This window comes from Zootoca vivipara, chromosome 4 (genome assembly GCF_963506605.1).
Source record: "Zootoca vivipara chromosome 4, rZooViv1.1, whole genome shotgun sequence".
In the NCBI taxonomy this organism is placed as follows: Eukaryota; Metazoa; Chordata; class Lepidosauria; order Squamata; family Lacertidae; genus Zootoca; species Zootoca vivipara.
The window spans coordinates 47,723,405-48,011,762 of NC_083279.1; the positions used below are offsets into that span (position 1 = coordinate 47,723,405).

The window sequence follows — 288,358 nt, forward strand, 5'->3', positions numbered from 1 at the left end:
TTTTCACAAATTCATTCCATGGGTACCTGCTGTAGCATTTAAACACTGGCAACCAGATTTTGTATTTATGTGTGTGCCAGTTCTGAGGGCCTTTCCAACCACAGTACTATAGAGCTTTAGAAGTTATAGCAGATTTATGGGATGATACTATGAAAACATAGATCCCACAGCAAAAATATGATGAGCAGAGCTAAAACCAAGGAGATGTAAGTGAAGTCTTCTGTTGATTTAAAAGCACCTAACTTATTCTGGATTAAATCCTCTGTAGGACGTGGGTGGCACTGTGGTCTAAACCACAGAGCCTAGAGCTTGCCGATCAGAAGGTCGGTGGTTTGAATCCCTGTGACACGCTGAGCTCCTGTTGCTCAGTCCCAGCTCCTGCCAACCTAGCAGTTCGAAAGCATGTCAAAGTGCAAGTAGATAAATAGGTACCACTCCGACGGGAAGGTAAATGATGTTTCCGTGTGCTGCTCTGGTTCGCCAGCAGTGGCTTAGTCATGCTGGCCACATGACCCGGAAGTTGTATGCCGGGTCCCTCTGCCCGTAAAGCGAGATGAGCGCCACAACCCCAGAGTCATCCGCCACTGGACCTAACGGACCTAACGCCACTGGACCTACCCCTTTACCTAGGTGAAATATTATTCAACAGTCCATTTAAATATGGATTTACAAACTTGAGAAACATGCCAAAGTTGGTTTTGGACAAAATAAAGTTTACCTGTTTGTTGCCCAGTGGTCACAGGTATTACTTTATATGGAGTTCTGCAAGAGACAAAAGGGAAGTTAAAGCAGGCATTTTGAAATGATGCACGTGTCATGAAACACGTGAAGAAGGGCTGCTTGTAGAACTGGTTATGCTCAGAATTTAATTAGGGATAAGAACATACATTTCACAAAGACTTTCCCGCTTGAGTGCCAGAGGCTCTTGGCTGTGTTCAAGCAGTGTCGACAGCACATGCAGCCACACAAACATTAATTGATCACTGCAGCACATTCCCTGTTTGAGCACAAGGAATAGACTGGGAAGAAAATGGTGAATAAAACGTGCCGCCTAAGCAACTGCAGTGGGGCAGGGGAAGTAACATGACCAGAGCAGATGGTAAGAAGCCTGGGAAAATTATGAAGAGCTTTGGGAAAAGAAGAGCCTTGGGCTATGCATTAATGAGTACACACCTCCAAAAATGTCTGTGTGCAGAATAATGTTTTGGTTTGCTTCTCCTAGTAGAAGGAGGATTAGGAAATGTGAGTCTCCAGAGGAAACTGAATGGGACGGAAAAAAACATTTTCACAATAACTGGTTTTTTTTTTTTGCAGCATTTTGTTCCACAGATATATGCTCTAATAATCCAGTCTATTCTAACCACACATGCTGTAATCATGCATATAATTTTAAGGGGGGAAAATAAATAAAGGGACCTTAGAGCTGTATTAGTTTTAGGCCACTTACAGATAAATTGTTAACAACAAATGAGCATTTGTCCTGATTTGGTTGCACAGACTTTGTGGGGAGGTGAGATGGTATTGGCACATGGTTGAACATTCATTTTGATTTGTTAGCAGTGAGGTTACACAGCATGGTATCAAGAAATTTTAATCCCACATTTTCCAGTGTATTTCCAGTGTAATCACTTTCCTTATTGCATGTGACCGTTGCTATTTTGAGATGAGATTCGATTCGATCTGGAGAAAAACTCTTAATAAATGTTTGTTGTCTTCCATTGCATATTCTCTATGCCTTACATACAAAAATAAAATAAAATACTGTAAAATACAACTGAAAGAAAATTTAAAAATTCCTTCCAGTAGCACCTTAGAGACCAATAAGTTTGAGAAGAGAAGACTCCCTGGAAAAGACCCTGATGTTGGGAAAGATTGAGGGCACTAGGAGAAGGGGACGACAGAGGACGAGATGGCTGGACAGTGTTCTCGAAGCTACGAACATGAGTTTGACCAAACTGCGGGAGGCAGTGCAAGACAGGAGTGCCTGGCGTGCTATGGTCCATGGAGTCACGAAGAGTCGGACACGACTAAACGACTAAACAACAACAACACAAGTTTGTTATTGGCATGAGCTTTCGTATGCATGCACACTTCTTCAGATACACTGAAACAGAAGTCACCAGACCCTTATATATAGTGAGAGGGTGGGGAGGGGTATTACTCAGAAGGGTGGTGGGAATGGGTGATTGGCTGATAGGTGTGGTAAACTTGTTGACGACTGTTAACAACTGCAATTGGTCTTACAGGAAAAAGCAAGGGGTGAGATGGCTAAAAATAGCTTTATCGTGTATAATGAGATAAGAATCCAATGTCTCTATTCAGACCAGGTCTCTCCATGGTTTTAAGTTTGGTAATAAGTTGCAATTCAGCAACTTCTCTTTCCAGTCTATTTCTGAAATTCTGTTGTAATTAAAATACAACTGATAAGTAATACCATTATTCTTCTGGACTTGGTTTGGTTATAGGAAAACATACATACCTTTCTGAGTTTGCTGGCATGGTAGGATCAATGGATACCATACAGTCATCTACTGTGAAAAGTGAAATGGTTGTGTTCCTGGAAGACAATGTTTAAAGCTATGTTTATTTAACCAGTCTCTTGTGCCACCCCATCCACTTAATTGCAAGTTACTATCTTTGTTTTGACAAATAAAAGCAAATGTTGCAACCTGGGAGAAAGAAAGAAAATGGCTAAGATTATTTAAGAGAAGAACAAAACCTAGTTTGGGAGTGCCCAAATGAAGCGACCCCCTACAGGCCTCACCCTGACCATTCAAGAGTGTGGAAGAGGCATATGCATGTACAGGCAGTCCCTCATTTAAGCACATTCAATATGTGCGCTGAACCTGGAAGTGACCCGGAAATGTCATAAAGACATCACTGAAATGTCACTAAAAGGGGGCAGGGGTGGAACGGGGTGTTTGCAGGCTTTTTAAATGGGTTTCAATCCTACGCGATTTCACCAAAGTGTGCGGTGCCTCGGAATGCAACCCCTGCATAAACTGGGGGCTACCTGTACACCTTGATACATATAGCCTGCCTTCTGCACTAGCACTGAATGCATGGCTGCTGGGAGTGTGGCTACTCCACAAGCGGCACATGGCTTGTGGACGTGTTCTTATTACCACTTCCTGCAGTTGTTGACTGTATCACGGTTCATCTGTACGCTTCTAGTGACATGGATGAAAATGAGAAGGTAGAATTAATATATAGTGAGCAAATATATATATATCCAATGAGATAGTCCGGTTCATTACATGGAGCATTTCTGCTGTAAAATTCTGAAACGGGATGTCTCTTTGATACTTGTCATGAACAGCGATACCTTTTGCATTGCTTTGTTACTCTGAGTGCTCCCTCTCTTATGATACAGGAAGTGGCGAAAGAGGAAACGCAGGTGACTCGTATCTTTTTTCACATTTCCCTGTAATGTGTAATGAGTAAGCTTGAAGTTTTTCCCTTTCCTTGCTTCCTATAACAAGCAGGAGAGGTCTTCTCAGAGGGATAGGCGACTAAGGGATAAAGTGGCCTCGGGTCACCCCAGCTGGCCTCGAAGAGAGCTCCAATCCTGACCCTCACATATTATGAAACTTAGCTGCTTTCTCCTATGCGCATTCCTATTACAGTGGTACCTCGGTTTATGAACACAATTGGTTCCGGAAGTCTGTTCATAAACTGAAGCGTTCATAAACTGAAGCGAACTTTCCCATTGAAAGTAATGGAAAGTGAATTAATCCGTTCCAGACGGTCCGCGGAGTAAGCGTTCATAAACTGAAGCAAACTTTCCCATTGAAAGTAATGGAAAGTGGATTAATCCGTTCCAGATGGGTCCACGGAGTACTTAAACTGAAGCGTTCATAAACTGAAGCATGGGTGTAATTGGTTCCGGAAGTCTGTTCATAAACTGAAGCGTTCATAAACTGAAGCAAACTTTCCCATTGAAAGTAATGGAAAATGAATTAATCCGTTCCAGATGGGTCCGTGGCGTTCATAAACCGAAAATTCATAAACCAAGGTGTTCATAAACCGAGGTTCCACTGTAGTAATAAACAAGGACAAAGGTTTCTTCAGCTTCTTTCAGTTTCACTGCATCTGCATTGTCTGTTCATGTGTAAGCCTGCTTCTAAGAGGCAAAACTTCATTTCTGTAACTTATAAAAAATCTACACCAAGGTATACTGCATTCGCTTTAGTATGGATAATTTCCCAGTCCCTGCTAGCACCTTCTCTAGCACACTCCAGAATGCTTCATCACGATGCATTTATTATTTACAAAATGCCAAAGGTATGTCTGACATTGCAGGTGAGCCCTGATCCCTGTTTGACATGTGAGTATAAGAGGAGGAAGCAGAAAAATGAAAGATGGCTCTTTGAGATTATCTCCTCTATTTTCACACGGCATGAGTTTTCTTACATCAGACTCTCAGTGTTTTGCCACTTGGATCTCTACGGGGTTTAATGTTCTGGATAGAGAGATACTGTGATCTGGAACAGATTCCACTTGCCCTATATAGTGGCTTTCACGTAGGGAGGGTGTTATGGAATGCCAGTCAGATCTCTTTCACATTTAAAACAACAGATTGAGCACCGGTGCATTTGGGAATTGATGGCATTATAACCATTTTCTCTGGCACTTGCAAGGTCTCCAGAGAGGAGTGTATTTGAGCATCTGCTGAGCATCTTTCTCTTGCTACATCCAGCCCATGCATATCTAGGGCAGGGGAAACTGTTTTCTGGGTCAAACATTGTTCACAATTGCCAGGCAGGTTAATCCTGGCATCTCTGAGTTGACGAACTGAAATAAAGCGTTGAATCCATGCTTGTGAAAAAAAATGAATTTCTTCCTGGAAGGCTTAGATGGCTGGCTAAAACCTCTAAGGCAACATAGCACAGGTTGATGATGTGCTTTGACCTACATTGATGGAAGCAGAGAGCAGCAACAGTGAGGAACGCTGACTTGATTGCACTGCAGACTTGCAAAGCTTTATACTCGGCTCTACTTATTAATGCAAGGGCAATTTATGAATGGTTAACATGGGTGACTGAATGTTGAGACTGTGAACAGCACATGTCTTAAGGCAGGGCTGGCTGTACCACGAGGCAGAGAGAGACAGCTAATTCTGAGAGGTGGAAAGCGGCTAGAAAGGTGTGCCATGTTGTCTGCCCTGCAGCCCTAGTATGGCCAGTGCACCAATGAAGCGATCTGAGGCGACCTGCCTCAGGCGGCATGCTCCACAGGGGGTGGGAGATCCCGACCTGGCCTCACCCGCAGCTTGATTCAGCTGAAAGCCAATGCCAAGGGAAGCAACAGCAATGCCTCATGGAACAGTCCCTTTTCACCATGTCTCTGACACTCGCCCAAAAGCAGACATTCCCGCAGAGCGGTGGCATTGCCACTGGTCTCCTCCCTCCTCAGCAATGGCACATCTTACCTCAGGTACCAAAGCGCTTTATCTTATAAAGCGGGTTGTGAAAGGGCTGGGAAGAAATCTCTAGGTTTAGGGGATGGGCTGGTGCTAAGCCAGAGCTGAGTCATGGGGGGCGTGGTTGTAATGATGTAATAATTGATTGGCAGGAGGGCCCCTATTTAAGCTCAGCGTCTTTCACTTTTGGCCACTCTTGCTTGATGTTTGAATCTCCCTCCCACCCGCCGCTTTCTTTTGCAGGTTGTAGCCTGACATTGCTTTGCCTTTCAAGGGGTTGCCTGTTGAAGGGGCCCAGTAGGAATTTTGCCATTTGGCTGATTGGCTGTTGCCACTTGGTTTTTGCCTACTGCTTAGCAAATTGTCACAACTTGTTAGGTTGGCGGTTAAGCTTTTGGTTATTGAATTTGGTTGGAGCAGAGGTGTGGCATCCACATGTCTACCCCCCTTCTTAATGTTGCTCCACATAGAAGTATTCCGTTAAAGGAATCCTGGGGCTTTCGCTCTAGTCCTTACACCCCCGCCATAGGCGGGGCTGGGGGGCCATTACAGAGCACGAGCCTTGGGGAACATTCTTGGTCGAGAGGGGGGAATGCCTGGGCACAGCTACCTCCTCTCCCATGGGTGTTTACTTGACTTCCCTATACGCATGGGGAAGTCGGAGCTGGTCCTGTCCCAAGTGGACAGATGATGTGAGTCCTGTCCCAGGTGGGGCAGATGAAAATGGTCCTTCCCAGAGAAGGAAAAATGGTTAACCAAAAGCCTAAGCCAACACTCAAATTAAAATTGTATTTAAATAAAGTTGTGGCCAAAATAATGCCAAAAACCCAAACCTAAAATATTGTGTCTGTTGTGAGTTATTAGGGGGGAATTCTGTCAGCCTCGTCACACAAAAGTTCTCTGGCTGACCCTACCTTAAGGACATTAGAAGACCACTGATAATCTAGTCACCTGCTTGATTCTGTAACAACATTATTAGTCATTTAGAAAACCGTACGTTACTTATTAACATTTTACATGATGTTTATCAATGAGTCTTTAAGGTAAAGTATGGCTCATTTCTAACTGAATGATCCAACCCTCAGAAGGTTCCATCAGTGCAAGTTCTATTGAAGTGAACAGTAGCGGGGAAGGCAAGGGAGAGGCTGAATGGCTCACCCTTCAGCTGAGTCGCTGCTCCACACCAGGGTGGGGAGGAATGGGGAGGTTTTGTCAACCTTGTCACCTCCTTGTCATCCCCAGCTCTTGGTATCCAGCAGTAATTCGGCTGGGGAGTAATCAGTGCAGCCCCCCCCCCTGTGCCATCTGCTATGGCTTCTGCCACTCTAATACAGGGACGAGGGCCATGTAGGACAGCACTGCTGTCCCAAAACCACGATGGAGGCACAGGCCAGATCAGCGACCCTATTGGAGTTTTCCACATCTAAAGGAAGTTGATGGCAGACTCCTGTTGATGTCAATAGTGATGAATGGCTCTGTATTCCATTTCTGTGCACATTGTTGAGAAGATGGAGATATGTTTGAGAGCCAACAGAAGTAAGAGAACTATGCGATGGTGCTATGTCCTTGATATACAAAATAAGGTCCAGGCTTAGTTCTCATTTCAGAAGATGAAAATGATGTTCCTGCTCTCAGAGAGGGAAATTTTTTGCCTCACCCGTGCTTTTGTGCTTGAGAGAGAGACTCAAATTTATTTACTTATTTCACAACTTTTATATAACGCTTGATTGTAATAAAATCTCAATGTTGGCTTCTCTCAAGGGGAGTAGGCAGACACATGAGCAGGAACAAGACAGTCCAGACAGGGCCAGCACAGCCATTAGGAGGGGTGAGGCCACTGCCTCAAGTGGTAGAAGCCCACGAGGTGTCACCCCTGTAGGTGCCCCATTTCCCCACCTTCTCTGCCACCAGTGGTGAAGCAGCACCGAAAACATGTGAGATCTTGTGGAATGTGAGAGATCTTGCATGTTTCCAGTGAGATCTCATGGGAAATTAGCACCATCTCATCCAAAATCAGCGCTTATGCCACTGCCACTTCTCCACCAGTGGTGGAGCAGGCAGGGATGAATGAAATGGACAGCCGGGAGATGAGAGTTAGAGGCAGGAGAAGCTGCAGGATTGGATAGTAAAGAAGAGAGAGATCGAGATCACGCTGGCATAGAGTCAAGGACTTCCACATCTCCTCTTCCTGTCCCCACCTCTTCTGCTCCACTTTCTCCCAGGACTGGTTTGTTTTGTTTTTTTTAAGATGTTTGAGTATTATTGATAAGTTGTAGGCTTCTTTTGTTGGTTATTGAGTAGCAGAAAAACAGCATATAAATGTGCCATTGTTCTAATTTTAAAGTTATTCCAAACCATGATACCAGAAGCTCAGATAGAATGCATATTACTGAACATGAAAGTTACAAACATGTCTAAGATCCAGAGTCTAGAGTTGCTTCTGGGATGTCAGTGTTTTGCGGGAGGGATTGAATGGCATTCAGGAAATGTAGATTTGTGGATAAACACGAATTAAAGCACTCCGGTGCAACAGAGCCACTTAACTCCCCACCCAACTTTTTGCGGTTACAAAAGTGAGAGGCAAATGTACTAAAAAGTGTGGGATAGACAACTGATTAGTGGGAAGACATATAACCTCCATAAAAACAAGAACAAATGCTCCATAAAGGTCAAACATTGCTCCATAAAAGGTCAAACATTGCATAATCTCCATGTAAACTTTGTGTAGGCAAACAGGGTGAATGCTCAGTTAACAAGTCATCTGGAGGAGCTCAAGGCATAGCTGCCAAGTTTTCCCTTTTCTCGCGAGGAAGCCTATTCAGCATAAGGGAAAATCCCTTTAAAAAAGGGATAACTTGGCAGCTATGGCTCAAGGAAGCTATAAAAGGCAGGAAGGGCTCCATAATAGCACCCAAGTGGTGGAGCTGTCACTCCCGTCAGGTGCTTTTGACTCCTTACCTCCTTTCCTTTTCATCATGCAGTAAAGGTGCTTCTGTTTTGCTTCTGGTTATTTGAAGTTATTTGTATATTCATTTAACATTTTGTAAGAGGATGGTATACGGGACGCGGATGGCGCTGTGGTCTAAAGCCTAGGGATTGCCTATTGGAAGGTCAGCAGTTCGAATCTCTGTGACGGGGTGAGCTCCCATTGCTCGGTCCCAGCTCCTGACAACCTAGCAGTTCGAAAACACGTCAAAGTGCAAGTAGATAGGAAGGTAAACGGTGTTTCCGTGCGCTGCTTTGGTTTTGCCAGAAGCGGCTTAGACATAGCTGTCAACTTTCGGATTTGAAAATAAGGGATCAGCAGCCTCACCTGTCCCAGGGACAGTCTACGGTATATCTAACAATCCAGGATAGCAGCAGGAAACGGCATTGGAATAAGGGAATTTCCAGCAAAAAAGGGAAAGTTGACAGCTGTGGCTTGGAATAAGGGAGTTTCCTGAAAAAAAGGGAGAGTTGGCAGCTATGGGCTTAGACATGCTGACCACATGACCTGGAAAAACTGTCTGCGGACAAATGTCGGCTCCCTCGGCCAGTAAAGCAAGATGAGTGCCACAACCTCAGAGTCGTTCGCGACTGGACTTAACTGTCAGGGGTCCTTTACCTTTACCTTTAAGAGGATGGTATAAAAATGTTTTTCTATAAATATAAATAAATGAATGTATTGGATTGCTGTATATTATATACCTGATTGTTTTATTCTGTTTTATTTTATCTTTTATGTTTGTGCTTGTAGACAATAGCAAGACACTTAAATTTAATGACAAATTTGATCTCTTTATCATATTTTCAGCATTTAGATGATCTTCTCTTCCTGCTTTCTGACATCATGCTATTATCCCAAGGGACATTTGCTCAGAGCTCTATCAGGAGTTCGGTCTCCTTGGAGTTTTATGCAAGTATGTTGTTCTACTCAATTAGTTTTTATGTTGTGCTATTTGTGGTTGTTACTTAGATGTTTTTTGCTTGTGGGTACCATTTTTGAGACCAAAAGGAGAAGAATACAGTGTTTTCAAATGAAACAAGCAAAGCAAGTATATTTACATTATATTTTCCATGCTGTAATTTCATTGTGAGATTCCTATTTTCTTCATTATTATGAAAAGGCCATAGCTAGCATGATACCCAACCAATTCACACTCATAGTACTCCTCAGAATACTCATACTCAGTTGGGGTCACTCTAAGCCTTTTTTTGAAATGTAACACAAGTAGCATTCATAAAAAATAGAACTGCATTGGAAAAATATTTACCTTGGTAAACCAGTTGCAATACAGAAGAGTTCCATGATATCTCTCGAGTTACAGTATTTACTGAAGGCCACCTTCCAAAGGAAATAGAAGCAATTAAGAGAAAATGAAGAAAGAGAACTTCCAAAGGCAATCTTATTCTATACCCTGTAGATAAAGCATTAATTTACCTAACATTTTTTCATTTATTTGATTTTTCATAAGACTGAATATAATATGGTTCCTATTATTTACTCTCGCAAGCCTTTTAAGTTCTTTTATATGGCTATGTCTGAGAAGAGAAGAAGTAAATATAGGGCAGTTTGATAATCCAAGCCAAACTTTAGAAATAACATTAATAGGAGAGTAAAGTTGATCAAATTGTCATTAAGTTGGTGCATCTGAGCCCCACCAACTTGAATTGCATAATTTGCATGGTTACAGGTAGGTAGCCGTGTTGGTCTGGATCGAAGTAAAATAAAAAAATTCCTTCAGTAGCACCTTAAAGACCAACTAAGTTTTTATTTTGGTATGAGCTTTCGTGTGCATGCACACTTCTTCAGATACAGTGAAATGGAAGTTTCCAGGCACTTATGTAGAGAAGGGGTGGGGAGGGGTGGGGATGGGGAGGGGGGATCACATAATTTGCATGTGCACACATTCACAAGTTAGACACAGTAAACTGCTGGAGGACACAGAAGCAATCTGTAATTTTTGCAAGTTGGTTTTATCTATGCAATAAATGAACAAAATCATTTTATTTCATATAGGCTCACAAAAAAGCACCAGTGACAGACATGGCAGTGTTTTTGCGATATAGATTAGCACCACCAGAGATATCAGGCCACTAACTCAATCCTTTTGTTCCCAGAAGATTTGAATCCTATGTGTAAGTGAAGCCATGCTGAAGAGGGAAATTGCATGAAAGAATGTGAAGGATCAGTCAATCCTGAGGTAGAAGTGTTTAGCCTGAGAGAAGGAGACAGATGGATCAGTCCAATGACCCTTCTATTCCAACATATTGTTCTCATGGTAGCCAACCGGATGCCTAGGAGAAGCCAACAAGCAAGACCTGAGTGGAACAGAGATCTCTCCTCATGTGATTCTTGGGAACTGGCAGTCAGAGGCATAGTGGAGAAGATCACTGATATAAAACTAGTTAAGCTTCTGAGGTAAAAAAAAGTTGAGGGTTGTATGTGCTGCCAAGAAACAGCGGTTCTGCTATAGTTGCTATGAAAAGGGAAGTACCTATAGCCTCGAAGGGGGTTAAGCAGCACCATTTTTCTATTTTAAAAGTGCCAGAACTCACCATGAACACGTCCCTATTTCTCTTATAATGGCAATGGCACCTACCTGACAGGTGCCAGAACTCACCTGAGAGGTGCCGGAACTGAGTTCTGGTGAGTTCCCCCTGAAAAAAGCCCTGGGTTTAACATTATAATACTTCTGTACTGGATCGGGCCTCAAAAGTGTATGGAGTGGGTGGGTGGTGAGGAAGGTGAGTCACTGACAAGTTCAGCAGAGAACATTATAATTAAAAACCAGTTTTTCCTGAAGTTATCTACAGACATTTGCTCTGGAGCTTTTGTGACAGCCCAGTCCCCATTTTAGGCAGAATTTGCTATCCAGAGGCACTAAGCAGAGAAGGCTTAAAAATACAAAAAACATTTCCATTCCTGTCTCCACATGCCTCTCATAATGTCTTACCATTCTCTGTAATTTCATCTCCCATTCTTCTTGCACCCTCAATTTGTAACTTATTCCCCCTTCCCCCCAAACAAGCCATTCCTCCTCCCAGGTCCTTTTGACATTCCTTTCTTTCTCCTGTAATAGCTTTCGCCTCTAATCCCATTTTCTATTCCAAGTTTAATTATTTTCAATATCATATTATAATTTAATATTAAACCTTTATCTCCTTCAATACCTCCTCTCACCCTTCCCCCTCAGAGGAGAAACACTGGATAAACCTGTTAAGAAGCTAAACGAGAACAACAGCAGTGACATCTTGTGCCTGCCTGAACACATTCCTTTCATTCCCATTAAAATATTTCTGATGTAAAAATAAACAAATAAACAAATAAACAAATAAATGCAAGCTCACATGGGCTTCATTTTTTAAAATCAATTTATTCAGGACAGTCCATCTCTAAGGGGCATATCTTTCTCAACAGAAGGTTTTATTTTTTAAAAGCAAAACCTCATTTTGAACAAATGGGCTGTTCTGGTTGTTACAGAGGCAGGTTTCTGATATTCCTATCTAGTTACAGTCATAAGAAAAAAAAAGAAATGTTTTATTTTTCTTTAAATAACTCAAATACAAATTTTCCTGCAATCATAGTAGAAGGAAACATCCCAGCGGACAGTGGTATGAGGGACTGACAGAGCAAATGAATAAGCAGACCAAATGTTACCAATCAGCTAATGGCTGGTGAATGCAATAAATTGGGATCTGATGTTATTGCTGTTGAACTCAGGATGAACTTCTGAAATGTGCTGGGCCACTGAGCCTTGAAATCAATTATCATCGAACAGAATTAATGCAATATAAGTGGGATGTGGTAATATAATTGGGAACAAATGAAAGTCAGATAGTTAACCTGGTTAATTAAGACCAAAACTGGAGGACATAATGAACTTAGCATCTGTTTTTCTTTCCCGAAGTAATCAGAGGCGAGAGCTAAGCCAAATCAAGGCATGTAATAAATATATGGGATGCTACTGCGCAGTTTAATGAAAGTTCATTTGCCTTCTCCAACCCTGGGGTTTTGCAAATGGCCCAGTGTGACAACCCGGGTCCCACTCTCTCTTACTATCACAGCGACACAGGAATCCAGAGGGGAAAACACCCACCCTCTTCTCCTGCCGCCTCAAAAATAAACCCCTTTTACTAATGGGTTTCTAAGTAAGGAGAACCTTCCAGCCTGCGTGACCTGGTACCTTAAGGAACTCTAGGCTGTCCCACGGAATAACCTCTTGCCTCCAGTAAAGGGTCTCCCTCAGTTGGATTCCCCACTGCAGAAGTTTTCCCTATGCACTCTGGCAACTCCTTGGCACCTCAGGTTACCCTTCTAAGCCTCCTCCGTGTAACTTCAGGACACAAACTGCCACCTCCCTGCCTGAGGTGAGTTTTGCCCTCTCTTGAGTCACCACGGCTGTGAGTCCTGGTACCTCGCTGGAAAAATAAAGACGGACCTCTTTTTGGCAAAAACAGAGATGAAGTTTTATTGTGTTAAAAACATAAGTGATTCTTTAACGTGTCATTTATTAATTAGCTTTGTTCCAGTTGTACAAAATAAACTCAGTCAAACATTTAACTTTAAGTTTTCCTAGCCTCTTCACTGTCTTCATACAAGCCACCTCATAACACCTCACCACACCTTCCTCCCTCTCCCTCCTAACTGACCAAACCGACACTCCCTCCTTTCAAACCGGGCACAGTCCCGCCCCCATCAGAGTTCTAAGTCAGTCAGGCTGGAGGTGGGTTAACTCTTTGCCAGCCGGGCAGAAATAAACATTTTAAAAGTGCTTCAATTTGTCACACCCAGGTAAGCAGCATTATTCATAAAGCAATTTGATAAGCAGCTCAGGATATGAACTGCAGAATAATAATTGTTGTTGTTATTATTATTATTTATATAAAAAATAGCAATCTGCTGTAAAGGGGCTGTTATATTCCAAAAAAGGAAGCACCCACCTGGAAAAGGTTGCTGTGCTACTTTCAGTACATAGCTGACCCCAAAGAGAAATAAAACCTTGTAACTGCTTTTCAAAATGAGCATCTACACTGCAGACTGGTCTAGGAAGTGTGAACCACAATCAGAGGAGGACTTTGGTAATTTTTCATAATATGGCGCCCTACACACATGAAGTTACCAAGTGACCATTGGGAGGGGCACACCACTGGTCCCACCCCCTGTGTCACGCAGCTGGGCTCTCCCCAATCCCCTAGTGTCTGCAATTAAGTGTGGGCATCTAATGAGCTGCCCCCGTGGACAAGCATAAGTGCTCCAAACAACCAGGACCCATTAGCACAGTCATCCTTGTCAGAGGGCAACACTGGGACCTGGGCAGGGGACATGGTCCTTCTCCCTGTTCAGTGTAGACCCACTTTATATGTATAAGTCACAAAGTAGTTAAAAAGTTGTTCCTTAACCCTTTCAGAAGGGAATCTCAGAAATCCATCCCACTCCACAGCTTCCTCACGTTTCCTACTTAGAAACAGGATAAACAGACGAGATTGGGCGTGTCCAGGGTAGAGACATTGCGCATACCTTTAATAAAAATATTTTTAAAAGAAAAAGAAAGAAACAGGATAAGCAGGACAGCTTTCCATGTCATGTAAACAGAAGAGAGACTGGCATATCCTTTTGCATTCTAGGTTCATGCAAGTAAGAAACTCTTGCATCTCTGCATCTTACAGCTGCAGACATCTGGGGGTACTTGTATCTGCAGTCTGTGTGGGTTCTTGAAGAAATGCTGCCTACATTCTCCTTTTGCATTCCCACTTCCCATGGCATTTTTGCAATCTGCCAATTACTCACATAAGAATTTTTCTATTATCATTTACAGTATACACTAATTGCCTCTTTAAGCTTGCAAATAGGCTGGAAATGGGAAGGGAACATGCTGCACATTTCCAGGCAACTTAAGAGCATTTTACTGGTTTGGAGAGACAATACATTTCTGTTTTTACTGGTTAAGATTACTCATGTGCCCAGCCCTGGAAGCATTACCTCCATTTTCATTGAGCTACATATGCCCTAAATTGTGTCGTTACATTCCGTATGTGGTCCCTGATTGTTTGGGATCACTCTAGTCATGAAACTCTAATTAAATGTCACAAAACCCAAAACCTGTTTTGCAGATGGAACAGCTGATATTTCCATTTCAAACTCTCCAAAACAGTTAATGAAAACTTGTGCTGATTTTGACTGAGATAATACATAATTCTGATCAGAAGTCTAATTCTGAAATTCTACTGAGCCTAGGTCAGGATTTGGACCTGTAGCTTCTCTCTCTGCCCATTTTTAATTTTTAGAAATAGGAACCGCTTCTATATTGATAATATATTTTCTGTTTTTCTATATTTTCTAGAAGGGGGTTTATCTAATTTACGATATCCAGATTGGAAACTATTGAACAGTATGCCTCTAATAGTTGCTTGACAAGATGAGATGAGAATCGTTATCATCACATCCTGCTTCCAAACATTTTTGAGGCATCTGCAGCTACCGGTACTTGTAGTTGTGATGTTGAGCTACATCAAGTGTTAGCCTGAACTACTTCAGCAATTCTATCACTAGCCAACATGCTACAGCATAGATAAGCTAGCCCAAAGGTTTGTTGAAAAGTAATTATTTTGAACTAATATTTTGTCCTTTGCTCATCTTCCTCAGCTACCTCCAGCTGCCTTCAATATTTACCACAGCCTTTTGAAATAGCCATGCTGCTACCATTTGTTTTGTTGTTATTCCTTGAAAACATCAAATACCTAAAGCATCACATTGTTTAATTCAGTTTTAGTCACACCAAAAATATGCCTTTGAAGCAGGACTGGTCCAATACATTCTGCCACCTGAGGCAAACCACAAAATGACACCTCCCCCCTCCCCCACACTCACACCAGGGAAGAATGGGGAGGGAAGATCTACATCAGAAACAGAGGTGGAGTGAAGATCAACACTGGGGATCAAATCAACCTTACTTGATGGCTGAACTGGGAAACAAAGACCATAGCAAGGGGAAAGGGGTCTTCTTTGAATCACAATAGATGGGTGCAGAACGCTGGAGGCCCCAGAGGACAGCCCCCATCATCTCATCCCTGGGGATGGGAGGAGACTATTTGCTGATTGGATGTATGTGGGGAGGCTGCTGAAGAGGAAGCAGATCTGGCTTCCGAGGAACACATGGTAGCAGCAGGCAATACTTCCCTTGGAGGCCGGATCTGTAGCCCCTGGGGATTCTGCCACCTGAGGCAGTCACCTCACCTTGCCTCATTGGCAGGCCAGCCTTGCTTTGAAAGAAAGGTCGGCGGTTCGAATCCCTGCGATGGGGTGAGCTCCCGTTGCTCGGTCCCAGCTCCTGCCAACCTAGCAGTTCAAAAGCACCTCAAAGTGCAAGTAGATAAATAGGAACCGCTACAGCGGGAAGGTAAACGGTGTTTCCGTGTGCTGCTCTGGTTCGCCAGAAGCGGCTTTGTCATGCTGGCCACATGACCTGGAAGCTGTACGCTGGCTCCCTCGCCCAATAATGCGAGATGAGCGCCGCAACCCCAGAGTCGATCACGACTGGACCTAATGGTCAGGGGTCCCTTTACTTTTAAACTCAGTTTATATTTTTTATAGTCAAGTGGAATTTATGAAATAAATAAATTTATGAAAGTATTTAAATACTGCTATATCATAAAAACCCCCAGAGTGGTTTATAAGAAGAATATGCATATACAGTACAATTAAAAAAAACACATCAAAATTTAAAAACAGAGGCCACCAACTAACTAACTGTTACGGAAAGATGTTTTCTTAATTGACGGCATAAGCTTGGCAGCAGAGAAAAGTTTTCAGCAAACTCTTAATGGTTAAAACAAAAGGCGCCTGCTGAACAGTACCATAGGCCCTTTTGCTCTCCCACTTTGGATAATCACTTAATGAATGCAGGCCTGCATTTCTAATTCCACTCCTGGTATTTACATTCTGTTTTGACAAGTGGCTATTGAGAACTATTTAGCCCACTATTCCCCCCGCCTTCCCACCAGTCTTGCCTGCTTACTGGTATTTGTAATTTTTACCTATTTTGCCCTTCTAATCATGGCAGAAGGAGGGCAACTCCTCTGCTTATTTGTTTCTAGAAGTTACTATGTTGACCTGCTCTTTTTTTAAAACAAAAACAAAAACAAACATCTTATCATGCCCGCTTTCCTCTCTGCCATCTAACCCATACTCCCCTATTGGTGGGGCAGAGGGCGATTATTTTTCTCACGCTTTGCACCCCACATTGATAGGAGGTAGACACAATTTGTCTGGTCTCGCAGACAAATTGTGTCTGAGATGTCAAATTGTGTCAAATTGTGTCAAAGATAGATCCCTGAAGAGTTATAGGCAAGTTTCAAGAGTCAGCCAATACACCCAGTCACATTCTCATCTTCCACTGTTGGTTCCCAAAAATCCACTTCTTAAATACCTATCCAAAGTTCCCAACACACCCATTTATTGTTTTTGAAATGAAGGTTAGCAGTGGGGCCAATAAGCAGAGCCTTCTGATGGAAAAGGAGAACAACACCTACTCCTATTCATAGCTGCCAAGTTATCCCTTTTTTTAAGGGATTTCCCCTTATGCTGAATAGGCTTCCTCGCGAGAAAAGGGAAAACTTGGCAGCTATGCTCCTATTAGAATGTCACATTCCCTTTGTAAATACAGTGTGTAAACACCATTTTAATTGGTCCGTGAGTAACCCTCTAATTGGATCCATGCATTCATAGGGGTTTTATATACAGTATGGTATTTATATACAGTATGGTATTACTCATCTGTAACCCTCACACATGCTCCGATGCCCATGCCTTTTGTAATGTATGAAGTGCTGTGATTTGCAGTTTGCAGTGAAATCCTTTCAAATATATGGGACAATGGCACAAGGGGGATTTTGCCTCCCTGTGGGGTCAAGTCGAAGGATAGCTTAGAATTCATTTAATGAGCTCCCACCAGCAACCACATTCTTTGGGAGATGAAAGTTCAAGTTATTTTAATTATATCTTTATGCAGGGAGAAAAATAATCTCCTGCATTACCTCTAACTGAACCCTGACTAAATGAGATAGAATCTGCCTCTCCTGACTTCCCAGCATAGCTGCCAAGTTATCCCTTTTTTAAAGGGATTTTCCCTTATGCTGAATAGGCTTCCTCGCGAGAAAAGGGAAAACTTGGCAGCTATGCTTCCCAGATTCTGCCTCCCCCCCCCAAGCATCGTACAGATAGAATTTCACCACTGATAAATAAAATGGATAACATCTAGACAGCAAGTTCTTGTATTAGACTTTCAGGCAACTGTCTATCTTCCAAGTCCTTCAATAATATAAGTGCTCTTCAGAGAGTAATCTTGGAATAAAGCCAGATGCTTGTGTGTGTTTTCACTCCAAATTATTATTATTATTATCATTATCATTATCATTATTATTTTCTTTTGTGGGGTGGGGAGACAATTTAAAAAGTGTTGCATGAAGGGTTTTTCAAAGTATATGACATTTTGTACATGGTAGGAGGCATAGAATCAAGATTTTGGAATAAGCCGGCAATAAGTTGTTTTAATGCTCCAGAGTCATTCTTTTTAATTGAATTCAGATACTTCTCTCTGCTCATGATAAGGAGCTGATAGTCACAGAGAAATCACTATAGATACAAAGACCAAACATTAAAGAGGGATTGACATTTTGCTTTTTGGAAGCCTTGTACATATTAGACAAAAATAACAATTAAGAAATTTCTATGTATCAACATATATTATACATGCTTAGAATGAAGGATGATCCAAGGACAAAGGACAAGTTGGTTCAAAGCAGTACTTCTGCCCTCACATAGACCTGGCTATGGCTTGCAATGGCCAGATAAAATCCAGATTTGTAATTTTTTTTTAAAAAAAATTGCACTTAGGGGGAACTATCACGGTCCCACTATCACGTTTGTGGGATGCTTAAAATGTATTGATGAGGGCAACTAGGGCCAAATCACATGACCAGCATGCTAATAATTGGCCGCTTAAGTTCATTTCTAGATCCAAAGATGCTTGAGGCAAATGGGCCATCTGAATTGTTTCTCATGAGCAGAACCTACACTTTTGCATCTTCTCATCTTGCTTTGGAAAGTTTAAATGAGCATGCAAAATTGCTGCATCTCTCTGTGTATGATCAAAATCTGCCAGGTACAGGTACTAATTCAGAGACAGGCGTGAAAGCGTTTCCAGTCCCTAGTGGACGCAGATACCATGTCGCCCCTGCAGCCCAGCGAAACAGGAAGGAAGAAGCACTGGGAGGCAGCACCCCTGACCATACAAGCAGGCACCTGCCATCTGATCTACCTCACCAAATGCCCAGGACCTCACAGTTCTTTTCTGAGGTGCCAGAGGGACCTCAACAAACCACAGAGCACCGTTTTTGCTCCTTCTGACCAGGACATAGACTGTTTAAGGACTCCTTCCTTACCAAGGAGGGCTGGAGCTAAATTCAGACACCATGGTCTGTTACAACATACAGGAAATCAGTTCAACTCTGGCATTTGTTGGAGCAAGTTGTCTACTTTGGTCCATGGTTTCAGCAAATTCTTTATCCTGATAACCTAGATACTCCTCTTAGCTGTCCTTCAGGGGCGGCACTAAGGCAAGGCTGGGGGCGCAGTGCGCCAGGGCGCCAGGGGGACACCGCGTTGCTGCACCCACGGCAGCCGCATTGCGTCCGCCCACCAGCCGCGCTGGGAAACCGGGGGGGGGGGGCGCTGGAGGGATCTTTGCACCATGGCGCCAGGGCGCCAGGTATGCTTAAGACGGCCCTGCCCGTCCTTCACCAGATTTCCTGCGACCACCCAGTTGTTGGCTTCTACCTGCTGCTGTCTGCTTATCTTTGCAGTTCCAGCCTACCCTCAGTGGACTTCATTTGGATTCTGTAGGCCTCAAGCAGACAACCCATTATAATGACCGTTGGTGAAACTGAAGCAGGAAAGAGAAAGTTGATACTGGTGGGATATAGTAATGCTGTCAAACACCCTTATGATCTTTCCAGATTGTTTCTTCCCTTCATCTGAGAAATGTGTTACAGTATTTGTGGAGAATCCAGACGATATTCCCTAACCGTGAAAATTGCATTTCCCCTGCAGTCAAGACTGTTCTGCTGAGTTGTTTCGGGAAAATGCAATCTCCCTCCTTACTGCAGATATTGTAATTAATAGGGTTTGTGTTTATTAATCAAAATAATCCTGCCCTCTCTTTTGGGTCAAAGGGCCCCCGAAGTGACTCACAAGACACCAGAAGAATAAAGGGAAACATCATTTAAAAACACCCACAAACTGCAAAGCAGCATTCATACAACCACAGGACTAGTGGTTGAGATTAAACCAAACCAAAAGTAAAACCAAAAATGCTGTTGATGATATGCTAGCATGTCAACAAAGAACAGGCCAACTGGTCTTCCTGGAAAAAGTGAAAAGTCTGTCCCTGAATCTCCACCAACTGAAACTATTATGGTGATAGGTGAGGGTGGGGTGGGGGCTTCTTCTGATGACCACAGTGAGTAGGCAGAATCGTGGGGGAACGGGGAAGGATGTGCTTTCCATTTCCTGGGTACCACAGCCACTTATAGCTTTCAAGGTAATTTCCAGCACTTCTTGTGCTTGGAAATGGACTGGAAGCCCGTGAAAATCAGAGTCTCATGTTCTGTAGGATGGGCCCCGCTAAAACTCTACGCATATTCTGCGTCAGCTGAAGTCTCCAACATCTTTTAAGAATGTGGATCATCATGGTTGTGAGAGTGTCCTGTGCTTGGAACCTGTGACATCATAACACCTTATTTGGTATAAACTGCTTGAGAAGTATGAATGTACACTGCCAGGGTTGCTAAAAGTCATTCTTCACCTATTCTCTGCCATTTTAAAAGGCAAGGCATTATTATTAGTCCTTCAGTTTTTGTTATTTTTCCATGATCCCTTGCCACTAGCACCCTTGCTATTCCCCCTACTCTAGACCCAGCAGCAAGGCTTTCTCCTGAGAACAAAGCTGCCCCCAACCCGTTCTATTACATGACAAGTGTTCTATAAAACTATAGAAAAGGGCTAGTCTGATGAACACAGCTGTCTCTGAAAAGCCCCCCCCCCAAGTTGCATAGCTGTAGCTGTATTAAGGCAGAATAGGAGAGAAGATGCTTACCCTAAAATTAGTCCTTATGGCTAATTAGATATTCAGAGGAAATAGGCGAACAATCCATCTGCAATTCCCTCTTTCCGGAATGACTTGGAGTATACAGCTAAAAAAGTAAGGCACTTTGGCTTTTTCAAATCATTGCTTCTTGTAAAGAATTTGGGATCCCTCTGGCATCTCAGGTAAGGCGGCAAACCATGGACTGTAATTTTAGCTTGCAGATTTAGCTCCTTTGTTAACTTTGACACATTGCTAACACCACCACAACTAAACCAATATTTAAAGTTATAATAGAAGTTTAATGTTGTGCTTGTGAGTACACACACACATATGCGCGTGCATGAATATGCATACAAGTCACCTTGAGAGTATTAAAGGGCATGAAAAGCAGACCTTATTTTCGGAAAGCAATTCAGTATAATTTTAATATACTTTCCTCTGCTCTAAACTACTTAAATCATTCGAATGCTTGGATCTTTGAAAGTGTGTATTTACATTGTGAACTGCTGGCACAAGAACTGGCGCTGGATCTCCAAACTCCTCTGTAACTTTGCATTCACATCTCTAGTAGAGCACACAGAAACTGTAGGAACAAGCGAGGATACACACAGTCACCCCAAATCTCTGCTATCCTGAAACCAGAAGGCTGCTCTCAGAGTTCTCCTGCCATTTACCACAGTCATTTGCAAAATGAAAGATTGTGCAGAGATGGACTCATTCATATTTCAAGGCTGCTTCACAAAAGAGAGGTGACAGATTTTCAGCTAAATGAGGACGCAATCAAAGCTCACAGCATAGAAAAGGAAAGCAGCAGCAGCAGCTGAACAGTGATTCCAGTTTAATGCAAATGTGATCGTAGCGACAAAGAAACAAGGAGTGAAAAGTACCTTCTGAATTCTTCCACCGATATCCAAATACACGTACTTGGGCCGGTATGTAGATGAGCTGGATCCCATCTTTTGGAAGACTTGCTACCGTGTCAAGACTTTTCTTGCAGTTCTGCGAGGTTAACTCTACAGCAGGAATCAGGTCCAACCAAGCCAAGCAGAGCCACTACTGCCGGATGCATTCGTGTCTTTGCTTTACTCCATTCCAGTGCCTCCAGCTACAGCAGTCCCTCATCTTAACAGGCATGCATTTCCTTGTGCCTCTCTGCCACCTCTTTTCCGTTTTGTTCATTCCTGTGAGTCCAGCAGCAGCCATGGACGGGAGAGAGCCAAGCCCCAGATCCCGTCTCCAAGTGCCCTCTTGATTCCCATAGCAACTCTCTTTGGCTGCAGAAGCCTCTAGGCAATCAGTGTGTGTGATGCTGTACTGCAAAGTAGGCTTTGATTAGCTGCTTTTGACACAGAAGACAAAGCACCACTTAGGATTGGGGGGGGAATTATCTTTATTTATCCCACAGTTAGCATCAGTAATTTCCACGCTGAAATTTCAACATCCATCCTTTTAGCAAACCTGTTTTTTGAATGTACGACTAGCTCCCAGCTGCATTAGTTGTTGAAATCACAAGGACACACTGTAGCAGGAGCTGGCATTACGCTTCCTCCAATTAAAACAGATTCTTGTATGCATACTTCTGTTAAAATAGTTCTGTGTCCCGGCGGCAGGGGAATTAATGATACAGTGATATCTAAGTATATTATCTTTAATTTCAAGGTTGGAACAAACAGGATAGAATACTCTGTCTCCCCTTCCATTCCAAATTAATTCCGAATGCCATCTGCTGAATGTCACTAATGATCTAGATTACAGTGACTGTGGGCTGTAAGATGCTCAGCTGTAGGGCAAACTGTAGGCTGGTTTTCTTGGCTTCTACATGAACACAACAACACACCCCAGTCAGGCAGGCTTGAAACAAGGACTTGGGGAATCAGTACATTTATTGACTTGAAGATCTCAAAGTCTAGCTGATGATCCCTATATGCCATACGTCTGGAATAGAGTTGCCATACGGCTGGAATTTCCCAGACATAGCCAGTATTCAGCCCTCGTAAACAGCGTCCAGGAGAAAATCGTTGGAATGTTTAGGAAAATCTGGACGTACAGCAGTCCTGTCGGTAGTGTAGATTTTGATGAATTTCATTAAAAATTGATGAAAAACTTGATTTTTCTTTTTGAGATTTCACAAAAAAATGCTCAACAACTTTGGCAAAAACAAAACACAAACCCAACCACTACCACGCAACAACTTATTTGTCCAGATCTTCACTTTTTGAAATATGGCAACTCCACTATATAGTTGACAATTCCTATATAGCAGCCGTCTCCAACCAGGCAGCCTCCAGATGTTTGCAGCTGTAACTCGTATGGTTCCTAGCCAGCACAGCCATGTTGGCTGTGGCGGATAGTAGTTGTGCAAAACAACTGGAAAACAAGGTTATAGGAAGGCTCCTATTAAACATCTGTTTGATGTTTAAAATATTGTTTTCTTAATTTTGGGTTCAAAACATAGGGTCTTATACATGGGGGTGTCTTATACACATAAAAATACAGTAATTGTAAGTGACAGCAGGCTGAAGAAATTAACCCTGAGCCTTCAGAGTAGCTGCTGCACTGAGGGCCTGATCCTGTTAGCAATAAGGGTTGTTTGTCAGAACCATTGATTACTAACAACAACAAACAACCCTGTAACATTCTTCACCCTTGGATTTGTAAACATGAAGTAAATCTTGAGTAGGGAGTGACAACAACTGGAGAAAGATATCTTATGCAATGGTTTAATGAGGATTATTTTCTCATCCCCCTGTCCCCTTAATTCATCATGTAAAGCATAGTTGATACTTCAGGGAGGCAAAAATTTAATAGCATTCACAGGGTCGGATTTAGGTTTGATGAGGCCCTAAGCTACTGAAGGTAATGGGGCCCTTTATATGTCCAGCTGTCTTTTGTCAACAACAAATTGTCGCTGTTTTTTGTGTTGAATATATGCTATATGGTAATTTATGGACCTAAAGCCATTTGCACATAACAAAATATGTATTTTATCAAAGTAATTTATATAGAAATGAGCAAACCAGTGATATTTTAGGGAGCAGGCTGGCAGGCAGGGCCCATTACCAGTACTTACATCACAAAACACTGTTGCTGTATGTAGGTTTTATTTTATTTGTTTTTTTATCTTATATTTTGGAAATGTACATACAGTTGTTTTTCTTTAAAAAAATTTGGGGCCCCCAAGAGAGTGGGGCCGTAAGCTATAGCTTGTTTCGCTTATACGTAAATCCGGCACTCGGCAGTCATAATTCATAACCAAGTTGTTGTTGTTTTCTTTATACTTATCTATTTATACTTATCTATTCTTTATACTTATCTATTCTCTTCCCCCTGCCCTGTCCCAGGTTCAGAGTACTACCACATTTAATCGGACTGCAGAGGACACTCTATCAGGTAGGTGTGACGTGAAGAGGGAGTAGTTTTAAGATCAATGGCCAGCTGAGAGGGCATTTTGGAGATCAGGGTTGAGTTGGAGGGAAGAGGTGCGTGATTTCTGGAGTCAGAATTTAGTTTTTAGCAAATAGATTGGCTTACTTCTGAGCCAGTTCAATCCAGACCAGGGCAGCTCACCTATCTCTTACCCCTCACACACACATACCCCAGCCACAAACAACTTCAACCTACCAGCTTCTTTCCCGTGCAAACAAAAGTTTGTCTGTGGCCCACTTCTTGTTATTTCTTACTTCAGCACTTGTCTCCCTGTATCCTTTTCACTGAACAGCCACATGTCAGCTGTGACATTCATTAAAGTGCTGTTTCCACACCTCTTTTCTGGATTAGAATTTGCTGCATGTTTGCTCCTTAAAGCACAATGTCTCGCGAGTGTTTCAAGTCAAGTCAACTGGAGCCTTTGGCAGAAAATATGAAGTGGAAGGCAGGCTCGTTGTTATTTTCAAGCCTGTACTGGAGCTGCAGCTTCCAGGAAGGAGCCAAACACCCAAAGTATCTGAAATACAAGCATGCATGCCTCTTTCAGAAAGATGAAGGGCTCAGCATCCTTTGAGCACATGATTCCAGGAAGCTCAGATGCGTCATAGCACAGAGCCACCTTCTGGCTAAAGTACACACTAAATTATAAAATATAAATCAAACCCATTTTCTCCCTGCTGAAATGGGGCCTTTGTCTGTCATCTAGCTTCCTCTGACACTTATAGTTCTCCATTTCCAATTTCCTTTTCTCCATTATACTTCATGCTCCTGTCTTTCTTTTCTGAATCTCTCTTCAAGGAGCTGCCACTTGGCTTTTCCTTATTTAAACCCTAAAGACTTGTTTGCCTTTATTTCCTTTGCTCTTCTAGTTTAAATTAAACTCTCTCAGACTATGGTCAAACAGCTTTTGTCTGAGACAATAACAAGGTTACAACACACCTTTTCTAGCTCTTTCCATTTAAAAAAGTCAAGTGTTTAGCTACAGAAATTTATGCACGTCACCTTAAGGCACAGCAGCACTCAGGGTTCAGATGATGTTGATGTTGGTTTTCAGTCTTCATGAAATGTAAATACATTCTAATTTGAAAGGACAAAACTGCTTTTTATCAGCTCAAATTTATTTCTGTAGATAATTTCATAGAATCATAGAATCATAGAGTTGGAAGCGACCACAAGGGCCATCCAGTCCAACCCCCTGCCGAGCAGGAAACACCATCAAAGCATTCTTGACATATGCCAGTCAAGCCTTTGCTTAAAGAAGGAGACTCCACCACACTCCTTGGTAGCAAATTCCACTGCCGAACAGCTCTTACTGTCAGGAAGTTCTTCCTAATGTTTAGGTGGAATCTTCTTTCTTGTAGTTTGAATCCATTGCTCCGTGTCCACTTCTCTGGAGCAGCAGAAAACAACTTTTCTCCCTCCTCTATATGACATCCTTTTATATATTTGGCTATCATATCACCCCTTAACCTTCTCTTCTCCAGGCTAAACATACCCAGCTCCTTAACTGGTCAATAACATCATCTGGTGGCAATCATGACTTCCAAAATCTGACTTCTGCCCTTCAACTTTGCTGGTTTTGCTATTATTATTTTATTTGGGAATAATAAGGTAATAGTCTCTCATCTTGTACAGTATACTTTCACAGTATTTGCTCATCATTCCCCCAGTTGATTCTGGTGGGACTCTGGTTACCTTTTATGGAGAATCCAGATAGTATTGTTGCCGAAATTGTTACATCCTTTTTAAGTAGCTGGTTTACACAACACTGTAAATCAAACTATGGCTTAGCACAGGCATAGGCATAGGCAACCTTGGCTCTCCAGATGTCTTGGAACTACAACTCTCATGATCCCTAGCTAACAGGGCCAGTGGTCAGGGATCATGGGAGTCATAGTTCCAAAACATCTGGAGAGCCAAGGTTGCCTATGCCTGGCTTAACAACATCACACAAATGTGTGATGTTTTACTGTTGCAATGCTGCACTAAGGTGGAATCTACACACATATTAAAAATGCTGTGAAAATGCTTTTTTAGAAAACTTTTTGAAAAATACATTGAATTTTGCATAGCTCACCTTCGCCATCTAGTGCCACATTTGTGTATTGAACTTTACAACACTTTTAAAACGTTTTATTTGCAGCTGTATAGCTGTACAAGATTTGGCTTAGGGTGCTTTCAAACTGAGAGCTGTGGTTAAGCTGCATATTTCTTTTTTTTAAAAAAAAATGTAAATCTCTGCTGGGATTCTCTCACCAAAGAGTACTTACCCCAAACCTGCATCTTGGCATCCAGATCCAGGAATTCTCCTTTTATACACCTATTTCCCTTTACAACTAACATGAAGAGTTTTGTAAGTAAACCATTTTATGACTTACCGTACATGGAATCTATCTTTATTCTATAGAAGTGGAATAGAATGGAAATAGCTTTTATAAGGTGGCCTTTTGGGACTCACTGGAAGGGCACATTCTAAAGGTTTTATAGTCCATATTTCCACACTCTTCTTTGCTGGAGGTTTTGCACTGTTAAATCTCTGCTGGGGTTCTCTCACCAAAGAGTACTTGCCCAAAACTTGGGTCTTGACTTCCAGGATTCCAACAGAGAGGTAGTGCTGGATGTTATAGGCAGTGTATAGGCAACGGGGAGACATGGTATATTAAGAGAACGGGGTGTGTGGAGGAACTGCCTTGCACCACCCAAAATCCTGTGCTGCTGATGGCAGAGATTTCCTTATTACTAATCTTTGCAAGCTCGTCTGGGAGCCCTTTATTATTTGGCTGAAGAGCCAAAGAGTACTTTAATTAAATGACTACATAGTGCTCATTTTGCACAGATCAGACATGTTTGAAGAGAAAGACATCCTGACCAGCTCTGGGAACACGGTCAGGATTTTGGCACACTAGCCTTGTGTTTCTGGGAAATCCCAGCTATAAAGATTGTCTGGACTCATTTTATAAAAGCAGTGGAAGACTTAACAGACAATTGGAACTTTCTACAGGCTGCTGGCAAGCAAAATTCTAAATTGAAGGGGGGGCTGCTGGATTGCTCCGAGATGACAGCCAAGAAATGGAGAAACTCGAGTTCCTCCGTTAACCAAAGGTTGATTGACCCTGTCTGGCAGGAAACTGGGAACTGATGGTGACACTTTGTGCCTCAAAAAAGGGAGAACAGTTTTCTTTTCAGAGAAAACTCTGTATTTTCCTGTGTGCTCCAGGAAAAACGAGGCAATTTTGTACCAAAATATAAGGTAACATTTCAGAATCACAGCTATTTTGTTCTAAGCAGTTTCCAAGCGCAATGACAATAAGGTTCTGTCATTTCTTTTTAGAAAAAATATAAAATTACTGGAAACTTAATGGAAGAAATAAACCATTTCATAATAAAACAGACAGCAGCTGTCCAATGTTGATGCTTCATTGACACACAGTATCAACCTGTGGAAAGTACTATTTTGGAAAACCAAGGTGCTGTTAGCAGCTGAGCTCATTGCCCACAACTGGGAAAGTAGCTTGGCTTAAACAATTTGAAGCTCTGGACGGTTGATTCACTTCTCTGGGACTTGTCCCTGCACATGATAGCAGAAGGAGAATAAAGTATGCTCTCTTTGCATAATTCATATTGTTCATTGGTTTCAGTTCTTCTTGGTGCAGAATCAGGATTACTTATGAGCAGAGGAACATGTTGTATATATTTCAACTTATTCAGCACCCTCCCGACTTTTCTAGGTCAAACATCCACTCCCTTCATTGTCATCTAGTAATGTAGAGCAGGGGCAGGGAAATGCACAGCCAAACGATGCCAGTGCGCAAGGCATGTTGCACTTACAGAGAGGAAAGGCAATGTGGTGCTTCCACTTTCGCCAAAGTACACACAGCCTTTCTGCAGATGAGATACTCACTCATTTCTTCAGTGACTAGTCAAATGGAAGCGAACCAAAAGCTGTAGGGGACAAATAAGGCATAGTGGGATGAGCACCCGTTGCTCTTTTCCTGTACCCCTACACCCCTCAAGCTCATGTCCTTCCACCCATCCCAGTATACCTGTCTCCACCCCCATTGTTCAGCCCGGACACTGAGGGCCTTCTGGTGGTTTCCTTCCTGTGAGAAGTGAGGTTACAGGAAACCAGGCAGAGAACCTTCTTCATGGTGGCACCTGCCCTGTGGAATGCCCTCCCATCAGATGTCATGGAAATAAACATCTATTTGACTTTTAGAAGACATCCGAAGGCAGCCTTGTTTAGGGAAGTTTTTAATGTCTGATGTTTTATCTCTTTTTAATTATTATTATCATTAATTCTGTTGGGAGCCGTCCAGAGTGGCTGGGGAAACCCAGCCAGTTGGGCGGGGTATAAATAATAAATTTGTTGTTGTTGTTGTTGTTGTTGTTGTTGTTGTTGTTGTTGTTCAGCTCTAGTGGAGACCCTCTCCTGCCTCGCCTAATTTCAGAGTCTGCAAAACACGGACACTGCAGGTTACAAGGATATGTGTGCATCTATTTCATACGTATTAAAAATGTAGCTGGGGTGAGGAACCTTTTATGGCCTAAGGGCCACATTCCTTTGTGGGGAACCTTCTGGGGGCCACATGCCAGTGAAGGGCAGGGGTAGAGGTGAAAGTATATAGAAGACTATTCCAGTCACACACCCAGCCATCCCTTCATCCAGGCGAGTGAGTAGCATTATTCCGTTCAAGGACACATAGCAGCCAAATAGAACTACCTGAGGAGGAAGTTTGGCCTGGGGAGAGTCGCAAGGATCAGGCAGAGAGACCTGAAGGGCCCCATTTGGCCCTGGGCCTGAGCTTCCCCAGTCTAGCTGTAAAAGGTGTTCCCCGCTAACTTTTTAAAAGCTATTTTCAAAAGTGACTAAAGAACAGATGAGGATTCTAATACCACATTCAGAAAGAGTCTGCCAGCTTATTTGCCACTGTCCCAGATCCTTAAAAGGAGAATTGCCTCAACACAATTTATGAGCATAGGCTTTCTGTGGGGGAAAAAACACCAAACCCATTTACCTTACAAATACACAGCTGGACTCTATCAACCAAAGCATAACCTATTAAGAATAGCATTTGCAGTATGCAGGCAGACAGCATTGGAGTGGTAATAGAAATAAGCAGCATGCAGTTCTGGGGTGATGTGTCACTTTAGTCTATTAAAACCATCACCCTCAAGGTCTTGAGTTGATCCTGGAGTTATTACCAATTGCCTGAAAAATGTAGTTTTTGCAGCTTCCAAGACGATAAGAACAGGAGAAATGGTTCAAGGTGCTGCAAACTGCCTGTGAAATATATCAGCAAATGGATCTGGGGAGTGAGGGGAGAAATATAAGTTTGGAAAGGAATTTCTGAATTCCTTTCTGAGATCTGAAGCATCATTCATCAATTTTAAGGGGAAACCACCACAAATATGAGCTGCATTTACCCCATCTCCCAAATGTTGTTAAGTGTTAAAAAGAATATACACGCAGGTGCCACACTTCTCTCTGTTATTGGGATGATCTCACGTTAGACCACCTGGAACTCCCAGTCATCTTCAGTTTGCCTTGACATCTGTATGTGAAAAGTATGGGACGGGGAGGACAACCAGCTCTTCACCCCTAATTTGATCATACCTTTGGGCTCTCATCAATGAGGATGTTTAATGACAAGGGATATAACTGTTGCAGAAGAACAGTTGTTCACTGGTGTCTGAAGAACAAGCTTTAGACATGGCTGCATCGTATAGATAATTTTCACTGCTGTGCAAGATTTACATTCACTCATGAGCTCACTGAAAAGGTTACAGAGCATGTTAGCTGTAAACATGATTTCAATAATGCTGTAAACATTATTTCAAACAACTTTGTTCTATGGAGGCATACATCATGAGAAAGCTATCGAATGTGTATGCTATTAAGATTTGGCGGGTTGAATGGCTGGCTTGACATTTTACGCTTTTTATGTTACAAGTGATTGAAATAAGTGGGACTTCGTTGGCTCTGCAGTTGAGGGCAATTAAGGGTCTTCGCGCATTAGGACTAATACAAAAACAGGCTTAATTTTAAGTATTAACAATTATCCCAGTATGACGACTGAGATGAGTGAGAGAGGCAGCAGCATTCAAAATCGAACCATCACAAAGAGTGATGAATATTCAAATGAGAGTTAGCTTGTATGGAGAAATTCAAAGAGCAGGAATCAGATTGTTCCCTAGAGATATTAAAGAGGAATATCAGGGGCAAATTAGATAGATTTTAAAAAAGAAAAGAAAAGCAGTGATTGGTAGCAGAAGAACGTATTTTCAGCTTGTCGGTTGTCACTTACCATCCTTTGTGCTGGACAATAAGTTTGAAAGTAAAGCTCGAGAGGTAGGCAATGCCAGCCTCCTTCAAGGCAGCTGTATAAGGGCAAAAATCACATAGTTGGGCAAGAGTGGCTGGACTGATGGCTTGAAATATGTTGATGCTGGATCCTTTATATTTAAGTCCCTGATGTTACAGAGTGCTTTAAATATGGCATCTTTATAAAGCTCAAAGCAGATGATGATATCACATGGTGCTTCACTAATTCTGCTTCGGCCTCCATCTGCTATTGAACAGGGGGTATTTACTGTATATGAATTGGGCCATATCTCCCCCCTGCTTCCTGATTTCTGGTAGACCTCCGATTCAAAAATGTTTACGTCTGTTTCTGTCTGATGGTTCCTCAAACTTCCATGGCCTTGTGCAATAATTGTATTTCAGATTGATTAGTGCTGGCAAGATTTGGTGCTTTATTAGCAGTTTGAGAATGCCTTTTAGTTGATTAGAAAGGCCATCAAATTTCTGTGCAAGTGATGGAAAAGCATTGGTCCAGTCACACTTTAGGGCTTGGCGAATTCTTTCTATGTAGGCATCTGAGTCGGACTCCATAGCTGCTGCCGTTTTCTTGCCTTTTTGCGAGAGACTGTTGCCTTTAGGCATATCAGTGTCTGAGGCCTCAGATATTGAGCCTTCAATTTGCTCTTTTAAATCAAAATGTGCAAACTTACTTCTAGGTCTTTTAAATCCTTGAAGCATTATTACCGTTCCTGGTGTGTAAATTTTTTGCTAGTTTCAAAGCCTGTGGTTGTCCGTCAATGTGATTTTCACTGTGTTGTGTTCAGAGACATAAGATTATGCCAACATTTACGTAGCTTTGCAGCTAGTCATGTCCCAACCCCACCCCTGTAGCACAAGAACAGTGTGTTGATTGGGAGGCAGGGAGGAGAGGAAGAAAGGTTTCTTTTTTTAATTCCTTCACTTTTCTGCCATTTTCCTACTCAAAATCATTCTCACACCCCACCCCTGCTGTGACACTGGGTAGAATATATAGGGTGCATCTATATTTTCCTTTGCAGGGAGAAAAAGCTGTTCAGGAAGGGAAATTTAGAATAAACAGCGGGACAGGAAAGTATTGAGCAGCCCCTATCATTTCTCCACTCAAACTGTGCTACTCAGCAAAAGAAAAATAATTATTGGGAGACTGCTCTTGTAACTTCCATATAACATCTGATTTGGTCACAAATTTAGACAATTTTTAAAAATACATATTTAATTAATTCAGTAGGACTTATCAGAATTAGCCCTGAGTGCTCACTGGAAGGACAGATCCTGAAGCTGAGGCTCCAATACTTTGGCCACCTCATGAGAAGAGAAGACTCCCTGGAAAAGACCCTGATGTTGGGAAAGATGGAGGGCACTAGGAGAAGGGGACGATAGAGGACTAGATGGTTGGACAGTGTTCTCGAAGCTACCAACATGAGTCTGACCAAACTGCGGGAGGCAGTGGAAGACAGGAGTGCCTGGCATGCTATGGTCCATGGGGTCATGAAGAGTTGGACACGACTAAACAAAAATTCAGAAATGAGTAGACTGTGTAGTTTGTCAGGTATGGCAAGGTAACAAAGATGCACACAGCATGAAAACAAATATTTAAAGGTGACCTTTAAACTCCAATAAATGTTCTTACTGCAAGCCCTGCATTTGGAAGGGATTGTCATGGAAGCAAAGCTCCTGAGCAGAACCAATACCAGCAGGGGCTGCCTTTAAAAGCTGCTTCATGGCTGTTCCTTTGCAGCTATGTGTATCTACTGCCCAACCATGGACATCTTATGACATCTTATGATGTCAGATGTGAGGGGGGGGGGCCCTCCACCAGGCCAAATTTGGCTTACAGGTCTGAGATTTCCCATGGCTATGCTTACTCAAGTTGTACACATAACTATGAAAACCATGGCTATTTTAAAGTAGAAATTTGCCATATTGAGCAGGGAAATGAGGATACAGAATGTAGGACTTTAGAAACATCCACTAATTCTGTCTTACTTAACTGATAATGGGATGTATATCTTCATGTAAGCCTCTGCCTTGTGGTTCAAGTATGGTGTACACTGTATTAAGTAAGAAAACAATTCTTGGAAAATAGTTAAGTTTATGAACTTTAATAAAAACTAAACATAGTCCTGATGGTCCAAAAGGGGGAAAAACTGGATTTTGAACTTTTAATAAATAATCAGTAACAGTATACATATTGAAAAAATACTAAAACCATTGAACAGCATGTAATATGAGTCCCTTTTTAAATAAAATAGTTCTATTATACATCTTTGCAGACCAGAGACAGACTTTGAATTCTCTGGAATTCAAAAGGATGAACGGGGGGAAAGTACTACAACAAATAGTTAACACTTGTGCTTTTATGGGATAAAATATACGTGTTTTTCTTTCTTCCTTTGTAAATTTATCTAAATTATTTTTAAATATGCAATTTGTATACAAATTGAGACTTTTGCGTTGTAGAAAATATTGCGACTATTCCAATTGTCATAATGAAAACACTCAGTAGAATGTTTTGGTCCCAATTATTGAGTGACTAAGGCCTCATATACAAATTAGGGAGTGACTAAGGCCTCATATTCTGCATATACAAAATGAAGGGGGAAATCCTGGATTGTACAGTTTAGAGTGAGCACTCTGGGATGGTTGATCCAAAGCAATCTTAACTCTCCAAACCAATCACAGGCCACCAAATTTGACCGGCAGTTTTAGAGGAGACCAAATATGCTACACTGCTTGTGCTTCTTATTATAATACCCTCAACAATTTTTTTCAAAGCCTTATAAGACAAGGCCTGCCATAACTGGATTGGCTAGTGACCCTTCTTTTTAATCAGCATTACCCAGATGTCTAGATGGTACTGCTTATTAAATAAATAATAATAGGAAAGGGTACTGTTCTCCAGTTACTGACTCCATGAGATTAGGGTCAGAAGTAGGGGACTGGACAATTGCAGAGTAACGACCATATATAACCGGCACTTCAGGTTCCAACCCATTAGATACAGAATAACATTGTTTTGAAACTGTACAGTGCGGAAAGTTAATTGATTATGCTGGATAATAGGATAACCTGCTTTCTTATAACAGAATAAACATCAGATATCCAGCAACAGCCATTCTTAGCAAGATCAGACAGAACATGAAGGACACTTTGTTCAATGTTTTGCTAATTCTTCTTAGCACACTGCAAACAAGCACCTAAAGTTAGCTCCATTTCCTTTAGTTCTGTTTGCATTCTACTTTTCTTAAAAAATGAAACCAATCAGATCACATAAAACTTACTTCAGACAAAATTAGTATCAAGGCGCATTTTCTTTGGCTCAGTTAGTCCATAAAATAGTTAACAGCTCCTTTCTTTGAGGACACTCTTCTTCCTGAGATATTGGTACATGTGCAAAATAAAGAGGGAGGAGCGGAGATGAATTTTGAAACCTTCTTCCCATAATCGTGCAAATCTGTTCAGAAAATGCAGCTCAAATGCAAAAAAAACAAAACAAAACCTCAGCAACAAAAAATCCACAAAGACCAGGATCCAGAGAAATATGTGCAACTGGGATTCCCCACCCCTACTTCATTTTCAAGCACTGCAGCCTCCTTCTTGGTAGTGGGTCATAAATACCGGTAGGCTCTCTGGAACACAGTCAAAGTCTTTAAAAAGCAATCATTTTAATTTACTTGTTTCCTAAAATTCAGTGTTCTTTAAACCTACAAGAGAATGAAAGATATCAGCAGTCAAGAAACAAGAGTTGATACATCTTGAAAAATAGTAATTACTACCTTCAAAGTAGCAAGCCCCACCACCACCTTAATTGCCTTTTAGCTTTCCGAGTGACATCTCACAATAGCTCAGGGCAAGGAACAGTTGTTTCAATTATATATAATTATCTATAATGGTCTTTATTCATATTTAATATATAGATTCATAAAATGAAATCAATAAAATAAAATCAATAATCAATAAATAAAACAGCTAAGACATTTCTATGCCCATTCCTGGCCGCTAAAAGCTTAACTAACCAAAAAGTGGTGTACAATAGCTTTTTGAAAAGGTACTGTTATCACACTGGATTAGGGCTAGTGTAAGGGAAAGCCCTTCTCGTCGTTCTTCAACAATTAGTGGTTACATATACCGCAAGTCATTTAGAGCCCAAGCTCCCTAATAGCATAAATGGCTATATTTGGCACCCTGAAATGCGCTCGGAATGAAACAGAAACTTTGTGCAGTAGAGTATTGGTTTTATAAACTCCTTACTGTCCAGGCCTATCAAGAATCAAGAAAGTGTGCCTCAGACCAGCTGCAGAATCAGACATGGACACAGTCCAGTTCCACTTTAATTTCACACGTTTGTAATTTTCCTAACATCAGTGGTAGGAAAGTATTAGGTGTATGGATGAAAAGAGAGTGATGTGCGCTGAAGGAGATGTTTGCTGCAGCAACTCCTGCTGGCAAAAGGCATTTTAAAAACTGGAAGTAGACCGTGAGTATCTATACCTTTTCTAGACCACAGCCTAGGAAGCAAAGAACTTGCAATTTAAAAAAGGGCGACAAATACCATGAAAACAAGTATCAGAGATATTCAGACTCATCTTATCTGCTCTTGCAAGACAAAAAACTAAAAGATTTTAAAAATAAAACATTTTCAAACAATTACTTGAGAAGCTGATAAACAGTACAGAAATCCAAACATAGGAAAGGAAAGAAAATTGCCACGTTGTTGTTGAATGTAAAGATATGTCAGCTAAATATAATGTAAACATCATGTATTGGCACACAGGAAGTTAAGCCAAAACTTACAGGGTGCGATCCAGACTACATCGAAGTTCATTTCGTATAAGGCGGAGCAAGAACTGTATAGATAAAATAAAATAAAAACAGTGTCAAGAGCAAAAATGGCACCAGACATGAAGTCTTCATGTAAATAAAGATGGTGTCTTAAAGTGAGGGACCTGACAGCGCTCAGGCAAAAGTGAGGACAGACTGGAGGGAATGAATTCTCCTAGGACGCTGACAAAAGACCATGGCAGCTTATGCCACAATAATTTTTAAAGCTTTTAAGGTGCCACAATACTCCTTTGTTGTTGTTCTTGCTGCAACAAACTAACATGGTCACATCTCTGTAGCCGAAGCAAAGAAATGAAAGGAGGTACTTGGGTTACCTGCATAAAAGTGCTGTTTATGGATTAGTAGGAGATTCCCATCTTCTAGTATAAAGGGGCCAGGATGCACAATGGACCTAATGTTTTCATATGGGAAACTTGGCAAACAAAGGTCTTTGGAAGTCCCTAATTTAAACAACTGCCAAATATGCAGGATAATGAACCATGTTACAGATGCTTCAGGTTACAGACTCCGCTGACCCAGAAGTAGTACCTCAGGTTAAGAACTTTACCTTAAGAAATTGCACGGTGGCGGCGCGGTGGCAGCGGGAGGCCCCATTAGCTTAACCTCAGGTTAAGAATGGTTTCAGGTTAAGAATGGACCTCCGGAACAAATTAAGTTCGTACCACTGTACAGAGGTACCAGAGGTACCACTGTATTATGTCTGAGGTCAAGTGTAAATGTAAGTTCAGAGAAGCAAAAACTGTAGCCGCAAATTGCTGAAGAGCCCAGTAGAGGGAGCGCAAGCCTATTGGGAAATGGATTGATGTGCTAACTGGGTTATCCTTACGCTATTCTGAAAGGGTATCACCATCATTTCCTTAAGTAACTAGGTTTATCTCTCTGATATAACGGAGCTGTGAGGGAGAGACCCAGTGCTTTTTTCGGTTGGGGGGGGTGCAGTGGTAACATTTTGTGAATCAAAGTTTGGTCTCATTGAGGGGCAGTATTTCAATATGAGTAGGGAAATGAGAGTACCCCTAAACATTTTTTTAAGAAAAAAAGCACGGGAGAGACCCCAGAGTAGAGTGGGTAAATGATTACTAGAGATACTAGGTGTCAAAGTAATAGACAACTATCTGACTTTTAGAAGACATCTGAAGGCAGCCCTGTTTAGGGAAGCTTTTAATTGTATTTTAATATTTTGCTGGAAGCCGCCCAGAATAATAATAATAATAATAATAATAATAATAATAATAATAATAATAATAATAATATTCACAAGAGCTTTGTGTGCATGTAATTTAAGAACACTTCTGCAGCAAAACACCTGCTGAGCTGACTGCAGCTGTCCCTGTTGCCATCTTTGTTATGCCAGAGAGGGTTTTGCTCAGAGATTAGCACTCTGGGAAATGGTACACAGGGCTGAAGGTCAAGCACTTGGTTCAGCAGTGTGCTAGACGCCCATGAAAAACCATTTAAAAAAGAGGAACAGAAAGGAAAAATGAATCCCTTCGTGGTGCCACCTGCTTAGCAGAGCCTACAAAGGCAGGCCTGGAATTTGCAGTGCCATTCCCCTCTCCTTCCACGAGGAATTGAGAAGGGAAAGGATTTATTTTTCTTTCGACAAACTTTTAAACTAAGTTTAATGATGGCAGGCACACCGAGGTCCTGCACTGTTGAATTTGGCTTAGCCACTGCTTGACTAAACAGGGTGCCTGCTGCCACCACACAACGCTTAAAACAGTAGCAAAGGACCCCTCCCACTCCCTTCCCAACACCATCTGATAAGTTGTGGTAGGTGTGGGGGGAAAGTGGGGCAATCAAGGGAATGAGGTGAAAGCAGACAGCAGATGTGAGGGACCAGGGTAACAGGCGCTTCAGGCCTCTTCAGGGCAAACTGCCCTAGGCTCCTTGAAACCTAGCAATGCAATGGTCCTTGGTAGTTCATTCTCAGCACTAAATTCATTTGACGTGCATAAGTACACAAATCGTCTGCATCTTCTGCAATAATTCCCAAATTAGAAACACTGTTCTCGAGGAAAAACAGAAGGATTACAGTGGTACCTCGACTTACGAACGACTCGACAACCGAATTTTCCGACTTACGAATGGGGCAAATGGAAACCGCGGCAGTTTTAGATAGGGTTTTTTCGACTTACAAATTTTTAGATTGGGTTGCTTCGACTTACGATTTTCCCCCGTTTCCAATGCATTCCTATGGGAAATCACGTTTCCAATGGTGCTTTTCGACTTACGAATGTTTCGACCTACAAAGGTGCCTTTGGAACGGATTAAATTCGTAAGTCGAGGCACCACTGTATTATGCAGAGCAAAGTCAAAATGAGAAAGCGGTTTTTTTAAATTAAAAAAAACCCAAACAACATTTTGCCACCCTCCAAAAAGGACTGTCCTCTCAGTAATATTTCAGAAGATGGAGCTGCAAACAGAGATGAAAAGGTTCATCAATTCAGGGTGTGTGTGTTTGGGGGGAGGGAATTATTGAAACCCTTATGTATAAATAAGGCTTGATTTTACAAGTTGGATTCAATGTTTTACTCTTGAAGGAACCATTTTAGTCTCTCTAATTCCCAAAATGTGAAGACACAAAAAAATTACCAAAGCATACTTGCAGCTCCTACCCTTGCATGTTAAAGGTTCTATCTTTGATAGTTTCTACTAAAACCAATATTACTATGGTAATCTAATGTTTTTGTAGGGAGGTGGTGGTTAAATATGAATAATTATTAAGTGCCAACAATTGCATATTTCAGCTACTTATAGGATTTTTATAAAACTAACTGAATTAATCCTCAAGGACAAAGTTTACCTTGCAAGATTCCAGTTAGGAATAGTTGCAGAGAACGTAAACGATTCTCTCAAAGAAAATTATGATTTTTTTGACCCTGGCAAGGTTGGGTGTTAACATAACTACAGTGGTACCTCTGGCTGTGAACAGGATCTGTTCCGGAGGCCCATTTGCAACATGAAAAGGCCGCATCCTGAAGTGCTGCATCTGCACACACGCGTGTCACAATTTGGTGCTAATGCACATGCGCAAAGTGCAATATAGCGCTTCTGCGCATGCACGCGCACCAAACCTGGAAGTAACCCATTCTGAGACTTCCGGGTTCGGCGTGTCCGTATCCTGAAAAGACGTAATCCGCAGCGGACGTAACATGAGGTATGACTGTACTGATTTCACACTTACAGCGGCAAAACAAATTATATCCCTTAATGGTGTCTATGTAGGAGGCTTAGAGAAGTTCTAACAGCAATTGCTTCAATCAGCTTGAAATGTGAATAAAAAACCTATGCTGGCTGGACAACTCATTTATATTCAAGTGCCTCTTTCCCACTTTCACTTTTGCATTAACAGTAGCCAGACATTTATATATTAAAAGCATGAGAGATGCTCAAAAACAATTTAAACCTCACAAGTGGAGACCAAAGCTCCCATTCTCTTCATCTATTTTTTAAAAATGAGGTCCATCTCCCTCCCCATGGAGCTGAGAAAATCAGAACAAGTTAGCTCAACATCATCACATTTATTTTAGGAAACCCAATCATATTAAAATTAAGGAGTAAATTTGATCATGTAGACTACAGCATAGTACCTTAGTGATAAAAAGCACTATAAAAGAGTGATATACTGTGTAAGTTGCACTCCTGCTTGGAAATATAAATCAAGCCATATGGGAAAATGAGACATTAAAAGTATTAAATAGAACTCTACACAGCTACTAGATTCTGTCTCAACATCAAGAAGAACTTTCTGATGTTATGAGTTGTTGACTGTGAATGGACGCCCTCAGAAGGTGGTGACTCTCCTTCCTTCTAGATCTTTAAGCAAAGGTTGGATGGTCATCTGTCACGGATGTTTTAGTTGAGATCCCTGCATTCCAACTCCACAATTTGACGATACTATGAAATCAATGCAGTCAACGCCTTAAACTGAACTCTACATTTTAACAAATGAGCCCACAGGACACAGAAATATGGTACTATTCCATACTTTGACTTACTAGCAAGGCACACGCATCTGCTATCATCAGCATATAAAATACATTGTTCCAACCAGAAGGAGAGAGGAGACCAGCTAACAAAGGTCCCAGAGCAGCACCTAAAACACAGTACACGCGGGTTAAAGCAATACAGTGCAATACATCTGACAGGCTGCATAATATTTTATACGTTCCTGAGATTTCAACATCGATGACATATTTGGAAGTGGCTTCTAGGTATGTAAGCACTGCTTCATGAAACCACAAATATTCCTCTTGAAATGGGATAGGACAGAGGGCTCATCCACACTTACTTTTTGCTCGGCATTTCTAGACAGAGGCCTGGACTTTACAGGTCTTACCGCTTTTCTTTTTTGGCCCTCTGCTTTTCCTGTGAAAACCAGTTATTTACCGCTGAATCGAAGCAAATGGTCAAGCCGGATTTGCCTTTTGCTGCAATTAAATGGTAAAGATGGGTTTTTCTGGGGAAAGCGACAAAGCGGGCCTGGGGGGGGGAGCACTCTGACATGTTCCAGGAAAGTGCTTGGATTCAGGGGCGTACCCAGGATCAAAACTAGGGGGGGCAAGGGGTGGGCCCAAGGCATGGGAGGGGAGGGGCAAGGGGCGGGGCCAAGGCACAGGAGGGGAGGTGCCACAAAGTGGGGACGTGGGTGGGGCTACAGAGCCCAGGTGAAACTGACTCCAGTCTAATAACACCAAAAGGGGGGAAATCCAGGGAAATAATAAGGAGGATCAGAGAAAGGTCAGGACAAGCAGCTATAAAAAGGGACATTCTCAATGAGCCTGCTGAGGACCAGCTGTGGTTACGCAAGAGCAAGGACAAGGCATATCCCATACTACGCACATGGGCACTCATATTATGAATGAACAGCATCCTTTGACAGCCTGGCACCTTCCACGTGCTTTGGACCACAACTGCGCTGCCAGAGGCAGATGGGAGTTGTAGTCCAAAGCACACGGAGGGGAATCAGCTTAGCAAAGAAATAAATTAAAGTTTGCCTGCTTTTGCCTTATCCCATCTTTTGCCTTATCCCATTCTGGGCTGCATCAATAGGAGTATAGCATCTAGATCAAGGGAAGTAATAGTACCACTGTATTCTGCCCTGGTCAGACCTCACCTGGAGTACTGTGATTCTATGATTATATGAATAGTATTGAGGGAATGGATGAGGGGGGGCAAACTGCAAGTTTTAATATTGTTCCATGCCACCCCAATATCCACAACAGTGAGATTCCAGGGGCCCAGGCACTTACCCAGGGTTCATATTTCCACAGTGGAGATAGCGGTGTCTTTATGATGTATTGCTTATTTACACATATTTATAAGCTGAGCCTACAATACAGGCGCTACATAATTATACTTTGTCCATAATAATTTTCACACAACCATCTTAAGAAATCAATCTATGCCTAGGTAAGCCTGTATAGGATAGCAGCCTGAAGCACAGAAACTATCTACAGCCGCTCCTTTCACTTGAACCCCTCACAGAAATCCTGTAGAGCTGGCCTGAAAGGGACCCCCAGGGTCATCTAGTCCAACCCCCCCCCCGGTAATGCAGGAATCCTGCCCACAGCAAGACCGACCCCTTTCATACGTCCGGATTCCTGTAAGCCTAGCAAGCTGAATACACCAAGGTCCGGACTCTTCTGCCCTGCGAAATGCAACCCAATTGTCTGAATGGTGGACAATGTCAGCAAAACAAATAGGCAAGTTTGAAGACATGGCAAACAGTGGCAAAGTTCATTATGAGAAGGAGATGGAAAGTTATATCCCTCCTAAAGGAGAGAAGAAGAAGTAAAAGGACTCCAATTCCCCCAAAAGTCCACCACCTGCTTTCTTCCTGTTTTGTTCTGAGCATCGCCCAAAGATAAAAAGCAACTGTTAGGGCAAAATTCTGGGTGCGAGAATGCTCAGCCACCCAGCTCATCAGGCAAGGGCCTGTGGTCGTTGCAGAGTATAAAAGGAAGGAGTAACAGCAAGGTTTATTACTGCGCAGCAGGTTCAATGCCAGACTGAACACCATGAACAGGGCTGCAAGAACTTTTAAAAGTTCCCACCACCACCCCATAATGTACATCGAAAGCATCATACATACATCACTTGTGACAGGGTAAAACGTCAGAAAAGGGGAAGGGGCAAGGGGCATTAGCATACAGGTAAACAGGAGGTAAACAGGATTAACATACGGTAACAATGCACGATGTCCCAGAACATTGTTAAGCAAGTACCAGTAAGTATCTGGGAGGGGATCCTTGAGTACCTGGCCGGGGGGGGGGGGGACAATGGGTCCAGGTGTGAGTATTGCCTCTGGCTTCGGAGGGTTGGGAATGGCAGGAGATGGTACCTGAATGGATTATGGATATGCAGAGGAGCACCACCCTGGCTACCTGACCTCTTGCTTAAAGGATTATGGCTGTTCCCTGCATCCCTGAGAGCCCTTGGCCAGAGTAGCAAAAGGGGGTTTCATTTAGAAATAAAGATACACTGTATTCATTCATAAAGAAATATGGTTACATAGAGTCTCAGGCAACAGAGAAAGGGTAGGAAAGGGAGCCTTTATTACACAGGGCTTGATCTTGAGGGGGTTCGTGTTGGTGCGATACTAGAGTGGTGTTGTAGGATCAAATGGGGTCCCCTTGAGGGCATTTGTGCCAATCTTGATTCCCAAATGAAGCCTCGTTTGGGTGCCCCCCCCCCATAAAATTCCCTAACAGTGACCACCCAGGTTTTTCTATTGGTGAGACAGCAAAGAAACTAAAAACCGTAATACATAACAACATAAAAAATATCTGTTGTCAATGCCAACATACCATCGCTTCCAATGAAGCTACATGCAGACTCTTTATAGCAGGGGTGGCCAACTTCCAAGAGTTAAAAACTGGCAGTGATTGATCTACCCCCTTTTGGGGGTTCAGGTTGAGGTTGTTGAGCTTTTTTTTAGGAAGGAAAGCCATCCATGTTTTAGCGGGTTCAGGTCAAAGTTTAGCTTTATTTAGGAAGGAAAGCCCTGTTTTGGGGGCTTCAGGGCAAAGATGTAGAGCTTTTTTTAGGGGAGCCAAAGTTGCTGAGCTTCTTTGGGGGGAGCCAGTGATCTACCACAGACGTCCAGTGATCTATTAGTAGATCATGATCTACCTGTTGGACATGCCTGCTTTATAGCAATAAAGGGGTGCTGGCCCTTTAAGGCTGAAAGAGAAAACTGAGACATCCATGCCCCCCCTTTCTAACACACATCTTTTAAGATCACATCACACAGTGGCTGCCCAAACAGCTTGGATGATAAAAGACACAAAGGAGGGAGGACAATTGGGAAAGATATAACACCATTGCATTCCCATGCCTTCCAAGCCTCCTTATGCAAAACCACCCAGTTAAAACGGAACTCCTTTCACACCTCATTATCGCTGGAGGTTTCATTAAACTGATAAAGATCCCCCCTCCCCAAGGACAAGAGTAAAAGCTGTGGTGCCGACCATTTGCTACCTGAAACAAGGAAACAAATTGTATCTTAAATACTGGCACAGGAGCTTTGGAAGGCTCGCCCTGTCCAGCCTCCTCTCTTTGCGCGCGCGCGAGAGAGACTTCAATCCTTCAGCAGCCAGCTTCAAGTTCTCTCTCTCTCTCTCTCTCTCTCTCTCTCTCTCTCTCTCTCTCTCTCTCTCTCTCTCTCTCTCTCTCTTCCCCCCTCCCTCCCACCGCGATCCCTGGGAGGAACATCAGAGTGAGTGTGGTGTTTTACGTACAGTGTTTTAATCCACACCCCAGCTCTTCCAATTCTGGTTCTCCATTCCCCCCTCCTTGTTTGCTCTAGTAAGAGCAGCAGCAGAATGAGCTGAACGAGCGAAGGCTGTGGGGAGGCAGCCCGGGCGAGCTCCAGCAGCAGAGTGTTGCGCTCTCTCCCCTCCTCTCCCTCGCTGCGTCCTTTTGCTTCTAGAGAGGGGCAGCTGCCAGCTGGCTTCTAGAGTAGGGCAGCTGCCCTAACTTGCCCCATGGTGGGTACGCCCTTGCTTGGATTTCCATTGAAAAATAACTGAGGGGTGATGGGCATAGATTTCCAGGTCTGCACCTACACTTAGAGTCATTCTACAACTACCGGTAGAACCATCAATTGAACTTTTGTTCTTAAGGCAGATATTTTGGGAGTGAAAGCTTACCTACTGAACCTGTTCCATCAATGATAGCTGTAACAGTGGAGAGTGCTTTTGCATTTCCCTTGAGACTTTTATGGGTACCCTTTAACAACAAAATGTTCAAATCTTAATAATGTTGGCACAGATAGTAGCAATATTAGCAATCATTTCTCATTTATACAGTTCCTCTTTTTTGAGCTCCTAGGACGAAGAGGTGGAATATAAATGAAATAAATAGTCTTTGTTTCACAAAGCTGAATGGGTGGATCTGGGGGTGCTCAACCTATATCAATCGAAACTAGATATTACAACAGTTTCTCTTAAATGCTTTTGCATTTGGGCCATTTCTGATGTTCCTCTATCTTGAAGTATAATAATAATAAAAATTTAATACAATCAAAGACCAGCAAGAAGGATAAATAAAACATCTTTTCTGAACTCCTTCTTAAAACCATATACTGGAACTTGCATTAGGTCAAAACAGGAGCCTTTCCTAGCTACCTTCTTCTCAAATTGTTTCCTATTGGATTATACAGATACTGGATACACCACCATAAGCCCAGTTGTAGATTAGTGAGGATCTTCTTCGAGGGGCCATTCAACCCATACACTTCAAGGCTAATGGAGAGAGGAAGTCATGCTGGCCTATGGTTTCTGTCCTTCTCTAGAACATTGTGCCTCTTCCTTTCATGTGTCCCTGTTCTTATTAAATTGAAAATGACTAATACATTATGAGAACTAACATGAACATTTAAGACAGATACATACTCACCAAGTCAGCTGAGACAGCTGTTGTGATCAATGCATAAGGGCCATTTACAAGAGCGCCACTGATGAGCAGCATAACTTGAAATGAGATTAAACACAACAACCAGATTTTCAGAATTTGTGCTTGCTCTAACAATACATGAATGGTGAAAGATCTATTAATCAATGCACATTTATTTCAAACATACGAGTTATGAAATTATAAACAGTGGAAGCTCTGTCTTCCAAAATACCTTATAAGGTAAAAAAAATGGTCAGTAATAAATAGCCAGTAGATTGTTCTTGGTGTATATTTGAAACGAAAGCATGGGAGAAGTTACGTAACAGAGGGGACTGGCGTTCTTATCCTCATTTGACTTATTGGTAAAACTGAGCTGACAAGCAGACATTCAACTTAACACAGCCTTGGAAATAAAGGAGGAGAAGGCATGGATAACAGAAAGAACTGGGGGGAAATAAGAGCAGAGTGTTGTGTCATAGTCTGCATAAGATACACTGCTGCCATATCTGCCCTGCCTTGCCTTCTGCCACATTTATTTGCTGATTGCGAGGCAAATGATGGCAATCAGTCCTTGTACTTGTCTCTCCCACAGTGAGAACAAGCACAGAACTCAATAACTTGCTGCTGCTGCTTACTTTGGACCTTAGTAGAACCAGTAGGCCTCCAAATGCAAAAGAGAGGCACACAGTGAAATCCTATGCAAGTCTACCTGAGGTTAAGTCCCATTAGGTTCAGTGGGACCAGCTCACATGTACGGTAAGTTGGCAGAGGATTGCAAGCAAAGGATGCTATCTGCAAGCCACTTGCTGCTGAACTGTACTTCTGAGTCTGTCAGTCCTGAGCCCCAGTGGCTAATTCCTATTTGCTACTAGTGACTAAGCAACTCACAAACAGCAACACTGCAACGATCTACTTACCATATTAGACCCCTCCAAAGCAGTAATTACTATTTAGGTATACTAAGTAAAACTATGGCTAAATATTATCTGTACTACTTATTTCCAGTTCCAGATTGTCAGTCCCAAGTAAGGGAGTAGGAAATATCTTTTAATGCAGTGGGGAAGAAAGAAATGGAAGTATATTTCGTCTGTCCCCGTCCCCGTCCCCCCGGACATTCATATGATGACTATCAGTTGGCTAGAGCCCCTCTGCATATGTGTTTTGAGACTACAGTAAGGAGTTCATATACCCAAGACAACATGCACTAAATTAAGGGAATAGAGCTAATTTCACTATCTCCCATTAGCTTTTGCAAATGGTAAGTTGTTAGCAGAGAAGCAATTTAAGCTCCAGATCACTGATGTTGCTGTGATTGATATGTGAGATTGTGCTTCATGAGCTACACTGCTCCCACAAGCAGATGATTCTCGATTGGGGGGAAAACCAACAACAACAAAACAGAACTGCTCTATAAATACCATTAGGAACGACCATCTTAGACCTATGTTCAGTACTTATATTTTATAATATATTATGAAATACATTCCCAGATATATTTTTAATCATCCCAAATAGGTTAAAAAAATAACGCTAGAAAACAGAGAACTCACCTATGGTGGCCTCAAAGCCCATTTTACTGATTGCTGAAAATAAGTATAGCTAGAGTAGACATAAAGCGACAGTTAGCTCAACTCATCATGAAACTTTAACTTTTCAATAACAAGATCATTTGTCTTTGCTGGGTATCAATTAATAAATCTGCATTATTTTTGCATTGTGGGACCTACTGGCATAGACAACAGGCCTGACAAAGCGACTATGGATCTCTGCTATGTAGGAAGCAAGGCGAGTTCTAAGATTTTATAATAATTTTCACATTAGTTAAGGCTAATCCTTCAAGGCGGAAGGGAAGGGAATCTTATGTTTCAGTGGGGAACAAAGTCACTTAAACAGTTACAACATCAGAACATTAAAAATCCACCCCTCCATCGCTAAACCAGCACCAGCTAGCAGACACATCTAATTTTATCACTGTAGTTGAGACAACAGGTCATACCGTGGGTGCTGCAATCAAAAGCATCATGCCACAAGTTGTAGCTCTTTTCTTCAGTCGGTCTGATATTATGCCTGCCAAAATTCCACCTGTGGAAAAAGATTAGGGGAACTGAACATATAAGAGAGGACATGTTTGCAACTACATTAGATACTACCCATAAAGGGCACCCTTTTGTTTTCTTAAAGAAGTGCCCTGCATATGTTTATCGCCAATAATTTCTACAATGTAATTGATCAAAGTGGAATAGATAAGAAGAGCCTGCTGGATCAGGTGAAGGGCTCATCAGGAGAACGGCATCCTGTTCTCACAGTGGCCAACCAGATACCCGTGGGAAACCCACAAGCACAAATGCACAAAATGTCCATCTCCTTTTTTTAAGAACACACTCCTGTGGTCCCTCAGAAAGTGTCACAGGGACCTTAGGAATTTTCAGGTCTTCTTCTCCTTCAGGTCTCCTTCATCCTTCAGGGGATGAAGAAATAAGTTTGAATTCGCAGGGGGATATCCAACCTCGTAAGGCCCCTCTCAGCTACTGCGGAAACCTTGACAAGCCTTGCTTTATCAAGAGGTATCAGTTTGGTCACTGAAGGAAACAGGATGCTAGAGTAGACAAATATTTGGTTGATCCAGCAGGGCTCATGCATTCCTATTTTTTTCCTACTCTGTACTCTTTCATTAAGTAATCTTTTTGTTCTGAAGGTTCCAGCTACCACTTTTATGCGGAATGCTCCCAAATCTATTTTCCTCATAGTCTCTTTGGTTTCAATCTCTACATGCCCACCATCATTTCCCACTGGACCTCAGCACAGACATACATGCAATAGTGACATCCAGACAAAACTACCATAATGCACTCTACATGAGGCTGCCTTTTAAAGAGGTTTCAGAAATTGGTTGGAGCCCGACACTCAAGTCTGAACTGAAAATACTGGTGTTGACCTTTAAAGTCCCTATCAGGCATGGTTCATCCTTGGATACTTTCAAATGGCATTAAAAACCTCACCTTTCTTCAGGGCTTGTTGCAATAAATTGTGGTTTGGCTGGAGATCTGATAATCTTGTCTAATTCTGGAAGTTGCATTATTTAGTACTATGTTATATTTTGCTGGAGTATTGTTGGTTTTGATAAACAATGGGTTCAGGTGATCAATATATTCTAAGCAGTGTTAATTGTATTTTTTTGTCTGTATGTTGATATAGTCTGTAAATTGCCTTGGAAAGAATGTTATTTCTGAAGGGCGGTATATAAATTTGTTAAATTAAAACATTTCTTGCCAATGTCTGAAACAGAGAATAGTACAGTAAAGATAATACTCTTGTTTATTCCTGACTGTTAATTTCAATCAGAAGGCAAGGCTCTCTTGGTGGTCTCTGCTCGGAATGAGGAGTACAAGGGCCTGTGAATAGGCTTTTTAATTGTTCTCCCCACTGAGATGTACTTTACCTTGACAAAATAAAAAAATTCCTTCAGTAGCACCTTAAAGACCAACTAAGTTTATATTTTGGTATGAGCTTTCATGTGCATGCACACTTCTTCAGATACCTGAAGAAGTATCTGAAGAAGTGTGCATGCACACGAAAGCTCATACCAAAATATAAACTTAGTTGGTCTTTAAGGTGCTACTGAAGGAATTTTTTTATTTTGCTTCGACTCAGACCAACACGGCTACCTACCTGTAACTTTACCTTGACAGTGTACTTGTTTTGCACATTTCTTTCATAAGGCTTTAGAGGTGATGGGTGAAGTCAGTTTTGAGTATGATGGTACTGCTATATTAGTTATGTAGGTATTTAGATGTGAATTGGTTTAAATATTGTATTACATTTTTTTGTGCCCCACCTGCTACAAAAACCATCATCTGCTTAATATTCTCACTTTCTCAGCTCAGCAGCTCACTTTGTCTGACCAGTTCCCACCACCTGCTTTTCTCCATAGCTCTTGCCTCTGTGTTTAAGAATATCAAGTCAATTTAGAAACATCGATTCTATGTGTGAAGTTTTAAAGTATCAAACACTAAGTTGCAAACTTACCAAAGATTCCTCCAACATCAAATAGTGTGGATAGATCGCCTGCTCGTTTAGCATCAATATGTTCTGTCAGTGAAGGAAATAAAAAAATACAGCAGGAATAACTTAGATTTTTTTCAGGAGCCACAAAACTGGCTGACTGCCCCCATATGTGGGGGTCTTGCGTTCATGATGGAAGAAAGGCAAGATATAAGTTTAACAAGTTGGCAGGCAGCACTAAGAATTAAGGTTATATATTATAATGCATACAAAATAGGTATCTGTTCCAAGTTATTCAGGGCAAACTCAGATGTGGTGTGGGAGATCCATGACTAGTTGTGTTTTGTTTTGATAACTAGCAGCCCTGTGGGGCAACTTTCAAGGCTGCAAAAATGGTGGTCTGGAAATGGGTGCTTTACTCTTTCCCGGTGTAATTCACCAACTTCCAAAGCTGCTATTAGCAATTACATGGTTGGAAGGGGGGATCTTGCTTGATGTTGCAAGGCATCATTGCTATACTCTGCAGAAGCAGCATTTTGCAAAGGATAGTAATGATGCCTTGCAAAATCAAGCAGGACCACCCTCCCATTACATCAGCTGATAGGAGGACGCAATCATCATTAGCACTGGTTTTGTGTACACAAGAGGTCTCTTTGGGTGAGTGAGAGACCCAATTACTTGCTTTAACCTCCGATTATCACTGTGAAGGGGCGGGGCTCCACTGGGAGGAAGGGCAGGATATAAATTATAATAATAATAATATCCACCTTGAAAATACTCTCCTCCCTTTTGTCAGCCATTCATTCCCGCTGTAGCAGGAAGGTAAACGGCGTTTCCATGTGCTCTGGCTTCCGTCATGGTGTCCCGTTGCGCCAGAAGTGGTTTAGTCAAGCTGGCCACATGACCTGGAAAGCTGTCTTAGGACTAATGCTGGCTCACTCGGCCTGAAAAGCGAGATGAGCGCTGCAACCCCATAGTCGCCTTTGACTGGACTTAACCGTCCCGGGGCCCTTTACCTTTTTACATTTACCTTACTTTGGAATACGTTTATCTTTATGTGGATCACATACACAAGATTCTTTAAACACAGATACTTACCTACATTTGTGATGTACAATGGAAGCCAGAAAAGAAAAGTGTAGCTGACCAGTTTGGCAAATAACAGGCAGAGAGAGAATTCTACAACTCCCTACAAAGAACGGAAGATAAAATAATTTTTAATTCTTATTTTCTTTTAAGCATACCAGTAGCATCAGCACTGAAATGGGGAGTATTGATCAGGGGCAATTGATGCAGCTATTACCGTATTGGCCTGCAAACAAGACTCACTTTCCCCCCAAATGCCAACCGTGAAAAGTTTAAGTGCGGCTTATATTCGCGACCTTACGGTATGCAGCCAGGAGCACGGCCAAACAGCACCAGGAGCGCTTAGTCCCCCATCCTCCAACCCAAGGCCGGGAAGGGAGAGAGCAAGGAAGGGGAAAGGCCATTGGCAACGCACTGTGGCTCCCCCCCCCCAGTATGCAGCTAGGAACAGCGAGGAATGGAGCAGCTTATATTTGAATATGTTTTTCCTTTTTCCCCTCCTCCAGTTTTAAAGGTGCAACTTATATTCAGGTGCGGCTTATATTCAGGCCAATACGGTATTCATCATTTAGTTTCTTAGTCATTTTATACCAAAAAGAAATTTCTCAAAATGACTTAAAATAATATACAAACAGAAAAAACAACTAAAAGGCAAATTTAGAAAGGCATACAAAATCACTAACAGGTTAACTCAATCAGCAAAATACTGAGTAAATAAAAATGCCTTAGGCTGTGTTTCTGTGGGGAGAGCATTCCACAGATGAGGAGCCACAGCTGGAAAAACCGGTTCTTGGGTAGCTGCCCTCCACATTTCCATTAGATGAGACACACATGAGCCCTTGCTGCAGACTGTGAGGCCCAGGCTGGTTCATGGTTCAGATATTGCACACAACCAGGTACTTCTTATTGATGCATTATGGTTACAGGTAGGTAGCCGTGTTGGTCTGGGTCGAAGTAAAATAAAAAAATTCCTTCAGTAGCACCTTCAAGACCAACTAAGTTTTTATTTTGGTATGAGCTTTCGTGTGCATGCACACTTCTTCAGATACAGTGAAATAGGAGTCCCCAGGCACTTATGTAGAGAAGGGGTGGGGAGGGGGTGGGGATGGGGAGGGGAGGGGGGATCACTCAGAAGGGTGGTGGAAGTGGGTGATTGACTGACTGATAGCTGTTGATGACCGAAAACGACTGCAAATGGTTTTGCATGAAAAAGCAAGGGTTGAGATGGCTGAAGATCGCTTATCATGTATAATGAGATAAGAATCCGATATCTCTGTTCAAACCAGGTCCCTCCATGGTTTTGAGCTTGGTGATAAGTTGTAATTCAGCAACTTCTCTTTCTCTTATCTGAAGAAGTGTGCATGCACACGAAAGCTCATACCAAAATAAAAACTTAGTTGGTCTTTAAGGTGCTACTGAAGGAATTTTTTTATTTTATGATGCATTATGTTTTGTTTCCATGGCATGGCTACTGCATAGCTGCCAAGTTATCCCTTTTTTAAAGGGATTTTCCCTTATGGTGAATAGCCTTCCTCGCGAGAAAAGGGAAAACTTGGCAGCTATGCTACTGTCACTGGAGAAGCTGACACAGTAGAAGTTGTTACTATTACTATTACTTTCATCTACTGAAAAATATAAGGGCCAAGCCTCAGTCCAGATTTGAATATGGCAACGTATACTCACAGGTATTCGCAAAGCTCCAGAAAAACTTATAGCAGACTTCCTGTTTTCAGTTTCCTCACAGCCTCCATTGTTAGGATTCAGTGACTTGTTGCACTTCTCATAGTCAGGGAGCAGGCAGTGCTTCTCTGGATCCTACAAAAGACCCCATCAAGTTCAATGAAGGCAATAAACCAAGCCACTCATATATTAATGCACTGTTAACATGAAATAACTTTGCATTTTAATAGGTTAATTGGAACCGTAAACTACTTTTGAAACACCAATGGCTGAAGCAATTTAAACTTACTTATGGAATCACTAGTGGTTTTCAGCCCGTTTAATAACGGGCGCTAGAATCCTGGGGTTCGGAGAAGCGCTTGCGCAGCGCTTCTCCGAACCCTGGGACCTGTCCTTGCTGTCGGCGGCAGGGGGACAGGAACGGAGGAGGAGAAAGCGCTGCTTTCTCCTCCTCCGTTTCTCTCCCGCAGCCGCCGACAGGAAGCAGACATCCCAGAGTTCGGAGAAGCGCTTGCACAGCGCTTCTCTGAACCCTGGGACCTGTCTTTGCTGTCGGCGGCAGGGGGACAGGAACGGAGGAGGAGAAAGCGCTGCTTTCTCCTCCTCCGTTCCTCTCCCGCAGCCGCCGACAGGAAGCAGACACCCCAGAGTTCGGAGAAGCGCTTGCACAGCGCTTCTCTGAACCCTGGGACCTGTCCTTGCTGTCGGCGGCAGGGGGACAGGAACGGAGGAGGAGAAAGCGCTGCTTTCTCCTCCTCCGTTCCTCTCCCGCAGCCGCCGACAGGAAGCAGACATCCCAGAGTTCGGAGAAGCGCTTGCACAGCGCTTCTCTGAACCCTGGGACCTGTCCTTGCTGTCGGCGGCAGGGGGACAGGAACGGAGGAGGAGAAAGCGCTGCTTTCTCCTCCTCCGTTCCTCTCCCGCAGCCGCCGACAGGAAGCAGACATCCCAGGGTTCGGAGAAGCGCTTGTGCAGCGCTTCTCCGAACCCTGGGACCCGTCCTGGCTGTCGGCGGCAGGGGGACAGGAACGGAGGAGCGCTTTCTCCTTCCTTCCTCTCCCCCAGCCGCCGACAGGAAGGACGCGTGCACTCTCCCCCCCCTGCCTCCTCCAACCGCCGCTCCTCTCACGGGCCAGGGAGGGTTGTGAGGAGGCCTTCGCCGGCCTCCACCCTCGCTTCCCTGACGTGCCCTGCAGTGAGGCGGTGTCCGGCGGGAGCGGCGGTTGGAGGAGGCAGGGGGGGGAGAGTGCGCGCGGGCAGTCTCTGCTGTCCAATCCCTGTATCCCTGGGGCACATGCGCAGTACCTCAGGGACACACGGGACAACTGGACGCAGGGACAACTTGGACATTATTATATAGGATGTTACCTGCCGCAAGACCAATTCTCATATGACATATTCAACTCGACAAAAATGCTATTATGTATGGATTTCTTCAAGCGTATGCCATATGGCCTCATTAGCTAGTACTTTCTTAGGGGAGGTCTTTCCTCAGGATATTAACAGAATTAGCCCCAATTCAAGAGGTGTTTTCTTAAAGGAGGAAACACACTAACTGGACAATGGGACATACCAGCTCCATATGGAGGTAGGTCGTTAGATAATGGGTTATGGTGAAGCAGTATCTAGGCAACATCTCATGCACAGTATTTGAAAGTGCAGGGTGATTAATAGGAAGCAAATCAGAATGAATGAAGGATGGATGCTCATTTTCACACCCACAAACAAATCAGAAAGAACAAAACCCCAATAAAGACTGGATGCAATCTGAGCACCCCATAAGCTTTGTGCCTGCAAATCAGAATGAATGCTGAACAAACAGGCCGTTTGGAGGAGCCCTGAGTCTGCAGGAAGGAGTGGAAGACCTTGGCCAAGGATAGTTGCTACTGCTCACGTTATTATGAACTTTCTTGCCCAGGCTTTTGTGCATAGAATCTGTGTACCCTGCTCTCTGTGTGCAGAGAGCTAAATCATTATCCACATTTGGGTGGTGCTGTTAGTTTTACAATCAATAAGATATTGCATAAGCCACTGTGCAATAAATCTTGCAAAAAGGAAGATACTGCTAAACTTACCACTTGCACTGCTAACTTCAAGCAAATAAATACATATTTACATGCCCTCCAACATCTCGCAGGATAAGACAGGACCACTCTTGCATACACAAAACACCCCTCTTCTCATACTAATGATCTATTATTACTCCTTGCTAAAAGCTGCTGTCTAAATGCTACTCACCACACCCACATTTCTCTGCAATGCTTTCTAAACCACATGGACTGTATTCATAAGTGCCCTCTGTTAAAACTTGAGAATGCATTGCTTAAGTTCACAATGAATTTGTTTCTAATTAAATAAAATAGCAGAAACTGAAACACATTCACTGAAATTAACTGTCAGGATATTCAGTTGCACAGGGCTGGAAGAGAAGCTTATGCACATGTGCATATATACTAACATTCTTTTAAAAATACATCTTCCAAATCTTCCCAAAGGCAGAAGAAGGAACAAAATAGAAACACTCATTTACCAAGGGCAGAAAACAGAAGGTCACATCTGTCTCTCATAAACAGGGACAGTTGGAAATTATGTGATTAAGCAAATGTTGTTTCAGGCAATCATTCCCCCATCCCACCCAAAGCATTAAGGTAATTTGCTTTATATATGAATTCATGCAAGAAAAATCTAATTATGAAAGTATTTTTGATTTACCCAAGATAAGCTTGTTTTCTTAGCGCTTAATTCTGGTTTCTGAATGGTGTATCTATCTGGCCCATTCATGTAACTTTTTGAATTCTGAAAGATATTTTTATAAGAGATATTAAGAACAATACTACTACAATCCTACTTGAAAAACAGCCTTATTAAAGTCAATGAGGCATCTAAATAAACATTAGGATTAGGCTTCAATCTTTTTTCTCTTTTAACTGCAATGACAACTGGAAAGCTTGGTAATACATAAACTCAGATACTTTCCCTTATACTGCACATGAGGCAAACATATTTAGCCCGTTCATCCTGGCCCGTGTGTTTTTGTGTGTGTGTTTCATGAACACTTCCCTATTTTCCACCCCAGATTTTTTTGGGGGGAGGGGGTCACATAGGTTTATTACGGCAAACTAGTGCTTTCAAGCCTTTGAGGTGTACAGTAGTCTTTCAAGCAGAAGGTTCAAGAAAAAGAGGGGAAATGAGATTTTTTTTCCAGCTTTCACTCTGAACCAGCTTCTTTTCTCCTTTATGTACACTCACTATACCCCACACATGCTGGTTGAAAACTAGTACAGTGGTACCTCTACTTACGAATAACTCTACTTACGAATGTTTCTACTTACGAATGGAGCTCCGTCCGCCATCTTGGATGCTGTTTAGATAGGATTTTTCTACTTACGAATTTTTAGATAGGGTTGCTTCGACTTACGAATTTTTTCTCCCAATGCATTTCTATGGGATTTGACTTACAATTTTTCTACTTACAAATGTGCGTTCGGAACGCATTAAATTCGTAAGTAGAGGTACTTACGCATTAAATTCACGCATTAAATTCGTAAGTAGAGGTAAGTAGAGGTGAAATTGGAAATGGAGAAAATGCAATTAATGAGTAATTACTTACACTGGATGATGAACTTGTACAGTTTGCATCCCTAGGATCTGAAATAACACAACAGAAACACAGAAATTCATGGATATCTTCCAAGCGCTTGTGGAAATGTTTATGGTTTATTTTACAAAATGCTGCTAGCACACAATATCTAAAAATGCACCCAAAAATGCACCTAAAATGCATAATTATCATGAAAGCAGGCTTCTGACTAGATGCAAATTTTAGTAACTGCATTGTGTCAACTCCAAGTTACCCATAATCTTGGTTTGTAACCAAACCTGGAGGTGAGGATAAGGCTGCAGAATCACATACACATTCTTCTGTTCCATTCATCCACTTTACCCTGCATGCACACTCAACCTCTTTTTTTTTTAATACAGCACAAGCTAGAGGGTTTTTTGGGTGTGTGTATGGTCTATGAACAATATTGATCAATTACATTTATCACATCCCAAAACCTGCTCAGTTTTGCATAAATTCATTTCAGAACAGGTACTGTACTTACGTTCAATAAGAAACAGGAAGCAGACAATCCCCATTAAAGCTATTATAACGCCAGGCACCACAAAGGACAAACCCCAGGAGGTAGACACCCAATAGCCAGCTATTAGAGAGCCTAAAATATTCCCCACTGAAGTGTGCGAGTTCCATAATCCCATGATCAGTCCTCTCCTATAATAAACAAAGGAAAATGGTCTGTTTTAGAACTTTTCATCAACATTCATTTTATCCAGGTGAGACATTAGTGCATTTAAGTTTTCAGTACTTGAAATATTTTGAGTTAGGGGATGTCTAGGTAGATTTTGTGTTGGCTTCTGATGTGCTTTCCTATGTATGCAGAACTGACCGAAGAATTTGGCCTGCCCAAGGTGAAGGACAAGATGGTAGCTCCTGATTCCCCATTCAGATGTTGACCAGCATGGCAACCAATTTTTACTTTAGAGCTGTTGGGATAGCGTCCTCCACCACACCAGAGAGTAGCAGGCTAGGAAAGAGGGTTCAGGGCAGGCTAGGTGGCACAACACAGCTGTGACCTCCAACATCTTGCCATCATTCATTCACCGCTCTGCCTGGAACCCGCTTGCTACCTGCTCAAACAAAAGCTGCAGTGCAGCAGAAGGGCACCTGCATGAATTGTGTGAGCAGAGCAGTGCCTGCTAGCGTTTGTGGCTTATGCTGCCTGCCTCTCTGCCCACTTGCTTAGACAAGAGCATTTCTAAGCAGCACTCCCTGTGACATATTGGAAGAAGGCAGGTAGATGAGACCAGCCCAGGTCAGCAACAAGCAAGCAGCCAGAGAAGCATCTGGGAGCTACTGAGTTATGTGAGTTACTGAGTTATGAGGCAGACTATCTCACTTAGTTTGCAATGTGTCCAACCCCACCCAAGACAAACAGATTATAAAAGATTTACCTTCCTTTCCCAAACCAGTTGCCAATGCAGGTAACCACACTGGGCCAGCCAGTAGTCTGCACCAATCCATTAGCCATCTGAAATTTTAAAACTTTGCAATAGTTATCTTGAAACAACTGTTTCGCCAGATAATGCTGTATGTCCAAGAAGCCAGCATAAAAAATAATATTCAAAGTTGTGTTAAATATATCAGCCAAACACAAAGCCTAGACAATCCTCATTGTTATATATTCTTTGTTTCCTAGACAGCAATGTCAACTCCCCCCCCCCACTTGCCAGTCCCAATGGTCGCAGGTGAATAATGACCACCCATTTATTCCCAAATGCTCTAGAGCAGGCTTCCTCAAACTCAGCCCTCCAGATGTTTTTGGCCTACAACTCCCATGGTTCCTAGCTAGCAGGACCAGTGGTCAGGGATGATGGGAATTGTAGTCTCAAAACATTTGGAGGGGTGAGTTTGAGGAAGCCTGCTCTAGAGCACTGTTCCCCAACCTGTTGTTCTCCAGATGTTTTGGATGGCAACTTCCATCAGCCCTAGCCAACATAGACAATGGTGAGTTGCAGGGAGTTGCAGTTCAACACACCTAGAGGATGCCAGATTGGGAAAGTCTCCTCTAGAGGAGTTTCCACAGCTTGTGTGCCAGCATGAAAGAGAAGATATAGACTTCCTAACAGTTCAACACTTAGTAGTGCTTTCCCTTGCCAAAACACATTTTAAAGTTCCTGACTGTGTGTTGGCAGCTCCATTTCTACTTGGCCCACACATGATGTCACAACTAACATCACATGTGAGGCAGGTGGGCATGGATTAGGGAAGAAAGCTTCATGGGCCAAATCTGAGCCGCTGGTAGGTCAAGATTGGCCTGCAGGCCAGAGGTTCCTCACCCCTGCAGTATCCCTTGTCACAGGAGGTACTATGGACAGGCTGTCATGGGAAACTAAGTGGATTTTTAGACAGTTCCCAAAAGGCAGTTCTTTTCTTTTGTCATGTCTGAAAATTCCAAGTGAGAAAAGAAACACAGGTGGGCCTACCTGAGCCACGATGTAGAACCACAGGTTGTGTATATTATAGAAGTAACCAAATCCAAACATAGCAGTGAAGAGTCCGCTGGCAAACATCCCTCCAGTGAGATAATACCGGATAGGCAAACGTTCACCTATTATGCCACTTTGAATTCAGGCAAAATAAAAAGGGATTGATTTTTGAAGCATGCTGAGCATATACAACCCTTAAAATCTGAAGATATTACATGGGCATTTGCATGTTAAACTATGGTTAAAATCCTGAAAATGCAAAGTTTACCAATAAAATTGTAGTAGCACTGTAATAAAAAGAACAATTTGAGAAACTTTACAAAGTTGAGTTATTGTGAGTCGTTTGTATTCAGTTTTCATATTTCAAGCCAAACCTTTTGGTTTGTATTCAGTAACAAGACTCGAAGTCATGAGCTGATAGTGCTCATCTGAAATCATGATCGATTCTTCTCAGCCACAGTAGAGGTAGGATTTGAATTTGTTCCTTTTTAAGCAATTTTGGTGAGCTACTGTAATAGGGAATATTCTGTACTCTAGAATCTACATTCCTAAAGCCTAGGGCACATGGTCTCCTAAATTTTATTCTCCTCTTCAATAATTCCTTCCTCCGCTCCTCAAAAGCTTGTAAGCAACTGAGCCCAGTAGAAGATCGGAGATTAAGCAATCATATATTTACAACTTGAAAGCATGAAAAAGGATTTTAAAAAGAGTAAAAGAATTTTACCTCAGATACATCCCAACCGCATAAGCACATAGGAATGAATAATCCAGGGCTCCCAACAACTGTTTGTAGTTGCTCTTATCTAGGAACACATGTTTGTTAAAGTTCATAAGATTGAATTTTTAAGGCACAAATAGCCATTAAAAAGTCTGAAAAATACATATTCAGTCTCTTTGCAACTTCAAAGAGGGATTCTAGCAGGTTAAAATGATAGTTTGCTACTTAAGCAAATTGTGCTTAATGCCTGCATGGTTTCTACCATTCATGAATAAATTGTTCAGCTTGATATAACGGGCATTCATTATAGTCTCCAGAATTATACCAGGTCTTTAAAAAGTGGAACATCTTGCACAATACAAGATTTATTTTCACAGGTGAAGTTTCAAACATGCCTGAGTCTCCCACACTGTATGACAAAGTTTGGGCATTCTTTTCCCCCATTGCCAGCCACCCCACCCCACATATCAGTTCCTATGTGCAGGAGTGCACAGAACTGTGAGGAACTGCAGAACAAAACAATACAATTTTTTCCTTTAGATTATATTCCAGTTAAATGGGGGTGGGGGGAATAGACTACTTACCAAATGGCTCCCAACCACAGCGTGACTCATTAGCCATTTTTTTAACAGGCTGAATCTGGATGGCATATTCTTTGTAGGTGTTATGCTCAATAACTTGTGGAGTATTACAATGCTTATGTAGTTCTCCCTAAATTAAAGTAATAAAATTAATCTAACAGAACGCCTCATTGCATAGAACCAAATAGACTATTTTTACTTTACCAATATTTCAAATCAGGGCCAGCCCACCTATGGGGCAAGTTGAGGTTGTTGCCTCAGGCGGCAGATCTGGGCCCGAGGAACATACTGCTTACTGCCACCGCCACCTCCTCTGTGCTTTGATGTGTTCTCCCTACTGTGCCGGTGGGACACAGAGGTGCAGGTGAGGGCACAGGGCAGGCAGAGCAGCAGCACAGGCCCAGAACTGTGAGGGGCTGTAGTAGAGTGTTTTGCCTCAAGCAACAAAACATCCTGGGCTTGCCCTGTTCAAAATAGGTCTTGCTGTTTAGAGATGTTTACCAGTCAAAAGGCTTTCTTTCCACCTTAAAAAGATTTGAATAATAGCCTCAATGAAATCCAGCTTTGCATGCTTTTTTTTAAAAGAAAATTTAGTTATGTTAAGAGACTGCAAATTTCCATGAGGCCTCATCCTTCTTATGGATAAGCAATAAGAGACAAAATTTGACAGAGTATGACTCAATCACTTGCATGCCTCGAGTCAGTTTTCCATACAGTAAAGCGTGGGACTAGTAAAAGGAATCAAATAAAGGCAGAAAGTTGTCCACATAAGCAGATTTTAAATAGAATAATAGAACCATGCTAAGCTCCAGTCAGGAGCAGTGAGGCAGTGTGGCTTGGCCTCTGTATCCAAAGTTGGAGAGGGAAGCTATTTCCTTCTTTTTCCTGTACCAGCTCCAGCCTAGCTGGAATGGTTTTGTTTCGGATACAGCAGATCCAGGGCAGCCCTGCTCCATTGCCTCGAAGAAATGTGATACAGGAATATTTCAAAGGTTGAGAGTATATATTATTTTAATAGTCTAGGCTATATATAATTACATATTGTTGTCCAGGAACACTATAACTGTCATGTTGGAGGATTGGTTGTTCCTGTAGAGCAGGCATCCCCAAACTTCGGCCCTCCAGATGTTTTGGACTACAATTCCCATCTTCCCCGACCACTGGTCCTGTTAGCTAGGGATCATGGGAGTTGTAGGCCAAAACATCTGGAGGGCCGCAGTTTGGGGGTGCCTGCTGTAGAGCATTATTTGATTGCTGAGCAAGTCTGCAGAAATGATATATTAGAGCAGGGGTTGTCAACACAGTGCACTCCAGATGTAGCTGAACTGCAGCTCTCACAGTATTTTTTCATTGGTCACATTGGCTGGGGGCTGGGGCTGATGGGAATTAGGAGTCGAACAGCATCTGGAGGGCACAGTATACTTATTCTTGATCCATTCATTTTGTTCCTTGTACAGTTCTAGTGGCTGGATGAGGAAGGACTGCAGAAACATGCTTGTGCTTAGAATATTAGACTAGAACAGGGGTCAGCAAACTTTTTTCGCAGGGGGCCAGTCCACTGTCCCTCAGACCTTGTGGGGGGCCGGACTATATTTTGGAGAAAAATATAAACGAATTCCTACACCCCACAAATAACCCAGAGATGCATTTTAAATAAAAGGACACATTCTACTCATGTAAAACACCAGGCAGGTCCCACAAATAACCCAGAGATGCATTTTAAATAAAAGGACACATTCTGCTCATGTAAAAACACCAGGCAGGTCCCTTATGTAAAAACACGCTGATTCCCGGACCGTCCGCGGGCCAGACTGAGAAGGCGATTGGGCTGCATCCGGCCCCCGGGCCTTAGTTTGGAGACCCCTGGACTAGAATCAGGGAAAATCAGGTTCAGATCCTCACTCTGACAGAATGCTCACTGGCTGACTTTGAGTCAATAGCACTCTCTCAGTGCAAGCTCCCAGGGGTAGGGAGTGGTGAGGATAAAATGATAAAGGGGCTTGAAAAAACTTTGTATACCATCCTGAGCTCCTTGGCAGAAGTGAGAGTGTAAACAACAAAATAATAAAACAGAAAGATTGTGAATTAGCTAGGACAGAGAAAGCGAATGATGAGTAAAGATTAGGCACAAATTGGATCCCAATAGAATTGGTTGCCATGGATTGAAATGTTGAGCCTTAGCAACATAATTATGGTTTGGGTAGGAATTTGATTACCTGTTTTGAACATGAGGAGACAGTCTGGCAAAATCTGAAGATTGAGTGCATACTTATTTTCAATTTCACTGCACTATAAATGACACTTTTGATTTGCCTTTGTACACATAGCCTTTGTATATTTTCACAGATTGCAGGCATCTTGACATCTACTTATAGTACACACAGTGCAGAAGCCCTTGTAGAACTGGATGTTCCATGTGGGCTCTCAATCATTATGAACATTTTAATGTCTTTTTATTACTGTACAGCATGTCACAGTTTTATTGCTGTATTGTAATGCATACTGTAACAACACTTTTATGTAGCTTAAAAATGTATACTTCCTTGTGTGATGTCAGATATGTTAGAAAGATATTTCCTTGTTACTTACCTTAACTATACTGATTGGTTTCCTTGATAAGTGGAAACTAGCATACAGCATAAAAGTCAGGACAAATGTCAGAGCCCTGTACCTGTGAACAGAACAAACATTTATAATTCCATTATTTGCAGCTATATACTTGCAATCATTTAGGCTGTTCCATTGTTATATCTAGTTTCTGTTTTTATTTCCAATATTTACACTGATGTAGAAGCTAAATCAAACAAGAGTGAAAGGTTAACTATAATAGGTTAAGCACTTTCTGTTTATATTGCACAATGTTCTAACCATGCAAAAAAAAAGTACTGAGATGAACAGTAACTATTATTAATGAGGCTGGGGTGATGAGGTGGGGTGCTAGGGTGATCTTGAAAGCTGCTACACGGACACATCTCCCACCCCCAGCAGTCAATTCCTGGCAAATGTCAGACACAACTGGAATCAAGCCCAGAGGTTGTGCCAAGAGGCAGCCACCAATGCTGCTGTGGCTGGTTGAGTCAGAGCAGCTCCCAGGAATTGGTGGCAATTGCTGCATAGCAGTTCTGGGTGGTGGGATAGCCAGATGATAAGCACGGCTGCCAGCTCTTCAATCTGCTTCTGTAGCTGTACCTTTCACAGAAGCTTGATGACCAGAACATAAATGTTGTCACCTGCCAAACTCCATGCTGTGGAAAGCTTCGCCTGGCTTCTTTTGCACATCATGGTATTGTTAAAGGTTTAAGAGAAGGCCAATTTCTTTCTGGTCAGATGACAAACCTAACCCTAAATATACCTGGGTTCAAGGAGCGGGAAGGGGGCTTGTCAAAGTGGAAACGTGTCCCATAGCTATACTGCAATATTAGTTAGAAATAAGTATGTGCATGTGTGTGTGTGTGTACACACACATACACACCCTGCATACACACACACCCCAAATTTGAACTTCACAATTCAGTTTAAAGGAGGACATTCCTCTTCCCGCCGAGACCACAAAGACCACAAACACCGGTCCTGAAAGACCTACATTGGCTCCCAGTACGTTTCCGAGCACAATTCAAAGTGTTGGTGTTGACCTTTAAAGCCCTAAATGGCCTCGGTCCAGTATACCTGAAGGAGCGTCTCCACCCCCATCGTTCTGCCCGGACACTGAGGTCCAGCTCCGAGGGCCTTCTGGCGGTTCCCTCGCTACGAGAAGCCAAGTTACAGGGAACCAGGCAGAGGGCCTTCTCGGTAGTGGCACCCACCCTGTGGAACAACAATTACCAGACCTTTAGAGAACAACAATTACCAGACCTTTAGAAGGCATCTCAAGGCAGCCCTGTTTAGAGAAGCTTTTAATGTTTGATGGATTTCTGTATTTTAGTGTTTTGTTGGAAGCCGCCCAGAGTGGCTGGGGGAACCCGGCCAGATGGGTGGGGTATAATTAATAAATTATTATTATTATTATTATTATTATTATTATTATTATTATTCCCAAACACAATGCAAAGCACAGGTATCCGTTTTCATTTTTTCAAGCATAATAGTACAGAAGTACCTCGGAAGTTGAACGGAATCTATTCTGGAAGTCTGTTCGACTTCCAAAACATATGAAAACCAAGGTGCGGCTTCTGACTGGCTGCAGGAAGCTCTTGCAGCCAATCGGAAGCTGCGTTGGATGTTCGGGTTCCAAAGAACATTCACAAACTGGAACATTCACTCCCGGCTTTGTGGCATTCGGGAGCCAAAACATTTGAGTCGCAAGGTGTTCGTCAACCAAGGTACGACTGTAGTGATTATTATAATGTAAAGTCTATACAGAAATACACCTTTAAGCAAAATGCATCGCTGTTCATTCTTATTAGAACTTAATATTTGAATTTAGATTTGTTTAAGAGAACGTCAAAGCCTGACCAGGCCAAAGCAATAGACTATAACTTACCACTGGTCTCTTGTAAAGAAAGTGATCAAGCGAATCCCAGGTGGAAGTTCAGCCATTTACTTGAGTATCAGCTTCAGATGTTTATTATTCAAGTGCTTCAGCTATTGGTTTCAGGTTTTCAACAGAACCAACTGTCACATTGATTAATGTCCTTTACATTTCCCCTTTGGTGTCACTGACCATGACTATGAGTGGCTGATTCGTCTTCCTAGTACATATTTTTATAAGAAAAGTGTTACTGATCATGCTACAACAACATTTCTCAGCTACGGTAGTTATGAGAAGATAACAAAAGAATGTAAATTTGAAAGCGATTATTTCAATGCAAAGCATTTTTTTTAGCATTTTCATGCTAATATAAGAAATAAAGAAAACAGAGGGAAATAAAAACATGATTTGAAAGAGATGACCATCAGAATCACCCCTGTATTAAAATCTATACAAGCAACTTGACAATCTTTAGCCAAGCAGTAATCTTGCCCACTGCTTAATGAAACCAGGATAAACATGCCCAAGCTGTGTTGACCTGGGCATCATAATTCTGGAGCCAGTTTCTCAAGGCAATATGTACACATACTACAATCCCAAATTCCAGCTTCATTGTTAGAATGTTCACCTAAAACCCTTTGAACTGTTCTCTATGAACTGCAAACCTGTTGCCAGACTACATTAGAAAATTTCAACTATATGCATCTCAACATATGAATTAAACGTTTACACTTACCCCATAGTGTGTAATACTTACAAACCTTCCAAAGGGTACCGTACTGTATGTACAGTAAATTAAGAATAGAACCCATGGTACAACACAGGGATGGGAGGAGGCAGAAATGCAGTCATTTAGTCAGGTTGGCATTTACAGTATTAGCTATGGAGGTTAAGTGGCAAGAGAGCAGGTGTTCCGGATGTCTCCAGCAGACTTGCCTTAAAAGTGGTGTCAAGGTTGGGGTGTATATAAGAGACTGCCCTCAAAATACTTTGCAAACTTGTCACAACAGAGTATGTTCCCGAAGCTGGACCTTTAAATCAAACTTTGCACCATTCTATTAAGCACTGAGAAGGGTTGCAAACCAAGCAATGGAGTTGCTGCAGGATTAGAGTTTAGAAACTTTTTTTTAATTATGTTGTTCCTGAGGTCTCCAAAACCATCTTCTGGAAGGAAGAAATATCAAGGTAAAACTAAGTTGTTCAGTAGCACCTGGTATTCCTTCAGATATATGTTTACATGTAGTAGCACTTGAAGATTAAGACCATGCTAGGCTGCACTTTACAGATCTAGTTGCCTTAGAGGCAAAATGCCACAAACTCTGCTGTATGGAATTCTTTACAAGAGACAGAAGTGCAAACAAATCAAGTGTCAAGTGAATAACAGTTTCTCTCTCACAACAGCATATAAGTAAATTCTAAGCAAGTTGATAGTCTACACTGCAGGGCACGTACGTACACAGCCTCACTGCTTCTGCCTTCAGGCTAGCACCTCTTACCAAACTGAATCCAAGAGTTTGGATTTGCAAACACCAAGATCAGCGAAACATATCTGAAAAAGTACCCTTTGTTTTCATCGCAGCTCTTCAGGAGGATCAAGCTGGTGAAGTAATTGTATCATAGCTGAATAATAGTACTGCAGATGCATGAAAATAAATGTGCAAGACATGTGGAAATAGTGCCATCGATGATAGGATCTGTTAAGCTCAGTTGTGTAACCAAAGTTCTTTAGAAAGATATCTTGAATATTCTAAATGTATGGTCATCTGTCATAAGGCACAATTATGCAAATTTGTTCAAGAACAAATCCATTGCCCTTAAGCTTCTTCTGGGTCATGTCTCCTGGCAAGGGAGTGTCCTCTGGGTGATTTCCACATGAATACAACTTCCACCTGCAGTATGCCAATAGGTGGAAGTGAAATCTTTTGGCCCTGCTTGAAATACTTTTGCACCTAAAATGGCACCTCCCACGACAAAAGACTAACATTAAATGACAGTTTGGTGCTCTTTAATGGAACCCCAAAGAGCTATAACTCAGTGATATAGCAACTGTCCCTGATTCAATCCCACATCTCCAAGTAGGTCTGGGAAAGTCCCCTGCCTGAAATCCTGAAAAGCCACTGCTAGTCCATGTTGATGATACATACTGACCTAGATGGACTAATGAGTCTGGTGACTTCTGTCTCAGTGTATCTGAAGTGTGCATGCACACGAAAGCTCATACCTATGACAAACTTAGTTGGTCTCTAAGGTGCTACTGGAAGGATTTTTTTATGGACTAATGAACTGACTCAATACAAGACAATTTCCTGATTTTAGTACCACTTCACTACAGTGGCTCGCTTACTCATTTAAAAAAACTATACACTTTGACCATATTGGGACACTTAACCTAACAATAATACAGAAAAAACACACAAATAAAGCAGTCATAAAATCAGATTTTAAAGGACTGAGGGGGGAGAGGGGTGTTGGGGTTTTGTTGTTTGCCAAGAAGGCAAGTGAAGTTCCTGGGGAGGGGATTGTACATAAGCTTACACTGAAAGGGAGTGTGTGTGTGTGTATTTAAAGGCCTTCCTTTTAAACAAACTAAAGAGCATCACTGTGGGATGCCTATGTCTACTCAAAAGCAAGTCCCATGAAATAAATAATTATTATTATTATTATATTTCCGCCCATTTGGCTGGGTATATTCTATTTAATAACAGAATATTAAAAACAAGATAAAACACCAAACATTAAAAACTCCCCTAAACTACATGGGATTAATTCCAAGGGGGCTGGAGTCCAACCGTTGGACTAGATGACTATCGGGGTTCCTTCCAACCCTACAATTCTGCGAATGCGATTCTGTTCCTAGGTTATAAGCGGGCATAGGCTTGCAGGCGGAGAGCCTAACGGCATTAAGTTATCTGGAGTCTGTGCCACTCGCGCGTGTGCGAGAGTGACGACACAAAGCAAGATATCCCAAACGCGCTCGCGCGCCCCAGCCTCCTCCTCGTCGCCCCCGCTTTGATGTCCATCAAAGGGGAACTCCGTTTCCAGGCGTCTCCATCGGCGGCAGGTGCATCACCGACAGAGCACACGCTGCTTCCCCCTCAGGGCTCAGGCAGAAAGGAGTTGCCTCCTAGCCGAACGCGCCCCCCACCCCAAAGCTCCCGCCTTCCCCTTGCTCGCATTGTTCCCTCTCGGAGGGTCCCACCTGAAGGGACGACGACAACGACAACCGTCTCCTCACCTCTACAGCTCTCTGGCGCTCCGAGTCGGATGCACCGTTTCCTGGCAGCCTCGGCAGCCACTTCCTGGTCGAGGCGCCGCTCCCGGGCGCGGTCTTGCTTCATTCAAGCCCAGCCAGTTCTGGTGCGCTGCTACAAATAGCGACAGGAGAACCTGCTCTGCTCGCCGCCAGGGCCGCCTCCCTCTCGCTCTGACGGCAGCAGCTGAGAAAGAAAGGCGCTCCCAGGCAGGGCTCGAGGCGGCAGGGCTCAAAGCTGCCGCCAGAGAGAGAATCCGGCTTCCTGATCATGAAACCGTATATGCCTCCTCGACTTAGCCACACCACCAGGGTTTCCTGTGAACTGGTCTAGCGAGGGAAGCTCATAAGCTTGCCATTTTCTTTAAAGAGATTGCTGGCTGCGTCGACTTGGCAGCTGCCTGGCAGGCAGAAACCCAACAGGGGCAGCTTTCCAAACCACGCCAATTAAAAATGTCTGTCACGAAGCTCATGTCTGCAAAACAGACGGCAACCTTTGTTGTTGTTGTTTAGTCGTTTAGTCATGTCCGACTCTTCGTGACCCCATGGACCAGAGCACGCCAGGCACTCCTGTCTTCCACTGCCTCCCGCAGTTTGGTCAAACTCATGTTCATAGCTTCGAGAACACTGTCCAACCATCTCATCCTCTGTCGTCCCCTTCTCCTTGTGCCCTCAGTCTTTTCCAGGGAGTCTTCTCTCCTCATGAGGTGGCCAAAGTATTGGAGCCTCAGCTTCAGGATATGTCCTTCCAGTGAGCACTCAGGGCTGATTTCCTTAAGAATGGATAGGTTTGATCTTCTTGCAGTCCATGGGACTCTCAAGAGTCTCCTCTAGCACCATAGCTCAAAAGCATCAATTCTTCGGCAATCAGCCTTCTTTATAGTCCACTGGTCCATTGGTCTAGCTCTCACTTCCATACATCACTACTGGGAAAACCACAGCTTTAACTATACGGACCTTTGTCGGCAAGGTGATGTCTCTGCTTTTTAAGATGCTGTCTAGGTTTGTCATTGCTATTCTCCCAAGAAGCAGGCGTATTCTAATTTTGTGACTGCTGTCACCATCTGCAGTGATCAAGGAGCCCAAGAAAGTAAAATCTCTCACTGCCTCCATTTCTTCCCCTTCTATTTGCCAGGAGGTGATGGGAGCAGTGGCCATGATCTTGGGTTTTTTTGATGTTGAGCTTCAGACCATATTTTGCGCTCTCCTCTTTCACCCTCATTAAAAGGTTCTTTAATTCCTCCTCACTTTCTGCCATCAAGGTTGTGTCATTAGCATATCTGAGGTGGTTGATATTTCTTCCAGCAATCTTAATTCTGGCTTGGGATTCATCCAGTCCAGCCTTTTGCATGATGAATTCAGCATATAAGTTAAATATGCAGGGAGACAATATACAGCCTTGTCGTACTCCTTTCCCAGTTTTGAACCAATCAGTTATTCCACTGGAAGGCAACCTTAGTTATCCATATTATGCCAACTCACTTCAAAACTTCCCTATCAGCTTGCAAATGCAGGACATCTCTGAGGTGCCTACGGCAGTGACAACTGAAACGACCGTTCTTCTGAACATGTACAATCTTTTTCTCTCGCTGCTAACCAAAGTCAACCCAAATATATATGAGATTGCATCAGTGACTTTTAAATCTTCTAAGTCGAGTATGTGAAATGTTCAACTACTGAAGCTCAGTGTTCCTGTAAGTTTCTTTTTAGCTCATAAACTAAAAATACTAGCTTACTGCTGCTGCTGCTGTTGTTATTGATACAGTGCTCCCAGAATATACTGTTTTTTTTTACAGTGTAAGTATAAACAGGACAGAGAACAAGAACCCAAGTGTACGCATGTTTACTCAGAAATAAGTCTTGTTTAGTTAAATGGGCATTACTTCCTAGTATGCATAAGAATGCAGCCTAAAGCTGTAATCATGCACAAATTTCCTTGGAGTTGTACTATTAAGTATAGAGGGGCTTCTGTGTAGATATGTATCAGATTGAATCCTAGAACATAAATAGAATTTATGGTCCATGAATAAACAAGCAAGCAAACTGGCTTCAAGTTACAAGCCAGGAGATTCCAACTAAACATCGGAAAGAACTTTCCAACAGTCGGAGCTCTTCAACAGTAAAATGGACTCCCTCAGGAGGTTCTGGACTCTTGTTCCTTGGAGGTTTTTAAGAAGAGGCTGGATGGCCATCTGTCATAGATGCTTTAGTTGAGATTCCTGCATTGCAGGGGCTTGGAGTAGATGACCCCCAGGGACCCTCCAACTCTACAATTTGGATTCGATGAAACTGAAGACTAAAATCCTATGCACACTTATTGTGGCGTAAGTATCACTAAATGCAGTGGGATTCACTAAGAGCAAATATAAAAAGGTTTGGCTACGTGCACACATTTTATTCTAAAATCAATGGAGCTTGAGTACTTGTTTTTTCTACATAGTTCACACACACAATATAATTCTCTTACACATCATTTTGCTCCTGAAAAGTGCTTTTTGAGAAGCTGGTTTCATCCATTTATGCAGGAGTAAGTCTGCATAGGATTTTGCACTGGGGTAGGTGGTTTGTAGTTTGGAGTGCTCTTGTTCAGATTTCAAGACAAACAGCAATGCCTTCTTCCAGACCACTCCATTCCGTTCCCACCCCGGTTTTCCATCCTCAGCAAGCATGGTCACAGCCAAGGATGATGGGAGTTTTCATTTGGGCCAAAGGTTGCCAACACCTGATTTAACTGGACAGCTACACGGAATGAGAACCTTCTGTTCTTTTTGTTTACAGACATTATATCAAGAATACAAACTATAATATTCTGTAATTCATAGTCATCATAGTTCTTGGCATTTATATATCACTTACCCTTAATTATTAACATGCTTTAACATTTTCTCAGCAATCCTTGAAACAATTCTACAATGAAAGACAGTTTTATTATGCCAATATTATCCCTGGGAGGCTAATAATAATACTGTAATAATAATAATAATAATAATAATAATTTATATCCCACACATCTGTCTGGGTTTCCCTAGATCAAGCACCTCTAGGTCATACCATTCTCTCACGCACAAGCACTTATTAAATAATTTGTTGCTTCTTTTAGTCTTAGAGCACAGAGACAAAATGAGCTATGCTCACATATAGGAAAAACCATTTACCCAAACCACATTGCTACTCTTTTCTACTAATATCCAAAAGCATTATGGCATTCTGATGTATAAATATGAAGACTGTAAATGGGAATATATCATACAATAGGCCAACATTTATTTCCATGCAGATGAGCTCATTGCCAATTATTACTGCAGACAAAGCTGTTCCTATCTTTTCAATTTACAGTCATACCTTGGGTTGCATCCGCTGCGGGTTGCACCCTTTCAGGATACGAATGCAGCAGACTCAGAAGTGTTTACTTCCGGGTTCTGCCACGCGCACATGTGCAGAAGTGTTCTGCGCACTTCGCGCATGAGCAAAAGCACTCTATCACGCTTTTGCGCATGCACTCTATTGCTACTCGGGTTGCAGACTTTCGGGGTGTGAGCGGCACTCCGGAATGGATTGGGTCCACAACCCGAGGTACCACTGTATTTGTGATGTGGACATATTATACCAGGAATGAACAACTGGTTCATTTATCCTTTAAAATGCAGGATTGATATAATTCACATATACTCATGTAAACATGTTGTAATCAGTTGGCAATACTTATTTGGACATGCCACCCCACAAGTATGAAAAATGATTAGACAACTGGGCCAAAGCAAACAAGATGAATTTTAACAGGGAGACATGTAAAGTTCTACACTTGGGCAAAAATAAATAAAAAATGAAAGGAACAAATACAGGATGGATGATACCTGGCTTGAGAGCAGTAAACAGTGTTGAGAGAGTCAACAGTGTGATGCAGCTAAAAAAGCCAATGCAATTCTGGGCTGCATCAATAGGAGTATAGCATCTACATCAAGGGACGTAATTGTACCACTGTATCCAGTTCTGGGCACCACAGTTCAAGAAGGATACTGACAAGCTGGAACGTGTCCAGAGGAGGGCAACCAAAATGGTCAAAGGCCTGGGAACAATGCCTTATGAGGAACGGCTTAGGGAGCTGGGTATGTTTAGCCTGGAGAAGAGAAGGTTAAGGGGTGATATGATAGCCATGTTCAAATATATAAAAGGATGTCATATAGAAGAGGGTGAAAGGTTGTTTTCTGCTGCTCCAGAGAAGCGGACACAGAGCAATGGATTCAAGCTACAAGAAAGAAGATTGCACCTAAACATTAGGAAGAACTTCCTGACAGTAAGAGCTGTTCGACAGCGGAACTTGCTGCCAAGGAGTGTGGTGGAGTCTCCTTCTTTGGAGGTCTTTAAGCGGAGGCTTGACAGCCATCTGTCAGGAATGCTTTGATGGTGTTTCCTGCTTGGCAGGGGGTTGGACTGGATGGCCCTTGTGGTCTCTTCCAACTCTATGATTCTATGATTCTAGGACTGCAGCAGAAAAAACTGTATTCCCCTTCTCCCTTTCAGAACTAAAATATGTATTTCTGAAATAATTAAGTCCTCCATGTAGTGGCAGTACTAAAGTGTTCTGCAATTTCCTGTAACTGCTCTCATGACTCTGCTAAATTTATATTTTCCCAAGTTGCTGCTTCTAAAAGCATAAGAAACCCGTCCTAACATCTTTTCCAATGTTGCTTTTAAATGATCACATTTGTTTTACTCTTGACTTAACCTTCTAAGGTTGTTTTGAATACATACGTACAAATATGCACCAAAGGTAAAACTGGAGTATTTTCTAATAATTTAGAACTGGCTCTACATGAAATCAAATTAATTGACATCAACATATAAAGTACCACTTTTGGATTTCAACAAGGCAGCTCTCATTTTAAAACTGGAATTTTAAAAGCTGCAAATACCACTTGCTCGACCAGGAAGACACATTCTAACGCCATTGCTGGTATCCACTCAATGAGAAGGGCGTGTGCTGACCTGTTTCCCCAAATAGACCATTATTATGCACCATGAATTGACTGGCATGCCATGGACTACACCCCAACAGCAAACTATGCTAAATTGTATTGCTACCTCTTGTGAAAGAAGCAGCATCCCCTGATAAATCCTTCCCAAAGGCAGTAGCATCAACACCCCACCCCCCACATTTTCTTGAAGCGCGGATGGCCCACCAGACGCCTTGGACTACAACTCTGCCCAGCCCGGCTCGCACGGGCGGACGTCGTCCCTCCTGCGCAGCGCCGGGGCTTCCCTGGCCAATCGGGAGAGAGTGCGAGGCACGGTTGCTATTAGCGACCGCGCTCTCGGAGCTCCGCCTTCTGGGAGGCCGGGTGAGAGGGGAGCGGAGTCCAACGGGCGAAGCCGTTTCCATGGTGACAAGCCCGGACTGAATCATGTCGGATCTCGGCTCGGAAGAGATCGAAGAAGAGGCCGAGAATGATTTGGGGGTCAGTGTGCGGGGAGGGGGGGGGGAGGAAGATGTAGGAAGGGGGGCGTGTGCAGGTTAATCGTTTGGGTCAGAAAAAAGCCCAAACGCACTTACTAGGAAGTAAGCCCCATTGAGCACATTGGGACTTGCTTCTGAGTAAACATGCCCAGGTAATACCATTTTCTGAATGAACTCCCCACACTCTTGAGTGGAGAACTTGTGGAGGATTTTTTTTTTTTGGCAGAGAGTTTGCATTATGGTAGAAACAGTTTGGGAAAGGTAAAACACCAGTTTCCATGAAGCAAAAAGTGGAACCTTTTATCATTATTATTACTGGGAGTTTGATTCAGAATCTGATCCGCAATATGGAGACAAATGATTGTCTTTTAGTCTTCGACTTTGTCCAGCCATTGTGAAAGCCTCAGCATCCAAATTGTGTGGATGCGAAGGAGCCTTATGCAAATGCTTGGTTTACACGATTTATTTAAAATAGAGGAAATGGAATGGTGAGTTATGGAATTTGAGATTTTGCAAAGCATTCCAGAGAGAACGCTGTTGACTTTTAAGCTCTTGCCTAAGGTGCTTACTTGGCAGAAATCAATATAGAAATAATTTAAAAACAATAATTGTATGGCTAGAAGAAATACTATGCATGGAATGCTGCACTGACAGAAGAATCTATACAACAATGTCTTAAAATTATTCATATTAAAACAAAAGAGAAAACTATTCTCAGGGTATCTTAAGGACACACGGGGCATTTCACCTGCAGTTGAACTTAATAGGACTTACTTCTGAGTACACATGCATAGATAGGATTGCACAGAATTTCAAAGAAAGAGATATTTGCAATATATAATAATATGTATTTTGTATTCACCTTGTTTTTTATGAGGAGAAGCCATAGCTAAGTAATAGAGCATTTGCATGCAACAGGTCTTGGATTTAGGCCCCCAGCATCTCCAGTTTGAAACTAGAGAGCCACTGCTATTCAGTTTCCAGATGAGTGGATGTGTTTGTCTGTTGTAATAAAAACAAGAAAGAGTCTTGTATAATAAACAAATTTATTATAGCATAATATTAGTCATTGTTGAGGTAATACTGGATTAATGGTCTGACTTTGTAAAAGGTAGCTTGCTTTGTTGGATGACCAGATGCAAAAGAGGACAGGGGTCCTTTCCCTTTATTAATTGTGTAGAAGGGAATGGCGCAGGCATAGTTTACATGACAAGCTACAGTTGAAATTACTGCACAACCTGCATATACCTGCTGAAATCCTCTCTTCTACTACACAGCTACTAAGAGTGAAGGAGCCCTCTCCTCTTGCTTTCAGCTACTCTATTCCTCTCTTTATACACAAAAGATATAAGTAGACTTCAGTCATGCTGACTCCTCTGTTTTAGCTGAATGACAACTATCTGATCTCATTTAAGTAGGAATATGAAGGGGAACGCAATGAAGCTGGTGAACGGCATGGACAGGGAAAGGCCAGATTACCCAATGGTGATACCTACGAAGGACAATATGCAAATGGTAGAAGAAATGGGCAGGTATGACTTATTTTGAAAAGCATTTGCCAATTCTCTATACTAATATCTTAGCCTATAATCCAAACAGCCTTTGCTGTGGGGTGGGGCTAGACTGGGCAGACTCCCGCCTATGAAGTCTCGCCTATGAAGTCACACCAGTATCACTCTGATATCACTCGAGTCACCAAATGGGTGGAGAGACACCTCAAAATAGAATGTTCCAGGGACAGGAATTGGAGTCAAGCCAGTACAGGGACCTCTAGTTTCTCAAGGTGGCCCTACTACCGACATTTGACAGGATCAAGGCCAATTCAGGCCTAATTGCTATGCCAGCTCCAGACTGTTACAGCCGTTTGTTTGCTTCCCCTGCCTTTTTGTGAGTGACAGGGCTGTAGATGGACCAGTGATTCTATCATTGCCCAGCTCGGGTTTGGATTGTCTTGAAACTCATTTTATACTTCTTATGTAGTGGCATTGGGGACCCAGGTGGCGCTGTGGGTTAAACCACTGAGCCTAGGGCTTGCTGATCAGAAGGTCAGCGGTTCGAATCCCTGTGACGGGGTGAGCTCCCGTTGCTTAGTCCCAGCTCCTGCCAACTTAGCAGTTCGAAAGCACGTCAAAATGCAAGTAGATAAATAGGAACCGCTACAGCGGGAAGGTAAACGGCGTTTCCGTGTGCTGCTCTGGTTTGCCAGAAGCGGCTTTGTCATGCTGGCCACATGACCTGGAAGCTATACGCCGGCTCCCTCGGCCAATAATGCGAGATGAGCACGCAACCCCAGAGTCGGTCACGACTGGACCTAATGGTCAGGGGTCCCTTTACCTTTACCTTTATGTAGTGGCATCATCCACACACAGGAAGGAAATGTTAGCATATTTGCAGAAATATTTCTTTAAAAGTAGGAAAAGTTCTCCGTAGAGCAGGGACCCCAAAGCATCCAATGGGGACTGAGCATGCTCAGTAGACATGTCATGCTGACTGATGGGGGAACGAGGGCAGTTGCAGTTTCTGCTTGTTTAGTGTATATTGGCCATTTTCATAATATATATGCTTTAGTAAAACAACCAGAGCATGAACAAGAAGTCTCTATAATGTATATGTTTCAGGGATTGTACAGATTCAAGAATGGTGCACGCTACATAGGACAATATTCTGAGAATAAAAAACATGGCAAAGGCATCTTTTATTATCCCGATGGATCCCGATATGATGGTAAATTGTATTTTCTCTATTTGGATTTAAATGTGAAGATTTAGTGAAGTGTATCCATTTGTGATCAGGTCCTGCTTGTGAGCTTCCCATATGCATCTAGCTGGCTATTGTGAGAACAGAATGCTGGATTAGATAGGCCTTTGGCCTGATCCAGCAGGGCTCCTCCTATGCACTTAAGATAACATGAAAGATATAGTGGGTGAATAGAGAAATGCCACAGTGAGTCCACTCAATAGGTGAGTTGGCTGGGGCACAATGGTGGGCGTGAAAGCACAGCGACACAACGTATGGTCTTGTGTGAGTGCCAAATGCAGATTAGCAGAACCAGAATGTTGCCTCGCTGGGCCAACAATAACTGCTATGATTAGATGCTGGCTCAAGTGCAATCGGCAAAGCTGCTATGTGAAACAAAGAATGAGTAGAGTGAGGGATGTTGAATCAGCTTCGCAGAACCCTAAAAGCCTTCTATCATTATGGAGCAAGTAAACAATAAGGAGGAGAGTAAACAAAATGTGTGGTGGTCAGGCTCCCCTTTATAGAAAAGATAGGAGATCTACATTGCGAACATGGGCATTGTGGTGAGAAGAGTGAGAACTTACTGTTTTGATGAACTTTGCACACATAATATTTGAAATAATCTCTCCTAATAAACATATATGTAGCTTCTTTATAACACCAGACCATTGTGTGTCTAGCTAGTAGAATGTATACTGGTCACACTCTTATCCAGGACATTTGTATTTATGTGATCAGTTACTACAGTTATACTGCCTTATCACAGTACAGGATTAGTTTAGTTCAGTTTGCTTTAGATTTCTCAATTGTAATCAGTAATTTGTGTTTTTAAATATAACATTATATAAATACTGAACACTTTCCACCATGATAACAAATGTATTATTTGTAATCAAGCCAAATATTAAGTACTCTGGCTTATAAAGAAATGGATACAAAATAGTGGATATGTTTCTATTGTGTTCATTGCAGGAGAGTGGGTGGAGGACCAAAGACATGGAAATGGCATTTACTACTATGTAAATGGAGACACATACGATGGAGAGTGGTTCAATCACTACAGGTTGTTCAACTGAAACTTTAGGTTTCTTTTACATTTTTGAATGAATGTTTAGGGAAGTTTTTAATATTTAATGCTGTATTGTATTGTTTTAACACTTGATTGGGAGCAGCCCAGAGTGGCTGGGGAGACTCAGCCAGATGGGCAGGGTACAAATAATAAATTATTATTATTATTATTAATAATAATAATAATAATAATTCTGGTGGAATCTGAAACAAATGTGTAGTGTATCCTCACCTCTTAGGAGTCCTGTTGTTCAGGGATTCTAGCCAGCTTCGAACAGGAGCCTTGTAGGCTTTTCAGGGAGTTAAAAGGGTATTTCTATCCCTGCCTCCACTTCACATCCCAAGATCTTCTTCTGCTGTGCTACATAATGCTAGAGCAGGCACGTCCAACAGGTAGATCGTGATCTACCGGCAGATCACTGGACATCTGTAGTAGATCACTGGTAGATCACTGGCTCCCCTCAAAGAAGCTCAACAACTATGGCTCCCCTTAAAAAAGCTCAACATTTTCACCCTGCAGCCCATCAAAATGGCACTTTCCTCCTCCCTAAAAAAAACCACTCAAAAACTTTGACCTAACCCCTAAAAAACAGCCCCTCCTCCTCCCTGAAAAAAAGCTCAACAACTTTGACCTGAACCCCAAAAAAGGGGGTAGATCACTGCCAGTTTTTAACTCTGTGAGTAGATCGCAGTCTCTTGGGAGTTGGCCACCCCTGTGCTAGAGCACTGAAGTTTGAGGCTGGCTGACAGTCCTGAACCTCAGCATTTTATTGCTGTACTAGCTGGCCTGGCCACGCGTTGCTGTGGGTCATCCCTGTGATTCCCCCCACCCTGTCCCGATCCATGACGTATCCCACCCCTCCTCCCTCCAACCCCCTGGCTCATCCCTGTGTTTCGGTAGGACACCCTTCCCTCTGTTTTCCCTGGGGAGTGTTGTCCCTTCTTCCCTGTATCGCCATACATTGGCCCCTGCGCACGCATCGTGAGCATTTTTATATATTTAGATTAATTTTTTGGGGAAATAAGAACATGAGAAGCAGAAGTTATTATTGTTTAATTTTATTTCTGGGGTTGTCATTTATTTTGGTGGGTATTGTATGATTTGGGCGTTGTGTGTGTGTGTGTGTTATTTGGATTTTCTAATTTTGGAGTAGGTGACCCAGAGAACCTAGAGAACTACTTTAATAATCCCAACCCGGGGGGGGGGAATCAAATAGCGAAGACCCACAGCCCCGTAGCAACAGAAAAATCCAGGAAGTGGCAAGGGGAAGGTAGGAGATTTTAAATGGGGGGGGGGGTGCACAGCAAATATCCGAGGACTTAAACTGGGGAGAGAAAGTGCATGGTTGTTTTTTTAAAAGACGCAGAGGCTTGCAATCAGTCATAGTATAAAGCGTAGGTTAAAAGGGGCATGACTGCCCTTACTTAAAATGGCCGCCGGAGCCTCGCATGTGACACAATGCCCGCTAAATTTTATAGTAAAAACCCCTTGCCATGCCCCCAAGTGCGTTGCTGTGGGTTATCCCCCCCTGGGCCTAGTTGGGGCCTGGGGGCCTGGCAGGGGCCTACATAAAACAAAGGCTGTGCTGCAGCCTTTGATCCATGTGCTTGCCCTCTCCCCACCCCGGGCCTAGTGGGGGCCTAGCGGCCTGGCAGGAGCCTACATAAAACAAAGGCCGTGCTGCGGTCTGTGACCCGGGCACTCACCCTTTCCCCCCCAGGCCTAGTGGGGGCCTGGCGGCCTGGCAGGGGCCTACATAAAACAAAGGCGATGCTGCGGCCTGTGACCTGGGCACTCACCTTCACCCCCATGCCTAGTGGGGGCCTAGCAGCCTGGCAGCGGCCTAGGGGTCTGATAATGGCCGCCTTGCTGGTTTCAGTTGCTTGGTTGATGATGTCATTATTTGGTTTGTGGGTGTGGTGTAGATTTCACAGGAAGGGAGGGGGTGTACTGTGGGAGGAAATCCACTTGAGGCACTGTTTTACTTTGTTGAAAAACAGGTTTTTACCAGTGGAGGTGTGAGATGTGTGGGTTTTTTTCCCCTAACAACACTCGGGGAGTGGCCTGGATCGTTGTGTCAAAATTTCAGGACGATCGGTCAAGCAGTTACGGAGAAAAGTGGAGCCCGCACTTTCATGATTTTTACATTTTTATATATATATAGATGTCAGGTGTGCTTTCTGGAGAATGTGAAAGTGAAAATGTGCCCTTTTCCCTCTTCTTCCTCCCACAATGTCCCCAAACAGTACGGTGAGGAGAGTTTTTTAGTTTCTTGGCAGTCATCCTTGGCAGTGGAGTTTAAATTTGGTGCTGAATCCAAGAATTGGTTCCATACAAAATACTGGAAGAATTTGGGATTTTAGCGTAGCTGTGATTTGACACCTTTTTGCTCCAAGTTCCTGTCTTACAGGTGAATACACAAGTTCCCTCTCCAGACAATGAGATTAGTTGCTCTAGTGTTTTCTTCTCTTTCTTTTTATTCTCTCAAACCTGAAAGCTCCAAGTTTCTTGTTAGGTCATTTTGGTTCCTCTGCCCCCTTGCTTTCAATTTGCACATTTCATTATTCCAAATCCAATGGGGCTTATCCCCAGGTAACTGAATATAGGACTGCAATTTTAATTTTTAGTTTGTTGTTTCCCCTAGAAATCAATTCAATAACCGATTTAAATTGGTTATTTAAATGACTTTGATTTAAGAGCAGGTCCACACCTCGGTTTGCTTGGCTCCTTTTCCCTGAGAAAATGTGCAGTGTCCTGCTGAATCATACGAAACAGCAACTGAGTTATCTGCAGATGGTTGTTTGTTCCGATTCAGCAGTAAAGAATGGGTTTTCCGGGGGAAAGCTGCAGAGCAAATGCAAAACCATTGGGACCTGTGCCTTGAAAGTATGGGACAAGTGGAAAACGGAAGCGGAGGTTTTGATGAGTGCTTAATCCAGGCATGTCCAAAGTCCGTTACGGGGGCCTAATTCGGCCCCTGTGGCAGTTTATTTCCGGGGTAAAATCCCCCCCAAAGTTCAATCAACAACTTCAATCCTTAAAGAAAGCCAACAACTTTGGTCGGCCCTCACACATGTTCACTTCATCAGATCTGGCCCTCTTTGAAAAAAAGTTTGGGCACCCCTGGAATCAGTACAGCTTGCGACAATCGGAGGAAGATAACTTTGGTGTCCATAATGAAGATGCAAGGTTTCCGCCTGTTTAATGTGAAACTGTTCTTTGTTTCTCCATAGGCATGGGCAAGGTACATATGTGTATGCATTAACTGGCTCTAAATATATTGGCACCTGGGCAAATGGACAACAAGAAGGAGCTGCTGAACTTGTTCACCTAAACCATAGATACCAGGGGAAGTTTGTGAATAAAAATGTATGTATGCTATTGTATTGATCTGTTGATATTTTGGATGTTATCTTTCATTATGTGTGCTGTTCACTGAACATATTGAACATATTTATTATTTATTGTTTTGTTTTATTTAACTGAAAAGATTCATATGCTGCTTAATTGTCAAAAATATAAACAAATGGGGTAGGCAGTGTCAGTGTGGAAATTGGTTTTTAAAATCTTCACTTTTTGAAATATGGCAACCCTTTGTTATAGAGTGATGCGGCATTAAGTTACAACAGCAGCAAACAGTCGCTATGGAAATGGGTTGTCCAATGGGGCCCCTGGGGTCAGGGGCGAACAAAGGCGTCATAACACCCAGGGTGGAGCGTCACTACGTAGGGCGCATGTGCGGCGTTGGTACGTATGACACATACCCTGTGTCAGGAGTATGGGCAGGAGTCAGGCTTCGCCTTGCTGACGCCTTGCTCCTTGACCCTTGAACCTTTGCCTTGCCGACGCCTTGCTCCTTGACTCCCAGACTTTCGCCCCCGCCTTGCTCCTTGACCCTGCGACTGCCTGCTGCTGGACCCTCAGCCCTGCACCTGTTCCTGCTTCTACACCACCATCTTGCCTCTGGTCCTGACGTCCTCAGCCAGGGCTTCAACCGCCCGCCGACCGGACTGTGACACCCTGCAGCTGTGAACGGAGGATTGCCCGCGGCTGTAGCGGCAATGGAGGGATCCCACTGCCATCTGTATGGCGCTTGAGCGCCGGCGCCAGCAAACCACTATGTAGCATGTGTGCCATTGCTACGTACAGTGCATGTGTGACGCCGTACATAGCAGTTTGCCGCTGGCACCGGGAACCTCTGCTCGTGGCTGCAGCCACGAACGGAGGATCCTCCACATGTGGATGCGGCGGCGTGGTGGCAGCTCGCGCCACCACAAGCCCCTGGGGTTCCTTATTGCCACCCCCCCAGACATGGCACCCAGGGTGCACTGCCCCCCGCCCCCCATTGTGACACCACTGCCTGGGGGTCACCAGCCTGACACCTGCAATGCCAGACCTGTCACTATGAAAAATGGGTTGTGCGATCACCCACCCTCGCAGGACCCCTGGAGCCTGATCAAACAACACGTTTCCATAGCGACACTTGTGGTCTCATTGGGGTCAGGCTGGGTGACCCGTGAGGCCCCATCACCCCCCCCCCGATTTCCATAGCGAAAGTTCTGGATTTGCAGGGGTAAGGCTGAGTGGCCCCTGGTGCTCCGTTGCACAACCTGTTTCCAGAACAACGTTCCCGTTCCCATAGTGACGGTCCTGCCTTGCAATGGTCAGGCTGGGTGAACCCTGGGACCCATCGCACAACCTGTTTCCCAAGTGATGGTCCTGAGCTTGCATGAGTCAGGCTGGGTGACCCTTGGGTCCCCAACCTACAACCCGTTTCCATAGCAACGGTCCCGTTTCCATAGTGATGATTCCTGCTTCACAGTGGTCAGGCTGGGTGACCCCTGGGGCCCATCACACAACCCATTTCCCAAGCGATGGTCCTGAGCTCGAAGGGGTCAGGCTGGGTGACCCCTGGGGCCTGGACGCACAACCCATTTCCTGAGTGATGGTCCTGAACTCGCATGCGTAGGCTGGGTGACCAGTGAGGTCCCAACGTAAAACCTGTTTCCATAGCAACGGTCCTGTTTCCATAGTGATGGTTCCTGCCTCGCAGTGGTCAGACTGGGTGACCCCTGGGACCCATCACACAACCCGTTTCCCAAGCCATGGTCCTGAGCACAAAGGGCTGGGGAATCCCTGGGTCACCAACCTACAATCCATTTCCATAGCACTGGTCCCGGTTCCATAGCGACAGTTCCTGCCTCTCGGGTCTGCGTGGGTGACCCCTGGGGCATAGTTGCACAACCTGTTTCCCAAGCGGTGGTCCTCAGCTCGCAAGGGTGAGGATAGGTAGACCTTGGGTCCCCAACCTACTACCCATATCCATAGCAACGGTCCCGTTTCCATAGTGATGGTTGCTACCTCGCAGTGGTCAGGCTGGGTGAACCCTGGGACCCATCACACAACACGTTTCCCGAGTGATGGTCCTGAACTCGCACGCGTAGGCTGGGTGACCAGTGAGGTCCCAACGTAAAACCTGTTACTATAGCAACGGTTCCATTTCCATAGCAACGGTTCCTGCCTCGTAGGGTTCAGTGTTTACCCTCGGGAACCTGTCGCACAGCCCATTTCTCGAGCAGTGGTCCTGAGCTTGTATGAGTCAGGCTGGGTGACCCTCTGGGTCCCCAACCTACAAACTGTTTCCATAGCAATAGTCCCATTTCCATAGCGACGGTTCCTGCCCCGCAGTGGTCAGGCTGGGTGATCCCTGGGACCCATCACACAACACGTTTCCCGAGTGATATCTTCAGAATAATACTATTTTTTGTTTGTTTTTTCATACAGCCATTGGGTGCTGGGAAGTATATATTTGATATTGGATGTGAACAACATGGCGAATACATCCACGAGGTAAACTACAAATGGTAACAACTGGAGAACCCATTCATTATATGCCTTAGACCTAATGAGTGACCGAACAATACTCCTGTTCAGAAATAGGACCTTTGCTGTACATTTAAGTGGAAGAGTAACAACTCTACTTGCTTACAATGCTTAATTCATATAGACTTGCATTCACCAGATGAGAAGGATAGATTCTCTATTATTTCAGCCAGTTGCTGTTAGGAATCCCAGGGATGCTTCCAAATAGCTGTTTGTTGAGCATTCGTCCAGATTTGTTCACATCTATTTTCTCACCATACTTTCTGCAGTATGATAAACAGCCACTAGATGGTGATAGCTTATAACGGCTGCACAAATCAGAATAAATGCCCATGGATTCCACACAGTACCTGCTTGCTATCCTCCCAACTCCTTTTGCTATGTTCACATAAACTCCTGGGGTTAGCATAAGAAATATGTAATGATACAGTTAGTAAGACTTGGGCACCTGTCCTTTCCAGCATGACTGGACTTTTGTTCAGTGAGTATTGTGAATGCTCAGCCTCCAGGATGAGGACCAGCTTCTTGTTATAAGTGTATTCACTTATTGACATCTTAGCTATATGAATGACTATCATAAGCTTGCTGTTTAGCTTTCAAGGAAAAGAGTATTACTCTTTTGAAAAAAATGATTAAATACTGCCTTTAAAATCTGTAACTCAAATCTGAATATTAATATATTTTATTAAGTAGTGAACTGTGAATTGTTAGTATTCAATTCTGCAAGAGTTGTTGAATTCAAGATCTGATATTAATGTTCTTGTCCCTTATTTCTATCCTGCAAAATAGGCAATGGCCTTCTGTACAGGGCTATGGGGAGGAATCGGCCTTTGGCAAAGCGTATTACAAACTATGGCTCCAGTTTTCCGAAACTGAAACATTCATTTTAAAAATGTATTCTACCCTTTTGTGAATCTTGTGCTACAAGCCTCACTTATTCAATGAATGCATGTTTCATTCTTTTCAACAAATTTGTGTTTTGTTTCTTCTTCTGCAAATGGAAGCTGTGTAGTGGAATTCATAGTTCACTTTGATTCCTTTTCCACAACTTGCTTAGCTCATGCAAACCAAAAGCAAGATAAGAGGAAGCAAAGAACTGCCTTCTGTGCAGAACTATGAGAAGCAACCAATCATTGAAGCCTTTATCTTCAAGCAGCCTAGTACAACAGAGGTGCCCTCTGGCTTTGAAATGGAGTGTTACTGCATGGTTTGCTTGCATGTGACATAAGTTAGAAAGGCATTTGAGGGTATGGCGGGCAGAAATTAATCCTTTAGAGCAGGCACCCCCAAACTGCGGCCCTCCAGATGTTTTGGCCTACAACTCCCATGATCCCTAGGCCTAGCTAACAGGACCAGTGGTCGGGGAAGATGGGAATTGTAGTCCAAAACATCTGGAGGGCCGAAGTTTGGGGATGCCTGCTTTAGAGCATTGGTTGATATTATATACCTCTAATTTGCATTTTAATATATATATATTTTAAAAATACAACTACTTATTCTTGCAATCTCTTGCAGACTTTTATTATTAATGGCACTATTGTGTTTGCATACTATGCAATATTGGGAGAAATAATTATTTGTGCCTTAGAGTTTCCAGATACCTGGATATATTGTTAGGTTATAGTGAATTTCAGGAGCAGTGCAGTAGCATGGGTAGGATGGTGGCAAGAAAGACTGATTGGGTGAGCTCACTGCGGGGATGGCCAATAGCATGCATACCTACATATTACTGGTCCTTTGGGAAGAATGTTTGAGAGGCTGTCCAATAAAGAGACATTAAAGGGATTCTGATCTGCACTTCTCATATAGCACTTTAAGAAAAAATATCAAAGCTGTTTACAACCTACATCAAAACATCAAATAAAACATTACTGAAAAAGTCTAATATAAAGTATACATTCAAAGCAACATAATTAACATGTCTAAAATACTATCTTAAAGATTTCAAACTAAAACATTGCAAAGGAGGTAAATACTAAATGCAAATTTTAACACAGTAAAGTTAGCAAAAAAAAAAGTCTTAAACATTTCAAAAGAAAGCATTACTAAATGAAATCAAATATAAAATGCACATCTAAAACAGTATAATTAACAAAAGAATAAAAGATTATCATAAGCATAGAACATATCTGCTGCTGTTGCTCTTAGGCTCAATGACTAAGAGACAGCTAAGATAGTCTTACAAATCGTACAAATGAAGATGTTGATAAATCTTAAGGGCTGCTTTGGATATAATGGCAAGTCATAGCTTCCTTCTATATGCACCTGCATAAGCCTCAAACCTCTGCTCCCTGCCACAAGGATGTGCTCAAAAGCTGTCACTTCAAAACTAATCACAATTTGCCGTTACACCCGATAGCAGAGGATGGTGTGGCAGAGCTGCCCTGCAAGCACCAGAGTTGCAGCAAATTACCTGGCTGGTGGAGGGGTGTGTGTGACAAGGTTGGGGCTTTGCGGTCACAGCAATGGAAGTGCTGGATTGGCTCAACCAGTGTGTTCATGCAGCCCAGCACTGTCCAGGTAAGCTGCTGCTAAACCAATGTTGTAAGGGCAGCTCTTCTCCACTGCACCAGCTTCTACTGACATCCAAACTTGGTTTTGTTAGAAAAGGATCTAAACCATAGTTTCAGGTGCATTCGGGAACAATAGCACTCAGTCTTTACCTTGATAAGACAAGTTTACACCATCATACATAAGAAAATAGCTAACACATAACAAGTAAACCCATGCTGGGCAACCCGGCCGGATGGGTGGGGTATAAAGACAGTCGTACCTTGGATCCCAAACGCCTTGCAACTCGAATGTTTTGGCTCCTGAACGCCACAAACCTGAAAGTGAGTGTTCCTGTTGCGAATGTTCTTTGGAAGCCGAACATCTGGGGCAGCTTCTGCTTGAGTGCAGGAAGCTCCTGCAGCCAATCGGAAGCCATGCCTTGGTTGTTGAATGTTTTTGGAAGTTGAATGGACTTCCGGAACGGATTCCGTTCGAGAAACAAGGTACGATGGTAATAAAATTATTATTAGTACTAGTAGTACTGTGGGCATCAGCCAAGTGTCTTTGGGGAGTGTATCCTGCAACTAGGGTGCCTGTGCCACAAAGCTCTGTTTTCTAGTCATTGCAACAAGATGGCAGAAATTGGAGAAGGGCCTCTCAGAACAGCTGTTTAAAAGCTGACATGTGTTGTAGTGAATGTCTATAGGAGAGGCTGGATCAGGATTCCTTCTGGATCACTTTGATGGGGCATTGGAGCAACCAAAGCTGTTAACAAAGACTGTGGTGTTGATGTGGGCCTGTGTATTGTTGCAGGTTGAAGGAAGTGTGTGTGTGTGTGTGTGTGTGTTTATAATGAAAAAGAAATATATTATGAGTTACAGGACTGGTCATTTCCTTTTTCATTCAAATCTGTATCCTGGATATTCATCTGATCTTCAGGAAAAACCAGAGGAAGAGGAGGAAGAAGAAGTTATGGGTCCATCTATCCCAAAATGGAAAGCATCAAAAATTACTGAACTAACACTCTGGGCACCTGAAGAACCACCTCCCCCTCCTCCAGCAGTAGAGGTTGCAATAGTTGAAGAACCAGCACCTCCAGGTTTGTATTTTGCTGCAGGATCAACCCTTTATTCGCTGAAGTGGTGCATCTACTACATTCATTTCAATGGGTCTCACATTTTGCAACATTAGCACAGTGAGATGTAATGTTTTATGATACTGCACTATGCAGGAGTTTCTAAATAAAATTAGGTCCAGGAGCATGGAGGATATATCCCACCACTCAGTTTGGAATGTGTTGCGTGATAATATCTCTGCATGGAGAAATTCGGAGACTGTTTGACCCGCATAGGTGATTGGAACTTTCTTAGATATAGGGCTAAGTAAATGCAATCTCCTGTGTGGCATGGCAACAGAGGTTTACAACACATGCAGACAGATTGAGGGTATATTCAAATACGGGGGGTGGGGGTGGAATCCATAAGAAAGCCCTGTTAACTCTATAACAAAGGCAGTAAAATGTTTTCGCTCAAGAGCCATATTCTCTTATGGCAATATGCTGGTGATGGGTGGACCCAAAGCAAAGTGGGGTTCCCTACACACTCTCTTTCATGCCCACACATGCCCACACACATCTGTTAACATACATTCATGTACATACACAAAATTCATATATGTCACACACATACATACCCTGTTTCTCCGAAAATAAGACATAGCCATACTTAATAAAAAAATAAGACATCCCCTGAAAATAAGCCATGGTGTGTGTTTTTTTGAGGAAAAATAAATATTATACGGTGTCTTATTTTCGGAGAAACACGGTATTCATGCATATACACATTCACTTGCTGGTAAATAAACTTTTTTATTTACAGTTACAATGACTGGCTTTCTCAAGCTTTCTTGCCATGAGTAAGCAGGTATTTGAGGAAGGGGGAGAGTTGCCACATGAGGAGAGGGTTCCTTGCTGTGACTCCCTCACCCCCTTAAAATCTCCTTCCCTCTCCCCCACAATGCGACTATGGCACTTGAAAAAAAACAAACTATCCCATGGGAAGGTTGGTTAAATTCCAAAGGTCTGGGTAAACAAGGGTTTTTATCTTGTACCTAAATGAGGCTGATGTGGAGGACAACCAAAAATAATTCAGAAAAGCTTTCTATGGAAAGGAAGCTGATGATGATCATCTTAGGACCAGAAAGTTGCCTCAGTAACTTGTAACCTAAATGAAGCTAATAAGCAGGGCAGCAATGTTTTTGTTCTTCTAACATTTTATTTTTTCTTTCTATTTTCCACGTCGGCAGATGACACTGCAACTGAAGCTCCTTCTGAAACTACTGAGCAAACTGCAGAGACAACAGAGGCCACTGAAGAGACAACTCTTCCTAAAGATACTGAGGAAGAAGATGAGGCAGCTAAAGAAGAGCCAGGTGAGGGCTAGTGCAGGGGTCAGCAAACTTTTTCAGCAGGGGGCTGGTCCACTGTCCCGCAGACCTTGTGGGGGGCTGGGCTATATTTTGAAAAAAACGAATGAATTCCTATGCCCCACAAATAACCTAGAGATGCATTTTAAATAAAAGAACACATTCTACTCATGTGAAAACCTGCTGATTCCCAGACCGTCCGTGGGCTGGATTTAGAAGGCGATTGGGCCCATAGCTGCCAAGTTTTCCCTTTTCTCGCGAGGAAGCCTATTCAGCATAAGGGAAAATCCCTTAAAAAAAGGGATAACTTGGCAGCTATGATTGGGCCAGATCCGGCCCCCGGGATACCCATGGGATACCCATGGTTAGCTTGCCTACCCATGGGATAGACAGAAGGTGCAGTGAGTGATTAAGCTGCTCCCTTGCTTGGACGGGATATTGACATCCTATTTTTTCTGGTACCTAGAAATGTACTGTCTTTGTACATAGAGATTCCATTTTGTTAGCATGGGCGATAGAGTTGACAAAAAATGTTCTTAGTGGAAACAGACACATGCATCACAACATAAAGCCATAGCTACATCTAATCCAGCAAGGCAGGTTTACCTGCTTGCAAAGTCCACACAGTCTAGTCCACATTGCTCCACTGCAGTACAGTGCTGCAAAAAAAGCAAAAAGCTATAAAGCCCAGCTGGCTCCCTCTGTCCAAGGCTGCAGGAAGGTGGCAGAGGGAGGCTCCCACCCTTTTCTGTCCCATTGGCATCAATGGGAGGAAAAATCACTACATCAGCTCCTGTTCAACCACAAAGCTGCACTTAGGATGGGGCATAAGATGCCCTGGCCAGCTTTCTGATACTGGTCTGGTAGTTTTTTAATTCTGTGTTTCTATAGTGTGAGTTACAAGCCTGATATTTCAGAAATAAATAATCATCACTGTTGTACTTCTTTTCCCCCCATTTCCGTTTTTGCCACAGCTGTCATACCAGAAGAAAAAGAGGAGGAACTTGAGGCCCAGGACTAAAGGAAAGAAGCGACAAACGTTGGATACAAAGAAATGAAGCTCAATCCAGTCAAGGTTAAGTTCCGTTAGTTTCAATTGAGGTATACTCACATGCTCAACTCTCCCATTGAAACTAGTGGGACTTAAAAGTAGTTGATTTTGATGGGATTGTGCTCACACTCCTTTGGCTGTGCACTTATTATCTGAACGGCTTCCTTCATATTTCAAGGGGCAGTAATAGTCTCACTGCTGTGACAAGAGGCAAAAGTCTGCCCTTCCTTCACCACTCACTTCTGCTCCACATCTTCTATCCTGTTTCCCTGCCGTCAAATAGGTGGTGGTGGTGCAGAAATGTGCCTTTTAAATTGAAATGTCTTTGAATAAAATATAAGTTTTGTTGTTATTGAATCTATGGTTTCTGGGATGTGTGTATGTGTGTTTTATATTAAATACAGAATGTAACTGAACCAAGTTAGTCTGTGGGCATTTTGCTTTTGCTTTTCTGTAAGGGAAAGGAAAACCTGCATTGACTAGATTGTACTTTTGACTTAAAACTGTTCTCTTACACATTTGATCCTTTGTTAGCAACACTCAGACACCTCCTTCTCCCTGATGCATTTCTTCCCCCTGTGGAGGAAATAAGAAGCTTCAAGGCTGCAGTGAGGAAGAAGTGCAGGTGGCTAGCTTGGAGAGACCAAGGGAGCAGAAGACACCTCATCTGGTTCCTCCTCACTTGGATGCCAAACACTAAATCAATAAAGCTATTTCCTCCACTAAAAACACATACAATTTTCCTTTGGAACTGCCCTGTTAGCTGTAATAGGGTACTCAGAAATAAACGAAGACTGGCTCATGTACTACATTTTTATCAGAAAAAAATAACAAAAAATACACATGGTAAACACAAATATATGTTTTTAAAACATGTTTGATACAAAACATGCTACATGGAGCTGCCAATAGATTTTTGCAGATTGGCTGCAATGAGCTAGGTGTATTCCAAATGAGGTTTTCAAACAGTTATGTCAAGTGCCTTCATTTTTGCTTTGGTCCACTAGATGTCATCCTAGATTTGCTATACAAGCGCTCTCAAATTCCAGATTTAAGAACAAATATTCAAACCTCTGTCAGCACCTGGTGTCATCATTCCAAAGTCAACAAAGTTACCTACAAGCGTTTATGGTGCCTCAGGACCATAGATCAGCCTGCTTGTCCTCAGCATTTTAATCTACTTTCATGCAATGGCTCATGGCTCCAAATCCTGATTTCATTCAGGCCAAGTGTGGCAGCCACTTCTGGCAGCTGAGTTTGGTTGCAATGAAAGGGCAGGCAATTGTTAGTTATTTAATTCATTAATGTCTCTTTATACTCCCAGGGAGAGACACTTGTGGGGTTTTCTGCTTTGGGTGTGTGCCATTTTCTGTTCTATCTCTGGCAGCCTTGGGTCAGCCCTGAGGCCATAGTCTGCTTCTCAGAAATGATGTATAAATCACATGTGAGATACTTGCTTTAGGGTTTTCCAGAAGAACATGATTATAAAACCCCAAAGAAGATGAATGCTTTGTTGAGAGAGAGGTCAGGGCCCTTATAGAGGAGGTACTGTGTCGATATTTTGGCAGTTCTCTCTGACCTGACCAGGGTTGAAATACTAACCAGCAGCAGAGCAGAAACCTCTTTACTGATATTCTAAGGCACTTCCAGACAGTCACAATTTTGTGAGTGGGATTCAAGAGCGGAATCATGTTATGCAACAAAAGTAAACTTGGAACTCTTGAGCAGCAAACCTGCTTTAAAAAAAATGGACTTTTTGCAGAAAGGATATGAATAGGGGAATGGACTGAAAAGTGTGGGATTGTTTGATGCAGCATTGTATAACCTTCCTACAAACAAATCAGAATGAATGCCCAGTAAACAGGTCATCTGGGAGCAGCCCTAGGCAGGTTTAAAATAAATAAATAAATAAATAAATAAATAAATAAATAAATAAATAATGGAGATAGACAGCTTTCCCCCAGAGGGTGACATGAGAAAGGTGTTGTTGAAGACTAAAATGGGGAACCTCCCATCAGCCCCAGCCAGCCTGGCCAATGGTTTGGGATGATGGGCATTGTAGTCTAGCAACATTTGAAGGCTTACAGGTTTCCCACCCTAGTCTAAGAACTTGAGAGAGGCGTAGTTGCCCATAATGTGCACACTCATTCCACTATTGCCTTCAGTAAATTGGTTTTGGAAGGGTTTTTAGTGTTCCGAAAACCTGCACAAACTTATTTTACCATTGGCAAGTACTGCTTACCGCCAGCTGGGGGAGAATGGAGGTTGCAGATCAGCGTTGGGCAGGATCCTTAGTCTAAGTGGATGGGGGATAGCCCCCCTCCAAAGGATCAGGTTATCCCCTTAAAGGGATCCAGGGAGAGGTGCTTCTGTCTGGATACCCAAGACAGGGGGCTGATGGGCCATAGCACCCCCAAAATGGTGACCTTGGAGGGGTTGCCTTGATTTAATGCACATCATAGGGCAATCCTTAACCTTGGTTAACCTAGCCAAATAATGAACTGGGCTGGTTGATTCAGGATACATACCCAATGCTTATGCATAAACATGCAGACATCTGTAATCAATAAATTTGGGGCCTATTTAAATCCCAGTTGGTTGTTTTGTGGTTATTGCAACTTTATTATGCCTTGACCCCACTGCCCATGGCTCCATTGTGTCTGGACCTGCAACAGTGGGTAAAAGAAATAGGTGTGTGGATCAAGGACACTTACCAGTAAGTCTTAAAAGCAACAATCATATGCCAGACCCAATCCACACTATACTCCAAAGTGACTGTTAGCCAGGAGCTGTCCTGAACGCTTCCCATCTGCTGTTGTGACAGAGCAAGAAAGGGAGAGGAAGACTAGGGGAAGATGGAATTTTGTCTGCAGAAGACATGCTGTCTATAGATGGAAGTGAGAAGGTGTGTGTTTGTGTGTAGAATGCTTCATCTTAGAATTTAAGTGAGGACAGAATTTAAAGTAGTCGTCATAATGATTTTATCACACAAATGCCAGCTCAGGAAATCACTTGCAGATATGGAACTGAAATGTGAAGTTGATCTTATCAGCAATGTACAGTTTTTGCAACAGCAAAAGCAATACTTTTATTCTTGCTTCATAAAAAAGAACTGTAAGGCATTTAACAGTTCCCGTATCTAATTACTGCTGCAGTTATTTGATGGAAGCAAGTGTGGGAATCAGAGGAAATTCCACTCCTCTTTATTACACTAGAAATGCAGTTAAAAGTGAAATGTGTAGATTTTATTTCTTGTTTCAAGAAAGACAGAAACAACAACAACAACAAAAACCATAAACACATTTCACGTAAAATGTAAAAGCCCATTCCCAAATTCTATTCCATTCCATTATTTGGCTATGACCAAGAAACAGTCTGCAGAGCAAGGTTTTGAAATAACAGCGAGATTCTGTTGAATCAGAAATACAAATCCACAAGTAGAGTGAATGAACATTGCTTAATGGTCCGGAAGGATGTGTTTCCAACTGAAGGCAGCATTTGCTCCATGGGTTAACATCTTGACTGGTGGCTTAATCATTTGCCATTTCTTCTCTTCTTTAAGCTCTTCACAGAAGCACATGCCCAGTGAAGGAATCTAGTAAAGCAGAAAAGATTTCAAGATGGTTTATTATTATTATTATTATTATTATTATTATTATTATTATTATTATTATTATTAGGGCAAGAAAGTAAGTTACCCCCATATAAGCCAACACCACCATTAGTAACTGAATAGTTTTCATTATCCAAGAGTGTTAGGGGCAAGTCACTTGAGACGTTTGAAAGCAACAAATAATGGCTCACAAGGGCTTGAAGGAGTGAAGGTTATTTAAGCAGTGTAAAGTGGCTCAGAGGATCTGATAATTATGCTGTGGGTCCCTCTTTCTTCACCAACAGCACCAAGGATATTGTCAGCCAAATTCTAGTAATTCTCAAGGGTAAGGGGGAAAGCATAGTTCACTTGACTCCAAATTAAAAGGATTAGGTATCAAGCGAGGGCAATGACTGATCTCTGCCTGAACTCCTGTTGTTCTCTTACCCACATGTGTACACTCAACTGCTTCGATTGACGGAACGGGCACCACTACAGGTGCCACATAATACCCATTCCACATTTGTAAGAACATTATTGTTTAGTGTTGCAGCACCTGCCCTTTGGAACTTCCTGCCTATTGACATCAAACAGACACCTTCACTGTACTCTTTTCGGTGCCTGCTAAAAACATTCTTCTTTAGACAAGCCCACACAGATGCTTAGAAAGCTAAGGTAATTTTAATCTGTTTTAATACTTGTATGCTTTAAGGTACGGTTATGAATTTTTCCTCAGTTTTCTTGTTTTATCTTTCTGTAAACCCCTTTGAGTTTTTGTTTTGTTTTCACAATCAAGTGGTGTCTAAATTTCATGAAATGAAATGAAATGAAATAAATATTGCTAGGTGAGCAACCAGTCTGATTTGACACAAGGCAGCTTCTCCTGTTTCTAAGAGCAAACATGTATCACACTATGAATGCAGAGCAGAAAGACAGGAAACTGCTTTAGACAGAATCAGACCACTGGTTCTTCTAACCCAGTACTATTGACTTTCACTGGCAATGACTCTCCAGGATCTTGGGGGGTGGGGGTGGGTTTCCCAGCCCTTCCTTGAGATGCCAGGGATTGAATCCTGAACTACCTGCATTGCAAAGGATGTTCTCTGCCACTGAGCTATGGTCCTTATGGCAAGAAAAGTCTTAATTTCTGATGATTATGCACATAATAGGGGCAAACAAGCCTGAAGAACCAAGTTATTTCAAGCCAGTGGAATATTGGGAAGTGACCTGGGAGACCAGGGTTCAGATCCCCACTTGGCCTTGAAGCTCACGGGGTGAGCTTGGGCAAGTCCCTGCCTCTCATCCTAACCTGCTTCACAGGGTTGTTGTTGGGATTAAACGAGGGGAGGGAAAACCACAAATGCCACCTTGAGCTCCTTGGATAAAAAGGTGGGATATAAATGCAACAGACAGGGAGGGCCTTACCTTTCGAATGAACTGGGGAAAGTCACCGCTCTCTCTGGCAGGAAGGCCCAGTAATGGTCGAGTGAGGGAATCTAGAGATGAGCCATGGCCAACAACCAGGATGGTGCCTATTGTTAGAAGTGGATCTTCTTAGAGTAGTTTATTAAGGTAGTGCAGGGGTGGGGAACTTCAGTGCTGCAGGAGCACAAATGCAGCCTTCCACATTTCCCTATCTAACCCTTTGGACTCTCCCCAAGCCACCCATCTCACTTGCGCTACTTTGAACCTCCTTGAGTGCTTTTGCCAGGCTGGAATGTGCCCTTGCGTTCAAGCAATGGCACTTGATTGCCTGGGTGAAGGCTAAAGAGGGGTGTATGAGGAGTGTGTGTAGAAACTAGCCTACAGTGGAAAGGTAAAATTTACATTCATTGTGCTGCTCATTTTTGCTTCTGGCCCCTCCCACCATTGCTATGTTGCTCCTGAAAGGTTGCTGAAAAAGGAATGCGACCTTCAGTCTGAGGAGATGATGATGATGATGATGATGATAATCTGGATCATCTGATTGGGTTTCCCCACCCCTGAAGGAGTACTAGTGGTGCTTGAGAACTTTCAGGCCTGCATATGTTCTAGCCCGCCTATATTTTGGTTGCCATAAAGGCATTTTTTAAAAGAGCAAATTTGTGCTTGTGATTCTGTCCTTGAAGATTTAAAGCAATGAAATCAAGAGTTACCATAGAGTTACCTTCGGTTGCACAGGAGCCGACAATCTGTTTTATACTTGCAGAGCATCTGTTCACATAGTCCTCATAGCCTTCGGATGCCATCAGAGAAGAAAGAGGAAAATGACACCTGTTAACGAAATCCACTTGGTTAACATTTGTTGGCTCGAAGGAAACGTTAGGCTTGGAACATTTGAATGCCATTCCAGGCTCCATCACTTAACCTGCTTGATGGTTTTAGGAAATTGTTCATTTAGAGCATGAGTGGGGAACCGTATTTAGCCAGTGGGCCAGATCCTTATCTCCCCCAACCCTGTATGGGACAACTTTGACAGGTAGGCAGAACCACTCACTGGATGTTATCATGATGGCAGGTGAATGATACCTGCCAAAAGTCAAAGGAGGTTGCTGTAGCTACTAAGCTGACTGGCAGTAACAACAACCTCCTTTAAGAGGCACTTTCAGAACCTTTGAAAGAGACTTGATGTAGCTGATCAGTGGTTATAAAGGGAAGCCCCTTTATAAACAGGGGGTAGAATCTATAGAACATGTGCTTCTGTTTTGTAATTGATTTGATGGAAGATAAAACCCCAAAGGTATTGCTCTTAGTGCCTAAATTTCTATCAGTAGTGGTGAGAACAAGAGAAAAACCCAGCATCTGAAACAGCATCTTCAGGGACTAGCTTGAAATGATTGTAGCTTTATATAATAGTTTTTATGTTACCCTATCTGTTTTTCTCTGATATTCTTGTGTTTTGGTCTATTGGCGGTAATAAATGGATTGATTTGATAAGGGAACAAACAACAAAGAAAAGTATTTTTCCAGCAAGCCTTCCTCGCAACCTTATGGGATTTGATGAGCAAAACATGCCCTAGCTGCCTTGAGGTCACTGAAGTACAGAAGTATAGAAGTTGTTTGGATTTGTAAACCCCCCCCCCAAAAAAAACCCCTCTATAAGATTCATTTATTTTATGATTTTGTTTTATTAATTAATTTTCTATCCTTCCAAGGTGCCCAAGGGTTGGAAAATAGCATTGTTGTAAAACTGCTTTTTGATAAAAGGAGGGGGGGGGGTGATTTTGCTAACAACTCCCTTTAAAGCTGAGGATGTTGTTCTGTGCTGAGTCATACAACAAACAGATAAGAGTTGTTTTCCCACCCCCTCCCAGAGCACACATATGGTCAGCCAAAGTCATTTTTTTTATCAGCTGAACAATTTCCACAGTTGAATCATTCACCGCAGCCTTTTGCCAAAAGGACTCCAAGAGGAAGCTACAAGACTACAATCGATCCTGTGCTAGTTATTGTTTCCTGTTCTGTTTGAGGTTTTGCAAACTGCCCTGAACCACAGAACCCCATTGCCACAGAGGGTTAAGAAAGAGAAGACTAAGCACGGTTGATGAAAGTGCAAGAATAACTACTTTTTACAAAGTGTGCAAACTTTTTGTACCTATAATATATGGTGTTATTATTGTTCAGAAATGTGATTAAACGTAGAATCTAAGCTGCTTTGCTTCTAAAGTGTCTCCACTAACACCCATCATTGCACTAGCAGCAATTGCTCTTGATTCTTCCCAAACAGTTGCTTGTTATGTGTTTCTTTTTAAAATGTGTTACCTTTACTTTGATAATAATAATAATAATTTATTATTTATACTACGCCCATCTGGCTGAGTTTCCCCAGCCACTCTGGGCGGCTTCCAACAGAAAAATAAAACACAATAATCTATTAAACATTAATGCCTCCCTGAACAGGGCTGCCTTCAGGTGTCTTCTAAAAGTCTGGTAGTTTGGTAGTTGTTTTCCTCTTTGACATCTGTTGGGAGGGCGTTCCACAGGGATATATTCTGCAACTAGCCTAGATCAAGGGTAGTTTTTTTTTGGGGGGGGGGTCTGATCTGGATCCCCGAGCCATTTTTTCTTGCCTCTCTGAAGATCTCACCAATTTTAGCAGCAGTGGCAAAATGAAAATAAAAGAAAGTACACACAGTGCTAGGATAAGTGGGGCCCAGTGCTTGGATGAGGATGCAAATCACCCCCCCCCCATCTTCAGTTTGATCATTCAGTAAATGGAAGGGGGCATGGAGCAGCTAGGAGGTGGGGGACACAGTGTGCCTGTGTCTACGTGTCTGCCTCAGAGGACATACATGATAGAGTATTGGATGAGTAAGAGATAACATGCCCCTTGGGCAAATCAAGCTTAGTCATAGATAATAAGGTAAAGGTAAAGGGGCCCCTGACCATCAGGTCCAGTCGTGTCCGACTCTGAGGTTGCGGCGCTCATCTTGCTCTATAGGCCGAGGGAGCCGGCGTTTGTCCACAGACAGCTTCCGGGTCATGTGGCCAGCATGACAAAGCTGCTTCTGGCGAACCAGAGCAGCACACGGAAACGCCGTTTACCTTCCCGCCGGAGCAGTCCCTATTTATCTACTTGCACTTTGATGTGCAGGAGCTGGGACCGAGCAACGGGAGCTCACCCCGTTGCAGGGATTCGAACCGCTGACCTTCTGATCGGCAAGCCCTAGACTCTGTGGTTTAACCCACAGCGCCACCTGGGTCCCCAGTCATAGATAATATAACAACATTATACACTATAATGGAAGTACTATCTCATTGATTTAAGAGATCTAGGTTTTCTCCTACCCCTCTCCCTGCCAACCCTAGTTGCAATGGAGACCAGACTACGCTTCCCTTCTGCTGTCTAGCTTATTAAAAGAGGCATTGGTTTATTGCACTGGAAGAGCTTATTTCTACGCTCTTGTCTGCATACTGTAACAGAGCATAGAGTTGGCCTTAGGTGCCCAAGCCGAAGAAGACCCTGTCTCCTTGATTCAGTGAAGTCCCCTTATACCATACCACTTGCTTGTTCCAGTCACTGGTGCTGTCTCTTCAGCAGCAGCTTATAGATTTTCTTACAGTTAAGGGATATAGACATTTTGCTAATATATAAGTTAAATAAATAAGGGCATCACTTAGACACACAGGACTTAAGAACATAAGAACAGCCCTGCTGGATCAGACCAATTATCTAATTCATCTAAACTTCTGTTTCCAGCAGTTGCCATCTACTGTAGATGCCTTCAGAAAGTACATAAGCAAGGCATAAAGGCAACAGCCCTCCCTTAATGTTTATCAGCCAACAATTGGCTTTCAGTTGGGCAGAAGCAAGGAATGGGTTTTCTTCTCTGGCTCCTAGTCCTCAGGCCAACAACACAAATGTGGGCTCTTGGCTTCTAGCTCTAGCACAGCCTTGCTCTAGCAAGGAACACAAACAAAGGAATTATTCCATGCTTGCAGAGATAAGTGAAGCATCCATTTCCAGGTCTGCCTTTCACAGGATGTTGTAGTAGCCACTAAACCACAATGACAATAGGAGCAAATAGAATTGGGCTGAATTTCTTAGAAGTTGGCTTGCAGTACTCCCATCTTGGGAAGGGATGCGGGTGGCGCTGTGGGTTAAACCACAGAACCTAGGGCTTGCCAATCAGAAGGTTGGCTGTTCAAATCCGTGCGACGGGGTGAGCTCCCGTTGTTCGGTCCCAGCTCCTGCCAACCTAGCAGTTCAAAGGGACATCAAAGTACAAGTAAATAAATAGGTACCGCTCTGGCAGGAAGGTAAACGGCGTTTCCATGCGCTGCTCTTGTTCGCCAGAAGTGGCTTAGTCATACTGGCCACGTGACCTGGAAGCTGTACGCCGGCTCCCTTGGCCAGTAAAGTGAGATGAGCGTCGCAACCCCAGATTCGTCCGCGACTGGACCTAATGGTCAGGGGTCCCTTTACCTTTACCTTTACTCCCATCTAATTCCTGACTGTAGTATTAAATGATTAATACTACATCTGATAATGAATAGAGACTATCCTACCTGAGTGAGTAAGAACACACTTGCTACATTCTGTTAATTCTGATGACCATAAAGAGAAGTGTTTGGTTCAGCTCTGGGTAGTCACTCTTTCTTAGTCACACACATCACAACATTTAGGCACCATTCTGGAAACATGCTCATGGTTTGCCTCATGGTTTGGCAGCAGCAGGACTGGGGGAAGCAGTGCAGTGAAACCTGTACATTTGCCCATTCGCGCTAAGCCATGGTTTGGCTTATTATTATTATACAATAACTGGGTTTCTGTAACTGTAGTGCTTACTTGTATGTGGTATCTATACTGTAATTGGCCTCTGTCAATTCTCTCTGTGTCATAAAAGAGGGAACAACTGTGCTTATCTCCCACTTAGTCCATTCAAAGAGTCCAGGTTCTATACAAATCTTGGCTTTTTGTTCCAGCTGAAGCCCTGCAATGATCAAAGCCGATATTAAAACAAAGAAAATCATATAGAACCTGTTTAAGACCAAATCTTGCATTCAATAAACATTCCAAAAAGTCTTATGGAAAGTATTTATGTGGTGTGATCTGGAATAAGTAATGTCCCAGAGGTTAATTATTTTGTCTGTCTGTTTTCTCTCCCCGAGAAAAACAGCTCTGTTCCCCCTCTGCAGCAGTAAAAATGCCACAGTAAAAAATTAAGGCTGTGTGCGCACCCAAAGAATCCTGAAAAAATGTAGTTTCCCCCAGTACATAACTCCCAGCACCCTTAACAAACAACAGTTCCCAGGATTTGCTGGGGGAAATATTTATTTATTTCATAAGATTTATATACCACTTGATTGTAGAAAAAACCCCTCATAATGTGCTTTATATGTATGGTGTGCCTACAGCCTCACAGAAAAACCAAATCCACTGCCTGAACTGGCTTTCTCACTCTGCCTGGTGGTAGAACTGGCCCTGAGAAAATGCTTCTCCTTCAAAATAGTTGAGATGCCAGCACACCACTTCAGCCTTGATTGGTTCCATACATCCCTTCTGTCAGAAAGGGTCACTTACCTTCTAATACATATTGAGAAGTTTGGATACAGCGTAGTGCTGGGGAAGAGTAGACACAGCTAATGACCACTTCCTTCTCGAGCAGGGCTTCTCCTGGGAATGAAGAAGCACAAAAAAATCCTCCACAAAAAGAAAATATGGGTGCAAAGCATGTTCATATGGATTGCGGGCGGGAGCTTTCATTCCCATATGCATTGTTTTGTGTTCTAATATACAATTGAAATGGATGGACTCATTCAGGGATACTTTCTGAATTAAGAAGCAATGAAGAAGAACTACTAGAGTCTTTGTGGAAATTGAGTTGAAATTTATGATTCTCGTTAAACAATTCTGTAAAGGGTGCCATTGTATTGCCTGAAATATGTTCACGCCTATTTCTGTTCAACACTGAGCTACTGTTTGTCTATCTACTAGTGTTGCCCCACATTACAGCCCTTGTGAGCTGCTATGTTGTTGCTCTTCCAAAATTAAGCTGAAAGTAAAATTAAATGGAAGTTCCATGGCCCACACAAGCACTTCACAGAGTGCTATATTATCCAGTAATTCATTGCTGCCCTTACCATTATTACATAGAATGAGGTGGTCATTCTCAGCCTTAAAAGTGGTCAGCAGCCCCAGGCCCTTCCTCCTAATCACCCCAGTCATTTCCCTCGGTTGGAGGAGAAAACTGTGTGCACCACACCATGTCCTGTGCTTGCCTAAGCCAGCTTGAAGCCTTCAGTTACAGTGGAGAACACTTTCCCATCACCAGTGCTGAACTTAGGTTTGGAATTGGTGTGGGCATCTTCTCCTTTGCCTCAATATATCTTTGGCCAGCCCTGAGCAACGCTCTTCTCCATGACCAAGATCTTCCACCTGTTCAGCAAAGGCCCACCCAGATACATTCAGCAATGAAGAAGTTGCTTGTTTAAGTTTTGACCAAAGTTTGGTTCATGCAGGCTTCTGGTTAAACGAGATGCTACTTTCTGGTGAGAAATATTGCTGTCATTAATGAGGGTGAGATTATGGATTGAGGACACCTGTATTATCCAGTATGAACTGGACTTAAATCCCTTCTGTTATGGTGGACATGCTCATTGTGGCTGGATACCTTCATGGTGAGATAGCACATCCACCTTGCATTCTGGAAAGCTATTGCCAGCATGGTCTCTGATTGACTTGGTGGAAAATCTGAACCACCAAGCCCTTCTGTCTGTTGTCCCAACTTCTGTTTAGCTTACCTATTAGCCTAGACTGGAAAATACCACAACATGATAAAGGAGGATCATGTTCAAAGTTCTTGATGCTATCTTTTCGATTTGGTAGACTGGTGGGGTAATTGAGGTCAGCTCGGTGATATTTTCCTGGAACAAATTCAGAATGCTTTTTACAACTAATGCTAGAACTTCCACAGCAAATCTAATTTTATTTTTCTTAGGTTTGCTTTTAATCCATTATAGCCTAGGTGTCTTTAGAATGCTACCACTACTACAATCTCAGTTCCCCACCCATCCAATAGAGTCACTGAATCATAGAATTGTAGAGTTGGATGAGACCCCAAGGATCATCTAGGCTAACCCTCTGCAATGCCCAAATCTCAACTAAAGCATCCATGACAGATGGCCACCCTACCTATGCTTAAAAACCTCCAACGAAGGAGAGTCCACAACCTTCTGAGGGAGTCCATTCCATTGTTGAAAAGCCCTCACTGTTGGAAAATGTTCCTGATGTTTAGTTGGAACATTCCTTCTTGTAACTTGAATCCATTGGTTCAAGTCCTACCCTCCAGAGCAGGAGAAAACAAGCTTGCTCCATCTTCCATGTGACAGCACTTTAGATATGTGAAAATGGCTATCTGATATCGTCTCAGGCTAAAATACCCAGCTCCTTCAACTGTTCCTCATAAGGCTTGATTTCCAGACCCTATCTTAGCCTAAGTTTACTGATTTTAGAGTCTGATGCATAAGTTGCACAGCCCCTGAAAATGCTGCTTTATTAATTCATGATGAACCCATTTCAAACTCAAGGCAACTTGGGAACTCACAGAGAGATCATTTCCATTCTCAACAGGGTTTCCAGGGAGCAGATGGGCTAATCATTTTTGTTTGTTCATTACTGTTAATATGATACCTTACTTTAGGTCAAATCTGCTGTATCAGATCCCCAGCCTTCCTCTTACCATCTGCATCAAAACACTGCTGGACCCAAGACTTCCCAAACACTTGATCTACCCTTTCTCCATGGCGAATAATCAAGAGGCCTCTTGGGACTGTGCTTTTCCCAGGGAGCTGGAAGAAATTGCATTACAACTCTGCTCATTAAAATGACAGAAACTTTTAGATAACCAGAAGTTTAAATGCGCAGAAGTATTATTTGCACCATGCTGCACTGGCATGGTCTCTACAAAATGGCACCTCTATAAATTTTAAGTGCATCAACCAGTGACACTGACATTCTTGTCACTGGGACAAATGGTGCAAGTTCAGATCCTGGTAAGAATGTAGGAATTTCCATGTTAAATCAAAACAATGTCTGGCTTATATAGTGTAGCAGGAGTGGGGAATATGTGGGCCTCTAGTTGCTGGGGAATACAGCTCTCATCATTCCTGGCCATTGGCCATGCTGGTTTGGGTTGATGGTAGCTGGAGTCCAACAAGATATGGGGGGAAACCACATTTTGTCCCCAGCAGAATTTAACCAGCTCCTTCTAAGAGGCTCACAAGTAGGATGTGATATATGGCTAGCGGTTGCTAGATTCTGAATTTGGGGTTGCTTTTATGATAAATCCACCAAAAGATGACATAGTCTAGGAGTACAAAACAGTCTATTAAAGCAACATGCTTTCGCCCGCTGACTACAATAACTGCTTGCCTTGTGGAGATCTGAATATAATGCATAAGAGAGCCCTGAGGCACAGACAGGAAGCCTGCGATGCTCCAGATCAGGGGTAGGCCACCTAAGGCCTGTGGGCCGGATGGGGCCCAATCGCCTTCTCAGTCTGACCCGTGGACGGTCCAGGAATCAGCGTGTTTTTACATGAGTAGAATGTGTCCTTTTATTTAAAATGCACCTCTGGGTTATTTGTGGGGCCTGCTTGGTCTTTTCACATAAGTAGAATGTGTGCTTTTATTTAAAGTGCATCTCTGGGTTATTTGTGGGGCCTGCTTGGTGTTTTCACATAAGTAGAATGTGTGCTTTTATTTAAAATGCATGTCTGGGTTATTTATGGGGCATAGGAATTCGTTCACATTTTTTTTCCAAAATATAGTCCGGCCCACCACATTGTCACAGTCCGGTCGGCGGGCGTCAGGACCAGAGGCAAGATGGTGGTGTAGAAGCAGGAACAGGTGCAGGGCTGAGGGTCCAGCAGCAGGCAGTCACAGGGTCAGGGAGCAAGGCAGAGGCGAAGACGAAGGTCTGGGAGTCAAGGAGCAAGGCGTTGACAAGGCGAAGGTCCAAGGAGCAAGGAGCAAGGAGCAAGGCGAAGGCTCAAGGAACAAGAAGCACGGCGAAGGTTCAAGGAACAAGAAGCAAGGCGAAGGTTCAAGGAACAAGAAGCAAGGCGAAGGTACAAGGGTCGAGGATCAAGGCGTCGGCAAGGCACGGGTCCACGGAGCAAGGATCAAGACGTCGGCAAGGGTCCACAGAGCAAGGATCAAGACGTCGGCAAGGCAAGGGTCCACAGAGCAAGGATCAAGGCGTCGGCAAGGCAAGGGTCCACGGAGCAAGAATCAAGACGTCGGCAAGGCAAGGGTCCATGGAGCAAGGATCAAGACGTCAGCAAGGCAAGGGTTCACGGAGCAAGGATCAAGAAGCCAGATGCAACCAGGCAGGGATAGTGTTGCTGTGGCAAAGAGCTGAAGGGAAATGCTGAGCTTTTATCCCTCCCAGCTCCTGCCACCAGGTGCAGTGAGGCATCAAGTGGCCTCACCTGAGTGACCACTCCTTGCCTCTCGAGCACAAGCTGAGGTCTTCACCTGTGTGGCCACGCCTTGCTTCTCCAGCATAAGCTGAGGCAGGCCCCAGTCCTGCAAAGCACTACAGGCCCCAGAGCCTGACTCCTGCCCATACTCCTGACACACATGGTCTGAGGGACGGTGGACCGGCCCACGGCTGCAAAAGGTTGCTGACCCCTGCTCCAGATGTTGAACTACAGCTCCCATCACCCCTGACCAACAGCCATGCTCTGGGGGTGATGGGAATTGAGGTCCAATAGCACCCAGAGGGCCACAGGGTCCCTATCTCTTCCCCAAGGTTTTGAAAACTGGTTCACTTCTGAAAACAGAAATCCTTCTGCCTAGGCAGGTTTCTTTATGTTACACTTCATGTGATGTTGAAACCCCAAAACTGTCTAAAATTTTACTTGCGCAAACCTATTTTGTACAGCAGCTTTTCTTTCACTAGCATTCATACACACTCCCTAGGATGAAGACATTCAAAAGCCAGTTACCTGAAGAGGAAGCATTTTGCCTGCATTTCTTGGCAAAGGATTTGGGTTTTTCAGTTTATTGCAAGACTCATTTTTATTCTTAGACTGCAGAGTGAACATATATTCTCTGTAAAAGAAAGTTGGATGACAGTGACTGAGAGAGGGATAATAAAATAGTGGAGAAATCCAGGCTCACGCTTCTTTTTGAAACCAAACACAAAATCCACGCTATGTGACATTAAGGCCACCCCCAGGCTGACCAAACCCACTGACCTCTGCAAAGAAGGTTGAGCCCACAATGGTTTTCTGAATGACAATATGGCAGACTGTAGAAATAAATAATCTATGAATATAGCCAATGTATATTTGCTATATTGTGCTCCCAATTTTCTTACATGGTAAAGAGGGCAGCCTCTTAAATTGCCACTTTCCTTGTGATTTATGGAGATGTATGGTGGTTGTGTGACATCTGTTTATTTACAAATATTCAAGCTGAGTGTGGGAGAAAAACAAGCAGTTAGAAGGACCTTGTTAGAAAGACTGTGTTAATCTCTAGGTCTGAGAAAGTTAATGCTAGCCTCTAGAGTGCTTAATAAGTAAGACATGGCTAGTCTTCCAAACATCTTGAAAGAATGCTAGCTTCTAAGGCACATTGAAATATGATACTTGATAATTTCTAGAGCACTTAGAAAGACGGTGTATGACATACGATACGAAATAAATCCTACCCAATGATCTAAAATGTGGTCTAAACCACCATTTAAATCCATCTCAGCCAAATGAAGAGAACTACTCACTCTGAAACTTATATATATATATATATATATATATATATATATATATATATATGGTACCTAACACTATGGAAGCTGGCACTGTTGACACCCAGAAACCTCATCTAAATGTTGGAGAGGCTACACCTGCATAGGAACATACCTCCACATGTGGTGGGAATGCCCCAAAGTTCAATTGTTTTGGATATCGGTGTTGCAGGAAATCTCCAAAATAACAAAACAGGTAAGACTTCAGAACTAGCCTTTATTTCTATTATATGAGTCTGCACTGACATGCTAAACATAAGGGATCTAAAGTCTGGACCCAGTTCTATTCATTGGCTGTTTTGCTAATAATTCCTGAACTTAGTGCAGTTTCTCCAGCACTTATGCAGCATGGTGGAATACTACATTATTGTCTATTATACAGTGATCAGTCTGCACAGGGTTGACTTAATAACTAAAAGTGAAGGGTAATACAACTCAACTCTTATACAAGTGGAGAATGATATGGAATAGTTTGCACATATGCCATAAAAAATACTAACCTGTGTTTGACCCAGGTATCTGACTCGTTGGCTTTTTCTGTGTAATTTTCAGGAACAAATCCCCGGCACCCAGTTCTGTGGGAGATGCCAATCACCCAGCCTTCACAAACTTCAGTTTGCTTTGCCCGGTCAACATAAACCAGATCCCCAACTTTCAGCATCAGTTCATCAATGTTCTGAGGCTTATACTGGAACAGGGCCCTCAAAAGCTAAGAGAAATTGATTTTTTTTAAAAAAAAAAGAGAGAGAGAGAGAGAGAGAGAGAAAAGAGGAGAACAATAATGTGAGATACATTTTGTCAGATCCAGGAAAAGCAGAGACATTCCGGCATCTGCTTCAACTATATTTGAGACATTGAATCAGTTTATATTTGTAACAGGAGAAACCTTAGAGCAGGCATCCCCAAACTTCGGCTCTCCAGATGTTTTGGACTACAATTCCCATCTTCCCCGACCACTGTTCCTGTTAGCTAGGAATCATGGGAGTTGTAGGCCAAAACATCTGGAGGGCCGCAGTTTGGGGATGCCTGCCTTAGAGCTCAATGAAAGAGACGCTCACAGGCTTTACTGTTCATGGTATAACTGCAGTTATCTGATTATGTTAATATGATGTGTCATGGAAAACAGCTGCTTATCACAAAATAGGTTAAAAGCCTTTTTCAGTGGAGCAACTTACCAAGAAGGGTGAAACTGCTGCACTAGCTGGTGAGTCACTGTTGTTTCCTGGACTGGAGAGGGCTGAGGTAGTTGGTGCAGTGCAAATGCACTGACGAAACCAATCCAGCTCCTCTGTCAGGGCATTTGCACTGTACTGACCTCTCTGACACCTGACCCCTTTCCCTCCTGGTAAGCTACAATGATCCATTTGCCAGGAAGCTAACATAGAGGTTCTACCCCACACAGAAAGCTGCTTCTGCCTTTCATATATTCTTCTCTGTATATTCACTCAATGCACACTAAAAATAGATCTCTTTTGGTATAAGGCTAAAGTGCAGCTTTAATTCAGAAAAATGGGTGGGAGTAAAAAACAACAACCAGGGATGGGTGAATATGTCATTTTTTTATTAATCTCAGTTTCTCACTTTTCCAATATTAAGTTCAATTCCCCACATTTCAATATCAATTACCATTAAAAAAAAAGTACTCATGAAAATTCACCAGCAATTTAGTGCAATATTCTCCTAGAATACACAGATTTGCTTAATAAGTTTTGAAAGCAATTTCCCCTAATACAATGCCTTTTTTTTGCATGTTACATTCACTAATATACGCATTTATACGCACACATATGCATTTTGTACACTTTACTTGGCTGGAGAATTGCACTGCAAAATTCAGAGACGTGCAAATTTGTGTTGTGGTTCACACATTGTTTTGAAAGTGCAAATTCCCTTAAATGTGAACTGAATTGAAATTTTCACCTACCCCTAGTGCTACATCTATCAGTGGTCTGAGAAACCCTGGCATAAACATTGTTAGCAAAACAGGGAAATGTTGGAATCCGAGACCTCTCTTTTGTGCAAAGGATCTGGGACTCTCCAAGAAAATTCCTGGCGTGCAAAATGACTTTTCAGAGTAGAATGCCACGTAGCCAGACTAAAAGAAAGGATATCTTTCTGTTTCGTAAATGAAATTAAAGTGATCCATTGCCAAAAGCTTATCACGAAGGTGAGCACTCTATATCTAACCAAAACAAACACCCACAGAAAGTTCTTTCCAATTTCAAAGAGTAAGGTATCTAGTATGGGTGTTAATTTATTCAGAGAGTCTTCTCACATTTCTGAGTTGAACCACAATTTTAACTTGGGGACTCTTTAAGCTTCCAAGTGGCTTCAGCTGTCCAAAAGCACACATGAAAACCAAAACTAGGGAAATGTCCAGAGCTTGAGAGGGGAGGAGATGGGTTGGAGAGGTGACAGATAGTTCATTTTAATGGACAGGTCTAGCTTTTAAACACAGTGAATTATTTCCCCCAGACATTCAAATCATAGCAATGTGGAAGAGGGAATTCAACACTGTTAGTGTTTCATGTGGATTTATGCAAGTTAATAGAGATATCTCCCTCCAAATCCTAAGGTTTGTGTCAGAAGCCCATCCCCCACCAACAAGCCTTATTTATTTATTTATTTATTTACTTAATTTATATATCACCCTTCGTCCAAGGACCACAGGGCAGTTTACAGTATAAAACCACAAAATACCTAATGTAATAATAATAATAAAAAAACATTTTCTTCCTCTTGGAATAACAAAGTCCTTCCTGAGGGATTGCACTTTCCCCAACCTAGTCTTTCCTGGGGATCCATGCCCCTTTCTCATAAAGGTAAAGGGTAAAGGGACCCCTGACCATTAGGTCCAGTCGTGACCGACTCTGGGGTTGCGGCGCTCATCTCGCGTTATTGGCCAAGGGAGCCAGCGTACAGCTTCCAGGTCATGTGGCCAGCATGACAAAGCCGCTTCTGGCGAACCAGAGCAGCACATGGAAGCGCCGTTTACCTTCCCGCTGTAGCGGTACCTATTTATCTACTTGCACTTTGATGTGCTTTCAAACTGCTAGGTTGGCAGGAGCTGGGACCAAACAATGGGAGCTCACCCCATTGTGGGGATTTGAACCACTGACCTTCTCATCGGCAAGCCCTAGGCTTTGTGGTTTAACCCACAGCGCCACCCATGTCCCCTCCCTTTTCTCATATCTACATCCTATTATTCCCCCACCCTGAAAGAGTAAAGCCTGCATTTGCAGGAGGACAACTGCAGCTATTAATCTGAAATTCAGCAGATGTCAACTCCTCAGATGGGGCAACATTGCTGGCAAATTCCATCCAGTACTACAGAAAATAAAAAGGTTATTTGCTTTTCTATTGTTAAAAAAATTAAACTTTAGAGGTGCTTTGTATCAAACCCCTGAACGTATCTGCCTACAATTAACCCACTCAAAAAGGGTTGCTGTGCCTGCAAATTTCACCCACTTGTGATTGGGGAATGGGGAGTAGAGCCATTTTTAGATACCCAATAATATTGAATTGTGGGTCGTAGTAGGACTTTGTTTTTAACAGATCTGATTTGATTCCAAATAATGAACTGAACCGGAAAGACACAGAGAGGATCCAAAACAGATCAAGTTACTTTCCAAAACTACAGATACAGATATAAGGAAAACCTTGTGGTCAGTGCACATCCTCAGTATCTTGTAGTGTACACACCTGGTAATGTACAAAGCGCATATCTCTGGAATACAGAACTGCTGTCCACTGGCAGCTTTGCTTAGAATTGACTGATTTCGCCAGTTGTTCCAAAGTCTTTTGATGGTGAGGGTAAAATTTGTTGGCCAATGTAAGATGGAGCTGCTTTGTTGAAGGTTTTACACAGCAATCTACAACAACAACAACAACAACTGTCAAATAGTATTGAAGGATGAAATTAGTTTTCACTCTATTATTCCCAGAGTTGAATTTTTTTCATACTATGCTTTAAAAAGTCATTTTAAAAAATGCATTATAGCTCCGATTTATGGTGCAATCCTATGGGTGTCTACCCATTGAATTCAATGGGATTTCCTTCCAGTTAAGTTGGTAGGATTGCAGCCCTAGTACATACAAGCAGTTACACACGTGCAGGCTCCAGTGCACTCAGAAAGCTACACACAAGAAGGGGCTGCCTGGTGCTGCTTGATGTCAGGAAAAAAAGACGGCCTTTACAATATGCAAACTCCTGCAGAACTTTTCGTGACACTGAAATGGAGAGGGCAGCTTCTCTGCTTACGTGTGCCAACATGAAACAGGGAAAATCTCAACAGTGGCAATGAGTTTGTCAAAATAGTTACCTGCTAAAACAATAGCCTCTGAAGCAAAAGCTGCAGCAAACGACTTGAGGACATTTGCAGGGCCGTCGCTAACAAAGAAGCCAATGTAGGTGCTGGAGGAGTGTAGTGATAAGGAAATGATTGCCGGGAAGTAACCAGAAAACCTGTCGCCTGCTCTTTTCAAGGCTTCGTACAAGCCATCAACTTTTTGGTCTTCACACTGGAATAAAACCCACTAGTTACAGCCTTTCAATGGATTCATAAACTGCACCATTTTTTACAAGTAGGATCTGCAACGAAACTCTGCAGTGTTAAGTGTTTAAGCCAGCCATTTCCTCTTCCAAAAGACTCCATTACGGTCATCCACCCACCTGCTTTCCCACACACTCTCAAAATGTTCAGTTGACCTTTCAGGGCCACTGAGTATGCTAACCCCATATTAGCCAGTTTTAGCTCCCTCCCTTTAGAGTCCCCCCCCCAAAAAAAGGGTTTTTTCTTTTTTCTTTTGGCACTTCTGCAAATCTTGGAGCTTCCCCAGGTTGACTGATACCTGCCACTTGTAAATCGGCAGTATTTTTTGGCTAAGTAAGCAACAACACTCATTCCTGAACACTGGAAATAGATGGACAAGGCACACAACCAAGCAAAAATGGATGGATTAAAAAATGGCAAGCCCAGCAAATAGGTTCTGGGGCTGACTCTTGGCTGAAATCGAGAGACTTCAGTCATTGTCATCACAATGAATACTTTGTTCACTCACCGTAAAGAATTCAGAAAGTGTGATGTGTGGGAAAACTTCATGGGCTTTGTTTTTCCCACATTGGTTTTTGCTTTCTTTCCAAAATTCCATCAGTGTGTCATACAAAGCACCCGTCGGGCACAAATAAAGGGCATATTCCTGAGGGATTGGGTCTTCCAGTGAGGGATCATTGTAGTGAGAATGCAACCTGCAATGTAGAGATGAAGTTATATACGTATGACGGTGTTCTGCTAGAGCTGATTCATACTTTATGTAGGTGGTACAAAGTGATCTCACCAGAAATTGGGCAAAGATGCTGGCGCTGCTTCTCTGGCAGTAATGGCAGGGCAGGTGAGGGACCCACAGGAGGGCTTGGGCCTTGGGGGCTTCCGCTGCCTGAGGCAGCTGCTTCACCTCTCCTCGTGGATGTGCCGGACCTGATGCAGGGCATTTTAAACATATAGATTGCACCCACACTATGGCACCCCACCCCCAAATCCTGGGAACCATTTTTTTTTAAGATTGCTGAGAACTGTAGCTCTGTGAGCAGTAAACTACATCTCCAACTCCTTGAAAGATTCCATCAACGGTGTCTCCGAATATTTTTACACATCACCTGGGAAGACAGGCAAACTAGTGTACTGGGAGAAGCGAAGATCACCAGTATCGAAGCAATGATTCTTCAACATCCACTTCGTAGGACTGGTCATGTTGTGTGGATGCCTGATTATCATCTTCCAAAGCAACTACTCTATTCCGAACTTTAAAATGGTAAGCATAATGCTGGTGGTCAACAAAAGAGGTTCATAGACTCTCTCAAGGCAAATCTTTAAAAATGTAGTATAAACACCAGCAACTGGGAAACACTGGCCTGTGAGTGCTTCAATTAGAGAACAGCCTTTACCAAAGGTGTCATGGGCATAGCTGCCAAGTTTTCCCTTTTCTCGCGAGGAAGCCTATTCAGCATAAGGGAATTGCCCTTAAAAAAGGGGAGAACTTGGCAGCTATGGTCATGGGTTTTGAAGACGCTCGAAATCAGGACGAAAGGGAGGAACACGCTAAGAGGAAGGCACACTCACCATGATCAACTCCCGCCTGGAAACCTATGTCCCCACTATGGAAGGATGTGTGGATCCAGAATTGGCCTCCACAGTCACTTACAGACTCACTTTTAAAACCTTGTTTATGGAAGACAATCTTACTCGGCTATGAGCGATTGTCAAAGAAGAAGGGAAGAAGGAAGGAAGATCTTAAGGGGTCGGGAAACTCCCCACCAGTTTCTTTTTTTAGCAGAGGTGGTGAAGACTAGTTGGGCTCAGGCTGTGGGAAACATTTCATTGCAGGATGGAGTGGTGTCCGCCATCCTAAAAGAGGTTGTACTGCTGGCTGGAACTGACTGAGGTTGGTGGGGCACAGCACCATTTGCCCTAACAGGCCAGCCACCATTGTCATTCCCTGCCTTGTTGCAGAGGAGTGGTGGGAGGCAACAGCTGGGGAATCCCCAAGGGAGGAAGGCTCAGGGCAGGGGATTGATAGTAAATCTAACATACTGCCATACTGAATTTTCTCATTCCATCACTGAAATATATATTTGAGTTTGCTGCGATTTTGTAGCATCATTTCCTACAATGTCAGATACAGTCTTAGGGGAACCCCCCCCCCCCGCAAAAGATATCATTGAGAAGTACAGCTTTTACACACTCACCACTTTGCAGCATCTTCTGCTGTCTTTTGCCCAGTAGCTGCCAAAGCTTTTAGCCTGAGGAAAGTACAATGAACCCACTATGTGAGAACAAAGCCACAATCACATTTGAACAGTATGCTGCACTTCTGGTATTTGGCTGTGGGGAAGTTTTCTGAACATAATGGCTTACTGCATCAGCTAAATTTAGATTCTGAAACCAAGAATAAGGCTGCCTATCTTGCGTTTTAACAAGTTGTTAGATTTTCCACTTTCCAAACACCAGGACTTCCACCTGAATAAAGAAATTGTAGTTGATTCGGCATAATGGGTTTTGATTCATTAACTGATCAGTTTTGCTATTCCAACCCTGCCAGACACAAAGAACCATGAGATTCAGCAAACCCCCAAAGAGACATGATGAGCAAAAATGGGATAACAGCAGTAGAAAGGTTTGCTTTTGTAGGCCTCCAGATTTTGTAGGACTCGGACTCCCATCTGCCCCAGCCGGTATGGGCAACGATCAAGCAAAATTGAGTTGTAGTCCAACAACATCTTGGGGGCCCCATATTCCCCATCCCTAGTCCACAGAGGAGTTTACAATGGATAAATATGGCTTTTGCTGAGACAGAGAAGTTGTGTGTATGTGACCTCTGCAGCTGGACTGACAGGAGGTTGAGAACGGCCTCGTGAATTGATAATAGAGATGGATGAGAAATCCAATTCATTTCATGTTTTAATAAGAAATGATCTAATTTGCACTTTTTGAACCAATACAGAATCTGAAACACAGGTATCTCTCAAAATTCATAGTTCCCAGAATTTTATGATTAAGTTCTCCAGCTAAATAATATATACTAAAATGCATACATTAGGGAGGAATGTGCAAAAAAACCAACCCAACCCATATACATTAGTGGAAAAATAACAAAAATGCATTCTATTCTGGAAAATTGCTTGGAAAAATGTATATCTTAATCAAAACTATATACAAACATGTGTTTATTAGAAAACCACCATAAAATGCTAAAGGATATTCATTAGGATTTTTTTCCAAATAATAATAATAATAATTGCAAGTTGCAGCAGAAATATGGAGAACTGAATATAAGATTGGAAAAATGAGAAACTTAGAAAATCGAAATTGACACGTTCATTTACCCCTAGTCAATAATACTTTCGTTCTCACAAATTTGTCAATGACTCAATTGTCATTATGAAGAAAGAAGCGCCCATTGTTTTGGTTAAAAGAGACCTACATGACAGGGAAAGGGGGGTGCCTCTTCTCAGGTACAATCTCCATCTCCTGTGCTGTTGTGGTTTCCTTTGGTAAGCAATGATGTTAAAAATAGTTCAGGTTTAAAAATCGATTTCCTGTTTAACTGGGGAAACTTTTAGATCTATGTGAAGACCTTTTAATCAACTAAATGTTGCAGCCTTATATGCTTAAACATTACACCCACTCTTCTGGCTGTCATCCTCTTCCCTCTCTTCATGGTTTTGTTCCTGTGAGTTTAAAAGCAGCCTGACATGAAGACATTAAACTGGTGAAGCTTTCTCCATCACTTTACCTCCCTGAACTATTTAACCTGATTAATTTCTACGTGCCAGATTACCATTACAAAAAAAAAATTGTAGAAGGCAATAGTCTCTTATGGTAGCTTAGAGTTGACTTCAAGTACATGTTGACTATTTGCTGAAGAAGAATTTTCGAAACAGGGCCTTGTCCCGGCGCACTACTTCACCTGTCATATAAACTTCAAGAAATAAATAAGAAGAATCAAAGAAAAGAAAAGAATAAAAATAATAATAAGAGACTATTTGAAAAATTTGAATCATTCGAACTATTAGTCCAACACAATTTTACTTTTGTGGCCAGAGTTCTCGCCTTCTACAATTTTTTGTGTAAGCTTCAATCAAGAACTCCAACTTCTTTAGATTACCATTACAGACACCATACCAGATCACTGAAAAGTGGCAAACCTGCAAAATGTTTCCGTGTTGAATGTTGTGCATGCAAAACACTGCTTGTAAAAACACTGCTCATGTGTGATCATACAGCTCCATTCATACGAGAAATAAGCACAGCTACCCAAGTACTAGAGACACAAAGTTTCAAAAGGGATCAGAAGAAAATCCTGAGTGTGTAACTTCAGAACGTGTGTAACTTCTTTTCCTGTTCCTTTTTCTCATGTCTTTCAAATCACAAGCCATTATTTAAACTGTAAGCCATCTTGAGTGCTTTGGCAGAAAGACAGCCTATAAATATAGGCAGCACAGTAGGAAAGAATAAAAGCAAGCAAATGTGGCATTCAATTTGAGCTGCTCTGACACACAGATCTCATTTGGGAACCATAATTTGGAAACATATTGCACGGCTGCTGCTATCATAAAAAACAACAACAGTGAATTGCAGGTATACTCCCCTCAACATTTCTATCCTCTTTCAAGTGAGCAACATGGACTTACAGTTACGAACTTAATTCGCTCTGGAGGTCCGTTCTTAACCTGAACCAGTTCTTAACCTGAGGTACCACTTTAGCTAATGGGGTTTCCTGCTGCCGCCGCACCGCCACCGCGCAATTTCCATTCTCATCCTGGGGCAAAGTTTGTAGCCTGAGGTACTACTTCTGGGTTAGTGGAGTTTGTAACCCGAAGTGTTTGTAACCCGAGGTACCACTGTATGTGCATCACATGCCCACCGTAGTCCTTCTGCTGTTCCAACCACCTCAGCGTTCCAGTGCCACAGAATTTTAAATCACCACAAAAATGGTTACTGCTCCAGCTTGTGTAGAAGCTATCTCCAGCTAGGCCTCCCTCAGAATGCCACCAGGAGACATGACTAAGCAACATTAGTTAGATTAGGGATCTCATTGCAAGGCACCAGGGAAGGCCTATCTTTTAAAAGCATTGTGTAGAGAGCTTAGCTGCAGGTGCCACATAAATTATAAATATTACAGTTATTACTGTTAGCATTATTATTAAGCACCCTGAGAGCTGAGATTCCCCACAGGAGTCATTTATTTCATAGTGCATTTATTAGTGGTGGTAGTAGTTGTTGTAGTATACAGCCCTATACCCACAGGTCTCACAACATAAAATCACAATATACCATAAAAACTAAAATTAAACTAAAATAAAACACCCCTCCCCCCAACTATTCCGGGGTTTCAGGCTCTCTTACAGCTCTTGCCGTGGCAAATCTGACACAACATGCAGGGGCAACGTATTGGTCAATACAATAAATCATGACTTTATGGTAAAACTATGCCAAATAATCTCCCTCAACAGGTTTGGCTGCAGAAAGTCTAAGCATACCCATAAGTCTCTTGTGATACCCAACCCAAGAGCCGAGCTTGCTGCAATACAGAAGGGGATGTTCCGTGATGTCGATGGCGCCACACAGTCTTTTAGCTTACAGATAAAACTTTGCAAACAGATCAGAGAGGGCTTTATGGCACTGTTAACTCCAGAGGTACTCACGCTGTGTGTACGGGGAACTCAGCAGCCAAAAGAGGCTCCAGTAAGGACTGGGTCGTTCTGTTTTTGTACTTGTTCAAGATCTTGGCGTAGAGCGGTGTCTCGGCCTCCGCCATCTCTTCTCTTTCTCTTTTGGGAAAGCATGTAAGACAAACACACAGAGAAAAAGTGGAGAGGCAGAGTCTGTGAAGATAAAAATCAAAACCTCAAAACCTCCTCCGATCTTTTTGACACAAGCTGATATCCTGTTTTCGCAGCATGTTGTAGCTCTTACAATTACTACTGTAAGCAGGCTGGAAGGGAAAAACTGAATACAACACACAGGACAGGTCCCATGTGAGCTGCAAATGTCTATATACTGCAGTCCTATATGTAATTCTGTGACATATATCAACTAACTATGTCTACATTTCCTGGGTCATAATTTATTTTTACTCCAAAGGAATACTGAGTCAACATTGATGGTATTCTAGTGCTGGATATTTGTTTGGAGGCCTAGTGAGATATTAATTGCATGTTTTATTTTATATGGGTGGTATTCCAATACTTTTTATTTAGAAAAGACCTATTGAAATTAATTACTAAGTTATATGGGTCTACTATGAGTTAAATTTGGGACGTGGATGGTGCTGTGGGTTAAACCACAGAGCCTAGGGCTTGCCGATCAGAAGGTTGGCGGTTCGAATCCCCGCGAAGGGGTGAGCTCCCGTTGTTTGGTCCCAGCTCCTGCCAACCTAGCAGTTTGAAAGCACGCCAAAGTGCAAGTAGATAAATAGGTACCGCCACAGCAGGAAGGTAAATGGCATTTCCGTGTGCTGCTCTGGTTTGCCAGAAGCGGCTTTGTCATGCTGGGCACATGATCTGGAAGCTGTACGCCGGCTCCCTCGGCCAATAATGCGAGATGAGCACTGCAACCCCAGAGTCAGTCACGACTAGACCTAATGGTCAGGGGTCCCTTTACTAACCCTAGAAGTATCATCAAAGTATTGAAGTATCAGGGAGCATCAAGTCTTCAAGTAGCAGAAAATTCTTTTCACTTGTCACGCCATATCTTGGAAATATCTGCTAGTTCAATGTGTATGACAGATGAAATAACTGCCACTGCTATCTCTCCAGTATTCCTGGAAGCACACCTCTTCTCTGTTACCGAAATGTTATTTTATCTAGGGATCATCTTCTAAGATGCGCTTTGCTCCACCCCAAGCAGGATCCTTTGAATCAATGAAGACAACCTGTCCCAGCCAAATAACCAGCTTCTTCTGTTTTTCCTGAAAAGAAAAGGCAAGCATACATGGTCAGAGATTATTGGCTTATGTTTGCAAATACTTCCACTTTACTGATTACAGTTAATTAAAACGATTGCTGCCTTTTTACCTTCCTGGTCCTTGGAACGATGCCATTCTAGGCTACCTGATACCTTTGGACAGGTTGAATTACACTGACGCCGGTAATAATGTCATCTGCTACAATGAATCAGCTAGCGATTCCGGATGAAAATATCTGCAGAGAGGATGGCAGGCTTTCTAGCTGGCTAAGCTTTATAATGAAAAGAGAAAGCAGTTGGGCTTGCAACAATGGTAAGTGGATCCCTAGCGTAGGGCAAACATTTCTCTCCTCTTTCTCTATCACATCCCATACTTTGAAGAGCTGTTTCTTTTAGAGTTGTTGGTTCTCAAGAATGAGGCAGGAGGGAAGTTGTAATGGGAATTGTAGGGGTGTAAGAACACATCAATCTCAAGTGCTCATGCACAGGAGCTGTTCCTAGTGACTGTACCCTGTTGGTGCAATCATTAAACTACATCCTGCACTCCATAGGTGAGGAGCCGGTAGCCACCCATCAGCCCAGGTCATCATAGCTACTGGTCAGTGATGATATGAGTTATAGTTAAGGATGAGCAAATATGCCAATTTTGACTTCTCTCAGTTCTCCCTTTCCCCCAATCATTCTGCCAGGCGCCAGAGGATCCAACCCCATCCCCCCACCCCACGGCAGGTTGCCAGGAACTGATAAAACAAGGAAAGTTCTTACCAATGCTTTTTATTCAATATTCACAGAGAGAGGTTTAGAATTGCAGTCTCTTGGAGTAATGGTGTTGCTCCAAGTGAAAGCCCACCCCTTCCATCGCTCCCACTTCCTCATGAGTCATCACTACTGGTGCTGAAAAGGGCCTTTTGGCTTAGAGCTCTTTGCTCTCCTACTTTCAAGGCCCACTGTGTTCTAGGAGAGGGGAGGACCTGGAATGCTTTCTAAGGACACTGAGTCCATCAGCTGTCTCTCCCCTCCTCCTCCTCCTCCTCCTCCTCCTCCTCCTCCTCCTCCTCCTTCTTCATCCTCTCCCATTATTTCCCAGCTTTTCTCTTCATCTGCCTCTGAGCTGTGACCTCCCTCAAACCCCTGTTGTAATTCTTCTGAAGAATCTCTGGAAGGGTCAGGCTGGGTAGGTCTCTACCACTCTTCTTCTGCCCAGTCCCTGACATCTAAAAGTTCTCCACATTGCCACAGCAGTTTGTGAATTTATTTATTTTTTAAAGTCCTCGTGGACATTCATAAGGATTCTAAGACAATTCATCCTGGAAACTCTTCTCTACAGTTCCAAAAATAGGGGAGGTGATTATAGTCACTGGTAGGGGAAGGGCATTTGAGAGATGCTAAAAGGCACAGGCCACAAAGCAACATCCTCTCCTAATGTTCCAATAGGACTATATGAATATACTTAGATAGAGGAGCATATTGGCGTTGTGGTGTCAGGCTCTCCCACCTTCCAACTTACATCCCATCAGACTGCTTGTAGAGAGTTTTCTGGGTGCATGACCAGTGTATGCATGAGGCTTCCTGCACATGTTTGAATGAATGGGCACAGCCCAGGGAAGACTCTGCTACAATAGCACCTCCCTCCTCCCATTTGTATTTATTTAGCCCAGGGGTAGCCAATGCAGTGACCTCGAGATGACTCCAACTCTCACTAGGTCCAGCTAGCATGGCCACTGATCAGGGATGATGGAAACAGCAGTCCATGTACTTCTGGAAGGCAGCATATTGGCGAAACTTGATTTAGGCCACATAGGCTGAAGTTAGGAGTCACAAAGCACATCTGATTCTATGTTAGATCATTGTGACTTGTTCTCTGTTATCATGACACATTGTCGAGAGCTGCACATGAGGCTAAGTTCTACCTGCTGAGCACTTGGTTTGAGTTAAGGCCTGGAAAATCTAAATTAGTAGTGTATGTATATGTGCCGCAGGAAATATCTACGAGCAAGAGTTGAGTGGACTAGAGTTTGCTCATAAATCTGGTGGGCTTTCCAGTTTGACGCAAGCTGTGCTTTCTATGTATGCCTCTCATTCCAAAGCCTTCCCATGGAAGAGAAAAAACAACCACCACAAAATTAGACCATAAATAGTTGTTTCAACGAACATTTCACTGCTCCTTCCACTATAGTGTCTACCAGGAATGCCAGGCTGAAATGTTCTTTTTGTTGAATTTAAAAGGCTCAGTGAGTCAGATGAGAGGATTCTGTGTGCATTCCTAATTTAAATGGGTTGTTTACAGCTGTATTAAGGCACGAGGAAAGATCTTTCGCTTTTAATGAAGTACTGTAATTTGTGTGACTCTTTTGGGGAGTCAAATTAATGACAGTGTAGCAATAGCGAAAGACAGAGCTGAGCAACACTTTAAGTCCTTGAAGTTTATCGACTAATGTTTTCTAGCCAAGGGCCAAACTTGACTGATGTTCTGAACTCTAAAACTCTGGGATTTGGAAAGATTCTGTAAGATGTTGGCAATGCATTGCATTGTATCTAATAGCATACACCACTTTTCATAATCAGTATTTTTATCCCCCATATTACAGATTGTGGGTGGGGGCTAAGGCTGAGTGAGTATGGCTTACCAAGCATCACCTAGTGAGTTCATTCATGGCAGAGGCGAGATTCTGACCTTGATGATTCATAGTTAAGGGCAAAACTAGACATTAGCTAGATATGTGGCGTGAAGCTATGTATCAAGTTTTTTCTTACTAAATTACCGGCACCAGGAAAGTAGAATGTGGGGAAGTATGGAGGCTTATGTCTTACCCCTTTCCAGTGCAATTGGAAATTTCCTTACTGGTTGCATGCAATAAAAGCAAAATGGGTTTTCAATTGACCCCCAGTAACTATATTTTCCTGGAGCAGCTTGAGTACTTGCATCAAGAAGAAAAAACTTTGAAAGTCTTCTTTTGGTAATTGATTTGACCTGAATTTGCATTGTCCTACAGTGTGTGTGTTGTGCTTTCTCTCTCTCTTTCTGTTGATTAAGGTCGAAGAAACAGATTCCAGTCCTGGACCTGCTGAAATTGTCTCCGTTGTAGAAGATGAACTGCCAGGATCTGAGCTCTGCTTTTTCTACAAAAGATTGTTCTGCCTGCAACAAGCAAAAATAGATCCCGGTGAAAATGAAAATGGTAAGAATGCAAGAAGTTCTGGGATCGGAATTAGGGGGCCTTTCCTTCCAAACCTCATTTAACCCCTCAGATTCAGGGAAATATTAAATGACTTATACCAGAGATGGGGAACCGGGGACCCCTCAGATGTTATTGAGTTCCAGCTTCCATCAACCCTGGCTAACATGGTTAATGGTGGGAGTTGGAATCCAAGAAAACATGCCCAGATCCGTATTTATTCTGGAAGGTATGACAGTGGTATGAACATCTGCCCTCATGTTGCCCTTTTCCGGGTCCAAAAGGACCTGTGTGTCAGCAATCATGCGTCAATTGGACACACCTAAAATGGTTGCTGCCTGTATATATAATGCAGGGCATCAGAATATCAAATAGCACATCAAATAATGAATGCAGCTGATGCTATTTTGATTAGATGTAATTAGTGCAAAACTTAATGTTGTATGTCCTGTTCAGGTTGTGGTTTCTCGCTTTTTTATTATTCCAGGAGACATCCCGACACCTCCGTGCCATGGTTTAATTCCACTCGGGCTGCTTCCCCTTATCCTCGCCTTATTACTCACTGTAATCATAGCAGTTGCCATTGGCCTGGGAAGTGAGTACCAAATAACTTATTTATTAGGTTCTCAACTAACCATTCAAGAGTCTGCATTTTTTATGAGTCTCCTACTGAGAATAGGATTAACCTGCTGCCAAAGGTTGCCTATTGATTTTAAACACACACACACACACACACACACACACACTTTAACTCCTCAGCATGAGATCTATAAAACAGAGCTGGTATTTAATAAAGTCATTGCCATAATCAACAGAATGCACGCTGCCAGAACATATCAGTTAGGACCAACTCACATGATTACTTCCAGTGTACTGAGATTGACTTCCAGCTGCCTGTGCAACATGGTGACTGGGTTCAGACCTGTGGCACATGTGGAACTCTGGATGGATGCAGCATTCATGTGGTAAAGGTAAAGGACCCCTGGACAGTTGAGTCCAGTCAAAGGCTACTATGGGGTTGCAGCGCTCATCTCGCTTTCAGGCTGAGGGAGTCGGCATTTGTCCACAGGCAGTTTGTGTGTCTGACTAAACTGCTTCTCTAGCAATGAAACACCGTGACAGAAGCCAGAGCGCACAGAAACGCCATTTACCTCCCTGCTGCAGCGGTACCGATTTATCTATTTGCACTGGTGTGCTTTCGAACTGCTAGGTTGGCAGGAGCTGGGACAGAGGAGCGGGAGCTCACTCCGTCACGGGGATTTGAACCACTGACCTTCCAATTGGCAAGCCCAAGAGGCTTATGTGGTACATGGAGCTCTGCAGACCAGGCATCAATTCCTTTCTGTTTGCATCATCGGGACAACTGAATGAAGGAACATGTGATGGCAATTTGAGCCTGGACACTTTTAACCTTTCAGACCAGAATCCTCTTGGTCTTGGAAATCAGGTGGTCCAGCACAGCCAATCACGTGCCATTATCTGCTATTTAACCAAGTCTGAGAAATTCACCTCAGGCCACAAAGGAAGCGGGGGGAGGGGGCAACTGGTCATAGTGTCTCCACCATTCCTCCTGGGCCTCCTCCCCACAATATATTCCCCTCTGTCAGAGGATAAAGTTGTGGGCACCACACAGCTTGCTCTGGGCCTTCTAAACTAAACTGTCACTTTCAAGTGCAGTGGTCATACATCTGGATACAGCATTCAGAAAGAGTGCCCTGGCAGAAATCACTGAAACCCGGACATATGGCAATCCATGCCAGAAGTCAAAATATTGGTGAATTTCCTTTAAAATAGCTCAAAAACTTCACTTTTTAAAGATTTAGTCAAAAAAGGTCAACAACTCTGGGCAAAACTAACAACTTTTGTGTCCGGAATTTCACTTTTTTGAAATATGACAACCCTACCTTAGGTCTGTAATTCACAGATTCCCTTTCAAACCTTCTTTCAGCATGCTTATCTAAAGGAATATATCTTAACCGCTTTAAGGCTTTGTTACAATTAAGTGGTATATAAATTAGTAATCACCATAATAATCATAATCATAATAATGCTGCCAAGCCAAGGATATGCTATCTTAACTTGATATGATTTCCTTTCATTCTGTCAGTTTACTTCAAATGCATTGGGGGATTCAGGTGCAGGTCGTCCTTTAGATGTATTGACCAAACAGCAAGATGTGATGGAGTCTTCAACTGTAAAGATGGAGAGGATGAGTATAGATGTGGTAACTTTGATTTGATTTTGGATTACACATGCTACTTCCCATCAAAACTTAGTTTTGATAAACTAAATCCAAGCTCTGTTTGAAACATTCCATTCAACATTCCCAGACAAAACATTGCTGCCTTCTTTTTGCATGAACAGAAGTTACTATTATTACCTTTCAATATGGCAGGACCCTGAGGGCAATTTCTGGGTCAAGAGTGCTCCTGATCACATGTAGAGAAGGTGCATATCAGCAACAAAAATTATGCGGAATGGCAGAATGGCTATGCCACAAATAAATGTGTTATTCCTTGGATAGGGATGGATGAATTTGTCAAATTTTGTTTCTCTTACTTTTCTCATTTTTTCCAGTCTTAAATCCAATTCTCCACACTTCCACAGAAATTTGGAGTTTTTTATTAAAAAAAAAATTGAAATTTGTCAGCATTTCAGTGCACATTTCTCCTAATACATTTTTTTGTATGTAATTTTCACTAATATAATGTATTTTTGCATGTTATTTTCACTAATGCATTTTGGAGCATCTCCACCCCCATCGTTCTGCCTGGACACTGAGGTCCAGTACCGAGGGCCTTCTGGCGGTTCCCTCGTTGCGAGAAGCCAAGTTGCAGGGAACCAGGCAGAGGGCCTTCTCGGTGGTGGCGCCTGCCCTGTGGAACGCCCTCCCATCAGATGTCAAAGAGAAAAACAGCTACCAGATTTTTAGAAGACATCTGAAGGCAGCCCTGTTTAGGGAGGCTTTTAATGTTTAATAGATTACTGTGTTTTATTTTTCTGTTGGAAGCCGCCCAGAGTGGCTGGGGGAACCCAGCCAGATGGGCGGGGTATAAATAATTTATTATTATTATTATTATTATTATTATTATTATTATTATTAGCAGTTTTCCATAATATGTGCAGTTGTAGACACATCATTTGGAGAACTGCATTGTGAACTTCAATCCATTTTAATGACACAGACTTACACCCCAGTATGTGATTGAATCCCATCCACACATTCTGGATGCAACCTTTAAGGCACCACAATACCCTACATTTTTTTATTTTTTTTTTGCTGTGAGAGGCCGACATGGCTACTTCTCTAGAACAATGTTTCTCAAACTTACCATAATTGTGTAAGCTTTTGAGAGTTTAGTCTTACAATTGTATCCCTTCTCAAGTGAAGATACTTTGAGAGTAGTTTTAATAATATTATTTTATCTGAACTAGAGCAAATTCTGCTGTTTACCCTTTGAAACCTTTTTGCCTGCTTCTGAGGCAGCACTGTTCTAGAAGATTACCAAGTGCAGAGTATGTGCCAACTTGAATAAAATATTGGGGGAGCCAGATAAGACCTGTCCCACATAATCGATCACGTGATGTGGTGTGCACATGCCCTTTAAATGGCAATGCTCATCAATTTTGGGGTGGGTGTGGGTGCGGGAGACCCTTAGGATTTGGCGTCTATAAAACAGAGTAAGGAGGGGGTGGAAGATCTCAACCTTCATGAGTTTTCAAATCTTACCTTTATTGCATGAAATAGGAACAAACACACAAAAACCAATGCCCAAATTCATCAGATCTCAAGATAAATACACTAGTACACTGATTCAATCGCAGCAGTTGTTTATTAGCTATTTACAGCCTTTCTCTCTCTATCCCAGTCAGACTGAGTGGCAAGAAGGCTGTGTTGCAAGTGTTTGCTTACGGAGCCTGGAGGACTGTGTGTTCAGAAAACTGGCAAGAAACCTATGGAAGAGTTACATGTAAATACTTAGGTATCTCAAGGTACTGCATAGGAAATGACCATGGAAACGAAGGATTCGTATGTCAAACTGCTGCTTGCTTTCAAAGGGAAGTCCCTCTTTCCGAAATACAACCCATGTGCTAAAAACCAAGTTGGTTTCTCCAGCAAAGTGCTGATTATTTTTTTATTTTTATTTTTGCAGAAAGTGCATATTTACTACAAAACACTACTAATCAGTAAAGCCCCTGGAAATATAACTTTATGTTATGTGATTAGCATGCAAATGTTGTAAACAAACAAATTGCACTAACAGAACTTTGCCAAGAAACCGACAGGGTCTTTTTGTTGTTGTCCCTCTGTCACCTGCTTTTGACACAGGATGGCACTGGAGACTTATTGCGACTCTATGTTTCATTTACAAATGTAAATGTAGAGCCGAAGGGGAGGCAAGCAGCAAGCAGCCCTAAAATCAGAAGGCCTGCTACCCTATGTCAGTTCCACATTCCCTATCACAAGGGGACTTCAGCCAACTTTCAGCTCCCTCTCTGATTCTGCCCCTTCCCAAAGTGCAAACTATTTTTCATTCATGCATATTAACACCCTGGCCCCTTGGCTGGAGGGCGGCAGGCAACAAAGCAGAGATGGGCAACCTGCAGTTCTCCAGATATTGTTGGACTCTAGTCAGCATGGTGAATGGTCAGAGGTGATGGGTGCTATAGTCCAATAATATCTGGAGTGCAACATGTTCACTCCTGGTTGACTGATATCTCATTCAGATACAGAGATTCCCAATTATCTCCAAAATATCAGCTCCCTCTTGAGGAAATGCCAAACTATAATTCTGGGCTATACTCAAGCAATCTGAGCAAGAAGGTTGCCATCAGGTTGGCATGTTCTGACGACAGTCAGCGGCTGGATGGAATGCCACCAGGGAACCATGTGTATGTTGCTTTGGGTTCCATGATGAGAGAAAGGCAGGATATAAATGTGAATAGATAAATAAAACAACAGCAGGATGATCCATCAGAAGCCACAGTGGAATGTTTGTGTGTATTCATTGATTATCCGTTAGTTTAATACAGGGTTTCTTTAAAACTATTTGTAGTATTTCCATAAAAACTTTATAGCAAGCCACCTAACATTTGCAAGCCAGGTAGGCTAGCCATGTGATAGATGAAGTAAATGTTCAGAATGTTGCTGAATTTTCAAGGCAATTCCTGTTATTTACAGCTTTGTGAGTTCGAGGGCCTTCCCGGTGACGGCTATTGAAGAAGCGTTTCAGAGGCATTTTGTTGCTGCAGATCATTGGTTGTCTGCCGACCAGCTGACATCTCCACAGAACACCACGTCCTTGCGGTATGTCTCAGGTGCTAAATTCCAGAAATATACGTACGTAAATTTTAAAATACAAACTCTTCCGACCCAGTCCTGTTGGTAGGGCTGGACTGCAGTACACACCACCTTAGACCCTTAGACCCATGGCAGGGCCTTTTCAGTGGTGATTCCCCAGTGGTGAAATGCCCTCCCTTTTGAGGTGCACCTGTCTCCGCAATTATTCAGGAAGTATTGGAAAACATCAGTGTTTACCCAGGCATTCGGGGGCTGAAGAATACTGTTCCAATCTTACCACCTCGCCAATAGGAGGGAAAATGGGCCCCTTTTTCTTTCTTTTGTTTGGGGGTGGGGGAAAGGAAAAGGGAGTCTGTTCGTTTCCTCCCCATCCCAGCTTACCAGGCAGGCACACTGACTTCGGAAAGCGATTGGGGTGGTGGTGGCTGACGTCATGTCTAGGTGTCACACGCAGCAGCCCGGCTTCCATGGCCAGGGGCTTCTTGGCTTCCTGCCACCCCCATAGGCCAGGGGCTGCTTTCCCTCTGCAGCAGGAGAAGGAGGAGCTGCCATGTTGTTGGCTTGCATAACAGTGCCGTGTCTGAGCATTGTGTATGACGTTGCGATGTCAAACGTGATGCCCGAACAAACACTGAGGGGGCCCAGTTCTCTACTAACAAATATTGGGGGGAGGGGGCCAAAGGGGTTCAGCCCCTAGGAATTGGCACCTTTGGTTACCAGGTGGCAGGAAGTAAATAGACGAGTCCTTTTTTTCTTTCTCTCCCTTCCCAAACCCAAAGAAAGGAACAGGGACCCGTTTTACCCCTTCCCGCCATCATCTGGTGTGTGTGTGTGTGTGTGTAAGAGTGAACAACCAGTGCAGCAATGGGGAAAGTTGGGAAGGGAAAGAAAAGTTCACAGGACCCCTGGAGCCACCCCCCCCTCAAAACCGTTGCCTCATAGCAATACAAAGGAAGGGTGCTTTATTTAATTCTGGTTACAAATCGCTTCTTATAAAATAAATCAAAGCAATTTCATATCTTTAAAAATCAGCAAAAAATACCACCAATGATACTTTGTCATATATGAGAACAATAGAACAATTAGAATGTAAAGGCAGCAGAAGCTGGAAGAATACTTTTAAGAAGGGGCTCCTTTTTTCTTTCTATTGAGACTTAACACATTGAACCTCAGTTTAATTTGATGGATGAAGTGGAAAGAGAGGTAGCAAGCATTCAAGTCTATCACTTTGTCTTCTTTTCATTTCAGAGAAGAGTGTGCCTCAGGCTATGTGATCATCCTAAAATGTTTGGGTAAGTGCTTTGAAAAACAGCCGAATGTAGCATCAGTTTGACACCAAGAATTGTGGGAGAATGTGCAAGCTAGAAGTTCGTTTGTGCAAGTTGAAATATGCAAGTCGAGATCATGGTAACTGCTCCAAATCATTTCCAGGGGGCAAATCATGTGCAGGAGACCTTCCAGTGGGTGAAAATTGACAGCAATTCTCAGAAATATCTCCTTTCTGTAAATAAAATTTTAGCAACTAGGAGAGAAAAATTATACAAGGGAGAACTGGCAGGTGAGTTAGAGAAAAAGAGAGAGTGATTTGGGAACACCCCCAAAGTAAGACAATACCCTATATTTCTCATGAATTCAGTCAAGCAATGAATATTCTTATGTGTCTCTCTGAGTTAAACATGACTTAGATTCAAGAACTGTGTCTTTAAAATATATGTGCAGAGAGACATAACTAGGAGTTAGCGAGACCAGCCCTACTAGGAGCTCAGGCCTGTGATTGTTGGTTTTTTATTACAAAAATCACCTGTTGACTATAGAGTGTATGAAGTATTTGTGTGTAGTGATGCACCAACACTGTCAAGGTGAGATCAAACACAGGAGAAGCTTCCCATCCCTCTCACACTGCAGCACACAGGTGTGTGAATTTTTTGCCCTTCCTCCTCACCTCAGCCTCACTCCAGACACTTCAAGTACTTGTGTAAAATGTAGTACTTTCTAATGTGGCCCGTTGTGCTCAGGGGCCTTTCCCCCAGGAGGGGCACCAATACAGCTCCTCGTGAAGGGCGCAAGGGACCCTAGGTACACCTCTGTATGTACAGCTCGTCCAGATAAAGATTCCTCACTAGTGATCCCAGTGATGCTACTTTCCCTTTTCTACAGCGTGTGGCGCTAGGTCCAGGTATGCCTCCCGTATAGTGGGAGGAAACGCATCGATGCCTCAGCAATGGCCATGGCAAGTCAGCCTTCAGTTTCAAGGATATCATTTGTGTGGTGGATCTATCATCAGCCCTTGGTGGATTGTCACAGCAGCCCACTGTGTTTATGAGTAAGTGCCTTGTCTTGTTCGCCATGTTTTTGCACCGCAGGTGCCTATTGCGTGGGTTGTTCCAATTGTCGACCCCAATCCCAGCTGGGCCACAATTGTGAAGTAAGTATCCTGCCCACATAGTACCAGGTTTTTAAATGATGCAGCAGTGCCAGGGAGTGAAGCCGTAGTGAGGTTTCTCACATGCGGCAGCTAGACTGGAGACTGGGAGTGGCCACTGAGACCATATAACACTGATCCTGAAAGACCTACATTGGCTCCAGGTACGTTTCCAAGCACAATTCAAAGTGTTGGTGCTGACCTTTAAAGCCCTAAACGGCCTCGGCCCAGTATTCCTGAAGGAGCGTCTCCACCCTCATCGTTCAGCCCGGACCCTGAGGTCCAGCACCGAGGGCCTTCAGGCAGATCCCTCACTGTGAGATGTGAGGTTACAGGGAACAAGGCAGAGGGCCTTCTCAGTGGTGGCGCCCGCCCTGTGAAACGCCCTCCCGTCAGATGTCAAGGAAATAAACAACTATCTTACTTATAGAAGACATCTGAAGGCAGCTCTGTTTAGGGAAGTTTTTAATGTTTGATGTTTTATTGTGCTTTTAATATTCTGTTGGGAGCCGCCCAGAGTGGTTGGGAAAACCCAGCCAGATGGGCAGGGTAGAAATTATTATTATTATTATTATTATTATTATTATTATTATTATTATTATGTGTCACTACTGAGATGTGTAAAGGGCACTATGTTAGGAAAAAGAAGGGCAATTTCTTGACACAGGAAGGTCGTGAAAAATCAGGTTTAGCTTCTGCAATAAGAGATGCAGTGAAATAGGAGCAGGTACAGATGTTAGGGCCTGGGGAGAAATTAATTTCAGTCCACGTTTTCATGATGTTTTTTACAGCAAGGTTCACAAATTGCTGCAGAAATGTGGAGAACTGAAATCAAGACTGGAACAATGAGAAACTAAGAGAACTGAAATGGCCAGATCCTTCTATCCTTGTAATGGTATCACTGAGGAACACCTTTAAAAAGACTAAAATAAAATAAAAAGCACTATCACTATCAATGAAGGAGCAGGGTGTTGCAATAGAATAGCCAAGAACAGGAGCATTACTGGATTGAAACAACAAATTCCTCAGGAAGCAGGCTGCGGAGCATTTGTTGTTGTTTAGTCGTTTAGTCGTGTCTGACTCTTCGTGAGCCCATGGACCAGAGCACGCCAGGCACTCCTGTCTTCCACTGCCTCCCGCAGTTTGGTCAAACTCATGTTCGTAGCTTCGAGAACACTGTCCAACCATCATGTCCTCTGTCGTCCCCTTCTCCTAGTGCCCTCAATCTTTCCCAACATCAGGGTCTTTTCCAGGGAGTCTTCTCTTCTCATGAGGTGGCCAAAGTCAGGGCTGATTTCCTTCAGAATGGATAGGTTTGATCTTCTTGCAGTCCATGGGACTCTCAAGAGTCTCCTCCAGCACCATTACAGAGGATTACAGATGATTTAATGTAACATTGACCAAATTAATGTCAATAGGTGGATTGGATGCATCATCAGAACAAAAAAAAATGAAATCAGCAGGGTACTATTACTACTACTACTACTACTACTACTACTACTACTACTACTACTATTACTACTGCTGCTGCTGCTATTTTATATCCTGCCTTTTCCCCTGACATGGACTCAAGGCCTCTTACAGACAAAAATAAGAATCAATATTTTACTGGCAAGCTAGGCATTAGAAACTGATTTTTAAAATATTTGATACTAATAAGCATTGGTTCCATACCTGAAATTAATCATGGCTGAGTATATAAAAAAAATCCTAACAAGCTGCTATAATTATAGAAATGTGAATCTTTGTGAAATTCTAGTTATAGGTAGGTAACCGTGTTGGTCTGACGTAGTCAAAACAAAAAATAAAAAAATTCCTTCCAGTAGCACCTTAGAGCAGGCATCCCCAAACTTCGGCCCTCCAGATGTTTTGGACTACAATTCCCATCATCCCTGCACACTGGTCCTCTTAGCTAGGCATCATGGGAGTTGTAGGCCAAAACATCTGGAGGGCCGCAGTTTGGGGATGCCTGCCTAGAGACCAACTAAGTTTGTTTTGTGTGCATGTAAGAAGTGCGCATGAAAAAGTGTGCATGCACACGGAAGCTCATACCTATGACAAACTTAGTTGGTTTCTAAGGTGCTACTGGAAGGAATTTTTAAATTTTTTGTTCAGTGTAATTCTGTCATTGCTGGAAATGACTTCTTGTGCGAGAAGTCATTACTAACCCTTTCTCTTTCTAATGTCTTTGTTTCAGTTTGTACTTCCCAAGAGCTTGGAGTGTGTATGCGGGCTTTGTAATACTGGAAGAAGGCCCTGCTAATCCATATTTAGTGGACAAAATTATATACCATAAAAATTATAAACCCAAAACAATGAAGAATGATATAGCATTGATTAGGCTGGCCAAACCACTTGCACTAAATGGTAATTTTGAATCTGTTGCTATTTCTTTCTCTTTCCCCTCTTGTTCTGCATTTAAACTTAGAATTGATTACTGCTGTCACTAAAAATGTAATATTAATCTGTGGTAATCTGAATCAAGAACCACCAGTCCCACAATGATGACTAATGGAGATAACAATGATTTCTGATTTTAATTTTTATGTGTCTTTTATTATGTTTGTATAGTTGTAAACAGCATCATTTTTTAAAAAAACCACTGTGTACATTTTTTAAAAATGAATAAGTGCCGTATATTCTGGCGTATAAGACAATTGGGCATATAAGACTGTCCCCAACTTTCCCAGTTAAAATATAGAGTTTGGGATATACTCGCCGTATAAGAAATACGACCCGGCATATAAGACGACCCTCGACTTTTGAGAAGATTTTCATGGGTTAAAAAGTAGTCTTATACGCAGGAATATACAGTAAATGATCCAACAATATGAGCAATCCCACATAGCAACCTGATTTACTCATTTTCTTGGCATGTCAGCAACACTCTAAAATACACACCCAGGTTTTTTGGAGCGTGAATCCTCTTAGAATAACAAAGACTTCAGGATCTGTGCTGATCCTGAAGTCATTCTTCCATTCGTATGAAGGAATGTAGAACCCTTGAAAGTTAAAAAAAACACTCTGCATGTGGACTGTAAGCATAAAGAATGAAGAGTGACCAGTTGGTGGCCCATGGGCCACAGCAGTGTTATCATACCCAAAGGGGTATCCTCAAAAGGTTGCCCATCATTTTGTTTATAAGGGAAATGAATTGTGTGAACAATGTCATATCTAGTTTGGTCCTAAGTACCAACAGAGTTAAGCAAGAGGCCCTGTAAGAAGAGCCCAGCTGGACCAGACTAAAGGTCCACCAAGGCTAATATTCTGCTACCCACAGCAGCCTCTGGGAAGCCCATAAATACAGCAAGAAGGCCATAACCCTCTTCTGCTGGTGTTTCCCCACAACTGGTATTCAGAGATATGTTGCTGCTTAACTTTCCACATGCAAAGTATGTGCTCTGCATTGAGCTACGGCTCTTTCCCCCCAAATTTGTATTTGCAATCACTGGCAGTTCATCCATGTACTTGGAGTCCCTGTTATGAGGATGGGCTGAGCCTCCCAAAGAACACTGGAATGGAGAGTGCTTATTTTGACCCATGGGTTTGTTTCCACAAACAGAAAAACCCACAGCATATTTATTTAAAATGCTGAGGAACATATTCCTTGTTCTAGCATAAGCTAATGCACCACTAACAGACCCATTATTTATATGATGAGGTAGAGTGAATAACCCAGAATTGGGGGGGGGGGGGAGAAGCAAGCTTGAATGCACACATTTCCAGTATTGTGTTTTGTTTTGTTTTGTTTTGAGGTGCATTTTCATGGAAATGGAGAACTACAGCGCTAGTCTATGTGCTCTATCACCCCTCGAAGTCTATACAGTAGTAAATTAACTGGATGGTTAGTTCAGATCAATACATGAAACTTCCTCTTTCCCACTCCTTGTTGCCTCTTTAGAGTTAGTTGCTTGTTGGCCACAATGAATCTTCTGAACAGTCATCAGTTCAGGCTTTGGTTGAATGTCAAAGCCTTGACATCCATAAGTGCAATACAATACAGATGATAGGAGTCAAGACACATTATGCAATTCTACTGCTGAAGTCATGTTTTAAAGCACATACAAAGCATACCCCCCATGAATTCTGGGCACTGTAATTCATTAAGGGTTGCTGGGAATTGTTACCCTGTGAAACTACGAGGTCCAAAATCCTTTGAGGAAGAGAATGTGCTTTGAATTTGCTTTAAAGGTGTAGTGTGTATTCAGCCTTTGCCTGGACCTGACACTACTATACGGGAGGCCCCCTGGAGACCATATTTAAGTTGCTCTGAAATCTCTGAAGGAAAACTGAGATATATAAACAAGCTCACATGACTATCAAAAATATGTATTATGAAACTGCTAGTTTGGAGAGCAGGTATTTCTTTTTACACAGGTAATATAGAGCCAATTTGTCTTCCTAATTTTGGAGAACATTTTCCAGAGGGGAAAATGTGTTGGATATCAGGATGGGGAGCTGCAGAAGAAGGAGGCAAGTATCTTAGCATTTGAATCTAACAATGTATTTTTTGATAACTGAAAAATTGCTATGTGTGAACAATTAATTCAAGAGATACACTTAATAAATACTTTCCCATAAGCAGACAAATTCCAGTCTGACCAAAATATGGAAATGGAGGTACTAACAGATGTGAAGTAAGATGTCATGTACAGAGACTTCTCTTCTTCACATCCGTCAGCTGGGCGTGAGAAGAAGCCCCAAGTCTCCATGAGACACAGTGGTTGATATCCAATAATAGTCAGAATAATGGGTCTACTCTGAATTGGACTAAAGTTGGATATTACCCAATAATATTAGCTTGATTGCTTTCAGTGAGACTTAAGCCCAGCTAAGATCTCTACAAAGTCTTAAAGAATTTCTGGGTATATTTGGGAATCCCTTCTTAATATATATATAAAATGTATGGGATTGAACAAATCTTTCAACTACAGTAGAACCTCGGATTTCGAATGGAATCCCGAAGACTGTTCAACTTCCGAAATGTTCAAAAACCGAAAACTCAATACGGAAGCCTCAGTACAATAGGGAAACTCGAAATGGAAGCTGCATGGCATGTTCGGCTTCGGAAAAGCATTTGAAAACCAAAGCAGTTACTTCCGGCCTTTTGGCGTTCGAAAGCCGAAACGTTCGACTTACGAGACGCTTGAAAACCAAAGTTCCACTGTATTTCTAAAGAAAACTAACTGCAGCATTGGTTGGCTGGCATTAATAAAATACGGTATATGAAATTATAGGAAGGTTTTTTTGTTTTTTTTGTTTTAAATGCATTTAAAAAGTAATAGCTAATCACATTTTATTTTTATTTTTTATTTATTTATTTATTGTTACGGTTCTTGACCAGCACACATAAATATGCAATACATAAAAACAATAAAAGAAGACAAGAATATCTAAAAATAGACAATAAGTATAAGTTTTAGCAATTGGTTAAAAGAAAACTAATTAAAAGGAGTATTACTACTTAGGGAGGTAGACTACAGCAGTTAATATCACTGGAGCCATAAAAATTCGGTCCAATCTAATTAGCAGTGTCCAAATATCCTCAGAACATCTTCAGGACTAGCTAAAGAGGATCCAATAGCTAATCACATTTTAAGATGCCATATCTTCGCTATCCTTGAAATGGAGAATTTAACTTCTGTCTTGGAACAGGTGATACGTCAGAGATTCTGAATTATGCTGGTGTCCCTTTGATTTCTAACAAAGTGTGCAACCACAGAGAGGTCTATGGAGGAATCGTGGCTTCGTCAATGCTCTGTGCAGGCTATTTACAAGGAGGCATAGACACATGTCAGGTAGGGGCATTTCTTAAAGGGAACTGTCTTAACTGAGCAATCTAGTGGTGGTGGTGATACTACCAGTATCCCAAGATGTAAAGGGCCTTAGAGGCAAAAGCAGCACTTTAATTCAGGCCCAGGAGCAGTCTTGGAGCCAGTGAAGATAATGAAGTATTGGCATAATATGTTTATAATGCCCAATCCCAGTTATTAAAAAAACTGGAATGAGCAAGGGGGTAGCTTGCTTGTGGCTATCATACAGTGAAGGGCAGGTTAAAATCTTTTCATCCATTCAATAAAATATACAGTGGTACCTCGGTTGATGAACACAATTGGTTCCGGAAGTCTGTTCATAAACTGAAGCGTTCATAAACTGAAGCGAACTTTCCCATTGAAAGTAATGGAAAGTGGATTAATCCGTTCCAGACGGGTCCGCGGAGTACTCAACCTGAAGCGTACTTAACCCGAAGCATGGGTGTAATTGGTTCCGGAAGTCTGTTCATAAACTGAAGCAAACTTTCCCACTGAAAGTAATGGAAAGTGAATTAATCCGTTCCAGATGGGTCCGTGGCATTCGTAAACCGAAAATTCATAAACCGAGGTGTTCGTAAACCGAGGTTCCATTGTAATCCATTTGAGGGAGTCAATGAGAAGGAGAGATGGGCATTCATTTGTACTTGCTGAGTGATTTAAATAAAATCCTAAACTTGAATCTAGGTATACTGGATTGCCGAATGACAACCCTCAAAGCATGATGCAGTCAATACATTTGCAGCCTTTCTCCATGGCTCCATCAATTGGTTTTTTAATGACTAACTTCTGCTAGCTTAAACATTATTAGCAGCTCTACCTAATTTTTCTTTTTGAGATCCAGACAAAAGCTTGTTTTCCTGTCTCTTTCAGGGAGATAGTGGGGGACCATTGGTATGTAAAGTTCGGAATACTTGGAAGCTGGTAGGAACAACGAGCTTTGGGGTTGGCTGTGCAGAAGAAAATAAACCAGGGGTCTACAGTCGCATCACTTCATTTCTGGATTGGATACATGAACAAATGGAGGTTTACTTTCCATTAGTTTCTTCACCCCAGCCTAACCTTGATAGTGGGGTCAAGGGGCTGTTATGCTTCTACCTTATCAATGGTTTCCTTAATTGAAACTTCTTCCCCCTGTTCCATACAAGTGAATGGAGCAAGGGGAGGCAATTTGCACTCCTTTCATGTATTGTATTATGTTGGTCGTAGGATCAATTGTTAAAATTCAGTGTTTATTAAGGGAGGGTGGGATCCTGGACCCTCAGTCCTAAACTGGGGGTGGGGGTGGGGTGGTTAAGTATGGGAAATATACAAAGATTTGGGCCAGCCCAGGAGACTTGAGCACCAACCCTGATAGGAGTGATAGCTTGGTCACACCCTAAATTTCTTTTGTTTGCCCATAGATAAGATAGAAAACTGGGTAAGAGTTGCAGGGCTGTGTTTTAGCATTTCCTGCTGGGTTTTGCATAGCAACCCTTTCTGAAGTTTGCACAGAGAACAGCAGGTATTACTTAATGCTCTTTTAACTGTGACATTTCACGTGGTGAGGGAGTGCAGAGTAGTACTGTATATTTTGAAATGCTTGGAGGGTATGAAGCAGCCTGGTATTGCAGTGAAGGAAGCAGAAGAATAGTCTGTCCAATTAAAAAGTGCATTCCTTTATGGTAAAATAAAACAAAACCATATCAGAGTCACATGTCTAGTGCATTATTAACATTTGTCAGCCACCACCTGTGAATGAGAATACAAGTTCGATTATTTGCCCATTTCCAGCTCCCATCATTCCTCACCTGTTGTTTATATCTCTCTCAACCTATCCTAAATACTGCCTTTTTTATAAAAAAACTACCATAACATAGTGAGTATATGGCTAAAAGGGCACAAAATAGGCGTCAATTATTATATGTCTTATTTTTCTGCTGTGAAAAGTGTGGATTTTGAAGTAGATTTCATAGCTAAATGCTTTTTTTCTTCCTGAGAAGCAATACTATTGACGTCTCAAATGGTGCATGCTTCTTTTGTATTTGTAGAGAGAAGAATGGAAGAGAGGAGGTTAGATCATTACCACACAAACTCTTCAGAATGTTTGTTTGGGACAGAGAGGACAATCCACTTTCATCCTGCACAGTTTTTGCACTTCCTAACAGAAGAGCTGCTACAACTATCTTTTGCACCCATCCCTTTAACATGCACTATGTCACAATGAAGAATATCCATGTATTTTGATGCTGTCACCCGGTTTTCAGGTGTAAGCATGCCTGCATGCCAAGAGTCCTTCTCTCCTAACCCACCTCTTCCTGGTGAACTGAGATGGAAAAGGAAGAGTCCGGATCGTAAGGCCAGCAAAGTGAAAAGTATGGACAGGTTTACTGGGTTTGCGGCCTGCCTGAAACAAGAAGATACAACCAGGGCAGGAAGGAAGTGCCCATCTCTCAATTGATGGTAGAAATAGTGTACGATGTTGGCTGGATGCATTGGCACTAAAATACTGATGGATTTTCTTTTGACCTTTTTTAAAACAATAATAATTATAATAATAATCACAAACTGATGTGGAAATATGAAGAACTGAATTTAAGAAAGAAAGAAACAGAGGAACATAGAAAAAACAAAACTGGCTGTTTTACCCATCCTTTTTTGAGCAGCTAAAGAGTTCTGATTTTTGGCACCTAAGCAATAGCTGAATGCAATTTGCGGTGGGCAGTGTTTGCCACCAATAAGAACACAAACAAAATCACATTGTCAGCTAGTGCTTGCTCCTTAAATTTTGTTGCATTTCCTGTCTCAAAGATCACAACTGCACTGCTATTTCACTCCTATGTATGTTTAAGAACCCCAGGCTCAAGTCTTTCCTTTCCACATACTGTTCAGCAGATTGGTTCAGTGTAAAACTAGGTGGGCGGAAAGGAACAAGGAACTTGATTTACTTTGAAAAGTCCTCCCCCCCTTTTCTTTGAATCCAGCCTAAGAAATTCTGTGAATCAATGCTTTTGATCGTTAACACAGTTATTCCGAGATTTCTAAATTACATATGGTGCCTTGTCGATGCAAAGGCACATTGTAAATAAGCAGATGTGCAATCATCTGATGGTGCTTGATTTATAGTCTTAGATGGCAAAACACTAGATTTTAGACATGTTGTAAATAATGAATAAATGCAAACATTTCGGTCTGATGGTGCTTGATTTATAATATTGGATGGCAATTAAAACAACAACAACAACTACAGGAGCTCTGTCATTTGTTTATGGGCATTCCATTATGAATGGACATCTTCCTTTTAACTGGGCATTTTGTGCAACCTAAAAATTATTGAACAAGTAGTGATCTAGGTTCACAGAGTATACCCAGGAGAAGAGCCACATTACACAGTTACCACAGGAAGTCTTTAGGGAATGAAGCAAGCAAGCAAGCAAGCAAGCAAGCAAGCAAAATAAATAAATAAATAAATAAATAAATAAATAAATAAATTCCACTCTGAAGCATCAAGGCAGGCTGTGATATGTTTAAGGCTGGAATATGAAAATTCATTCTAAAAATATAGCTTACAGATGGCACATTTTTTAATAGTGGGAGAATTGCACATTTATGGGAGAATCCTTACAGAAGTAGCACGTGAGAGAAATGAGTGTGGCATGTCCCAGAACATATGCACTATTCCTTAACTTATGTATAGTTAGATTGTAAAGCGAATCTACACTGGTTGGTTGTAAATGTTATAAAAATGTGACACCAGAGGGTGCTGTAGAGCAGGGAGCTTCCGACAGTGAAAAACTCCTTTGAGAGTTATATGACATTAGTTAATAATGTTTTTACAGATCAGTGTTGATCCAGATCCAGTGTATCGTCTCAGTATTTATAGCAAATTATAAAGAAGCTAGCACATTTCTCTTTGTTAAGTAATGTGCGAAATGGTGGAGTGATTTCCACCCCCTCACCCCCAAGTGAATAATACTGGTGTCCAGATCACTTGTTTGTTGCAGGGAGACTAGACAGCATTGTCACAGAGGTATAACAACAACAACAACAACAACAACAACAACAACAACAACAACAACAACAACAACAACAACAACGTATATTCCGGCATATAACATGACTGGACATATAAGACGACCCCCAATTTTTCCAGTTAAAATATAGAGTTTGGGATATATCCGCCGTATAAGAAATATTACCCGGCGTATAAGATGACCCCGGACTTTGGAGAAGATTTTCCTGGGTTAAAAAGTAGTCTTATATGCAGGAATATACAGTAATAATTTATTATTTGTACCCCGCCCATCTGGCTGAGTCTCCCCAGCCACTCTGGGCGGCTTCCAATCGAATATTAAAACAATACAGCATTAAATATTAAAAACTTCCCTAAACAGGGCTGCCTTCAGATGTCTTTTAAAAATAGGATAGCTACTTATTTCCTTGACATCTGTTGGAAGGGCATTCCACAGGGCGGGTGCCACTACCAAGAAGGCCCTCTGTCTGGTTCCCTGTAACCTCACATCTCGCAATGAGGGAACCACCAGAAGGCCCTTGGCACTGGATCTTAGTGTCCAGGCTGAATGATGGGGGTGGAGCTGCTCCTTCAGGTATACAGGACTGAGGCCGTACAATTTTCAGTGTGGTTTAAGAATCCCTCTTCCCAGTTTTGTGGGAATTGTAGTTCTGTGAGGGAAATAGGGGTCTCCCAACAGTTCTCGGCACCCTTAATGAACTACACTTCCCTTGATTCTTTGGAGAAGCCATGACTGTTCAAAGTCATATGATGTTGCTTTAAATATATAGTGCAGATTGGGCTACTGCGTCTCAGCCTAATTTACCATACAGGAGAGAACCATGTTACCTTGAGCTGATTGGAGGAAATATACAAGTAGATTAACAGTTTCAGAGCTACCAGCCAAAACCACCATGTAAAGCACATGACTGCATTATAGCCACAGGACGGTTAAGTCCAGTCAAAGGCGACTATGGGTTTGTGGCGTTCATCTCGCTTTCAGGCCATAGCTGTCAAGTTTTCCCTTTTCTCGCGAGGAAGCCTATTCAGCATAAGGGAATTTCCCTTAAAAAAAGGGAGAACTTGACAGCTATGTTTCAGGCGGAGGGAGCTGGCGTTTGTCCACAGACAGCTTTCCAAGTCATGTGGCCAGCATGACTAAACCGCTTCTGGCCACAATGGAACACTGTGACAGCAGCCACAGGAAGCATTTAGAAAGGGAAGAAACCACTTAAGCTAGGCATAAATTTCACAAGCAGTAACACATTAAAGGCTTCTGGTATAAGCCATTGGGCTTGTTAACTATTTCACACCCTAGAAAATCTCATGCAACAGTGGATGCAGGAAAGTAGATGAAAACATGTATATACTGACTGAAGGGGCAGTTTAATTCCAATAGATGCCCCAAATTCACTGCTGTGCATCAAATTTCTAGGGCAGCCACCAGAACTATCACATTTCTTATGGAGAGCAACGTACTCAGTCACCATCCCCACAAGTAGGGAAAAGGTGGGAGGAAAAAAGACGCACACTGCTTCCAGATAGAGTCTGGCTATTTCCTTAGCTATGCAAAGACCTGCCATTCAGGGCCATATATCTTAATCCTGCCAACCAGGATTCTGAATCTGCCAGGTGACACTTGTCTGACCTGCTTGACCCACTCTAGCAACCTCTTTTCATACCACTAATGTTCGCAGAGTTAGGGGAAATTCAAAATGGCAAAAGCAATCCATATGGCACACATGGGTTTATATAATACTGGGGATCTCTTTTCAACTGCATGTGTTCTACCTACACTGGCTCATCAATGAAAGGTCTACACAGGGTGTATGTTTGATCCCAAAGCTCACTCCCATGCCACACTGGATTTAAAGAGTAAATCCTGGAGCCTTGGGTGGAACCTGCCTATGTGTAAACAGCCTTTAGCAAAGTTTAATATCTGAACCAGTTTTCTTTTCTTTTAGAACTGCTATCAGGGAAAACCAGTCACAGTGAATGCTGCTTTTTTAGAATGGTCTAATTTTAATCAAAAAGAGATATCAGGAACAAGATTCCAAAAAGTATTTCCACCTTAGGCAAATACTCTATGAAACCAAGCCAACAAACACAGCCAATATATAAAACAAAACTCTCTCTGGTGTGGTTCTCATTTACAGATTCTCCACCTTCCTTTCCTTGAGGCCGGTCACAGACGCTGCAATGGAAAACAAAATGATCTGGGTTCTGGCCATTTTGACCATTGTAGGGCTCAGCAATGCCTTGCTGCGTAAGTGCACGCATTTTCAGTATTTCTTTTACCTTTATATTATATGAAAAATCAAGTAGCATACAACGAAGCTGCACTAACGGTGCAAGCCTCTGCAGTTCTGCTTGTAGCACTGCACCCAAAATATCAGTTATCAAAGGCGGGTGAACTTTCTCTTATATTTTGCTAGATCTGGCTGTCTTCATGGGGGCAGTACTGGAGAGCTATCTAGTAATGCATTTCTGTGCGATTCTAATAAATAAGACTTCATTCATGTTTATGTTCTAAGCCCCAAACCTGAAGTAGGAGTGTTTAATAATGTGAGAATATTATGAAGTTGGTTTTATTTTATTATAGGAATATAAAAATAGCTCACCCACATTTACTCTCCGGTTATTTCTAAAGGGGCAAGGGGGGGGGGAGATTTGTCATAGAGGGCATTTAGGATGTTGGTAGGTTTGCTCAGACAGGCGGAAATCAGGGACATGTGAAAGAACTGGAATTGGTGCCAAGACATTCCATGTGGCAGTGGATGGATGCTGTGTCTTCTAACCAGAATAGACCAGTATCTTCTGGCTTCTAAATGTCCATATATTCTAAAGCTCCTTTAACAAATATACAGCCCACACTAACCAAATTAGCTCATTAAAAATAGAATTAAAAAGAATGAAAGCTGGGAATTTGTGGCAGCTACTGAATCTTTTGTTATATGGCACATTATGGCATTTTTTCCCAGGTATATAAACAAATACACCCATGTCCAATGTTGGATATGTAATATCTCAAATAAAACCACGTGGTAAGCTGAATATGTGTCTGAAAATAAAAATTTTGGTTTATCTATATATCAGGTTTCCAAACTGATTTTGATCTTATTATTGCGCTCATAATAATCTAGCAACAAGCTTCTGATCATTAAACTTATGTTGCTGCCATGACAGGCCATTGTATTCTTCTTCTTCTTTTCTAGAGCAATGATAGGCTAGGTGCTTCTTTAAGAAGTTGTGCTTTCATTCTGAAGTGGGGGCTGTGTGTGTGGCAAACAGGGAAGTCTCCCTTCTTCTGGTTTAATATGCTGGCTGTTTGCCATAATAAACGTTGACTGACATTAAAGCAATGACTGATGAAAATACCAGGGTTACTTTTGCACTAAAACTATCAGTGCTATTGTGACTAGAATTGTAATTAGTGTGATGATTAAAAGAAGATCAAATAGATGTAATTGTTTTATTTAAAAAGCGAAGGAGTACATGAATTTATGAGGGTGCTTGGTGCCTATATAAAGAGCATTCGTGATCATCTCCCTCACAGAAAACAACTTGTTGATATCAAACTTTGCTTTAAATAGCTCCAGGACAATGCAATGTTCCAGCAAGATCAAGAGAAAATTGTGGCTACCCGGGCATTGGCGAAATGGAATGCAGTGCAAGGCAATGTTGCTTTGATTCAAACGTGGTTGATGCCCCCTGGTGCTTCAAACCCATCTCAATAGAAGGTTGGTATCCACAACTCTAATTCGTTTTTGGATTCCAGTGTCAAATACATTTCATCTGTGTGATTTTTGGCCCATAAAAGTACAATATGAATGTCTTGTTATAAGAGCTTAAATTATTCTAAAAGTTTTCATTAACGTAACCTTGGCACAAGGCAGGACTGAATCCCAAAATCAGTTTAAAGTTGTGCTAGTCTGCTTCTGAAATTACAAGCATTGGTGTTGTGCAGTGGCCTTGGGATGCCAAATACTTTTCTAATTTTTCTAATTTGCTATTTTCTAATTTGTATGGTGGTTCTCTTATAAAGCAGAAATCGCACCTGAGGGCTTGATCCTATAACAGATGCATAGAATCTAGGGTTGCCAAGTCACAACCTGGGGAAGAGAGCTGTATCTGAAGAGCTCAGCTCTGTAAACTGCTGCAGTCTCAGAGATGCAAAAATCACATTCCCCATCTCTCCAGCCACTCTCTCACACACATGTGCTAAATCAGCCCTTTCCCAAACAGGTGCCCTTCAGATAATAATAATAATAATAATAATAATAATAATAATAATAATAATAATTTATTTATACCCTGCCCATCTGGCTGGGTTTCCCCAGCCACTCTGGGCGGCTTCCAACAGAAAAATGAAATAAAATAATCTATTAAACATTAAAAGCCTCCCTAAACAGGGCTGCCTTCAGATGTCTTCTAAATATCTGGTCGCTGTTTTTCTCTTTGACATCTGATGGGAGGGCGTTCCACAGGGCGGTCACTACCACCGAAAAGGCCCTCTGCCTGGTTCCCTGAAACCTGGCTTTTCACAACGAGGGAACCGCCAGAAGGCCCTCAGTGCTGGACCTCAGTGTCCGGGCAGAACAATGGGGGTGGAGATGCTCCTTCAGGTATACTGGACCAAGGCCATTTAGGGCTTTAAAGGTCAGCACCAACACTTTGAACTGTGCTCGGAAACGTACTGGGAGCCAATGTAGATCTTTCAAGACCGGTGTTATGTGGTCTCGGCGGCCGCTCCCAGTCACCTGTCTAGCTGCCGCATTCTGGATTAGTTGTAGTTTCTGGGTCACCTTCAAAGGTACCCCCACGTAGAGCGCATTGCAGCAGTCCAAGCGAGATATAACTAGAGCATGCACCACTCTGGCGAGACAGTCCATGGGCAGGTAGGGACTCAGCCTGCGTACCAGATGGAGCTGATAAACAGCTGCCCTGGACACAGAATTGACCTGCGCCTCCATGGACAGCTGTGAGTCCAAAATGACTCCCAGGCTGCGCACCTGGTCCTTCAGGGGCACAGTTACCCCATTCAGGACCAGGGAGTCCTCCACACCTGCCCGTCTCCTGTCCCCCACAAACAGTACTTCTGTCTTGTCAGGAGTCAATCTCAATCTGTTAGCTGCCATCCATCCTCCAACTGCCTCCAGGCACTGGATACATTGAACTACAACTCCCATCAACATCCCAGCCAGCACAGCAATGCTGACTGGGGCTGCTGAGGATTGTGGTTCAAAACATCTGGCTAACACTGCTCTGGGAAAAGGCTGCACTAGATCAGGTTGAAAGGGAAGGATGGAGAAAACAGGTAGTTGGGGATTTGTGTAATTGGGGCAGAGATGGACAGGGCACAGGGCTAGGCTAGTCAGATGCAGAGGCCCCTGAACCTTTCAAAGTAGAGTAGAAGAAGGAATTTCAGGAGATGAAGTTGGTATGACAGCCGCTCAAGGTGTGGGAGCTCTATCTTCCTTTGAAGCTGGCCATTCCGTCCCCGATAAAGGTATCTGAGTAATATCTAAATAAAATGAGTAACATGACATCAGTCATGTTGCAAAATTCCCCCTGCACTTGAAAGCAGGAGACTGGGAAGTGGACACTGCAATGGCATCACACATCACAATGCAGATTTTGTATTAGAGGTTAAAAAAGATGAGTGGACTGCTCTTTTGAGTTGCAGCTAAGTGACCTGTTCTCATCACTACAAATTATATTTATTTTATGTTGATCATTTGGGAAATATTTGGAACGTGCATCAATATGTTTAAATGAGAATTTTTTTAAAAAAACTTTAGGCGAGAAATGCTCTGATGAAACGGATTGTGTGTCTGATGTTATTCTTTCACTTTCTCCATCCAGAGTGCGTATTATAAGGAAAGGATTCAGTGATAGCAGGAACCACTTCTCTACACGAAGAAGCTGTGCACAAGGCACTTCATCATCATGAACCTGTTTCTTGACAACGTTGGCAACTGAAATCCTGCGGAATTCTGAGACTAATTGAACCACTTAAACCATGCTATAGATTACTTCTTCTGATTCTCCCCCCCCTACTGTTCACCCCTTTGCTCCTTCCCGAAGCAATAAATCAAAGCAAAAGTGTGCTGCGTCCTTAATTTCTGCTTTCCTTCTCTTTCTTTCAAATTCAGACATTTAGTAAGATGCACCCGCCCCTCATCTCTATACATGCCTGCCAAGTACTTCTCTGTATTGAAGAAACAAGCCTTTCCAATGCACAATTGTGGATAATTTACCGGTAGATCAAATGTGCTAGAAGAGCTGTTTTTCTAGGGTAGGGAAATCATTTCCCACTGTGGTCCTTGCTCTGTTCTGCCAGAGGATAGGCTCCTGTCTGTTTGATAGCACTGGCTCAGAAAACTGGCCACTCAGTGTTTACCAAAATAATCAGGCGCACAGCATGAACAACTTTGGGGTCGAGTCTGAAGGGCAGAATGCCATCATAATATACCACATGGGGAAACAGAGAAAATACCAGAGCTTTCTCAGAAAAAGAAAACAAAATGGTAAATTACTCTTTAACTGTGAAGGCTATTCCAGAGATGAGAGGGGAGGGGTGTGTGAAGCGATGTTGCTAAGGACACGAGATGGCGATTGCCTCATCTTTCAAAAAGAACTGCAGTCAAAATGGGGCAGTGGGCCAGAGAGGAAAAAATGCACACCACTTACTTTTACGTTTTCCATGAGTTTATGATCACTCCATGTGACAATGGCTGGAGAGTGAGGTTTATTCCAGGGGGGTCTTGGCTATATAAGGGATGAACTGTATCTCTTTCATGCATTTATCCCCATCTTTGCACATTTTATTGAGCTCAGACACCATTTATAGCACAGGTGGGCAATTTGTGGTTTTCCCAATGTTGCTGGATTCTAATTCCCATGAGCTCTAGCCAGCATAGTTAACAATCAGGGATTATGTGAGTTGTAGACCATCAATATATGAAGGACCACAGATTTCTCATCTTTGGTTTGTAGGCTATACTAGTGTAAGGCAGCATTAGCTCAAAGGTTGTTTGTTGCATCTGGTCTGGTATCTCCATACAAAATCATCACCTACAGAAAAACGCATCCTAATCTTGAGATGGAAGTGTAGAGTGGCTTGTGCTGCCATACCATAATAGACCATGCAGAACCAGCAGGACAAGTCGATCTTGCAGCAATGGATGATAGCTGAAGTTCCATTTTCAAAGGTTCCCAACAAAAACAATCAGGCCCAGATTTAGATGAAGAGAGGCCCTAGGCTACTCCACTTGTGAGACCCCTCCCCTCCCCACTCCACCCCACCCTCACAACTAGAAGAAAATGGAAGTGTTATGAACAAAATTGAGTGAAGCCAAGGATGGTGACTGGTATTTAAAATTCTGCAATTCACAATTTCTCCTCTAAAGAACATAAGATGTTATCGTTAAAAACCATGGTGATTTTTTTAAACTGCAATAACAAAAACCATGGTGATTTTTTAAAACTGCAATAACTGAACTTTGTAAACCTTTTGTGGAATAAGCATTATTTTTTTAGGAAAATGAAGTTTAAAAACCCCGAAGGGCCTGAGCTGCCCTGCCCTTGCATGAAGTCTTGGGTTTACGAGTTTGGGAGAGGGGCGACTGCGGCAATGGGGAGCGGACAGGCTGGGGAGGCCCCTAGATTTAGAGGCCCTAGGCTTCAGCCTACTTAGCCTATACATAAACCTGGCACTGAAAACAATTAAGTTGCCTGTAACACTGCATGAAGTATCTTCTGGAAAGCAGTGAATTTGATATGTGCCTTGCCTTATGTTCTCTGCCCAAATGATTATCTGCCTGGCAACAACTTTGAGCTGCCCTTCAGCATTGCATCTTGTGATGGTGACTGTTTATTGCCTCCCAAACAGAGCCCTTCCCTCCTGGGTGGACTCTGGATGCCAGTACAGCCCTAGAGGTCATGACATATCTGGGTACTGGTTGTTCCTGTGGATTGGATTCCTCATAGGATGTGGTTGTAGGACAGTAAACTAGCTGAACAGCAGATAAATATTTGAGAAGCTTGGCCTTCTGCCCAAAGCCTGAACTATCACATATAAAAAAGCCCTTTGTCTTTTGTCCTTTTAAAAAATGAAGCTTTTAAAAAAATGCTCAGTTCAGACATGGTGTGACATCACGGTTATTAGACGCTGATCTGCAAACTAAAAGCCATTACTCAAAGAATAATCCTTGGGACTGAAGAAGACAGAAAATTTTCTGTTATCTAACATCTAGGTCTAGCAGCACCAGAATCAAGCCACTTATGTCTAGCTTCTCACTATTTCAAGTAAGCCAAAAATTTCTACGTATTTCTTTTACTTACTCTGTTCATTACTATATGTAAATCATTGCCATATAGTTTCAAATGATGCTTAAAATGTATGCCTCAAACAACTTTTTATACTATTTTGGAAATAATATATTTAGGTTAATATATTTTTTTTAACAGACATTGACTCTCAAGAGCAAGATCTGGAGTATTATCATTGTTTATAGTCCCGTTCCACAGATCTGTGCACTTAGCTGTGAGGCATGTATATCTGTACACATATATTCACCAAAGAGATGGCAACCCTACAGCAAACTCATTCTCCAAGTGGTGATCCTTAGGTAGACACAATATGACATTATTCCACACACAAGGGGGAGGCATCAGCAGAAGTACAAAAAAAGCAAGAAAGTACAAAAAGTTTTGGATCGATGTGGACTCAACATGTTCAGTGGCCACAGAATGCTAAGTGTCTGTTGGCAGGGATATAGAAGATGGGGGGAGGGAATGGAAAAGGCCATGACTGGCTTTTTGGAGCACTTTACACAGCAACTTTTTTTTTCTTTTCAGTTTCCACATGTGCTTCTATGATTCAAAAGGATGTCATAGGCAAGGATTACTCAGAGTACTCTGGATCAGGACATTTTTCTTTTACCCTGTTGGCTATGTTTATTGTTGTAGTCAATACTGTTCTAATTTCTGGCAGAAACATTTGTGCCAAGTGTTAAACAATTATTGACTGCAACTATATAACTCAGCAGTCTTATAATTTTATATAGTTTACTTAAAGCATGGGGAACTTATCCCATAAAATATTTTAGATATTTTCGAAGATTGTTGTCCTAGTCAGTGCCAGATTTACGTATAAGCTAAACAAGCTGTAGCTTAGGGTCCTACTCTCTTGGGCCCTACCCAAAAAAATTTAAAGAAAAAAACCCTGGATGTACATTTCCAAAATATAAGATAAAAAACAAATAAAATAAAACCTACATACAGCAACAGTGGTTTGTGTTGTGTAGGCTCCTATGATGTAAGTAATGGGCCCTCCCTGGTAGCCTGCTCCCTAAAATATCACTGGTTTGCTCATTTCTATATCAATTACTTTGATAAAATACATATTTTGTTATGTGCAAATGGCTTGAGGTACCTATTAGGTCCATCAATGACTATATAGAATATATTCGCCACAAAAAAACAGCGGCAATTTGTTGTTGACAAAGGACAACTGGACATATAAAGGGCTCCATTACCTTCAGGAGCTTAAGGCCTCATCAAACCTAAATCTGGCCCTGGTCCTGGTGTAACGAAAAAGAAAAGAAAAAAGGATTAACATTAGCATTTAGACTAAGTGCACCATAGTATGAGGCCTGGCCAGCAATGGATGCTGTGTGGCTTGTAATCTTTTTGTAAAACCTGAACTGGAATTGCTCTAAGCTCTGGTGAAGTGGAAGACACAGAGCACGGACTTGATTCCCTTTACGTCACAGTGGGAGGAATTCAATGTAGCACTGAGTAGATCAGTCCAACAACACAAACATTTGCCTTCTCCTGCGTGCTGTTGCAAGGTTTCTCCTGACCCTCCAATTCGTGATGTGTGGACGATGCACATGGAGAGGAGAGAGGAGGAAAGCCTTAAGGCACTATGCAGGCTTCCATTGCTGTGACTCATTGATAGAATCCTGCCCAGTCCTTACTATCTTCTGGTACTGGGGTTACTTGCTTCTTGTTTTTCTTGCCATTTTGGTAAAGGAGAAGCATTGATTCCGTGTATCATGTGGCTGACTGGTAATGAAGGGATGTAATAAAATTCTAGTTCTTCTCCAAGTAAACCCATTAAAATCAATGGACCTAAGTTAGTCATACTCACTAATTTCAACAGGTCTACTCAGAGTAGGATTAGCACTGAATACAAAGAGTTTTTTTCCCAGGCTGTTGTTAGTGTTGTGGAATCATCACATTAAATGCAAGCAGAGATTCCTCATTGGCTAGACAGGTGCACTCTGTGTATGCTCATACCATTTATTTCTGAGGCTCATAATTCTAAATCACATCTGCCCCTGCTCTGTTTAAGCTCTGTAGGCTGGGTCATGCTTTGATTGGGTAGAATATTGGCACACACATTTTCCTTCTCAGGAAACTGATCCTGTTTTGTTTTGTTTTGTTAATAAAATAAAAGATAAATTAAATTGCAATTCTTCCTGCATTTTGTCACAGTGAGGACTTCATGTCATCAAAGTCTCCCACTGCACTTTACAAGCCTGTTGTTGGTTTGAGTACCACATTCCCAAATGTAGAGACAATCTTTTTAAACCTTACTCATATCAAGTGTGACTGGTGAAAGATTGTTCAACATCCTTAAAAGAGTCAATTACTAACGTTCGACTATAATTCAAGAGCATTGAATGAGTTCAACCATTTTAGCGATCGAAAGGTCTGCATTACAAAATGTAGGTTATGGCAGATTAATTGACAATTATTATGCATTTAGCTCCATCATAACTTTGGACATAGTCTTGTTTATTTGGGTGAACAAACAGGATCCTCTCAAAAGGACTGAGCACAGGACCCTGTGGACCATAAATCTGCCATTGTATAGCATTTTTTAACCGATAAATTTTGGGAAGAAATGAACATGCTTAAGTATTTGTATTATATATGTAATTTCAGATCAGTTTTTTTGGAAAGTATTAAAGTGAACAAGCTGGATATAGCAATGGAATGCAAGCAATGGTTATTATTGGTTGCTGCCCTGTGCTTAGGATCTGCCTGTTCCCAAAATAGAAAACATCCACCATGTAAGTATATATTGCATATAATATTTGTTTCTTAATAAACAACAGAAGCCGAGTTAATGACAAACAGCAAATATATTCAGAAACAACAGGCAAATGCAGTCATCTATAAATCGTCACTAAAAATAATTCCCATAGAAGAAATTATTATTTTCTTTCTCTCTATATGAGGTCAACTGAGGATAACATTGAGTGCCACTGTTGTAGTCCATAAATTGCTTCAGGCATTCTTACTACAGCTTCATAAACCCATATTTTATACAAACCAATGTTTGGTCAGCAAGTGTGGGTTGTCTTCTGTTCTCTTTGTCAATAATGATGGTGACAGTGGTTGAGTGGGTGTCTACAGGACATGGCTGTGTCATGTCCTATAGACGTCCACTCAACCACTGTCGCCACCACTATTGACAAAGAGAACAGAAGACAACCCACACTTGCTGACCAAACATTGGTTTGTATAAAATGATAATGTTGGCACTCAAAGACAAGGAGACTGTACCAGCCCCTGTGAAGCAGGAATCTGATGGATGTGTAGCAGCTGGTTGGTTGTTTGGCAGACTTCTTGCTTGTTGTAATGTTAAGCTCCTATTACTTATAGGCTGCATTTGCTTATCCCAAACTCTCACATTAAAGCTCAACTAGTTACAGCCTTGTGAATTGGTTGAGATATTTTGAATCCATGAGGAAATGCAAAGTATTAAGGGACCACGTGATTTATTTTCTATAAAGCCAGCTCACAACGTGACACACCAACTGCCCACCCCACATTTGGTTACTTTACAATGGGGTGGTAAATATGGTTGGTCCAAATGTAGCAATTCCTTCCAAACAGATGCATGCCAATGCCTGATGGATGTCCAGGCTAGAAAGAGGTGTGATTCCACTTCTGCAGGCATCACTGCAGAGCAATGCACAGAAAAGGGCTGCTGCTTTGATGCAACTGTGCCTGATGTCCCATGGTGCTTCAAACCTTCTGGAGAAAGAGGTAAATGATACACGAAAGGTTTGGGGGAGGAATGGGAAGTAGCTAGGGACAGGGTATACATTAGATTTGTTTCATATGACCTAATCCACACTTTCTGAAATGATATGAGAACCAAAACACAGCATCCAAATTTTGCAAACGATTTCTCCAGTTGCTCACCCTGGATTCATGAATTTAATGAAGGGCAGGCAAGAAATGGAATAGCTAAATAACTAAAGATGTGCCCAGCATGCTTCCTGGGGGAGGCATTTCAGAGCCTGTTTGCCACCACGGAGCAACTGGTCTCCTGTGCCGTTTTACAGCACACTTCAAATAAATAATGCACCTGGAGCAGGGCTTTGCATCTTAACACATGGGGCAGGCTGCAGTGGGAAAAGGCAGTCCTTCAGCTGTTTGGGTTCTGTGCCAGGGGGTGGGGTCTAAGCTCCAGGACCTTGATTTGGGTCCTTGGTTTTGATGAGCTTCATTTAAGCCAACACAGAGTTATTTCTCAACCTAGGCTGAAAGTAACATTACAAGCTGCCTAAAACATGGCATATGGTTTCCAATAGCTTCCCTCCGGTATGCAAAGAGAATGATTGAACAGCAAGCAAGAGTGGACTGTGGCTATCAAGGGATCACGCGCAAGAGGTGCAAAAGGATTGGATGCTGTTTTGACCGAAAGGCTTCTGATACATCAATGTGCTTCTATCCCCCGGTGAATGAGGGTAATGACTTCGTGTTAATGTTCTCCGAATTCAAGAGGGGAAATATAAGCCCATTCACAATCATGTTCCTTTAAGTTCTTACATAACCTGATGTCACGTAAAGAATCAATAGCTTTGTTACAAGTTACAAATATATTATATATACCCCACCCATCTGGCTGAGTTTCCCCAGCCACTCTGGGTGGCCTTCAGAGCATAGTAAAATATCAAACATAAAAAAACTTCCTGATACAGGGCTGTCTTCAGGTGTCTTCTAAAAGTTGTGTAGTTCTTTATTTCCTTGACATCTGAAGGGAGGGCGTTCTACAAGGCCTACTAAATGTCAAGGCCTACTAAATGTCAGATGTCAAGGCCTACTAGATGTCAAGGCCTACTAAAAAGGCCTTCTGGCTGGTTCCCTGTAATTTCACTTCTCACAGTGAGGGAACCAGCAGAAGACCCTTGATGGAGGACCTCAGTGTCCGGGCTGAACAATGGGGATGGAGAGGCGCCTTCTGGTATACTGGGCCGAGGCCATTTTGGGTTTTAAAGATCTGTACCAACACTTTGAATTGTGCTTGGAAACGTACTGGAAGCCAGTGAAGATCCTTTAGGACCAGTGTTATATGGTCCTGGTGGCCACTTGCAGTCACCAGTCTAGCTGTCACATTCTGGATTAGTTTTAGTTTCCAAGTCACCTTCAAAGGTAGCCACAAGCTATCCAAGTGAGAGATAACCAGGGCATGCACCTATTGAGGACTGGTTAATGGAAAAGGAGAGTTCCTGTTCCACAGCCTGTTTCTTCCCCAAGAGAGCACCAAAGCAGGCAACACTAAGCCTCACTGCCTGAGGATAGCTCAGTCAGTAGAGCATGAGACTCTTAATCTCATGGTCGTGAGTTGAAGCCCCACGTTGGGCAAAAGATTCCAGCATTGCAAGGGATTGGACTAGGTCACCTTTGTGGTCTCTTCCAATTCTACAATTCTATGATCTCTGTTCAGAACATTGGTGGATAGAAGTGATTTCTGCCTCCTCCAAATTCTAGTCCAGTGTAGAAGAGGACTCCTATCCACATGACAGTGAGAAAATAGGTTTGGGCACAACCCTTTGACCAGTTGTTAATTGTTTCTGCCTAAGTCATGGTCCATAACAAGTCTTTTAATGGTTCGTGTATTCTATGGTTAAAATAACCAAACAGATAAATACATGAAAGGCACATCTATAGAAGTAACAGAAGGCTGGCAGTAACATGATTCATTCTTCTGAACAGTTTCCCAGCATTGTGTAATGGACATGAGCGCAAGGGAAGAATGTGGATACCCAGGCATCACTGCTGAGGAATGCCAGGGAAGAGGATGCTGTTTCAATTCATATGTCGTTAGTACTCGGTGGTGTTTTTACCCAGCATCCATAACAGGTAACAGAGCAGCAACTTGCTTGTGACAACAGATGTGTCTGAAATAGAGAGGGATGAAGTATGCCTACAGAGAGAGCAGTGTAGAGATAGCATCTTGATCCATGTCCATAGAGATTCTGTCCTGAAATCAGGAATGAGAACACCAAAATATTGGAAGGACTATAATATTGCATTTACTTATTGTTGAGATATCACATTTTTATTGCAAAATCCATATTTTCCAGAAATAAAAGTAATGGAATTATTCGGATTTTACCCTCTAAATTTTGAATATTCTGATTGTATTTGGCAAGTCAGTGTTAGCACAGGCATTGCCTGGTTGCTACTGGAACTGTTTCCAAGGCACTGGACTACAACTACAGACTTGTGCCATTTTCATATTTATTTATTTTTGTTGCACATTTTTCTCCCCACCACTTCAGTTCTGCGTGTATAGGATATGACAGCATGTCTCCAGCCCCAGTGTCAGCTTCAATTATTTTATTTTATTTGTAAAAAAAAATTTTTTGGACAAGCACTGTGAAGAGATGTGCTGGTCATGTGCCATCTTCATTCTCCTTAATGCCTCTGGGCCCCACCCCATCATAGACACAGCAGGGTGAGTCCCAGAGGCACTGGGAATGATGAAGATGGCAGCAGCTGTCACGGTCTCATCTAGTACTTGTCTTAACCATTCTGGCCTGAGGAGGAGCCAGAAAGGTAGAGCTGCCCTGCTTTCAGCATCATGGCCCAGCCCTATTACCAACCACCCACATCCACCGTCATCGGTCTCCTGGTAAGCTCAGGAGAGCATCAGAGTGATGCTAAGAGGAGCTAACTGAAGGGCACCCGGCCAAAGCTGCCCCCCAAAAAAAGAATCCTAGTGCTGGCCCTCGATAGCACATCTTGTAAAAACAACAACTTATGATTATAGAAGTAAATTGAAGTAAAAAAAATATCCCATTGGTTTGCAGGGTATTTTATATCAAAAGCCTTTCCCATTTATTTTTCATTTGAATGTATCTTCTTCCTTTACTTCAAAACATATCAGGATCTGATGCATTCTAGAACTCAGACAAATCCAAAAATACTGGGAGGAAATAGGCAGAAGAACAAATCAGCATCTACTTTAATAGTCAGGAAAGCTTCTCTCCTCCATGTATAGAAGTCTCCTTCCTTCCTTCCTTCCTTCCTTCCTTCCTTCCTTCCTCCCTCCCTCCCTCCCTCCCTCCCTCCCTCCCTCCCTCCCTCCCTTTTGGAGTCTTCAGCCTTCCACAATATAAAGTAAAGTCTCCCCTGCAGTGTAAAGCTTGTGTGAGAGTACTATAATATAGACAAAAATAGATTCACATTCATAGAGGAATTATGGGGCAGCTTCACAACCCAATTAACTTAAAAAACAACAACAACCCCTGAGTCAAAAGTACTTCTTTCTAATTCTCTTTCATTTTAAGGACCTCCCAAGATGTGTGGAATGGCACCCAACAAAAGAGTGGGTTGTGGATACCCTGGCATCTCTGCTGATGAATGCTTGAGAAAAGGATGCTGTTTTGAACATTACCAGTATGCCCAAAATGTTCCCTGGTGCTTTGAACCTTTGGCAAGGCAAGGGAATTTTTCACTATGAAGAACTGGAAGTAGTTTGGGGTGGCTGAAGAGGATACTTTGCAGAATAAAGGACCACAGGATTGCCCTTGCACTGCATTTTTGTTTCACCTTTTCCATTCCTATATGTCTAATTAGCAAGAAGGATTCCTCATATTCCTCATAAAATAAAAGTATCAAAATATCCAGTGTTCATCTTTGTTGGGTTGTCTGACACTAGTTCTAATTTCTCCAGTAGGAAGAATGTGAGCATATGTACGGTACTAGAAATATTAATTAACAGATCAGTGGGAGGCTCAAGAGACTAAGATTAGCCCAACATCAGCCAGTTCATGCAACTAAATTAATACATTTGGAATGAGGATCAAATAGACATATATGGAGTTTGTTGTGCAATCACTTCCCCAGACGCCCTGTTTCCACAACTGCTGAAAAATAGATGAAACAATGGAATTGTCCCAGTCCTGAACTTCCAGGGAGCCGCCCTCTAGGATCAAGGGGCTGCGTGCATCCATGCAAAAAACGCCCCCCATAGATGTGTGGAGTGGTCATTCTGCCTAGCACTAGCATTTGATTAATATATCAATCCACACAACCTCACTTGTAGCAGTGAGCTGTACACATGCGACTGAGGATGTAAATTCCTACACGCTCATCTTCCGAACACATGTTTGGTGCTGGGTGTGGTGGTGGTTGGAATGGCAGCTTGAATTTATCCTCGTTAGATATCAAATAGCAACAGAACCCTCTGACATTTGGCTGGTTGGAATGTAGCCTACAAAGGTAAGAGACATTTACATCCGTCACTCCACCCATTGATCTTTCAGACCCTGTCTGCCACTGGAATCTGCTCACTTGAGAGTTGTCCATGAGGACTATTCCTTCTGAAGGTAACCTTCTGAAGGTAACTGAAGTGCCACCAGTGAAGACACTTCTACATCCAACTCTCAACATCCACTTCTACATCCAACTCTCAGTGATCCTCGATAACATCTGAAGGAGAAGTTGTGCAGGGGAAATGTTATGGGCTGTAGATGTTGTTGTTGTTTAGTCGTTTAGTCGTGTCCGACTCTTCGTGACCCCATGGACCATAGCACGCCAGGCACTCCTGTCTTGCACTGCCTCCCGCAGTTTGCTCAAACTCATGTTCGTAGCTTCGAGAACACTGTCCAACCATCTCGTCCTCGTCCTGTTGTCCCCTTCTCCTAGTGCCCTCAATCTTTCCCAACATTAGGGTCTTTTCCAGGGAGTCTTCTCTTCTCATGAGGTGGCCAAAGTATTGGAGCCTCAGCTTCACGATCTGTCCTTCCAGTGAGCACTCAGGGCTGATTTCCTCCAGAATGGATGGGTTTGATCTTCTTGCAGTCCATGGGACTCTCAAGAGTCTCCTCCAGCACCATAATTCAAAAGCATCAATTCTTTGGCGATCAGCCTTCTTTATGGTCCAGCTCTCACTTCCATACATCACTACTGGGATGGACTGTAGATAGATGAAGCTAATTCTTGCACAACTTTCCCTGTGAAGTTCCCCTTCAACTGTTTCAAGAAGTGCTGCATGCTGTCAGCTGAAAGGCACATCTAGCTAACAACGCTTCTTCTCCAATGTCCAAAGCCACTCAGATAGCAAGTTATTGGCCATAAATATCATTGCTACATTGAAAGGGAGCCTGGAAGTTAGGGGACAGAGCACCTTCTACATATGCCCCCATAAAAAAAAGAAAGGAGAGGGAATCATAAAGGGAAAGAGATGACACACTGAGCTTTCTCATTATGCCTGAAAACCAGCTCTAAGGAGGACATCCTTCCCAACCTCTTGTTTTCTAATTGAAACAGTGTTGGGGAAAAAATATGTAATGGAGCTGTTGTAACAAAGATAATCACTTTTGTAAGGAGTTACCAACTCTATGTTGCTGCTGTTTCAAACAATGTATCAAAGCCCATATTAGATTAAACTGTTTGTTGGAGGTACCAGACCTGTATTTACATATACAGTTACAAAATCCAGTGACCTCCGGTGTGCAGTCCTCACATACTAAGGGGTGTGTAGGCAAACAAAGTGACAACTCAAAGATAAGAGGAATAGTTAACGATTGATTACAGCAGTGACCTCCACTGATAGTGTATCGGAGCTATGTCACAAATCACAGATACTTTCTGCCCTGTTGCCGGTCGAAGACAAAGATCTTCATTTTTTCCATTGAAATATATTTTATACTGCAGTGTTTCTCAGTCTGTGGGCTGCAGTCCCAGAAGTCACATGGGGGTTTCAGTCTGACTTGGGGGGGGGCATACAGCTTTTTGGATGGATTGAGCCTGGCAACTCCTATCAAATGCAGAACATGGGAGCAGAGGTTGGTTAGAGAGTGAGGCAATAGCAGGGTCAGAGGGGGAGAAAGGAAATGGAAAGATATGAGAGCCAGTGTGGTGTAGTGGTTAAGAGTGGTAGACTCGTAACCTGGGGAACCGGGTTCGCGTCTCCACTCCTCCACATGCAGCTGCTGGGTGACCTTGGGCTAGTCACACTTCTCTGAAATCTCTCAGCCCCACCCACCTCACAGGGGTCTGTTGTGGGGGAGGAAGGGAAAGGAGAATGTTAGCTGCTTTGAGACTCCTTAGGGTAGTGATAAAGCGGGATATCAAATCCAAACTCTTCTTCTACTTTGGTTTTCGAACAGCTTAGTTCTTGAATGTTTTGGCTCCTGAACACTGCAAACCCAGATGTGAGTGTTCTGGTTTGTGAATGTTGTTTTGGAACCCGAATGTCTAATGTGGGTTCCGTGGCTTCCGATTGGCTGCAGGAGCTTCCTGCAGCCAATCGGAAGCCGCACCTTGGGTTCCAAACATTTTGGAAGTTGAATAGACTTCTGGAACGGATTCCGTTCGGCTTCCAAGGTATGGCTGTAGATGGCAGACATACACACATAATGGTTGTGCCAGTATGAGAGAAGGAAGTGAAAGAATGGGAAGGAGAAAGGACAGACAGACTTAAGAGAAGGGAGAAGGGAAGTTCCTGGGGCTTCTGCTGTGCCTTTTATTCTCTTTGCTTCATCCCCCACTACCACAACCTTCATTCCTTCTTTCTGTTTCTACTTTTAATGTGTAGGAGACAGTGTGCATTTGGGCATCTGTAAAAAAAAAACACACCTCACAAATGGTATAAAAAGAATTATCATGCAGTTCTGAGCACAATCACATCCAGACTGCAGGTTTTTTTGAAGCGCATAACCAAAGCACAAATGTGCATCAGTAAGAATGTAAACAGATTGAAGGAATAGATAGCTGCAGCAATCTGTTTGTGTTCCAGTTCTAGAACCAATTTCAGAAATTCTCTAATTAAACTGGAATTCAGGAGCAATGGAACTACACAGCAGTGTGAACATTCAGGAGCAAACAAAGAAGCGAATGAAGAGAAATGTTTAGCAAGTTGGCACTTTTCCCTATTCTCTTAAAACAAATCAACAAAAGATAGAACTTGAGTAAAGAAAGAAAAAGTTTGAAGAGGGTTGAAATTCTGAAACTTAAAATCATATTCTGATTTTTTCATAATGTTAAACATTATTCTAGCGGCTTTATTATTTTCTTAAAAAATAATTTGAAAACCTGGATAAATTCATGGGTGAATATAAGTAATCCCAAAGAACTGCCTTGATCACAAAATTTTCATATGAATTTTGATTTAGGGCTGAATATTGCTATTTGTACTGGTCTAAATCTGATTCAGAAATACAAACTATGGCTAAAAAGCAACACTTCCTTTTATGCATGTCTATTTAGTTTTCTAAAATGGTTGCCATGTGAAGCTGTTCAGATGTTTGGAATGCTGACTAATGTCTCCTCTGAGGTAATCAACAGTGCCTGACCAACATCATTTATCTACTTTCGTTTGATTCTTACCACCCAGGTAGCACCACCTCATATGTTTCCAAAAACACACACACACATGTATGCAAAACCCTTTAGATACATTTTCTAATCAAATGAAGAGAGATACTTGAGGTGGAGCATGGCTGGAAACTTGTTATCTAAATGCTGAATACAAACATTAATTACGGTATAAAATAAGGCCCATAGTGACTGTGAGGTACTTTCCTTGATGTTAAAGCTTGCTTCCCAAGAGCTGGAAGCTACGATGGAGCAGAAGGGGGTCTGGATACTTTCACTCATTTTAATTTTAGGACTTGGTGCATTGGCCGATGACAAGAAAGCTCCACGTAAGTACCTTAAGAGCTGCTTAGGTTATCCTTCCTTATAGTACATTAATGGAAAGAAGGCACATGTTGCCTATTCAACATGCCAATATTTGGAATTGGATGAACTTGCCCCTGCTGTTGAGAAACTTTAAGGCCAACTTATCAACATTAAGAGAAGCACTACGAAGTCCCTTAATAGCTATAAAATATGGGTAATAGCTATAAAATATGGAGGGTTTCTCCCTCTGCCCCACAAAGAAGTAAAGGGTTGCATTCAATAGAAAAATTCAATTCATTTCAGTGATATCAGCGACAACCTTTACAGTTGAATCTAAAACAAGTCACTTGGACAGTGGAACCAGCCCTGTCCGAGAGCTCAAATTGCAGGAGGGAAAGATTGCAGACCATTAATGAAACCCACAAGCCTTAGCCATAGCTGCCAAGTTATCCCTTTTTTAAAGGGATTTCCCCTTATGCTGAATAGGCTTCCTCGTGAGAAAAGGGAAAACTTGGCAGCTATGGCCTTAGCTCCCCTAAGGGTAACAAAATAATGCCCACTTACAACAGCATTCCAAAAACAGGGGTTAAGGGCAGGGGTATTCTTAGAGGTGGCCCAGGGGGGACTAGGCCCTGAGCTGTTTGCACTGTCTTAGATCTCCTGTGCCTTTTCTTTTCTTTTTTAAAAAAACACAATGCAAATGTGCCTTATGAACCTGCATTCAGAATCTTTTCAATACCTAGCATTTTGCTTCCTTAGAGGAAGCCAAAAGTACAAGAGCTGTCCCATACAGGTACTGCTTATGACTTGGTACCTAAAAGAGAGGGATAAAATATAACCCCAAATCCCACAGGAACGACCTGTAGGGAAATTACCTATCACAAAGGTGCCCTTTTTAAAATGTGTCGGTGATTATTGGGTTGTTTTTGTTTTTATTATGTATTTTGTGGTTTTAGATTGTGATTTTATGTTGTGAACCACCCTGAGACCTGTGTGTATAGGGCAATATACAAATAATAATAATAATAATAATAATAATAATAATAATAATAATAATAAATTAACAACAACAACAACAACAACAACAACAACAACAACAACAAAGTGTTCTAAGATTACTGGAAACATATGTTGTATGATTTCAACAGGCTTAACTCCTGGAATCACTTAGATCAGAGGAGATCTAAACAAAGGATTTGCATTTTTATTAGATAGGAAATTCATGAGCCCTCTCAGCCACTGAGGCTGAACCTGCATGGACTGAAAATTTGGGGGGGGGGAGTCCTGTCCTCACAAAGGTCAGCTCAGCCCCAGAGACTTTCCTGCTCAACCCAGCACTCACAGGGCTGTGGTTTGCATGCACACCTGTGCCCCTCCCGTCTGTTAGCCATTGGGTGTTCAAGGCTGAGGGCTACATTTAGGCAAATATCTGAACCGAGGGAAGTTGCCATTGAAAGGTCCATGAGACCTGCCAGAGACTACCATCTTCTCATGAGAAAAGAGCTAACCATGATTTTTGTTCTCAACAGCGGAATGCCGATGTCACGTTGATCCCAAAGCGAGAGTTAACTGTGGACCTCCTGGAATCACTCCCCAGCAATGCCGGGATGCCGGGTGCTGCTTCAGTTCTGAAGTTGCAGGAGTGCCCTGGTGCTTTGCTCCAAGCCCCCCACACTGTAATGTATTTTTCTGAAGTATACCTGGCTTTTCTGAGATCCTAAAAATGATACACAAGTCAGAGGGATGGATAGATTCTGCTATCAGGCATTCAGTAAATCTTGTCTTACAGGCAAGCATAGTAACTGCCCAAGGAAATGTGAAAAACTCCTGTTTCTCAGTCACTAGAACCCTGCCTGATGTTAAGACTTAGACTTCAAGCCAGAGCCTGAGAGAAAGTAGATGACAGATGATAGATAGATGATAGAAAGATAGATAGAAAGAAAGATAGATGATGATAGATAGATAGATAGATAGATAGATAGATAGATAGATGATAGATAGATAGCACACCGTTTTTGTTTATGATGAACCTTTAAGTATGAAGGATTAATAAAATACCTAAGCTGTGTACACCAGATAGCCTATTCTCGCAAGACCAATTGCAGTCATTAACAGTCGTTAACAGTCATCATCAGGTTTACCACTCCTATCAGCCCATCACCCATTCCCATCACCCCCACCCCCCACCCCCTGAATATACATAAGGGTCTTGCTACTTCTGTTTCAGTGCATCTGAAGAAGTGTGCATGCACACGAAAGCTCATACCAAAATAAAAACTTAGTTGGTCTTTAAGGTGCTACTGAAGGAATTGTTTTATGTGGTTATATAAGTACAAGCAGATGATGGGCTGTTCCCAACCAAGTCATACTAAGAGAAGACCTTTTTAGAATCAGTGGTTTTACTCTGAGTACGGTATGATTTAATCAGATACAATCCAGTGCTGTTCAATTTTTCCACAGGGATTATATTTCTTTCCTCAGCCTTTGTTATCCTTTGCTAGAAATGTGAGTTGATTAGTATCTAAGCTCATCCCAGTTTGTGCACGAATTTGGTTCAGGCATGTAAGATGAAACTAATGATAGCCCACATAGAGGAAATAATCACAAAATACAGGTAGGTATCTGTGTTGGTCTGACGCGGTTGAAATATATATATATTTTTTTAAAAAATGTCCAGTAGCACCTTAGAGACCATCTAAGTTTGTTCTTGGTATAAGCTTTCATGTGCACGCAAACTTCATGTTCATGTGCAAGAACAAACTTAGATGGTCTCTAAGGTGCTACTGGACATTTTTTTAATTTTAAAAATATAATCACAAAATACTTCATGTATTTCGAGCTCAAATAAAACAGAAAAGCAAGGGCAAAAGCAGCATCAGCTAGACAAAGACTATGAGCAACACTTTGACTTTGATCCACTAATCTTCAGGTAACTATTCAAAACAGATAAAAAGGTATGTCCTTCAGAGGTAAAAGTCAGGAAGAATTGTGGATACCCAGGAATCTCTGCTGCTGCATGTGAAGCGAGAGGATGCTGTTTTGAGTCCCATCCCCCTGCAGTTCCATGGTGTTTCTTCCATGTTGAGGTAGCACAAGGTAAAGTAGCAAAGATATTTTCCCCCTTTGCACAAATGCAACAAAATTTTGTACTGAGGCACATGCTACTACAGTACTTGTAATCTGTTGCACATTATATCTTCAAGAGACTATACTACCAGTCAATAGTAAAGGCCTTTCAGCGTGAGCATGCAACCAGTCTGTAGCACAGGACCAGTGCAAATGGAAAGAAATCGGATGTGAAAAGCAGCCTAGAACAACTGCATACACCCTTCCCCAAATTTGGTTACTATCCCTCATGCAAGTCCATTAGTATGAGCGGGGAGGGCAGTAATTCTAGTCCTGGGGAGAGGATAGGGACAGTCTTGTTGGTCCCACCCATTGTTGCTTATCCCTGCAGCCTTCCATGCATTTGGGCTGAACGTCTTCAGCAGGGAGGCCTTGTACTTGTACAGCGATATTAAATGATCTAGAACCCTGATCTTCTAAGATTCTACACCACACAGGATGCCCACACAAGTCAAGCAGGCTGTCTGCTGCAAAGGGCCAGCCCAAACACATGGAGGGGTGCAGCGATAGACCAGCAGGAATGTGACAGGGGGGTGGTCAGGCAGAGTGCCCCTGCTTCCTCTCTTACATGGTCGGAATTGCATAAGGGGAGAAAAGGTTTAGGCCCATGGTCCGTATAAGTATGTGTAACTGAGTACAACATATTTTGGGGGGCAGAATATTATGGACATCTACCAGGGACATTACCCCTGCTGTCACTTGATTTGATGGAGAGCCAGTTCTTATACTTTTTCTTTTTATTGCCTTTTCAGAATGTTAAAACAAAGCTTCAGAAACGGACATTTGCACAAAGAGCATCTCTGCCAATGGAACAATTCAAACAAGAAAACATGTCACCATGCACATTGTGCTCTTGTAATTCTGATTTCCACGACACTTCGCTTTGCCTTTGCATTCCCACAATAACACAATTAATCACATATTTTATCTCCCACCGCTCACAATATTTTAGTGCTTGGCATCTTTTCAAAGCAATAAAAGGTTATAAGAAACTTTAATTGTTGATTTTGTGGGACTTCTTTCTGTATATATTAATGCAGCCAACACCTGCCTCTTTTTTAAGCATCGGGCTGCTTGAAACATCATCACTTTATTTCTAAATCATAGCATTGCAGAGTTGAAGGGGACTCTGAGGGTCATCTAGCCCATCCCCCTCTGTAGCTGACATACAGAGGTTCTGCATACAACAGGGAAGTTTGCGAGTTACTGGTCTTTTATAATTTTCAATGCACTTGGCATGTGTGAGTCAATCGCTCCATGTTGGGTATTAATTGGCTAAGTACTCCCCTTGCGATAGAAGCTGCTTTTTCTCATTTGGGAGGAAAAAGTTAAATAAAGTTAGTTGTAATCAGACAAGAGGACATGTTCATATTTCCATTGTCCTGAGGCCCAGAAGGAGCACATTTCCATTACAGAGTTTCAAACTTGTCTGAAATAGAATCCACTGGTATTGCTTCCTCATTCCCCTCCTCACTTTACATGAACCATACCTTCTATGAAACCAAACCATTACCACAAAAGCAGAGTGAACCACGAAACACTGACAGAAAAAAATTATCCAGTGACATATCAAAGTAGATGGATAAATTATAGACTGTCAAGTACCATATTGGGAGGGTAATTAGTTAGGTCTGTGGCTCTTTTTCTAAGAGAAGTGGGTAGGATTTATTCCGTATGGATGAGTAGGTATTAAAACACTGATGTTGTAGAGCTACTGCCTTTTAAAACTAGCTCAAATGTGGGGGATAGCTAGGCCAATGCATCTGCTAAAGTCGTGTTCCTCCTTGTAAGGAAGTTGCAGGTAAAGAAAGAAGTGGTCGGTTAAAATGTCCTAACTCTCATTTCGGTAAGAAATGTTGCTTGTAACCACAGAACAGGTGGATTTTTGACACAGAAAGTATACGAAATCAACCAAAAGGTTGCCACAGAAGTCTCTTTGCTTGCATTGCTTCCCCAATTCAACATCCAGTTCTTGCCTTTGGGATTGGAAGCAGCTATTTTGTTGGTCCAACTATTTATAGCTGGTTCAACTGCTGTTCGTCACCAAGCTGTTCAACAACTCCTTCAGGTAGGCTAAGTCGAGTGGATCTAGGGATTGTGGGGGGCAAGGGATTTGTTTTGATTTTCATTTCAATTGAAGTTTTACCAATTTACCACCCCTCAAAACAATACAGAAACTGAAATGTGCCTTTCCTTTTAAATTCCTAATTCTATTAATATTGTGGAATGGTTCCTCTACCAAAAGAAGGTGTACAGAATGTACACAAAAGGGGCATAAAGAGGCAGATATTGGTAAAAATAGGAAACTAAAATGCAGTGTTACGGAATATTGTCTGCAAAAATGTGCATGCGAGGCATACAAAAAAAAAGTCTGTTAGGAGAAATGTTAATGAATTTTCACTTTTAAAAAATTTCAAAGCTGATGTTGAAGTACAGCAAACTAAATCTGAGATTGTAAACATGAGAAATTGAGAGACACTGAAATCAACAGATTCATCCATCTCTATCTGGTGTGTGTGTGTGTGTGTGTGTGTGTGTGTGTGTGTGTGTGTACACACATATGCACATGAATATTGTTGAAATATTTTGATTTCCAGGAGCCAGTTTTGAATTGAACTTTGGTCTGCAGAAATAGCCTGGCAGAGCCAGGTTTCCTGAGTGCTCAACTATCTTGAATCCTTCTCCTCTGACCTGTTTTCCCTGCAGTGTCAGAGATAAAAAGTTTGCCTCAGAGGACTGATGCCATGATAACAGCTACAGAATGCATATGAAGCACTTTGAAGACTAGAAAGTGTTATACAAATGTTAAATGTCACCTGTTCTGAACTCATGATTTACCAACCCAGTCTGAAAGCCTCAATTTCTTATGTCTTTGTTCATCAAAAAGGAAGTAGATTAAACCTCTACTGCAGGCTTCCCCAAACTTCGGCCCTCCAGATGTTTTGGACTACAATTCCCATCATCCCTGACCACTGTTCCTATTAGCTAGGGATCATGGGAGTTGTAGGCCAAAACATCTGGAGGGCCGCATTTTGGGGATGCCTGCTCTACTGGGTCACAACCTTGATCTGGAAATCTTTCAACAGGTTTGAAGATTTGGTGAACATTCCAGATAGAAATGAACTTCAAGTGCCTCTGGCTCCTGGCCATTGTCCTGGTCTTAGGATTCACCAGTTTTGCAGATGCCAGGGGTGGCCGAGGTGGTGGCCGAGGTGGCCGAGGTGGCCGTGGGGGCAGAGGACAAAAAGGTAAGTCACCAATTTAAATTATTTCCACTTTTTAGAAAACTATTTAATAGCTAATACTAGTTTATTCTACAGCTGTGACCCTGTTCCTAGAAGGAACAATGCCATAAATTTGGAAAAACATGATTGAATGGCATATTTTTTACAGTGCGTAAAAAGCAAGGTAGCAGCACGACACCTAGCAGTGGGAAAGGACCAGTGTTTGGCTCCCTGGACAACCTAGTTACTGACCACTGATTTCAACAGCCTCCAAAGGCAGGTGGCCAAAAGACAGGTGGCCTGAATTATGTTGGTGGATGATTCCGAGGGGATCCATTCTATTATTGTCTTTCAGCACAATCCAATGCATGTCTACTTAAAAGTACAATCTGTTGATATCAATGGGTCATCCTCAGCAAGTCCCTTTGGGCTACAGACCCTTCTAGATCAGCAAGTCATATTGTTATCTCCCTCCTCCTCATCAGGTGATGTGATAATATATCATCTGACACCTTTAAGAATTCAGATGACCATTATTGCCCATTTTTTCTCAACCCATTAAGCCCATTGTGAAGATCTGGCAATCAGCGGATGTCATCAGGAGAAGTGCAGGTGGGTGTAGCTTCACCCACATAGGCTCATGGCTCAAATGGGAACACCTGGTGGGACTCACAGGCCCATGGACCAGGGGTTCCCCACCTCTATATGGCTACTATATGGCCCTTGTACAAAAGGTTAAAAAAGTTATGGCTGATAAGCCAAATGACCAGAGGGGGTCTTTGAGACAGAGTCAGGGTTGGCTTTGCTATACAGAACGATGGAGTGACTGGATTCATGTAGGAAATAGATGAAGGCATGAACTGATATATGAATGTTCAGCAATACTACTAATAATAATGACGACAACAACAACAACAACAACAAACTTGCTGACCCTAGCCAGGTTTATGGTAGAGCTTCAGGAGCCAAAATGTAATGGCATGCTATGGGAAAGACTTAAGACCATGCCTGAACATCTTGTTGGTCACCAAGCCAAATACCAACCACATATGGTGATCCATCAGGGATGCCGTAAACTTCCTGTTTGTGCTATATACTTGCAGATGTTGAGCACCTGGCAGGCCACAGAACAATGCCTGGTGGACTCCATTCATCTTGATGGGACACAACTTTCAGAGAGAAAAATAAGCCTTTGTATTTTCTGCCTATTTATTTGCTTGCCTCAGTGAGACCTTTTAGATATGTGACAACTTCCTAACATAAAAACAATGACAAAAAAAACCCCGTAGAGACAAGGCCGGAGAAAGCTTCCAGAACATATATAAAGAGGCTCATTTGGTTCAGAGAGGTTCTCTGTCTCTGCTCAGAGGCATCACACAGCTCCTAGTTCTTAAGATCTGAGGACATCCAGCTTCCTGCCTTCATGAAAAATCACCCTTGGGGGTACCTCCCCTATGGCTCTTGGGCAACCAATAGACTAAAGCTAATGGCAGAGCTGAGGTTTCAGTGTGTGTGTAATTGACTTCACTCTTTGAAGGCAAAGGTTCCCATTGAGCATATACCTATTTTCCATAATACTGAATACTGTTTTGCATTTGGAATTTTGAAGGACTTTGGTGATCAGGCTGCATCCTATTTCTCTTTTGCTTGGAAATCTTCATGGCTAATGTTGACTTGAATCTAAATTAAACCATTCTTCAATGAATTTTGATTTCTCAACTTTTCTTATTGAATAGGCAACTGTAATGTACCTCCTCGTCGGAGAAGTGACTGTGGATGGCCTGGAATATCTAGAAGTACATGTTTAAGTAGAGGGTGCTGTTTCAGCAGTGCAATCAAGAATGCGAAATGGTGTTTCCACCGTGAGTAGCACCTTTGAGTAAAACATTATCATGTTTGGGCCCTCCCCCACTTTGAAACATCAAATTTTTATTCCCTTCCATTCAGTGATGTTGCAATAGAAAAAACAGCGCCAGTAGAATACCAGTGTGTGTGAATAATGTAAAGCTAATCAGAAATTTCGCAGTAGATATTTTTCTGAGGTTTTTCCTTTCTCAACCCCTCCACTATAAAAAGGCCACCATGCACAATTTCCTTGGAATATTGTTCACCATTCTTTGTGTAAAGCACTACTATGTAAGCACACCAGTATCCTTCTCACTCCTTCCATCAATACTGTAGAATGATTATGTTCCCCCTCCACGCCCAACCCCTGGTCCTGCCTGGTGCACACGCAGATGCTCCCCAGGTGCCAAAAAAAGGATGCAATGTCACTGTTTGGGTGTACATCCCTTAGCTGGCAACCCAAGAGGGAAGCCATGCAGACAAGAGCAAGGATAACCATAGCTGCCAAGCTTTCCCTTTTCTCGCGAGGAAGCCTATTCAGCATAAGGGAAAATCCCTTAAAATAAGGGATAACTTGGCAGCTATGGGATAACCCCCAACTTATCCATAACCAATGAAATTCCTCCCAAGCCCTATTCAGATTCCAGACAGTTGAAACAGGAATGTTCACCCTATAAAGCAGATTTCTCTTCTTTTCATTTCAGGAAATTAGAATGAAATGAAGGCACAGACCAGGAACGTCCGACAACGGCGTCCCTCCAAGACAAAAACAAAAAACAAAATACTGGCATAGCTGTAGCTTTCAACATTTCCTGCTCTCTACCCCGATTTCCTGCTTCTTTCCTTGCCAGGGGGGTCAGTTCATATCTGCACACAACAACTGCGTATCCTCTCCCGCAAAGCTATGAATATAGCTAATTAGTCTCAGCTCCATTTTTCCAACTTTGGATATTACTCATTAGAATGTAGAAATGCATTTTATTTTCCTGTTTGCATTTATGAAGCTATTTTGTGCATATTAAAGCATTGTTAAAATGATGTGTTTCTCTTTCTGATGCTCTTGACATTTTTTCCACCTTTAAGCTCTTATCTCACAGCCGTGCAAAGTGAAACAGGTCTATTTTCCAAGCAGACTAGATATCTAGCAATTTTTTTTACAACAAGAATACAGTCTAGAGCTTTTGATTATTTTTGACCACACTCATAGAATCAGCTGGTGTTTAATAGCTCTCCATCCAACAGTGGACATCCATCCATCAACCTTTAACTCAAAGGAGAGGTGCACTGCAGAAAGGTGCCTGTGGGACAAATGGCTTCAGGTGACTTAAAGCTGTTGGGCCACACTCCATGATGTGGAGAGGCAAAGGGGGCAGGGGAGGCTGTGGTGGACCCATGGGAAATTGGTCCATTCCAAGTTATGACCATCATTCAGACTCAGAGCATCATCCAATCCATTCACTGTGAAATCCAAAGAGATGGGACACAATTCCATCATCCTTTCTCAAGTGTCATCCTTTTGTCAGTGTGAGATTGAAATGGTTTGCATCAGCTACAGATCCAGTCCTTTATCCACTATGGTACCTGCTTATCTCTTCCTGCAGCTAATGCAGCTTTGTGGGGATGATTTCAGACTCAAAGAATCATCCAATCATTATCCTATTCTCATAGCAGGGGGCAGGGGGCTGGCTGCTTAAACGGGTGAGGGTTGGATCTGAGGGAAACCCACCATCGGCTCCATTGTCTTTGCCCTCCGCAGAGCCCAAGTCCCAGCCTGCATCCCCATTTGCAAAAGCAGAGAGCAGGCTTATGCCCTCTCCGCTCACCAGGAATGGCCCAGGCTGTTTGAATCCCCCCGTTGGGGCCCCAGTGAAGCCTCCTCTATCCCACGATGCTGCCACACCCGAAAGGGTGAGTGGGCTTCTCATATTAGGGGGCAGGGCTATGAAACAATTTCAGAAATATTTTAACTTAAGAGCCTACTGCCCAAGATGGGACAATAGGACCTACAACAAAATGTTACAGCATATCCTAACCTACTAACAGAAGCACTGTTGTCCAGGGTTCTAGCCAGCTATCCTCTCCAACCAGGACGTACTACTGCCACCCTCCTCAGCATAGCTGCCAAGTTTTCCCTTTTCTCACGAGGAAGCCTATTCAGCATAAGGGAATTTCCCTTAAAAAAAGGGATAACTTGGCAGCTATGCTCCTCAGTTTTCAGTTTTTCTTTCCCGACTGACACCGAACTGTTGACTGACACCGAACTGTCTGCACCATGGCTATAGAGAACATTCTGGGGCTGTTCGGGCTATCTGTCTTATGAGAAATGTACATTGAGTGGTTACTGTGCATAACAACTGACAGTTATGCACATTAAGCAGGCCTCATGGAAAACATGCACATAATTCTTTCAGGAAGAGGTCAATATACCTAATCGCCCACAAGTCTTGGGTAATGTGCATATATCAACCCAATTTTGCAAATTCTCCTACTGTTATGAATAATCCCCAACAAGCTTTTTTAAAAAAATCTTTGTAATTCTAGTGATCTCTAAACATGCTAATGACTCCTTCATGTTTCCCAGTGACACTGTTTTAGCAACCATTTGCTGGTATTCTCAACTTGCATTTGCTATTAGATGGGGGGGGGAATTAAGATGAGGAAATAGCCATTTGTAGCTCTGGATATTATCACAAACTATACAGCAAAAGAGTTTTGTTACATGTTAAAGAATTATACCTCAAAGGCAGATTTGGAGTGGTGCAGCTGGTTCCCTCGCACTAGGCGACTAGACTAGGGAGACTTCATGCCTCCTCCCCAAAACCTAATAAGAGCTGGGCTTTGAGAAGGAGTCATGATGGCTCTAACAGGTCCTAGAGTATGGGTAGGCAAACTCTGGGTTATTTGTGGGGCACAGGAATTCATTCCCCCCCAATATAGTCTGCCCCCCACAAGGTTTGAGGGGCAGTGGACCAGCCCCCTGCTGAAAAAGTTTGCTGACCTCTGTCCTCGAGTCCCCTTACACCCTTCCCAAAGCCAGTTGGCACTTGCCCAACTTAGGGAAGGAACCAGGAAGGCTGTAGGACCCTGCCAGAGCCCTCATGCCTCCTTCCCAAAGCCCAGCACCTTGCTTACCTGGCTTTGGGAAGGCAGCAAGAGCGGGGCATCAAATTTTGGCCTTGCACAGGTCCGTCCCTGATGCTGCAATAAATATATTAGTCTTTACATAAAAACTTCCTAAGCCACATCATAAGAATGCCCCTTTACATGATCTGGGCAAAATATAAAGAGCTCTAGGAACCCAAAGTACTGTGGTGGATTTCCCCCCAGAAGCACTTTGTGTAAAAAAGAAAAATATGAAAGAAAACTGGCCGGCATACAAAATATTAGTTAAGGAGGAAGATAATCAATTGAAACTTAACAATTTTGAGGAAATAAGAAAACACTTGTCAGATTGAGTCCAATACAATCAATTGTATGAGACATTTAAAGTAGACATAAGAAAAGGATTTGCAACAGACCCATCTAGATTAGAGAATGATCTGGTTAATTCAAAAACTAAAACGATTTCCAAAATGTACTGACTGCTCCTTGACGGGGAAGGAGGAAAAACCCGTCGTGATAAAATGGGCACATGACTTTGGCTATAATATCTTAATGAAGGATTGGGAAAACCTCTGGAGGATCAATATGAAATTTACTGCTTGTTACACATTGAGAGAAAACTTTTTGAAAATGCAGTACCGTTGGTACATTACTCCCTTAAAACTATCCAAAATGTATAAGAATGTATCAAACAAATGTTGGAGATTCAAAGAAGCAGTGGGATTGATGGTGCACATGTGGTGGAGTTGCAGAAAAAATAAAGAATTATGGGATGAAATATATATATGGAACTTAAAAAAAATGCTTAAGATTGTGTTTACAAAAAAACCCCAGAGGCCTTCTTTCTTGGGATACTGGGTTCTGATATCCCAAAAAGTGTAAGGGAATTATTCTTATATGCGACACTGGCTGCGAGAATTTTAATAGCATCAAATTGGAAAGGAGAAAAAGTACCATCAAAATTGGAGTGGCAACAAAAATTAATGGAGTACGCAGAACTGGCTAAACTAATAGGAAGAATAAGAGACCATGCAGATTAAGTATTTTTCAATAAATGGGCTTTATTTAAAAGTTACCTAAAAGATTGCAACAATATAAAATCAGTGGCAGCCTTTGAATAACTTCTGTTATACACTGAACAGGCTTAAGAAAGTACAATGTTTTGGGTAAGCAATTATCTAAAATAGACACAAACAGTGCACTAGATAAATATACATTTAAAGCAAGATGGAATTGGCAGAAAGTCCACTGAGCCTAGGGCTTGCTGATCAGAAGTTCAGCGGTTCGAATCCCTGTGGCGGGGTGAGCTCCCGTTGCTCGGTCTCAGCTCCTGCCAACCTAGCAGTTCGAAAGCACGTCAAAATGCAAGTAGATAAATAGGAACCGCTACAGCGGGAAGGTAAACGGCGTTTCCATGTGCTGCTCTGGTTCGCCAGAAGCGGCTTTGTCATGCTGGCCACATGACCTGGAAACTATACGCCAGCTCCCTCGGCCAATAATGCGAGATGAGCGCGCAACCCCATAGTCGGTCATGACTGGACCTAATGGTCAGGGGTCCCTTTACCTTTACCTTTACAATGGAACTGGAAGAAGACTGTGATAAACTAATAGATATTGACAACTCTTTGATGTTTATTTTTTATGGATAATTTTGATTTTGTGTTTTTTTTGTTAAGTTCAATGAAGTAATCTTAAAGCAAAATTTAAAAAAATATTGATTTTGTGGAGTTATTGCCTTCAAAAATTAGCAAATATGAGGGGGATACCTAGGCCAGTGAATCTGCTAAAGTTGTGTTCCTCCTTGCATGAGTAAGATGCAGGTAAAAAAGAAAAGAAAGATTGCCAGATAAAAGAGGTTGCCAGTTAAAATGCCCTAAGTCTCCTTTACCTGTTGCTCAAGATAGGAAAATGCAACACATGGAAACAGCAGCTTCTTGTGACCACAAAACGGTTGGATATTTTTTTGGCATAAAAGATATAAGAAATCAACTGAAATGTTGCTACAAAAGTCCGTTAACTTGCATTGTTTCCTGAACCCAACATCCAGTTCTTGACTTTGGGGATTAGAAACGGTTATTTCATTGGCCCAATTATTGGTAGCTGGTTCACCTCAAGCGGCTGCAACAGGAAGGAGGAGGTCTTCTTGAACCATATAAATTTGCCTTGCCCTGCTGAGTTTTGATAGACTGCTGTTCTTCATCGAGCTTTCAGGAACTCATTCAGGTGGGGTAAGTCAAGCGGTTCTAGTGACTGGGAGGCAAGGGATTGGGTTTGATTTTCATATTAATGCAACTCTACCCACTTCGCAATAGACAAACTGAAATGAGGCTATTATTCAAAATTCAGACTTCTACGAATTTTGTGTTACCCTCTCCAACCAAAAGAAGATGTACGGAAAGTGCACATCAGGGGCTTAGAAAGGCAGATAATGGTGAAAATAGCAGACCAAAATGCTTTCTTAGGGAATAATGCCTGCAAAAATGTGTATGTGAGGCAAAGTTGCATACAAAAAAAGTGGGGGTGTTTAGGAGAAATTCTGATGAATCTTCACGCAAATTCAAAGCTGATGCTGCAGTGCAGGAAACTGAATCTGAGACTGTAAACATGAGAAAATGAGACACTGAAATTGACACACTCATCCATCTCTAATTGGTGTGTGTGTGTGTGCACATATGCACATGAATGTTGTGGAAATATTTTGATTTCCATGAGCCAGTTTTGAATTGAACTTTGGTCTGCAGAAAGAGCCTGGTAGAGCTAGGTTTCCTCAGATCTCAACTGTCTTGAATCAAACAAGGAGCTTTCTAAATATGTCACACTTGCTTTGATATCTGTGCAGATAAGATACAACCACTTAATTTTTTGCCTGTTGATAAATTTTAATATTGAAGTTGATCTTCCCTTTCAGAAACGTTTTTCCCTGCAATGTCAGAGATAATAGTTTGCCTTAGAGGACTAATGCCATGATAACAGCTACAGAATGCATGTGAAGCACTTTGGATACTAGAAAGTGTAATACAAATGTTAAATGTCACCTGTTCTGAACTCCACCCCAGTCTGAAAGCCACCATTTGTTATGTCTTTCTTCATTGAAAAGGAAGCATATTAAACTTCTACTGGGTCACAACTTTTATCTGGAATCTTTCAACAGGTTTGAAGATTTGGAGAACATTTCGGGGAAAAATGAACTTCAAGTTGCTCTGGCTCCTGGCCACTTTCCTGGTCTTAGGATTCGCCAGTTTCACAGATGGCCAGAGAGGTGGCCAAGTTAACAACGGGGGCAAAGGTGGCCAAGTTGACAACGGGGGCAATGGTGGCCAAGTTGACAACGGGGGCAATGGTGGCCAAGTTGACAACGGGGGCAAAGGTGGCCAAGTTGACTACGGGGGCAACGGACAACAAACACGTAAGCCAGCAATTTTAATTATTTTCACTTCTCAGAAAACTATTTAATAGCTAATACTAGTTTATTCTACAGCTGTGACCCTGTTTTTAGAAGGCGGGGGGAGGGAGAACAATGCCATAGATTTGGGAAAACGTGATTGGATGGCATATTTTTTTATACTGCATAAAAAGCAAGGTAGCAGCACGACACCTAGCAGTGGGAAGGGACCAATGTTTGGCTCCCTGGACAACCTAGTTACTGACCACTGATTTCAACAGCCTCCAAAGGCAGGTGGCCTGAATTGTGGTGGTGGATGATTCCGAGGGGATCCATTCTATTATTGTCTTTCAGCACAATCCAATGCATGTCTACTTAAAAGTACAATCTGTTGATATCAATGGGTCATCCTCAGCAAGTCCCTTTGGGCTACAGACCCTTCTAGATCAGCAAGTCATATTGTTATCTCCCTCCTCCTCATCAGGTGATGTGATAATATATCATCTGACACCTTTAAGAAATCAGATGACCTTTTTTGCCCATTTTTTCTCAACCCATTAAGCCCATTCTGAAGATCTGACAATCAGCGGATGTCATCAGGAGAAGTGCAGGTGGGTGTAGCTTCACCCACATAGGCTCAAGGCTCAAATGGGAACACCTGGTGGGACTCACAGGCCCATGGACCAGGGGTTCCCCACCTCTATATGCCTACTCATTTCCCCCTGTACAAAAAGAGTCATAGCTGATAAGCCAAATGACCAGAGGAGGGCTTTGCCCCAAAGATATTTATTGTAGCATCAACTTTTGTAATTCACAAAAGCTGATGCTGCAATAAATGTATTAGTCTTCACATGTCACAGACCTATTTGTTGCCTTTCTCGTGACAAAGCATTGGCTCCTCTTTTGGAAGTTGTAAGTCATAGAATACAATCACATCCCTATAAGTGGGCTCTTCTTTCCCAATACGACCCCATGTAGATTGCTCTACATTCTGGAGATTTCGGTGTGTCAGAAAAAATGCATAAGACCTCAGAAATTGAAAGTCTCAGGTGAATAGGAAGGCCTGAAATAATATGAGAGGTTCTCTGTCTCTGCTCAGAGGCATCACACAGCTCCTAGTTCTTAAGACCTGAGGACATCCAGCTTCCTACCTTCATGAAAAATCACCCTTGGGGGTCCCTCCCCCATAGCTCTTGGGCAACCAATAGACTAAAGATAATTGCAGAGCTGAGGTTTCACTATGTGTATAATTGATTTCACTCTTTGAAGGCAAAGGTTACCACTGAGCATACATATTTTCCATGTGTACCTACAAACAGCTTTCAGGAAAACAGAACATTGTTTTGCATTTGGAATTTTGAAGGACTTTGGTGATCAGGCTGCTTCCTATTTCTCTTTTGCTTGGAAATCTTCATGGCTAATGTTGACTTGAATCTAAATTGAACTATTCTTCAATGAATTTTGATTTCTCAACTTTTCTTATTGAATAGGTGGCTGTAATGTACCTCCTAGTCGGAGAAGAGAATGTGGATGGGCTGGAATAACTAGACATGCATGTTTAAGAAGAGGGTGCTGTTTCAACAATGCTGTCAAGCATACGAGATGGTGTTTCCATCGTGAGTAGCACCTTTGAGTAAAATATTCTCATGTGCGGCCCCTCCCCCACTTTGAAACATCAAATTTTTATTCCCTTCCATTCAGTGATGTTGCAATAGAAAAAAGTGCCAGGAAGATACCAGTGTGTGTGAATAATGTAAAGCTAAGCAGAGATTTCGCAGTAGATATTTTTCTGAGGTTTTTCCTTTCTCATCCCCTCCACTATAAAAAGGGCACCATGCACAATTTTCTTGGAATATTCTTCACCATTCTTTGTATAAAGCACTACTATGTAAGCACACCAGTATCCTTCTCACTCCTCCCATCAATGCTGTAGAATGATGATGTTCCCCCTCCACGCCCAACCTCTGGTCCTGCCTGGTGCACACACAGAAGATCCCCAGGTGCCAAAAAAAGGATGCAATGTCACTGTTTGGCTCTACATTTCTTAGCTGGCAACCCAAGTGGGAAGCCATGCAGACAAGAGCAAGGATAACCCCCAACTTCTCCATAACCAATGAAATTCCTCCCAAGCCCTATTCAGATTCCAGACAGTTGAAACAGGAAAGTTCACCCTATAAAGCAGATTTCTCTTCTTTTCATTTCAGGAAATTAGAACGAAATGAAGGCACAGACCAGGAACATCCAACAACGGCATCCATCCAAGACAAACAGATAACAAAATGCTAGCATAGCAGTTGCTTTCAGCATTTCCTGCTCTCTACCCCGATTTCCTGCTTCTTTCCTTGCGAGCGAGATCAGTCCATATCCACACAACAACTGCAAATCCTCTCCCCCAAAAGCTATATACGTGGCTAATTAGTCTCAGCTCCATAGTATTTTTTTGCCAAACTTTGATTACTCTTGAGAATGTAGAAATGCATTTGATTTCCCCCGTTTGCATTATCTTTATGAAACTTTCTTGTGCATTCAGCATATTAAAGCATTGCAAAAAAACCTGATGTTTCTCTTTTTGATGCACTTGACTTTTTTTTAAGCTTTAAACTCTGATCTCACAGCCATGCAAAGTGACACAAGTCTTTTTCCAAGCAGGCTAAATATCTAGCAATATATCTCTCTCCATCGAACAGTGGGCATCCATCCATCAACCTTTAACTCAAAGGAGAGGGGCACTGCAGAAAGGTGCCTGTGGGACAAATGGCTTCAGGTGACTTAAAGCAGTTGAGCCACACTCCATGATGTGGAGAGGCAAAGGGGACAGGGGCAGCTGTGGTGGACCTATGGGAAATCTGGTCCATTCCAAATTATGACAATCATTCAGACTCAGAGCATCATCCAATCCATTCACTGTGAAATCCAAAGAGACACAATTCCATCATGCTTTCTCGAGTGTCATCCTTTTGTCAGTGTGAGATTGAAATGGTTTGCATCAGCTACAGATCCAGTCCTTTATCCAGTATGGTACCTGGTTATCTCTTCCTGTGGCTAATGCAGCATTTCCGGGGATAATTTCAGACTCAAAGAATCATCCAATCATTGTCCTATTCTCATAGCAGGGGGCAGGGGGCTGGCTGCTTAAACGGGTGAGGGTTGGATCTGAGGGAAACCCACTATCAGCTCCATTGTCTTTGCCCTCCGCAGAGCCCAAGTCCCAGCCTGCATCCCCATTTGCCAAAGCAGGGAGCAGGCTTATGCCCTCTCCACCCACCAGGAATGGCCCAGACAGTTTGAATTCCCCAGTCAGGGCCTCAGTGTATAATAATAATAATAATAATAATAATAATAATAATAATAATAATAATATATTATTATTATTATTATTATTTATACCCCATCCATCTGGCTGGGTTTCCTTAGCCACTGTAGGCGGCTCCCAATCAAGTGTTAAAAACAATAAAGCATTAAATAGTAAAAACATCCCTAAACAGGGCTGCCTTCAGATGTCTATTTAAAAAAGGATAGCTGCTTATTTCCTTGACATCCGATGGGAGTGCGTTCTCGCCATCCCTATGTGAACAGTATTCCATTAAAGGAATCCAGGGACTCTATGGTTTGGTCAACCCTGAGAGGGTATTGTGCCCATGCCTGAGTCCATGGGGACAACTGGGTGGTGGACATAGCAAGTCCCCGTCTTTGTGCCTATCCAGGTGTTCATCCTTGGCTGACCTATGCTGGTGCCCTGGGTCAGCGCTGCCCGCAACGGTGCAGGGAGCTAGTCGAACCAGCGCCTATGCAACCACTCACTTTCACACACATCCTCACAAAGTCACTTTCACACACATCCTCACAAAGGTGGTGTCACAGTGGCCGGAGCGGACTACTTCAGAGTAACGACGCTACGCAGCTCTGCATTTTATTCTTTTATTGGTGCTGCGTATTTACAGTGCTAAAGTCATTGCTATTTACACGGAGTGATGTGATCAGTCGGTTTCAGAACCTCCTAATGGCTTTTGGCGCGTCTTTCTCCAACACAAAAGCTTTGGCAGACCCATCCTCTTTCCCCTCCTCTTTCTGCGTAGTTCTGGCGTTGGGGGGATGGGTCTCCCTCCCTTATTCGCCCCTTCCTGTCCCGCCTGGGACCCTGGCTCCTCTACCTTGCCTGAGCCTCGGACCCGACTTCCTGCTTCCCTACTGGAATCGGAACTCTCTCTGCTTTCCCCTGTGCTCGGTGATTGGCTTGAACTCAGGAGGGGAGGGACTTCGCGATATCCCCTGTCCCTCACATCCACCCCCCTCCCAAGCTCTCCTTCACCCCTCCCCAGGTCCCCCCCAGGTGTCGGTGACGACTGGAAGCCTAAGAACTCAGTGCTTTCCGAGCCCGTTGGTGTGAACACCTCCCCCCAGTCCTGCAAGCCCCCCCCTTCCGCCTGGGAGGATGGGAATCCCAAAAAGTCCGTGGCGTCAGAGCTGGTGGGGGTAAAAATGTTCTGCCAATCTGCTCCTTCCTCTGACTGGGTGGATCTCGGTGACACCCATACCTCATCCTCTGGTTCCTCAAACTCCGCTTCCCAGCGCCATGGTGAACTGCTCTCCCGTGCTTCCTCCCCCTCCCCCTCCCTTTCCATGTGCCAGGGCTTGGGTCTATGGGGAAAGAGGGCGTGAAATTCTTCTACCAGGAATTCCTCCTGTATCTGAGTGGCTGGGACCCATTCATTCTGGGACGGTGGAGCATCCTCCCATGCCATGAGGTACTCCAGTCCCCCCACCCCCCACCTTGAATCCAGGATGGCCGTGGCCTCATTGAGTTGCTCCCTGCCTTCCCTCTCCCCCCCTCCCTCAGGGGTTTGTTCGCTGTCTCGGAGCCTGCTGCTTTCCCTGTACGGCGACAGCAGCGATCTATGAAACACAGGGTGCACCCTCATGTCCTCTGGCAGTGCCAGCCTGTATGCCACCGGGTTGACCTGTTGCGTGACCGTGAAGGGGCCCAACCTTCTGGGCGCCAGCTTTTTGCATCGCCCTCTGATGGGAAGGCCCTCCGAGGACAACCACACTTTGTCCCCCACCCTAATGACCTCCCCCGGTCGCCTGTGGCGATCTGCCCCCTTCTTGTACGCTTCCTTGGCTCTCTCCAAGTGTTCTCTGAGCTGCTGGTGCACCGTCTCCAGTTCCTCTGCCCAATCCTCAGCCTGTGGGCCCTCCTCCTCCTCCTCCCCCTCCCTCTCTGGGAAAGATCTGAGGTCACGCCCGTAATTGGCCTTAAAGGGCGACACCCCTGTGGAGACGTGCACCGCATTGTTGTAGGCAAATTCTGCCAGTGGCAGGCGATCCACCCAGTCCGTTTGCCGCTGGCTGACGTAGCATCTCAGGTACTGCTGCAGAATGGCGTTGACCCTCTCCGCCTGTCCATTGGTCTGCGGGTGTCTAGCCGTCGACAAGCTGACCTCCACCTGCAGGAGGTTCATGAGCCGCCGCCAGAACCTGGAAACAAATTGGCGGCCACGATCCGAAATAACCCTTAAAGGTAATCCATGCAGTCTGAATACGTGATCCACAAACAGTTTGGCTGTCTCTTCTGCAGAGACCGCCCTGGCACACGGTATAAAGTGGCACATTTTGGACATGAGGTCCACCACCACCAACACTGCGGTCTTGCCCCTGGATGAGGGCAGGTCTGTGATGAAGTCCATGGACACTACTTCCCACGGCCTGTGCGGTGTGGCTAAGGGCTCCAGCAAACCTGCTGGTGGCGCTCTGACCACCTTTGCCCGCTGGCAGGTGTCACAGCCCCTTACATAATCCCTCACATCCTCCCGCACCCCTGGCCACCAGAAGTGTCTCATGACTAGGTGAGTGGTTTTATCCCTCCCAAAATGACCCGCCATTGGGTTGTCGTGCATCTGCTTGAGGACCGTACGTCTGAGCTGGGTGGTGGGCAGGTACAGTGCACCCTTGTAGAAAAGCAGCCCCCTGCGTTCTGCAAAGTCTTTTGCCTGCTCCCCCCCTCTCAGTTCTCTGAAGATGCGGTTGGCAAACTCATCCGCTGCCGTCAGTGCTGTGAGTTCTGCCTCGCTTACCACTGCTGCTCCGCAGGACCAAGCTGACGGGGGGAAGATGTGCCTGGGTGCCGGTGGCGCCTCCTCCTCCATGTACTCTGGCTTGCGGGAGAGGGCATCCGCCCTGACATTCTGCTCTCCCGGGATGTAGTGTATGGAGAAGTTGAAGTTCGAGAAGAACTCTGCCCACCGTATCTGCCGCTGGTTGAGCACCCTGGCAGTTCTCCAGAACTCCAGGTTCTTGTGGTCTGTGCACACCTGGATGGGGTGCTTGGCGCCCACCAGGAAGTGTCTCCAGTGCTGGAACGCAGCGTGGATCGCAAGAAGTTCCCGATCAAACACCGTGTAGTTTCGCTCTGGCTGGGTCAACTTCCTGGAGAAGAAGGCACAGGGTCTCCACTCTCTGTTGGCGTCCAGTTGCAACAAAATGGCGCCCACAGCTTTATCAGAAGCATCTGTCTCCACGCGTAGGGGCGCGTCCTGAACCACGTGGAACAGGTTCTGGTCTGAGGCGAACACCCTCTTGAGGCTTTCAAACGCTGCTTGCGCCTCTGGTGTCCACCTGAACTTCTGCTTGCCTCTCAGGCAGTCAGTGATGGGAGCCGTAACGCGAGAGAAGTTCTTGATGAACTTCCTGTAGAAGTTGGCGAAGCCTAGTAGGCGTTGGGCATCTTTGCGCGTCCTGGGGCTGTGCCAGTCCAGGATGGCCTGCACCTTGTCCTTGTCCATCGCCAGCCCCTTGTCTGACAGCTTGTAGCCTAGGAAGTCCACCTCCTTGGTGTGAAACTTGCACTTCTCCAGCTTCACATACAGGTGGTTCTCCTTCAGGCACTGCAACACCTCCCTGACATCCTTCACATGCTGCACTGGGTCATCGGAGTAGATAAGGATGTCATCCAGGAAGACCAAGCATTTCCTGAAAAGGAGGGACCCCAGGACGTGGTGCATGAAGGCCTGGAAGCATGCTGAGCCCCCTTGCAACCCGAAGGGCATCACGAGATATTCAAAGGAGCCCAGAGGCGTGAACATCGTGGTTTTCCATTCATCGCCTTCCCGGATCCTGATCAAGTTGTACGCCCCCCTCAGGTCTAGCTTGGTGAAAATCTTGCCCCTGCGTGCCGCTGTCAGGAGATCATCCACTCTGGGCATGGGGAAAGCCACTGGCTCTGTCACTGAATTCAGTCGTCTAAAATCGAACCACAAGACGGCGCTGTTGCGTGTCTTTCTTGTCCACCCAGAAGACCGGGCTGCCCCCTGCTGCCTTGCTTTCTCTGATGAACCCCCGCTTGAGGTTCTTGTCGATGAAAGCGCGCAGATCCTCCAGTTCCTGGTCTGACATGGCGTACAGCTTGGCTGGGGGTATAGTTGCCCCCGGCACCAGGTTGATCTGGCAGTCAAAAGGCCTGTGTGGGGGTAGGTGGTCGGACTCCGCTTCGCTGAAGACCTCCTGCAAGTCCCAGTACGGCTTGGGTATCGCCTCACCCCCTTTGACGTGCATGGTGGCCACCGTGGCTATCGGAGGCCCCTCCCCTGGTTGGTGCTGCATGCAATGTTCCAGGCAAAAGTCCGATCCAAAAGTGATGCATCTTTGGTGCCAACTGATGGAGGGGTCGTGGCGCGCCAGCCAGCTCATGCCCAAGACGATGGGGGGGTCTGAGATGGTGGTGACGTTGAATGCCAGTGTCTCTGAGTGCCTCCCCACCGTCATTCTCATGGGGGGGGGTTGATGAGTGATGGCCCCTCCCAGCAGCTCTCTGCCGTCAATGGTTGCCACGTGCAGAGGAAAATCCAGCTGCAGAAGCTGGATCTGGTGCTCTTCTGCAAAGTTTCTCGAGAAGAAGTTCGCTGACGCCCCACTGTCAATTAGGGCGAGGACCGTCAGGGGATAGCCATTTGGGAGCGTGAGCGTCACTTCTAGAACCACTCCTGCTCTGGGAGGGGTGGGCTGGCTCTGCTCCTCTCTGTGCGGGTGGGTGGGCTGGGGCTGTTGTCTGCTGACTGTGCCTGGCTGCTGCCCCTTGTCTCCTGCAGCCAGGCTTTCCCGTTTCCCTGCTGTGGTGCTGCGTCAGTGGGGGAGGGCACAACCGTTCCCGCCTTTCCTTGCCACTCCCTGCGATGTGGGCAGTCTCTGACGAGATGCTGGGGGGAGTTGCAGAGAAAGCAATTCCCGCCCCTTCCCTCCTTGCGTCTTGGCGCCGCTGGGGTTTGAAAAGCCCGCGCGCGCGCGCTATCAATCTGCATGGGTTCCTGGTCCTGACTGGCCCCAGGCGTGGCTTGAAAGGGTTGTTGGGGGAGTGGCTTCTCCTGCGACCGTGGGAACCAAGCCCGCTTTGCGCGCGTTGCTTGCTTGTCGCTCCACCGGGATTCCTGTCTCACCCCCACCGCCAGAGCCGCTTTGCTCAGCTGATCCATATTACTGGGCTTTGGACCTCTTGAGAGCTCATCCTTCACCTCCTCATGCAACCCCAAGTAGAACGCCGCTTGCATTGGGGGTGACTCGAGTTCCCACCCCAATCTGTGCACCAGCATGGTGAATTTCGCCCAATACGCGCGAACTGTCATATTTCCTTGGCGTAAATTATGAAGTTCCTCCTTAGTCTGGTCCATATGACTATCGGACGAATACATCGTTTTCAAACCTTCTAGAAATAGTTTGACATTCTTCATGCAAGGATTCTTTGTTGCGATTAACGGTCTTAGCCACTCCCTGGCTGCCCCGGTAAGGTGCTCCACAATAAACGCTACCCTGTGCTCATCATCAGGGAACTCAGCGTGGTGCAGCTCAAGAGCATACACAATCTCAGTCTCAAAGCCCTGATATTCCCTCGGGTCTCCATTGAACTTGCTTACTAGGGTCCCGGCTCTCCTTCCTGGCAGCACTTGGACTTGGGGTGCCCCTCCCGCCTTGTTTTTCTCTGCATCCAGCTTGTTTTGGAGGTCTACCGCCACCGCCCTTAATTCCTGCTCTCTTTCCTGTAGCGCTCTCACCTGTTCCGCAAGTTGTAGCCGGTCGTCCTGGACCTTCCTAGTCTCTTCTTTAGCTGCCTTCAATTCCCCCTGCGCCTGCAGCGACAGCTGCTGCAGTTCTTGCTGGGCTTGCTCCGCGATCTGCCGCCATTTCTCCGCCTCTGACACGCTCATCCCGGCAACTCCAAAGTAGCCCAAAAAGGATTAGGAGGTTGCTGTCACAGTGGCCGGAGCGGACTACTTCAGAGTAACGACGCTACGCAGCTCTGCATTTTATTCTTTTATTGGTGCTGCGTATTTACAGTGCTAAAGTCATTGCTATTTACACGGAGTGATGTGATCAGTCGGTTTCAGAACCTCCTAATGGCTTTTGGCGCGTCTTTCTCCAACACAAAAGCTTTGGCAGACCCATCCTCTTTCCCCTCCTCTTTCTGCGTAGTTCTGGCGTTGGGGGGATGGGTCTCCCTTCCTTATTCGCCCCTTCCTGTCCCGCCTGGGACCCTGGCTCCTCTACCTTGCCTGAGCCTTGGACCCGACTTCCTGCTTCCCTACTGGAATCGGAACTCTCTCTGCTTTCCCCTGTGCTCGGTGATTGGCTTGAACTCAGGAGGGGAGGGACTTCGCGATATCCCCTGTCCCTCACATCCGGCATATTACTAGGGATGGGCAAATCTCTCAAGTTCAGGTTATCTTTCCACATCAGTGTGCATTTATTTTTAAAAGTCCTTTTGAATTAGCATTTTAGAGTGTCTGATTAGTGCTGTCAATATACACATTTTAATGTAACTTTGCCTGATATATACATTTTTTGCATTTTTTGCAAGGCTATTTCCCCAAATGAAATACATGTTATTTTCATTAATATATGCATTCTTATTACGTAGACTATACACTAGTATATGTACTTTTGTATGCATTACTTATCTGGAGAAATGCACTGCGAATTTGAGAGAAGTGTGAATTCCAAAGGACTGTTTTTCAGCTTGCATATTGCAGTGTAAGAGAACTGACGGACCCATCTGGCTTAACTGTGAGGTCCTTCCGCAATATGATCCCATCTAGATTGTTCTGCACAGTGGAGATTTCAGCGTGCCAGAAAGAGAAAACAGTGGGCCAGATGCCGGAAGAATGCATAGCTCTTGGCAAGGGTTTCACAGATTATTCCACAGGGAAAATATTCCACACATGTTCCAGCACAAAGTGTGTGGATATGTTTCTATATTTCAGGAGCTATACATATTCAAACACAGGTTAAAACAGCTTAAACTTGCAGGATCCCAGGAGATATGATAGCCATCTTCAAATATCTCAAGGGCTGTCGCATGGAAGATGGAGCAAGTTTGTTTCTCCTGCTCCAGAGGGTAGGATCCGAACCAATGGATTCAAGTTACAAGAAAGGAGATTCCGACTAAACATATGGAAGAACTTTCTGATGGTAAGAAATAACTGAGCTCCTAAGAAATCTGTTACTCCTGGTGACTACAGAAAAATTATAAAAAATTCCCAGTCTGAAATATAAACCTTGCCCAACACCATCAAAAACCTTCTCAAGTAGATATTAAAATATTGGTTTTGTGGAATCATTGCCTTTAAAAATGAGCATACAGTATATGAGGGGAATACCTAGGCCTATGAATTTCCTAAAGTTGTGTTCCTCCTTGCATGAGATGGATGCAGGTACAAAAGAAAAGAATGCCAGATAAAAGAGGTTGCCAGTTAAAATGTCCTAAGTCTCATTTACCTGTTGCTCAAGATAGGAAATTCAGCACATGGAAACAGCAGCTTCTTGTGACCACAAAACGGTTGGATATTTTCTTTGACATAAAAGATATAAGAAATCAACTGAAATGTTGCTACAAAAGTCCGTTGACTTGCATTGTTTCCTGAACCCAACAACCAGTTCTTGGCTTTGAAATCAACTGAAATGTTGCTTCTACGAATTTTGTGGTATCCTCTCCAACCAAAAGAAGATGTACGGAAAGTGCACATCAGGGGCTTAGAAAGGCAGATAATGGTGAAAATAGCAGACCAAAATGCATTCTTAGGGAATATTGCCTGCAAAAATGTGTACCTGAGGCAAAGTTGCATACAGAAAAAGGGGGGTGGTTAGGAAAAATTCTGATGAATCTTCATGCAAATTTAATAAGAAAATTCAAAGTTGATGGCAAAATACAGCAAACTGAACCTGAGATTGTCAAAATGAGAAATTGAGAGACTCTGAAACTGACAGGTTCACCCATCTCTAATTGGTGTGTGAGAGTGTGAATGCACATGAATGCTTGTAAGGGGGTCTCCCTATAGGGAGCCACCCCCTGTCATCCTGACATCTTCTTCACCCAGCACGGGCAGTAGCAGCAGCTCTGAACCGGCCAATGGGAAGGGGAAAGGCTTTGAGGGGGAGGGAAGCCTGCTGTCGGAGCTATGGCAGAGCTCAAAGGAGGAAGCAGGCAGGCAGGCAGGGGCTCCAAGATGCTCCAGAGCCCCGACACTGCATTGACCAGCAAGAGGCTATGACGGCAGCGTTGCTAGTGGCGCCAGAAATGCAAAGAGCGCCCAGATGCAGGGCAAGGGGGCAGCGTTTTGGGGTGCCCCAACTATTTTGTTGGGGAACAAGCAGACGCACGCCATTGCCGGATTCTGCGTCAGACTGAGCAGTCATGTCCGAAGTTACTCCTGCACTGTAAATACTATGCACAATAAAAGTCTTAAAGATAAACCGGAGTGAAGCGCCTTTACTCTAGAGTAGCCGCAACAACCACCTGTGACAATGCTGTTGGAGTCTTTTGATTTCCACGAGACAGCTGAATTGAGTTGTGGCCTGCAGAAAGAGCCTGGGAGAGCCAGCTTTCCTCATGCTTTGTAAATATACCATGTTTGCTGAGATATATCAAGGGCTGTCACATGGAAGATGGAGCAAGTTTGTTTCTCTTGCTCCAGAGGGTAGGAACTGAACCAATGGATTCAAGGTACAAAGAAGAAGATTCCGACTGAATATCTGGAAGAACTTTCTGATGTTAAGAGCTGTTTGACAGTGAAGCAGACTCCCTCAGAAGACTGTGGACTCTCCTTCCTTGGAGGTTTTTAAGCAGAGATTGGATGGCCATCTGTAATGGATGCTTTAGATTCCTACATTGCAGGAGGTTGGACTAGATAAGCCTCGGAGTCCCTTCAAACTCTATGATTTTTGATTCCAAGATCTAGCTCCCTGTACGGTCATTTCAATGCAATAAGCTAAACAGATAGAAAGGGAGAGAAACAATACTTGGTATTCCCCAAATTAAACTGACTAGTGATCTAAGAGTTTAGCATGGAAATATGAGGTGGAATGTGTAAGAAGTTGGAGGATTCCACGAGGAGAGGAAAGAACACAGGAAGAAGAAAGCTTCAGCTGAGACCATATAACACCAGGCCCTGAAAGATCTACATTGGCTCCCAGTACGCTTCCGAGCACAATTCAAAGTGTTTGTGCTGACCTTTAAAGCCCTAAATGGCCTGGGCCCTGTATGCCTGAAGGAGCGGCTCCACCCTCATGGTTTAGCCTGGACACTGAGGTCCAGCGCCGAGGGCCTTCTGGTGGTTCCCTCGATGTGAGGTGTGAAGTTACAGGGAACCAGACAGAGGGCCTTCTTGGTGGTGGTGCCCGCCCTGTGGAATGCCCTCCCATCAGAGGTCAAGGAAATAAACAACTACCTGTCTTTTAGAAGACATCTGAAGGCAGCCCTGTTTGGGAAGTTTTTAATGTTTGATGTTTTATTCTGTTCTATTTTTTTAATAAATCATTTTTATTAGGTTTCCAATAAGAATGTTGAATGAACAAATCCATCAAATCATAATCCACTTAAAAATAATAAAATAAAATACAAAAAAACAGCCAAATTACAATCCAAATTATTAATTATTAATTTTTTGGGCTTCCCATTTTCTGGACCTCTGAGGCATATCTTCAATATTTTTCATTTCTGCCTTCTTCTTGTTTTTCTCATATTTTCCACATTCCGATCTTAACGCTTTGAAGTTCTCTGTCCCTGGCTGTGCCAATTGCTAACAAAGTAACAATGTTTTATTCTGTTCTAATATTCTGTTGGGAGCCGCCCAGAGTAGCTGGAGAAACCCAGCCAGGTGGGCGGGGTATGTATGTATGTATGTATGTATGTATGTATGTATGTAGTAGTAATAATAATAATCAGAAAATCAGTATTTAACGAACGTGTTCCGGCCTTTGCAGAAATCCTTCTCTGACCCCATGGGATGGTGAATAGGGAGGCCTGGAGAGACAACACTCTCGGCATTAGGGGACAGCGTTTGAGAGTTGGGTTAGGGCTGGAATACCCAATTACCAAAATAAGCATGTGCTTATGGAATAAGGAAAGGGGGGCACCACAGAAATTTTCCATTGCCAGATTTACCATGGACCGTATGGTGCAGCTGAACAACAAACAAACAAACATGATTGAAACAAGTATAGAAAAGTAAATATTATTTTCCATCTTGCTGTAGGTTCTGTTTTGCTTTGAAAAATAAAATTGTATTTTACGGTTTATTATTGGTTATCTTTTGAACGAGATACATATGGGCACACCAAAATCTTTTAAGTGCTTCGGGCCTCCGAAGGTATTAATCCAGCCCTGGAGTTGGGGCAGCACAACTGAAAAGACCCAGTGCAGTGGCGTAGCGTGGGGGGTGCCAGGGGGGCCAAGGCCCCGGGCGCAACATCTGGGGAGGGCGCGCTCGCAGCTCTCTGCCCAGGGCAAGGCTCGGTGGCACAAATAACCAGGGCGCCGGGCCACACCCGCGGTGCCCGCTCGCCAGCCACACGGCGCCTGCGACGGCGCCCGGCACAGTCTACAGGGGCGCTGTGCGCGTGCGCCCGGCAGAGTGCACAGGCGCGCTGTGCGCCTGCGCCAGCCAGCCAGCAGCCCAGCGTCCGTCGGCCAGCCGCAGTGCGCGTGCGCCCGGCAGAGTCCACAGGCGCGCTTGTGGAGCGGCTTGTCTGGGTTTGGCGCAGGATGCCTGGAGAGAGCGAGAGCTGCTACGTGCACAGGAGAGGCGCCTTTCTTTCAAGGAAGTTGCCGCTCTAACAGGCCGTCCCTTTGCTGCAGAACGCGCCTTTGAAACTTGCCGGGTTCCCCTTTATTTCGAAACCACTGACGTATGTTCTCCAGTGGTGTTCCCTCCGCCCCGCCCCCCTTCTTTTCGGTTTGGACATTTTGCTCTTAGCATCTCCAGCGTAAAGAGCCGAACTCTTAAGCCATTGCTGGAAACACACACACACACACACACCGACCTGTGTTAAAAGCCAAAAGCCCTCTGCACATGCCCAAGAGCACTCTTCTTTCTTTATTGCATATGTGTCGCCTAGCAATGAACTCCGGAAGCTTGGAAGCAAGTTCCGGCTGAGAAATCAAACCACGCCGGGCACAGATTTCCCCTCAACTAAAATGAATGAAGCCAGTGGCTCAAAGATCTGCCCTGGCCTGGCCTGCTCGATAAGGCTCGCGCACCTAGGACCTTTTCAGCAAGTGGGAGGGGGCGAAATCGTTCTTGCCGGTGCCCTGGTGGAGATGAGAGAGAGAGAGAGAATACAGGGATGCCAACTTGAATAAAATATGGGGGGCAGGTAAGCCCAGCCCCGCACAATTGATCATAAGACATGGTGCGCGCACACTGTTTGAATGGCAATGCCCATCAACATTTGGGGGCATAGCTGTCAAGTTCTTCCTTTTTTTAAGGGAAATTCCCTTATGCTGGATAGGCTTCCTCGTGAGTAAAGGGAAAACTTGACAGCTATGGGGGGGGGCTGGGACCTCGGCCCCTAGAAGTTGGCTCCTATGGTCAGCTCCATATATTCACCCTCTAGGCATTATTGACAATATGTACTATTGCAGAATCAGGTTCCAATCCTAGACACACTTGCTTGCATAGCTGCCAAGTTATCCCTTATTTTAAGGGATTTTCCCTTATGCTGAATAGGCTTCCTCGCGAGAAAAGGGAAAACTTGGCAGCTATGCTTGCTTGGAACCTAAGCCATCTACCACCTTCTGGATAAGCTTGCATTGTATTGGGCGGCTTTCATAATAATCAGAGGGTCTTTTTAAATGTTAAAATTCTAATTTATGGGGAGGAATTAGCCAGCAATCGGTGTGCTCATTCATGGAGTGTACATGGCCTGGCCTGCCTGGGCCTGACCTGCCTGCCTGGAGTTTGGAGCACCCAGCGGAGTTGCTCCCGTCGGATCAAGAGTCGTGAAGGAAGGGGAAAAGGTAAGGTACGCCAAGAGGAACTTTTGTAATAAGACTGCTACTTTGGGATCTTGTATAGAATGTCCTGGGAGATTGAAGTGTTCTACTGGTTTCTCTGTCTTGTAATTCCTGATGTCAGATTTATGTGCATTCATCCTTTGGCGTAGGGTTTGGCCTGTTTGTCCAATATAGAGAGCTGAAGGGCACTGTTGGCATTTGATGGCATATACAATGTTAGAAGATGAGCAATTAAATAGTCCTGAGATGGTATGTTGGATGTTGTTGGGGCCAGTAATGGTGTTGTCCGGGTGTATGTGGCAACAAAGTTGGCATCTGGGTTTATTGCAGGCTCTGGTACCAGTGTCCATGTTAAGTCGGTGGTTGTGTTATTGTGGGTGAGGAGTTGTTTAAGATTGGGTGCCTGTCTGTAGGCAACGAAAGGTCTTCCTCCCAGAGCTTGAGAAAGAGAACTGTCATTGTCTAGGAGAGGTTGTAGATCTCTGATGATGTGTTGTACTGTTTTAACTTGGGAGCTGTATGTGATTACTAGTGGTGTTCTGTTACTTTCTTTTTTGGGTCTGTCTTGCAGCAAGTTCTCTCTGGGTATCAGTCTGGCTCTGTTGATCTGTTGTTTAACATCATCAGGTGGATATTTTAGTTCTAAAAAGGTTTGCTGTAGATCTCTTAGGTGAGAGTCTCTGTCTGTAGAGTTGGAACAGATGTGGTTGTAACGTAGGGCCTGGCTACCGTATATACAATAGATTGTTTGGTATGTTTGGGATGGGTAAGGGTTTCTTTAACTATCTACTGGAAGAGACTCGAGTGCTAAAATCCACGGGTTAGGGGGCGCAAATTACTTGCCTTGCCCCGGGTGCTGACAACCCACGCTACACCACTGACCCAGTGTCATGACCCATGGCATGACCTATTGTGTTCCTGGTCCACATCTGCTTTGAGACTCCAGAACAAGAGGAGCAGGAGCCGACTGCTGTCACTAGTACTTATGATAATCATAGGAGGCCCTTCTTCGTGTGCCCCCCCCCCGCAAGAAGTCTGGAGAGTGGCAATATGACAATGAGCCTTTTCTGCTGTGGCTCCCTGTCTGTGGAATGCTCTCCCCAGAAAGGCTCACCTGGTGCCTTCGTTATATATTTTTAGGTGCCAGATGGAAATTTTTCTCTATAACCAGGCCTTTGCTGATGAAAACTCTACATTGTTTTTAATGTGTTTGTGTAAGGGGGGGGGTTTAATGGTTTGTTTTTGTTTCATAATGTATTTTGTGTTCCCATTTTGTATTCCTATGTTGTGAAGCAGCCTGTTTGGATAATGGGTGGTATACAAATCAATGAAATAGAAAAATAAATAAATTATTAGAGTTGATGGAGACCCGATGGATATCAGTTACCCTCCTGACACCATCACAAAAATGAAAAGAGCAGAAATGGACCTCAAAAATGAAACCTCCTTCTTGACATATTGGTTGGTTCCATTCTCTTTGACTGGGATGCACATGTTCAGAATACAACAGGGAAGTTTGTTATGCACTTGGCATATGTGCAACTCAATTGCTCAGAAATTGGATATTAATGCACTAAGTACTCCCCTTGAGCTAGAAGCTGCTTATTCTCATTTGGGAGGAGAAAATGAAGTTAGCATACACACTTGGTCATAGTCTGAGGAAAGGACATGTTCATGCTCCCATTGCCCTGAGGACCAGAAGGAGCACACCTGCATTTCAGATTTTAAGCAGTTTTGAACAGGTCTGAAACAGAATCCACTGATATTGCTTCCTCATCCCTCTCCTTCCTATAAATGGACCATCCCTCCTATCAAAACAAGTAATTACCACAAAAGAAATATGAACTGTGAAACAATGACAAGAATAAATATTCAGTGACATATCAATACATCTATTTTGAATGAATCATGAAGGAGGTTTTCCCATGTTCATCCATTTCACTATGTGTATGCTGACCCCTGCAATTTCCCCAAATGCAGGAAACTCAACTGCATGACTTGTGGTACCTCTCCATATTGGGTACCCTACTCTACCATATTGGGAGGGTGATTATTCATGTCTGGGACCTCTTTCATTGTCCTCATTCTTTTAAGTGGGGTGTGTTTGTGTGTGTGTGTGTGTGTGTGTGTGTGTGTGTGTGTGTGTGCAGCACTTGAGGTCTTGTTTAACTGATACTTTTATCTTTGGGTCTAATGCTTTGCGTTATTTCTTACTTTTATTATGTCAATCACCATGAGACACTTGCACATAGTGACAAATAAATATAATAAATACATATATTCTGTTCTAAATGAACAGAAATCTGTTACTCCTAGTGACTACAGAAAAATTATAGACATAAAAAATGTCCAGTCTGAAATATAAACACCATCAAAAGCCTTCTCCAGTTGATATTAAAATATTGATTTTGTGGAATCATTGCCTTTTAAAATGAGCATATATGAGGGGGATACCTAGGCCAATGAATGTGCTAAAGTTGTGTTCCTCCTGGCATAAGTAAGATGCGGGTAAAAAAGAAAAGAAAAGAATGCCAGATAAAAGAGGTTGCCAGTTAAAATGTCCTAAGTCTCCTTTACCTGTTGCTCAAGATAGGAAAATGCAACACATGGAAACAGCAGCTTCTTGTGACCACAAAACGGTTGGATATTTTTTTGACATAAAAGATATAAGAAATCAACTGAAATGTTGCTACAAAAGTCCGTTGACTTGCATTGTTTCCTGAACCCAACGTCCAGTTCTTGGCTTTGGGGATTAGAAACGGTTATTTCATTGGCCCAATTATTGGTAGCTGGTTCACCTCAAGGGGCTGCAACAGGAAGGAGGAGGTCTTCTTGAACCATATAAATTTGCCTTGCCCTGCTGAGTTTTGATAGACTGCCGTTCTTCATCGAGCTTTCAGGAACTCATTCAGGTGGGGTAAGTCAAGTGGTTCTATTGACTGGGAGGCAAGGGATTTGGTTTGATTTTCATTTTAATGCAACTCTACCCACTTCGCAATACACAAACTGAAATGAGGCTATTGTTCAAAATTCAGACTTCTACGAATTTTGTGTTACCCTCTCCAACCAAAAGAAGATGTACGGAAAGTGCACATCAGGGGCTTAGAAAGGCAGATAATGGTGAAAATAACAGAACAAAATGCATTCTTAGGGAATAATGCCTGCAAAAATGTGTACTGAGGCAAAGTTGCATACAAAAAAGGTGGGGGTGTTTAGGAGAAATTCTGATGAATTTTCATGCAAACTTATAAGAAAATTCAAAGTTGATGGCAAAATACAGCAAACTGAATCTGGGATTGTCAAAATGAGAAATTGAGAGACTCTGAAACTGACAGGTTAATTGATCTCTAATTGGTGTGTGAGAGTGTGAATGCACATCAATCCTGTTGGAGTCTTTTGATTTCCATGACACTGTTGAATTGAGTTGGGGTCTGCAGAAAGAGCCTGGGAGAGCCAGCTTTCCTCACGCTTTGTAAATATACCATGCTTGCTGTGATATCTGTGCTGATAAGACACAGCTGCTTAAGTGTTTGTGCCTGTTGATGAATTTTTATCTTGCAGTTTGTTCTTCTTCTAGTTTATTCTTCCATCCATAAATACATTTATCTTGTATTTCTACCTGTTTCCTTCCCTTTATTTGAGTAACTGCTGCTGCTCAAGTTCATTAATATTTACCTCTTTTTCCTCTCTGATGCAGCAGGAAATGGAAAGATTCAGAGTTTGATTAGTTAGGATTGCCTTGCTGGATCAAACCCAAAGTTTATCAAGTCCAGCATCATAACACATGACACATTCCTAAGCTTTGAAACATTGTGGGGTGGGTGGGTTAGTGATACCCCAGGAGTACATGCACTCCTTCCTCTCCCTACTCAGATGTGAATTTTTCATTGGTTTGAATCTTGCCACTTGAGCAAGCCATTTTCAGCCTCAGCTCTTGCAATATGGCAGATAATAATTCTGGTTCACCTTAGAGGGTTGATGTCATCATAACAGCCCTTTGGACACTAGAAGTGCTATATAAATGTCAAACCAAACACTCCCTTTTTTGGCCTTTCTTTTTGGAAAAAAAGCAGATTGAACCTCTGTTGAGTCACACCTTTGATATGGAATGCTTTAACAGGTCTGAAGATTCTGTGAAGATTTCAGATAAAAATGAACTTCAAATGGATCTGGCTGGTGGCCATTCTCATGATCGTAGGATTGGCTAGTGTGGCAGAAGCCAGGCGTGGTGGGGGCCGAGGTGGCCGAGGAGGCCGAGGTGGAGGCCGAGGTGGCAGAGGAGGCAGAGGTGGAGGTCGAGGCGGCGGAGGTCGCGGTGGCAGAGGAGGCCGAGGTGGTGGAGGCCGAGGTGGTCGAGGTGGCCGAGGCTGAGGAGGTAAGCGACAGGTTTAATTTGTTTTACCGGTAGTTTTTAAATAATAGATATCAATAGCTTATTCTACAGCTGTTCCTGGGGAATGGGGGGATATGCCATACATTTGGTAATACGGGGGGAGTGTTTGCCCTAGCGAAGTTCAAGGTGAGGCACTTGGGCTCTGGTTCTGGATAGTGACGGAGGGGCCTTGAGCACAACCAGCTGCCCCCACGTCAGGCTCCCTCATTGAGGCAGGGAGCTGTGGGGAGGCAAGCTGTACCCAGGCTGGGCCTTCTAGGCTGATGCAGTGGCAGTGCCTCCCTCACCTCATGGCAGGCAAAGAGATGCCTTGCGCATGCCCTGCCCCTGGGCCAGGCGTAAGGGAGGGAGAAGGAGGAAGGCGGGAAAGCACTGCCAGAGTCATGTGTGTTGCGCCTCGCTGCAAGGACAGGAGAGTAAGGTGACACAGCGGCACTCCTGGCTTTGCATTTTTCTGCTTTATCTCTGCTACCAGTCAGAGCTAGTTTGCAAGAAGAGACTCCCTTGATTAGATGTTGGTTAGCAAAGGGACTGACTGCTGCCCAGTCTACCATCCCAGGCACCGGCAACCCACACTATGCCCCTGCTTCAGGAAGCATAATGTAAATGACTGAGAGCTCGGAAGTCTCCCAGTCTCAGCCCCCATCAACATTTATCTCATTTTGAACAGCACTTAGTTGTGGGTTCTCTGTAGATATTATCAAATACAGTGGTACCTCGGTTTATGAACACAATTGGTTCCGGAAGTCTTTCATAAACTGAAGCGTTCATAAACTGAAGTGAACTTTCCCATTGAAAGTAATGGAAAGTGGATTAATCCGTTCCAGACGGGTCCGCGGAGTACTCAACCTGAAGTGTACTTAACCCGAAGCATGGGTGTAATTGGTTCCAGAAGTCTGTTCATAAACTGAAGCGTTCATATACTGAAGGGAACTTTCCCATGGAAAGTAATGGAAAGTGAATTAATCCGTTCCAGATGGGTCCGTGGCATTTGTAAACCGAAAATTCGTAAACCGAGGTGTTCGTAAACCAAGGTTCCACTGTACCTGCAATTTTTGAGAAAAAAATAATCCTGACCTATCTTGGTCGAAAGCCTCTTGAAAACACACACAAACAAACACACACACACACACACACACACACACACACACACACATTATACCTGCTATGTTTACAATTCTATGGATGTGTTTAACTTCACCCTGAGAAAAGGAAGGTTCCCTAAATCTTTTTGGCCAATAGTTCCTCAGAATCTTTAGCCAGCAGTGACTGGTACTTTTAAAGGCAACAGCCCTTTGTTTGGTGGGTGCACATCAGAACCTTTCCTGAAGAAAAGGAGGTGTGAATCCCCACCCCACCCGTTGTGTGTGGGGATTGCATATGTTCAAACCCTATTACAGTAGGTTCAGTCTAGGAAACAGCAGCAGGATTTATTTTGCAGATAAAAGGATCCAGATATTTCTTTGAACAACAAAAGCATTGGGTACATGCTCTTCATCACAGCTCCCATTTCCTCCAACCTCTCATCACACTTCCCAGCTTTTTGGTAACCACCAGCCACACCCATTCCACCCCCTCCCCCCATCTGGCTACTCCTACCACAAGTTTCACTACAATCACAACATAATTCATTTCTATGATTCCCAACAATTGGCATGATTGGTATATAATTGGTATAAGGTGTGAAAATAAAAGGTGTTGTCTATTTATCCAATAAAGAAGAGTAGCAAAAAGGTCTGCAGCTTTTTAGAATTTGTATGAGATTAAATAGTAATATCTGGAAAGGACTGGAGTGGGGGGGGTATGTCAAAAATTGTGGAATACAGGAGGCATGTATTCAACAGGAAATCCTCTACCTGCTCATTCCACCCCCCTGGCACCCTCAAAATTAGTTCAGAAGCCCTGGAGCAGATTTTTTTTGGGGGGGGGGGAAGAAAACTGAAATCCTGTGGAATGAGTGGAACTTTTCTCCCACAACATTGGATACAATCCAGAGAGGGCAAAGGCTATAGGGATAGCAAGGAGATAGCAAGGAAAGGGAATGGAAGAGAAAGAAACAGCAGATGCAATGACACAGGAAATCAAAATAATAATAATAATAATAATAATAATAATAATAATAATAATAATTTATTATTATTATTATTATTATTATTATTATTATTATTATTATTATTTATACCCCACCCATCTGGCTGGGTTTCCCCAGCCATTCTGCACAGCTTCCAACAGAAAAATAAAATAATCGATTAAAGATTAAAAACCTCCCTAAACAGGGCTGCCTTCAGATGTCTTCTAAAAATCTGGTAGCTGTTTTCCTTTTTGACATCTGATGGGAGGGCATTCCACACGGCGGGCACCACTACTGAGAAGGCCCTCTGGCTGGTTCCCTTCAACTTGGCTTCTCGCAGCGAGGGAACCGCCAGAAGGCCCTCGGTACTGGACCTCAGTGTCCGGGGAGAACAATGGGGATGGAGACACTCCTTCAGGTATACTGGACTGAGGCCATTTAGAGCTTTAAAGGTCAGCACCAACCCTTTGAATTGTGCTTGGAAACGTACTGGGAACCAATGTAGATCTTTCAAGACCGGTGTTATGTGGTCTTGGCGGCCGCTCCCAGTCACCAGTCTAGCTGCCGCATTCTGGATTAGTTGTGGTTTCTGGGTCACCTTCAAAGGTAGCCCCACATAGAGCGCATTGCAGTAGTCCAAGCAGGAGAAAATTAGAGCATGCACCACAATAAAGCTGGACTAAGTCATAACTAGCTTCCCTCCATTGATTTTTTTTGGGCCTACAACCCTTAGTTGACAACCCAAGCAGGAAACCATGCAGACAAGAGCAAGGATAACCCCCCAACCTGTCCATAACCAATGAAATTCCTCCCAAGCCCTATTCTGATTCCAGACAGTTGAAACAGGAATGTTCACCCTATAAAGCAGATTTCTCTTCTTTTCATTTCAGCAAAGTAGAACGAAATGAAGGCACAGACCAGGAACATCCGACAACGGCATCCCTCCAAGACAAAAACAGAAAACAAAATGCTAGTGTAGCAGTCGCTTTCAACATTTCCTGTTCTCTACCCCGATTTTCTGCTTCTTTCCTTGTCAGGGAGGTCAGTCCACATCTGTCTGCACACAACAACTGCAAATCATCTCCCCAAAAAGCTAAAAACCAGGCATAGGCAAACTCGGCCCTCCAGATGTTTTGGGACTACAACTCCCATCAACCCCAGCTAAGAGGACCAGTGGTCAGGGCAGTCTCAAGCAGGTCGGCCGCCCTGGCGCTGAAGGGCAGAGATCGCTCCGGTGCCCCCGCCCTCGCATGGCAATGCATGGTTTCCCCGCGGCTTCGCCACACGGCGCCCTGCCTACCAGCCTGGTGTGCTGGTGCACCGCACCACCGGGGGGTCTACCTAGCGCCGGCCCTGCCAGTGGTCAGGGATGATGGGAGTTGTAGTCCCAAAACATCTGGAGGGCCGAGTTTGCCTATGCCTGTTTTATAGCTTTTGGGGGAGATAAATGTAGCTAATTAGTCTCAGCTCCATGGTATTTTTTGCCAACCTTTGCTATTACTCTTGAGAATGTAGAAATGCATTTTATTTCCCCCTGTTTGCATTATTTTTGTGAAACTTTCTTGCACATTCAGCATATTAAAGCATTGCAAAAAATGATGTGTTTCTCTTTTTGATGCTCTTGACATTTTTTCCACCTTTAAGCTCTTATCTCACAGCCGTGCAAAGTGACAGAAGTCTATTTTCCAAGCAGGCTAGATATCTAGCAATATATTTTACAACAAGAATACAGTCTAGAGCAGGCAAAAGCAAACTCGGCCCTGGAGGTGCTTCGAGACTACAATTCCCATCATCCCTGACCACTGGTCCTGCTAGTTAGGGATCATGGGAGTTGTAGGCCAAAAACATCTGGAGGGCCGAATTTGTCTATGCCTGGTATAGAGCTTTTGATTATTTTTGGCCACACTCATAGAATCAGCTGGTGTTTAATAGCTCTCCATCCAACAGTGGACATCCATCCATCAACCTTTAACTCAAAGGAGAGGGGCACTGCAGAAAGGTGCCTGTGGGACAAATGGCTTCTGGTGACTTAAAGCAGTTGAGCCACACTCCATGATGTGGAGAGGCAATGGGGGCAGGGGGAGCTGTGGTGGACCCATGGGAAATTGGTCCATTCCAAGTTATGACCATCATTCAGACTCAGCGCATCATCCAATCCATTCACTGTGAAATCCAAAGAGACACAATTCCATCATGCTTTCTCGAGTGTCATCCTTTTGTCAGTGTGAGATTGAAATGGTTGGCACCAGCTACAGATCCAGTCCTTAATCCACTATGGTACCTGCTTATCTCTTCCTGTGGCTAATGCAGCTTTGCAGGGATGATTTCAGACTCAAAGAATCATCCAATCATTGTCCTATTCTCATAGCAGGGGGCAGGGGGATGGCTGCTTAAATGGGTGATGGTTGGATCTGAGGGAAACCCACCATTGTCTTTGCCCTCCGCAGAGCCCAAGTCCCAGCCTGCATCCCCATTTGCCAAAGCAGGGAGCAGGCTTATGCCCTCTCCACCCACCAGGAATGGCCCAGACAGATTGAATTCCCCAGTCAGGGCCTCAGTGTATTATTATTATTATTATTATTATTATTATTATTATTATTATATTTATTTATACCCCATTATTATTATACCCCATTATTATTTATGTTTCTATATTTCAGGAGCTATACATATTCATCCATCTGGCTGGGTTTCCTTGGCCACTGTAGGCGGCTCCCAATCAAGTGTTAAAAACAATAAAGCATTAAATACTAAAAACTTCCCTAAACAGGGCTGCCTTCAGATGTCTTTTAAAAAAAGGATAGCTGCTTATTTCCTTGACATCCAATGGAAGGGCATTCCCGCCATCCCTATGTGAACGGTATTCAGGATGCAGCACAAGAGAGTCACTTTCACACACATCCTCACAAAGGTGGCATATTACTAGGGATGGGCAAATCTCTCAAGTTCAGGTTATCTTTCCACATCAGTTTGCATTTATTTTTAAAAGTCCTTTTGAATCAGCATTTTAGAGTGTCTGATTAGTGCTGTCAATATACACATTTTAATGTAACTTTGCCTGATATATACATTTTTTGCAAGGCTATTTCCCCAAATGAAATACATGTTATTTTCATTAATATATGCATTCTTATTACGTAGACTATACACTAGTATATGTACTTTTGTATGCATTACTTATCTGGAGAAATGCACTGCGAATTTGAGAGAAGTGTGAATTCCAAAGGACTGTTTTTCAGCTTGCATATTGCAGTGTAAGAGAACTGACGGACCCATCTGGCTTAACTGTGAGGTCCTTCCGCAATATGATCCCATCTAGATTGTTCTGCACAGTGGAGATTTCAGTGTGCCAGAAAGAGAGAACAGTGGGCCAGATGCCGGAAGAATGCATAGCTCTTGGCAAGGGTTTCACAGATTATTCCACAGGGAAAATATTCCACACATGTTCCAGCACAATGTGTGTGGATATGTTTCTATATTTCAGGATCTATACATATTCAAACACAGGTTAAAACAGCTTAAACTTGCAGGATCCCAGGAGATATGATAGCCATCTTCAAATATCTCAAGGGCTGTCGCATGGAAGATGGAGCAAGTTTGTTTCTCCTGCTCCAGAGGGTAGGATCCGAACCAATGGATTCAAGTTACAGGAAAGGAGATTCCGACTAAACATATGGAAGAACTTTCTGATGGTAAGAAATAACTGAGCTCCTAAAAAATCTGTTACTCCTGGTGACTACAGAAAAATTATAGACTTAAAAAATTCCCAGTCTGAAATATAAACCTTGCCCAACACCATCAAAAACCTTCTCAAGTAGATATTAAAATATTGGTTTTGTGGAATCATTGCCTTTAAAAATGAGCATACAGTATATGAGGGGAATACCTAGGCCAATGAATTTCCTAAAGTTGTGTTCCTCCTTGCATGAGATAGATGCAGGTACAAAAGAAAAGAACGCCAGATAAAAGAGGTTGCCAGTTAAAATGTCCTAAGTCTCCTTTACCTGTTGCTCAAGATAGGAAAATGCAGCACATGGAAACAGCAGCTTCTTGTGACCACAAAACGGTTGGATATTTTCTTTGACATAAAAGCTATAAGAAATCAACAGAAATGTTGCTTCTACGAATTTTGTGGTACCCTCTCCAACCAAAAGAAGATGTACAGAAAGTGCACATGAGGGGCTTAGAAAGGCAGATAATGGTGAAAATAGCAGACCAAAATGCATTCTTAGGGAATATTGCCTGCGAAAATGTGTATGTGAGGCAAAATTGCTCAGAAATTGGATATTAATGCACTAAGTACTCCCCTTGAGCTAGAAGCTGCTTATTCTCATTTGGGAGGAGAAAATGAAGTTAGCATACACACTTGGTCATAGTCTGAGGAAGGGACATGTTCATGCTCCCATTGCCCTGAGGACCAGAAGGAGCACACCTGCATTTCAGATTTTAAGCAGTTTTGAACAGGTCTGAAACAGAATCCACTGATATTGCTTCCTCATCCCTCTCCTTCCTATATATGGACCATCCCTCCTATCAAAACAAGTAATTACCACAAAAGCAATACGAACTGTGAAACAATGACAAGAATAAATATTCAGTGACATATCAATACATCTATTTTGAATGAATCATGAAGGAGGTTTTCCCATGTTCATCCATTTCACTATGAGTATGCTGACCCCTGCAATTTCCCCAAATGCAGGAAACTCAACTGCATGATTTGTGGTACCTCTCCATATTGGGTACCCTACTCTACCATATTGGGAGGGTAATTATTCATGCCTGGGACCTCTTTCATTGTCCTCATTCTTTTAAGTGGGGTGTGTTTGTGTGTGTGTGTGTGTGTGTGTGTGTGTGTGTGTAGCACTTAAGGTCTTGTTTAACTGATACTTTTATCTTTGGGTCTAATGCTTTGTGTTATTTCTTACTTTTATTATGTCAATCACCATGAGACACTTGCACATAGTGACAAATAAATATAATAAATACATATATTCTGTTCTAAATGAACAGAAATCTGTTACTCCTAGTGACTACAGAAAAATTATAGACATAAAAAATGTCCAGTCTGAAATATAAACACCATCAAAAGCCTTCTCCAGTTGATATTAAAATATTGATTTTGTGGAATCATTGCCTTTTAAAATGAGCATATATGAGGGGGATACCTAGGCCAATGAATGTGCTAAAGTTGTGTTCCTCCTGGCATAAGTAAGATGCGGGTAAAAAAGAAAAGAAAAGAATGCCAGATAAAAGAGGTTGCCAGTTAAAATGTCCTAAGTCTCCTTTACCTGTTGCTCAAGATAGGAAAATGCAACACATGGAAACAGCAGCTTCTTGTGACCACAAAACGGTTGGATATTTTTTTGACATAAAAGATATAAGAAATCAACTGAAATGTTGCTACAAAAGTCCGTTGACTTGCATTGTTTCCTGAACCCAACATCCAGTTCTTGGCTTTGGGGATTAGAAACGGTTATTTCATTGGCCCAATTATTGGTAGCTGGTTCACCTCAAGGGGCTGCAACAGGAAGAAGGAGGTCTTCTTGAACCATATAAATTTGTCTTGCCCTTCTGAGTTTTGATAGACTGCTGTTCTTCATCGAGCTTTCAGGAACTCATTCAGGTGGGGTAAGTCAAGTGGTTCTATTGACTGGGAGGCAAGGGATTTGGTTTGATTTTCATTTTAATGCAACTCTACCCACTTCGCAATACACAAACTGAAATGAGGCTATTGTTCAAAATTCAGACTTCTACGAATTTTGTGTTACCCTCTCCAACCAAAAGAAGATGTACGGAAAGTGCACATCAGGGGCTTAGAAAGGCAGATAATGGTGAAAATAACAGAACAAAATGCATTCTTAGGGAATAATGCCTGCAAAAATGTGTACTGAGGCAAAGTTGCATACAAAAAAGGTGGGGGTGTTTAGGAGAAATTCTGATGAATTTTCATGCAAACTTATAAGAAAATTCAAAGTTGATGGCAAAATACAGCAAACTGAATCTGGGATTGTCAAAATGAGAAATTGAGAGACTCTGAAACTGACAGGTTAATTGATCTCTAATTGGTGTGTGAGAGTGTGAATGCACATCAATCCTGTTGGAGTCTTTTGATTTCCATGACACTGTTGAATTGAGTTGGGGTCTGCAGAAAGAGCCTGGGAGAGCCAGCTTTCCTCACGCTTTGTAAATATACCACCAGCGCCGTCTCAAGCGCCCCTGTTGCCATGGTGCGCCGGATCTCTCCAGCGCCCTATGGCACCCCTGTTGCCATGGTGCGCTGGATCTCTCCAGTGCCCTTCCGCCCTGTTTCCCAGCGCGGTGGGCGGGTGGGCACGGCGCTGCTGCGCGGTGGGCGGGCGGGCAGGCACAGCGCGATCTCTCCGGCGCCCTCCCACCCCGTTTCCCAGTGCGGTGGGCAGGTGGGCGCTGCGTGCAGCTGCGGAGCGGACCGGCGGACCGGCCGGCCAGCGGGTGGGCGCAGCTCGCGGCGCCCTCCTGGCGGGCCGGCGCCATGGTGCCCTGCGCCACCGGGGGTCTACATAGAGCCGGCCCTGTATACCATGCCTGCTGTGATATCTGTGCTGATAAGACACAGCTGCTTAAGTGTTTGTGCCTGTTGATGAATTTTTATCTTGTAGTTTATTCTTCCATCCATAAATACATTTATCTTGTATTTCTACCTGTTTCCTTCCCTTTATTTGAGTAACTGCTGCTGCTCAAGTTCATTAATATTTACCTCTTTTTCCTCTCTGATGCAGCAGGAAACAGTAAGATTCAGAGTTTGATTAGTTAGGATTGCCTTGCTGGATCAAACCCAAAGTTTATCAAGTCCAGCATCATAACACATGGCACATTCCTAAGCTTTGAAACATTGTGGGGTGGGTGCGTTAGTGATACCCCAGGAGTACATGCACTCCTTCCCCTCCCTACTCAGATGTGAATTTTTCATTGGTTTGAATCTTGCCACTTGAGCAAGCCATTTTCAGCCTCAGCTCTTGCAATATGGCAGATGATAATTCTGGTTCACCTTAGAGGATTGATGTCATCATAACAGCACTTTGGACACTAGAAATGCTATACAAATGTCAAACCAAACACTCCCTTTTTTGGCCTTTCTTTTTGGAAAAAGGCAGATTGAACCTCTGTTGAGTCACACCTTTGATATGGAATGCTTTAACAGGTCTGAAGATTCTGTGAAGATTTCAGATAAAAATGAACTTCAAATGGATCTGGCTGGTAGCCATTCTCATGATTATAGGATTGGCTAGTGTGGCAGATGCCAGGCGTGGCGGGGGCCGAGGAGGCCGAGGAGGCCGAGGAGGTCGAGGAGGTCGAGGAGGCCGAGGTGGCAGAGGAGGCAGAGGTGGAGGTCGAGGCGGCGGAGGTCGAGGCGGCAGAGGAGGCCGAGGTGGCCGAGGCTGAGGAGGTATGTGACAGGTTTAATTTGTTTTAGTTTTTAAATAATAGATATCAAGAGCTTATTCTACAGCTGTTCCTGGGGAATGGGGGGAATATGCCATACATTTGGTAATACAGGGGGAGTGTTGGCCCTAGCCAAGTTCAAGGTGATGCACTTGGGCTCTGGTTCTGGATAGTGACGGAGGGGCCTTGAGCACACATTTCTAAAGGGGCACAACCAGCTGCCTCCACATCAGGCTCCTTCATTGAAAGCCGCACCTAGGCCGTGCCTTCTAGGCTGATGCAGTGGCAGTGCCTCCCTCACCTCATGGCAGGCGAAGGGATGCCTTGCACATGCCCTGCCCCTGGGCCAGGCATAAGGGAGGGAGAAGGAGGAAGGCGGGAAAGCACTGCCAGAGTCATGTGTGTTGCACCTCGCTGCAAGGACAGGAGAGTGAGGCGACACAGCGGCACTCCTGACTTTGCGTTTTTCTGCTTTATCTCTGCTACCAGTCGGAGCTAGTTTGCAAGAAGAGACTCCCTTGATTAGATGTTGGTTAGCAAAGGGACTGACTCTGCTGCCCAGTCTACCATCCCAGGCACCGGCAACCCACACTATGCCCCTGCTTCAGGAAGCATAATGTAAATGACTGAGAGCTCGGAAGTCTCCCAGTCTCAGCCCCCATCAACATTTATCTCATTTTGAGCAGCACTTAGTTGTGGGTTCTCTGTAGATATTATCAAATACAGTGGTACCTCGGTTTATGAACACAATTGGTTCCGGAAGTCTGTTCATAAACTGAAGCGTTCATAAACCGAAGCGAACTTTCCCATTGAAAGTAATGGAAAGTGAATTAATCCGTTCCAGATGGGTCCGTGGCATTTGTAAACCGAAAATTCGTAAACCGAGGTGTTCGTAAACCAAGGTTCCACTGTACCTGCAATTTTTGAGAAAAAAATAATCCTGACCTACCTTGGTCGAAAGCCTCTTGAAAACACACACACACACACACACACACACACACACACACACACACACACACTTTATACCTGCTATGTTTACAATTCTATGGATGTGTTTAACTTCACCCTGGGAAAAGGAAGGTTCCCTAAATCGTTTCGGCCAATAGTTCCTCAGAATCTGTAGCCAGCAGTGACTGGTACTTTTAAAGGCAAAAGCCCTTTGTTTGGTGGGTGCACATCAGAACCTTTCCCAAGGAAAAGGAGGTGTGAATCCCCACCCCACCCGTTGTGTGTGGGGATTGCATATGTTCAAACCCTATTACTGTAGGTTCAGTCTAGGAAACAGCAGCAGGATTTATTTTGCAGATAAAAGGATCCAGATATCTCTTTGAACAACAAAAGCATTGGGTACATGCTCTTCATCACAGCTCCCATTTCCCCCAACCTCTCATCACACTTCCCAGCTATTTGGTAACCACCAGCCACACCCATTCCATCTCTCTCCCCATCCTGCTGCTCCTACCACAAGGTTCACTACAGTCAAAACATAATTCATAATATAATCACAACATAATTCATTTCTATGATTCCCAACAATTGGCATGATTGGTATATAATTGGTATAAGGTGTGAAAATAAAAGGCGTTGTCTATTTATCCAACAAAGAAGAGTAGCAAAAAGGTTTGCTGCTTTTTAGAATTTGTATGAGATTAAATAATAATATTTGGAAAGGACTGGAGATAGCAAGGAAAGGGAATGGAAGAGAAAGAAGCAGCAGATGCAATGACACAGGAAATCAATATAATAATAATAATAATAATAATAATAATAATAATAATAATAATAATAATTTATACCCCACCCATTTGGCTGGGTTTCCCCAGCCATTCTGTGCAGCTTCCAACAGAAAAGTAAAATAATCGATTAAAGATTAAAAGCCTCCCTAAAGAGGCCTGCCTTCAGATGTCTTCTAAAAATCTGGTAGCTGTTTTTCTCTTTGACATCTGACGAGAGGGCATTCCACAGGGCGGGCACCACTACCGAGAAGGCCCTCTGGTTGGTTCCCTGCAACTTGGCTTCTCGCAGCCAGGGAACCGCCAGAAGGCCCTTGGTACTGGACCTCAATGTCCGGGGAGAACAATGGAGGTGGAGACACTCCTTCAGGTATACTGGACCGAGGCCATATAGGGCAGGCATCCCCAAACTGCGGCCTCCAGATGTTTTGGCCTACAACTCCCATGATCCCTAGCTAACAGGACCAGTGGTCAGGGATGATGGGAATTGTAGTCCAAAACATCTGGAGGGCCGAAGTTTGGGGGTGCCTGATATAGGGCTTTAAAGTTCAGTACCAACACCTTGAATTGTGCTTGGAAAAGTACTGGGAGCCAATGTAGATCTTTCAAGACCGGTGTTATGTGGTCTTGGCGGCCGCTCCCAGTCACCAGTATAGCTGCCGCATTCGGGATTAGTTGTAGTTTCTGGGTCACCTTCAAAGGTAGCCCCACATAGAGCGCATTGCAGTAGTCCAAGCAGGAGAAAATTAGAGCATGCACCACAATAAAGCTGGACTAAGTCATAACTAGCTTGACTCCATTGATTTCTTTGGGTCTACAGCTCTTAGTTGACAACCCAAGTAGGAAGCCATGCAGACAAGAGCAAGGATAACCCCCAACGTATCCATAACCAATGAAATTCCTCCCAAGCCCTATTCTGATTCCAGACAGTTGAAACAGGAATGTTCACCCTATAAAGCAGATTTCTCTTCTTTTCATTTCAGCAAAGTAGAACGAAATGAAGGCACAGACCAGGAACGTCCAACAACGGCATCCCTCCAAGACAAAAACAGAAAACAAAATGCTAGTGTAGCAGTCGCTTTCAACATTTCCTGTTCTCTACCCCGATTTTCTGCTTCTTTCCTTGTCAGGGAGGTCAGTCCACATCTGTCTGCACACAACTGCAAATCATCTCCCCCAAAAGCTATGAACCAGGCATAGGGAAACTTGGCCCTCCAGATGTTTTGGGACTACAACTCCCATCATCCCTAGCTAAGAGGACCAGTGGTCAGGAATGATGGGAGTTGTAGTCCCAAAACATCTGGAGGGGGAGATAAACGTGGCTAATTAGTCTCAGCTCCATGGTATTTTTTGCCAACCTTTGCTATTACTCTTGAGAATGTAGAAATGCATTTTATTTCCCCCTGTTTGCATTATCTTTATGAAACTTTCTTGCACATTCAGCATATTAAAGCATTGAAAAAATGATGTGTTTCTCTTTTTGATGCTCTTGACATTTTTTTCCACCTTTAAGCTCTTATCTCACAGACGTGCAAAGTGACAGAAGTCTATTTTCCAAGCAGGCTAGATATCTAGCAATATATTTTACAACAAGAATACAGTCTAGAGCAGGCATAGGCAAACTCGGCCTTGTAGGTGCTTTGGGACTACAATTCCAATCACCCCTGACCACTGGTCCTGCTAGTGAGGGATCATGGGAGTTGTAGGCCAAAAACATCTGGAGGGCCGAATTTGTCTATGCCTGGTATAGAGCTTTTGATTATTTTTGGCCGCACTCATAGAATCAGCTGGTGTTTAATAGCTCTCCATCCAACAGTGGACATCCATCCATCAACCTTTAACTCAAAGGAGAGGGGCACTGCAGAAAGGTGCCTGTGGGACAAATGGCTTCTGGTGACTTAAAGCAGTTGAGCCACACTCCATGATGTGGAGAGGCAATGGGGGCAGGGGGAGCTGTGGTGGACCCATGGGAAATTGGTCCATTCCAAGTTATGACCATCATTCAGACTCAGCGCATCATCCAATCCATTCACTGTGAAATCCAAAGAGACACAATTCCATCATGCTTTCTCGAGTGTCATCCTTTTGTCAGTGTGAGATTGAAATGGTTGACACCAGCTACGGATCCAGTCCTTTATCCAGTATGGTACCTGCTCATCTCTCCCTGTGGCTAATGCAGCTTTGCAGGGGTGATTTCAGACTCAAAGAATCATCCAATCATTATCCTATTCTTATAGCAGGGGGCAGGGGGATGGCTGCTTAAATGGGTGATGGTTGGATCTGAGGGAAACCCACCATTGTCTTTGCCCTCCGCAGAGCCCAAGTCCCAGCCTGCATCCCCATTTGCCAAAGCAGGGAGCAGGCTTATGCCCTCTCCACCCACCAGGAATGGCCCAGACAGTTTGAATTCCCCCGTCATGGCCTCAGTGAAACCTCCTCCATCCCACGATGCCGCCACACCCGAAAGGGTGAGTGGGCTTCTCATATTAGGGAGCAGAACTGTGAAACATTTTCAGGAACATTTTAACTTAAGAGCCCACTGCCCAAGATAGGACAATAGGACCTACAACAAAATGATACAGCATATCCTCACCTTGGGCGGGGTATAAATAATAAATTATTATTATTATTATTATTATTATTATTATTATTATTATTATTATTCTAACAGAAGCACTGTTGTCCACGGTTCTAGCCAGCTATCCTCTCCAACCAGGACGTACCACTGCCACCCTCCCCACCCCACCCCTCAGTTTTCTGTTTTTCTTTCCCGACTGACACCGAACTGTCTGCACCATGGCTATGGAGGACATTCTGGGGCTGTTTGGGCTATCTATCGTATGAAAAATGTACGTTGAGAGGTTACTGTGCATAACAATTGACAGTTGTGCACATTAAGCAGGCCTCATGGAAAACATGCACATAATCCTTTCAGGAAGAGGTCAATATACCTAATTGCCCACAAGTCTTGGGTAATATCAACCAATTTTTGCACATTCTCTTACTATTATGAATAATCCCCAACAGGTTTTTAAAAAAGCAATCTTTGTAATTCTAGTGATCTCTGAACACGCTAATGACTCCTTCATGTTTCCCAATGACCCTATTTTAGTAAGCATTTGCTAGTATTCTCAACTTGCATTTGCTATTAGAGTTCTGTAAAGGATCTCTCACGAATATACGGTGTGCACTCCCTAGTGGGGGGAAATATACTTTAGTGATCACTTATTAATCCCACCCCGCAACACCCTAAACTAATTCACAGAGAACTGATATCTATATTACAGCAAAAGGAGGGAAACCAGAAATGCATGTTAGTATATTTTTTACTTTCTTTGCTTCTACTGCATGTGCATCTTGGGAACTTTTACATCTCATCTCCTGGCCTGCACTCTCTTAATGAGGGCAGGGGTAAACTTTGGTAATACGACACCCTGAGCATGCTGCACACACCCCAACTTAATATTTCTAACTTTGATTATGTGTAAAAAAACTAAGTATTATAATTATTTTGCACCCCCTTGGTTCAGTGCCCCTGAGTGGGGGGACCACTCTAAATCCAGTGCTGATGAGCCACAACGTGGGTGGTAGTTTGTCCACCAGTTTATAATGAATTGTGATATCCAGCAAAGTAATGTCTTCAGTGCCTTCAATATGCTTTTCTGAATGTCAACACAGATCAAAATGCTCCTTCCTCCAAAAGCCCTTTTCTTAGAATGGGCATAGCTCCTTTTTTTTACAGTGGGCAGCACTATAATTGAAGGGTTGTTGGAGAACAGTCCTATATCTGAAGAACTGTCCTTGTCAAAGTACAATTTAAAGATGAAGAACCGCAAGGAGGGAGGGCAGTCCGGGACCTTGTAGATGCCCATCAACTGTTGCCACCAGGACACCAACCTGAGTAGGCACACAAGTCACCTGGTCACAGTCCTCCCTAATATGATGAAATGCAGTGTATTCCTATTTACATTCCAGTGGCTATTTATAAATGTGCAAATGTTAGGTACTTTGTCTCCCTTTTGGTGATCCATTTCCTCATTCTTAGCCCTGGATAAGTGCTGGAAATTCAGGAAAAGCACAGTGAGAATTATCTACCACCTTCGTTTTCTCATAGACTTAAAATTGCATCTATACATATAAATTAGGATATGCATGTTTTATGCAAATGTGTGTGATGGGCCTATGGTTGAATCTTTTAAGTACCTCATTAAGCAGGCATTACAAATGGCACAAAAGTTACTCCTCCACTGGTAATAAAAGTACTGCTTATGTCCTAGTGCCTTAGAAAGAGAAATCCTTCAGGATGCAGCCCAAAAAAGTCACTTTCACACACATCCTCACAAAGGTGGCATATTACTAGGGATGGGAAAATCTCTCAAATTAAGTTTATCCTTCCACATCACTGTGCATTTATTTTAAAACCAGCATTTATTTTAAAACCATTTTAGAGTGTCTGATTAGTGCTGTCAATATGTACACATTTTAATGTAACTTTGCTTGATATACACATTTTTGCAAGGCTATTCTCCCAAATGAAATACATGTTATTTTCATTAATATATGCATTATTTATTATGTAGACTATACACTAGTATATGTACTTTTGTATGCATTACTTATCTGGAGAACTGCACTGTGAAATTCAGAGAAGTGTGAAGAGAATTGATAGACCCATCTGCCTTACCTGTGAGGTTCTTCCGCAATATGATCCCATCTAGATTGTTCTGCACAGTGGAGATTTCAGTGTGCCAGAAAGAGAAAACAGTGGGCCAGATGCCGGAAGAATGCATAGCTCTTGGCAAGGGTTTCACAGATTATTCCACAGGGAAAATATTCCACACATGTTCCAGCACAATGTGTGTGGATATGTTTCTATATTTCAGGAGCTATACATATTCAAACACAGGTTAAAACAGCTTAAACTTGCAGGATCCCAGGAGATATGATAGCAATCTTCAAATATCTCAAGGGCTGTCGCATGGAAGATGGAGCAAGTTTGTTTCTCCTGCTCCAGAGGGTAGGATCCGAACCAATGGATTCAAGTTACAGGAAAGGAGATTCCGACTAAACATATGGAAGAACTTTCTGATGGTAAGAAATAACTGAGCTCCTAAGAAATCTGTTACTCGTAGTGCCTACAGAAAAAAATATAGATTTTAAAAAATGCCCAGTCTGAAATATAAAGCTTACCTAACACCATCAAAGCCTTCTCAAGTAGATATTGAAATATTGATTTTGTGGAATCATTGCCTTTAAAAATGAGCATATAGTATATGAGGGGAATACCTAGGCCAATGAATTTCCTAAAGTTGTGTTCCTCCTTGCATGAGATAGATGCAGGAAAAAAGAAAATAATGCCAGATAAAAGTGGTTGCCAGTTAAAATGTCCCAAGTCTCCTTTACCTGTTGCTCAAGATAGGAAAATGCAACACATGGAAACAGCAGCTTCTTGTGACCACATAAAATATATAAGAAATCAACTGAAATGTTGCTACAAAAGTCTGTTGACTTGCATTGTTTCCTGAACCCAACATCCAGTTCTTGGCTTTGGGGATTAGAAACGGTTATTTTATTGGCCCAATTATTGATAGCTGGTTCACCTCAAGCAGCTGCAACAGGAAGGAGGAGGTCTTCTTGAACCAAATAAATCTGCCTTGCCCTGCTGAGTTTTGATAGACTGCTGTTCTTCATCAAGCTTTCAGGAACTCATTCAGGTGGGGTAAGTCAAGTGGTTCTATTGACTGGGAGGCAAGGGATTTGGTTTGATTTTCATTTTAATGCAACTCTACCCACTTCACAATACACAAACTGAAATGAGACTATTGCTCAAAATTCAGACTTCTACGAATTTTGTGTTACCCTCTCCAACCAAAAGAAGATGTACGGAAAGTGCACATCAGGGGCTTAGAAAGGCAGATAATGGTGAAAATAACAGACCAAAATGCATTCTTAGGGAATATTGCCTGCAAAAATGTGTACGTGAGGCAAAGTTGCTTACAAAAAAAGGGTTGGTGGTTAGGAGAAATTATGATAAATCTTCATGCAAACTTAATAAGAAAATTCAAAGTTGATGGCAAAATACAGCACTGCTGCTGATCCCAGCTTTTTCAATCCGGGAGTTGGCAGCTATGCACATGGCACATTCCTAAGCTTTGAAACATTGTGGGGTGGGTGGGTCAGTGATACCCCAGGAGTACATGCACTCCTTCCCCTCCCTACTCAGATGTGAATTTTTCATTGGTTTGAATCTTGCCACTTGAGCAAGCCATTTTCAGCCTCAGCTCTTGCAATATGGGAGGTGATAATTCTGGTTCACCTTAGAGGATTGATGTCATCATAACAGCACTTTGGACACTAGAAATGCTATACAAATGTCAAACCAAACACTCCCTTTTTTGGCCTTTCTTTTTGGGAAAAAAGCAGATTGAACCTCTGTTGAGTCACACCTTTGATATGGAATGCTTTAACAGGTCTGAAGATTCTGTGAAGATTTCAGATAAAAATGAACTTCAAATGGATCTGGCTGGTGGCCATTCTCCTGATCGTAGGATTGGCTAGTGTGGCAGATGCCAGGCGTGGCGGGGGCCGAGGTGGTCGAGGTGGTCGAGGTGGTCGAGGAGGTCGAGGCGGAGGAGGCCGAGGTGGCTTTCGCCATGGCTTTCGCCGAGGCTGGAACTGGGGCCGAGGCTGAGGAGGTAAGTAACTGGTTTAATTTGTTGTTTTTGTGTTTTTTTAAAACTAATAGATATCAAGAGCTTATCCTACAGCTGTTCCTGGGAAATGGGGGGGGGGATATGCCATACATTTGGTAATACATAATGAAAAGGACTGAGAGCTCGGAAGTCTCCCAGTCTCAGCCCTCATCAACATTTATCTCATTTTGAGCAACACTTAGTTGTGGGTTCTCTATAGATATTATCAAATACCTGCAATTTCTGAGAAAAAAATAATCCTTATCTACCTTGGTCAAAAGCCTCTTGAAAACACACGCACGCACGCGCACACACACACACACACACACACACTTTATAACTGCTATGTTTACAATCCTATGGATGCTTTTAACTTCACCCTGGGAAAAGGAAGGTTCCCTAAACTGTTTTGGCCAATAGTTCCTCAGAATCTGCAGCTAGCAGTGTCTGGTACTTTTAAAGGCAACAGCACTTTGTTTCGTGGGTGCACAACAAAACCTTTCCTAAGGAAAAGGAGGTGTGGGTGGAGTGGGGGGGTGGACACACGTCAAAAATTGTGGAATACAGGAGGCATGTATTCGACAGGATATCCTCCACCTGCTCATTCCAGCCAACTGGCACCCTCAAAATCAGTTCAGAAGATCCTCTGGAGTAGATTTTTTTTGGGGGGGGGAGGAGAAAACTGAAATCCTGTGGAATGAGTGGAACTTTTCTCCCACAACATTGGATACAATCCAGAGAGGGCAAAGGCTATAGGGATAGCAAGGAGATAGCAAGGAAAGGGAATGGAAGAGAAAGAAACAGCAGATGTAATGACACAGGAAATCAATAAAGCTGGACTACGTCATGGGTAACTTCACTCCATTGATTTCTTTGGGTCCTCAACCCTTAGTTGACAACCCAAGCAGGAAGCCATGCAGACAAGAGCAAGGATAACCCCCCAACTTATACATAAGCAATGAAATTCCTCCCAAGCCCTATTCAGATTCCAGACAGTTGAAACAGAAATGTTCATCGTATAAAGCAGATTTCTCTTCTTTTCATTTCAGCAAAGTAGAACGAAATGAAGGCACAGACCAGGAACGTCCAACAACGGCATCCCTCCAAGACAAAAACAGAATACAAAATGCTGCAGTCGCTTTCAACATTTCCTGTTCTCTACCCCAATTTTCTGCTTCTTTCCTTGCCAGGGAGGTCAGTCCACATCTGTCTGCACACAACTGCAAATCATCTTCCCCAAGAGCTATAAACCAGGCATAGGCAAACTCAGCCCTCCAGATGTTTTGGGACTACAACTCCGAACATCCCTAGCTAACAGGGCCAGTGGTCAGGGATGATGGGAGGTGTAGTCCCAAAACATCTGGAGGGCCGAGTCTGCCTATGCCTGCTATAAACGTAGCTAATTAGTCTCAGATCCATAGTATTTTTTTTTGCCAACCTTTGCTATTACTCTTGAGAATGTAGAAATGCATTTTATTTCCCCCTGTTTGCATTATCTTTATGAAACCTTCTTGCACATTCAGCATATTAAAGCATTGCAAAAAATGATGTGTTTCTCTTTTTGATGCTCTTGAATTTTTTTAATCTTTAAGCTCTTATCTCACAGCCGTGCAAAGTGACAGAAGTCTATTTTCCAAGTAGGCCGCATTTCTAGCAATATATTATACAACAAGAATACAGTCTAGAGCTTGAGATTATTTTGGCCACACTCATAGAATCATAAACTAGGGATTCAGCTACATTAGTAAAGAAAAAGCATTTTAAATGTGTTATAACACTGTGACACCAGATGGTGATGTAGAGTTCTGTCTTTCACCAATGTGAGATTTACAACATGTTTTCCTGAAATGTTTTTTCATGTGTCTAGATCCAGCCTAGCTGGCCTATAATCCTTCTAGGTATATCTCCCAACCAAAAGTAGACATCCATCCACCAACCTTTAACTCGAAGGAGAGGTGCACTGCAGAAAGGTGCCTGTGGGACAAATGGCTTCAGGTGACTTAAACAGTTGAGCCACACTCCATGATGTGGAGAGGCAAAGGGAGCAGGGGTACCTGTGGTGGACCTATGGGAAATTATTATTATGGGCATTATTATTATTATTATTATTATTATTATTATTATTATTATTACATACACAGTTATTTCAGTCTGGGGTTCTTTCATGGGAGTCTATACAGCTGCTAATATTTACAGAAGACAACACAACGTCCTGGGAGCTGTGGGGGCTAGTCCACTGGGGGGAAGGAATACTGCCACACCAATCTGTATTGTGCTGCTGTATTGTTTTTAATATTTGGTTGGAAGCCGCTCAGAGTGGCTGGGGAAACCCAGCCAGATGGGCAGGGTATAAATAATAAATTTATAATAACTCATTCCTGCTTCCCAGTAACCTTGTTTTGGCAACTATTAGCTAGTACTGTCCACCTGTGTGTGCTATCAGAGTTTGGTAAAGGATATTTCATGCATATACTGTGTGTATTCCCCAGTGGGAAGAAATCATGTTAAGTGATCATACCATTGATCCTTCCCCATCCATAACAAACCTAAACTCAGTGCTTTTTTCTGCGGGGACGCAGGGGTACGCATATCCCTAAACATTTTGTGAATCTAAGTTTGGCCTTATTGAGAGGCATTATTTTAATATGAGTAGTAAAATGAGAGTACCCCTAAACATTTTTTTTAAGAAAAGAAGCACTGCCTAAACTATCTCATAGAAAACTGATATATATATATATATATATATATATATATATATATATATATTACAGTAGAAGCAGCGAAACCAGAAATGCATGTCAGTATACTTTTGCTTTCTTTCTTTTTACTGCATGTGCAAATTGAAAGCTTCATACTCCAAAAGCCATTTTCTTAGAATGTCCCTAAGTCCTATCTTGCCACGGGCAGCCATCTAATTGAAGGGCTGTGAGAGGAGAGATCTATATTTGAAGAAGTGGCCTTTTCAAAGTACGATTTAAAGATGAAGAAGCACAAGAATGGAGAGAAGGCAGGGGCTCAAAGTTATCAGCAGGACTGCAGACTGAGCAGGCCTACATCATGTGGTCTTCCGTATTATAATGAGATGCAGTGTATTTCCGTTTAAATTCCAGATGTTATTTACAAATGTGTACCTTTACATATCTATTGGCATCCGCAAACATTATGCATAGAACAATTTGTCCCCCTTTTGGTGATACATTTTCTCATTTTTGGTCATTGTTGTAAGTAGCCATTTTACTTGCTCTCAGGGCAGGATTGGTCAATCAGGTAAGTCTACTTTTGACATTGTTGGAGAGTTTCAAATGCTTAATCTCAAATTAGGGAGGATCACAGATGAAGCAAGACTGGTCTTGCTTATCTGTGGGGAGACTTATCAGTTGATTAGCACATTTGTGCCGTGCTGGGTGACTTTGGTGCTATTAATCACAGTAACCCTTCCCCAGCAGTTACACCTTTGGTCAATGCATTACTCAGCTTTCAAATTTCATTTTCATGTACAGTTATAAAAATGAGAGAGAGAGAGATTTATTTTATTTTCATTTTTTTTTGCATAGGCATGACTCCAACAGTGAAGGCTGTAATAATGGAGCTAATATTGGCAAACTAAGGGAACATAGGTCCTTACCAAGCAGGAAACTGTTTTCGTGAAAATATACATTTGCCCTACATCAGTACTGGAACAGAGAGCAATCTCAGGGACAGCTGTTTCTTGCTGACTTTGGTAACAAAATTAGGAGGACTGCCATACGTCTGGCAACCCTAAACAAAGTAAACCATAAAATAATCCTTCTATGTCCACTATAGCATGTATTCAATTAGAAACAACATTTTGCTTTTTATATAAATGCAAATGATGGGATTGTCTTCTTCTGTCTTCCCCAGATGCCTGTATAAGACAGAAGTTTCCCAAAAACTCAACATTCCCCCCCCCCCCAAATGCATAAGGAGTGTGGTACCCTAGAGTCCTCAACAGACTATTGCATATTAACTTACGTCTGTGAACTGACACAATTTGACATGTCCTATTTCTTTCCCAGTCAAGTGATAGGTACTGTAATTGCCCGAAGGGCTGCACTAACATGATGTGGATCAATTTAAGGGTGGCTGAGCGTGATTCATGAGGAAAGAATCTGAGGCCGATCTTTGCCACACATCCCTCCCACTGAGTTTACCAAGCGAATCATCATTTCTGCTGCTTGATAATGTATCTGGAACATATATACAAATCTTTAATCAAAATCAAAACACAGGTGGAGTCATGATGACAAAGACATTTGCCTCCCAAGATAAAATTTATCTGAAAATGTTGAACAAACAGGCTGCTATAAAAATTGTTTTCTGCAAATCTTTTGCCTAGACCTTAACATTGTTGTTTGTTTTCTGGAGGAGACCTGAACCTTCAGGACAGAGGACGGTGAGCTGCCATGGTGCACAAGAGCTTCTTGTTATTCGCTATTGTCCTGATTCTAGGACTCAGCAGCCTGACTAATGGATTTACTCTCCAAAGACGTGAGTGGAACCGTTACATTTTTTTCTCTTGGGGAATACTAAACCAGCTCCTTGAAACATTAAGTAAGAGCTACCCACTTCACACTTTATGCCAGTGGCCTTCTTGCCATGGGTACACTCGTGTCGCGGCAATGTTTGCTGCGAAAGGAAGACGCAAGTCTATTTGAAGGCACAAGACTCCAAAGCCTCTAGGCTCAGAGGCTCTATGGCTCAGGACACCAGGTGCTGGAGAACACAAGTTGGAGAGGGCTGTGGCTCTCATGTCCTGCTTGTGGGCTTCCCTTAAGCATCTAGTTGCCTGCTGTGGAAAATGGGATGCTGGACTTGATGGAACCTTGGTGTGATCTAACAAGGCTCTTCTTAAGTTCAAATATGCAGGGGACATCTGGCAGGGAGCCACAGCCAGTTGAGGTGCACCTGATGCATACTCCTCATCCTTAAGTGTCTGGGGATGCACTTGGATATTGTATGGCCCATTCTGGTATTTTGCACATGCTCACCTGGGACAGAGACCTTTGAATAGTACAGTCATACTATTTGGGTTACAGACGCTTCGGGTTGCATGTTTTCGGGTTGCGCACCGCGCCAAACCCGGAAGTACCGGAATGGGTTACTTCCGGGTTTCGGTGCACGGACATGCACAGAAGCACTAAATTGCACTTTGCACATGCGCAGAAGTGCCAAAATGCGACCTGCACATGCACAGACACGGTGCTGCGGGTTGTGAATGCTGCGGGTTGCAAACATGCCTCCCACACAGATCACGTTCGCAACCCGAGCGTCCACTGTACTGAGTAGCTGTTTAGCAGAGAGGGGACAATTGAGAAAAGTTCAGCCCCCTCTTCTCCTTTCAGTCCAAAACAAGGGATAGAGCCCAGTTCGACTGTCTAACCAAGTCTAAGGCCATAGTCCAGGATGGTAGATGAGATAGAGGTATTTGCAATACAGCAGCTTGCATATGCAGAGGACTTTCTCAGCAAACGTGCATGCATGGAAGCCTGCAGCTATGGCGGAAATGGTTGTGCTTTGGGATAGGGGAGATATTCCGTTCGGTTCACATTTAAAGGCAAACCTGCATAATTCACGCTTTTCAAAATGCTATGAAGAGCCATCCTTTGAAAGCCATCATTTTCCAAATTGTGCAATGCAGTTCTCCAACCAAGTAATGTGTGCAAAAATGTATATATAGTGGGATTAAGTGTGCAAAAATAATTGCATATGTTAGTGAAAATAAAAGACAAAGTTATTTACATTAGAGGAAACCGCTTTGCAAAATTGTGTATATCTGGCAAAATTACAGACAAACATGTATATTGGGAGAAATTCACACTGAAAGACTGTTGAGGACTGATGCGGAAATATGGAGAACTGAATTTTACGATTAGGAAAGTGAAAAACTGAAAGGAACTGAACTTGGCAGATCAACCATCCCTAGTGGTGTAAAGTGGATTACAGTAATACCTCGGGTTACAAACACGATCCGTTCCGGGTCGCAGTTTGTAACCCGAAAAGTTCGTAACCCGAACGTGACCCGAAACGCCATTTTGCGCATGCGCAAAGCGCTATTTTTGCAATTTTCGCACTTTGCGCATGCGCAAACCACGCGCGCCGCGAAAATACTTCCGGGTTTGCGCAGTTCGTAACCCGAATTGTTCGCAACCCGAGGTGGTCGTAACCCGAGGTACGACTGTACTGGAATTTATAGGCTTGCTGCAATAGGGAATTTGGTCAAGATCAGATCTGGTCAAGAAGAGAAAGCATGTACAGAGTAGCTGCCTTGGTTGTTGCTCACATTCATTACTGACACACAAACACACACACATACACACACACACACACACACCTTCCGCTGATCTGTTAACCATAATGGGATTTATTCTTTTCCTTTGGCCTGATGTTGGGTGAGATGTGCTGGTGAGATGTGCCACTGTGTTTGTTTTTATAAGGTTTTTTTCTCATCTAGAAAGAAATAGGCTTGTTCATGAATCAAGTCATACAACAGAAATATATTATCTGTGTTGATTAACAGTGCTTGGTGTAGCGTAGTATTGTGTCTGGCAAGCTGAAAGCAGAAACATCCAAAACAAATTATACCATAAAACAGGGGTAGCCAATGTGGTGGCCTTCTGGGATTAGACTACAACTTCAGTCATCACTGTGATGAGTTTATGGGAGCTACAATCCAATAATATCTGGGCGACACCACATTGGCTACCCCTGCTATAGAAGCTTTCCCTGAGGACACAATGGATGGCTGTTTCTAGAGAGTTGTTATGAGACAACATCAGAATCAGAGGAAATAAATGAATTCAGAATTTTCAAAATCAGACTGCAGCGTGATGGGCCTGCCCTTCATAAAGGAAGTGCCACATGACAGATTCAATTGAACTTTCTTTCTAACAGCCACGCAACAATGTGCAGTGCAGCCCAAAGCAAGAGTGAACTGTGGCTACCCATACATCAGTGCTCAGACATGCCATAGCAGAGGATGCTGTTTTGATTCAAGTATTCCTGGAGTCATCTGGTGCTTCTTTCCTGGAAGTGATTCAGGTATGTATATAGTTATTTAGACTACCTTCCAGGGCAAGTCAGCTTTGATCGACATAAAAATATATAGCAAAACAACAACAACAACACAAGCAACAAATACCGCCCCCCTGACACAATCTCCCATTAATACAACAGTATAATACAAACAAGAACAGCAATGGTAGTAAAATAACAATACAAGATCTACTTGCTCAAGTTTCTCAATAGCACCAATTACACTAGTTTCAATTTCTTATCCCATGTACAGATTAGTTCAACAGAAGAAAAACTTGTACAGGAGCGATGGTCAATGTGGCAGCCTCTAGATATTGTTGGACTACAACTCCCACAACCCCGATATTTGCCCATGCTGAATGGGACTTTTGGGAGTTGGGACATATCGAGGGCACCACATTGTCCAACCCTCCAACTGTCCTAATTTAATAGGGATATTCCATGGGGGTGGGGGCTGCTCTTGTGTGAGTCACCTGACTCCCATAATATCGCGCTCCAAAAGACTGTGCTTTGGGGTGCCGTGCTCGTCAACGGGTCATGTGACTTGCATGGGAGCACAGCATCGAAAGACGTACATCCTGGTTTTCCTCTGGGACATGTTGGAGGGTATGTCCTGTCTTGAGATATTTCTAAAGTTCAGGAATGCATATGTGCATTGCAAATACAGTTGAGGATGAGGCAAGACCCTCCACATAAATCTCCCTCTATAGTTTATTAGAGTCTTACTTTTCATCATAGTTCTAGTGACTTATTAGCAACTATCAGCCCGTTAAATAAACGGGTGCTAGAACATATGTGACCGCTGCGCGGAGCATCGGATCAAGGAGCCGGTCTGCAGAGTCAGCGCCCAGCAATGCCGTGCTGGACTGAGGAGGTGATGCTCTGTGCTGCATTGCTGGGCGCTGACTCTGCAGACCAGCTCCTCGATCCGGTGCTCCATGCAGCGCTGATCAACGCCGACCCGGCAGGCCGCCGGATCAAGGAAGCGGCCTGCCGGGTCGGCACCCAGCAGCGCTGCACGGAGCACCGGTCTGCAGAGTCAGCGCCCAGCAGCGCCGCATGGAGCAGCGCCTCCTCAATCCAGCATGGCGTTGCTGGGCGCTGATTCTGCAGACCGGTGCTCCGTGCAGCGCTGCTGGGTGCCGACCCGGCAGGCCGCTTCCTTGATCCGGCGGCCTGCCGGGTAGGTGCTGATCAGTGCTGCGCGGAGCACCAGATCGAGGAGCCAGTCTACACTCAGCGCCAAGCATCCCGGTGCTCCCGGGACCTGTCCTTCCTGTTGGCGGCAGGGGGACAGGAACGAAGGAGGAGAAAGCAGCCCTTTCTCCTTCTTCCTTCCTCTCCCTCAGCCGCCGACAGGAAGGAGACATCCCGGGCTTGCGCAGCGCTTCTCCGAACCCCGGGACCTGTCCTTGCTGGACGCACACACACATGCTCCCCCCCCTGCCGCCAACGCTCAGTCTGGCCGGGAGCGGCGGTTGGCGGCTGCAGGGAAACGGTAGGTGGGGGTGGGGAGAGAGCGCATGTGTGTGCGTTCCAAGTCTCTGTGGCCAATCCCTGTGTCCATGGGGCACATGCTCAGTAGCGTGGACACAGGGACACAGGGAATACTGGACACAGAGACACTTGCACTTTGTTATATAGGATGCCTTTTTTGTGATGGTACCCCTCTTTTTTTTACTCTTTACTTTTTTTGCTGCCCATGTCAGCAAATGTCTTCAGAAGAAGACATTTAAGCCAAAATAATACAAAAGAAAATACAAAAAGAAGGCAATGCTCTAAAAATGATACAGAGTGACCAGCAAACCCTTCCATGTGTGCCTACAGGATGAAACAAGATCAGGCAGTAAGGCCTCATGCTTTTCCAAGCCGGTTCATGTGTTACATTAGGTCACTTCTTTTCACTCGCAGGACTCATCCATTCAGGGCCGAAACCTGACGTGAGTCAGTAGCTCACAGATCTCAGATGCGCAGCAACGTCCATGATCTCTGAGGTACAAGCAGTGAACTAGTTTAGTTATCCATCCCATGGTCTCAAAGAAGGATTTCTGGAAAGGCCGGAGCACTTTTGTTAAAAGCTGGTTTTCTGTTTTTAATGTAATAATAATAATAATAATAATAATAATAATAATAATAATAATAATATATTTATGCCCTGTCCAACTGGCTAGGTTTCCCCAGCCATTCTGGAAGGCTCGCAACAGAATATTAGAATAGAATAAAACATCAAGCATTAAAAACTTCTCTAAACAGGACTGCCTAAACAGGACAGGAAGGCACCACTACCGAGAAGGCCCTCTCCCTGGTTCCCTGTAACCTCACTTCTCGAAGTGAGGGAACCAGCAGAAGGCCCTCGTAGCTGGACCTCAGTGTCCGGGCAGAACGATGGGGGTGGAGGCACTGCTTCAGGTATACTGGGTATATAGTATTCTTTTGATATTTTTATACTGATCACTTTGTTTTCAAGAAGCCATTTTATTGTTTTTGAGTTGTCCTTTTTGCGTACAGCTTAGAGATTTTAAATTATTAAGCTGCTCAAAAAGGGGTTTCAAGAAACAAATCAAAGGAAGCATTTAACAATGTTGAATTTTCAGAAATGTATGCAGAGTTTTTTGAAGCCACTGTCAAGCACACAGAAAGTGGAACAATAGGTTCCAGCAGGAGGAGCCAATGTGCTGCCCTCTAGATTTTGCCACTGATAACTCCCATTAGCCCTAGCCAACATGACCAATGGTCAGGGATGAGGAGTGTCGTGGTCCAAGAAGGGCAACACTTTGGTTATCCTCAGGCTGGAATGGGGAGGGGTCTTTGTTTCCAAGCTGTTGTAAACACCATGTAAGGTTACAAATTTAGAATTAGCTGTGAACTTTGTTATGAAGGGAAGTAGTTATTTCATATGGGCCTCTAACCCACGATGGGGCTTCATGGATCAGGTAAACATGTTTAGGAGCGGTCTGTTGACATTGCCAAATAATGAAATAAATTGATTTCCAAATGGCTACCCTATTGGGTACATATTTTCCACAGAGCCCAGTTAATATCATTTTTTTTTGTTTTCAGAATGCACCTCTTAAAATCAAAATAAGCCACAAATCTGCCTTTCTGCTCTGATGATCTTCTGGAAGAAACATAAAGAGAAACTACATGCACCTGTGGATGAAACAGAACTCTGCTGCCAATGATGCATGTTTTTCAACACTCTACTGCACCCTAAAATAATAATAAAAGGAGCATACAGAAATATTATTGTTGTTTCTCCAATCTATGCCCACTAGCAGTTGGTGTGGTGGTGGTGGGGGGAGAGGGACACTCATGGCCTTTTAACAGACTTATAAGGACTGTGTGGTGCATCCTCATTTCATCCTTCTGTGACTCTCCCTCCTCTTTCCCTCTCCTCCTCTTTCTTCCTGCTCTAATAGGCTATCATGGGTGGTACAGATTGCTCTTGCCTGCATCTAGATGGACTGTTTGCAGTCAGCTTCCCCTACTCCTTAATTTCACCTCCCCTCCATTTCACCTCCAGCTAACGGACATGAACCTTTCTTCTACCAATCTGTGACTGGATTAAAGACTTTCTGATAGATCGGACACAAACAGTGAGGAATGGACATGTAACATCTAATTCCTTTAAAATATCAGCACTGGCGCACCACAGGGATGAGTGCTAAGTCCCTACCTGTATTCATTGTATACATATGATTGTGTATCATCTGACCCGTCTACTGCAATTATTAAGTTTGCAGATGACACCACCACGATGGGTTTAATAACAGGTGGAGATGAATCAGAGTATAGAGGGGAGGTCCAAAAAATATCCACATGGTGCCTAGGGAACAACTTGTACCTTAATATCATCAAGACAAAGGAGATGATGTTGGACTTTCGGAGGAAGAGAGGAGAACTAGCCCCACTGTACATCAGGGAGGGCTGTGTGGAGAGAGCCTCTTCCTTTAAATTCCTATGAGTTTATCTCAGTGAAGACCTTACTTGGAAAATCAATACAACCCAGGTGGTTAAGAAAGCCCAACAGAGACTGCATTTCCTCAGAGTATTGCAAAAGAACGATGTCAATCAACATTTGATGATCTCCTTCTACTGGTCCACAATAGAAAGTCTCATTTCATACTGCATCACGGTGTGGTACGCTGGTTTGACATCAACAGATAGGAAATGCCTACAGAGGTGAATACAACACAAGATATTATGGGCTGTCCCGTGAATCCACTGGATGACATCGGGGAAGAAAATTGCCTCAGGAGAGTGAGGAAAATTCTCAGGGATGATTCACACCTTGGCCGGTACTTTCTTGATCTCCTGCCCTTGGGCAGAAGATATAGAAGCATGATTAGTTGCACCAACAGGGTAAAGAACAGCTTCTATCCGTGGGCTGTTAGGCTGCTGAATGAAAAGATAACAACAGGGCAACTGACTTTTGGGTTTGGTGTGCGTGCGTCAGTAAACGAGGGGAATTAAGACTAAGAGAGCTGAGTGGGGGGGTTGTGCTCGTGTAATCTCACTGTATACAAGTTGTACAAGTGACAATAATAAAGTATTTCAATATATTTCAATATTCCCCCCCTCCTTGCCAGAGATCTAAACCAGATGTGGAGAACCTCAGGCCTGGCAGCCTCTCTCTCTGGGCTTTTGGGAATCTCCCCAGGCCATGGGTGCCAGGTGCCCAGGTCCCTGAGTGCTCCAGCCCCCACAACATGCCATGAGGCATGCTGGCGTCAGGCAAGTACATCAAAGGGCATGCTGACGTCGGATGGGCATGCCAACAGTATGCGTGGCCCTGGGCACCCACGGTCCTGGGGGCAAGCTGGCAGGTCTGCCTCAGGCCACCCTGCCTGACCAGCCCATGCTTCCTACTGATCTAGTCCCACCTGTTCCCACAAATAACAACAACAGCAACAACAACAACATATTTATTTACTTATTTATTTATGCACACCACACCCATCTGGCTGGGATTCCCCAGCCACTCTGGGCAGCTCCCAACAGAATTAAAAGCACAATAAAACATAAAACATTAAAAACCTCCCTAAAAAGGGCTGCCTTCAGATGTCTTCCAAAAGTCAGATAGTTGCTTAGACATCTGATGGGAGGGCATTCCACAAGGCGGGCACCACCACCAAGAAGGCCCTCTGCATGGTTCCCTGTAACCTCGCTTCTCGCAGGGAGGGAACCGCCAGAAGGCTCTTGGCACTGGACACTGGGCTGAATGATGGGGGTGGAGACACTCTCTCAGGTATAATACACACCCATTTTCACCCTCCTTCTCCTCACCCTTTCCTACCCCCACATTAAATTAGCTTCAGAGCTGTATGTGATCCTTGGCGCACAGGTTCCCAACCAATTTTACATAAAGTGCAGACCCATTTGATATGTCAGAAGTATATGGAAGAAATTAATATTAAGTGCTGTAAAGCATAGTTTAGCAGATGTGTATACACAAGTATAAACCATGATGTTCTAATGTCTTTTACAGAATTGTATTAAGTAAAAATATTTTTGAGCAAGGACCATTTCTGGTCTCACTCTGCAATGAGGAAATCTCACAGCACCCTCTAGTGTACAATCTTTGACTACATGCCAAAAAGTAGAATAAAAATCAGCATAAAGAGGAGAAATGTAAGAAGAACCCATTAGTCCATCTAGCCTAGCATCCTGTTGTCACCGTAGCCAAACAGAAACCTATGAAAATCCTCTTTTTAAGTCATCCAAGTTGGTGGCCATCACTTGAAAAAATGAATCCCATAGTTAGCTGTTTGGTGAAGTACTTTCTTTCTGATGTCCCTGAATCTTCCATTGTTCAGCTTCATTGGATACCCCTGAGTTCTATTATTAGCATCTCTCTTGCCATTCTCTCCACACCATGCATAATGAGATATACCACTGTCAAAGGGTTTCTTATTCTCCATTTACCTTCTAGACAGGGAAAATGGGAAAGGGTATTTTGGTTACTGGGTCCCACTTATGTAAGTGCAATTGCACAGTATGCCTTATAGAATAAGGTTTCTGTGAATTAGCAGAGAACGCCAATTTGTTTTAATGTGACTAAAAAGGGACTAAAAAGAGGCAAACTTGGGAGTGAGTAGACAGAAAAAGAGAAAGGCAGACATATATATAGCATAAAAACAAAAAAAAAGTGGGTCCGGTGTTTCGGGATGCAAGAAGGCAACCAATTTCTGTTCCAACGGTCTTTCTCACAATCAGCACTGTTTCCTTTCTGCTGCCATTCGGTTTCTACTAAATACTGTGTTACCTATCTTGCTGTCTACTATTTAATGCAATTTATGCAATTAGTTACATATGTTACTTAAATTACAAACTTAATACAATGACGCAATTATTTCCACACCACCTGTTTCAAGGCAGTTATGTTTCATTTGTAGACTGAAAAACAAGAACGATGATGAATTCTGATCAGTATTAATTGGATTGATTTCCATTCTGGGCATGGGATGAACAAGCAAACATTGGCAGTTTCTGCTTCTTTTCCCATTTTTGTTTGAATTCTCCAACATCCCCTACTGTTTGGGGTTAAAGAGTGATCCCAGAACTGAAAATCTGAAGGGTGGTTGACTCTGGCCATTAAAGCGACCAAGCTGATAATCTGAAAATAGCAATACTTTTATTTTATTCTGTTTGTTACATTGTTAAGTGTTCTCCATTTTCAGAAAACAAGAGCTCTAATTTGGAAAATAATGCACATACAAAGATCCTCTAGGAATTAACTATACAGAAATATACAAAGCCTTTTCATGTTAGTATCTTTAAAGTACAGAGTTAGAATGCCAACATCCTAAATCTTTTGCTCAGGTGCATGAATCAGGTACATGTCGTTCACTAACATTGTCTAAACTGCAAAATATGAACAAGTCACCTGGAGGAGGAGAAGGAGGAGCAGGGGGTAGAAAGAAGACAATGTTTGCATATATCTACAACAGTGCAAATGTATCACAGCGTGCAAGCAGCAATAGTTTCTAAAACAGCAAAACCAACAGGAATCGAAAGTAATGCAGGGTGCATTACACACCCAAGAGAGGAGAGCTAGTTGACAGACAGCAACCTTTACTAAACTCGTGTCCTCTGGTTGGTTTGGGGCCACAACTCCCATCAGCCCCAGCCAGCACAGCTGTTGATGGGGTTGATGGGTGTAATGGTTCAAAACATCTGGACAGCATCAGCTTAGCAAAGGATATCATACAGTATATGCACACTTCAGCACGCTGAGTTTTTGACATTTTACTTGCATTGACTTTTGCGTTTTGTTTTTATTTATTATTTTTCTTTTTTTAAAAAACCCCACCCGCATATACACACACACATTAAGTATCTTAAATAACTAAATAAGGTTTAAGGGCAACAGCTCGCCTCATCCGAGAGCCAGTATTGTACAAATAGTTTAAATCCAACGTCAGCAATACCATACACTACAACTCATATACAGAAAATCATTTTTTAAAAGAACGATGCCTCGTAATCATTAAAAAAAGAACAATTCAATGTTTCGTTTAAAGCTACAAGGACAAATATTGTTGGGTTCTTTTTAGACTATCAGGCTAGTAAAATTTCGGCAAAACCTGAGGAAGTGAAGTAGATCCACAAACTATTGAGTAGTTCCAGGTTTCTAACGGATCGCATAAATAAAAGGAAAGATAATCCTCTGGAAAATACACTTACAGTGCAAGCGCAAGCCTAATCCTGTCTACTTAGAAGTAAGTCCTGTTGAATTCAATGGGACTTACTCTTGAGTAACTGGGGTTAGACCTCATGTCAAAGCTGAGATCTCGAGGCCTGAATGAATATGTATACCTAGAAAACTGCCATTTCCTACTTTTGATTTCATTTTTTTGAAAAGCAAACACCTTGAGCCCTTTTCACAAGAAAACTGCAGGTGTGTTGAAGGTGTAGAGAGAGAAGGAAGAGGAGGAAGATTGTGGCTACTGTTGCTGACCCCAATGCTTGCATGTTCAGCTGAGCACCTGAGCCAAATCTATGCACATGCCAGGTGTATGCGTGATATGGGACCCTGCCTTTTGCTGGGTTCCATAGTCCATACGCCTGCAATCTGCAAGCACACAGGGCCTATTTGCACATAGGAGGGGGAACAATGGGCACAATCCTGAGTCGTCCCCCCACCCCCATGCATTTGTGAAATATGTGAAATGAGCTTCTGAAAAAGCAAGAAAGGAGACCCTTTCTTTGTTGGAAGAAATTGATAGGAACTGTGCAGCTTCCCTTTTTAACTTTTACACATATGTCATTTCAAATGCAACATTTCCTTCGCTGTTTGAAGAAAGACCCACTTGGGTATCCTTTTTCAATGGAAAAAAACATCGTTTGGGCAGGATTCAATACCAGAGGCGTTATGAGCATTCCACGGTTGCTTTGAGGTCAGGTGTCTCTGCCATTGCTATGATAACATATGGCTCACATGCTGTAGCAAGCATTGCCATTGCCAAGCGCTTCCACAAGCAAGAACAATAGCATGCACGATTGTAACTCCTGTGGAATTATCTCCAGCCACGGAAGCAGAAGATAACTGCTGTAGCTATGAATACATAAATGATTGAAAAGAAACAATAGGCCACAGGTGCAATTCTTTCACAGGTTTTTTTTTTCATTCCTTGCAAAAAAAAAAAATTCTCTCGTTTTAGTTTTGTAATGGAATGCACCAATACAAGTGGAATTATTCAAATCTGCTAGATACTAAGCCAGGAACATGTTTTTTCAGTGCACGATTCACCAAGTAAATAACCAGCCTTCATCCACCTGCTGGGCTGGCTGGTCATCGTGGGAGTTGCAGTCCAACAACAGCCAGAGGACACAAGGTTGGCATGGGCTGTGTTACACAATTCATCACACTGAAAAGGAGCTATAATAATTATCATAAGGTAATAGAATTTGACATTTCTCTATAACTATGGGGCACAGCCTCTATATACAGCTAGTGACAGGTCATACCAATCCCAAAACCAATTGAAAACAAAATGCCCTAAAAGCACCCACTAGCATTGTGATAATTGAAACTTAAATATATAATGACTAGTGTCATGCTTGCTGTATTAAGGTAACAAAAATTGTTCAATATATTTCTGGATCGGCTCATTTCCTTGTTAAAATTTCATTTTCCAAGCTGCACCACTTTAGCTGGGTCCCACGGTGGCAGATTTGTTTATTTATTTATGAGAAAGTATGCCATGGAGCAGCAAGTGGGTAGGAATAAGAATATTATAAATGATTGCGGCAAAAAGAAAACAACCCAACTTTAAATTCCCCAAAGTGAAAATACAAAATGGACATATTGGCAAAGTAATTTGAAGCTATTATGGAAAGCATCAGGAAGCCAGTTCTTCTTGCCCAAACAAGTTCTGTTTCATCTTAAGTAAACCCATGACATCTAATTCATCATTCGCAAACTGTGGAAGGCTGATTGTGGCTATATCCTACAATCAGATGACATTCATGTGACATTCACCTGCTCTAGGCAGTTTTAGCCCTTTGCCTCTTCATGGCAATATATGGAAGATGGAATATTATGGTCAATCATGTCTGATTGGATGGATGGACAAAGTGGACAGCGGGGAGTCTACTGCCACCAGCAGGAGATATGTTGCCCCAAGTGCAGAACTGATGTAAAGGAGAACATTCTAACATCAGCTTGGAACATAAGAACACAAAGAGGTGTCTTGAGTTTTCATTTCGTCTTCCATCAACTTCCTGTTGTGCACCTGTTCCATTTTTAATCAAAACCAGTTTTGTGCGTGAGGGAGAGGTTTACACACCCACCTCAATTTCAATCAAACACAACTGTTGCATTGAAAGCCCATCACTGACTTATACTGAAAGCTGCAACAGCTTTCTGATAAAAAAAGGGACCAGAATAAAACCCAACACAACAGATTACCACCACGTGCAAACTGGAAGGTTCTCTTGCGGCATTCTTTCACTGAAAAGTGAAGCATCTTAAAACTTGGAGGGGGTGGGTGGGTGGGACGACAACATCACATCACAATGTTCTGCTCATTGTATTATGATTTTATGATCTCAAGTTGAAAGAGTTGTGCCTTTAATGCAGGTTCTTGTAACTTTTGTAAAAAACAGAAACCTGTTTAACCTGAATTACAATAATGAATTTGAGGACACGCAACTAGATAAGAAGTCTGGTTATTTGAACAGCTCCCAGATTACAATGACAGGCATACACTGTCACATCAGATTACTGTTGCCTTTGGGTAAGGTAGACTTTATGGGTTCCTGGATGCCTCCCTGCACTTTGGGTCTCTAGCTGGTGGTACAGATTTGAATCCTGCCATATGTAAAAAGGAAAGAACTTATTATCTCTAGCAATATAAAGCTGTTCACAAAACAATCTAAATGGTATTAAAATGTGCCATTTATCACTCTAGAAGCCAATACCTCTCTTCAATCTTACAACTTGTGGGGAGGGAGAGACACCCAGAAGCTGTGGCTTTATTCTAGCAGTTTTGGTTTAACAAAGATCTCTCTGAGGTGCTTAAAATAGCCTCTTGAACAATGGCTCTTCTAAATTTCACACACAAAAGGGAATCTCACTGTGATCCAATTTCTTTGAGTGGGCCATTTTATCTAGTTGCTGAATGAGCTGCTGAAACAAAACCACTTCTGGCCTGAAAACAGCCTTATTTGATTCGCTCATAAAGTCAACATAATGTCATTCATTCAATGTCCCAACCTGAGTGCACTGGGCTGAACTTGGCATGACGTTTGGATCTCTTCCAGATCTAGGGTGCTTTACTTACTCCCTACTCTGTTAATTTTCCATATCATCCTTTAAAATGTTGAGTAAACCCACAATTACTATACAACATTCTGCCAATATACAGAAGCACATTGGCTTGGCAGAAATCAGGAATGCAAAGCCAACTCCCATCCATTACCCTGCATTCCTTTTACGAGGCTGACTTGGTCCGAAAGGAAAGCAAAATGTTCATGGATGGCAAAAATTGGTTAATTATTGTTTAGACCTGGGATGGTCAACATTGTGCTCTCCAGACTTATTGGGTTCCAACTCCCATCAGCTGCAGCCAATGGTCAAGGGTGATGGAGTCTAACAGAATTTGGACAGCACCATGTTGGCTGCCTCTTGGTTGCAATCCAGCAACCAAGCAATCCAGCAAGCTTAAGCCATTTTTTCCCCAATGGTGTTAGGACAGTAGAGAATGGCATAGTGGGGCAGTGATGCCCATTTGACCTCCTGACAACTGAGGAGGAGCTGCTGCTTACCAGAAGGAGAACAGCAAGGCAGTTGGGAGGTTGACATGATGCAAATGCGCCAGATGAGCCAATCCAGCACTCCTGCTGATGCATTTGCACCATGCTGACTTCTCGGTCATATCTCCCTTCACCCTCTCCCTCCTGTAAGTAGCAATGACTCAGCTGTTGGGAGTCTCCATGCTGCCTGCTACTGGGTTAGAGCCACCTAGCCTCTGTGTTGGGTTATGACGGCAGTATGTATCAAAATGTTTTGTGATAAATGTATGTTGGAACTCATGAAAAACAGAACCGATGACGTTTGTTTTACATGCTGGCCTTGCAAAAACTGGAAGAACTACATATGCACCAGAGAAACATTTTACTATTCCATAAGGAGTCATGACATTGCACCATTGGCAATTCTCCCATCTGTCAATATCTGTGTTATTAAAATATTTTAGAACATTCAAACACATGTTTAGATCTGATTCTATTTTGCTCAGACTGCATCAGATTCCCAGTGCAGGAATACTCAAGATTTTGCATCCACGGGAGGTAGTTAAAATGTGGACAATGAATATTTCAAATACCATAAGAAACATGGATTGAAAGAATATCCTGAAAGAAAAATGCTAAAAGGAATCATCTGTGGTCAGCTTATAGATAAGATGCACTTTTTGCACCCTAGAATTCTTTTTACAGAGTTCATGGAATTTGACATTTCATTCTAATATTGTGATTTGGGAGTATGAGGCCAGCTCATGAGGATAAAGCTCCAGAACTCTGCATGTAAAGAAGACAACAGATATCAAATTACTTATATATCCTTTCTTTTAAGAAAAAAACAACCCATTCATTTTATAAAGGTTTGAAGAATTTGCAGACATGTTTTCACAGGAGATTTCTTGTGGGGGAAATGCGTGCAAAAGTTCAGGAAACTTGCATTGATGCAACAGGATGAGATAATATATTCCTCACATTTCGGCAGGACATAGAAGAAAGATCCCAAGCCATTTTTTTTTTTACCTTGTTGCCATATGACTACAGCTACCTTACAAGAAAACACAGCTTCCATGAGAAAAAATTCCTGTGATCAGCAGCAACGGCTCCCAGATGTGAAACAAGGTTCCCTTCTAGTTTGTCTTCCTAGTTAAAGCTAGAAAGCATAAAAGAAATATGACCAAACCCAGTCAGTTCACAATCATGGTTAACTATGCGTCCATTAATCCATCAGGACGTGGTTTTCTATGGGCTAGATCACAATCCCACTTGCAACTCGGCACTGGAGAGTTGTCTGCCACAATCAGACAATAACAAAAGTCTACAACTGCACGTTGTTTGTTGCACCTGCTTCCTCTCTACCTCTCTGCTCGGATCTTGTATCTGAGGACAAAGTAGGCAATGAGGCGTAAGGAGACGAAGAAAATTCCAAGCACGATGAAGTCTAAATAAAGTTTAGCATTTTCTACATCCAACTCTTTGAGGATGGCCTCTGATTTTTGAAAATGGCAAGTCTCATCTTTGTCGCAGTGGAGATCTTCCCGATCCAAACCATAGATGGATAGAATGACACCCTCAAATCCGTATCTAGAGAAAATAATAGTTTGCAAGGTCAAAGCAGAATCAAATCTATCATACAAAAAATAATAATCAAGTACCTTAAAACAACAGTAATTGAATTAATTATTGCTTAAGGGGTTGGCCATTTTAATCACTATATTTACATCCATGACGATCCACGTACAGTCCCAAAGCTAAGCCATAAAAGCAAGAATGACAATATCAGTAGCTTTAGTTTCTGCTTGTGGTTGTTATGTGTTGCACAGTGGGGATATGATGCTAGATCTGGATGCAGTTCTGAACCATTGCTCGGTCAAGAAATTTGCTATGAAATTCCAGACAAATCATAAGATCTTACTAACCTAATTGACAGAGTTGTTATGAAGGTAAAATGGGGGACATACATCAGAAAACAAGCCAGCTGAGAAAAGAAAAAAATCCCTAAACAAATACTATTGGATACCCAGATTAGGTAAGAACAATCCTAACTGCAGAAGCAGTTTCCCAAATAAGAAGTTAAACTAATTCTTGCTAGATTGTAGCCATGTATGAAACCATCAAACTCCCCTCACCATATCACTGTTTTGGCTTTATCTGCAGGGGAAGAGGGATGCCCTGGCCTTTGGTAAAGGAGAAGGTGCACTACTAAGAGATGAGATTGTCTTCCCTTTTATTGCTGTTCCACTGACTTGCAATTTTATTGTATAACTTGTTGTGTTGTGTTTTGTTTTCTAGTGTGTTGGCTTAGATTCTTCATTAGATTTTGCTGTTTGAGTATTTCTGTCCTGGGACCTTCAAATGAAGGGTGGAGCACAAATGCTTTAAATAACTAAATAAATTCCAGTTTCTGCAGGCTGGTCACCCGCTGGGAAGCTGGTGAGGGCGATTAATTGAAGTAAACCTTCAAGGATCTGTAAAGTGGGGCACTTCCACAACTATGTATGATGACAAAAGGCCAAAACTTCCATTTCTTCAGTAGAGAAAGGCACAAAGGTGTATTGCCTAGCTGTGGTCACACAGGGAGTATGTGCTAACACTCTCTGAACTAAGCTTTGAAAACAGGATTCTCTGGCTCAGGTCCTGTATGCTATCAAGTTGATCAGACTTAGGCAAACATGGTCCCTTTAAACTCAAACCACACCCAGCCATTTTATGCACATGCTCTCATGTTTAAAAAGTGCTAACTCTCGAAACCAAGAGGATGCATTAATCAACGGGGAAACTTTATTAGAATTGCACTTGAAGTGCCAATCAGCACCCTTCACATTTACCTGACATATGAGATGTAGGACAACCATTGGAGGTAAGCTGGAATGGTATCAAAGCTGACAAAAAATCCTGAGAAGAGGAGAACGGGGATGGCTGTAACAGGGCCTACAAATGTTGCCACCTAAAATAAACAATAAACAAAAAAACAACAGGCAGAAATCAAGATTAAAAACTAAAGCAAAATGAGAGTCACATTTTTGCCAGACCCATCACTAACAGAAGGCTTTTCAATGCCAATGGCATTCGTTGGAAGGCATGCACCATCCTTAAGCAGGCCAAGTAAATTGAAGCTACAATTGCCAAAAGGAACAGGGATGTGTAATCCAGCCTTCACCAAACCGGTGACCTTCAGAGCTCTTGGACGATATGTCTGATCTTCAGCTCAGTTGGTAGAGCATGTGACTTTTAATCTCAGGGTCAACTGTTTGAGCCCCACATTGGGCAAAAGATTCCTGCATTGCAGGGGGTTGGACTAGATGACCCTCGTGGTCTCTTCCAACTCTATACTTCTATGATTCTATGATCTCATCAGCGCCCACCAGCATGGGCTGATGGGAGTTGTAGTCCAAAACATGTGGAAGGCAGCAGCAGCTTGGCCAAGGCTGGTGTAATATCGCCCCCCCCCCAAAAAAGCAAGAGCCAAGACCTGGAGTGAAGTGGATGCAGCCCCAATCAGAAGCCCCAGTGACTGAGCCACAAGTGATGTCATTGTCCCCAGTGCTGCAAACAGGACGAATCGGAGCGCGTCGGAGGGTTGTGAGGTCATCCAGTACACAATGCTACAATATGCTACAGGAAACATAATCTGCAAAGAGACAGACATCTTTTAAGGATTATGGCATTATACAACTTCTTTCTTTTTTGATAAAATAATCGGCACTGTGTTTTGCTTAGGGGAAGGAGGAATGGGAGCTTCCTGCTACATCAGCTCTTTATGGTATCACTGTGGGTTGCCATCTTTCCTCCCCACATCCAGTGATGGAACACATGGGAAGAGGGATAATACTTTTTCTTCATCTCATCATGTAAGCCATATTGGTTTAGCAACTTAACTTCAACCAGTGTCCACCAGCACCTTTCAGAAGAGTGCTAACCATATTTTGAAATTCACTGTTGTTGTTTTTCGAAAATATATCACATAGCGGCATGCAGAATGTTTGTCTAAACTCCTTGCATACTGCCCCCACCCCCAGATTGCTCCAAGGGAGGCCAGGCCACCAACTGTCATGGTATGCATTGTCCCCAGCAGCAGAGCATAGGCCTGCACTGCCCAGGGCGGGCGCGCTCCCAAGGGGAGCAGGGCATGGGGGGTGCCCTCCCAGGCGTGGGATAGCCACTTGGGTGCATAGAGCAGTGCACCCCCTGCAGTCAGAGGCGAAGCGAGCTCCCTACGGGGGTGGAGCAAGCCACAGATGGCGGACATTCGGGGGGCCGTTTGCCCATGACTGCCAAATGTCACCCCCCTCAGCAAAGACAACCAGGGTGGTCCACCCCCATTGCACTCCCCTTCCTCCACCCCTGTTTGTCCCCACTGCAAAGCTGCCCCACATGCACCCATTCATTTATATGGAAAGATAATAGTGTGCATTCAGGATTCCTACTGTTGTGGCTGTTCTACAAAATTACAGAGAAAGATGTGAAAAGACCTACCTGAAAAGGGACGTCAGCCATTGTTTTAGCCAAGTAGTAGGCCTTCAGACTGTACCAGTAATTCAGATGTTCTCTAAGAAATACGCCCATCTCTAGAGGAACTATGTTGAACAATTAAAAAACAACAACAGATAAACTGATTGCAATTGTAGATTATAACATCATCATCATCATCATCATCATCATTCTGCCCGGACACTGAGGTCCAGCACCGAGGGCCTTCTGGCGGTTCCCTTGTTGCGAGAAGCCAAGTTGCAGGGAACTAGGCAGAGGGCCTTCTCGGTAGTGACGCCCGCCCTGTGGAACGCCCTCCCATCAGATGTCAAAGAGAAAAACAACTACCAGACTTTTAGAAGACATCTGAAGGCAGCCCTGTTTAGGGAGGCTTTTAATGTTTAATAGATTACTGTGTTTTATTTTTCTGTTGGAAGCCGCCCAGAGTGGCTGGGGAAACCCAGCCAGATGGGCGGGGTATAAATAATAAATATTTATTTATTTATTTATTTATTTATTTATACATACCCCGTCCATCTGGCTGGGTTTCCCCAGCCACTCTGGGCGGCCTCCAACCGAATATTAAAAACAATACAGCATCAAACATTAAAAACTTCCCTAAACAGGGCCGCCTTCACTTGTCTTTTAAAAGTAAAATAGTTACTTATTGCCTTGACATCTGCTGGGAGGGCATTCCACAGGGCGGGTGCCACTACCAAGAAGGCCCTCTGTCTGGTTCCCTGTAACCTCACTTCTCACAATGAGGGAACCACCAGAAGGCCCTCGGCACTGGATCTCAGTGTTCTCATTACGATTCAAATGTGATAGCTGGGCTTTAAAGGTGGTGTTCCTTGTATTCAGTCAGCATAAAGGAGCAGGTAACATGGAAGAGGTCCCAGGTTTGCAGCTGCGGCTTACCAATTCCACACCTAACCTCATGCGATATGAGGTGAGTGACAAACGGGCCTAATTTGGACCATGGGCTGCAAGTGCCCACATGGACCTCCACTGCCCTGGTCATACCTGCTCCTGCTTCACCAGTTGGGGTGTGTGTGTGATTTTACATGCATGGACTGGTCAGCACTGTAAGAATGTATTCTTTTTAGAGGAAAAGCAGGATCCTATATCTACTGATGCATACATTCATATATGAATTCAAAAAATCCTCTAGGTGGCCTATCAAGTTACTACCTGTAGACACAGAAAATACAGAATCACAAAAGGCTGAATGGTGGTTTGCTTCTGGGTCACAAAACTTTGTGGGCAATGAACAAAGACAACACACCATTTTGGGTTTGTTTTTAACAAAATAATAATAATAATTGTAATGGCCATTACATTTCCTTGTTTGATTAAAATCAATTAAATATTCAAGAGGGTGGAAGCCAAGTCACTGGCAAAATTCTCAGAGATTTCGACAGCATCACAGAAATCCTTTAAAAAATGCCTCCTGCACAGGTTATGACTCACATGTAAGGACTGTCGGCATGAGAGCAGCAAACATGAGAAACAGCATGGAAAAGAAGAGGAAGCCGGAGTTGCTCAGGACTTTTTTGGCTTCGTTTCCGATCCCCAAGTACAGCAATCCTATGAGGAGTCCAATGCCAATGTGTGATGTGATCCGCAGATGTGTCAGAACCTGGTAGGAAGGCAAAGATATGCTTGTGTTAAGAACGTTTTGAGTTGACAAGTGCTGTAATGTAGCTTAATTTGGTAGATATGGATCTATCATTTGTATACTGTATCCTATCCACATTCCATACCAGCCTCCTCCAAGCTACCGTATTTTTCTGCTCCATAAGATGCACCTAGTTTTTAGAGGAGGAAAACAAGAAAAAGATATTCTTTCCTAGCAAGCCTTCAACGGCTCAGAGGAAGGAAGGAAGGAAGGAAGGGGTGAGAGAGGGAAAGAGAGAGAGAGAGAGAGAGAGAGAGAGAGAGAGAAGGAAGGACGTATGGAAGGGGTGAAAGAAAGAGGGAGGAGGGAGGGAGGGAGGGGTGAGTGAAAGAAAGAGGGGGGAGGAAGGAAGGGTGGAAGGAAGGATGGAAGCTAGGAGGAAGGGCGGAAGGGGCTCCCATCCATCCCTGCTCCCGGCTCGTTGTAAGCGGGGCAGGCTTGCTAGCTGCGGTTGGGAGAGGTGCTGTGCTGCACCTCTGCCAACGGCGACTCCTCTGCCTGCTCTTGTGAGCGGGAGGGACGAGCCGTCTTGCACGGGCCGTTGGGGGAGGAGCTAGCCGCCGTTGGGGGAGGCGCTGCGCTGCACCTCTCCCAACGGCGGCTACCAAGCCTGCTGTTGTGAGTGGGCCTTTGCTCCATAAGATGCACAGATATTTATCCTTCCTTTTTAGGAGGAGAAAAGTGCATCTTATGGAGCAAAAAATACGGTAATGCATGTTTGGGACTCCAACTCTCATCATTGCTTCGTATGGACATTCCTAAAGGGAGGATTTATTTTTTAAAAAGCATTGAAACCAGCCTTACCGAATCCCTCATTATGGTGAGAAATGTTCTTTTAAACAGAATGCAAAATTGAGTAAGGCAGCTGGCTGAGAAGCTGTGACAGCCTTCCGTGGATGAAGAATCCTGAAGGAATAGACAAACAAAAATGTAGTTAAATATACCACTCAGGACAGTCATTAGTTTTGGATCAATGAATGCAAGAAGAACTCTGTTGAATGAAATGAAGGACCCATCTAGTCAAACATCCTCTTTGCAACAGTAGCCAAGCATATGCTTCTGAGATGCCCACCAGCAAGGCAGAAAGGGAACACTTCTCCCTTGTTCTTTGGCTGTCTCCCAGCAACCAGTATATGGTTGTACACTAGAGCTGGTTGTTCCCCCATTCAGCCATTGTCACCACTGTTGGATCACCCATGAATGCATTTAATCCCTGTTGAAAAACCAGTGCCCGTTGTCACACCTTGTTGACGTGAAGTCCATAACTGAATGGTGAGTTGTGGGAACAAGTGCTTTCTACCTGCAACCTCAGTTTCCCTCCAGTCTCAGATGAGGAGGAAGAATGTTAAGCACTTGCAAATAATTATGGATGAAGCGCTTCACATGAACATGATGTTTCAGGCTTTAACTTTTTTTTAAACTCAGCTCAGATTTTTTTTCCTTTTCCTTTTAAAAAAAACTCAAATATGAGTGTTATTGTCCTTTTATTTTTGTTGTTTATTTCATAAAATTTATATACTGTTTGAGTGTAAATAAATAAATAACCCTCCAAGCAGTTTACAAGAATAAAGGTGGAATTATAAGGCAAGAATGATAAGCATCACCTGGTCAAATTGAAAATTTGTTTTGACTCCCTCCCCCCCCCCCATTCCCATAGCATTGAGAATACTGGAAGAAATAAATAAGGAGAATGTGAATATGAATGCTTTCCAACAAATTCAAGGGTTGTATAAAACTAAGTTTTGTTCAGAGAGGACCCACTGAAACAAATGGACTTCAGTTAGTCATGCCCACTGAATTTAACAGAAGTACCCTGAGTAGAATTAACATTCGATATAACCCTAATTTAGGAGAATTTGCTTAACAAGCTTGCTTAGAAATCTTGGCTATATAAAACATTAATAACAAAGTTCATTTCCATGCAAATGTTTCCTCAAATGTCTGGTTTGTGTAACCTTAGTGCAATGGCACCAACCATGATGCAGAATTGCCATTCTTGAACTGCTTCATTCTGGCTTACAGTATGTCAGTAGCATTGCCCCCCAAAGCAGGTGTTTGAAGGGCTGTAGCAACTAGCTTGATTGCCTTTCCTCAGCCATTAAAGTAACAATTTTCATCTAAATTACCTCTTCAGATGGTCTGTGCCATAGGAAAGGGTTAAGTTCACTTTCTCCCCCAGAGTTTCTCTTGAAATCGGCATCACACATTCCCTCTCGGACTGCCCTTACTAGACGACTGTTCTGGTCTCCATACTCGCCGGAGGCAACTTCCATCACTAAACAGAACAGAAAGCAATCATTCTACCCACCTCCATGTGAAATAGTCATGGAAAAGGCAAAAGGACAGGTGCACAAAACACTCTCAGCTGGCAGGTATATTCAGAAGTGGGTGCAGAGATATTTTTGCGCCTTTGTGTAAATGGTGGGCCCTAAAGTTCAAAGGGTAGCAGTAGCTATCTCAATACTTCATGCATTTGAGAAAGTGGGCTCTAGATTACAAAATCCTACTGGACCACTGAGGATGGTAAACTGTGTTCCACAGGGGGGAACGAAACTGTACAGCAGAAATAGGGAACCTGTGCTCTTTCAGGTGTTTCTGGGACAAGGAAATGCTTGTAGCATCTGCACCTGTGATATTTTCCTTCCTTCGGAAGAAATGCAGGTCACAAGTTGCATGCAGAGATATAATGTGAATACAATGCAGCCTGTTCATAAGTTATGGTGAACGCATGATAGGGGCAGGGGGTGCAACCCTATAAGCCACCCCCACCCCACCCCCTGGTATTTCCACGTGCAACATCACGTCCTGCTTGGCAGGGGGTTGGACTGGATGGCCCTTGTGGTCTCTTCCAACTCTATGATTCTACGATTCTAGGGCAAACTAAGATTATTAGACAGTTCCTGAAGAAGGTCATCTGCTCTTCAGGCATGCAGTACACACTATACTGGCACTTTAGATGAAAGCTGTTCTATAGAAGTACGTAGCTAAAAGCATGTTGCTGCCTTCCCCAATGTGGTGCCCGCCAAATGTTTTGGACTGCAGTTGCCATTATCCTGTAGTCCAAAACATCCAGGGGGCAACAGGCTGCAAAAGACAGGATAGTGATTGGGAAAATCAGGACATATGGCCACCCATGTCGGTAGTGTCATTTTTGCTGATTTTCCTCAGAAATAGTTTTAAAATGCCCCCCCCCAAAAAAACCCACCTCAACAACTTTGCCAAAAAAAAATCTCTGGATTTTCACTTTTTGAAATATGGCAACCCTATGATAGATACGCATACACAGGTTAGCTTGCAAGCCAGTTTGAAACTTTTAAAATATCAGGTTTATTAGCAAGTCCAGCCACTAGGGTTTCAAAGTTCAAATAAAACTGGACTTCTGGGATTTTTCTGTTGAACAGAAGGAAGAACTTCAGGAAATTCAGATTTTTAAAATCATTTCAGTTGTTCTGGGGAAGTGATGGTAGGAAACGAGGCATGGCATTGCCTGTGCCCAAATTTTTCATTTCCAAGAACTTATTCATGTGCTGAGTTCAGCACGCTTGCCTACCACTAGAGGGTGTGATTTAACAAGAAAGAGGTTATCATTTTATGACAGACACATATTAAAAATAAATTTCCGTTTTGCTCTCAAGAGCTTGTTCAAAACAAAAACAAATAAGCACAACCAAGAAATCTATCCATTTGCTCACCAAAATCTGCTGGATTGTGGTACGTTGGGCAATTTAAACCCAAATCTCTCAAGTAAGGGACTAGGTTTAACACTTTCCCACGGTAAATGCACTGCCCTTGGCTCAAGACATAGAGCTGAAAGAAAGAAGAAGAACAAATGATAAATAATACTCGAGACTGGCTGCCTTGTAAACCTATTCAGTAAACCACTATCTGATCAGAGCGGAAAGAAGCAAGATTCCTTGCTAAGAGTCTTAATCAAAGGACACTGCAACACAGCAACGTCCGAGGGATTTTTGTATACTTATCAGGAAGCAATGTGATTTCTCAGAAGTAAGTAGTCTCAACTCTGAGGCCTTCACTTCTGGAAAACACATGAAGAGTTTTTATCTACTAAACTCTGTCTTCAAACACGTAGTGGAAAACAGGCTGAACATGAAACCATCAAAGAAAGAGGATTAACTGAGCACATTGATTCTATAATTGTCACTCTTCACTTGCTTTTCACTGAGGGCCCCTCTGGACTAATACTTCATTGTAGGTGCACTTTGCTGTCTACTTTCTTTCTATCTTTGGCGATCACTCGTAGCCGAGTAAGATTGTCTTCCATAAACACGATTTTAACAATGGGTCCGTAAGTGACTGTGGAGGCCAATTCTGGATCCACACGTCCTTCCACAGTGGGGACATTGGTTTCCAGGCAGGAGTTGATCACTGTGTGGATTTGCCAAGCGTGCCTTCCCCTTAGCACATTTCTCCCTTGCATCCTGAGATCGAGTTTCTTCAATGGATCCCTCTGCCAGGACTCTGCTGTAAACTCCCCCTCCCTTGCAAAGGAGGTGCAGTTATGTTGGGGTTTATTTCATACCTGCCAAGTTGCTGTCAGAGAAATAAGGGACCGGGCGGAAATAGCAGACCAGAAGTAGCGCTGCCGCCATTTTGGAACTGGGCGGAGCATGTTCAGAAGTGACTTTTGATGCTGCTTTGCCCAGTTCCAAAATGGCCGCCGCGCCAGAAGTCGCACTGCAGCCATTTTGGAACTGGACAAAGCAGCATCAAAAGTCACTTCTGAGCATGCTCTGCCCAGTTCCAAAATGGCCACCACGCCAGAATAAACCGGGGAAAAACAAAAAAATCCGTTTTTTCAGCTAGTAACAGCTAGAAAAACGGAGATTTCCCGGGGAAAACGGGAGACTTGGCAGCTATGGTTTATTTGCATGCATCAGCAGATAATGTTTAATGAGGCCCTCAGAGAACTTTAAAGTGTCACCCAATACCAGCTGTGGCTCCTTGGAAGCCATTTTTTTCCAACTGGAATGACGGAAAAATGTGCTGCCGTGATCATTAAAATCACCTCCAGGCTGGTGTACATTAGGTTCCCTGTGTGAATTGATCCCCAGGAACCATCAAGATCCATCCCTCAATAACAACCTATCAGTCCATTGACTTCTCTGTGACACAAAAGGTTTCCATATAAAAAGGGGGTGTCAACATGCAGGCATTTTCAAACAAGCAGTCTCCCCGAGGATCTTCTGAGGTAGCAAAGTTTCCTGAGTATATGTGGAGTGGAACTGCCTTTAAGGCCACCTCAGGACAGAATAGCCATGGTTCTGTGGGAGTGCATCTTCTTTCCATCCAGCTTCAATCCCTGACTTCTCCAGATAGGGGTTGGAAAGCCCCCTCTCTGAATGAGTCTGGAATGGCACTGCCAGTCAGCATAGATACTACTGAGCTTGGTGTGCAGAATCAGCCTCACATGAAGCTTATGCAGCAAGGAGGAGAGAGAGAGAGGAAAAATACATACTCTCGGCTATGAAGTGAGACTGGGAAGCTATTCTATCTGTATATCAGTGCAATGAGATCTCAGATACAGTATTGTGGCCCAGGAAATAAGATGCAGCTGTGAGTGCACTCTTTATACATCCATGCGTGTGTGGCAAAGAAGAAATCAAAATAAGTACCTGGTCAAATTGCTCAAAGAGTTTGGCACTGGGCTGGTGTATAGTGCAGATAATGGACCGACCACCCTGGGCTAAAGCCTTCATCAAGGATACGACTTGAAAGCAGGATGCACTGTCCAGGCCGCTAAGAAGAAAAGGAGTTTATCAGGCTTGTTTTTTCACTCGCTGATGTTCATAATAGCCCCTTAGAATTAAAAGAATAGAAGCTCCACAATCCCAACAGGGTTTGGGCAGGAGGGGATATTTCCAAACCACCATTGGCTCTCCCTGGTTTTTCACATTTTAGCTTGGCAGCTACAAGATTGCTCTTAACATGCTCCATTATGCTAGAATGACTTCTGTTCCCTAAAGCACCCTTCTCTCTCCACCTCACTTTCAGCTTTTCGTATCTTGCACTTGTTGGCCAACAATATACGTTCTAGTTTTCAAAGGATCTGGGACCTTACACATCTCAGTACACTTCTGGCTGCCACTGTGGCCTTCTGTTTTATAAACTCAGGTTTCCCAACCCCTGGGACACCGCATTTTTTGTTCTGCATTGCAATTTCTGGGTGCCCTATTAACAGCGCTGCTTGGAAGTTGCCTGTGATTCATTGGCAGCCAGAGATTGCTGCTGAAGGCATCACAGCAGGAGAAACAATGGCACCAACTGTCAGCAATCAGCAGAATCGGAACTAGTGAAGTCAGCATCATATATTGAACCATAGAACTGTAAGGCTGATCTGGTTGAAACCCCCTGCAATGCAGGAATCTCAACTAAAGCATCCATGACAGATAGTCATCCAACCTCTGCTTTAAAAGGTACTGGTGAGCACATAAAATTCATTGTTAGGGGTTTGGGGGTGGAATGGAGGGAGTAGAACTGGAACCATATAAACAAAGCAAAACATGAAATAAAATAAAAACAGAAAGAGTTCAGGGGTGGGAAGATTAAGGAAGTGAAGGAACTACCTTTGGATGGAAGAAGGAATAATTAGATTGAATGATAATCAGTTTTAAATAAACTAAAACTAGAATGGGTTGTGGGGATTAATGAAGTGAAGGGATTGGCTTTGGATAAAAGATGAAAGAATAATAGGGAATAATAATCTACTACATGCATTCTGGGACACGGGTGGCGCTGTAGGTTAAACCACAGAGCCTAGGGCTTGCCGATCAGAAGGTCGGCGGTTCGAATCCCTGTGATGGGGTGAGCTCCCGTTGCTCAGTCCCAGCTCCTGCCAACCTAGCAGTTCGAAAGCACATCAAAGTGCAAGTAGATAAATAGGTACCGCTACAGTGGGAAGGTAAATGGCGTTTCTGTGTGCTGCTCTAGTTTGTCAGAAGCGGCTTTGTCATGCTGGCCACATGACCTGGAAGCTGTACGCCGGCTCCCTCGGCCAATAACGCAAGATGAGCGTCGCAACCCCAGAGTCGGTCACGACTGGACCTAATGGTCAGGGGTCCCTTTACCCTTTACCTTTACATGCATTCTAGCAATCAAGTATTTAATTTTTTTAAAGTATTGGTTTTCTGCCTTGGCCCCACACACTTTACCACATGGCCCTTGGAGGGTGGGCTATGGGTCAATGCAGTACTGCAAGCCATGCACTAAATAATGATGATGATGATGCCATCTTTACTTTGGAATACAAATTACCTGGTAGGTTCATCAAAAAACATAACTGGCGGGTTGTTCACCAGCTCCAAAGCAATAGCGAGACGCTTTCTCTGCCCCCCTGAAAGACTTCCAGTCCTCGTAGTGGCACAGGACAGCAAACCCAGAGCTGTCAGGATCTCCTTTACCTGAAATGAGGGACAACACAGTATTTCAAAGGGTCTTCACAAGTGTTGTCCACATTCAACAGGGTGGGGAGCCTCCAGCCTGCAAACGAAATCAGGACCCCCCCCCCGTTTGCTCCACTGGGGCAATTTTCAAAAACCATGTACACCTGATGTCATATGTGCTGTCAGGTGTGGGGCAGGTAGAGATGTGTCTGGATCAGCTGCATGAGCCAATCCCTGCAGCAAGCAGGATTGAACCCCTCCCACCCATTAGCTGAAGTGTGGGGAGTTCAGTCCTGCTCAATTTGGGCATGTTCATCAGTGATCTCTTTAACTCACTGTTTGCAACGCTCTCTACAACAACAAAATTCTTTTTAACCACATACCCCAAACAACTATTTATACTGCTGTCTACACAAGATCAAAAGCTGAGCTGCAAATCTAGCTAAGATCATGATATCCAGTTGTTAAATGAAGCATCCTGATAATTGTCTGAACATTCTTTTCTTTCGTCTTTTATTCTTACATTGAGTGAAACTTAATCATTAACTGCTGGTTCTATAAATGGTAGGCAAACAGCTGGGGCTTCTTTTTAATAAGCATGTCTTCAATCTGCCCTCACCCCCCAAAGCACAAAATTCCTATAGTATACCCTAAATGCCTTTGTTATAGAGTGCTGCATACATATTTCATCCCCCACAAGCAAGGAGGAACTAATTTTTATCTCAGTTTTTGAAATTACATTAAAAATATTCAGTATGTTTCACATTTATTCATTGAGCAAAGTACTATACATACCATTTCCCTCCTGCCTTCATCTTTTTCCTGAAGTTTCAGATGAGCAGATACCTGAAATATTAGGCCAAACATAATCCTTGTTAGACACTCATCTCGGAGGACTTCATCAACTATCAACACGATTGACTAACCACAGTTCCCAGGATGCTTTGGGGGAATGCCATGACTGTTTAAAGTGACATGATACTGCTTTAAATGCATAGTGCAGATGTGGCTTAATTCGGAGCCTTCTCTTAGATAATTGAAGCTCCTATACACAGGGTGCCTTTGAGATTAGAATGCTTTCACACAAGCAATGCTTCTGTCTTGAGTCCCTTACCACCTCTTTTCCTCCCTGACTCTGTATTAAAATGGTTTCTCATGATCGCAAAAACCTTAGGAAGAAGAGAGTTGCATGAATGGCACACTTGGGAAGATTGGAAATAAGTTTGATGAGAGAGGACAAATTGATAAAACACTATGTACACCTCTCATCCCTTCAGACTGGTTCAGCTTGACTCAAGTTGCTATGGAAAGGTAGGCTTTATTCATGTAATCATCTTACATAGGCCCCCATTGTATTTAAACATAAGGAGGAAGTCCATATTTTTATTCAGTGGGAAGCCCCTCTTTATGCCTCCCTCCCTGCAATTTCCTGGTCTCTCGAAACACCAGGAAGATTCAGAGTTCTGATCTCTCTCTCTCTCTCTCTCTTTGAGTCAATGAATTGCTTTCTGAATAAATGATGGGTAATCACACAAAGACACTTGGACTTGAGCGCCTGCTGGATCTAGTCTAGCATCCTGTTCTCAGTGTGGCCACCCAGATGCCTTCTGGGAAGCCTGCAAGCAGGACCAGAACACAACTCCACTCTTCCCACCTGTGATTCCCAGCAAATGGAGTACCATACTGCCTCTGACAAAGCAAATGAGACATGAAGGTATTGACAAAGCAAAAACAGTGGCCAATAGCAGCAGATTTGTTGTATTTATTATTTTCCTGTGGGCAGCTGCAATTTTTTTTAAAAAAACCTACTCTGAATCTTTTGATCTTAGAAGATATGTTTAAATAACATTTAAATAAATATTTTCCCAAAAGGTCCTCAGTATAATAATGCATTTACTCACTGGAAAAGGAGTAGCTTGGGTTTGACCAGGCCATCCCAGAGCAGTTGACCCTGTAACTGAACACTCTTCAGGTCTCTGCACAAAACTGCGAAGTGGATTTCACAGAAGCCTGGACAGCGGACATTTTTAGATTCGTCAGCTCAAATCAGCCTCTCTGGCACTAGGCCAAAGGCGGCTGGCTTTGCCTCCTAGCCCAGTGCTTGTTTATGGAACAAGCAGCCTTGTTGAAAGGGAAACGAAGGAAGAGGCAAGTGTATTTTGGTTGTTCCCAAAGACCTTGGACTATCATTAAATTGAAATCACAGGAAGATAAGCCTTAGTTAGATGCAGCAGGCTGGAAAGGATATTTTAAAGACTTGCCACTGGCAAGACAGGCCCTTCTATACATGGAGCCACACTTTCTACACACATTAGGATATCAATGTGTTTTTGCTTCATACACTACAGCTTTAACTCCTGTGTGCAAATGGGTGACTCCCAGATTTGAAAAGCAGGGGTGCAGAGTAAAGGATGAATCAGCCCTTTAAAGATTTGGTAAATGAGACTCTCTTTTAAAAAAGAAGAAGAAAGAAATATGAATATCTAGTTATTGTTCCTCACAAATTCTCATCTGAATCCTCTCCATGAAGTGAGATAGGCAAGGGAGGCCCATCTCATTGCCCTGTTGGGGATGGTAGTGGCAGGAGAAGGCCGCCTTTGTAGTGTTGCTCTGATTATCAGCCTGCACCCATGGCCACAATAGTGGTCCCCTGTAGGCATGGACAGTCACCACATTACTGGGCTTCTGGTACCCAGGTCTTTGGAAAATCCAGTTAAATTCTACCAATACACAATGTCCTAGGCAAGTCCCCCCCCCAAAAAATGTTTAGGGGTACTCTCATTTTGACTCAAGAAAATCTCCATTTTATAGTTCAAATGAGGGAAAATAAATACAGTAAATAGACAAAAGTACAAAGATTCACAAAATGTTGTATTGCGTACCCCTGCATACCCCCCCAGAAAAATGCACTGGTCCTAGGGTTGTTTGTTTGTTTGTTTGATGAAAGCCCGCTGTTTTTGATTGTTTTACTGTTCATAAGGGTTTTTAGACATGTTGATTGATGTTTTCCCCCCTAGGTTTTATCATCTTAATTGTATTTCTTTAATTATTTAATGTTTGTTAACCACTCTGGAAAGTTTTTGATGGTGAAGGTTTTATCATTTCAGTTGTGTTTTATTGATTGCTTATTTAATGCCTGCCTCTGGGAATTATTTTGATGAAAGGCAGTTTAGAAGTTCCGTAAATAATGAATAAAATGGGATTTCTTCCCTTGAGCTACAAACCAAACTTCTCATTGTCTGCTCCAAGGCAAGAGCAGAGGGGTCAAGTCTACAGACTGCTTCACATTGCAGCACTTAAGCCTGCAAAGAGGTTTGTCAGGGTAACAGCACACAGTTAAGCCTTATAAAGGATGGTGACGTTCAGGTTGAATATAGTTCAATTACCATCATGGCTTCTTGGACAGTAAGATGTGGAAGTAGCATGTCATCTTGCATTATGTAACAGGACACTTTGCGGAAAGAGCGCAGGTCACGGGGTTGTCCATTGATGAGGATCTCTCCTTTCATCCCAGTCTCTCTGAAATTGGCCGAGAAAATAAAAAGAGCATGACACTTTCCTTCACATCCTTTAGGGGCAGACAAAGCTAAGGGCCGGCACACTTAGGGGCTGACTTACTTATCAAATACAGTTCTCTGTTTCCCATTTTTCAGTCTTGAATTCCTTTCTGCACAAATCTGCCATTTTTATGCATATAATATTTTATGAATTTGTAATAAAATGATCAATTTTCGTTAAAAAAAAAATCCTCATGGAAGTTCATCTGCATTTTGGTGCAAATTTAGCCTTATGTATGCAGATTTGACTAATGTACTTAATTTGCAAGCAATTTCCCCTAAAACAATGCATTGTTATGGTATTCTCACTATCATATTAACATTTATGCACACTCTTCATTTTTGTAAACATTGCTTGGCTAGAAAATTTCATTCCCAAATTAGGACAAGTGTACATTTTTAAGCATAGCTATGCTTTGGTTCTTAAAGTGTGAATTAGGCAGGTTTGCCTTTAAAGGTGAACTGAATTGAATTTGTCTCCTATCCCTAAGTGTACTTTACATTTTTTTTTAAAAGATATGCAAGTCAATTCTGCTTCTGCAGATGCATGTTAACACAATGTGTGAAGTGATCTCACTCACTCATCTGACTCACCGAGAGCTCCAAGGCTGTTTTGGAAATCATGAGATTGCAGACAAGTCCTACATTCAGAAGACTACAATGAGCAAATCAGCCCTCGGAGCAGGTGGCATAGTATTTACTTCTAAATCTCTGGAGTTCTCTCAATCATGCCGCACCATGAGTGAAAATATTTGTCTTATCAAAACACGTGTAGACTTTAAACCAGGGAATCCAAATCTGCAGGAGCAGGTTTGAGCAACAGTGTTGCTGCTATGTATTAAGCTTTTAAAAATAAAAATAACATAAAATATGATTTATAAATACAAGGTGAAATGATTTGCTTAAGAACAAGGATTAGACCTAGGGTTCTTCTACGTATTATATATGACAGCAAATGCAAGTTTGTGACAGTGAGTAAATATGACAAAGCCAATCCTGCTTCTCCAATGGGCATAACTGCACTCTATGCATACAGTACATTTACAAGCACACGTTTGTCGTCTCACATATTACAAGTTTAGCTGCACACTTAAAATTAGTTATATCTAAACAACATGATTTGGGAATTGACTGATGCCCTCACTTACCTGTATCCTGCCAAGATGTTCATGAGCGTTGACTTTCCAGCTCCAGAAGGACCCATAATGGCCACAAGTTCTCCACTGCTGAACTTTCCTGAAATTCCTTTCAACAAGGTCTTGAAACCTGCAAAAGAAGGTAGTGCAATGTTTAGACATTCACCCCATGTCTTCCTAGTCATTCTAGTGGATTGGAATCTGAAGTACTTGCACACCAAGATTGATTTAAGACTCAAGCTGTCGCTAGTCTCTACACAAGCTAGACCTAGTCAGGTAGCCTCAATTTAAGTGCTTGGTTTGATATTCAATTATGTAATAAAAATATGCTCTGCTGAGAGAACTTCTCTGTATTTTTCCATGTTCTTGAAAAATCTTACAAGGAGAACATAAACAGTGAAGATTTATTTGTTGCAAATAAAAGCTCTTCACCATTTTATTACCTACCAACTTTCCCCTAGTATGGGATGCGGGTGGCGCCGTGGTCTAAACCACAGAGCCTAGGGCTTGCTGATCAGAAGGTCGGCGGTTCAAATCCCCACGACGGGGTGAGCTCCCGTTGCTCGGTCCCAGCTCCTGTCAACCTAGCAGTTCGAAAGCACGGCAAAGTGCAAGTAGATAAATAGGTACCGCTACAGTGGGAAGGTAAACTGCATTTCCATGTGCTGCTCTGGTTCATCAGAAGCGGCTTTGTCATGCTGGCCACATGACCTGGAAGCTGTACGCCGGCTCCCTCAGCCAGTAAAGCGAGATGAGCACCACAACCCCAGAGTCGTCCGCGACTGGACCTAATGGTCAGGGGTCCCTTTACCTTTACCCAGATATTTAGAAAGTTGATGCAAGCTTTAACCTCTTTTTAGTTTATTATTTCAACTTTTTGAAAGTCTCAAATCATTGTTTCTAATTCTTCTTATTGATAAAATGTATTGTCTTGTCTCTTTTTTTTGCAAACCGCTTAAGTTTTGTTTGCTTTTACAATCAAGTGGTACATAAATTTTATGAATTGATAAATAAATAAAACAGTGAAACTAAGATATCAAACAGGATATAGTGATATCCCATTTTAAAGATGACTTTAAAAATGGGATTAGACAAATTGATGGGTGAGAATACTACCAATGGCTATTTGTTAACTTCCAGGATCAGAGGTAGGTTGCCTCTGGGTTCCAGTTGCTGGAAAATGTGAGTGGGAGAATGCGGTTGCACTCCTGGTCCTGATGATTGTGGGCTTCCCAATGGCATCAAGTTGCTGCTGTGAGAACAGGGACTCAGCTAGACTGGTAAAGAAAAAGTGATTTATATGCGTTGTATGTGTGATATTACACTGTGCCACTAGATGGCGACATGGAGTCCCATTTTTTTCCTATCTGTTTTCCCTGTTTAAATGTACGACGCTTTAGACTGAAACACTTCTTTGATGTGTCTAGATCCAGGCCGGGATGCTGAACTAGATGGGCCCTTGGTCTCATCCAGCAGGACTCTGCTATGGTCACAGAACAGCAGGAAGTGAATGTGGGAAAGCAACTTTGACATTCAGTAAGTCAATCATTTTCATCTTCATCAGTCACTGAAAAGCCAGATTTGAAAGAAAAGGCCTAGGGTTTGCTTGTAATGTCTGCATTGATTTTAGCAGACTGCTCCAGCTGCTATACCCCCATCCTTTGTGTTTATACAGGCATTCTGACAAACATATAAGAGGCTTCCAATATACTTGGCTCTTGAACAGTCTTGAAAACACAAGCCTCACTGATTTCCAGGAATCTTCACAGTATGAAAAGGAGTTGAAAACAAGATAAAATGTCACTCCTTGTCCACGCCTTTCAAAAAATACCAACTGCATACTGAAAAGTGCTCATCATAAATTATTTGTCAAGGTACAGCCTTAAGTGTATCTCGCAAGCTGCGTTTAAGCTGCCAGTGTCAAAGAAGGTTTACAATGAACGCTGTCAGAGACGTCCACCTCCGAACAAGAATAATGTGTGCTGGGTGAGAACGTATGGCAATTGTTCAGGAAAGTTCACTAGCTTGATGGAAATGACTTAACTGCAGGGGGGGGGGGAATAGAAATTTGGATCCAGGCAGTACAGTAGGTATGCGGGAACCTGTGCTCCAGGTGTTGCTAAACTACTGACATGTCAGATCTGCCCATGGTGATGCATGCCATAGTTACTTCTCTGTTGGACCACTGCAACATGCTCTCTGTGCAACTGCCTTTGAAAAACGTTTGGAAGTTTCATCTGGCCCAGAACGCTGCAGCCAGACTGCTCACTGGGGCTAGCTGCAGGGAGCCTGTTACTCCCTTGTGAAAACAACTGGCCACTGGTCTGTTTCTGGTCACAATTCAAAGTGATGGTTATCACCTATAAAGCCGTATGTGGCTGGGGCACAGGATACCTGAAAGATCTTTATCTCCCTTTACAAATCTGTCCAGGTGCTATGATCCTCAGCTGAGCATCTTTTCTCGGTCCCATCAACATCAGAGGCACAGCTGGTGGTGATACAAGAGACAGCCTTTTCTGTGGCGGCTCCCATATTGTGAAATTCCCTCCCAAGAAAGGTTTGACAGGCTCCCTCCTTGTTATCTCTCCACTGCCAGGCTAAGACCTTCTTTTTCAGGTCTTAGCCCGGCAGTGAAAACTAGGTGCCAATGATGTTGACCACTGGGCTGCTATCAGGGCAATCAGTAACTCAGTGCCAGTTTTAATTGTGTTTTATTTTTTAACTATTGTGTTTAACTAGTTTGCTTTCATGACCGTGACTTTTTAAAATGTTGTAAGCTGTCTTGAATCCCAGTTCAGGAGAAAGGAAGCTACAAACAGACATAAAAACTACAGCTTCCATCATCCCTGGGCCACTGGTTATGCTTGCTAGGGATGATGGGAATTGAAGTGCAACATCCTCTGGGAGGCCACGGGTTCCCCTTGCCTGCATCACAGTGTTTCACAACTGGCATTACCATATTAAGTCACTGTATTTTCCCAGGATTGCACAACTGGTCTAGCCACATTAAGCAATGTATACACTGCTGCTTCCCCACAGTATTTAACCCAAGCGTAAAAGCATTTTTAAAATTACATGTATTGTTTTTCTTGAAAGTGGAAGTGTACAAAATGAATTAAAGAGTTGGATTTTGTTAACGAGCATTTCAGGCTACTAAGACCCTAAAACACAATGGCATGCATTATTCTTTTCTGGAAATGGGTGAAAGGTCTTGTTGCCTATGAAGGTAAACCAAGGAGAGACTAGTTATCTATGTAATACCAGCACTGTGCCCCTTATAATCCCTTATGGAGGATTTAAAATATTCAGACACAGAAAGAACTAGAGCCTTTCTCTGCTGCAGAACATTTCGAGGCTAATCTGATTTAGAATCTGTTTACCCATAAATTCTATATTGGCATTGCATGCTTCCTGTGATTATAAACACTGGTGCCTTTGGGGTAGAATTTTCAGGCAGAAGTCTAAGACCTGCACAGAATGAATACCTTGCATTGCTAAAAACAAAACAAACAGCAGCTGAACGGAATTATGCTGACCAAGTCACCATTTGTGATCTAGAAGAGACACCAAGAGATGCCCTTCTTTCCTCCACAATATTATTAGTGAAGCTGCCCTACAAAAATGCCTTCACCAGTTAATGAAACACCTAATCAAATGATGTGTATGCAAAACAATCCTATCTCAAGACACCACCATGGAGCCCCAAAATGTAAAAAGAATGTGGGCCTTGTGAGACAGTTTCCTCAAAAAGTGTAGGAAGTAAATACGATTTCCAAAGGGATAAACTATTATTGTAAAACTGTGGCCCAAGAAGTTAGAGAGAGATTATAAGCACTGATCTCTTAACTAAATCTCTGGCATAACAGCACGAGGCCCTTATATGAACCATTGTCTAAAAGTAGGCATCAGTCAGGTAAGAAACTATGGCATGAACTGGGGGGGGGAGTTAAATTGTTAATTTACCTAGAATTTAGATTCCAGAAACTCTCATATACCCGTTTAACTTCATTGTTCTCTGAAAGCCATGGATTAAATTTCAGCTAGGCATTAGATCTGACAGGCTGCATTGTGTTGATAAACAGAAGGAAGTCTTTACAAAGTAAGGTTTATGGATCTTTCTAAAGCTGTGCATGCCATACTTTCTCCCCCAGCCCCAAAAGGAGCCTGTGCATTGTATAAATTTAATAACTGGATAATGCTTTTCTTCAGAGAAACTAATGAGATGTGACAACCCACTAGGCAGTTGGGCCCCTAACACTATAGCATTTGTGGCTGGCCATTTAGCAGATGGTGTGACCTCATGCTTCCTGCCTAACTACAAGTCATTTACCACAAATTCATCACTGCTATATTAGCATGTTGTACATATGTACGTCAACTTAGATTTCCTTAGGAAGTGTGAAGTTCCTCAAACTTCTCTTTACAGTAATTCTCTCTTAGCAGTAATCTTACTGAAGTAATCAAAAATCAACAAAATCATAAGAGCACAGATTGAGCCAAGACCCCCTGCCCAAAAGGAAGAGAAAATACCACATAATTTGGGGCTAGCAGGCCATAACTTTATTGGTACTATTTCTTAAGCCATTGAAAGGAGGGGTCACCAACCCACCATCTGAGGGTGCCAGGGCACCTAGGAAGGTCTTCGTTGGTGCCCTCAGGAAGGTGCTGCACACTAAGTCTCTAGTCCTCCTAGAAAATAAAATGTTATGAAGCAAAAAGTTCAAGCACCTTTCAAAGCAATTTCTATGAAAGGAAATAGCCTGGCTGCTCCTGTCTGTAAGTGTTTTCAGCCAATTAGTGAAGTCAGAGCTATGATTGATAAGAGCTGTTTGGCAGTGGAATTTGCTACCAAGAAGTGTGGTGGAGTCTCCTTCTTTGGAGGTCTTTAAGCAGAGGCTTGACAGGCATATGTCAAGAATGCTTTGATGGTGTTTCCTGCTTGGCAGGGGGTTGGACTGGATGGCCCTTGTGGTCTCTTCCAACTCTATGATTCTATGGAGGCAAGGAGTAGAAAAGCAGCAATGGCTTCATTTTTATATTATGCAATGCCCCCCAACAGCTGTTTTGTGTTATGCCATGCCCCATGGTAGTCATTTTGTAACTGGAGCCCTCAGCACACTTTCAAAATTTGAAATGTACCCCCAGGTCCAAAAAGGTTGTTGACTCCTCTCTTAGGGGATTTGCAGCTAAACCAGTGTTTCCCAACCTTTGGTCTGTAGCTGTTTTTGGACTACAGTTCCCATCATCCCTGACCACTGGTCTTGCTCGCTAAGTATAATGGGAGTTGTAGTCCAAAAACAGCTGGAGACCCAAGGTTGGGGAACAGTGAGCTAAACGGTACATTAACCTTTTTTACTACCTCCATCTATCCCAGTGCAGGTATTCCTCTTTGTGAGATAGCAGAGACCATCTCCTTTCACCTCTGTCTCCTCACAGGCCAGCTCCTCTGACTTGGAGCTAAAGTCTACTATCAACAACTTCACCAATTGGAATGAAAAGAAACCAAACTACAGCAAACTGGAACCTTCCAAAAGTCACCAACATGCTCTTGACACAACAGCCACAATCAGACAACACTCCAAACCCTGATTTGGAAGATAATGAATGAGTTAATGTTGAGCTCGTACGTTTCCCCTTCCCACTCCGCCACACGTGAAGAGTAATGTCTGTTTCCAATTGGTGTCCAAATAGTGCAAACTGTGGCTTTCTCAAACCAAAGTCTGCTTGTAGATGAGGTTCAAAAAATGGTTTGGGATCTTGGTTGTGAGTAACTATGATAGGCAAACTCCCACACTAAGATCCACAAGTCTCCACTTCGCACCTCGCCCCTAAAGTGGGAAACAAAAAGTGCAAGTTGCCTGTATTTCAGCACAATGCATTTCTTTGTAAAGTGTAAATAGATTCTGATACTACCAATCCTTTGTTTCCTATACGCTACTGCCAAAGTTTGCTTCCTTAATGCCAACATTACAGAAGAAAAACAATCAGTTGGTAGGCTTGGACTTGTGTGGTTGGAGAAGAAAGCTTGATGTAGAAAAGGCTATAACACTGAACTTATTCTTAAAATTATTAGAGAGGATGGCAGCTTTCATGCTTGAAAAAAATAAAAATTCTCCTCACAGATATAATTTTCATTAAATGTTGTCTTAAAAGATTGTGAAAATGAATTTTTCAATAAGACAACTTTGCCAGCATCTGGTTCTTAAAAGCAGGTGTGGGCATTGTGTGAGAAGCAACATAAAGCTAGATATAAGTAGATACAGCCACATGCCTGCATCCTAGAGCAGAGAGAGCGAGCCTCTTAAATGGGTCAATGAACGATAATAACCCTGCTCCCACCAGGCAGCTTCATGCAAGTGATTCAAGCATGTATTCCACATGGCAAGCTTCAGGCCTACAGGTCTGATGGATTAAGAGTCAGAATGTGTCTTGCTCTGTATATTTATCTGTGTGTTTGTTTGCCTCCAAATGAGGGGGAAAGTGATGAGGTGAAGTCTACATGATTCACTTTTTTAATCTTTTCTGTGAATTTACAGAATAGCTTCTTTTCAAGCAACTCAAGCCTTATGTAAACATTTGGCAGATTATTATTGTTAGAAAAAAAGATCTTGCATTTGCTTTTGAATGGAAGTCTTTCCTAGAAGGATCTCTCTCTCTCTCTTAACACATAGAGACAAGGCAGGTACCTGTGGTCATAAGGATGACTCACAACAATAGAACACATACTGGGGCTGGAGAAAGATATGCCTATGCCAATCAAGCTGCCACTGGTTACATTTTGTGATTCTATTATGAGCTAAAGCCCAAATATTCAAGGGTTCATAACAAGGCGCACACCAATCACAGTTAATTATTTAAAAAAAATCACAATTATAAAAACAGGCTGACATCCAGTGGCGCTAACCTGCCAACAGGATAGATTTCCATGAATTAATTGGGGTTTCCCATTCCACTCTCATTCTCTGCAGCTCCCTGTGTGCCCACAAATCAGTTGTGGAGGGTTTGGGGAACCTGCTGGAGAACATCTGGGAGGATGGGGCTACAGGGAGGAGCAGAGGCAATGGAAGCCCCAGCCAGCCAGCCAGCCAGCCATCTTCATCAACACAATTTTGTTTAAAACTAGTAACAACACTACTAAAACATTTCTAATGGCCTCGAGTAGGGATGTGGAATAACTTCGATTCAGTTTGCAGTTTCTGAGACAATGCACAAAGCAAAGCACAAAATTCACATTTCTCCAAATTTCGCAACACAACTCCACAGCCAAGTAATTCTATGTCATAAAAACGCATGGATCAGGGAAAATAGCATCCAAAAATGCATTGCTTTGCAAAAATATGTATACTAGGCTAAACTGCATACAACAATGTGTATATGCAGACTAAAACGCTGAGTAGTTTTCATGAGGATTTTAAAAGAAAACTGCAAACTCATATCGAAATGTGAAGAACTGATTGGGAAAACTGAGAGAAACCAACACTGAAATTTTCACTCATCCGTAGCCTAGAGACACAAAAAAATTCTAGAGGCCTGGTGAAACTGGCAAATTTGCACAATTTCTCTAAAATTTAGTGTAACAGTAGCATCTGTATTCCTGAATGCTAAAATAATAATAATATGAATCCTCCTATGAATGTGGAAACAAGCTATGGATCTCTTCCAGATTTTTGGTTTATGCCTAGAGCATTGACAACAGTGTTTTTTTTAGCTCTCCTCTGGATTATTTGCATTAATGAAGTCTCAGAAATGAAATTATTTTCACTGCCAACACACTAAACACAGAACCTGCTAAAATATCCCTGAACTATTCTAATTAGCCATCATTATTTCTTCTGAAATGTGTAGAAGCATTAAACAGAAACCCACTACACAGTGAACACATCAGTGCTAGCAGAAAGAAAATGCATTGCATTAAGTGGATTTTAGAAGGATGGTTTTTACTGTTCTTGCAGTTCGGAAACTGAAAAACTGAGCAACCATGATAATACTGAATTTTCATCTGTTTTCAAATCCTAGACAACCTACATTCAGTATGTTGGATTAATATCAGCTGATAAAGTAGATAAAGTAATATTAAGTAAATCCGGAAGTGAGTGTTCTGGTTTGCAAACGTTCTTTGGAACCGAACATCCAACACAGCTTCCACAACTTCTGGTTGGCTGCAGGAGCTTCCTGCAGCCAATCAGAAGCTGCGCCTTGGTTTCTTAATATTTTGGAAGTCGAACAGACTTTCAGAACAGATTCCATTCAATTTCTGAGGTACCACTGTAATTTTGAGAATATAGTACCTGTCTAAAGTGGAATGCACTCCCCAGGAAGGCTCATCTGGCGCCTTTGTTACATATCTTTAGGCGCCAGGCAAAAATATTCCTCTTCTCCCAGGCCTTTGGCTAATTAAACAATCTATGGCATTTTGACCAAAACTGCAGTTTGACCAAATATTTGACCAAACTGCAGGAGGCAGTGGAAGACAGGAGTGCCTGGCATGCTATGGTCCATGGGGTCACGAAGAGTCGGACACAACTAAACAACTAAACAACAATAACAATGTCATTTTAAACTTTGTGTGTGCATGTGTTGTTTTTGTTTGTTATTATGGTATGTATTTTATATTGTAAATTGCCCTGTGATCTTTGGATGAAGGGTGATATAGAAATTTAGTAAACAATAATAGCATTACAGCTTTAACCCATGGTAACTAATACAGTACATGACTAAGTTTATCTCAAGAGGGAAGTTTTCACATCCGCTGTTTCAGACATGTGATCAGGTTCCAGGAAGACAAAGCTATCGCTGCTGCCCATCACACATTGCTGCTAAGCTACCTCCCTGCTGCGTATCAGGAAAAAAATTCTCTTGCTAACAGTAGGAACAGCTGAAGAACAAACAAACCAGGAGGATCACAAAACTATTTAGATGGCATTTTAAAAAGTCTGGGTGGCTATTTTACCACCATAGTGACCTAGACCTCCATCATATTGTCATTCTTTCCACATAATCAGTTTTATTTCCCAGCATATTACACAATAGTTTATAATGTCACAAAAATCTTTGCCTTTTAACTTTTGAATTCACTTAAAATTCTCCCTGTTAGAACTGCAAATATGCTATTTTATCTGAACAAACATAAGCAAAATGTTATCCCAAAGCATTCACTTTGCTTATTTAAGCTGGTCTTCACTATTTTGTGAATGGTTGGCATCTTCATAACTTGATCTGTTGAATTTTTACCCATACATGTTGCCAATTAACTTCTGAAGGGTCTGTCAAGTTAAGATGAATATCTTGTCCATGACAAATTGTATCCAAGAAATTAATTTTGTCCAAACACATCAAACTGTGGCTAAGGGCCATTATTAAAATGCACTGCTTTTTCCAAATTCCCATCCTTTTCAGAGAGGACTTTCAGCATCCCCTTTGCACTCTCCATGCGCCTTTCTTTTCAAGTTATTACAAGGGCTAACTGAATGGCAACAAAGAACTGAATAATTTCCAGAAACAGGTGTTCTTTCATACTTCCAGTACAAAACAGCAACAAAAACTCCACACATAAGCAAGATATTGAATTACACAATAAAAATATCCACAACTAAAAGTATATAATCGCAATATTCATACATTTTCTACCCAGAGCACATTGACTACTGAAATTCTGCCTCACGGGGTAGGTCTAAATCCAGGTCAGGTTAGCTTAGGTTAAAACTGAGAGATGATTCATTTCTGGCTCACCTCCAAATCAGCCTGTCCTGTCCTGGTAGATTATGTTACTTGATTCTCATTTGTAAAGCAGCTTCCTAGTTTGCATGATAGACCCTGAAATTAATTGCACCAAATGATCTCCATGTGGTGTATTTGTACATGGTCGCAAAGATAGAAAACACTAATGACTTTCTTTGGATAAGCAAGGCAGACTTGAGGTTTTTTTTATGCAACTCTGTAGATACTTTTTGGAGCTCTGTCAAGAAGAGGTTCCTTCTGAGAGTTCCCATAAATACACTGTTTCAGTCCATTTCACTCAAGCCCAGTGGGTTGATAACAAGAAAAGCTCTACTTTTCTTCCCCGGGAAGCAAACAGAACTCCAGTCTCCTAGCTGAAAGAAACATCATCCATCTGGTTGCAGCAACATGGGAGGCAGTTGGCTAAACCTTCAGTGTTCTAGACCCCTCTGAACTCATATATGGTTTTGTCCTGTATATGAACTTATCCCGAGACAATGATGCCCAAATAATCAAAGGCAAAGTCCCAACCTGTCTTGGATTACAATCCAGGCACCTTGCAGTGTACTCCATAGGCTGCTGATGAGGTTCAGGCTACGTCCTTAGGAGAAGAACCATGATTACCTTATTCAGAGTTCCCCCAGCCAGAGGGCATGGCTCTGCCACTAACTCAAGGATTAGTCCCCCAGCCGTGCAGAAAGCAAAGGCTACGAAACAAAGTGAGGGCCCTTTAACCAGCCAATCAGCTCCTCCAGAGAGACAGAGCCTACCTGCTCTGGTCTCCCCTGTGAGCCTGAAGATCTGAAAGAACTAGATGCAACCTTTAATGACCCTGACTCTTGGACCTTGTACTGTACAGTAGAAGCCTCTGATGAGAAGAAAACACAGTCTCTGGTGGGGAGAAACTTTGTTAGCTTATTCAGGGCACTTCTGGTTGGAGAACAGAGTCCAGCCATTACTCTTGGACCCAGAGGGTGTCTCCTTTCAAAACCTCTGCTTCCTCAACCTAGCACAAGTCAAAGACTGTAAAACAAGGTGAGGACCCTTAACAGCTCCTCCAGTAAGCCAAAGCCAGTGACACTGCCAGGGGTGTCAACCTATAAAAGCCTTCAGCTGACGTTATCTTGCTGCTAGAACAACATCTATATCCCACTTCCTTGTGCTTCACTCAGCATGGCTCATTTGGAGCTATCCAAGGTCCTGTTTTTATCTGTTTTCTATGGAAGAGAGCTTCTGCTTAGATTTTACCTGCTTGATCTGGCCTCGTCTACAGTGAATTGACTTTGTGTACCCTGACTGGCCTTTACCTGCCGTGACTTCCCTAGGCACTATTCATTTCTCCTACAAACATCAAGCACCCACACAAATGGATACTGAAGATCTGAAAGTCATAGCTGTTGCCCTCATCATGCAAACCCTGTGTTTTATATTTTACCACAAGTAGAAATATATCTGCTTCTTTCATGCCCTGGACTTAAAAATCACCATACTTGCTGTGGATGCTTTTCGATAGGACCTGTGTACAGGGATAAACATTCAGTTATGTAATGACACACCACAATAGATGCTGTTTGTTCTGATTTTGTAATAGTCTCTCAGTCTTGAACTTTTCTCAATTGCTTCCTCTGGTATCTAGCTGAAAGACTAATGCTCCAAAAGGTGTTAAACTGCCACTTTCTTCCTCCAATTGCTGTTTTCAAATACAACAACTTGAGTACAAAGTAATTGCTGTCCTTGCCACTAGAAGCTCTTTTATTATAACAAAAATGGCAACAATTTTATTGCCGTGATTTTAGCAATTCAGGACTTTGGGGGGGGGAATTAAATGCTATGAAATATAAAAGAATGGTTCCTTGGATTCTGGAGTGGGGCAATCCTGAATGTTCCTAAGTTATACTCCCATAACTGAGTGAAGAGAAAGGGAAGAATTAGCTGGAGGTGGAAATGATGCATAATTTTCTGAAGTACAGAAAATAATTGTTTCTTCCTCTGCATTTATGAAATAAATGAGGTTAACTCCCCAGTTGAATGTATCGGGAATGAACAACAGTGGTTGTGAGCTGTAGTATAAAAATGTATTTCACCCCACACCCGAGGGGCATTGTTGTTTGCAGTCTGTTTATACTCTGCAGCTAATTCGTACAACACAAGCATCCAAGGTTGGATTCAAGTGCCAGCACAGATGTGTGTTTCTTTAAAGAAGGAATTTGCAGTCCTCCTCTTACAAACAACAACACCTGATTATTGAGAGAGTTGTTTTGTGGAAATGTGGTCAAGTAGACTATAATTATTTATTGTACTGCCAAAAATATACTTCACTATAATGAAGATTTTTGCCTGAAATTCTTAATGGAATTAAAATGTGTTATTACTTTCAAATTCTGGCAAATATGTGACAGGTAAAGTAACTATTCTTACATTTGCTGCATAAAATAAATCAGAAGCACATTTCCCATACAAACTACAATTGACAAATGAGGGACCATTCAGTCTGACATTGTTTGAGGGGAGCGTTATTTGATGATTATTTTGTTAGTTGACAGGCTGAAGTCCTGTCCTGTACCCCGCTTTGTTGGCTGTATATAGTATAGTTTGTCTGGAGCCGTCGACTGCTTCCTGGCAATGACTCTGCTTCAGCCGTGTGCACGGTAAGGTTACCTCCTCCTGCCTGGCCAATCCCCCCGGCAATGGCTCCCCGAGCTGGATTGGACAGGTAACTGTGTGGGCGGAGTCCACCAGTATCCAGCCTGGGAAGGCAGCGCCAGCCTCTGAACTTCCAGGGCTGCCTCAGGGATCCCAGGAGGCTGCACGCGACTGCGCAAAATGCACCTTCCCTTTTATGTGGGGAACGGTCATTCCTTTTATTTTGGAACAAACTAATGGTTATGAGAAAATACAACTAAAGTTGTACCTTTTGTAGGGTTTAGAGCAGGCATAGGCAAACCCGGCCCTCCAGATAATTTGGGACTACAACTTCCATCATTCCTAGCTAACAGGACCAGTGGTCGGGGATGATGGGAGTTGTAGTCCCAAAACATCTGGAGGGCCGGGTTTGCCTATGCCTGGTTTAGAGGATCTGTTCAGAGACTGTGCACACAGTCAGATATGCATGTAGATCCCATTGTAGGTGGGACTTCAAAAAACAGGGAGGCTGGGAGTGGGGGGGGGACAGATGCTATTCCCTCCATGTTTACATTCCTACACACTTTTACTACCTTCACAAGGCACACACATCCATTCAATTCTTGCCAGTTTGCAAGACCAGTGGGGAACAGTAAAACCTGCTGTGTACCTAAGAAGCAGGCCTCTTTCTTTACTTTCTTCATCATCACAGAGTAGCTTTCATTCACTCCAGGGCAATGCAATCTATGTCCTTAAGAAACCTACCGTGGTGGAGGCGAAGTCCTTCCCCGCCACCTCATTCCTATCAACTCCAGCCCCATCAGTCCCTGTGCTAACATGCTTGGAAAGGAGAAGTGGGATGCAGTTCATTCAGGAGGGCTAGAGCCAGAGTCTAGGCCACAATTAGTCAATGAGTAAAATAGCAGAAGAGCTGCCCATAGGGTAGCTAAGGCAAGGAACAAGAGGCTAGGCAGGATAGATGCTGTACTCGGAAGAGAGCAGATGAGGGTTGTTGTGGGAGACTCTGCAGTCCTACCCCTCCTTAAATATCAGTGGAAACTCAAGATCATGGGTAGGCAAAGTAAGGCCTGGGGGACGGATCCAGTCCAATCGCCTCTAAATCCGGCCCCCGGATGGTCCGAGAATCAGCATGTTTTTACATGAGTAGAATGTGTCCTTTTATTTAAAATGCATCTCTGAGTTATTTGTGTGGCATAGGGATTCATTCCTTTCCCCAAAAAAATAGTTCGGCCCCCCACAAGGTCTGAGGGACAGTGGACCGGCCCCCTGCTGAAAAAGTTTGCTCAGGACCTATGTAAAGTCTTATCTTCATGAGTAGGGCTAGATGAAGGAGGTCCTCATACTTTGAGACAACTATAGAATAATAAAATAGAATAGAATAACAGAATTGTGAAGTTGAAGGGTCATCTAGTCCAACCCCATGCAATGCAGGAATCTTTTGTCCAATGTAGGGTTCAAACTCACAAACCCATGTCGTACAATGTGTCTTTCTGCACATACCTGAAATGCACCTGTGAAATATATAGCCCTCCTTCCATCTCTCCCTGATAGAATATGATGTCCAATTAAGTCACTCACTCACAGTTTTTACAGGTCAGATGCTAAAAATACCATGTGCCCCTTTTACCAAAGAAAAATAATTTTCATAGACAAGGTGCATCTATGTTGTTTTTGCTGGAACAATAAGAAGGAAAAAACAATTAAACTAATCAAGTACCATTCAGAAAGAGTGGCTTTAAAATTGTGTCACTGTGCTGGGTTTCTACTTCCTGCAGCTAGTTCAGACTAGCTGCTTATTTCCCTTTTCAAAATGTGGGTATACGACATGAATACTTCTGCTGTGTTTGAAAACGCAGGCTCCAAGGTGACTTGTGGATTACGTAATTCACATGCTTTTTACAGAATAGAACTATGCATCTTTCCCCCAGCAATGATTTTGGTCCTTAATATTCCCCATTCTTTTGCTTTCTCATCTTAGCAACAGCCACAGTGCAGCCAATCCAACATCTGCTTCCTCGCTGCTCGAGCATCACAATCCGAGGTTACTATCGTGCATTGACCGACAGTAACCGAGCCTGAATGAGAGAGTCCTGGCTCATGCGGTGCCTCTGCTGCAATGCACCTGCTATGATAAGGACAGGCTTTTCTTGACTCCTCTAACCAGGATCAGCAAATAATTTAGAGCAAATCCTATTTTTGATCGTTCGCATCTTTAAAAGGCTCAGGGTATAGATTCTTCCAGAACAAAATATCCACTTGTTTCAATGAATGTGTCAGAATGAATTTGTAACAGTACCTCCAAACCAAACCAAACACCACACAGAAAAAACATGGTGAGTTTAATCTGGATTTTGTCAACAACTCTATTGTCAAGTCTGCTTTCCCCAACTGTTTTTAAACACTGTTTTTGGTTTTAAGATATTTTAGCTAAGAAGCAAAATGTATATTACCTGGTGACATTAGAGTGGCTGGGGAAACCCAGCCTGATGGGTGGGGTATAAATAATATATTTATTATTATTATTATTATTATTATTATTATTATTATTATTATTTCAAACATTGATTTTGGGGAAGATTTTAACAGTTAGATGGCCAGCCAAAATTTGTGCTCCTTCATATCCGATAGGGAGCAAGTTTTGATTAAATGTGATTGAATTTATATTTTTATCTATACGTCATCTTCTTTTGGAATCACTCATAGCCGAGTAAGATTGTCTTCCATGGATATGGTCTTAACAGTGTGTCCATAGGTGACTGTGGAAGCCAATTCTGGATCTCTATGTGCTTCCTACTAACATAAACAAAAACATGAGAAGAATGTTTCAGAATCATCTTCTCAGAGGTTGCTATATTGAAGGAGAGGGGGGAAAGTTATGTATTGTCATTTCAGTGGGGCTTGCATATGAAACATTCCAATGGATTGTACTAGAAGCATTCTACCAACCACCAAATAAGACTGGTTCACACATTCTGTTGTGACGTGAATAGCTGAGATTTTACAGCCATAATTCAGGCCTAAAAATGTAATGTGTGAACATGTTTGGAAATGTGTACGAAAACGGTACTCTCCTCAGAAATCCACGATTAATTTGTGGTCAAGTCATGTACCAACAGCCTGCATGACTTAAATCTGGGATTTAAATCTATTTCTTCCACATCTAAACTCAATTCTCATTCCTCTGCCTCCATTGAAATATCAGACAAATTATGGTGGTTTTATCATGCCTTTATTACTTTTCTGGATTAACACTATCACACAATTCAAAAGGCATATTGTTAAATATGCAAGAAAGATAATGAGGGGTGTTAAATAAAACCAAATCAAAAGAAACGTATAACTAAGAATATGTATCTCAGTAACAGAGAATTCTTCTTTTGTGAAAGCACTACTATACACTATCCTAATAAGTATTAAACTGATTATTGCATCAGTATAAGCAATACAAGACAGCGAATTTGTCTGTGGCTTCAACATTTTGGAAAATTGTACACCTCTAGTGTCTCCATTATATAGATCTAGCGCCCCTAGACAGAATGGCAGTGAGTGGAACAAAATACAGTATACCCGAGCACATCCTGTGCCTGTTCTGCCTATTCATCTCAGTCTTCAGCTTCTCCCTCTGATAAGTTACACTACTACTGAAAAGCAGAATTTATATCCTCTGGGAATGATGTAGTTGTGAGCCTGAACTTTCGCAAGGAAATAATTTAAAATATGCTTAAAATATATGATTATTTTGCAATATGATGTAAGTTAAATTCAGTGTACAATACTCCTTCTCAGCAATACACAAACCAATGATCAGGAAGGGGTTCCTACATCTTCAACGACTCACGATTCACCCCATCTCCAACTGCCACAATCTTGAGAACTCAGGAAGAAACAGAGGAAGCTGCTTTTTGCGGAGTCAGGCCACTGGTCCATCTTGCTCAATATTGTTTACACCGACCGAAAGCTGCTCTCCAGAGTTTCGGACATCGAACATTCCCAGCCCTCCCTGAAGACAGGAATTGAACATGGGGCATTCTGCACGCGAAGCAGATGGTCTATCGCTGAAGTATGGGACATATTGAAGTGGAACTTCCTTTAGAAAACTCAACCTCTGGGGGAAATGGCCTGTCAAATGGATGGATCTACAGTACCAGCCATTTCATTAATAATGAAAGCAATAGATTCATTTTCAGGCTTTCCTTTTCAAATCAAGGTACATTAGGGGGAAGTTGGCCCCGTGCCACAATGAGCATGCTTATGCTGGATTCTTTAATGGTGCATTCTACCTACCTGATTGGGCCTCTTTTGAAACTAATGCGCACCTCCATGTCCTCACCCCACTTTAAGGTTACACACATTCACTGGGTGGCAGAGGATAGAGTCGCAACCAAGGATACAAAGACATATTCATCACAGTATCAACTGTTAAGCCTATAGTAGGCTTACTTGTCGAACTTCTGGATGAGCATATTATGTACATGCTGGTAGCAAGGTGGCAACAGGTATTTTCTTGCCAAAGGCTGGTGTTTTTCTAGTCTTTTGCTTATGGGAAAGCAAGTTAATGGAACAAGATAAGAAAAGTATTTATGACCCCAGCTGAAGTTACCAGAGACGTACTATTCCTCTGAGAGAAGAGAGCAGAATTGCTGTGTTTGGTCTAAAAATGTAAAAATCATTCAAGAAGTTATTTGGCGTAAGCCCCATTAAAATGTTGGGTTATCCTGCTCTCATTCACTTTAAGGGAGCTCCCACATGAGAACTTCCTGGTAGAACAGACCTTATGGTTTTGAGTAGGAACAATTTACCAAATGTAGTTTTCCATTAAGTCAGGATCATCCTGCCAAGTAGTACAGAGAATTTCACTACATGTCCACACATGATCATAAATATGTGGTCATAGTTTCCTCATCACACAGCAGGTCACTGCAGACTACCTTAGTGAATGGTCGTAGACACCATTATAAGTTCTATTTTGATGATAAGAGTTGCCTGCGTTCCTCCTTTTCACTGCATGAGTTGTCAGGCATTAAATTACAGTATGTTTCAATGTTTGCTCCATTACATGTAACTAAGAAACAACTAAAGTGCAATTAGAAATCTTGCACACATAGACACAAACTAGAGTTAGTTCATAACTAAAAAAAAAATCTTAATCTTGTATGGTAATTCTGGTGCACATGCAGTGACGTCTATGTAAGAACAAATACAGCTCATCTCTTTAGCACTCTTCACATCTGTTCTTAGAATACGCTAAAAATGAATCTGATGGGGCAGGTCCTCCTCCTTTGAGTTCCATCAGTCTCTCCTGGAACCTAAATCATGGCCAGCGCTTTGACTTGAGGCAGAAATTAATATGTTCAGTGCTTCCAGCATCACACTTCATTATTTCTTTATTTAATTTACCGTGTTTCTCATATTTTAAGGCATCCCTAAAAAATAAGGCATGGCAGGATTTTCAAGACCTTGCGAAATATAAGGCATACCCCAAAAATAAGACATGAGCAGGACCCGGCAAAGGCAGCAGTGCGCGCTTTGCCGAGCTCCAAGCCGGCGGCGGGCTGCTGCTGTCCCGCTCAATTTCCCTGCCCCCTCTCGCGAGACTCGCCGCCGGGTCCGCTCTCGCGCACATGGCCCGGTGAGAGGGAGCCTCCCCTGCGCGCGCGTCTGCGCTCACCCTCCCCCCTCCCTCCCCCTTTTCGGCCCAGCGCGCCGCCTTGCCTGTTCGTGTGCCGCGCGTGTGAGGCGAGCGGGAAGGCAGGAGACCCAGGAGAGCCTGGCGGCCGCCGAGAACCCCACCACCGCTCTTCCCGCCCAGGACGAGGGGCCCGGAGGAGGAGAGCCCGGCGGCGGAGAAGGAGAAAGAGGCGGCAGCAGCAGCGGCGACTCAGAGGCCGAGCTGCTGGACGGGCCTTCCGCGGAGGAGCCTGTGGGGAAGAAGGAGCTGGAGCCCGAAAAAGGCGGCAGTGAGGAGAAGGAGGAGGAGGAGAAGCCGCGAAGCAGCAGCCCGCCGCCGGCTTGGAGCTCGAGCCGGCAAAGGTACCGTAGCAGCGGCGCTTTGCCGAGCTCCAACAGAGCGGGAGCTGGCAAAGGCAGCAGCGCGCACGTTGCCGAGCTCCAAGCCGGCGGCGGGCTGCTGCCTTTGCTGGTTCCCGCTCAGTCGTGGCTCGGCAAAAAATTAGACACCCCCGAAAATAAGCCATAGGCTTATTTTCTTCGGAAAAAAAAAATATAAGACATGTCTTAAAATATGAGAAACACGGTATATACCGCCCTTCATCCAACTTGTGACTTAATAAATGTAAGTTATCATCTTCACAAAGAACTTTATTTGAAACACACAGCACCCTGCCGCCTATAACTGTATCTGCACCTTTTCTTCTTCTGTCCACACCCCTTCTGCACAGAAGGGACAAGCGCTTCTCTTTTGTTTTTTAACAGCAAGGGAAGCTGGCTATTTACTCATTTTATGTGATATTTCTATGTCACCTTGCTATATAGCCTCAACAAATCCAGTTTCTATTTTTTTATGTGCCAATATAAGCTTTATGTGGAAAACTCCTAAATTAAATTTCCTGTCTAGATTCGGGCAGTTAAAAATGTACTGCAGTTGACAGGAAGACAATGCATTCCGAAATCCAAGAACTAGTTTGTATCAATCCACTTCTTTCCGAGAAATCTGTAATAAATATAGAAATCCGTCCCATCCTCTGGCAAAGAATTGAGCGGGGTGGGTGCAAACATATAGTATATGGTAATGTATTTTCTCTCTCCGTGCAAATCAGATATTCAGAAAACAACTATTTTTCAAAATGTGAAGCTTGGACATTAAATATTCATTTGGGTGTTTGGTTTCATATTTGAATTAGTTTAGAGCAGTGTTTTCCAACCAGGGCCCCCCAAGATATTCTAAGGGGGGGCCACAGGTGACAATTGCATTAATGGGGGAGCAACAGCATGAGGCTAGGGGGCCACAGAGGGAAGTGAGAAGTGAAGGGAGGGGATCAATTTTGGTTTTTTAAAATCTTGATCAGCTGGCTATCCACTTGGCCAATCACAAGCGGGTAAGGGAGTGGCTCACTAGGGCCAAATGCTCCTTTTGCCATGTGTGTTCTTAGAGCAGTCCTGGTTTGTTTCTGGTGGGAGAGGGCAATCACTGTTTTGACTATTAGAGCCCACGATCCAGAACCCCCAGGTCAGGTAAGTGCGGTGATAGAGTGCCAATGGGTAGGTCTCCAACATTTCTCCAATAAAAACAGGGACATCCTAAGGAAAAGCGGGACATTCCAGGATCAAATAAAAAACCAGGACAGCCTCACTAAATCAGGGACGTCCCTCGAAAATAGGGACACTTGGAGGGTCTGGACTCACTAAACAATTCATCCAGCATGCTGAGTTTCTCTTAACTAGCTGTGTGTGAAAAGGGGGGAGGGGGGACAGTACTTAAAATGAACTAGAATAATTTCTACTTTTATTTTCCCACAAAGTAGCAGTTGGTGAATCAAGGGCAGAGTTTTCTGTGCACATTCAAAGCAAACATTGGTAATTACACATCTAAAATAGTTCAAGTCAAAGGTAACACAATTGGCAACATGCAGTCATGCCAGTTTAGACAACAGAAGACAATCCCATGTGGAACTGTAATTACTTCATTAAAACATGTGACAACCAGCCTCAAGAGCTGCATTTCTCTCTTGGGTAATTTTCTCTTCGGAAGTATTTGCTGCTGGGAATCCCACATACATCCTCTGTTCCTTTCATGGAGGACACACGTCACTTGAAGAAAACAAGACTTCAAACTAAGTGTATACTTGATTTATTCTGCTGTTTGGTGCTTGCAGAAAACCATAATGGTATCTGCCAAATGTTATCATTCCGACTGACAGTATTTTGATTCTGTGTTGACAAAATACTAGCACACAAGTCAGTATTTTTAGAAGCCATGAAACTTACTACAGCTCTTGAATTATGGACAGTGCTCCTCCTTGTTGTATGCAGTGGGAGCATCCTGAATCTGGGCCCCAAACTATTATCTCCATTGTTACAGGTTCTAGGTTATGGATCAAACAGAAAATGCTCCCTCTGTCCATGCTCTAATTAAGGGAGTGTTTTGAATCAGTATTACCCCCAAGCCAGAACTGATCTTCTGATGGGATTTTACTTTTGCATAGACTGAAGAAAGGGAAAGTCACGGTCAACACAAAAAGACTTTTTAACAGTCAACACTTTTTTCCAATAGTCTGAAAAAGTTTTCTTCATAACCTTGGTCATAGTAAGAAAAGAAATATGTGCTCTGGGCAACTTTGATAAGAACTCCCTGTCCCTGAGTGCCTTCCGGGTGTTAAAGCCTGATTACAAGTCATGGTGATCTTTTGCTAGAAGCTTGTCAGACAGGCAGGGTTCTCTCCCAGGCCTGCACTGTCCTATGACCAAAGAACTATACCAGAGCACAATTGAGGTTCATTTTGCACTGCATCCTGCCACCAATAAGAGACTGCTATAGAGCAAAAAACACACAGAGCAAGAACTATGTAAACCCTGTGATGTTCAGGTTTTCTTGATTCCTTTATTGAGAAAGGAACTTGAAACAAACACAGGAGTCTCATTTGATCCAAGAAAAGTCTCATGTTTGACATGTTTGGCTTGAATTTGGAGGCATGAGCGCCTATCACATGCTGACCCTATAGGCTTTGCAGGGAATCAGCACACTGAAGACAACAAAAATAAACAATATATGTTTGCCCTTGACTTCAGTAGATTTATTCAGGAATAAGCAGTTTGGGCATAGAAACACACAGTACAGTCTCTCTGAAGGCCAAATAGTGTTATGCTCTCTAAGATGCATATTAATTCCTTTAAAACAACATCCCACATTTCACATTATTGGAACTACAGTTCAAAACAAGCAATATGGCACCCCCCCTTCCCCTGCCAACTGGACTGACAGATGAATCCCTCACGAAGAGATAGCATCCTCCAACACACATGAAGGCAAACAGTTGGCTTAGCCAGCGTCAATACCTCCAACATCTCACCATCACTTGCTGCCCTGAGCTTCTGGTGCCTAAGACAGTTGTCTCTGCCTAATGTGAACTAATGTGCCATGGTACCTTCATGCTCTGTCAACTTCCAGTTTAGATCACTGCAATGTGCTCAACACATAGGATTGCCCTTGTTGACTCAGAAACTTCAACTGGTCGAAAATGCAGTGGCCAGATTATTGGCTGGGGTTGCCTTTAACACTCATATAACCCCTCATATAGCACTCATATAAACTAGCTACAGTGGCTGCCGGTTTGTTTCTGGGTCCGATTAAAAGATGCTCACACTAGTGTTTAAAGCCCTAAAGTGACTTGGGCCCCAAATTTCCGAGAGGCTGCCTCCTTTCCTACAGAACCTATTGGGTGTTAAGAGCAGAGCGGGGAATCTCAGAGTAGTTCTGTCGTCCTCAGAAGTTCATGGAAGTGGCCAGGGAGGGGGCATTCTCCAAGGCAGCCCCTAAATTGCCCATCTGGCTCTGGCCACCTACTCAATACAACTTTTGGTGACTGCTGAAGACGCACCTTTTTACCCCGACCTTTGCCACTTGAGATGTTTCTTTTCAGTAGCCACCCTGTCCCTAAAATTGTAATTTAGTTTTAACTGTTTTTAATACTGAACTGTAAATTGTTGTAACCCACCAATGTACTTGCTAGTGAAGTATAAATAAATGTGGTGGTGGTGGTGGTGGTGGTGATAGGGCAGGCTCTGCTAAGATGTGGTCAAAGGAAACATGTAGTCTCCTAGCTGCAGACTTAGAAAAAAAGCACCATTTTTCCCACAACAAGGACTGGCAGTAAAAGCTGTTTGGCAGTGGAACAGATTCCCACGAGAGGTGGTGGACTCTCCTTCCTTGGAGGTTTTTAAGCAGAGGTTAGATGGCCATCTGTCATGGATGCTTTAGCTGAAATTCCTGCATTGCGGGGGGTTGGACTACTAGATGGCCCTTCCAACTCTACAATTCTATGAACAATGACTTATTTGGAAGCGGTGACCATCTAAATTCAATCCATCCTTTATCAAAGGATCCATCCCAAATTATTGAGCCATCTGATTGAGCAATTTCCTTTGTCTTCTTGTTTCTCCTTCTTCAAGCACACTTTCAGAACTAACCAAAGGAGTCTGATGCATAATGACTTCTCTCCTGGCAAGATTCACCACCAAAGGTGGACAATGAGCTAAGCTCCTCTAGAAACTGAACCCAATATTCAGCGAGACGCTGGGGGCAGTGATGAAGGAAGGGTCATACTGACAACCAAGAAGAGGGGCACAACTTGCCCATTAGTCCTTTTTAAAAAATCATTTATATTTAGTATACATTGTCCATGTAGACAAACAGAAAGCAAGCATGACTACAGCAGAAGATTATCACAATGCCTCAGCAAGACAAAAATAGAAATCTTTAACTTCAGGACATATCACTGGCTGCCTTTGCTACCATCTAAATTCCATTGTTCCCCTTCAGAGCCGTGTCAGGATGAGAACACTTGCTTCCCTTCCAACAAGAACAGAACAGGAAATTTTCTCACAGACTTACCCTTCTTCCTCCACCATGGTCCTTCTTGGATGGAGTAAGAGACTTCTTTAAACTCAATGTTCACAGCCGGTCTCCGCGGAAGGTAGGAGAAGCGATGGGCTTCTGTCAATGCATTGTCCACCTTTTTTAAATGGCCATTGAGTAGGTGAACTTCTTGGGTGTCGGTTCCATTGGAGACCACTTCATCTACTGAAACGCATACAGACTTTGGTTCAGGCATAGCAGATGCAGAATTGCTGGCATTCTGGAATACAAGAAGGGAGAAAATAGTTTCCACACAGGAAAATGCATCTGCTACTCATTTGTTCCCACTGTAATGTCAAAGAAGAAGAAACAAGCCTAGGTTCAGCTCTGTTCATGTTACCTCTTCACCAGCCTTGTGCCCTCCAGATGTTTTGAACTACAACTCCCATCAGCACATGCTGGCTGGGGCTGATGTGAGTTGTAGTCCAAAACAACTAGAAGGCGCCAGGCTAGAAAAGGCTGGTCTACACAATTGTGTGATGAAACAGCATATAGGGAGAAATGTTCACACTCCAATATTTGACTAGGGCAACCCAACGGTGACTACATTAACCATTCCCCTACCCCCGAGAAGCCATGCTCTAAGAAGTGGCTCACACAACATGTTCTTCCTCTTCCCAAGCAGCCCAGGGGATTCCTGTGCTACATTTGTGTGGACAAACAATAACAATAACAAGTATACTATGCCAGCTGGTGGGGCAAATGTAGTAGATCTGGTAAGGAAATCTGCATAGAGCTACTCCTGCAATTGGTTTTAAAAGGCATGGACTTTGCAGAACGATGCAAAAAAAATTGGGTTCAAATAGTGTTTGAATACTCTGCATGGTGTAGCTTCAAGAGGTAGTGAGTGATGACCACTGGAACTGGTAGCACAGAAGACAAGGAGCACAGGGCACCACCGAAATTTGAGATCCCGAGGTCTCCCAATGGGCAAGAGAAACATCAGACCTGAGATTTAAGAATGTCAGATGATGACGTTGACTCAGGGATTCTTCCTGTGTGGGGATTATTTCCCGTGAGCAAACATCTTCCCACCACTGCCAACTTTTTTGGAATTCTGTTCAGTGGTAAGATGAGAAATGGCATCACATGATTTTAAATAATAGTTGATCTTATCCCAGTACGATTCAAGACTGTCCTAGTTAAGTCAAGGGGTTTATAAGTTGGTGGAGAGTAGAAAAGCATAGAGGAAAACAAATACCTCAATCTCAGATATGCTTCTCTTTCTGAATGAGCCAAGTCACTTAATATTTTATAACAATTAATATTTACAACAAACTGCAAAGTAATGTATGTCTAGTACTGTTGCCTTGCAGCAGACTTAGGTTCTGAAATCCAGTTTATGTAACCTATCTCCTCTGCTGTAAAGCTGCATCATTTTCCTGCGGGGTTCTACATTCCCATTTCACTTTTGAAGATTTTTAATTACATCACATTACACAACCAGAAGCTGAGAAATAAATTTGTTGCGTTCCCTTGCAAAACAGGACACTGACAGTGGAAAAAACCCAACTTGCATCCTTCACCTATGAAACTTACTTTTGAGAAAACCCACTGTTTGGCTCCAAGTTTACACAAAATCCATTATATAATGAGCTGGGAAGGTTATCTGTGCCTCAGTAAATCTGTTTCCAAATCATAGGATGCAGTCGTGAAAAGTCTGAGCATGCTCAGAAAAGCCATCTCATTCCCCCCCCCTCCTCCTCCAGCTCCATCTTTTTTTATAAGCTCGAGGCAGAGAGAGGTAACTTTCGGTCAAACCCAGATGACTACAAATCCAGAATGATGTACATGACAAAAACAAAATAAACCCCGCAGTTCTAACCAGCCTGTACCTGCAAGATGACAACATTGAAGCCACAGCAACTAACAGCCCCCAAAGGGGAGAGAAATTGTCACTGAAGCTTGCGGGGAAAGATGCATACAAGTAAGTTGCCACGCTATACGAAAAACAACCTCTGCAGGTCAACTGTCTATAAATATAGAAATAAGCCCCACCAGAGGCATCCACTCGAAAAGGAAAGCAATAAAGCAACAGAGAGATTTCTTACCAAAGCAATGGAAACGCTGAGGCTGCAAATCAAGATTGGTTAATTCCTGAGAAACCAAACTCCAGGTCCCCTTTTCCTTCCCATTCGGTGGATCAACACGCAACTAATTAAAGCGAGGGTTGATCCACCCCAGCAAAGCTCCGATTAAAAGAGGCAACCACTGACCCAGCTTTAGCACCGGCTCTGGGTCACTTTTGGAGAAGTGTTCCTCCTTCTCCCCCCGCCCCCTATGATGAATTAACTCGTCGCTTTTGACCCGCTTGGTATTATCTCCTTCGCTCTTTAAGCGTTTCTGCTTAGAGGGAGCCGGCCAACAGCTGGGCTACGTTTGATCTAGATAATGGGTTGCTCTTGGCCCCCGCTTCGTTTGTTTTCAACACAACACACAACAAGGCACAGAGAAAGCCCCCAGCCCCCAAAGAGGACAAGGCGAGAGCGACGTCAAAGACAGACATACTGTAACTGTTCAAGTATGGGGGTTGGGGGGGGAGGTGAGGTGCTGTCCCTTCTAACTCACATACTAAGCTCAGGTTCTCCGATTCCACCTGCTTGCTTTAAAACACACACACCCCAAAAAAACAAAAACACCACCAGCCGACCCAGGACTCTCCCTCTCCCTGTCTTCTCCGTGGGTCATTCAGAGCAGATGGTATATGCAAGCAAGTCAAGGGTCCTGTCATGGCCAGGGAAGGGGCGCAGGGTCAAGATCGCTCTGCGCAGCTGTGCTTGTCACACTCCTACGGAAGCAAAGGGGTCCCCAACTTACCAAAGCGGTGCCCACTGAGAAAGCGGCCATCAGGCATGCCATGTGCCCCCGGAGGCTGCAACCAGCGCAGGAGAAAAGACCAGCAGGAGGAGGAGAAGCACACACAAAACAAACCGCAAAAAAAGGAGAGAGGAGAAGATGCCGAGCAGCTGCAGCAGCCCGAGAGCGAGGCGTCGCGGCTGGGGCAAGATCGACTGGAAGCAGCACCTAAAAGAAAGGGGGGGAAGCAGGAGAGAGAGATAGAGAGGAGGCGGGGCCTCTCTGGGTACCGGCTGCTTGTTTACTTAGCCTGCCCTCTCTCGGCGTCCCACTGGCTCTCCCTCGGCTCTCTCTCGTTCCCGATTGGCTGAGGGGCAGTCGGGGGCGTGGCTTGCCTCTTGCCCGTAAACGTGCTCTTGTTTTCCTCCTGCCCTGAGCGGCGTTGCGTGGCGTTGGCGGGGCTCTGAAGCTCTTCTGGTGCCCCACTACTTTCTTGACTGCCGTTTCCTCCCGACCCGAGAGACACGGGCACCTGGGGTGAAGAGGAGGACAATAGAATTAGAGAGTGGCAAAGGGCCCTCAAGGGCCATCTAGTCCAACCCCCTGCAATGCAGGATTCTCAGCGAAAGCATCCAAAACTATGCAACCTCTGCTTAAAAACCTCCACGGAGGAGAGTCCAGAACCTCCCAAGGGAGTCCACTCACTGTTGGACAGCTCCTAGTGTCAAAACGTTATTCCTGATGTCAAGTCTAATGGAGCAAAGAAGCTCTCTCTGCTGCTGGGGCTTAGATTCCAGAAGAAAATGTGCTGGGGCTCAAAGAGATTTCTGCTCTCTATCCCCTCAGTGTTACTGACTCCAGTCCCAGAGGTTGTGCTGCGTTATCCAGTACTAAAGGGCACTTTGCAGATGCTCAGAAGCACACTTTCCTATCCTGCCAAGCTTCTTTAAAGATAAAGAATAATAGAATAATAGAGTTGGAAGCGACCACAAGGGCCATCCAGTCCAACCCCCTGCCGAGCAGGAAACACCATCAAAGCATTCTTGACATATGCCTGTCAAGCCTCTGCTTAAAGACCTCCAAAGAAGGAGACTCCACCACACTCCTTGGTAGCAAATTTCACTGCCGAACAGCTCTTACTGTCAGGAAGTTCTTCCTAATGTTTAGGTGGAATCTTCTTTCTTGTAGTTTGAATCCATTGCTCCGTGTCCGCTTCTCTGGAGCAGCAGAAAACAACCTTTCTCCCTCCTCTATATGACATCCTTTTATATATTTGAACATTGCTATCATATCACCCCTTAACCTTCTCTTCTCCCTAAGCCGTTCCTCATAAGGCATTGTTTCCAGGCCTTTGACCATTTTGGTTGCCCCCTTCTGGACACGTTCCAGCTTGTCAGTATCCTTCTTGAACTGTGGTGCCCAGAACTGGACACAGGTCTGACCAGAGCAGAATACAGTGGTACTATTACTTCCCTTGATCTAGATGCTGTACTCCTATTGATGCAGCCCAGAATTGCATTGGCTTTTTAAGCTGCTGCATCACACCCTACATCTTCACAAGAAGCCGCCCTACATCTTCTAAAAGCATTCACAGGAAGAAGCTTGTCCCTAGTCCCCGTTTCGCACCTTGTGGCTAGGGTGGACTGGTGCTTGGTGCGATTGTTCTGTAGTTCAAGGTTCTGGAAAATATATTGATACTGTTGCACGGCACCCTAATCTCTGAGCAGTGCAAGATTCCAGGGGTTCTAGGCTCTTAAACCCAGGGTTTGAGTTTCCAGGGGAATGAGGCCAGTGGAGATTGTGGTATGTTTGTGAGATATGGTTTATTTACAACCTAAGCCTATGCTGGAGGCGTTCACAGCACCAAGAGGGTCTTGCTTCTCTCATAGCCACAGCCTTTGATTCCAGCAGAAATCAGGCATAGCTCTCAGCTGCCCAGCTTGCAGCTTTGCTTCCAGATTCTGCCTCTCACACACAGACTCTCAACTCTGGCCTTTGTCTTTCTGACTACCAGTGAGTTGAGGGGGGGACGGGACACCAGTTGCTCTCTGGAGCCAAGCCACTTCCTTTGTTACCTTAACGGCCCATGGGCCATTACCAGAAACAGGGCCAGTGCTAGGGCTTTTTGTGCCCTAGGCAAAATCACCTTCTGGCGCCCCCGACACATGCGTCATGACGCATGCGTCATGCCCCACGCACAACGTCGCTGACGCCCCTGCATCCCCTCCATAGGCAGGAGGAGCGCAAGCCAAAAGGAGAGCTCAGTGCCCTCCCGCCTATGGAGGGGACGCTGTGAGCTCCTCAGCGGCTGCAGAGAGCGAGCGAGCGGCGGCGGCAGCGCCCATAGCTGAAGGCTTCAGCTACAGGCGCTGCCGCCACCGCTCGCTCGCTCTCTGCAGCCGCTGAGGAGCTCACAGCGTCCCCTCCATAGGCGGGAGGAGCGTGAGCGCGCGCCGTGGGAGGGCAGCGGTGGCACGGGGGTTTTGCGGGGCAGGCTGGCCAGCGCCCCCTCAATTTACGTGCCCTAGGCGACTGCCTAGTCCACCTAAATGGACGCACTGGCCCTGACCAGGAAGCTAACCTGGTTATTTCCTGGATAGAATCTGTGTTAGATCCAGGAATTAGAAGGGAGCTCAGGCATACAGCCTGCCCACTGCCACACACACAAACTCATAGCACTACTATCCAAATGTGACAAAGCTTTCCATTGCGCTGTAGAAAAATATCCTGAATCAATTCTCTTACACATTTTGGATAACAATTGCTCAGCCCACTAAATTATGAAAATTATTATTATTTATTCATTTTGCTTCTGCTTTTAGCAGTTAAAAATAACACAGGCTTTCAAATCAAAGCATCATGCCTTGTACAGTGTGTGTGGACAAACAATGTTTGAGATATAAGGCACAAACTCACCTGTCAGACAGGTGAAACAAAGAATGAAGAAATTTCAGACATATGTATTAATACCTGATTTGCCTTTCAGCCATTTCTTGAATCTATTGAATAAAGAATTATGGTACCATCACAATATATTGATTGAAGGGAATTGCTGTTAAATTTATCTTCCTTTATCTGGGGTTGTTGTTGTTGGTTGGTTGGTTACTTTAACTCAGTTTGCTTTTTAAAAAAATCAATTAAAATCACGTTTAGAAGCAATGCAATCCTCAGCAAGAAATGAAGTTCCCCCCTCTCTTTTATCTGCCTGAATAATCTAAATTTCCCTATTGCGTTCCAAAGGAAGACTGGTGTTTAAAAGACAATAGGAGTGCAACTGCCCTTCACAACTCATTTCTTGCAGAATCTCAGGAAATTCTCACTTTCCCTGTTTTCCCAGCACTCCTTCCAAACATGTGATCTCGAAAGTCCCTTAAGTTTCAAAAGGATTTCCTTGAGAACAGAATGTGGGGTTCCTATTAGATGATTCACTTTTCCACAGAACCTCTGACAGATCAATAAGTGATTCATCTCTGTGTAAACCCCTGTGAAGTGTCAAGAATGCTAACTGCTAGCAAATTGCACTTAGGGATATTGCATAGCAATGAAATTACGCAATCCACAACCTAAAAATAGCAAAGACTTTCGTGCGTTCCAACTCTTGCATTAACTTTGCAAATGGGATATGGGACAATTAGTAGACATTGCCATAATGAAAAATTAAAGCTGGCCTGCTGCCCTTAAAATATTGGTCTGGCAGTGAATCGGTGCAAAAGTTGATTACAGCCCTGGTGTATGCTCTCCCTGTGATGCTGGCAAGTGACATGTTCTCATTGCTACAGTATTACCATTACCATTTATTATTTTACCATTGCATGTTCCTGTGTGATATTCATTTGCTACCTGTTTGTTCTGCCCCATCACCACTGCAGTAAGGAAGGGGCTCAGAATGGTGTACAATACATGATATGCAGCCTCCTGGCTTCGGCTAGAGAGGGAACTACAAGAAGCAACTTCAAATCATTTTCTACCATTTTCTTCAAGCCCAAGGGCCAAATGAAGCTTCTCGCACCTTTGGATCTCTCTGCAGCACTCACCCCCTAACTGGCGCTGCTTTGCACTCTGAATGCTTTTGCCTAGCAGAAATGAATGTGTCCTTCAACTCTCAAAATGCCTCCTGCTTGCTGGATAGAGGGGTGTGAGAGAGTGTGTGTAGGAAGTAGCCTGCAAAGGTAATGTTTGCATTCATTCTTCCACCCACTTTTAGCTCTGACCCATACCCATGTGACATTTGGGAGATTGCCCACATAGGAATTTAGCCTGTGGGTTAAAAATGGTTCTTCACCCTTGTTGTGCCATATCCACCAGAAATGTAAACCTATGGAACTGCCTAACACCAGGTCAGAACATTCTCTAGCCCAGTATGTCTATTCCAGCTGTCAGATGTTCTCCAAAAGGATTCTCTCCCCCCCCCCCGATCTTTACCACCCAATATCTTGTCAATGGGGGATGCAGAGGATTGAAGGTGTGGACAAATGTCTTGTATATTAGCAAAAATAACATGCAGAAACATCCATGCAAATGTGTGTTTATTAGGAGTAATTGGCCACAGCAATTTCAAGAGGACCTGTAAAAAGAAATTTGCAAATTGCTGAATAAACTTGGAGAGCTTCATTTAAGTTTTGGAAAAGAAGAAACAGAGAGGACAAAAATTGATAGGTTCTCCCATTTCCTACACAGCACACACAGCAACTAATTAGAGGCTAGTTCAGGAATTCCCTTGACATGCAACAGGAACAGGAAACAACTAATTGCAAAGGAAACAGGGATGGAGCTGATGGGCAAGCCTAGTGGGACTGCCTGCAGGTGGGTGGGACAAGAGGCCAAAAGTAGATGAAGCAATGGGTATGACAGTTACCTTTGTGAAAGGACATCTCTTGCAGTAAATTCTGTTTGTTGGGGCTATGGATTTCAGGTAAGCCATTAGGAGGATTATCTACCCATCTTACCATTTTGTTTCTTGTTCTTCAGAGGCATTTATTTACACATTTAAAACATTATACATCTGGATCCTGGCAGAAGCAATTTTTTGAAGGGACATCTCAGTGTTTTTTTTAAAAAAATTAATGTTTGTTGTTTATGTTTACACTGAATTTCATTTTTTTTAAAAAAATCACAAACTTCTTGAGTACCCCTACTAAAAAGCAGCATTAGAAAAAGATAGAAAGCTAAAAGCTCATCTCTGTACTTCTGAAAATTGCGTGGCAGTTTAGGCTTCTAAAGTGAATCTGCACCCATTTCTACTCCAAGATCTAAATGCTTTTTACTATTTGTTTTCCGAGTGATTATTGTAAATAATGCTTTGATATTTTAACAATGGAAACACCGGGAAAGTAATTACTTAAGCCATTATGAAAGAAGTGCAGAGTGCATACTATATTGCCAAAAGTGAAAAGGGGACAAAGCTTGGGGAAAATACAAATAAATTAACTACCATGGCAACACATTTCTGGGTAAAAAACACATATTTTTTTATTTCCAGCTCTCAGGTTGTTGTTTCTACTCCCAGGTTCTTGCTCAAAATAATGAATCTGTTTCACACTTGAAAATTTAACTTATCCATTGAAATTAATAGACCTAACAGGGCTGGGTTTGATTTGGTCTCATGCAGGGCAATCCTATACATATTTACTCAGATGTAAGTTCCACTGCGTCCAATGGGTCTTAATTCTTAGTCAGTGTGTTTAAGACTAGAGTCATGATCAGTGCTATTTTTCAAGAAAAAGAGATGCCCAAACTCACAAAGAACGCCTCCATTGTTCCAGTACTAAAGTAAGATTTATCCAGAACCAGTCTCCTTAGTTTCTGTGCATCAGATGGGAAAGGGAAGAATCTTGTCCACCTCAGGAAGTGAAATAAACCCTGTACATTGTTTTTACTATATTTTCACTTCTGCTTTATCTGTCTAGGCAGTTTTTTCCATAGAACCACTGAGGTATGGATGTAGCAATGCCTTATCACACTAGAAATGTCAAATCAGTGGGCAGGAGTCAGATATAGTCTGTTGATGCCAGTGCCTAAGCCAATACTGCTCACATTCTGTAACCATTAAAGCTGTGACCTAAATTTTGCCCATTAACACTAACCTAAAATTCTGTGTCCTTGTGGGTGGCTTGGGGCTGTGGCCTCATGGGGTGGCTTGGGGCTTGGACATGCAACAGTCTTCACATTGCTGTGCTATTCTTTAAAATAAGAAAATAATTTCTTTATAATTCTATTTATATTTAAGCATTTCTAGTTATAAGGAAGGGCTGGGAAACTGACTCTTCAGAGGTTTGACTACAACTCCCATCACCCCCTAACCTTTTGCTATGTTGGCTGGGACTGATGGGAATTTGATTCCAGCAGATCTGGAAGGTCACAGGTTCCTGATCCCTGTGATAAACTAGGCTAGATTCTCACACTGAAATGAGGTGTCAACACAGCATGAAAACAGCTGAATCATCTGGGATCTAATAACAAGAAGGCAGTGTTAAATAAAAGTAAGATTTATTTAGCATCACCACACAAAGTCTGTGGTATCAAAGGGAATAATAAAATAACATTCTAATTAAGACATTGATTTAGCTATGAAGTAGAGAGAGAACCTTTGAAGGAGGGAGAGAAGGTCTCATAAGGAGAAAATGCTTTTTTTCTTTTCCTTAGCTGCTGTTGTTGTTGTTGTTTAGTTGTTTAGTCGTGTCCGACTCTTCGTGACCCCATGGACCAGAGTATGCCAGGCACTCTTGTCTTCCACTGCCCCCCACAGCTTGGTCAAACTCATGTTCGTAGCTTCGAGAACACTGTCCAACCATCTCGTCCTCTGTCGTCCCCTTCTCCTTGTGCCCTCCATCTTTCCCAACATCAGGGTCTTTTCCAGGGAGTCTTCTCTTCTCATGAGGTGGCCAAAGTATTGGGAGCCTCAGCTTCAGGATCACTGTCCTTCCAGTGAGCACTCAGGGCTGGTTTCCTTCAGAATGGATAGGTTTGATCTTCTTGCAGTCCATGGGACTCTCAAGAGTCTCCTCCAGCACCATAATTCAAAAGCATCAATTCTTCAGCGATCAGCCTTCTTTATGGTCCAGCTCTCACTTCCATGCATCACTACTGGGAAAACCATAGCTTTAACTATACAGACCTTTGTTGGCAAGGTGATGTCTCTGCTTTTAAGATGCTGTCTAGGTTTGTCATTGCTTTTCTCCCAAGAAGCAGGGGTCTTTTAATTTTGTGACTGTTGTCACCATCTGCATCTTGCTTTCCTTAGCTAGCAAGATGCAAAATGTATTGTTTTATGTATATATGCCTCATCTTTGCCAGCTGAGGAAGAGAAAATAGCTTTTGCTCATTAAAATGATCAGCTGATCAGTCAAGCAAACAAACCCATTAGAGAAAATGATAGACAAGTTCAATGGTGTAGACCAGAGTTTCCCAAACTTGGGTCTCCAGCTGTTTTGGACTACAATTCCCATCTCCTGACCATTGGTCCTGCTACCTAGTGATGATGGGAGATGTAGTCAAACAGCAGTTGGAGACTGAAGTTTGGGGAACCCTGGTATAGACGAAGAACATGACACCACTTTTGTGAAGAATAAAGCTTTAGAAGTGGTCATAAACTACTTATAGTTTAATTTCCATTCTACAAGTTGGTCAAATGATCAGTATGAGCTTAATGGGAGTCCAACATTCCCCATGTTCAATTCAGCATGGCATAGGACCATAGCAGTCAGTCCAGAGAACGTGGACTGGTATATCAAGGGGATTCAATGGGATTGGCTCAGATGTGGTGAATCTTTGGGCCAGCCCATTAGAAGCTTCCTTAAAGAGTATCAGATCCTTGGCCCAACTAATCCAGGACTGTGTGCAGTGAGAGACAGCAGCTCTTAAAGGTCTAGGTCCAAGGACTCTAGACCTGCTGCCTGAAAATGTTTAACAGGATATGCCAGAGAGAGAACCTCAGACCTTATACATATAAAGAATGAGCTCTACTGCCGAACAATATTTTGTTGTTAGGAATTATCCACTCTCAGTCTAGTTAAAGTCCTTCTAGATCTAGAACCCTCAAAGTTCTGCTCAGGGGAGATTCTCAGTGTGTATGGTCAGTTCTGTCATTAGGCAGAGTGAGGCAGCTGCCTCAGGCAGAAATTACTTGGAGTTGTGAAGCAATGAGAAGGTGCTGAAGGACAGAGCTATGAGGGCCATGCAATCCGCTCTGTATCCTCTAAGCCAGCCTGCTGGCTTTTGTGGAAGATATTGTCCCGTTGCCAGTGTTGTCTTTTGCCTCAGGCAGCTAAATGATTGGGCCAGCCCAATAGGTCCAGAAAATAGGGAGAATTCTGCCCTCCACCGAGACAAGCCAATGAAGACACTAACTGCTTACATAGTCTACTGTTTTGCTGTCCAAGTAAGATAAAAGACATGGGAACCTTCCAAGGAATTTTCCTGCCCATGCCAAGTGACTTCTAATTTAAAAACTAAAAGGTTGGGTTAAGAGGTGTGTGATTGATTTTGTTTTCATAAAGGAAGCTTTGGACTTCAGATATTCTGGAAGCCCTTTCTGAGTATTATTGACTTTTCTGAAGTTACTGATATTGTTAGAGCCAAATGCAGTGTATTTCAGACTTCACCATTCTCCTCTTAAGAAGTAATCAGAATGCAAAGTTTAATGCTCAATAACTAGGTTGCACTACTGAGCAGTGTGGCTCAACTCTATTTTTTCCTTCATACTTCATAAAGGCACAGAAGATGGATGACTCTGACTAAAACCCACAGGATTCTCCCAGAGATCAGTAGAGCTAATAATGAGTAGAGATGCACAATAGGGAAATAATTCAACATAAGATTTCTTGAATGATAAAAGGGAATGACAAAAATCAAGCAGTCTAATTAACAGAGAGAATGTGTTTAAAATACTTTTTAAAATTATTGAGTACTTTCAGTAAATCAGGCTGGGTTTTTTAAAGGCCAGAACCTTTTTTTAAAGGCCAGAGTCATCTATCATCACCACTAGTTGCTGATTCAATATCTCCAAATAAGAAATGACCACAAGCTACTGTAATAATGATCAGCAACCCAAATATTTGTATAATGCCTATTAGAACATGAGGAGAAATTAACACTTTAAGCACATCAAGAATTTTATTGACGTATCACTAATACTGTTCTGTGTAATATTGACCTTCCAACCTCAAGTGTGCTGATTGTTGAAATGAGCTGAATAAAAGTTTGTGGCAACAATGGAAACCAGAGGGCCTGGCTTTCGATTTGAGACACGGCAAGGCGAGTGGGCTGATGATTCAGGAGGCAGCATGCTTTCTTCTGAGTCAGGATAAGAGCAAGACTCCAGGCCAACATGGAGGGGGTTATGCTTTTGAAGGTGCTACTTCTTTCCTTATTTGACATGTGAAAAGGAGGTCCTTGGAGAAGAACAATATGCTAAAGTGTTCAGATTCTATTCCCCCCTCCCCACTTAACACTACCAGTTTTCCAAGTAAAGCTTCTTTACAATGGAAATCAGGCAGAAGCATATCAGTTCAAATATACCTTATACAAGACTACTTGAATGAACATTATTTATATTCCACCGTTCCTCCAAAGGCACCCAGGGCAACCAGCATGTCAATACTAAAACAATACAACGGAGACTTCTCAAAGCAGTTAAAAGCAACTTTCTATGTGCGGTACATGAAGCAAAGAGTTGGGAAAAGAAAAATAGCTCAGTCTTCAAGAGGCACACCATTAGGATATGGCAGCAGCATGTTATTTATGGAGCCTTCCTAACACAGCAGTGGAAATACTGTGAGTTCCCAAATGAACCTGCCTAAATAGGTTCACAATGTCATCCAATCCACCATACTCCGTATATAAACTAAGGATGGGTTCAGCCATCTGTGAGAATGCTGCACCCACCCACACCCAGGGCTGTTCTGCATGGACCACCACCACTTAAAATGACGGCACACATTTTATAACAGACTCATGGCCCTCTAATGATCTTTGCTTGATCTTCTTGTGAATTTCCTTACATCCATTGATTGCCTCCTCTTTCCCCGTGCTCCTGACCCTCTTTAACAGTTCAGCACTTTAAACAGGCAGATGAGACTTGCATCAAAATGTTGTAGTGTAGAGGACTTCCTTTTCTGTGTGCCAGGCAGACAGACAACCATGCCCAGTGGCAGAGCATCTGCTTTGCATGCAGAAGGTACAAGGTTCAATCCCTGGAATCTCCCGATCAGGCTGGGAATGTCCCCTGCCTGGATCCCTGGAGAGCCCCTGCATGTCAGTGTAGATGGACCATTGGTCTGACATGATATGAGGCAGCTTCCTATGTCCCGGCATTCCATTGCCAACCCCTTTTTCATTCTACGACCACTGATCATGCTCAGTCCTCTTGAGATGTTTTGGGACATATCCCCTTAGTCCCCTCCAAATTTTGTCCCCCTTTTATACTTCTGCTGATTTGTCCTATTTTAGTTACAGTCTTGGCAGCACTCACCACCTGAGTTCACTATTAGAAGGAACATCTGAAGGCCAAAGATTGGAGAAGGCTACAATTTCGTGTTACATCCGAATAAAGCCATAAAACCACCATCATCAGTTTCTGGCATCCTGCCCATCTGATTGGGTTGCCCCAGCAACTCTGGGTGGCTTCCAACAAAGTATAAACATCCAACATCCAACAAAGTATTAACACCAAAACATCAAACATTAAAAGCTTCCTGAAACAGCCTTCAGGTGCCTGTGAAATGTCCTATGATTTTTTAAATGCTTGGAAAAAAGCAGTGAAGATCTGGCACAGCCATCCATCGGAAATTGTGTGACTCCAGTAGTTAACACAGCTGCCTGCAACTTAAAAGGAAGGGATACCAGTAATTAATACATTTACCAGAGTCTCCAAGTTATCAGTTTTGGAATCCTGCTAGTGTTGTGCTCAGAACTCTTATAAACAGGGTGCGCAGGGAACTCCAGACTTGGCCTCCTCCTTCACCGCCACCCTTTTCCTCGGTCGTCTCATAAGCCTTGGTGGTCAGGATGGGGAAGAAATTCAATTCAGCATGCATTTAGCAGTGAACATACCTAATTTTCACTTTCCAAAACAAGACACAGATGGAAACCCAGCCATCCTTTGAAATTCACTGAATTTCTCCGAATTTTGCAATGCAATTCTGCAGCCTAGATAGTAAGAACATGAGAAGAGTCTGCTGGATCAGGCCAGTGGCCTAAGTAGACCAATGTCCTGTTCTCACAAGGCCAACCAGATGCCTGTGGGAAGCCTGCAAGCTGGACATGAGCATAAGAGCACTCTCTCCTCCTGTGGCTTCCGGCAACTGGCATTCAGAAGCTATGGATAGCCTTATGTTCCATGAATTTATTGAACCCTCTTTTAGAGCCGTCTGAGTTGGTGGCCATTGCTGCCTCTTGTGAGAGTAACTGTGTGCTGTGCAAAGAGGAGGTACTTTCTTTTATCTTCCCCAAATCTTCCAACATTCAGCTTCATTGAATGTCCCTGAGTTCTAGTGTTATTGGGGGGGGGCTCTTTTCTGTCCACTTTCTCCATGCCATGCAAGAAACGCGCATAAAAATGCATGAACTGGGGTAATGTGAACCTCTGGCCTCCCCCACTTCCCCACCCAGCTTGTCCACTTGCCTGTGTGCTATTATGTTCACAGTCTTCCTGGCTCCTGACTATATTAACACCTGATCCGGTCGAGACCTCCCTCTCTCTGGCTCTCATCATTTACATTCTCTTCATGTCCTGGCTTGCTGTGCCAAAAAAGTACATTGATTTGCCAGCTACCCTTTGTTTTAAAGAAACGTACATGTGTTATGGTACATTCCCTGCTCTTGCTTTTCATTTCCGCCTCTCCTTATTCTGAAATTTCATAGCTCCATAGCAGGGGTCAGCAACCTTTTTCAGCTGTGGGCCGGTCTACTGTCCCGCAGCTTTACAATGTGGGTAGCCAAAATAGGTGGCCCTTCACCCTTTTCCAGTCATCGCGATGGCTAAAGCTGCTGGGAGTTGTAGTGCGCCAACACTTGGAGGGCACCGTGTTGGACAACGCTGCTTTTTTACAATGGTTGTAAATGGGAAATAGGGTTGCTGGGTGTATCATTACAAAAACAGGGTTTTTTTATTTTAAAAATGGATCTAAATGCACACCTTTTGTAAATAGCAATAAATCCCTGCTAATCCTCTTTAGCTTTACATGTAAGATAAGCTTTGCATTGGCACAAGGAATTAATTTTAGGTGAGCAAAGCAGGTTCTGCCTTTCCCTGCCAGAGTTTCCTCGTGTGTTGCGACAAACAAAGCCTGTGTGCCACGCTAAGTCTCTAATGACTCAACCGCTTACCTGCATTGAGTTGTTGTCTATAAAAGGAGTGCAAACAGAGACACCTAGTGGCGAATACCTCACATTATTGCTGTCGAACCTATGACATCGGAATGCTATCTCTGTTTAAAAATATTACAACGAAATGTAATTTTTAAAAAACATTTAAAAATGAGCACTAAACAGAGAGTGTGGGATAAGGAATACAAATGTATGTGCTGAGTGAAGTTATTATATTTTAACCAAATGTTATAAATTTACATTACAGGTCGGTAGCCGTGTTGGTCTGACGTAGTTGAAACAACATTTAAAAAATTCCTTCCAGTATCACCTTAGAGACCAACTAAGTTTGTCATTGGTATGAGCTTTCATGTGCATGCACACTTCTTCAGAAAGCTCATACAAATGACAAACTTAGTTGGTCTCTAAGGTGATACTGGAAGGAATTTTTTTATTTTGTTATAAATTTACATGTTTTAAATTGAATTTATTTTATAATGCATTTAAAATGTTATAATGCCTATATTATCAAAATGAAATATGTAGTTCATCTGTTATGTTTTGAAATGAATCGGTATTTAGACCGCTACTGTAATAGTGCATTTGAATTTATTGCTGTTGTGTTCTGAGCCACTAGGGCACATTTATGTGGAAATGCAGAATACAAATTGAAATAATGAAAATAAATTAAAAGATATGATGAATGCAGTCTTGCAAGCGCAGAGTATGATCCATATAGGACGGTGGCTACTATAAGTCACCATTGGCCAAATAGCTGTATGCCTGAATATGTCTGGTTTCCAATCCTATTACTGTTATCAAATAACAGCTTAAATAACACAGACAGAATCCAGAGAAAAATGTCCTGATAACACTTTACTAAGCAAACTGAATAAAAACAATGTATAGTTTGGCTTCCTGTGTCATGTGAATCAAGCCATAGGTAGATAAAAAGCAGTGTTTTTTTCTGGGGGGGGAGGTGGGGGAACTCACTATAATTTTTTAGGGGGGTTGTTTGTTGAGAGCCCAGTTGCAGTGTCAAACACACACACACACACACACACACACACACACACACACACACACACACGGGCAGTGGCTAAATGTAAGATGTGATTAATAAACTCAAGCAGACAATGATCTGGATTAGAAATGGCCACAACTTTGTTCATTACCAGACAAAAAAAACCCCCAATAATTTAATTTAAAAGTGGTAAGGGAATTCAGTTTCCCCAAGTTCCTGCTAAAAAAAGACCCTGATAAAAAGTAACAAGGCTACTTTTTATACTTCAGGCATAGAGGTAGGATAGTAAAATCATGGGTCTTTGTACATTTACACAGTCACACTCAAAAATTAAGTCCTGACAAAACATACTATAGTAAAAATAATATTTTTATTTGCCACAGTTTCATGAAAAGAAATACGTCTCTAGTAGCATTAAAATAAATATTACTATACAAATTCAAGTCTGGTATATAATAAAATAGGGTATTTTGCTTAATTTAATCTCAGTCTGGTTTCAAAGAACACTAACAAGCAACAGGCATTGACATTACTATTAACATTACCGTATATTTTAATCTCCATGTTCAATACGCGGGTTTCAAGCAAGTCTATATTTACTAAACTTTTTTTTTTTGAGGAACATGTAAAAGAAATGTGTCTCAGGTAGGCTCAAAATAAATATTATTGTAAAAATTCAAGTCTGATGCAGCATATATAGCAGCACATTGCTTATTTTACTTCAATCTGTTTTCTAATCCCATTAAAAAGCAGCCTCCATATAAATTACTATTAATCTTCATATGCAGTGTGCAATAATCAAGTCTGTGTTTGCTGAGCTAATTTAACCATGTTCAAGAGTTCGAATGATTAAAAATGTATCTTTCACAGCTTGCGCACTGCCTAAAAATAATGCAGGCATATTAATATTGCCTGTTTGCCCGTGCTAATTCCATTTATTGTGGAATAAATAAGTTTATTTGAAGATCGGGAGTATTGCTTACCTATTTTCAAGTTCCATTAGCTGCACAGGCTTCCATGGAGATGTTGGCAATTTATTCCTGATTGGGGTTCATGCGTGACAAAGGATGCCGTATGAGATGGAAATGCCCACATCCATCACTCCTAGTGCCCCTCTGCTGGGCTGGAGCCATGCAAGCACTCATCAAGCTGATAGCTGGAGCTGCCCACTCTGACTGCCCTGTTTTGCAGGTAGGGGAACTGAGTTGGCACATTCTCTCACACACAGTGGGTGAGCCCAGCCATACCCTTCCATCTGATCAATCCTGCCCAAACTGACAGCCTCGGTCCAGTATACCTGAAGGAGCGTCTCTACCCCCATCGTTCTGCCCAGACACTGAGGTCCAGCACCGAGGGCCTTCTGGCGGTTCCCTCATTGCGAGAAGCCAAGTTACAGGGAACCAGGCAGAGGGCCTTCTCGGTAGTGGCGCCCGCCCTGTGGAACGCCCTCCCATCAGATGTCAAAGAGAAAAACAGCTACCAGATTTTTAGAAGACATCTGAAGGCAGCTCTGTTTAGGGAGGCTTTTAATGTTTAATAGATTATTTTATTTCATTTTTCTGTTGGAAGAGTGGCTGGGGAAACCCAGCCAGATGGTCGGGGTATAAATAATAATATATTATTATTATTATTATTATTATTATTATTATTATTATTATTATTATTATTATTTACCAACAGTCCTAGAAGGGAATTCATCCTGATTGTAGGGGAGGCTAGGTTATGCCAGCTATTTAATGAGCATTCATTCTGATCTGTTTGAGTTGGCTATCTTCAACCTTTTCAGACCCAAGTTTCACTTTTAACCCCAACATGCATCTACAGACCTATTTCTTAATATTTTACCATATATTTGCATGGCAGTAGTGCTCCTCTTGCAACCCACCTTTGATCAGGCCATGCCTCATTGGTGGCTCCTGACCCGCCAGTTGAAGACTACTGGCCTACAGTGCATTTTCCTGTCACTTTCCAGTCTTTGGGGGAAGCAAGTTTGTTGAGCAAGGCATCCCAATGAATTATAATGTGCAATTCGAATTTGCCAGTGTGTGACTGAACGCCACCTGAAAACAGTGACAGTCTGGAAAAACCTTCACATGCAAGGTATGCATGCAACCCACTGCTGAGCATAAGGATGACATGATTTTCCAGCAAATATGGGGTGTGGGTCCATAGATTTTTCACAGAAGCAATCACAGCATAGTCCTATAGAATATGAATCAAAAGCACTTTTCTTTATGCTTAAAGTTTGGTTTACAATGGCAAGGTTTTGCACCAACATGTCACAATAGAATTGCTCCTGCTTTGCAGAACTAAAAAGAAGAAAGGAAAGTATATGGCAAATTCTTCAATGCAATCACTGTGTGTGGGGGGGGGGGACTCTGAAAGGCATTCTGGGCTGTCTGGAGTCCAAAACCATTTCCCGAAGATTCAGTTGAATGCAAAAGTAAACCGAGTCTGAAAATGTGAAATGCTTGAAAATATCCAATATCTTTTATCTTGAAGTTCCCATTGAGATTTCTAGTCCTGATGAAGTGTCCCTTTGATGCAACGCTGAGTTCTGTTTCTTCAGATCTTGCCCTATTCCCTTGAACAAACAGGGGAATTCCACTAAGTCACATCCGTTCTAAGTTCTACTCAGACTCAGATTCTACTGGCATTCATCTTTTGTTCTGGTTAGTTTGTTTTCTAACAACAATGCAAACTTCAGAGTTAAAATATGCCACAGTTGGGAGGCAACTGAGACACTCACAAGTTCTGAAAAGCAAACTTCCCCATGGGTCCTTGAGGTTCGATAATATATTTGCCCGTTTTTTTCTTCATATAAAGCCATACTGCAACCATCAGCACAATAGATATCAACGCAATGCTAAAAAGCACTGCAAGGACAATGACTCCTGTTTTCCAGGCTGAAATGTCTTCCGTTGGCTTCAGATCTTCCACTTGCTGGGATGTGGCAATTGCTGAAAGTATATTGTGGAAACAAAAAATTAGCCTAGCTTAAAGTACTGCAACCTTTCAGAAGTGCTGAAACTAGCAGAGCTGGTCCAAGACATTTTGCTGCCTGAGGCCAAACAGCAAACGGTGCCCCAATGCCAAAAAGTCAAGGTGTATGGAATCTAAGGCAGTCAAGTCCTTTTGGCACTTGAGCCATTCAATCCTACATGTGCCTCTCCCTTGAAGCTATAATAAATAAATAACAGTTGGCTGCTCTTTCATGAAAGTCAGCTGTCATAGGTGGCTGCCACACATTACTTCATGGTAGGGTTGGCCCAAATTAGCACAAGTCACTGGATGCTATTTTTTCCACAGCATCGTAGGAAATTTTCTCAGGGAGCACTAGACCTTGTTAATGCTAACTTTTTACTCGTGACACCTCAAGTGTTACTTTATTTTATTAGGCCTGCAGGCAGATATTTTTAACTACTTATAGGCAAGAGAGTAACCAGCTTTCAATCAGATTGAATGTGCCACAATGAATATGGAAAAGATAGCACAACATTTAGGCCCTATGTTTGGGGGTGGTTTTTCTAAGTTGGTGGATTCTTGAAGTCTCTGGAAATTAATTTGCCACGAAACAGCCAAACTACTGGTAAGCTACATGTAACCAGCAGAGGATGGTAAGGAGATGTGCCACTGCAGACCTGCCCCTGGACCCAGCAAATGGCATTGCTCCCATGACCTGGGATGGTGAGGAGGGAGGTTTGGGTTGTTTTGCATTACTTTTTCCAGTGCAACTGACACACTGTCCCTCCCCGCCAACACGTCCTTCGTGTTACAGTGAGCATGCAATTATCCACTGTTGCCAGTATTTTCTTTGCTAAATAGCAGGTGGCTGCTCTTGCTACAGTCCTGGTCTAGATTTTTGCCCCATTCCTGTGCCTACTGTTTGCCCTGGTAGGATGGCTTGATCAGAATCAGGATTGCAGCAGGGTCAAAGGGGTTAAAATCCCCTCTTGGGGTTTTCTTCCCTCCCATTCACCTCCTAGTTAGCACAGAAAAAGAAGGACCACATTTGTTAATTACATGCACAGCATAATGTGGCAAATGACCAAAGCTGGTTTTGCATGAGGAATTCTAACGTCATCAGTCTGTTATCTAGGTAAACACCTGTGCAAGTCTGAATCTGTCTTATGTACTGAGGTTTCGAAAGGTCTGAACATTTACTTTGGCTTCCACTGGACATCCTACCCGAAGGGGGAGGGAAACCCACTTGCTGCATACCTTGTGATTTTGAATTTGCATGCAAGACAATGCCCAGACATCAGAAGCAGTACAAAAAAACTGGGATATTATTTCTTGCCTAATCTCCCTGAACAAAGGATGGATCCTTCACATGACTGGACTCACTGCTAATAGAGAAAGAATGAAAGTACATATGAGAATGATGGACTAAAATCCAAGTAGCCATGGAAAGCTACAGTCCCTGGATTTTTCATTGCTTCTTAGAAACAGCAGGTTGTGTAGTAGCAAACAATGCAAAGACCACTCTTTCTGTTGGTAAAGCAGGAGTGATGCATGCAGGCAACCTGAGAGTGAAGCAATATTCCACTTTTCCTCAATCACTCCCCAAACCAGGTGAGGATGACAGCTGTGCTTCCTCTATGCCCCTTCAGGCTGCCAGCAAATATCTGCACATATAACCTGTTGGCCAACTGGAGCTGGGCAGTTCTAGAGTCTTCCCTTTAGTTAGGGCTTAAGAGGCAGTTATTTATGCCCTGTTTGGAGCCTAACACAGCCACACCACAAACAATCCATTTGGAAACAGAGGGTAGATTCCTCTTTGTACTAAAAGGATGGAAAGGAACTAGGTTCAGGGGACACAAGGGAGTGTATCCTCCAGTTCTGGTTACAGCCCCGCTGAAGATTCACTCTGTGGCAAGGAGGACTCCCGCTCTGCTGTGGAAAGCTCGGGTAGAATTGACCTTGGAAGACACCCATGAAAGGAGACAAAGGTTCCTTTCTGTGGTGAGATGGACTCCCTTTTCACAACTTAAAGGATCCTTGGGATTGCCCCTTCACCACTGAAAGCATAGGGCAAACTAGCCCCCGGTAAGATATGTTTTGTAGTATGTGTCCTCCAAACCTCAGTCACGCTTCCCAAATAATATTTTAAACAGGAAAAGGTTTGCCTCCTTGCTGCTGAACTGATCTGAAGGAGGCCTCGACAAGGGAGTACCCAGTCCTTTGGGAGGAAAGTCATGATGGAACTTGTCACGATGGACAATTTTGACTACATCAAGAGATATTTGTAGTGCCATGAACAACAAGATTACCTTTGACAGTTACAGCAGTCTCGTTATCAAGCATTTTTGTTACTACTTCTGTTAAATAATCTGTAAAAAATTTTGTTCCAATCCACTGTTGTCCATGCAGGAGAAATGCAAAATATGCATCCACACTTCCAGCTTGGTATCCCACCATTTCGATATTAAAGTTGTCGTCTCCGAGCTTCATTATCATTCCTTTAGAAATCTGAAAACATTTATATTTGTTCCAAACTGTCAATATGTAAGAAACGGGCAAGGCACCATCACTACTCCCA

The 288,358-nt window shown here is 43.0% G+C and overlaps 10 protein-coding genes and 3 long non-coding RNA genes across 16 annotated transcripts in view; 9 read left to right on the forward strand and 4 right to left on the reverse strand.

The window, feature by feature from the left end:
- Positions 1–33,943: 33,943 nt before the first annotated feature.
- SLC37A1 (solute carrier family 37 member 1) lies at positions 33,944–66,845 on the reverse strand. Of its 3 annotated transcripts, none has more exons than XM_035115531.2 (20): positions 65,875–66,823; positions 62,652–62,859; positions 60,761–60,842; positions 58,175–58,301; positions 57,597–57,675; positions 56,870–57,005; positions 55,838–55,914; positions 54,931–55,097; positions 54,435–54,472; positions 53,537–53,620; positions 50,828–50,959; positions 49,157–49,247; positions 48,083–48,145; positions 46,053–46,138; positions 45,607–45,655; positions 44,060–44,133; positions 43,312–43,390; positions 39,157–39,254; positions 35,108–35,160; positions 33,944–34,017 (listed from the first exon to the last, which is right to left on the reverse strand). In XM_035115531.2, exons 2-20 carry the CDS (start codon positions 62,705–62,707, stop codon positions 34,002–34,004), a joined length of 1,587 nt encoding a protein of 528 aa, XP_034971422.1. In that variant the 5' UTR covers positions 62,708–62,859; positions 65,875–66,823; the 3' UTR covers positions 33,944–34,001. The 3 variants fall into 3 exon arrangements, with proteins under 3 accessions (XP_034971422.1, XP_034971423.1, XP_034971424.1); XM_035115532.2 differs by having other exon boundaries at positions 65,839–66,823; XM_035115533.2 differs by lacking the exon at positions 53,537–53,620 and having other exon boundaries at positions 65,875–66,845.
- A 4,391-nt stretch (positions 66,846–71,236) lies between these two features.
- RSPH1 (radial spoke head component 1) lies at positions 71,237–88,011 on the forward strand. The gene is made up of 9 exons (XM_035115539.2): positions 71,237–71,345; positions 72,763–72,876; positions 73,963–74,068; positions 75,056–75,146; positions 78,386–78,521; positions 80,937–81,002; positions 84,468–84,627; positions 85,833–85,958; positions 86,927–88,011. Exons 1-9 carry the CDS (start codon positions 71,292–71,294, stop codon positions 86,971–86,973), a joined length of 900 nt encoding a protein of 299 aa, XP_034971430.1. The 5' UTR covers positions 71,237–71,291; the 3' UTR covers positions 86,974–88,011.
- A 2,320-nt stretch (positions 88,012–90,331) lies between these two features.
- UBASH3A (ubiquitin associated and SH3 domain containing A) lies at positions 90,332–113,156 on the reverse strand. The gene is made up of 14 exons (XM_035116531.2): positions 113,032–113,156; positions 109,573–109,626; positions 107,889–108,075; positions 107,150–107,348; positions 106,530–106,699; positions 103,328–103,536; positions 102,028–102,133; positions 99,757–99,865; positions 98,819–98,941; positions 97,599–97,691; positions 96,864–97,008; positions 92,742–92,848; positions 92,021–92,127; positions 90,332–90,598 (listed from the first exon to the last, which is right to left on the reverse strand). The coding sequence occupies exons 1-14, from the start codon at positions 113,142–113,144 to the stop codon at positions 90,461–90,463; spliced, it is 1,860 nt and encodes a 619-aa protein (XP_034972422.2). The 5' UTR covers positions 113,145–113,156; the 3' UTR covers positions 90,332–90,460.
- Positions 113,157–114,441: 1,285 nt separating this feature from the next.
- TMPRSS3 (transmembrane serine protease 3) lies at positions 114,442–132,124 on the forward strand. Its single transcript, XM_060273657.1, has 12 exons — positions 114,442–114,605; positions 117,327–117,486; positions 117,956–118,063; positions 119,576–119,692; positions 121,338–121,461; positions 122,651–122,776; positions 124,019–124,062; positions 124,928–125,093; positions 127,390–127,559; positions 129,570–129,665; positions 130,848–130,990; positions 131,876–132,124. Exons 1-12 carry the CDS (start codon positions 114,603–114,605, stop codon positions 132,122–132,124), a joined length of 1,506 nt encoding a protein of 501 aa, XP_060129640.1. The 5' UTR covers positions 114,442–114,602.
- A 5,005-nt stretch (positions 132,125–137,129) lies between these two features.
- Positions 137,130–141,130, forward strand: LOC118085551 (trefoil factor 3-like). The gene is made up of 3 exons (XM_035116332.2): positions 137,130–137,259; positions 138,587–138,733; positions 140,859–141,130. The coding sequence occupies exons 1-3, from the start codon at positions 137,193–137,195 to the stop codon at positions 140,870–140,872; spliced, it is 228 nt and encodes a 75-aa protein (XP_034972223.1). The 5' UTR covers positions 137,130–137,192; the 3' UTR covers positions 140,873–141,130.
- A 2,003-nt stretch (positions 141,131–143,133) lies between these two features.
- LOC118085727 (uncharacterized) lies at positions 143,134–171,240 on the forward strand. The gene is made up of 12 exons (XM_060273665.1): positions 143,134–143,303; positions 145,953–146,080; positions 146,910–147,062; positions 147,614–147,769; positions 149,019–149,165; positions 150,599–150,749; positions 154,524–154,590; positions 156,467–156,613; positions 161,176–161,311; positions 163,024–163,149; positions 169,386–169,640; positions 171,107–171,240. Exons 2-12 carry the CDS (start codon positions 145,999–146,001, stop codon positions 171,238–171,240), a joined length of 1,554 nt encoding a protein of 517 aa, XP_060129648.1. The 5' UTR covers positions 143,134–143,303; positions 145,953–145,998.
- On the forward strand, positions 159,985–164,142 carry LOC118085549 (trefoil factor 3-like). Its single transcript, XM_035116330.2, has 4 exons — positions 159,985–160,131; positions 161,150–161,311; positions 163,024–163,149; positions 163,837–164,142. The coding sequence occupies exons 2-4, from the start codon at positions 161,182–161,184 to the stop codon at positions 163,842–163,844; spliced, it is 264 nt and encodes an 87-aa protein (XP_034972221.1). The 5' UTR covers positions 159,985–160,131; positions 161,150–161,181; the 3' UTR covers positions 163,845–164,142.
- Positions 171,241–187,744: 16,504 nt separating the features above from the next.
- On the forward strand, positions 187,745–192,950 carry LOC132591993 (uncharacterized). Its single transcript, XR_009557474.1, has 3 exons — positions 187,745–187,807; positions 189,011–189,265; positions 192,245–192,950. It is a non-coding gene; the product is annotated as an uncharacterized LOC132591993 (long non-coding RNA).
- A 3,998-nt stretch (positions 192,951–196,948) lies between these two features.
- LOC118085552 (uncharacterized) lies at positions 196,949–201,964 on the forward strand. Its single transcript, XR_009557475.1, has 3 exons — positions 196,949–196,985; positions 198,538–198,783; positions 201,496–201,964. It is a non-coding gene; the product is annotated as an uncharacterized LOC118085552 (long non-coding RNA).
- Positions 201,965–206,196: 4,232 nt separating this feature from the next.
- LOC118085553 (uncharacterized) lies at positions 206,197–208,737 on the forward strand. The gene is made up of 3 exons (XR_004692650.2): positions 206,197–206,231; positions 206,983–207,207; positions 208,254–208,737. It is a non-coding gene; the product is annotated as an uncharacterized LOC118085553 (long non-coding RNA).
- A 2,822-nt stretch (positions 208,738–211,559) lies between these two features.
- On the forward strand, positions 211,560–217,491 carry LOC118085550 (trefoil factor 3-like). Its single transcript, XM_035116331.2, has 3 exons — positions 211,560–211,713; positions 214,117–214,263; positions 217,318–217,491. Exons 1-3 carry the CDS (start codon positions 211,629–211,631, stop codon positions 217,329–217,331), a joined length of 246 nt encoding a protein of 81 aa, XP_034972222.1. The 5' UTR covers positions 211,560–211,628; the 3' UTR covers positions 217,332–217,491.
- Positions 217,492–220,869: 3,378 nt separating this feature from the next.
- On the reverse strand, positions 220,870–269,726 carry ABCG1 (ATP binding cassette subfamily G member 1). 2 transcript variants are annotated; one of them, XM_035115537.2, is made up of 15 exons: positions 269,511–269,726; positions 266,670–266,913; positions 243,755–243,872; positions 242,436–242,568; positions 239,845–239,895; positions 238,922–239,067; positions 237,283–237,406; positions 235,342–235,456; positions 233,776–233,924; positions 232,454–232,555; positions 231,442–231,610; positions 229,978–230,078; positions 228,974–229,132; positions 228,330–228,448; positions 220,870–227,085 (listed from the first exon to the last, which is right to left on the reverse strand). In XM_035115537.2, the coding sequence occupies exons 1-15, from the start codon at positions 269,550–269,552 to the stop codon at positions 226,857–226,859; spliced, it is 2,001 nt and encodes a 666-aa protein (XP_034971428.2). In that variant the 5' UTR covers positions 269,553–269,726; the 3' UTR covers positions 220,870–226,856. The 2 variants fall into 2 exon arrangements, with proteins under 2 accessions (XP_034971428.2, XP_034971429.2); XM_035115538.2 differs by lacking the exon at positions 269,511–269,726 and adding an exon at positions 268,745–269,436.
- A 13,468-nt stretch (positions 269,727–283,194) lies between these two features.
- LOC118085272 (uncharacterized) overlaps positions 283,195–288,358 on the reverse strand; it is a 16,219-nt gene continuing 11,055 nt past the window's right edge. The window contains exons 9-10 of the mRNA XM_035115745.2: positions 288,090–288,288; positions 283,195–285,776 (exon numbers count right to left, since the gene is read on the reverse strand). Of these exons, the coding sequence (XP_034971636.2) occupies positions 285,562–285,776; positions 288,090–288,288 (414 nt within the window). The 3' untranslated portion in view covers positions 283,195–285,561. The remainder of the gene's footprint in view (positions 285,777–288,089; positions 288,289–288,358) is intronic.

Excerpts from the sequence above, each read along its gene's own strand:
- SLC37A1 (XM_035115531.2), bottom strand. The coding sequence starts at position 62,707 with ATGGCTGAACTTCCACCTGGGATTCGCTTGATCACTTTCTTTACAAGA. Across the intron at positions 45,656-46,052 it reads TTTTGATTGCAGCACCCACG|CTATACTTATTTTCAGCAAT; the intron begins GTATGACCTGTT and ends TGTCTACTCTAG. Across the intron at positions 44,134-45,606 it reads GGGCTTTGAGGCCACCATAG|TTATGCTGCTCATCAGTGGC; the intron begins GTGAGTTCTCTG and ends TCTCATTTCAAG.
- RSPH1 (XM_035115539.2), top strand. The coding sequence starts at position 71,292 with ATGTCGGATCTCGGCTCGGAAGAGATCGAAGAAGAGGCCGAGAATGAT. Across the intron at positions 71,346-72,762 it reads AGGCCGAGAATGATTTGGGG|GAATATGAAGGGGAACGCAA; the intron begins GTCAGTGTGCGG and ends TCATTTAAGTAG. Across the intron at positions 74,069-75,055 it reads CGATGGATCCCGATATGATG|GAGAGTGGGTGGAGGACCAA; the intron begins GTAAATTGTATT and ends TGTTCATTGCAG.
- UBASH3A (XM_035116531.2), bottom strand. The coding sequence starts at position 113,144 with ATGGCGGAGGCCGAGACACCGCTCTACGCCAAGATCTTGAACAAGTAC. Across the intron at positions 103,537-106,529 it reads TGCGCTTTGTACATTACCAG|CTTTTGAGGGCCCTGTTCCA; the intron begins GTGTGTACACTA and ends AATTTCTCTTAG. Across the intron at positions 102,134-103,327 it reads GATACCTGGGTCAAACACAG|AGAATATATGTTCACTCTGC; the intron begins GTTAGTATTTTT and ends TTTCTTTTACAG.
- TMPRSS3 (XM_060273657.1), top strand. Across the intron at positions 118,064-119,575 it reads AGTTGCCATTGGCCTGGGAA|TTTACTTCAAATGCATTGGG; the intron begins GTGAGTACCAAA and ends TCATTCTGTCAG. Across the intron at positions 127,560-129,569 it reads CAAACCACTTGCACTAAATG|GTAATATAGAGCCAATTTGT; the intron begins GTAATTTTGAAT and ends CTTTTTACACAG.
- LOC118085551 (XM_035116332.2), top strand. The coding sequence starts at position 137,193 with ATGGAAAACAAAATGATCTGGGTTCTGGCCATTTTGACCATTGTAGGG. Across the intron at positions 137,260-138,586 it reads GCTCAGCAATGCCTTGCTGC|CTCCAGGACAATGCAATGTT; the intron begins GTAAGTGCACGC and ends TGCTTTAAATAG.
- LOC118085727 (XM_060273665.1), top strand. The coding sequence starts at position 145,999 with ATGGAATGCAAGCAATGGTTATTATTGGTTGCTGCCCTGTGCTTAGGA. Across the intron at positions 149,166-150,598 it reads TTACCCAGCATCCATAACAG|GACCTCCCAAGATGTGTGGA; the intron begins GTAACAGAGCAG and ends TTTCATTTTAAG. Across the intron at positions 169,641-171,106 it reads GGGCAACGGACAACAAACAC|GTGGCTGTAATGTACCTCCT; the intron begins GTAAGCCAGCAA and ends CTTATTGAATAG.
- LOC118085549 (XM_035116330.2), top strand. The coding sequence starts at position 161,182 with ATGAACTTCAAGTGCCTCTGGCTCCTGGCCATTGTCCTGGTCTTAGGA. Across the intron at positions 161,312-163,023 it reads TGGGGGCAGAGGACAAAAAG|GCAACTGTAATGTACCTCCT; the intron begins GTAAGTCACCAA and ends CTTATTGAATAG.
- LOC118085550 (XM_035116331.2), top strand. The coding sequence starts at position 211,629 with ATGGTGCACAAGAGCTTCTTGTTATTCGCTATTGTCCTGATTCTAGGA. Across the intron at positions 211,714-214,116 it reads TGGATTTACTCTCCAAAGAC|CCACGCAACAATGTGCAGTG; the intron begins GTGAGTGGAACC and ends TCTTTCTAACAG.
- ABCG1 (XM_035115537.2), bottom strand. The coding sequence starts at position 269,552 with ATGGCATGCCTGATGGCCGCTTTCTCAGTGGGCACCGCTTTG. Across the intron at positions 242,569-243,754 it reads AACATCTTGGCAGGATACAG|AGAGACTGGGATGAAAGGAG; the intron begins GTAAGTGAGGGC and ends GGCCAATTTCAG. Across the intron at positions 229,133-229,977 it reads TGGCTGACGTCCCTTTTCAG|ATTATGTTTCCTGTAGCATA; the intron begins GTAGGTCTTTTC and ends GTCTCTTTGCAG.